Raw genomic sequence first — 266,575 nt, forward strand, 5'->3', positions numbered from 1 at the left:
AATAATGCAGAAAGTGTCAGTGGAGGAAACACTGGAGCATCTCTTGTGAGTTTGTCCTGCGTTATCGAGACGGCGCTACTCAGGTACTCAGGGCCCGACAATATGATAAGTTAGAGGAGATATCGTTAGTGAAGCCTCATAAACTTTTAAAATTCACGGCAGGCGCAGGCATCCTAAACGATGACTACTACTCAGGGAACATGTGAAGGCACTCCATTCTGGTATTGCAAAGGACCATAACTGGTCTATGCGTGGCCAGCAGGCCTATCAGGCCAACCTAACCTAATATGTGAGATATCCTTGCAAAATTTAATGAGCGTATTGTGTAGTATAGAGTAGTGTAGTGTTGGATATAGTAGTGATGTTGAAAATTTATGATATTCAATGGTCTAGAAATTTTCTCAAAACACCGACTTGATTTACCTTGTGAATATATTTTGAAAAGTTTTCATTACAGATTGTCAGATCAAGTATTCACAACAGGAAAGTCGTAATTACCACCAGACAACCTCTCACGACGGGCTGATAACCAATTTTGCGCTCTGCTAATAAATTCAGCATTATAATCAACGAACGTAATTTAATTATTATTAATAATTGCCAGCAGTCCATACCTTGTTACATTTAAAATTCTCATAATTTTATTTCTGATAATTTTCGCAATCTTCTTACAACTGACGTAAGGAAAAAATTTGAAAGGTAACAATAACAACAACTTAATGACAATTAAAATTAAGCGTTTTTAATGCAAAATGTATTTATTTCAATTGTAATTAAAACCAGCAAAATACTAATTGGTTTACCAAACGAAACGAGGAAGCGCCACAGTGGCTGACTGTGTGACAAGCTTGAAGGAGGAAGAAGCGCATCTAGCGCATTGCGGTTGACAGTCGACGGTAGGCGTACGTCGGTTGCCAGTTGCCAGTTGTCGATGATGGTGCTTGCAGATAAAGCTTAAAACTTGTTGGATTTGTCAACGTGCTAGCGATTGTCTTAGCCCGCATTGGGCACTGCACTTGTCGTTGCACGAGTCACGCGAGTGTAACTGCTGCATGCGGTCGGCGCGCTCAAGGGCAAATAATAACAACAACAACAGTCTCAAGCACACAACGCATATCAACTTATTTGTGCGTTTCAGTAACGGTGCTTTTTGCTGTTGTTTTCTTGTTAGCTGATTTTCCGCAAATGTTTTCCGCTTTTCGTCGCTTTCATCACGAACAAATAAAATCCGGATTAAGTTTGCCATGCCATGAATTCGCTGCAGTGCTGCATTGTGCCGTTACACACATACAGCTAACTGTAAATGTATATATGGAAGTTGGTTTGTTTTGCACACATTTGTTTCCCAACATGACTATAACGGTTTTCTAAGGTGCAGTTGCCCTGCCTTGCCTTGCCCTACTTATGTGTGTATGTGCTTTTCATTTGTTGGCCTTCTTTCTTCGACCCCCCCGACTCTGCAGGTAAACACTCAAATCCAATTAAATTCGCTGCGTCTTTTGCCAGTTACCCTACATGCCGTTGTAAATGAGTTTGTGTGTGTGTCTGTGTGTGCGTTGCGGTTAATTTCATTTATTTATTTATTTGTTTTCGGATTTTTCTCTTTTTGTCCCATTTAATACGATTTCACAATGGATTCATACAGGCGTACATACCCTCAAGGAAAGTTGTACTTCTTGTGTGTGAAAATATTTACAATTTTTCATTTTCTTGCTCAATGAAAGCTCAAGTGAAAGCTCTGTTGACTACCTAATGAGCTTGAAATATTGAATTTTTACATTTTTTTTCAAGGGATAGACTCTTTGAGATTTCTTTACAGTTAGTTGTAAGTTGTAAGTGATTTCGGATTTCTTCGAGGGTTCTCTTCTTATTTTTATTGGTCACATAGATCTTATTTCATAGGTGAAGGGTTTTTATGTTCTTTATTTCAAATTCAAAAACGATTTCCAAATTCAAGAAGCAAAAAGGATAATCTAAGAGATTATAATATTTTCTAGAATTTGCCGGTTTCAGTTCTTCACAAAATTGTATGTTCTCTTTATACTCCTTCAGATCACATGTATCAATTTTTGTACTAGTTTATAGACTATTAACCAAGTCATGGTTGTGGTTTTTAGATTTATTTATGTAAATTTATTGTCAGGGGTGTCTTCTCCCAATTTGGCTGATAGAAAACAACTTGCGCTTTCAATGAAATTGCTCTATAAGAGAGTAAATGTCATATCTTTATCTTTCGACTCCAAGACTTTAATTTTGGAAATTGTAAGTAGTAAGTAGTAAAAAAGCAGACTGAGGTGTTCATATCGTTTCAAAAGAGATCAAATTTCTTCACGCCATCATTATTCTTTCAACTATTTGATAGGCTCCAGTTCCGATTTAAGGGGCTACATGGGTTCAAAAAATCGATTTCTTCAACATCTCAAGAATATTATCATAAATTTTCAAGCCAATTCGAATAATAGTTTCGGAGATACAGTCTTTGGAAGGTGTGCGCTCCAAGTCAGTATTATTATTACTCAAACCTTTAAACACGTTTTTCTCGGAAGTCGGTTGTCAAAGGTTCTCGAAAACTACTCAACCGATCTTGATGAAATTTTGTACAGGTGTTTGAGATACAATTTACTCTTGTTTGGAGGTATATTTTTTTTTTCAATTAAAACCATTTAAAAAAAAATGACAAGCAAATTTGACCGAAATTTTTATATTTTTGGAAAAACGTCTGCCAAAATTCCAATTATCTTTTTATTTTGTCTTTCCTTTGTTCAAGTCCGAGTTTATGGTTTTAACTAAAACACAAATTTTTGTTCTTTATTCTCATTTTAAATGATCATCTCAGGGCTTATACTGACAACGCGTACGCACCTTTTTTCCGAGGGGTCACCGGAAATGACGCCTTAAATGAGCAGTTTTATTTTTTTTTTTTTTTGAAAATTTCAGATATTATTCTTTAAATATGTATCTATAAGACAGAAATATTTTTGAATTAAATAAACAATTTTTTACACAGAAAATGAAATATTGAAAAAAGGCCTTTTTTTTACCCGACAAAATCCATCTAACCCCTTAAGTTTTTACCAACGATCTTTCTGTGGAAGTCTGAGATTGCGTTAGCAGTTCGAAGCTCGTTTTGATTGATTTCGAATGCGATTAATCAACATTTTTATGAACAATATACCCAAGACATTATTCTAATGTCGTTCTACTATCGTGAGCATTGTATTTTGTGACCATCCGAAATATTTTTGTGGATTTTTTTGAGGAATGAAAATTTATTGCTTCAAGCTTTATTCTTAAACGACTCGATATTTTATTCATATATTTTTATAATTATTCCTGGATAAATACCACATGCTTAACTCTTTACTCGTTCTCTCCTTCCTTCCTTATTGAAAATCATCATTATGTACCATCTTTCCACATTAACAATTTATATTAAATTATGAAAATTTTCATACACTAATACCACCATTACCATTTATACCATTTATTCAAATATAATTCACAACCAAACAACTCCATCAAACAATCTGCAGCACACAGTCAACACACTTTCAAACTACATCACTCTGAAGCACTCAACTGCTCAAGCTCGCCTTGGTGTTGGTGTTGATGTGTGTGTGTGTCGGAGTGGCACTGGCTGAATGGTGTTAAATATGGTGTAAAATTGCATTAAACCGACACTTGTCAGTTTCGCTGCTGATAAGGGAATTAAATTTTGCGGTTTTCACACAACCATTGGCATTTGTGAATGGCAATGTGGGAGTGCGGGGCGTGGGACCTGCGATACTTGGTCTGTGGCAATGTCTCGCCACGATTGGGATGTGTCGTTGTCGTATATCAAGCGATTATTTTGACTTCAATATGCTCTGCATGTGATTAAATGTTCAAAAGAAGAAGAAGAAAAACAAGAAGGAGCACTAAAATATTGCAGGCATCCAAGGCAATCGCTGGGGAGCAAATTATTTTGAATTAAGTTTGTGCTGCTCAGTTCAAATTGCAATGATAGACAAATAATGTGAGCTTATACGCTACTTTTATTTATTCATATGCATGTGCGGTTGTTTGATTTGCTACATTATTTATAGTTTCTCATTTGCATTCCTTTTTGTATCGCTTTTTCAGCCATTCCTTATTTCCTTTTGCTATAAATTCCCGTTTTAAAGTCAATTGTCTGTCCGTTGATTAAAGGTAATTAAAATTTTGCACGAAAACTTTTCCATTTAACCTCAATTTAAGCACGCAGCTCTGCTTCTTCTTCTACTTCTTCCTTTGCATACTCTTTGCTCTAAAGTAACAATTTGCAGTTTTGTTGAACCCGGTGTGTGTTTTTTGCGGTTTCAGCTTTTGCAAAATTTATTTGCATACGCAGTTAAGAAAGTTGCTGTAACTCAAAAAACATACAGTTGTAAATACTAAATGTGCTGCACAGCCAGACTACATATGCACAATATGTCAACCCAGTAGACAAAAGTGGGTTGAAAGTGAGGTTGTGTTCATAAGATTTTGAAAAATATCCAGGGTTGAAAGAAGTACCCTTTTGGTCTTTCGATTATTTTAAAAGTCTCAACAAGACCGATGCCAGTTTTTGCAAGAGTCGCCTGAGCAAATTATATGTCTACGGTATGTACTGTATTTGACAAGGAAGGGGAACAAGGGGAACATTTTTGAGGTTTTGAGAAATGAATTTATGAATGAATTTGTATTTGAAATTTCTGAAGGAAAATTAAAGTTAGATCATTGGGTGAGAGGATAAGGTAGTATAGCTATAAAATTTGAAATTATTTGAGTTTGGATTGAGAGTTTTCTGTCTGTGTTTCAGTATATTTAAAAAGAATATTGTGAGAATTGTATACCCAGCTAGCTCAAGAATCACCAGGGTCATAATTTGTGTTAAATAGCCACTGGGACTGTGTTATTTTAGTTCTTCTTCGAGAGTTATTCCACCCGTAGACACCGATCCATCCACAATTATTCCAATTTCTCCAATTTAATTTTTCATTTTATTGTGACCAAGAAAAGAAGTGAGCAGGTGAACAATATCTCTCAGATTTCATTATGTTCTTATCTGTAATTCTATGTAGATCATACTAATATTTGAATTAAATCTTCATAGACCTAAAACTCCAGGTCTTAGGTCACTGAACAGATCCAATATTATATCTATAAACTAGGAATATGTCTGGAAAATTGTGAGCAGTGAACCAGGAGCAGATGGCTAGGACATATTACAAGAATGGATGATTCAAGAGCCCAAAAGAACACGAAAGCATACATCGGCAGAGGAAGGCCAAGAACAAGAGGGAAGGACGAATTAAACGAAGATCTGAAGAAGCTCCGATTAGAAAACTGAAGAGAGACCGCAAAAGACAGAGTAGCTTGGAGGCCAAAGCTCACAGAGAGCTTTTGACTCTAATGATGATGAACCAGGAGCATCTATATATTGCTCTTTGAAGAGATATTGAGAGATTTGGGCGGGTTCTGAGGGAATTTTGAGCATGACTACAAAATCCTTGTTTCACAAGTTGATTTTTTTAATTTAGTTTTTATTAAACGTGACCTTATCTAAGGAAAATATTATTTTTTTTTTTTAATATATAGCTCTATGGTTTACTAGGCACACCTGCCCACATATATCTGCGTGAGTGCATGCAGGGCGCCGCATTCGTATCAGCTGCGCCGCAATACTGTAAAAACATTTTCACTTCCGTTTCACCACAGACACATCCACAGACACAGGAAATATGCAATTGTGTTGTTGTTGTTTGTTCTGTTGTATTTTCAATCTGTTTTTTGTTGTTTTTGCTATTTGTCGGTTGCCATTGTCTGCATCGGTGGCAACAAAGCGGCTTAAAAGGCGATTGCTGGTAATTACATTTGGTTAGCGGCTCGAAGAGGGCGTGGCAGAGTAGCAATATAAACGAGAGGGAGTAGATACCAATGGTACATATAACTTACTAAGGAAGTGGTCTAGTAGAAAACACCTTCTTGTTGTTGGTATTTAAATTTTTGCACTTACTATCTAGTATTTATGCGTCAATGGCATGCAAAACAAATCGAAATGCCCACACACTCACACACCTGTTTAAATTGCTGTTTTTGTATTGTTTCGCAATTTTTTATAGCATATGTTGAGGCGTTCACTTTAAGCATTTGAAGACAGTAATAGCTTTTATGGTAGAATTATGCGAAAAGCAATAGTTATTCGATAGCCATTGGTGTTAGGCGTATTGCAACAACAAAAACAATTTTTATAAGTGTTTTTGTTGCTGTTGTAAAATGGTTAGTGTTATTTATTTGTGTCGAATTCGGAGAGAGTAGTGGATTTTAGTACTGAAGAAGCATGTTTAGAGACCTAAGTGTGATCATTAAGGTGGTTGCTTAGTATAGGGAAGTATTGAGGTTAGTTAGGGTAATCTTCACTTCGACCTTTGTGGTACAAGCTTTACTTCTCTTTAGTCTTAATCGGTACAGATATTTACAAGTACAAGTTTTGAATAATATTATCGAAGGTGTTGCTATGGTTTGGGTTTAAAAGCCACCCTAATACATACAATATGAAATTTACCATAACTACTTGAGTATACATGTAGCTAAGCTACGCTACATTTTAATTTGATTACTTAACTCCACTCAACGCCAAATACGAACACTTATGACTGCTACACCAATATCTGAGCATATATACGCTTCACTTAAGTATGCTTCCAACATTTTTGCGCTTCCCAGGAGCTCTGCCACCAATTTACTTTGCATGTGTCCGTTCGTTCGCTCACTAGTATCTTCGCTTAAATTACTCGCCCATCTTTATCGTTGAACTACTAGTTACTGGTTGCTTTGTGTGTACAGCATTGAGCGAGCTGACTTCTTGCTATTCATTGTAATATGGACACTTTTATTGCTCGCGCACATGCGAAGCTCCAGTGACCGGCCGACAAACGTTTTACTCACAAGTGCTGCCTTAACATATAGTATATAACAGTACATATATATGAATGTATGTGGGATAGTATTTCTATCATTCCGGTCAATCCCATAGGGATAAGCGCACCCGCATTGCATTAAATTTATATCATTCTTTGTTGATTTGACCAGGCCACAGGCAATAAAACTGATTTCATTTGTTCGGGAATGAGTAGAACATATACTCGTATATGCGGAAACGGAAGGAAAGATTAAGAATTGAGGTTATATTCAGGCGGTGGGGTAATGAGTGGAACTATGCCTTAGCTTCTATGAAATATATGCTCTTATAAAAAAATGTATCTCGCTCATCTTTCATGTAATTTAAGTGTATAGAATCGAAGAATTTGTTGATATGAAATTTTATAAAATAAACTAATATGAGAAGGCTTCACTGGTCGCTTTTATGTACCTTATTGACTCTTTTGATGTTTCAAATTCAGAATAATTAGTTATTGGTGAGGATTTCTGTACTCTTATCACTAGGTTAAGTTGAGATTCGACACTTTCAAAACATATCTAGGCAAGAAGTTGACTTCATTGCTATCGAGGAAGCTGAGGAAGTTTGCCAAAGACTGCCACAACTCGGGCTTAAAATTATGTCATCAGGTCAAATATTCTAATTCTAATTGAAAAATTATCAACTTCATCTATCTCGACAAGCCCTTGAAAAGCGTTATCTACTTCTTGAGGACTGTCCATAAGAACTGACAATAACTGTTTTGACCGATGACTATTTGATCGTCTAACGATATTGCTCTAGAATTTGTCAAAAAGAATATGGCCTCCAAAACTATTTAGTTTATATTCAATAAACAGGTTCCCAACTCGACCTTGAGCATTTGAAATTAGACCGAAACGATTTCGAAGGTCATCAATATTTCATTTACAATCCTTGTACAAAAAATTGAACTTATAGATCCAATAATACTCTTGAGCTGTAGAATAAATTTTCAAAAAAGAACCATAAGGAATGATGTTAACAGATCTAAAGTTTAGAAAAAAAGCAAGAAAAAAAGTTAACTTCGGCTGTACCGAAGCTAATATACCCTTTACAGGTGCATTTCTTTTATTAACTATGTGTTTAAGCAAATCGAAAGACGTAAGAAAAAGTAAGTAAAAAAAAAGAAAACATTTTACTAATTCCTTTTAGCCGGGTTGTTTGCTAAAAACATTAAGGTTATATAGTTAACCGATCTGAACAATTTCTTCGGAGATTATATTTTTACCTTAAGCAGTAATCCATGTTAAATTTCGTGAAGATACCACGTCAAATGCGAACTTTTTCCATATAAGCCATTGATTCCGATAGTTCGGTTTGTATGGCATCTATATGCTATAGTGAACCGATCTGAACAATTTTTTCGAGGATTAAATTATTTCTATGAACAAGAACACACACCAAATTTCGTGAAGATATGTAGTAAAATGCGGAAGTTTTCCATACAAGCCCTTGATTCCGATCGTTCAGTTTGTATGGCAGCTATATGATATAGTGGTCCGATATCGGCAGTTCGACAAATGAGCAGCTTCTTGAAGAGAAAATAACATCTGCAAAATTTCAAAAAGATATCTTAAAAACTGAAGGACTAGTTCGTATATATACAGACAGACGGACATGGCTAAATCGACTCAGTTCAACATACTGATCATTTATATATATACTTTATAGGGTCTCCGACGCTTCCTTCTGGGTGTTACAAACTTCGTGACAAACTTAATATACCCTGTTCAGGGTATAATAAAAAGAAATATTGGTCGGTTACGAATTCTGAAGACATCTTTTCTTCGGAGTGGCGTTTAGTATAAAGTTGTGGAGAGAAGTTGTGGATGGGATAGTGTTTCAAGTTGTTGAAAACAGTTAACTGTATGGTAGGAATATTTGCAGAATATTTTTAGGAAATATTAACCACACATGGAATGTTCTTAGTAAAATGTTTTCATTTCTTGCAGTGTATGATTTTGATTTCTGTCTATTCTAAAATTTTTAACGTAGTATTGCTTATAGAAATTACTACATAGCTAAGCTTAAGCTCAATAGGAAGTACACTATTTCGAAAAAAAAAATGTATTTTGTTTTCTTTCTTACTTATTCTTAACAACAATTTACGATTTTTCGAAGGACATAAACTGCTTACACCACTCGCTACCGTGTCTTCCACTCATTGCCTAGTATATGGGCACTTTTCGTGTCAGCATGTTTATTTTCCGCTGATTTCATGGCATTATTTGGTGTTTAATTATGTATGGCAAGTATTTAACTATTAATGCCATCACGAAGCTGACATGCTGGCCAAGAGAGGGATAGGAGGAGAGAGAAGCGGTTACAAGGGCAAGAAGGACACGCTGTTTTTCTTTCTACACACCCACGATACTTTCAGTATTTTATATGTATGTGTGTTGGTAATAACTGTAATGTTTTAACGGCCGGTCAACATAAACAGATCGTAAACGGTAAAAGTGCTGCCTCTCATTTCTTTGACTTCTGCTTGTGAGTCACGTTAAGGCAGGCGTATAAAAAGGGATGTAAATATATGTTAATATGTATATTTTTATTTGCATTGCCTTGCATAATGCCTCTAAGTGATGTACAAATAGTTACTCTCATTGCACTAATTGCTTTGCATTCTAAGAAATTTGCACAAATTTATTGCTTTTTGCTCTCTTTTCTTGTCCGACATAATTCGCAATTAACTCGAGCTTTGCCTATATTATATAACAAAATGAGGGGCGTGGTTTTTGGGTTGGTCAATTTGCGGCTATTCAAAGGTTGAGTTTAACATGCTTTCATACACAAATACATTTAACTCCCAACCGCACATCCATAGCTCTCACAATTTGAAAGTTTCCCCGGCAAACGCTCGTCAAATACTTTATTATGCACACCTTACGTCAACAGCGTTAAACTTTTATTATTATAGTTTTTGTTGTTGCTGTACTTACTGTTGTATTGTTGCGCCGTTAAGCTGTCGTCTGCACGACGTTATTTCTGCCACTGGTTGGTTGGTTGGTTGTTATTTACCAACTGTCAACGTGCAGAAATCAAAATGTCAATTTTAACATTTAAATAAGAAATTACGAAAATTACATGGCACAATGCATAGCTCGGTACAATAACAACGGCAACAACAAAATAACAAATTAACACATTTTTTGTGTTGAGCGCAATTTTCTGACTTTCTTACTACTTTCTACAAACGTAACCTCAATTGCAATGGACAAAAGCTTTTACTTTTAGGATTTGCTTTTCCTGAAAAGAATATATAAATATGTACTATATATCGGCGAAACGTTCTGAGATTAAAACAAGTCTGGCAAAGTCTCTTCCAGCGCAGAGACACACCATAGTGGGGACAACTTTCGGTTTTATTGCATTTGAGTAACTAGAGAATGAATGGATTCAAGCAGCTGCATTCATATTCTACAATTCTCCCAAGACCATCGGAACCCTAGGTTCCTGCCTAGTACTTAGTGAATTACCTAAGTCTAAATATCTCGGAGTAGATCGTAAAAGGTGAAGAGATTTCTCATTCGCTTTCAGTTCGTTTTAAAGATCTTCTTGATAAGCTCTCGATCTTTCAGTTCGACTCCCCGTATTTACGCTGTCTAGGACTTGGTGAATTACCTAAGCCTAGTTATCTCGGAGTAGACCGTAAAAGGTGAAGAGACTTCTCATCCGTTCTCAATCCGTCTCAAAGTTCTTCCTGATAAGCTCTCGATATTTCAGTTCCAGTCCTTCAAAGCTACAAAATCCACCAGACTCCTTTACTGAAACCCTACGTCGCTAGCTAACTGAGCAATCTCAGAATATGGTAGTCATCTGAGGTCCGGAAAATATATAATGTCATTAAAAAAGTTGTGCAAATATTTCGGCTCTTGGATTCCAAGGACCTTTCAATTCTGAACTGAAATATGTTTTCAAAATAGTTCATTCTTTAAAGATGGGCTAAGATTTCGAACTGAATGAGAAAATCGGTAAAGTAATGCAATGATCGTTCTAAAATAATTTTCAACGACTTATTTGAAGAAATTGTTTAACGTTTTTAGGGAGGAGTAGTCCTGAGTACCCGATATTCTGGAAACAGGCTAGGCTGTCTTAGTTAGGTATTTATTTAATTGTTAAACAAAGATTTCTGCTGTTCCATTTTTTCTTAAAAAATAACTGTTGTAATGAAAATAATTGAGAGCAAATCACTATATTTTAAATTCTCGCACATATATCCACATATCTCCTATCTATGCAAACACACAGGATTACATATAAACTTATTTGCTCCAGTCGCACATTTCTAACTGTCGCTTGAGTATTTGTGTGCTTGCTTTAATTTTTTTTTGTGCGGGGCACGGTGTATGTTTTTGATAATGGCAAATGTCACCAGCAGCCAGCGTGTGAGTGAGACAAAATTAATTACTACTCGGGGAAATGTAATTACGAAAATATTTACTCAGAAATTTGTGGATTTACGTTTTGACAAAGAAATGTAATGATTCAAACTTTGACGCTGATGTACGTTGTTGTAGTCATGTGCTGCTGTATATAAAAGTACATGGGATAGAAATAAATACTTGTATTATATAAAGAACCTGGATAAGGACTGAATTTATACTAATAAGTAAAAAATTCAAAAAAAAAATATATGTATGTATTTTTATCGAAGAAACTGTTGAAAAGATTAATAATGCAACTATTTTTAGCATTCTAACGGTGATGGAGCTAATTTATATTATTTTTATAATCATACTCATACTTATAAAAATACTTTCGAGAACTTTTTGCCTGAGTTTCACTTCCTCAAATATGAACTTTTTTGCTTCATTAACTATGTATTTTCGTGGTTGCCATCTGTTTAGTTTCTTATAATAATTATCTATATATAAATATGTTTTAGTATATTTATATATGTGTTAATGAGAATAAATAGTTTGTCACTTTAATGAGTTGTACAAACATTTGCACTGTGTTTATTAGATGATTAATTATCACCATCATTAAACTTCCATATTTGACACACAATTTTTTTGGACACTTCACATACTCGTAGACAACTTTAATATGTTAAGTGTCACAAAGTACAATTATTTATCATGTTGACAGGTTCTCCACTTACTTTGCTGGGGATAGACTGAGTTTAATGAGAATAAACTCCCACTTATAAGTACTCATACCTCGAAAAGTGTTGTTGGGGCGATTAAGTTTATGAAAAAGAAATACAATTTCGTGAAATTAATTTTGACCGGATTAGTGTGGTCAGCATTGTATGAAATTCTTTAAGGGGCTATACCCGTGTAACCCATGAAAAATTTGGCTATTTTCGTGAACTTTTTTAAAGAAAGCATTCTTTTTATTGTTTCAAAGTTTTTTGGACATAATAAGGTATATTTTTTTTTACAAAAATATTGAAAAATAACGGAGTTATGTGCTGTCTTGGGAGGCACCAAAAAAAAAAGTTTCCCAACTACTGACATGATTCCGGCCGAATGAGTACCTGAAACAAACAAATTCAAAAAAGGTATTGAAGTTGAAGATATTTACTATACAATGACCTAAATTAACAAAATGGCATTGCTCTGAAAAAAAATGTCTTTTATTGTGAAAAAAATTTGTGTTTTTTTAATGGCAAATTGACAATTTTCAACAAATCAAAAAGATCGTAGGTCATTGTATAGTAAATATATTCAAGAATACTAAGTTTAAATTTCGACTTGTCAATTTCTGGTTGAGTTATGAAGTCAGCATTTTTGAAAAATATTGTTTCGAGAAAAACGCGGTTAAAGTTTCGACATGTCGGCTTATGTCTGCGAGCGGTTGCTCTTTAGAACGCTGCCATTCAAAAACTGTTCAAGATACGACCTTATCGCTTTCACAGGATATGTTTGAAAGTATTAACTATCGTATAAGCAAACAATAAAAAAATCGAATTTTTGAAAATATCACACTGGTATAGCCCCTTAAGTATAGTTGTAGTATGATTGGAATAATTTTGTTTTCCGAGAAATGTTGTTTTATTTGGAATTTTTATTTAATTTGATTAATTTAGAATATGTTAAATTTTTCCAAATTTTTTAAAACTAATGCAACCTTGGGGTAATATAAAATTAAATTAAATTGTTTTTGTATTCTGTAGCTCAGGCCTGTATGACTACAAATATGAAGCCTTCAACCATAGAGAATATTTTATAAATAAAAAAAATTTAAATTCTCCAGAATTGCCTCACTTTAAGCCTTTAAGTAATTGCTGCAATTTCCAAGTAAATATATGCCGCTTAATCATAAACACACACATGCAAAAGTATATCTCTAAAGCCAGGCAAACACTTTTTTCATGCCACGCTCACCTTAAATCACCGCAAATGAACTCCACGTTTTGGTTGTGGTTGTTGCTGTTGTTTTTCTGTTTTAACGAGATTCCAGCGGCGTCTCTCATTTTGTTAAGCCACAAAGTGACCACAGCGCCAACAACTAACTGCAGGGATTTCAACCGGAACCACTGGAGGTGCGAGTAGGAGCCAGGCGAAAATGAAGGAACAACACAGTACAAAATTGTCGACAGCCATAGAGACGAACATAACCAAGCACATGTGTTTGTATGTGTGTGTATATCGCATATGTGTCTGTGTGTGTTGGCTTAAGTAGTTGTTTGCGACACATAATTAACCCAATTAGAAGGTGAAATGTCAGTCTTAACGTAAATTTATGCGAATTTTTAATTACGTCGACGGCGCAACAACAACAACATAAATGACAAAAACAAATACTATTACACAAAATTAAAAGTGTAAAATGCAGTAAACAACAACAACAAAATAAATCTAACAACAATTGCCGTGTTGACAATATGGCGACTGAGACGGCTTTATGGATTAGTACGTACACACTCGTATTTACGGTTATGTGCCTGCTGGTCTTACGTTAAATTCTCGTTTAAAGTATTTTTTTTATAAAAGCTATAATGTAATAGAGAGTCCATGTATACTCACATTTTAGAATAATATACTATAACACATAGAGGCTTATTTCTATATTAGAGTGAGTCAAATTATTTTTTTTGACATCACCAAGCCTAAGCACCTTCACCACGAATGTGGCATAAAATATGGATTGCTTTGCCTTAAGAGCAACTACAATACTAATTTCGATGAAAAATTATTAGAAAGTGAAAAAAGTGTCAACAGCGTCATCTATCGTTAGCTTTAGGTAATATAAATTTATAAAATTTAAGTTTAGACTCCCAAAAGTATCATAGTAGCCCGAAAAATTTAATTATATTTTTAAAAATGTTCAAATTGGGTTATCTTAATTTTATATTTATATTTAAAGACTTCAGAAATTTTATCTTTTTATTAGAGTGAGGCACAGAATTTTGAAATCTAAGCAGCATAAATATATTTAACCCATGAATAACTAGAAAAGATTCCGTTATTAAGTAGAAATGTGTCGGCTTTTTAGAAACTATAATGAAGTACATATATGTTATATATAACATAATTTATATGTAAATATGTCATGCGATAAATTTTTTATAAAAAATATTTCATGCAATTTTTTGTAAAAACATTTTTTTTGTTGGTGAATGGGTAGGTAAATATTTTTTTTGCTGCCAGCCATATGTATATCAATCTATCGATTACCCAACAAACATATGTATATTGGAGTGATATAAAAATTTTGCTTAAATAAATGAGATCATTCCATACCTTTCCGTAATCCGAATTTACAAAGTATATGTTTTTCGTCAACCTTAATTATCCTAAAAGGCTCAAAATATTAATGAAATTACCTTACAATCAACAAACAATATTATATATGATACAAGGTTCTGGAAAAACAAATTAAAAAGTGTTCACAGCGCCATCTATCGTAAGATTTTGGTTAAAATAAACTCCAAATTTTAAAGTTTCGATTTTGTGAATTTTTTCAAAATATATTTGGAAATTACCGAATTCTCCAAGAAAACTAGGAAAAAGTTAAAGTTGGGTCCCACCCTAATGCTACTTAATGCCTATATAGGAGAAACGTACACTATTTTAAGTATAATCACACCTGCTCCACTGGGCATATGTGTCCACTTTAAAGCACAACAAACAGACATACACAGCGGCACACCTATGCGGCCCGAATGCGCACCACACAGCTGGAAGCCGTCGCAGTAACTTTGGTTGTACCACCACCACCTAAACGTATGCGGCATAAATCTTTTTCATGCTTACGAGCACATGCAGTGTCTTACTCTACTCTATTGCTGATTGTTGTTTAAAGTTTATGTTGTGCTTGTTGTTGTTGCGTTTATTTAGCTTTTGCTCACCTTTTGAACTTTCTGGCTTTTATTATTGTGCTTTGCTGACTTTTGTTGCACTGCAGCGGTGACCACAAACAGCTAAAGAACAACATGCTAGCAGGTGGTGACTGCAACAACAACAACAAATGCATGGTAACTAGTTTGGTTTGGTAGAGAAATACAGTTAAAAGTAGCGAGTGAAAGCGAGCAGCAAGTGATTGTTGTACAAATGTAATGGTGGTGTGATGGCATTGTTGTTGTTGTTATTGTAGTTGTTGTTTATGATGTTGTTGTTGTTGTTGTTGCTTATGTTGTTATTGTTGTTGTAGTTGTTGCTAATGTCGTAGTTTGGGATCGCATGGCATAATGTTAAACATTTTGTTTAGTGTCAGGAACTTCCGTTTCCGTTTTACCGGAGACGTTTGTGCCTTTTGCTCCATTGCTACGCTTAAGCTCAAAGGGCTAACGGACACAAGCACATATACATACATACAGTCAGACTTTATTTTATACAGGCGTGTGTATATTTTTAGGTTGCTCTGCTGCTTTTATATACATATATATATATATATTTGTATTCATGTTTGTATGTATGTCTGTCCTCCCGTTTTTCAAATGTGCCACATGTAAATTAAACTATCTTCAAAGTGAATTGCCCAGCAGACACAGAACAACACATGCAAGCTTCCAGTTGAACCCCAGCGAACACATTCAAGTGACGGCTGCCAGAGATTTTAAATGCCAAAATGGCAACTGGGTATGGATGTCAGTTCACAATAAATGCCGTTATATATTCACACACACAAGCACACCTATAGTCTTCTAGCCATAGCCATTGCATTGCAAAGCAATCCCAGTTTGTCTGTCACTCGGCCAAACGACACCATGCAACCGACTAAAGGGGTCAACTAACGGTGCTCATTCTTCAACCACAAATGACTGCTGTTGCTTTGGGAAAACTTTGTAACTACTTGGCTACGCTACTATTTACTTCTAAGGTAACGCTAGTTGAGCAATATCTTCATACGCCGTCGCCCAAGCTGACATTGATTCGCTTGCCAAGTGCTGGAAACCCGTAAATATGTTGGTGTGAGTGTGTGCGACAGCTTGGCATTCCTTTCGCACTTTATTGCGGTTAAACTTATAATTTATTCATTATGGGTCAAGATTATTACCATTTTGTCTGTCATCCATGTGATAAATGCCAGAGCTCGACTCCATACGAGCTTAACATATGTGTGTATGTATACACTTACATATATATAAATATGTTAGTCTTGTCATTAAACTGCTGCTTTCCTTGAAATCATAAAATTTTTATTATTAATTCATTAAAGAAGTTTTAAGTCTAAGTGTTTGCGTGTGTTTATGTGTCCATAGGCGTATTGTCGACAACATAATCAGGGTTGTTTTGTCTCCTATTATTACCTACATTAATCCCATTAGAGTTGCTTAATTCGGTTTTTACGACTTTTCATGCATATTTGCATTCTTGGAGTTTTAAATAATATATTTTGCGACTTGATTTGGTGTAAATCTAGTATTGTCATAAGGTGTTTAAACTTTAGATTGCCTAAACACCGTTGTGTGAGTATAAAATTTAGCTTGAGCATTTGGCGTTAATGCTTTTTATTGCTTAAGGGGTTATGGGTAGTCAGGATTTTCAAAAATCATTTTTTTTTTGCATTTTCGTTGAGTGTAATATCTTAAAAATATACTCCGAAAATTTGAAGTTTATCCGATAATTGCTTTTAGAGTTATTCGACAAATAACAACTAGCGCTCGGGCACTCCGACACGCTAGTGTGAAACTTTAAATGCTTTTTACTCAAAACTATGTTTTTTGAACAGGTGACAACTGTAACTCGAAAACCGCTCAGTAGATTTGAATGATTTCTACATCTTCTAGAATGCATAATAAACTAAGGCCTGACCCAAAGATTTTTTTTTACAAAAATTTGGATTTTTTTCCAAAAACTAGAAAAAAATTCCCTAGGCCGCCATTTTGTTAATTAAAAAAAGTTTGGTTCAGGCCCAGGATTATCTATTTATAAAACTAATTTTTTTATCCGATTGATTTTAGATGAATCTCCAAGGTCTTATAATTGTCACTGCAAGGACCTTTTTTGGAAACTGGGTCAACACAGACAGCTGTAACTTTGGAAATTATAATTTTTTTTTCAAATTTTCGTGACTTTAAGTCAAAACACTGTATAATAATGCCATATTATTACTTTTGTAAAATAACATGATTTAATAGCAAAAAAAAAAAATTACTGAAAATTCTTATTTTTTCGTGTCTCTGACTACTCCTAACCCCTTAAAACAAGATTTTGTAGGAAGTTGATTCCGGATTTCACTCGATTATTTCAAATGATCTGCATTCCGAAGAAATTGAACTTTATATTTGAAAATGATCGGATTGGGTTATCTTCCTCAAAAAACTTTGGAGCTTTATTTATATATTAGAATGCATCGCAGTGTTACGATGCCTTAATCAGGTCGAATTTGAAATATATTTAACCCACGAAGTACCAGAAAAGATTTCGCTACTGAGTCTATGGATACATGTATTTATGTTGAAGTTGTATCAAAATTTCAAATTTAAATAAATGAGATCCAAATAATCTGATTTTCGTCGAGCTCAATTATAGTTAACTAGCCTAAAAGCCTCTAAATATGGACTAATTCACCTTAAAAACAAAAACAATGCCATTTTTTAGGAAAAGTTATCAAAAAAGCGCCATCTAGCGAAAGCTTTTGTTAATAATAATCTTCAAAAATTAAAATTCCGACTCCGAAAAACAATATTTATGTTCAGAAGAAATTTCTTCAGTTTTTACCAATTATTCATAAACATTCATACATATTTATTCTTTCAAAACATAAGTCTCTTAAACTAAAAGTGTTCCGTTTCAAATTAATCAATCTTCAAAATGACTACTAACACTTTTCCATTCAAATCTTAAATGTTTTAGATGTTGAAGCATGGAAAGTTTATTATAATTAAAAGGATAAATTTTCCATGCTTTATTTTAATTCAAAGAGGAAAATGTATTTTATTTACGATAGTTCAAAGATGTAGTGGCTCTTGAGTGGGGAACTGAGAAATATGGGTTCTAAATAACTTAGTGGCATTGTCATATATTGACATACCATGTAGTTTATTAAAAAAAAATCAAATTAAAGGGATTTATTTGATCACGAGTAAGTAGAATCTGCCACAGTTTTCGTTTAAAGTGTTTCATGTGGGAGAAACACTTTTTAATTTATTTAATGAAACACCCAAAGAATTTGCTTGATGTTTCCAAAGTTCAGTTTTGTGGCAATCTGCTTGCCACTACAGAACTACTTTTTAGTAGTTCTTTACAAAAATATATTGTATATGAGATTTATTTAGAACTTGACATCGACGATATGTCAATTAATCTATCTTCGAAACCGACTCGTCCATGTTTCAATTCCATAGTAGATTCGTAAATGCCCTCAATAAAAGCTGATATATTTTCATAAATCTTCTATAAAGTGTGTGTTAATAAGTATATCTAGATGTTTTGCCTTTATAGTTCGACTATATGTTTGACGAAGGCTATGAACATACTAGTGAAAAGGGCAAGAGCAAAATATGGGATATTAGGAGCTACTAAATTGCAGAAATGAATTGTGAAACATTGTCCTTGGCTTAAAAGCGCTACTTATTAGAAATACTATACGTTCATAAGTATATAAGGCATATAGGCTACAAAATATATGTATGACTGACTGTATATAGTATGACTCCGAAGCACAAATTTGTAAAAGACTGTTCTTAATGTTGCCATTTAATAGCCACCATAACAGTAACAATAATAATACACGAAACATAAAATGGAAAACAAAACTAAAGACGACAACAGCACAACAACAAAAATGTGAAAATGAGTAAAATACTACAAACACACTCTCATTGAAGGAGTTAAATAAAATGGCGAAGAAGAACTATAAGAAGTTACATAAGCAAATAGTACATGGTAAATAGGTAGCGGTGCTCATAAGAAGGAGCAAGGGGCAAGGATAGTTTGCATGCCATGGCATCATAAGCAAAGGATCATCATAAAGCGTTTTAGGAGACCATCAACCGTTACTATTGCTATTACAGCTACTCCACTACAACTACAAAATGGCTAATAAAAGTGCTTGTTGTTGTTACTGTACGTGTGGTAAAGTGAAAATTTGCTACATGATAAATAAGAGAGAAACAAGTGAGAAGTGAAAATTGTTGAAATGTGAAAAATTATTTTGCAAAATAATAATGTATTTCAAGGTTTTTGAGAAAATAGTTTCCTGTTTAATTTTTCCTCCACTTTTCATTGCCGAAAATGGCTATATTTAAATTTTGTTGAAGAAAATGGTGTTTAAATGCATTTATTCTGAAATTTGTGTGGTCTTCATATTTTACATATATGAACCCCCAACTATTCAACCCATTAAATGAGACTGCACATTAGCGTATAATTTTCTTGCAATTCGCAAAGTCGTTAACAAACACTTACATACATACTTTGGGCTCGTGCCGGCGACAGGCAGACAAAATTTTATTTTTCTCGAGTTTGCGAAAAATTTTCTCAATTTTTTTTTATATTTGTTTTGGGCGTACAGACGCCTCGTAGATCACAAATTGTAGTCGTTTGCCTGTTGTGGTTGTAAATAAGCCCACGCTGCCAGACGTACCGTTAAATTTATTACATGAAACTGTTAAATTGAAAGTGGTAATTTTCGGTTTTGGAATTTTACAAGCGAGAAGGTTAAATTTAATAATAGTAGTTCGGCTTTTAAAAATATTTTTGTGGGGATGGATGCGATTTAAGTGTGCACTGGCCATCCTTCATTTTCGCAGTTCCCGAAAGGGTTTTTGTGACTAGCAAATGCTCCTTAAAGTCAAAATTTTTGCTGTTGTTGTACCGGGAATAATTAGAAGGAATTAGGAATTAGAATATGTATTAACAAGTTAATTTATTTAGTTTGATAAAACTCTGGGGTCGTTTTGATTACGTAGACCCGCTCGTCATGGGAACAATTCACATGATGTCCATCAGTAGTCCTTCCGGGTGTACGTTCACTGTGTTTAAGGGTCCTGGAACATAACGGTTTTCCGATATGCATATTAAATAAATTCAATAAAATTCAGACCTGATCGTGAGAAATACATCCGAACTAATTTTAACTGAAAATGTACATTCTTGGATATCCAATAATATTAGACAATCTGAAGTATTGCACAGTGGTTCAGCTTGTATGAAGGCGCGGTCATAAATACTTCCCGTTGAGATATCGCTATGAAATTTTCACCAAAAATCTAGAAATCTAGTAAATATATATTAAAAAAATTGGCCCCATCGGACTACTAGGTCCTATAGCTCCCATAGAACAGTAATTGCTATTATATGGCAATGATGTGCAAAAATACTTCTCATGGCCATGGTTGGAGCGTCAAAACTTTCAGTAAGGCTTTGGAAAATAAGTTAAGAAAGCGTGAAAAAAGATTAACATGATTTATCCGCATCCGCAACTTTCCGCACCCAACTTTGACACTTTTATTACCTTAAGACTCTGCTAAATACTATATGAAATACAATTAAAGGGGGATCGCGGGGGAACACAATTAAAACTTTATGTAAACACATTGAAGACGCAGAAAAAAGCTCCAAAAAAATATAGGTGATATAAAACACTAATTTCACAAAAAATACAAATATCGTTAGTCTTAATTAATTTCACAAGTTAAAGTAAATACCTTTAGCTTCAAAATCCATTAAAAATAATCTTGATTCGTTAACCTGAACAATTACCAGAACAAATGGAAGTCCTTTATTTCTGCGAAATTAAAAAAAAATTCTGATGTGCTTTAAAAAAATCCGGTTGTTCATGCATTTAACTCTCTAAACCCGGTTTGCAAATAAGAAGTGTGGACAATTTAGAGGTCATCAGTATACATTTTGTCAAAAAATCATGAGATGGATTTTTTGATTTTTGGCCTAGGGCGGAACCACTGTGTATTGGTGGCAGAAAAACTAGTAACAATATACTTTATTTAAAAGCTTTTCTTTCGAAGCGAAGAATAATTTCAGTGATCTCTATTCCAAACAGTTTACTCTGATTTCTTTAATCGAGAAAATTTATAACCTTAGAAAAATTGTCGAGGTCCCTATAAATTAAGTGGCCCGTGAAGGCAAGACCAACTTTTAGAAAACTTGAAAGATAAACGTAAAAATGAAGATGAAGTTAAAGATAAAGAATGACTGAGAAGTTCTTCTAAACAAAGAATAACCGTTTTATATTAGCTTAGAAACATTTTCGAGATTTAAAGATTTCTCCTCCTTCCAATTAGACTGACGTATATAAACAAACTGAATTGTGTTTATCCTAAATCAATGTACAAATTTGAACAGTTAAGTCAATTTTCCATTTGGGAATACCCAAAAATGTATGTTCTGTTCAGGCTTTTATTTATAAACCTTAAACTAATTCAATCTCATATATATATTTAGCTTCGTATCTATATATTCAAGTTGGTTTGCATGTGTGTGCCCGTTCGCTTCTTCTTTTAATTTCCCCCTAATTTGTATAGGTGCGGTCGTAATTTCGTTTGTTTGCCACATTTAGCACTTTAACCACTTTTCATACCCCGAATAAATAACTGACCAGTCATTAAACATGCGAGTGCGGGGGCATGACTTTTGACCGTGCAACCTTCTGCCAAGCCAACGCACATATTCCTCTATACACGAAATACAAGCACTTTGGCATGTAACGGTAATTTTTCTTCTTCGCTATATTTATGCCCTTAAAAGCAACAACAAAGCACACAAAAATGATAAAAATCACATCCACTCCTTAATTTCGTTGGCACGCGATGGTGATTATCAGTTGTTCCACCCTCGCGTGCCATGGACAATATACAAGCGAAAATAGTCAAATACAAATTAGATGCGAGGAGAACAACAACAAATTAACAACAACGCATTTGAGGGTGTTGCCCAGCTGTTCAGCTGATTTAGCTTTGTAGCGTCACTTCAACTCGCCCAGTTCGGCAAGCTCTGTTTCCGTTTGCGCGTCATTCACCTTCATTACGTCCTTTCTTGGAAGCTTTTCTCATATTTTGAGGTTATACCTCTCCTAAATATTTGTTTGTCTCTTTGAACATATTCCTGAAAAAAGAAGATTTTTTTTTTTATTTTTTATTTTTTTTTGAAGTTATCTAAACACATATCTCTTTAGTTTTATTTTTATATAAACAATATTGTGTTATCTACAGGATTTGTCTTTCCATTTATCGTTGAGTGATGCACTTTGCAAGTTTATCTTTCAATTTCTTACAAACACGCGAGTTTTCGTATGTTTATTTTGGACTGGTTTTCTGTGTATTCGTTTAGTAAGAACTGAGTTGAACATGCCATTATAAGGAGAGTTAATTATCATAATTACAATTACATTTTCACTATCAGATCTCTCACACTATGAGGCGCTGTTTGCTCCAAAACAGTCTATATATATTATATTTATATATAGATGACTTTTAACTGATATGTTTACACACTAGGCAGTTTACTTAGAACTACATTAAAGTGAGGATGGAATAGATCTTGGCTTCATTTGTGTAAACTGCACAGCAGAAAATGGAAGATAAAATTTTCTTCTTCTAGAACCGGTAGGTTAAGCTTTAGATAGATAGATAAGATGTTGAGGAAAGCATCTCGACCAGTGGTCTATTGCGCCCTCTCCAAGTCTACAGCGACTCCATTAGTCCCAGTACCCTCCAGTCCCAGTAAATTCCAGGATGGTACTAGGATTAAGGGAGACGATGCGCATTTCTGTTGGAATGGTATATCCCAAAATGTTGCCCCTGCTTATGTGAAGCGCTACACATTCCAATTGTATGTGTAGGTGAGTTTCGTCCTCCATGCCATGTCGGCAGGTCCGCGACGAGACCAAGCCCAGATTATTAAGGTGTTTCTTGAGCTTGCAGTGTCCGTATATACCCACCAATACCCTTAGTTTGCTCCTTGAGAGGTTTATTAAGCACTTGTATCTTTTGGCGTTGTAACCTCCCGATAGGCCTTTTGATTGGCGTAATCCAGCTGACTCGCGCCTATTCTCCTCCCTATATCTTCTTTCTTTTGCTCGGAACATATCACGGATAGTATGGGGACCTACTGCCAGAAAAGGTTCTGGTCCAGTCGGTGCATGGTTAAGCTTTAATTTTCCAATTCAGATATGTGAGTAATATCCGAAGTTCTATGAACGTACGAGGTCTTACGTCTTTGATTGAAATTTCTAAGGTTGCTCTTTATATTGCTTGTTTATGGCTTTTAGTTTTGAAAATTATGTATCTAATAGTTTTTTATTGAGGTTAGGAACAAAGGGAAGTCATTAGATATTAAAACAAAAGTATTTTGAAGAAATGATTATTACTGTGTCTCAAAATGCTGATTATTAAAATTACTCACAAAAATTGTTGTAGTTACTTAAATATTATAGGGCAGAAATATAACTTTGTTACTAATATTACTATTCAAGACACCTAAATTTATAATAAGCATCAGTGATTTTGACACAGCAAGAAGAAAACGTTGCCTACATTTAGGATGATATCAATAAAAATTAATAAATGATGTTTTTGTAGCCTTAAAATTTTGTACAAGAGCTTTCAAAAACTGTTACATTTATTTTTCATTTTCATTCTTCTCTCTTGAGATGCCTGGGTAGATTGTATCAGTTGTAAAGCACATATTTTGCTAAATGAAAGGCTCTTTCCTTAAGCCTATGAAGTCAAAGATTTTTAACTGCAATTCTCCTTTATAATAACTGTTTCTTGCTAAACACATAAAATTTTATTTTTCAAATTAATTTCTGGTTTATATTTACTCTTACAATAATTATGGTTGCCGAGGTGTATAGGCTGGGAATGTTTAATATACCCTATGGGAAATTCATTTAGTATGAAAATATTGGATTTTCTTAGAGTCGATAATCAATTTGGTTACATATTAAAAAAAAAATAATGATAGAATTGATTAGATTTTAACTCAAAGAATCTTTAAAAATTTCAAACAATGAAGCATACCTTTAGAAGCCCAATTTTTTTAACATCGAGGAAGGTTTTTGCTCCGTATATTTAAGAGATGATTGAATGTTTATTCCCCTATCAACATTTTTTATGCAATAAAGTGTTTGTAGAACCGGGGTGGTAAAAGTTCATTTTAGAGTTTATTAACTTGTAGTTGTTTATGGATTATCTATGAATCATATACTATTATTCAAAACCCTTCTGAAAAGTACTAAGGCCGTATTCCCTCATTGAGCAATATTTCCTACATGGTTCTCTTTACATATCAACTTCAAGCAAGTAGATTTGAATAAACACGATTTGCTGAGCAAACACACACGCTTGCCTTTACTACTCGAATAGTACCTTTAAACACATCTACACAGCAAAACTCTTTGCAATTGAAAAGCTAAAAGAAGAATAACAACAAAAAGACCAACTAAGATGCCAGGCAAGTGACTGTGGCAGCTGTGCGAAACACCCGCATAAAAGACAATCCAACGGCGGCTTTAGCAGCTTTGCGGTGTGACTTTTAACGCCAAAGCAAACACAGACAACCGCACCGCAGTCGGAGATGGCGATGGAGTTGGAGGCGAAGACGGAGCGCGTACTTTTGAATATTTTTATTTGTTTGCCAGGTCTTTTAAATTCAAATTCCACGCGTACACCGCGACGGCGACGGCGGCACATATGCTAAAGCGCGGCAATAAAATGAAATTAAATAAAAATGGCATTGCATACTTTGAGGCGTGTGCGCCAGGCAGGTGAGCTTAAGCGCTGCAGAGTTTGTGTGTACGTGTGGGGGGTGTTGGTGTGCTATTAGCCTGAAGGAGACGAAATTAATTTGCTGTTGAAATGCAAACGCCGAGCAAAATGTGCGGAAAATTCTAATTCGGTAATTTTAAATTCGGAAAATGAGTGTGTGAAAAATGCGCACTTTACAAATGACACAAAGGCATGGCATCTCCGAGGAGTGTGTGTGAAGGAGGGGGAGTGTGTGTGGGGGAAAAGTCAAGCGCATAATGCGATAGTTAAGGCAAGACACACACAAAGCGCGCCATTACGAGATGAGACATGTGCCTTTCGGAGACGGGGGAGGGAATGTGAGTCATTGAAAGAGTACTTGAGGCAGTATTATAGGTACAGGTGTGTATTTGTCTGTTTATGCTGCATGCTTGCGGTGTGCAATTACATAAATCGCACGAACGCGTGCTCTGCGCGACACACACACACACATGCTTGCCAAAATGATACGCACACAAAGGTTAATTAAATTGAAAGTGAAAGTCGCAATCCATTTTGCAGAAAATAAATAAAATAAAAAGAAAAGCAAATTAAATAAATTAAAGGGAAACATGCAATGCTTGATTACGTCAGTGATGTGCGTATTTAATGCGTTATGCAATTGCTATTTAAGCTTCACTCGAGGTGTGCTGGAAGGATGTGCTTACCACATATGGAAAATGAGAAATTTTTGTTAAAATTTAATGAAAGCCGATTACTAGTAACTAGTCCGATTACAACTAGTTAAAAAACGTTTGAAATGACACTAGTTACAAAGTGATCTACCTAAGCTGTCCAAGACTCGAAAAAATATATAGAAATAAAAATGAAGCATCTGTTAAATAAGGGGCTCTCTCAAAGAAGATTGAAGGAAAGACTATTGTTTTCTATTTCAGTTAATATCACTGCTGTTGGCGTATAAGTTGGACTTGTATTCTATTTTATTTTATTTTATTTATTTTATCTACTTAAAGCGACCACTTCCTCTATTCTTGGTTTCAAAAATTCGGTTTTTGCTTTAATTTAATTCGAACCTATAACTATTCAAGAATGTTCTTTTAAACTTTTAAGTAAAAATTTTAAAAATTCTTGAAGATATAGCCTATTTATGGTGGAAGTGTCAGGAGACGTCGAGACCGCCTCAAAACTTTAAACGCGTTTTTCTCGAAACAGTATTTTTACGACTGGCGCATGAGGTTAGTCAAAACCTATTAATCCAATCGTTTCCAAATTTTAATACGTTATTCTATACATATATAGCTATGGTATGAACTAGGATAAATAAAATCGGTGAAAATTCTCCTTCCTTCCTTCTTTACTTTTCAGCTTGTGGCTGAAAAAAGGCGATTTTCAAAAAAAAAATTTCAAAGGTCCGCCATTTTGTTAATTTGTGTGCGACATTAATAATCCTAGTTCATACCAGAGTCAAACATGTACTATTTCTAATCCCGTCGAAATTTTTGGTTTCAAATGTTCCAGTGCGCGGAAATCACTTGCACCGCCGAAGAGGATGGCTTTTGTTTGATCACAAAAAACAATAACAACAACAAAAAAATAATTTTTTTCTTCTTTTTTAAGTCTTCAAATAAATGTATGCAAAGTCACATCCCTAAAAAATAATTTATGTTCATTTACCAGCCAATGAAAGTCGTCAAAATTTGAAATCGAAAAAGGGGGGAGGGTGCCCTTAAATAAGATTCTAAATACTTTTTTTTTATTTTAACCGAATTGAAATTTTTTGAATTAGTTGGTAACTAGTTCGCATACAAGTCCTTTATATAGGAAAAGAGGTCAACTGAGAACTTATGTGAAAATTATATGGAATAGTTTTCCAAAATTCAACGAATATGGTGAATCCATGTGTGAAGAGAAGTTCAATAAATCTATTTAAGTATAAGCAAAATTTTTATCAGCTACAAACACATACACAATATCTTAATAGTTAATTTTATCAAAACAAACTTTAATTAGTGATAAATAAAATCGATTTTATACTAAAAATATTCAAAGAAATTCAACTATCTCTCATGCCAAAGACCACACCAGTTCTACTCAAAGAACTCCACTCAAAGACAGCGCTCAAATTATGCAACTGCCAATAAAGGCGATTTTCAAAAATAATTTCAAAATTTGTGTGCGACATTAATAATCCTAGTTCATACCAGAGTCAAACATGTACTATTTCTAATCCCGTTGAAATTTTTGGTTTCAAATGTTCCAGTGCGCGGAAATCACTTGCACCGCCGAAGAGGATGGCTTTTGTTTGATCATAAAAAACAATAACAACAACAAAAAAATAATTTTTTTCTTCTTTTTTAAGTCTTCAAATGAATGTATGCAAAGTCACATTCCTAAAAAATAATTTATGTTCATTTACCAGCCAATGAAAGTCGTCAAAATTTGAAATCGAAAAAGGGGGGTGGGTGCCCTTAAATAAGATTCTAAATACTTTTTTTTATTTTAACCGAGTGGAAATTTTTTGAATTAGTTGGTAACTAGTTCGCATACAAGTCCTTTATATAGGAAAAGAGGTCAACTGAGAACTTAAGTGAAAATTATATGGAATAGTTTTCAAAAATTCCACTAATATGGTGAATCCATGTGTGAAGAGAAGTTCAATACATCTATTTAAGTATAAGCAAAATTTTTATCAGCTACAAACACATACACAATATCTTAATAGTTAATTTTATCAAAACAAACTTTAATTAGTGATAAATAAAATCGATTTTATACTAAAAATATTCAAAGAAATTCAACTATCTCTCATGCCAAAGACCACACCAGTTCTACTCAAAGAACTCCACTCAAAGAAAATCCACAAATTATGCAACTGCCAATAAGTTCTGAATTGTGTTTGGCACGCATTCATAGATTCAGAGGCTCGCACCCCCTCTCAAAGCTAGAATCCTGGCTGGACACTTTGATAATTAATGATGTTTATGCCACACATGCCACATGAAGAGCGTATATTTTATTTAACGCCCCGTCTTTCTTCTTTGGTACGCACTATACCAGTGCGACCGCTCTAATCGAATTAGTGAAATTAATTTTTGATGATATTGAAATTAGTTGAAGAAAGGCACACACGCACTCCCACCCCCGAGTCTCTCCATATATGTATGTTGAATTACTGTTTTTTTGTCTTCGATTGCCGAAAAGTAAAGTTCCTTGCCACACCACAATACCAGCTTTCAGCTATTTGTGTGTTTTTGTTGCTATTGCTGTTGTTGGTTGTTCTTTTCGACACTGCCAGTTCTTGTGCCTTAAATGACATTTGACATTCCTTTGGTTGCCAGCAGTTTGACTTACTCACATTTCATGTTTGTATCGCACTTGCGTTGACATTACCGTTGATATGTGTCGTCGTCTCCCGTTTGTCGACCTCTTCGATTACAACCCTGATCGAATGGTTCTTGTAGCTGTCAACGAAGGAAACTTTTCTGCATTTGTTTTTGACTCACATATGTAGTCTGTTCGTATGTACTCCTTTTCAACCTCGCATGAATTTCGGCAATATTATTAATAGTCTTACGACATGCTTTGCTGGTTGGTCAGCACTGGTTGGGGTCAAGTTTTATATTTATACCTCGAGTATTTAAGGAGGGTGAACAACATATACGGAAAATATTGAAATATATATTAGATGTATTTTTTTTTCGAATTAATACTGAAGAATACTCAATTGGGATGTTTCGAATATCTGAAATGCATTTCGAGAATAATCAAATTGGCTTAATACTAGGCTAAGTAGTCAAGCAGGAAATATGATTGAAGGATTTTATTGGATATTCTTTTTCCACTTTTGTGGTTGCAGAGCTCGTTTCTTACTAGGAATATTTACCAACGGAACTTTGGTGGTATGTGGTTCCATGTCGGTAAATAAAGAGGATAATACTAAACTCCTAATCTGAAAATTTACTAACTTTTGAAATTTGTATACTCCATTGAGGCGGTATAATCGCTTGTATTGTATCTCATTTTGATTATACCAGTTTATGCCAGTTGGTTGTTCGATTCATTACTTCCAATGTTTGATAATAGAAATATAAGAAATGTAGATACACCCAATTAGATTTAATCTCTACTACTGGATACCTAAATTATTAAAGTTGATTTTCAGATCCCTTGTTCTAACCATAATAATTTTTTAACTCGTGAATCAATAAAACATTTTAGTTTGAAATATCTTCTTAACTAGATCTTCTTAATACTATAAGGTATTGGAAAGTTGGAGATATAGGAATTGGTTGAACGCATGTAGCCTTCTGGTACCAAAACAGATACTTATCTTCATCTATTATTTACTTTCCCTTTATTCACATTTTCCATCTAACCTCAAATCGTGAGATGTTCTTTGAGGACTTTCACGAAGTTGTTGAAGAATTTGGCATTGAGTAAGGGATTCTCGAGGAGGATTTCATCTGTAGAGCTACGTTTTGGATTTTTTACCAGTACCAGATAATATCAAGCTTCTCTAGGTAGCTTAAAAGTGAGTCTGACTATGTTTAGCTATTACAAGGGTACATCCTTCATATCAGTATTTCGCTTCCATACTCACTCATTTATTTTCCATACCCAACAACAACAACCACGATATCTATAGCACTCATTTAACATTTGGCCCTGCAAAAGCTTAAATAACAACTTCAACAACTATCCGAAAAGCCACTTTCACCTTTACACCATGAGAGTGTATACACATATCCGTATGTAATCCCGCAAAGTGGAGGACAATGAACACGAGCAGCAGTGTCAAAAATGTGCAACCGAAAATATGTGAAACCGCAACAACAACAAGCAAACAACCGCGAAAACAATAACGGAACAAATGCGTACAACAACAGCCGATGGGCAATCGATATGGATGCTGTTAGCTGTAGTTGTTGTTATTTGAGTAGTATATCGATAGAGGCGATAGTGTAATGGTTGGTCATGAGTGCGACCAAAACAATTTTTGGAATTTGCGAAAATATTCAACTGCAACGAAATGCCTTTTCATGGCGGAGAGAAAGTGCCGGAGGCAAACACACACCCAAATCCGGCAAAGCCAAAATGGCCAAGTGGCAAATACGCTGAAGTGGCAAAATAAAATCAGGCAATTGAATAAACGGCCAAACGTGGCTGGTTGTGCGGCTAGTGCCACTATGTGGTCGCCAAAAATACAAACAACAAAAAATAGAGAGATGTAGCGGGGAGAGCTGTGGGCTGTCAAATACGCTAACGAAGCGATGACACGCGGCGTTGATGGGAATTATTGAAATTTCCATGGCTAATAAATTAATTGAAAATAATGAAGTGTGTCTATGAAATATTGGCACTGGCGAGAGTGAGAGATAGCCGGAGGGTGAGAGAGTAAGGGACAGATGTGCGACGCAAAATAGTTCAATATGCTATGAATTTATGGCGCGCTGGCTGTAAAGCGTTTTATGTGTTGTTTTTGCCATAAAAATATGTTTGATGTTCTTGTGGTGGCTTTGGATAAATTAAAATGCTTATAAATAAATTGATTTTTAAATCTATTCGAACGGATTTTGTATATACATATATATAAATCGCAAAATGTGCATTTGAATTGAATAATGAATGTGGTATGCAATGAGAAATAAAATTTTAAATAAATCAATGCAACAGTTGCTCGAGACGTATAATACTCTGTGTGCATTTTGTGTATTCGAAAATATTTTTTTGGTTTTTAATTTATGTTTTTACAGAGAGAAAGAGACTGTTTTTCAGTAACCGGAAACGCAATTGTCTTTTTATAGCTATTTCCTTCGGAAAATTTCCTGATCTCTTGGATGGATAAAATAAAAAATTGTTTACCTTTAACAGAAAACTAGTCAAAAAAAGCATTCCTATCTTCTCCATTGCTTGAAAAATTTCATTTCCAAAAAGTTTTTTTCTAACATCATTAATATATAATAAACTTGAGAATGAAACTGTTCTTTAAGTTAGCTGTGAATATGATTATATACCATTATACCTTATACAACACTTTGAGATTTCAGTAGCCGGAAACGAGAACTCTTCCTCAATTTTGTGAGAAGAAAATCGATTTTCTCATAATATAAAATCTTGCTATTGTTTCAAAATAGTCAAAAACCTTGCCTATACCAAAAAAAAAAAAATCCGAATACTTAACCCTTTAAATCTCTTCAAAAGAGCGAATTATAAAATATTGTCTTTAATAAAGTTGTTGCCTACATTTTGGCGCGCAGGTAAAAAAATTGTTCAGGAAAAATTGAGGGAGAAAAGTAAGAAGTAAAAAGAATTTGAATAAAAGAGTGTGAATATCGCTTATCTATGATGTATGTCTTTTTTAAACTATTGATAAAAGTATATCTTGTTAGCAGAAGATTACGAAATAAATCTAATCCAATTTTCTTGAATATACCAATTTACCGGATGAGCAAAGGCTTTCTAAATTGTGTTTAAAATACGTAAACCGCTTTGAGTTATTGATCTCCACAACCTTTTCTGATCTAAAAAATTTCAGTTCCCCACATTTTCGACATTTAGTATGTGGCTAAGCTTTGGATGGAGTTACAAATATGCAGATATTCAACATAATGACTAGCGGAAATTATAGCGTTATTCATATTTATGATAGCGTCTATCTACCCTCTATATATTATATGACCCATAGACTTGTTCCACCACTTACCCCCAGCAGTGTCTCCGCATGTTACTTGATGATTGCATGCTTCTGAACGGAAGGAAATTACTTGCAACAAAATCCCATTTGACATTTCATTTAGACTTTTTCTCATATTTTTCACAGTCAATTTATGCAATTAATGTCTACTCATTACACGCTATTACAACCCTCCTCCATACAAAATAAACATAATATAGATGTCATAAGTAGCAAAGCCTGTAATGTAATGAGCTTGACTTTGACCAGGACATTTATCCTTTTGGTTTATATTTCTCTGCGCTCATATCCTTTACGCTGCGGGTGGCATGATTCCGAAGAAATTAGTAGCAATGCAGCTTGCCGTTTTTTGCTTTTGACTTTTCGCTTTGGCGGTGACTTCTTGAAATTGACTCGAAAGTTTTCCTGTGTTTTTGGTGTTGTTTATGAGTCTTTGTATGTCATATTTGCTTTCTGGTATTCATTACCAATACATTTACATAATATCTCGCTGATTAATCAGTCCGATATGACAAACACATATGCTACGGTGTCTTCATTCTGTTTTTATTGATATTTCTTGTTCTCCTCTTGTTACTGTTTTCCCCCGTTTTTCTCATTTTAAAATTATTGGAAATTTGCTTTACTTAAGCGATGCTTCCTAGACATGCATATCCATAATGCGAATGGGTGAAAAAGAGAGAACATTTTCGAAGAGGGTTTTTAATTAGATTTGGCTCTGATGTGTAGGTGGGGAAAAGTAAAAAAAAAATTCGAATATTTCTCAGAAGGGTTTTGTTCAATATCAGAGAGACTTGTTGAGACTTGTCTCTTATGTCGAACTCAGAGTGAATTTACTTCAAATATGCAGATTTCATGACAAGCTGATAATTTCTATGCTGAGCGTTGGTTCGCTCGATAGATTCTCTGATAAAGCGATTGGATTGATATATATACTATAAAATATTAATACTTTAGTGGCTTATTGCATGTTTATGCTTCTCTGATTGTTGTAATGTTCAGGTTGGTATCATAATTTCGAACTTTCGAATTTTATCCTGATATTAAAAGAAATGCTTTAGAATGTCAATGGGTATTTTAGCGTTCAGTGATATATTTAGGCCAAATAAATATTGCTTAAAAGCTAGATTATGATGCATAAATGAAGATTCGAGATCAGAAAAAATGCTTAACAGTTTTAATTTCTTTTGCTGTTACTTCTTCGAAAACAGTTTCTCCTCTGTGAAGTGTGGAATATGAAAAAATATATATATATATTTGGCGTAGGAACCGCTTTAAGCGATTATAGCCGAATCCACCAGAGCGCGCCACTCATTCCTCCTTTTTGCTTTTTGGCGCCAACTGGAAACACCAAGTGAAGCCAGGTCACTTTGCACTTGGTCTTTCCACCGGAGTGGAGGTCGTCCTCTTCCGCGGCTTCCTCCAGCGGGTACTGCATCGAATACTTTCAGAGCTGGAGTGTTTTCTTCCATCCGTACAACATGACCTAGCCAGCGTAGCCGCTGTCTTTTTATTCGCTGAACTATGTCAATGTCGTCGTATAAATCGTACAGCTCATCGTTCCATCGCCTGCGGTATTCGCCGTTGCCAATGTTTAGAGGACCATAAATCTTGCGCAAAACCTTTCTCTCGAAAACCCCAAGAGTCGTCTCATCGGATGTTGTCATCGTCCACGCTTCAGCGCCATACATCAGGACGGGAATAATGAGCGACTTATAGAGTTTGATTTTGGTTCGTCGAGAGAGGACTTTACTTTTCAATTGCCTACTCAGTCCAAAGTAGCACCTGTTGGCAAGAGTGATTCTGCGTTGGATTTCAAGGCTGACATTGTTGGTGTTGTTAATGCTGGTTCCCAGATAAACGAAATTATCTACAACTTCAAAGTTATGACTGTCAACAGTGACGTGGGAGCCAAGACGCGAGTGCGCCGACTGTTTGTTTGATGACAGGAGATATTTCGTCTTGTCCTCATTCACCACCAGACCCATACGCTTCGCTTCTTTATCTAGTCTGGAAAACGCAGAACAAACGGCGCGGTTGTTGCTTCCGATGATATCAATATCATCGGCATACGCCAGGAGCTGTACACTCTTGTAGAAGATTGTACCCTCTCTATTTAGTTCTGCAGCTCGTATTATTTTTTCCAGCAATAGATTGAAGAAGTCGCACGATAGTGAGTCACCCTGTCTGAAGCCTCGTTTGGTATCGAACGGCTCGGAGAGGTCCTTCCCGATCCTGACGGAGCTTTTGGTGTTGCTCAACGTCAGCTTACATAGCCGTATTAGTTTTGCAGGGATACCAAATTCAGACATCGCGGCATAAAGGCGTGCTATCGAAGGCAGCTTTAAAATCGATAAAAAGATGGTGAGTATCGATTCTTCTCTCTCGGGTCTTTTCCAAGATTTGGCGCATGGTGAATATCTGGTCCATTATGGATTTTCCAGGTCTAAAGCCACACTGATAAGGTCCAATCAGTTCGTTGACGGTGGGCTTTAGTCTTTCACACAATACGCTCGACAAAACCTTATATGCGATATTGAGGAGACTTATACCACGGTAGTTGGCGCAGATTGTGGGGTCTCCCTTCTTATGGATTGGGCAGAGCACACTAAGATTCCAATCGTCAGGCATGCTTTCTTCCGACCATATTCTACAAAGAAGCTGATGCATGCACCTTATCAGTTCTTCGCCGCCGTATTTGAATAGCTCGGCCGGTAATCCATCGGCCCCCGCCGCTTTGTTGTTCTTCAAGCGGGTAATTGCTATTCGAATTTCTTCATGGTCGGGTAATGGAACATCTATTCCATCGTCATCGATTGGGGAATCGGGTTCGCCATCTCCTGGTGTTGTACTTTCACTGCCATTGAGCAGGTCGGAGAAGTGTTCCCTCCAAAATCCCAGTGTGCTCTGGACATCCGTTACCAGATTACCTTCTCGGTCCCTACATGATAATGCTCCGGTCTTGAAACCTTCTGTTAATCGCCTCATCTTTTCATAAAATTTTCGAGCATTACCCATGTCGGCCAGCTTTTCAAGCTTTTCATACTCACGCATTTCGGCCTCTTTCTTTTTACGTCTGCAAATGCGTCTCGCTTCCCTCTTTTCTTTAAAATATTCGCCGTATATGACGTCAGTGGAACAGATAATAGTATTATTATAGTTGAAAAACATATGAGGCTGCAAGAAGCTCCGAAAGCTCTCGGTGTCTGTATATACGGTATGAGGAGGTGTCACTTCTATATATATTCTGATTTTGGCCTTGTAGAACCGGGTTTTCCTATACTGTAAGACATGTTTACAAAACTTTCTGTGACTCAGACAGGATGATTCCAGTACATATTATAATTTATAGCTTCTGTATGAATATAGAATTATAAAATCTCTAAATAATCCATCATTAATTAGAAGAAAGATCGCCAATATTAACCTTAATCTCAATATTTTCAATAACAAAACAACATTGACCAACAAACAATGAACTTGCAAGCCAAGAACACACAATTCTTTTTTCAACAAATTAATGTCAAGTTGCAGACGCCACATAACATGGTCCATATTATTTGCACTTAAGCAAATATCACACCATCAAGGAGTATCACACGTCGCGGAAAATATGAAAAAATGTAAATCATAGCGGTAATTGGGCGTTGCATGAAATTTGTTGCGCCGAAGAACCGAAGAGTACTAGACTTTGGCAACAAATGCGGGTAATTAAAATCATAAATATAGCCAACGTGTGTGGCGTGGGCGGCGCTAAGGAGATGTGCATAAATCTCGAAGGACCAGCTGAGTGCGACCAAACAAGTTAACAAGTTGGCAAAATTTATGAATTAAATTTTGACAAAGAAATACCTGAGTGTTGTAATTTAGTGTGTTTGGCATGTGTTGTAGACCTTTGTGTGCTGCTGTGCGAATTGAAATTGGCTGTCAGTTGAATGCATGTTTTTATATGTATGGGTGTGTGTACTGCCAAAATTATTGTACAATTCAAATTTAGTAATATTTATTATGAGAAACAGTTTGCATAAATAACATTCATTGTTACCTGTGTATGTGTGTGTGTAGTTGATTGTAAATATTTCTAGTCTCACTCATTCATTTTTCCTATGAAGCAACCACAAATTATTTGCCGCATACAACACTTATGTATTTATATATGTGTAGGTATATATGTATATATATATGTATCATTGGAGCTTAGCCAATGAGTAGTGCAGTTGTTTATGTATTTAAGTACATATATACATATATATAAATGCGTGTTCATATATAATATATCTGCATCAATAATCTAGGTGAGAAAGTGCTCTGATCTGCTGTTCAAAAATAACAAAAACAAACACATGAATACCTACCAAATATGAAATGAAGAATTAATTGGTGTTATTTATTTATGGCAGCAGCATATAAGACTCTATTTATATCTATATATATATATGTGTATATGTATATACTCGTATATATGTATCAGACGCTCATTTCCTCATTTCTCCAATATAAATCGTTAATAATTATTTTTTCCTGTGTCCTAATACTTGTTCACCTCATTTTTTTCATTCTTGCTAAAGCCAAATTTACTGTTACACAAACAAAGTGCTGTTATTTTCGAAATGCTTTCTGATTTGCTTTCCTAACTATTTCCTTAACACGGCGGATATTGTGGTCATTTGTTAGTCAGTTTTTGTGCAGAACTATTTTTATTTACCGCTACTCAATCAGTAGTTGCGTTGTTTCGTTGCTTGCGTACAACGGAAGTGTCTGTTTTACATACATACACACATTTTCCAACTATTGAAAAATTTCCAAAACTATTTATCTGTGTATATTGACTATCCAGGTCAATCAGTTGCTCCGAAATCTGCCATTCAGGTCTGAATTATAAGCTAATGACAGCTATGAGGTTTCTAGTGGAGCAGCAAAGCCAACGAGCAGCTGGTTAAACGATGCTGAAAACTTATAAGATTACACGTTCGTGTAATGGTCCAAAATAGTGATGATCGTACTGAGTAAAATCCTGAACCATGTATTTACTGATCTAAATATTTTTACTTCCACGGACCTTCGTAACAAAAATCTGTTTCGACAGTAAATTCAAGCTTATCTTGTAACAAATTCCTTTTCCCGAAAATTTGCTTATATACCAGTTCAGGGATGGATCTTAATTAAAGGAGAGATCAGATGTCAAAATTGTGATATTTTTTAGAAGTACTTTTTGCCCTTTAAAACCTTCAACGTAACAAAGAAATCGTCGACAATCTTTAGTTCTAATTTCATAATATCAAGGGAATAACTGTAGTGTATTAAAAAAATAACAGAAATAGTAAAATTTCGCGTGTTTGGGGGCCAATTGTGAATATTTTTTTTATTATGTTGATACTCTAGTACATGCCCTTTGTCTAGAGCAGTCGCTAAGGTTAGCCGTGTTTTTATGACCTTGGCGATTTTCGTTTGATAAAATCTCACGTTGCTTATTCGTGAATTCTTGGCCAAATACAATACTGTAACGATGCCTCAGTTTCAATATTCACTAGATATTACTCCGTGAGACTCTTTCCCATTTTCAAAAATAAGGAGAACCTTAAAGGGCCAAGGGCCGTCGTTTTAAAGCTTACTCGAAATCGCTGAACCAAACTCTACAAGTCCCTTAACATTCCAGTACTACTTTATGGTGCAGAAGCGTGGACGGTGTCAACATTCGATGAGACGGCACTAGGAGTTTTCGAGAGAAAGGTCTTGCGGAAGATTTATGTTCCTCAAAACATTGGCAACGGCGAATACCGCAGGCCATGGAATGATGAGCCATGTTGTTCGAATGGACGAAAGTGCTCCAGCTCTGAAAAAGCTCCGATGGAAGGGTTGGAAGTTGGCTTAAAACGGCCAAAGGGAGGAATAAATGGCGCGCTGTTGTGGACTATAACCGCGTAAGCGGTGTCTACGCCAGTCAAGAAGAATAAATCACTGAAAGAGAAATAATAGAGTTTGAGAATTGTTTTGACGATTAGAAGAAAAGCTGTCATAAGTTCATAATATCGAATAGTGACTAATTTAAAGGCGACAGCATTAATGTAGACGAATGAATAAGGTTAGGTTAGGTTAGTCTGGTAGACCTGCAGGCCACGCATAGACCAGTTATAGTCCTTTGCGATACCAGAATGGATTGCCTTTACGTGTTCCCTGAGTAGTAGTCATCGTTCAGGATGCCTGCGTCTGTCGTGAATTTTAATAGTTTATGAGGCTTCACTGACGATATCTCCTCTAACTTATCGTACTGTGGGGCCCCTAAGTACCTAAAACGCTGTCTCGTTAACGCAGGACAAACGCACAAGAGATGCTCCACTGTTTCCTTGGTGCCCTGCTCTTGACATTTTCTGCATTCCTCCCGATCTGACAGCCCCATTTTGTAGGCATGCGCCGCTACAAGGCTGTGACCGGTAAGAATGCCAACCATGGTCCTACAGCCCTTTCTATCGAGCTCCAGTAGGAACCTTGTATATTTTTGATCTACCGCTTTGCACATGACTTTTGCAGTTTTACACCCCGGCAGATCCTTCCAGCGAGATATGATTCTTCTTGCCATGCACCTGTCTATGTCATCGTATAGAATGTGCATGGGTTTAGCGATGTTGATCATGTTTCCGGGTGACAGCTATACACCACTCTTGGCAAATTGACGAATAATAAGTTTTGTGTTAAAAAAAAACGTAAATTTCCTTTATTTTTTCAGCTTTTAACAACCTTTAGCTCCGATCTCATAAGATACCACAATGCTATATGGCACTATAACTGACTGTCACAAGTGCATAGATTTAAACTGCCTTTCCAGAAGAGAAAGAAGTGTGTGTTTTATGAGGAACAATTGACAGTGGCCAATAAGAAACCCTACGACTATGGAGAGGTAAGGTTTACTGACGGCGAATTTGCAACTGCGCATGTGCCACTGACTGTCCAGCGCCTGCCCAACTCACCCGCAATAGGACAACGGTGTTCCTACATGCTTCCGTGCTTCTAATAGTGAGTCTGACGTTCCTCACCTTGTAAGCGAGGAACCCAGACTAATCTAATTGAATAGTATAACGATGCCACCGACAGTGAGAATAGGCATTCCCTAACCAACCTTGAGCGCATAGTCAGTGAACTAAGATCCGAGTGGATCGTCACCTTCCTAAAGGTTGGTGTGCATCGAAGCAATATATCCGTCGCTGCCTTAATAGCAGCCACTACCGCTTGAAAAACGCTGCAATAATCGGGAAGCCTGAAACTATGCTTAAGGACATAGAATAGGTAATTTTGCATCAACAACGAAGAATAATTTAGAATTTGAGTAATTTCTTCTGTGGTCCTTAATTAATTTTTAATTATTGAGTTAAGTTTTTTCTTTAATACTTTTTCATTAATATACAGTACTTCTCAATGTTTATATGTTAACTTCAAATTTTCCCGCAGGGTATTTATAAAGTAAATAAATTTTAAATGGAAACATATAAATTTCCATAGAAAAGTATTATTACATGTTTGTTTTCAGTCTGAAAAGTATTTGATAAATATTGTGCTAAGTGGCTGACTCTTTCACCAAGATTTACAATTTTATAAATAACTTATTCCAAGATTTTTCTATTCTACAAATAAATTCGTACGCAGCTGGAGAAAAACGCATACCAAAATATTATTGTTTGATCGCGTCAATATTATCTTAAAACTTAACATTCTTAAAATTTATCCTCTAGAAATTTTCAAAAAAAAAATGAATTTTCAATCAACATATCCAAATGCATTCCACTAAGCGCAAATATTGCGGAACATTCTCGCTGCTAGCAACATTGCGTATAGCGACATTGTGCAGCCGAAAGTCTGCAATGTTTACATTCTATTTCCCGCCAATTACAAGCGAAGCCGACACGCACACCACCAGCAGGATACCAACACAACAATAAAGCTTTAAACACACCAACACGCCTGTGTACATACACCGACAAACACACATGCAAAGCGCTAGCCACACAATTTAAGAGCCACCACCAAAATCCAAAAGGCAAACAAATACAAAAAACCTACAACAACAATGTTGTGTGCGACAGACGCGAAAGTGGTGGCATTTGGCCAACAAAAAAAGTAAAGTGAAATGTCTAATACTGTTTGCACAAGCAACAACAAATGTTAACTTCATGCGAGTGTGTTAAATGAGAGCGCAAGTTGCTGTTAGCCGGCTGTTTTAACAATATGTTAATTTAACAGTGTATGTTAAGTAACATTTGTTTACATGCCGGTGAAGAAAGTCGGAGAAGTGAATTTTTGGCGTAACAAACGGCACACGTGCTAGAAATGGTTTATTTTGAGAGGTTGCCAGATAGCCCAAAATTTTTTGTATATTTTAAATTAATTTTTATTCAATTGAGAGTGAATCTTTACACGGACAGACAACTAAGAAAGTGATTTTAAGGCCCTTTGAAATTAATTTCATAAATCGTTGCCTACCTTTAGGGTGAGTAGTCCATCAATAATACTGATTTGAAAAAATAATAGTTTCTCAATTTTGGATAAAAAAATAATAGACTTCTAAAATACGAAATCGATTGCGATGACAAGTATTTTGAGAAGAATTGCAATGAATTTAAATAAATGTAGCATACATTTAGGATTCAATAAACCTAATTAGTCCCTTAATTACTTCCACTGCGCTCCAATCCTGCAGTTCTCTCAAATACAGTAATTCTCTTGATTCATTAATTTCGTCTCGTGTCTGAAGAATCCTTAGAAACTTCTATAAAATCATTTAATATTCTAATTCATAAACATTTAACATCCGGCAACATCTTCTCAACGCCTAAATACACCACTGTAAACAAATGAAAACTGTGCACGTGAGTGTGCTCTTAAGTTTGCTGAGATGCATGCTCTCCCATAGTACCGTTACTTGCTGCACTCCACAGCAATACTCGAGTTGAGAATGGTCGGCCGGCTGTTGGTTGGCATTTGACGGCTGTTCGCTGTTGCCTTTCGTCTTTTCCGTTTTTTCGCTGTTCACCATCATGGCTTGCTATTCAGCGCCGTCGTGCGCTGTCATTTGTGCTTGGGCGGCCCATTCGGCATTTCGTGCAATGTAACGGCAATCGTACGATTCAGTTGGTAACGACTTTTCCGTGCGTTTAGACGTGTTTTCGTGCGAGCTACTCAGAAACGGCCTTCGCGTGTTTTTCAGTTTATTGCGCCATCCGATTATTCGCGCATCAACTTAGAATTTAGCGCAGCAGGAAGGCAAATACGCGTGAAGTATACGTGTTTTGAGGAATTTCAAATCTGTAAATTGTAAATACGAATATGATTTTTACGATTCCGATGATGCGAATTTAATGTGAAAACACATAAAGTGAAACTGTTTGTAAAGTGAATTTAAGGAATTCATTGAGAATATTAAAACAAATATTTTTTGCAATCAAAGAGAGTTTATAAATGCGCAAGCGATGATCGTAAAAGATCGTTGTTATTGAACAATTTGCGGTGAATAAATATTATAGTGAAGTGTGTTGTAGTGATTTTTGTGTAAAAATTTATATAAATAAATTAGTAATACAAACAAAATTGTAATATAAATACTAAATATTTTAGAAATATATATTTTTGTGTGAGTGTGCATAGCAATTATTGGTAAGTTGATTTATAACAGAGAAATATTTTTGAAATAATATTCTTATCAAAGTTTACAACAAAACCGTTGATATAAAAAGAAAAATAATTGCTGAAAACGTTTTTCAATAACAGTTTTGGAATATAAAAGTATTTCTATAAATTTTCAAAGAACGCTGTACTCAACAGATCGGTCGTTGAGACCCAATAAATTGGAGTTTGTATATCCTACTAAAGTTCGAGTGCTAATTTGTTATAAAACTTAAGGGTTTTGTAAACTAAAAAAAATAAGCTAGATAAAATAAAACCATAATGCAGTCGCTTTATTCTTCTGATACTACTCTGACGTTAAAATAAGAAAACCTGAGATTTGTTATAATACAGATTATATAAAACTATTTCGGTTTTGAAACTTGATTTTGGGATTTCACCTTTTTCAGTTAATGACAAAATCAATTCTTCGTTCATATATCCCAAATAGATAGCTCTAGATAGCTTTTGGAAGCTAATTTAATTTCCAATATATATTTACTTAAAACACTCAATACTCATTACTAGTAAGATTCTAGCCGAAAGTAAACCCAGGCAGCTGGTTAATCTTTTGAGTTAAATGCAAAATAATATATTAAGTAGAAATTTAGTTTAATTTAACATTTTCTATAAACAAAAACATCAATTTTAAGAAAAAAAAAATAAAATTCAGGCTTAATATATTGAACACATATAGGGTTTATAGGGTTCAAAACAGTTTGCGCCAAAAGGTATACTTCGAAGAAAGAAGTTATCAAATTTTCAAAAGCCTCGAAAAATATTTTTTTATTTTATTTGTGTGACATCCATTCACATAGTGAATTGTAGAAATATGATCCAAAAAAACATACTGGACTGTGTTTAATTTCTAAAATATTTTCATTTAACTCTGCAAAAAAAAGTATTTTTTTATCTGTCACATGAGATATGAGTGTTCTTGAGTTAAAAGTGATGACAAAATTGGGACTGTCCTAAGAAGTCTTTTAATTTAATTGAAATTTTCGATAAGAGTAGGGGCCATTTGCGATATCGGTACCAACGAAATTGCATTACAAGGCGTCTGAAGATGAAAAATCTGTTCTGCAAAATATTAATGTAATTAACTTTTTTCAGTGTACTTAACTTCATGATATTGGTGCTCAAAGTGCAGTGATTTAGGCCAAAAATTATAGGACTCTAACCCCAATATTTTTAAAATTTTTAATCAGAGCTGTTAAAAACTGTTTCTCTGAATGTTTTAGAGAGAATAATTCGAATATAAGTTATAATATTAAAAAAGTGAGCGTGGACCTATATATTTTTGGGCTAAGTATGTAAATCTCTTGAAAAAAATTCGATGTATCAGCCAACCATGTTTATTGGGTATAGAGTTCTAAAAAATTTTCTCACAAAAACTATAGTCTAGTTCGAAAATGCACCCAATTCGAAAATAATTCTAAAAAACCCTAATAAACTTTTTTCTTATAACGGTATTATTCGAAATTCCAAGTTTTTCTACTTCGATGTGTAAGTCGGTCGAAATATTGTAAATTTATATAATTATTCCCAATGAGCCCCACGGAACACAGTATGAGAGATGTTCGAAAAATGTATAGTCTGTTCGCGTTTCACTTGCCACAAGCTAAATTTCTCACCAGCCCATAACCACTAAATTTCGCCTCTTGGTTAAATAAACACATCTGTTCTTTACTTTACTAATGTTTATTTTTTGAAGCGAAGAGTGCTTTCATCCGATACACTACTTCAGTATTTTAGTTTTATTTTTTATTGGCGTTGGCGATTCGATTTACACGGTCATAGACTCACTAAAGCAGATGCTCTCATATTTTTGTCTGTGTGTGCCTATATTTTGTTTATAGTTGAACGAATTATAGCGAAAACCAAGCAAGATTTAGTTAATTACTTTCGGTCTTCGAGAAGAAGAAAAAGAAGAAGAAAAGGAAGACAAGTTAGGCGCAGAAGGAATATGAATGTGTTACGCAAGTGATTAAGTAAGCCGTTTTGTAACACTACAAAGTGCACTAATTTTCGCCAAATAAATGTTTAATAAAATAAATACTTTAACTCGCGTGTTTATATAAGAAATTTTCGGCTACTTGTTAACACCATTATTGTGCCGAGACGATCTATGGCTGCTAAGTAAGCAGACAATAAAATGCGATTGCTTTTGCAATAATGTGAAAAACTCGCAATGAAATGAATGCTGACATACATATCTACATATCTACATATGTATAAGTGTATATGTACCTAATTAAAATATGTTGTTGGTTTTTCGAAACTTTTGCGCTCGCGCTCATTCGCGTAAATATTTCATTGAGTTGTTTCTTTGTCTCTGAAGTTTCAAATACACAAATTTACTATTTGTTATTGTTATTGTTGTTGTTGCCTGCTTAATGGCATTTTATTGTTGCAGCAGCATTTACAGCTACTTCAGCTGACTCATATTTCAGCATATTTGTTAAAACCGTTAATTCATCAAGAGCGCGTCGTCAACATATTGTGGTAATGAATTACAATAAATTACCAGTAATGAATATTAATGCGCGCAATAACAACTACAAATAATTGAAAGTTTTTTTATGCGCGTAAATTACTGTTATGTGCTTGAGTGTGCGTATGTGTTGAAAATATTTATGCTGAATTTTAATGCATTAAGGGCAATATCAAATGTGGAAGTGAAGAGAATTATCTAAAAAATAAACAAAATATTATTTTTATAATTTTGAGTTAAATAATTAAAAAATTATTTAAAAATTGAAATATTTCAAATTGAAGATTTATATTTTCTGGAACAAAAATTATCGCTAAAAATCAAGTTTAGCAGTTCTTTTAGTGCAACCCAGCATTTTTACCCAGAAGTGTTGACATAAGTGAAATTTATAAAGCCAATTACCATTTTTATAAAATATATGTATCTAGAAATGACATTTAAATTTTTATTATCTAGTGAGTAATCCCGGAAATGCTGTACCGATACGAATCTATCATGTTATATCACTTATTGTAGAAAACATTTCAGTTTTCTCAACAAATCTTATATCTCAACACCGCCTAATAAAATAATGTTTACTAAGTCATCAATCAGCTGGAATGTTGTAAACAGTAACAGTTTTAGAATATATACGATTTATATAAATTTTATAGCTTAATGGAATCCCTGTCAGATCACATCGTAAGAATGTTACGCATACGCCGTGTAGTACTCTACAGTAAAGAAATGTATCAAGAAACAAAATGGTATTGCAATTGAAAAATTGGTGCAATCACACTTGTAAGCAGGGTTTATGTATTACTACTGGTGCTTAGTGTACAAACTCTCACTATAGCATCTTAATTTATGCTTAATTTTTCTAATTTGAGTAAGATGATGAATTAAAAAGTAATAAAAAGTAAATTTATATGGATAAAGAGCATATTTTAAGTGTGATATTGAGCGAGTGGTCAAACGAACAAACAACTGGTTTAATCGCATAGACTGGCATAATCCAACAGAAATATAATAGCTAGCAATTATACCAAATTAATGAGTTATCAATGTACTCTCTTATATGTAGTTGATTACTTTTCAAAATAAAAAAATAGAAAACAAATAATTTTTGTTGATATTGCGGGGGTATGAAATTAAAAAAAAATATCACGCGTTAAATTTAAAAATCTCAAATTGAAAATATCGCATGCGATTTTTATAAACATGGGTTTTGGCGGGTAAAAAAGGCCTATTTTCAATATTTTTTTTCTATGTAAAAAATTATTTAATTCATTCAAACTTTTGCCTGTCTTATAGATACATATTTAAAGAATAATTTCTGAAATTTTCAAAAAAAAAAGAACACCCTCTATTGTGATGACATTTTCGGTGACCCCTCGGAAAAAAACAGCATAACTCCTGACAGGATCATCCGAAATAAAAAAAGAAATGTTTTACGTAAGACCATAAACTCGTGCTTGAACGAAGGAAACACAAAAAAAAATAAAAATTTTAATTTTGGCAGACATTTCTCCAAAAAAATAAAAATTTCGGTCAAACTTGCTTATGTCAAGCAAGTTTTAAGTTGTAATTGAATAAAAAATCTTTCGTTCATGCACGAGTAAATTGTATCTCGAAACCTGTGCAAAATTTAATCAAGATCGGTTGAGTAGTTCCCGAGAATATTTGACAACCGACTTTGAAAACACAGTTCCGAGAAAAACGCGTTTAAAGTTTTGAGTAACAATAATACCTGACTTGGAGCGTACACCTTCCAAAGGCTGTAACTCCGAAACTATTATTCGGATTGGCCTGAAATTTTAGGATATTATTCTAGAGATGTTGTAGAAATTAACAAGGGGAAAAAATAAATTTTGAATCTTCGAAACCCATGTAACCCCTTAAGGGACAAATCATGATATAGGGTATATACAAGAAAAGTCAACGAGATTGACAAAAACCATTATATTAGTACTATGAAGGTTAGACCAACATCTCGATTAATTTCATCACTGTATATTGAGGCGAATGAAAGGCATGTGCTCGAGATCATATTCTACTTTTCACGCAATTTTATAAAAATAATTCATTATTTGACCCATATATTTCGAAGAAGTCCATTGGAATAAAGAATCAATATATCTTGTATATGTGGGTTGTGGATTCGGGGAGCCATTTCAAACAATTTCTCCGCCAAACAGTGGTATATTCAAGAATATACGTTCATAAAATTTTGTTGCCATATCTTACATATTAACCATTATATACGGTACAAGGCCAACTGGAAGTTGGAAAATCCTTACCATAGTTATATAGAAGTTAAGAGAAAAATTTACCTGATTTTACGCATTTTTGGCACCAATGCCTAACATTTTTCATCGAAAAAAATTCACTTATAATTTGATCAAAATATTTTTATGATTTTTTATCGAAAATATTTATTTGCTGAATTTGTCGGTAAAAAATCAGTCAAATGTATATCTTGCTGGATCAGTTTTAGGCGCTGAAAACAACAGTTAGGTGTAGAAAATATAGCAATCCATTAATATACCATTTTAGAAAACACTTCAAGTAAATCTAAACAATGAAATCTCTAAGACACCTCTCCTTATTACAATCATAATATGCACATCAAATGAATGCAAATTCTATTGCATTTCACACTTCATTGCAATGCTTTGGCATTTCCTTATGCAAAACATTTGCATATCATTTCGCAGTTATTAAAATTATAAAATATACAGAACTAGCATGTTTTTCTAAAATCGAAAGAAATTCATTTAAATTTAGGTACGAAACGTAATGAGAAGAAAATCTCACACATTTGCCTTGTTATTGTTATTGTTGCTTCTTTTTGCTGCAATTGCAATTACAATGGTGCAGTTGCATGCAGTCGGTGATTTATGGTGAGTAAATGAATGCAGACAAAAGGCAAAAATATATATTATATTCACAATATGCCCACTGACACACAAGCAAATGAACGCATTTGAAGCTGTTGTTGCGCGTGTTTGGCATGTCCTTTATGTGTCTACTAAAAAATGTTAATATTTATAACGAGCCGAATGTTAATGCTAAAAATAATTATAAATTAATTAAAGATAATGCCGACGATGAGCGCAAAGTGATGTCTGGCAGACAGTCGGCCGCGCGCTCTGCGACTCTTGTGCTCGGCTGTCAACGCCGCGGTCCAATGCGGCGCTGACGGAGGCAATTGCAGTCTGTGGTGGCATTAATGAACTGTCCACAAATGAAAAAAGTAAAGCAAAAAACTCTTGACTTGACAGCAAGCAGGGCCGGGAGGGGTACAGGAACGCTTTTTTCATATGCCACATACATACAAACAGACACATATTAATAATAGAAATCCATTACATACGAGTTTTTATGCATTGCAGTGTCTATTGTTTGTTGCTTTTGTTCGCAAACTATTTGTTGTTATTTTTTTCCTATACACCCCTTCCTTTACACTTTTCATCCAAACACACATACACTTCTTTATTTATTTTTTTTTTGGTTTTTGGCTTTTGGTGTTTTTGTTGTTTTTGCATACTTTGCCCGCTCATTGTGCGCCACTCTCTTGTCTGTTTGTTTGTTCTGCTCTTGATGTTGCTGTTGTGGTACATGTGGAAGCAAATGAAAATTGAGTGATGGATTGGCTTTTATGACTAATTAATGCGAACGGATGTTGTCTGTGTCGATTTAACGCCAAAACGCAACTCGCACACCAAATGCAAAAGCATGAATGTGAATCTGCTCGGCTAACAGGTACACAATTATTTTGTGGAAAAATATTTTGTGATCACGGATTCACATTCTCAATGGTCATGCGTAGCGGTGAATCGGGATTTTTTCGTTTTTTTTTTTGGTAGATTTTGACCAATTTTAACAGAGTGATGTGACGACTGCTTCCTACAACCATAGCTTGGTTTATCTATATATATAGATACTGCCCCTTCTTCAGGCCTTCTTCTCAAAGTTGTACATCTACAGATTAATTAAATTAAATTTAATAATTAAGAATCCAACCCAAAACCAGAATAATGTGTGATAATTTCTGTAAATATTAGACATTCAGTTGCTTCGAGGGTGATTCCTCGTTGTAATTCCTCTTTTCGATTCTAATTAGCATTTAATAGTAGATACAGAAAATGAAGCTATAATATCTGACAATGTTAGCTATAGTGTTTTCATTTCACACGACTGAGCCTTTCTTATATGAGTAGACTCATAGTGGTCCCTATACATATGCAAACTAAAATGGATAATCTCCGAAATGTCGCTGACACAAGATTTCCAAAGTTGTTATATTTGTACAAGATCTCTAAGATCACAGTTCTGATACCTACTTTTCCAGTCTAAGTGCTTCGGTTTCAGGATAAGTTGAATAAGCAATCAGGAAGCTCTCTTACAGCTCTAGTTTGTTGATTGATTGTTTATAAAATACTATCCGCCTTTGTACTGGCTTAAACAAATATTTCCTAGTGCGAGCTTGTATATTTCTAATAGTTTGTTCTTCAAGCCGCTGCATACGCTCCGTACTCGACTCTCAAGCGCGTACTTGGGAGATTTTGAAATTTTGTTCAGCAAGCAGCTGCGAGCACTCGTTACTCGACTCTCTAAAACGCGATTGCGATGCGAAGAGAATGACTTGCAAGACGATTTTCAGTTTCAGATTAAGATTCTCCATCATGGAGTCTTTTTGATACCCTCACCTGGGAACTATTTCCAGAAAGTTGAGATTCTAGCAATAAATATAGCCAATGTTACTCGGGGTGAATGTAGCTTTCCAATGGGGAAAGAATTGTTGAAATCGGCACATTAGTTTTTGAGTTAATTCAATACAAAGAAACATACAAATCTTTCCTCTTTATAATAGTAGTATAAATTATACTTTTCATAGACGATCCTGTATATGGCTTCTTTAGATTGATTTGGACTATTTATGGAAACCTCTTACTCGCATCAATATCTCTTGGTCTCAATACAATATTGGTTAATGCAAATTTCCGTTCAACTTAATGCTCTTATTTTTTGGAAAGAGAGGTTACCTACATATAATCAGAATTTCTTTTTTAATTTTATAAAAAAAAAACATTTCAAATTTAAAGAGAATTTTGAGATCAGTAATGATATAATTATTTATCTTATCTCAATGCTTATTAAGAGTTCAGAGGTGCATTTTGACGAAAATCAGACGCAGGAAGATATTATAAGTTTTGAAGACTCCCTTCAAGATCGACCTATGTATGTATATAGGTACAACAATATTTCAAGTTTTGATCACGAACTGAACGATGAAACGGTCGAGATGTTTATATAACAATCGAAAATTTTTCAAATCAAGTCAATAATTTCGAAAACAGAAAACAATCCAAAATTTTCAAAAACAAAAATTTTAAAATTTAGTGACTGTCATCGTGTTGTCCTTTCCGATTGGAATGAACTTGTACAATGTATTTAAAAATCATTGCTTATGAAGTTTGTATTTTAAAGGAGACCATAACATGAAAAAATTCAGCCAAAGGACTGATAAAGGACCTTTTATTGCTATAGCATTCATATTCCCAAATTTATTCCCATTTCGTTTCTAGATATTAAGTTTTTATAGAGTCCTAGTATTCTTAGGCCATAAGGGGCCTAGTGTAATGGCCTAAAAAAAGGTGATTTTTGGGAACTTTTATTAAAAAAAATACTTTATCAATTATTTCAAAATTTTAAGAATATATTTATAAATACATGTTTCAAGAATATACAGTGAAATTTTTGAAGAAAAAAATGAAATATTTTTAAGTTATAGTCGATCTCAAACGACGCGAAAAAAAGCTCCATCACTGCTGCAGTACAGTGGATTAAATCTAAAGAAAAAAATTTCTTGTTAAACTAGATAATATTGTCTAAACAAAGACTAAAATTGACAATATGGCGGCGTTTTTAAAAAAATAGTCGAATTGTACCCAAAATTTTGGTTGTTTTTGGCCTGCCAAAATTCGATTTTTTGATCAGATCAAAAATCGATAGGCCATTGTAAAAAAATGTAAAAAAAATTTGATAGTGATCGGATCATTTGTTTTTGAGTAATCTCTGCAGTAAATTCGGAAAATGCTGTTTCAAGAAAAACGCGTTTAAAGATAAAATGATCGTTTTCACTGTTACCGAGCGGCTGCTCTTTAAATTGCTATAACTCAAAAACTATTTAAGATATCGATTTTAAATTTTAATATGTTATTTTTAAACTACCGAAATATGAAAAATAAATTGTTTTTTTTTTGAAATTTCACACTGGGTGTGCCCCTTAATTTTTATACTTCTTTTTCGATTTTTTTCAAAATTTTCATTACTGATCTGTAGTGCGTTTCTGTAACTTTTCGTTATGATATCGAAAGAAATATCACTTTTGCGTAACGAAAGATTTATAACGAACAATTGTTTTGAAGCGTTTCTGTAACTCAGAAAAGTCACCTTTCGTTATGGTTGTGGTGAGTCGTTATGAATGTTATCGAAAATGTGCTATAACTGAAATGAATGCATAAACATCTGTCAATGTACACGAATATAGTAAGTTTATATACTATATACATATATATTTTGAATGTATAAATTTATTATCAATGTTATAATTTCTTAGTGAATCAAATTATGATAGCTGCTGCATTATTTGCCTTATTAGAGGACCAACGGAATATGTTACGCGTTCATCGGCGACATCTGAGGGATACAACTGACCCATTTCATTTGCCGGAAGCTCGCTTTGAAGAGCTATTCCGTTTTAAAAAAGATCCCGCAATAGCCTTGTTACAAGAGCTAAGTCCTCATATGAAAAGTGGTGAAAGGCGTACGTTTGTCCCAAAATCATTAAGAATGACTGCAGCACTTCATTACTATGCAACAGGATCATATTTGAGAGACGTTGGCCAAGATTTTGTGTGCTCATTAAGCAAGACTGTTGTGTGTCGTGCAGTAAAAGAAGTCACAAACATCATTGAAGGAAAATTAATGTGTAAATACATTAAATTTCCAACATCTTTAGAGGAACAAAACAATATAAAACAAACGTAATATTATGTCATTATATACGTCATTATATAGGTACATAAAAAACATAAGTGTTTATATTTTTACAGATTTTTTTCATCTACGGGTTTTCCTGGGTGCATTGGTGCTATTGATTGCACCCATGTTAAAATTAAAAAGCCGGCCGCTGATGTTGAATGCTGCTACATAAACAGAAAGGGCTACTTTTCCAAAAATGTGCAACTTATTTGTGACTACAATTTAAACATAGTGTCTGGGAACGCGCGTTATGGTGGTAGTACCCATGATGCTTTTATTTGGGAGAACAGCCAATGTAAACAATTTTTGGAAAGGCAAAACGCCAGTGATGTAGATTCAAGTTGGCTTATTGGTGATTCAGGCTATCCACAGCAACCATGGTTGATGACACCATTTCGAAATCCACAGACGATTGGGCAAAATAATTACAATGATTGCCACATTCGGGCTCGGAATTGTGTTGAAAGGCTTAATGGTGTTTTGAAAAAGGTATTTGGGTGCTTATCACATGAACGGGGTGTATTGTTTAAACCAGCATATGCTGGATCAATAATAAATGCGTGTTTAACCTTGCACAATATCAGATTAAAAAAAAATTTACCAATTCCAGACATAAACGTATCGTCAAATTTCAGTATGGAAGTTGACAATTTGGAAGAGAATCGTGAAAATTGTAGTGTGCTAAATCAAGGCAGAAGATGTCGGGATAATATAGTACGAAATTATTTTAATTAACTAATTATTTTAATTATAAAAAATTCACAAATTAATTAACATAAAAAAAAACAATTCATTTTAAATAATTATAATAAAAAAAATAAAATATAATATAAAAAAAGCTTTGTTTATTATTTTTCGCATAATTGTTTAAGCGAAGCGGCCATGGATTGCACGGAGGCACGAATGTCTTTCGCCACGGACAGCAACTGGTCAAATTCCTCCTGTCGTTTGCGTTCCTGCTCAGCAAGAGTGGTTTTCACTTGTTCAAATGCACTGAAGAAAGTGGCAGTCTGTCGCATTCTGTCTGGTGTGGGCGATGGCACTGTATTGGGTGTGGGCGATGGCAGTGCAGCATTTGCGGTTTTTTGAGGTGTATCCAACACGTCATCAAGTGATTTCTGCAATTCTTCATCTGCATTCATCTATATATGAATCTTTGTGATTAAAACTCAATATTTTTTTTTGTTATACGATATTACCTCTTGAAACCCCGACTCCTTAGTAACGCCATCGCCATCAACAAGTGCAGTTGGGAAAAAGTCTAACACTTGCAGGTCCATACCATCTAGCGGCGCTGGACCTTCAGAGGCAGGACGATTTCCAGTAGCGTTCTGGAAACGCATAATTGCGGCCTGCTGCTTCTTTACGCCTGATTTCCAGTCTGCCCAGCACTGCGAATTGAAATAAATATCAATTAATGCACAATTGTACATACATGCATATGTTTATATATAATATACTGAACGAACCTTTTTCCACTGCTCAACGGTTTTACATGCTCTTCCGCATGCATTCAATTCCGCTGTGAGAGTTGCCCATACAGCATTAGCAGCTTTGCCGCTGTTTGGGCCACCAAATTGTCCGGTACCAACATTTCTATGATTTTTCAATAAATCTAGTAATTTTTGTTTTTGTTGTTTGGTAACTTTTCCACTTCTTACTTTTTTCTGTAAATAATATAAACAATATAAACATAAACAAAACATCAAAATTTTTCCAGCTTACCTCGCTCATCTTTATTTTTCCGCAAAATATCACTGCAATTTTTTTAATGATATAATAACGAATGTCATAACGAAAAAAATAACGAAAATGCTTTTCACCAGACTTACAGAAACACTACACTTCGTTATAATAGTGAATTCGATATATCGTTCGTTATTATGCATAACGAAAAGTTACAGAAACGCACTACTGTAATTCATTAAATTAAATAAAATAATTATATTTTCTAGTTTGTATTAATTTCCAAAATAAATACCGTATTTATTCCCCCTAGAATTATTCACTTCGTTCAATTTAATGCAGCAACGCCTACCAAATTAATATGCCAGACGATAATTTGCAAACACAGACACAGCCACATACATCTAAACTGGCTGGGCTTTGTGTGAACATGTGTGTTTTTGTGTTGTCATGCTTATGAACAATTTTGATTTGTTAAGCCAACAAACGCTTTGTTTTGATGTTATCGTTGTATGTTGTAAACGGTTTCCGTTGCATGTTCGCCACGAAACTTTAACGGAAGTAAACATTACAATATCCATGCTTTGAGCTTTTCCACCTCAAACCAACAACGTACCTTCCACCCACCCTCCTCACTCAAAAGTTAACGAAATAATTGACAAAACAAATTTTATGAGGAATAAAGTGAGTGGCTGAGGATGTGAGGGGTTTATATGTTTAAGGAAATAAAAATTGCGCACGCAACTTGGTCGCAGTCGAATTTGATTGTTGTAGTTGCAAGTCTCCATCTAGTAAAAATACTATTTTTTCGCTCTTTAAATGTGTTGACAGCCGCAATTTGTGCGCATTCGATTGATTAAAAAAATATGTAACAACTTGCCACATTTGTTTTACTGCCATCAACTCGGTCGAGTGGCATGCCACACAACACAACGCACTACTGTGCCATATGTTGCCACAAATAACTGTCAATATGTGGGCCTTTTTACACGCTGCTAAACACTTAATTTTATTAATGCGGCCCACCCAACATCGATACCCCAACGCAACAGCCAACAGTCAGTCACTCCTTTGGGGCAGCAACTATATACATATATACTAAATTATTAGGTAGTGTGGCCCTTTGCTCCCCCTTTTTTGTTTTTTGAGTGGCACCATGCAACGTTGCAAGCACTTTGTTGCCACATTTTTGTAATGTGTGGCAAATGTGGCTCGCGTGGCTCCTTCTCTCTTTTCCTCTCTCAGTGTCTGCCCGTCAGCCTATTTGTGCCGTTGAAAGGTGGCATTATGCATGCCAAATTATTAGTTATTGTGTGCGGCTCATAAATTGCATTCTCATACCGTTGCGGTGGCATTCCTCATCGCTTGGTGTGAATAAATGACAAATTTGCTGTGTGTGTGTGTGCGCGCAATGGCAATTCAATCATCATAAATGCAATTTTATCAATTTCGCTGTTTTATTGCGATTGACATGTGTGAAATCAACTGTTACCGTTAGATTCATGCAGCGTGTTTATTGGTTTTGGAATTCCCTTTAGTGACAGCCACTTGGGGCATGGTAGTTAAATAGTGATTGTGGGTTTTATGTCATTTGAGTTTTTATTTTTAGTTTTTTTATGATTTAAAAATAGTCATACTAAACTCGGGAATTCATTATTTTATTCAAAATATTCTAAGCGAGACATCCTGTGTATATATTGGTGGATTGTAACTGATAGTGTAATTATTATTTTTTTGTTTAGAATTAGAAAATCTATACGTTATGGCGTTCTGTAGATTTAAAATAAAATGAAAAGCTAAACAAATATATATATTTTAATAAAATAAAATATAAAAATAACCCAGTAATTATTTTCTCTAATTTCTATGAATTTCTGTATTGTCTAGAATAACCTATTCAAACAAATATTTGAAATTTATATTTTCACATTTTTTCTCAAAAAACAAAAAAAAAAAAATCAATTTCACCAGTTGGCCACTATAATTAAAGATTTTGTATCAGTTTTCGGACGTATCAATTAGCAACCGTATCAAAAAAATTATTTACATTATTTTCAAAATTTTTACAGTTGGTAACCATGATTACATTTGTTTGTTCAGTTAGGGGGCAACTATTATTAAATATTCTTTATGAAATTTGGATTTAAATGTTATTTAACTAAAAAATTACTTAAGTTAGGAATTGAAGTGGCAACCCTATGAAAAAATATATTTTGTTTAAATTAACGAACATGAGAAATCGTAATTTCTTTATATTTTTTAGGTAATTAGTTCATTAATAAATTAAGAAAAATATATATTTTACTCTTACCAAAATTTACTTGGCAACTCTATACCGGAAAAAAATAATACTAAAGTGCTTGCTGATGATTATGTATTATTTTCAACATTTTTAAAATTCTTGGATTTGAAACAGATTCTTTAAAATTTTAAGCTGATTAAGTGGCAACTCTATTCAGTATAATTTTTTTAACAGTTTTCTAAAATTAAAAATATTGTACCACAATGACTATTTTTTCGAAAAGTGTAGTGAAATTGTCTTAATTAATTTATTAAAAAGCCAATAAAAAATGTATGTGCTTCTTACCACTTCATCTAACCAACGGAGAAATTATTATTTATTTACTTTTTAATACAAGTACTTACCATTATTAAGTAGAAAACTTCCACGTAGAAAATGTAAAAGATTTTGAAGATTCACTCCAAAGTCGAAAGTCATTTGAAAAGTTAAAAGAAATCGAATTGTCTCTCAAATGTCTGCATTGATTACCAACTCTTTATGAAACTCATACACAAATATAATATAGCTCAATACAAGAACAGAAAGGAACACTTGGAATTACGGCTAAATTCCATCGGAGTTTATATGTGGATGTATGAGTGTGTGTGTATGTGCGTGCAAGTTCACAAGTTGATCGACTTAAAGTTTTACACAATTGAAATCCAATCAGACATCATTCATAATTCAAACGAATTACGCGCGCACTTTTCAATAACATATCATAAGCTATAAAATATTATGTATTTATAGACATACATACATACTTACATATTGAGGAACATAAAGACACAAATATATATTCACATGTGAGTTCATAAATAAACTATTCTGCTAAAGATTATATCCAATTGCTAAAAATACTTGCGAAGTTATATGAGAGGGTACCCTGTAGGAAACTTTTTTCTAGAATTCGAAAAATTGCCCTTTGTTTTTCATTTTATAATCAGTATTTTTGAGGTTTGAGTTTTAAAGTCTTGAAATAAACTCAAATGATCTCAAAATATTTTATTTTGTTGAAAAAGGAGGAATTTTATATTTCGAAAAATATTCGAAAATTTTCGAAATTTTGTCTTTATATATTTCTTCAATTCCAGCTTATTTACAGACAGTTTACTTAAGGGGGGGGGGGGGTGGGGTAAGGTTTCACAAATTTTGTTTTAAAATTGTTTTTAATTTTTTTTCTGAACCATCAATATCTCAAGAATATTGTGTTAAAATTTAGGTAATTCGGAGAAAAACTAACGAAGTTACAGGAGGTTGAATAACCCAAATATGTCATTTTTAAAGTCGGTGACCAGCCTACAGAAAAAACTACTGCATCGATCGTTTTGAAATTTTGAACAAATATTCTAGATATATATAGCTCTCGAATGACGTCGAGTTTTTCCAAAAATTGTAATTACTAACAATTTTACAATAACAAATAGGTAGATTTTTTTCATTTAAAATCGTCATTTTGGCTTGAAAATGATACCAAAAATTGAAAAATTTAAAAATTAAAAAAACTCGACGTCAATTGAAAGATAAACTAATAAGCTAAAGAAAGCATTTTGTATTTTTGGTTTCGGATGACCCAGTGATGCTGTAGGCTGGTCACCGCACAACAACTTTTTTTCGAGGTGCCTGCAGAGATCGACGATAAATCCGTTATTCCTCGCTATTTTTCGATAAAACTTTTTTTTAAGTATCCTTCAAATGTTGCACTTTCATATAATAATAAGTACAATAAACCTACAGCAATATTTTTTTCTAAAAAAATTCATGAAAAAAGGTCTTTTTTCGACGAAACAAACACCCCTCCCCCCTTAATATAAGCCAAAAATAACAAAAACACATAGACGAATTTCCATATTTAGTATTCTTTAAAAATTTTCTTGTTAACTTTTATTGCTTTCATATAAATTTTAGTCTCATAAAATTCTGAGTCAGAGGATTGAAAAGGTCAACGCTACAAATTAACATTTTTAGAAAAATGTCCCAAATAATCCAGGGGTCTTATGAAAGGGAGGGTATTTTTGAAATTATTAGGCTATAAGCTGATGAATAATTTCGAAGAAGTATTAATTAATTGTTAATCAACGTACTTCGTTTGATTCAATCTTCCTACAAGGTCTGTGAGCTTAAAGTAATATTACTGAGAGCATATGGATTTCCTATATGGTTTGCGATTTCCAAGCGACTAATATAATGTATATACCATCTTTCTTCAATTTGGTTTGCTCTCTTGCCAATAATCGTACGCAAGGAAAGCGGCTGTGGTATTTATGAGCATGGCTTTTGCTAAGTAGTCGATGCATATAGAGCTTTTTATAAATACATATTCATTTAGCTTTGGATAAAGGGTGGTTAGAAAGTAAATTAATTAATTCGAATTTCAAAACACTATTTTTAAATAACTAGAATTATAGAGTTTTTGATTAATTTGGATTAAGTTATTGAGGAAAAAAGCATATTGAGGGGGATTCTCTGTTAATATAGCGCTTATGGTACTACCGTTCCTGGATGTTAAACTAAAAGACCCGTGGTTTAAGTAAATACATTACATTTAGTAAGAGCAAAAAAACTTTGACTTAAAAATGCATTCTTTTCACCCTGTATATAACGGTATTTCCTTATAGTTAGTCTGTATATGATTTTGCGAGCGAAACAGTCGAGTAATTTTCCAAAGCTCATTGATTTCGCCTTTTGATTGTGCACTAAAGTCATGATGGAACTGGGTGAGAGTATGCAGGGGTAGATAGGATTTTTTTGAGTTTTTATTCAAGTTTATATGTATGAATGTCAGTTAGTAAAGCAGCAACTTAATATGTGCAACTCTGTGCTGGCATTTTTGAACTTTCCCAATATGGTCTGCCATTTAAGTAGACGCCAAAGCATATTTGCAGATTTTATTTAAAGACCAAATCGTTTTTTTGTTGTTGTTGTATTTTTACTACTTTTTTTTTCTCACATTTTCAACTGTATACGGTGCATGCCAAAATGTGTGTGCTAAGGATTTTCGATTTCATATGCAATAGATTTTCATATGTGTATATATGGTGTATTATAGGATATGTATGTATGTATGTTTGTGTACATGCGCCGCTTTATACGTTATACAAGTGGAGCTAAATGATTTATGATGTCGAGTGGAAGAAGTACTAAAGTTAGTTATTAAGTGCCTTGTAAATAGCAGGAGCAGAAGCAGAGGCAGTTACTGCGGTAGAGGTGAAGGCAACGGCTAAAATCAGTTGGCAGTAACGCTATATTTACACCCACACATGGTATATGCATCGTAGCTTTTGAAGTACTTTCGACTAGCTGTTTGTATATGGTTTGCAGCAAAGGAAATTGCTTTGTTATGGCTGGCGCGTTGTTGCATGCATGCAATGCAGCGAAAGTATTGATGCCGCGTTGAGTTTTCGTGTCCTGTCGAATGCATTTGCAGCTGCAATTAATCAAAGTGTGCTGGCTTCAGCGAAAAAAAGGAAAAATTTTAGCAGATATTTTAACAAGCTGAAAACAAAATTGCGCTAACTAGTTATATCGTTTATTCTAAATTACAGTTATATTGATTGGTGCTTTAGGTACCGGTGATTTAGTTGTAGTTTTTTTCAAGGATACATGCAACATTTTGCTGTATATCTCGTTAGCCTTGACTTTTCGTAACAGTTATGATATGAATTTGATTTTAAGTGAATCTTACAAATTGGTTATTTTAGGAAACACGAATGAGGTTGTGAGGCACTAAAAATTTAACAAAAAAATAAAAAAAAGCTTGAATATGTTTTTTTTCTTAATTTTTGGAATTGTAAAATTGGTATCAAAGTATTCGTAATTTTTTTTGAACTTTTCTATTTTGATGTATGGTCCTTATTGTTCATTTGAAATTATTTTTAAATTTTCTTGAAATTAAATTATTAAAATTTAACTATATGTTCAAACTATATTTTTAATTTAAAGTTTTACTAAATTTTTGCAATTTCGCAAGCTTTTTTATGTTTTTTCATTTATATAATTTAAATTTTTTTTTACAAATTTCGAGCAGGTGGCAACTCTGCTCCATAATACTACCAATACATTTTTTTTCAAACTTGTAAAGGTCAAAAGCCATATTGTGGTATTGAATTTCACTTTATTATTAATTATATTGAAGTGAAGTTTTTAAAAGGTGGCAACGCTGCTGATTTTTTTTTTTTTATTAGAGGCTTTCCTAGATCTTATTTTTAATATTTATTGAAGATATTTTATTTTCTTTTTAAGTTATCCGAAAAATTTTAACTAGATCCTACCAGATATAACTCAAAGTTGGTTGGATATAAATTTGAGCAGAGCTAGGTAGTCTCCTAGAAACCTACTCCCCACAACTATCAAACTCCCTTATAATATTTGCTTCCTCTCTCTTGGTGTACTTAAATCGCAACAGATTAAGGCAATAAAGACGCTAAGCGGCATATCCTTGAACACTCCTCCGCCACGCTAAGCACACTTGAACCTGAGAAACCCCAGCGCTGGATATCAACAATTACCAGCGCGCTGCAAAAACTTTACGACACATTTGTTAGCATTTATTTTATATATTTGTTGTATTTCTTAATATTGTTGTTGTTGTTGTTATATTATGTTGGCTGCCACTGTCACTGTCGCTACTTAAGTGACTCAACTTGCGACTAAAACATCATCGGCGAGCAAAATAAGCGAAAAACACGCTATAGCGACAGTTATATTTATACACACAGATATACAAGCATTAGTTGCAAGACACACACACTCACACACATACTCAGAGAGATACAATGCAGCAAACCACGCGGAAGAAGCTTTGACAAATGAAGACTGACATTTACAAAACAACAGTTGTATAGTAAAAACAAAATATATGTACTATATCTCTAGTATAAAATATCTTAAAATATACACCAACAATACTAATAACAACAACAACAACAATTTGTTTTTGCAACGCGATTTGTGATTTTGACTTCAAGTGGGCCGCAGTGGGCTGCTGTCTTCTTCTATGTGGCTCGCTTGGCTGTCGGCGAGATTTAGTCAGGCTACAACAAAAAGAAAAAGAAAAACAACAACAACACCAACAACAACTCTATATAACGAATAGCATTTACATTCAGCGTAGATTTGTCTGCGTCATTCATTTTCATTCTTCTGCAGACATTTCACTGATTTCGCTTTTGTTGCAAGTTCTAGCTGGTGGTTGTTGTTATTCTAGTTGTTGTTGTTGTCAATTGTACTAAAATGTAGTACGTGAAAGATTTAAAACAAAACCACTTAATTTTTGAGTCATGCGCTCAACAACAGACACACAGCTATGAATACAGACGAATGTCATCAGTGGAATTGCGGCAACTCTACGCTCTCTCTCCTCCTTTTGGTAAAGCCTACATATATCACGCGAGTGCAATACTCACTCTTATGCCGTTGAAACCCCCGACAGCCTCGCAGCACTTCGCATTGACAGTTGACAATTGCATAAATCGCAGACGCATGCTTTCGGCGACGCTTTCCCGGCTTTCTCTGTCTCCACTCGCGCTTTTCCTCACCGAAATTCGTGTTACGCGCGTGTCACTCGCGCGATTTTTCATAGTCTTCACATACTGACATACATATATTATTCGGAATCCTCATTTATCGCATCGCTGCTGACAAGCTCTCGCATATGAAGACACTTATTTGCGCCCTTTTAGTCCACTTAATATTAATTTGGACGCGTGAAATTTGTTTCGCTCATATTTTCTTGCTCTCCTTTACATATGTTTGGTGGCATATGCTTATTTTCGTCGCGGTTATCGGCTTAGCCGCACATTTGTCATTTTCATTTCCACATTCCCTCCGACACTTGCTCGCTCCTCAACGCCAAAAAGTTGACTTTTTTCTGCAAAGCAAAAAGAGATATGTAGCAATATTTAAAAGCTCAAATATGCTTAAGCAGACATTTATCATATTTTTTTTGAGTGGATTTGAATCATGTCGGCATTGATGTGAATACTTGTTGGAACACAAATTCTTAAGTAATAAGCCATCAATAATATTTTAAAGGCCTATTTCTTTTGGAGTAGCAAATATTTTTGTTGCTTTCATAAATTTTTGATGTTGTTGTAGTGTAACATATACATAGATCACGCTTTTCTCAAGACCAGTGACTTTAGATAATAATTATAGGTTAGATTAGCAGGCGTGTAAGCGCTGATTCCCGACCACTTTAAGTATTTGCAGTTTATATTTAGTGATTTAATATTTCCTATGACTACTGTAGAACTCAGAGCCAAAAGTGTGTGAAATTAATTTTAAACATTTTCTGAAAAGTCATACCGACTACTTATAACCCAATATAATATCGCCCATTTCGGGTCAACTGCTATCCTTGCGATGTCTATGACTCTTTCAAACCTTTCTAGAAATAATTTTCTGCGCCCTTAATGGCAAATTTAAAAAAAAATCAAAGCATACATTTTGGCGCAATAACTATTTATTTAGCTTGAAGTCACGTAGAAAGGTGCGTACCAGACTTCCTATGCAAATAAACACTGAAATGTCTACTCAAACACACACATATAATATGATAATTAAATCAGTCAAGGACAATGAGACAATGACAATAATTTAATTCAACTTTTGTAAGTTCTTGTGTGACACAAAATGTTACTGTTGATTTTACTAAAAATAGTTCAACGGCATTAAGAAAAGTTTTTGCACTAAACTCGAAAGCGATAAGTGAAACTAAACATAAATGTGGAAGTGTGGAAGGTCGCTAGAACTTTCGATAATATGTAAATGTCATAGCTTGAACCCGTTTTTGTATGAAATCTAATGGAAGGGTACTACTAGTAGAACATATTCTTCTCTTCGTTTCTTTTCAATTTATTTTAATGGCGTTGAATTAGTTCTGAATGAAAGATTTGTAGGATTATTCAAAGTCAGTTTAAGCAAAAAATGGTGCGAATTGAGTAGGAAATTTTCAGGATTATTCGGACTTTCGACTTTTAGTACCTTTCCGCTCGTTCTTATGCTGGGTAATTTGTTTGAAGATGAATTTAAAGATCGATTGGTTTTTCTACCAAAATCACTTATTTAATTATTTAATTAAATGTTTGATTTCTCAGTATTAATTCTGTACGTAAATGAAAGATTTATAAGATTATTCTAAGTTAGTTTAAGCCTACAATGTCAAAAACGTGAGAATTGAGTAGGAAATTTTCAGGATTATAAGGCTTTCGACTTTTAGTACCTTCCTCTCGTTCTTATGTGTGATTTTTGGCATCATTATTCGGTGTTTGACAGTAAATTCGAAAGCTTTGAACGCTTTTCATTCTCATAATTCACTCTCATAATTTCACTCAATTGGCAAAGGTGATTTCAAAGAAAAGAAAGCTAAATACCAACTCAAAATCATTGGAAGATAGGTCTTTTCGGGTTTGAATTGTTTTCTAATTACGGTTTAGATATTTTAGCAAAGCTCAATTTTATGAAATATAGAGTGTAAGTCGGAATGATTTTACTTTTTCTACCAAAATCACTTATATATTTAATTTTTTTATAAAATTTTTGATTTCTCAGTCTTTATGCTTTTCGGGTAAGAGGAAAGATAAATGTGTATTATCCTTGAGCATAAAGGCTTTATTGAGCACACATACAATCAAACATTACAATTAAATTATTCTCCAATTATATAAATACCCCTCGTATGTAACAGTGCTTTAATTGCAAATTATAGCGAAGGATAAACAATGCAACAACAACAACAATGTAAATGAGTACAAGGACACAAGACAGTAAACTATTGTCGTCATCGAAATTGTTGTTGTTGTTGCATTTGTATATTTTTGCTTTTGTTCGCGCGTTAATTAGAGCGTAAAAGTTTTGCATTCGCCGCCATTGTCGATTGCGGCAAGTGACGTTGCATGCAACACCGGTGAAGCGCTGCAATTGCACAATGACGCGTGAGTGAGTGAGTGAAGGTGTGTGGAAGTATAATTCAAGATGTTTAATGTTAGTGCAAATCAAAGCGGAAATCAAAGGCAAATCAAACATATGCAACATACACACTCACTCACTCACTTGCCATCAAATCATAAATCTGTGGCAACAATTATCTATTTTGCATAAGCAGCTGTTGGCCCAACTGCTTTTCGGAAAGAAAAATAATAAAATAGTCTATAAAAAAGCGCTTATGAAAATATAAACAAGCGAGTGGTGAGCTAATTAAAATATGAGTGGCCATCTTGCAACTTTTCAATTTGAATTTTTACACAATTTTTTTTCGCTGTCCGCACTTCAAAGTGAAAAATTTGAAAGAGAATCAGTGATTTTGCTTTTCAAAAATTAAGTATTATGTTTTCTTTTTTCACCGCTAATATTATTCAACTTTGTTTATTGAACTCTTTTTTCCCTCGATTTTCTTGATTTTCCGTTCACTTTTTGTTTTTGTGCTTATTTGGCACCACAACCGTTACATTAGCGCTAGTGCGCTGCGCAACACAGGTGCGTTCGCCATTTCACTGATTGCATCAACGTCAAATTTTATGTCTTTTCATCCGTTGAGGTGCCGACACATGGTGGATGTCCCTACTCCACCACTCTCTTTCCAATTTCTCGCCGCATACGCACACTCAACCTTCAGCTTAGCTGTGTTGCTGCAAATCAAATCAAATTTTTCTCAACACATACGCAATAAACAATGCATAACGGTGTATTGGCATGTTCCGCAACCGATTTGTGTCTGAGAGAGTATGCGTGTGTGTGAAATGCGTCATTGATTTAAAAATAAAATTCAGTTTGCAATACCTTTTTCGTAGGTCAGGTGTGTGGAGTAGTGAAAACCATTTTTGGAATTCATATTTATAACGGATTATTTAATTATTTGTATACGTATAGGTTATAGGTCAATATAAATATTTTAGAATACTGATATATGTTAAAACCAATAAATCAGATATTCAATCAGAGTTAGATTTCAAAAGTGAATTCCCGGTGAGGATACCCTCTAGACGAGAATGGAGAAGAGGCCTAATAAGGGAGGCAAATACCATATCAGTCTATGCCGACGGGTTCAAAATGGACTGCGGAGTAGGCACAGGGGTATACTCCGATAATCTTAAAAACATTTCTAGCTCCTTTCGTCTAGAGGAACTTGGCTAGCATCTTCCAAGCGGAAGTACTGGGCATAGAGTAGGCCTCCGAAGCTCTATTGGTTAACTACCAGAGGATACAAAAAGCAATATTATATACAGATAGTCAGGCGGCGCTCCTGGCCTTGTCGTCGCCAATGACTAACTCCAGCGTAGTCCATAACTGCAAGAAGGCATTGAGCACCCTAGAAGACAAAGTACAATTAGGCTTGGTCTGGGTTCCCGGGCACAGCAACATTTTCGGTAACAAAAGGGCAGACGAGTTGGCAAAGGCGGGAGCCGTTCTAGACGAATCTGAGCTAATACCATACCCGCTGGAAACGATCAGAAGAGAGCTCAACATACAATTCGAATAATTAGCTGAGAACAGATGGACAAATTCAACAAGATATAAAGTAACTAAATATATATGGCCAAAATATGATAAGACTAGATCTGGGGTCTTATTAAATAGGTCCAGGAAAAGTATTTTCAGACTTACAGCTACTATAACGGGGCATTGGCCATTTGGAGAACATGCAATGAAAATGGGCATGCTCTACAATAACATTTGCCGAAAGGAAATAATTTTCCACTTTCTCTGTGACTGTCCAACCCTATCACAGATCCGGCACAGGACACTTGGAAGCCATCAGTCATCAAACGAAAACACAAAGTAGTTTGAAGGGAAGAATGAAACGGGATAACAGTAAATTACAAGATCTGCGATTAGCGTATCAAAATGACACATTTAGTGCTAATTGAGTCCATAAAATTATATGGCTGCACTCCTACCTACCTACCTACCTTAGCTTATTCCTTTATATTGAATAAATTTAGAAACTTTCCAGAGCTCTTGCATTAATTTTCATCCTTCGTCCGTTCTCATAAATCCTTAGTTTTCATTCGAGAAAAAAGCATTAAAATCCTGAGTCATATTTCAGTGTAGAACTTTAATCCGGACTAAACCCTCAAATGTCTTGTACGAACCTCCCCCCGGTGTCTCTGTCAATATTATGCCGTGATTACAAATCTATTCCATAGAAATAGTGTCTGATTAAAAATTGCTTTTTTCTTTGATTCCGAGATATGAAAGGATTTTGTAACAAATATTATAAACCCACAGATGATCTAAAACTATTATGGTCTATGGTTATCGTAGTTCTAACAAGTAAGGAAGGGCTAAGTTCGGGTGTAACCGAACATTTTATACTCTCGCAATTTATTTATTTAACTTTTCAAGTTTCATTGAAATCGGTCGAATCGTTCCTGAGATATGGTTTTTGACCCATAAGTGGGCGATGCCGCGCCCATTTTTCATTTTGTAAAAAAATCTGAGTGCAGCTTCCATCTGCCATTTCTTATGTGAAATTTAGTGTTTCTGACATTTTTCATTAGTGAGTTAACCCACTTTTGGTAATTTTCAACCTAACCTTTGTATGGGAGGTGGGCGTGGTTATTATCCGATTTTCATTTCATTTTTGGACTGTATTAGGAATTGGCTAAGAAAAACCACTGCGGAAAGTTTGGTTTATGTAGCTCTATTGGTTTGCGAGATATGTACAAAAAACCTATTTGGGGACGGAGCCACGCCCACTTCCCCAAAAAAGTTACATCCAATTGTGCCCCTCCCTAATGCGATTCTATATTCCAAATTATTTTATAACTTTATTTATGGCTTAGTTATGACACTGTATAGGTTTTCGGTTTCCGCCATTTTGTGGGCGTGGCAGTGGACCGATTTTGCCCATTTTAAAAAGCAACCTCCTCAGGGTGCCAAGTAATCTGTGCTCCAAGTTTCATTAAGATATCTTAATTTTTACTCAAGTTATCGCTTGCACGGACAGAGGGACAGAATTACGGACAGACATCCGGATTTCAACTCCACTCGTCATCCTGATCATTAATATATATATAACCCCATATCTAACTCTTTTATTTCTTGGTGACACAAACAACCGTTATGTAAACAAAACTATAATACTCTGTGCAACATGTTGCGAGAGTATAAAAATTTAAATAGTAATCTCCCACCATCATCCTAAGGTTTTCTAATTTTTTTATTCAATGTCTTAAAAAACCGATATGCACAACTTTTTGTCAAGAAAAATTATTGCAACCTAAAGATTCTATCACTGAATTCGAATTAATCCACAAATAGTAGATATTCTTTAGGCTGGAAACATAGTGGATCAGTTGGAGAGTGAGAGAAAAAAACTTTCTTGAAACACCTCAACACATCCATGAGATTATTAGACAACTTATGTCTTAGGAGTTTTACTTCCATACCTCCTTTCACTGTTTAATTCAATATGCGTCGAGTCTAAGTAATTGTGTAAGTGTGAAAAAACTAAAAAAGTTCGAAAATATTTTTTTTGATTCAGACAACATTTTAAAGAAGTACACTCGTCTCTTGCGATTTAATTGCAGTAATTTGCGCAATGGTATTACTCTGCGGCCCGCCAACGAATAAATTGATATTTTTTCACTTTTTTACGAAATTGAATTTCAATCCTTGGACGAGTGTAGAGGATAAATATATCTACAATACACTTATTTTACACCCACTGACGCACTCTCAACATCTGGACTGTATTTGAACCCCTTAAATAATATATGTATGTATGTACAACTGTCTGTATACAGATATATATAGCTGTCTGTAAGCACATATTTCTCCACACTTCGTTGCATTTCACTAGGCATCTGCGGTTGACCGACAATATCAGCCGATTTTGCAATTACGCACCATTTCTGGACCATTGCCGGCGTGGAGAGTCCGATGCCGACGGCGACTGCGCTGCCGTGCGTGGCTGTTAAATGCACTTTTAATAAATTATTTCTTTTATTGCCGCAGCAGTTAAACACTCGCTTATGTACATATATAAGTGTAGCAGTGCAAAGTGCATGCGGCATGTGGCATGACCACTTGGCCACCCGCAAGTGTTGAAGTAAGATTTCGTGCAGCATTTTAAATGCTTAACGCCATGCTGTAGTGCTTCTGTGAATAATTTTTTTGCTTTTTTTGCTTTCTTAAAATCGATTTTAATATATTTTTTCACACTCTTAGCTCTCCAATTGCGCATTTAAAGCTTCATCAGTGATTTAATTCGATAATTTACCGCTGGTCGCTTGCTTAAAAATTACAAAAAAAAATAATATTTTTTACACCTCAAACACTTGCCACACATGTGCTAATACCGTTATTGCGTATATTTATTGTTTACGCCACGTAATTGGCACATAAAACTAGCGCAATTTTTAGAAATTAGCCAATACGATTTGTGTGAGGTCGCCGGTGGTCTGCTCTACTACGCCAGATTTACCGTAAATACCGTTACGGCAATACAACATTTACACTTCGTAAATTCTACGCAACTGTTTGTGTATAAATGTGTGTGCACTTACATTTAATTTAGCGCACTTACAGGCGATTGGTGATCGGTGTAGCAAGTCATCATGAAATTTTTACGACTCAACTAAACTATTGGCGGCCATAAATATTTGTATTAGCCACTAATAAATGTGGAAATTTTGTGGCATTTCGAAAAAATCCCATAAAAATGATTGCTTAATTCGGCAATATCTATTTGTGTTTCATTGTATGCGTTTGTATGCGTTTGTGGGTGTCTGTCTGTAAGCGGTATTTCATCAGAAATAAATATGCTATGTGTTGCATTCTATGCCATTAACACCAACATTTTCCAGATCTTATGCAGTTTTCGGTTATGGAATGTGAAGGATATTGAACGGCTATCAGAATTCGCATATAAAATACGAGTGTTTACTTTGAAATTGTTGCAAAGTATATACATTGCATAAATTTTGGGGATTATTTATACAATAACTCAAATATAAATACAAAATTACTAAAATAAAAAAAAAATATTTTTAGAATAAAATTATTATTGAAAATATACAAATTTGTTATATAATTTACAGAGTTTATTATTTTCAATTTTCATAATTTTTTTTTGTAAATGAAGCATTTGATACTTATCAAAAGTGATTTTTTAGATATTTTGTTATCAAGAATAAATAAAACGCATCCAATTTATTTTAATGGCCAAAAATTTAGCTTTATTATATAAATAAGAATTTGCCACTCTGTTTTCGAAAATATTTCGGGCAAATGACAACCGCGGCTACCTCGAATAAATCCCAGCCTAAAGTTGAGCCATTCAACCACTTTTTTCTGCAATTGGGGCCATATGTCAGCAATAAACCTTGCTCCGAAGTAAGTCTGTTCATTAGTTCATTATTAGATAGTAAACCAAACTGAGTATAAATCAAATAACAGCTGTCAAAAACCCCAACTCCGAAAAAAGTATTGCCTCATTGAATACCACACTTCTAATAAAAGCAACTTTTACTACTGATACTTGGATATACCATTTTATAGTATCTTCTTATGTGATTTGAACCATCTCAAATGTTCCAAGTAGAAGAATGAAGAAAGAAAGATATTCGAATCATTCAAATGCTTCTACGACTGTTTTTTGTCAAAAATGATAGTCTTATAGCATTATTAGACAGAAGCTAATGAATCAATTAACCGGCCACTTCTCGATTAAAACGCTTATTTAGATCGATTTACCGTACTAAATAAAATCTACATTTATTTTTGATTTAATTTTGATCGACTTGAAAATCAAATGCAACTCTGCGCCAAAGACGTACGACGTACGATATATATATATATATTTGTCTGCGATTGGCTGACATTATTGATAAAAAAAGCTACGTTAGATGTCGCTGCTAAAAATATTAATCAGCTTCTTATGAAATGCAAAAACAAAAATGTAGAACAGCTTTTCGGTTATAGAGTAGCCGGCATTATAAAAGGCAAAAAATGGTTTCTCAATAAAAATTTTCATTTATCAATAAATTTGGCTGTCTAATAACACTATTATATTCATTTAATTCCACTTACCTCATTTAATAAAAATAATAATTTCTTCTTTATTTTCAGCTTTCAAATGCTATTCTAAATGACTTATTTTGGTAAGTTAAAATAAAAATTTTATTCTCCCTTTGGTTATACCAGTTGATTGCATTTTTACCAGATGTTCTCCAAAGTCCGACGAATCGAAAAATGCTAAAGGGATTATTATATACGAATAAAGGGGTTTATATGAATTTCATAGAGTACATTCAACAAGTTAGAAACCTTTTTTACTTTCGAAAAGAAGACTATGTGGACAATATCCAGAGAATGCCAAACATGGATGGCTCTTCTGAACTCAGTAAAGAAATATGAGTTGATAGACTGGTGAAACACAAGCTGCGTCAGAAGGAATTCAGTTGTCCAATCTTTAATATTATACTAAACGAAGCTTATTCAAACTAGGATATTCAAGACGGATTTTTAATTGAGCGGTTTTCTCAGTTTAACGTTGAAGAAAGTATATACGGTACATGGTGTTACTATCATGAGCATAAGCATTAGCCTATGAAGTAAAGAGACAAGACGAATGTGTTAGCTAGTAAAGAGAAGAAAGCTAATAGATAATGTTTCCCTCTATATATATTACTAACAGACTATTTTAGGGCACTTTTTGTACAATTTTGTCTATAATGAAATCAAAACATTATCAATTTATCTTGAAATTTGGAAAATCTCTCTGTGTTTTGAGAGAGAGGAAATAAAGCTCGCTATGGGGAGACACCTTTTTTAAAGTTCGTTTCCCAAAGTAATGGCTTTGATAACAGTTGGAGAAAGCGGAGTATAAGGAATGTCTCCTTTGTCCGTATAGATCAAATGAGAGAAGGCCAAAGGTCACTGGAATCCTATATATATCCTCAAATAAGGCCCAAAGTGTAAATTGCTGCATTCCTAATCCAACAAAACGTCGACAATCTCAACTAACAGCTGATAGCTTTGATTATACCAATTTTAGCAAATACAGTTATATTTGTACACCACATTAAATTGCATTTGGCGCTGTGGGCGTGGCAGAAAAATACCTTTTAATTCGCTTGCGTGTTGGAAAATTTAACCATGTTGTTGTTTTTGTTGTTTGGCGAAATCAACACAACATCGAAACCAGCAAGTGGCTCTTTCACCTCTTTGTAGGCCTATTTGCTAAACAACAACCGTTTTGCAGAAATATTCATACACCAAAACACACACGCACACCTACATACCAACAAATATACATACATACATACAAATTACATGTATTGCGGTTTGTTGCTGCAATTGCTGTTGACTACCGCCTGTCGACTATGTGCTCACTATTTGTTGCTATATAGTATATGCCTGTTTATAGTTTATCGGTGTGTGTGTGTGGGTGTGTGTGTGTTGGTTAAAATTATTCTCATCTCATTAGTTGCGCCATTGTTCGGTTGACTGTGTGTGTTTGTGTGTGTGGCGGCAAGTTGCCTGTTAGTTTGTTTACAACTTTGCCTGATTACATTAATGGGCAGTTTGTTAGTGCTGCACAATTTGTTTCATCGATAATACGTGGCGTTGTTGTTGTTATTATTACTCTTGTTGTTGCTGCTGTTTGCTACTGACTGTTGCTTACTCGTCACATTGAGGCGGGCAGAGACACCACACGGGCATTTTACCAACTCGCGCTGCCACTCGCCGGTTGTTGTTTTTTTGTTGTTGCTGCCACTCGCCAGTTGTTGTTGTTGCTTTGCTTATTTTATCGGTTATTGTCTGGCGGTTTGTTTACTTTTGCGGGACGGTGCATCGGCTGGCTTTTCGCGCATTGTTCGCTCCACTTTGGCACTTTAAGTAAATACTTAAGCGAATTAATGGGCGAACTTAAAAATTCCAGTTCGGAAAAAAAGAGTTGAAAGTTGAAAGGCATTACAGGCAAAAGTTTACCTCACAACATAACATACATATACATAACTGTGTCTGTTTGTGCAGGTAAATGTGTTTGTGGAAAGTCAGCGAAAATGAAAGCCACACAGTGTAAGCCCTGAAACAATCTGCAAATTTGCTGGAAATTTCGTATGTGTGTGTGCGCGTGTGTGTTTGTGTTAACGGAAGCAGTGGAAATGGCGCAAAGTTTTAATGATCAAATATCGAAATTGCTTACGAGTCACAAACGGCTTGTTTGCTGTCGCTTTAGTTGGCTGTTGAGCGCCGCTTGTCGTCTGCCGCTCAGCTGATTTTCTTATTGTTGTTTCGAAAGAAATTCGTCTGTGACCGCTTATGGCTTTTGGCTGTCGTCTAAAGACCGCAGTGCCGCACATTCACAAGTACTTTTGTCACATTTTATTCCTTTGTAATTAAGTGAGTCGTTACAAACAGAAGTAGTGTGTGTGTGGCGAAATAGTTAATAGTGCGATAGAGTAGTAATTATAGTTGGGTATAAAAGTAATGTCCGCAAGTAAATGAGTCGTAAATGGAATCGGGAGTTTTACTAAAATCTACTCTGGAGCTTTAAGTGAAATTTTAAACAAAATATATCTTCAAAGAATTAGACTACTCTCACTCTCTTTTTATATTATGCTCGAAAATAAAGAACCCACATTTGAGACGTAATCTTACATCTTCGGACAAATCCAATACCTACTCCATACATATCGCCCTTTTCTCTATGGTAAGCCCTTCAAAACCTTTTCGACATGTTCCAGCAGTGTTCCCTTGTTAAAGCAATCAGTTTTGTAAATAGTTTTGAGATGAATTTTCCAGCCCTAAGGTCGAAGTTGAATCATTCGATATAAAAAAAAGACATATATCAGTAGAAGATCGACTACCGTTGGGAAGATATTTAAGAATTTGGGGATTCTTAATACTGACTTTAATGATCTTCTTTTCGTACGGAAGAATATGTTTTAATGACAATATATTCCTGGTATTAACAATCGGTTTTTCAAACACCCTATTTACGATATTAAAGATTTTTATCATTTAAAACTCATTGACACAATTTTATTACTTTTATGAACTAAGATGACTTGTGTAGGCTGTAATGATCATTGTAAAGACGAAAACTCCAATAATCTAATTAATACTATTTAAATTTTAAGTTTAAGTTTAAGTTTAAGATTAAGTTTAAGTTTAAGATTAAGTTTAAGTTTAAGTTTAAGTTTAAGTTTAAGTTTAAGTTTAAGTTTAAGTTTAAGTTTAAGTTTAAGTTTAAGTTTAAGTTTAAGTTTAAGTTTAAGTTTAAGTTTAAGTTTAAGTTTAAGTTTAAGTTTAAGTTTAAGTTTAAGTTTAAGTTTAAGTTTAAGTTTAAGTTTAAGTTTAAGTTTAAGTTTAAGTTTAAGTTTAAGTTTAAGTTTAAGTTTAAGTTTAAGTTTAAGTTTAAGTTTAAGTTTAAGTTTAAGTTTAAGTTTAAGTTTAAGTTTAAGTTTAAGTTTAAGTTTAAGTTTAAGTTTAAGTTTAAGATTAAGTTTAAGTTTAAGTTTAAATGTGATTAAGTTTAAGTTTAAGATTAAGTTTAAGTTTAAGTTTAAGATTAAGTTTAAGTTTAAGTTTAAGTTTAAGTTTAAGTTTAAGTTTAAGTTTAAGTTTAAGTTTAAGTTTAAGTTTAAGTTTAAGTTTAAGTTTAAGTTTAAGTTTAAGTTTAAGTTTAAGTTTAAGTTTAAGTTTAAGTTTAAGTTTAAGTTTAAGTTTAAGTTTAAGTTTAAGTTTAAGTTTAAGTTTAAGTTTAAGTTTAAGTTTAAGATTAAGTTTAAGTTTAAGTTTAAGTTTAAGTTTAAGATTAAGTTTAAGTTTAAGTTTAAATGTGATTTTTCAGTTTACCATTTTTTAAATTTAATTAAAGTTTTCCGTTAAATTTAAGATGAAAATTATATTTAAGTTTAAGTTTACGTTAAGGTTTAAGTTCAATGTTAAGTTAAGGTTCCTGTCCAATTTAAGTTTATGTTTTATAATTTTTTTATTAATTTATAATTTTTTTCACTCAGAAACACTTTAAGCTTGCTACCCCAGCTGCCCTCTTTCATTAGCTATTACGTTGAGCGCACTCTGACCCTCCACATTAACAACGTCTTGCGCCAGTGCATATGCTAAGCTATTCATTGCACTACAATGTTTATGTTTTAAATTAAACGATAAACATTTCTATGGTTTCACAACGCATCGATTTAACGTAAATTACAATTGCCAAGAAAATACGAGCGTTACAAAGAACTTAGGGCAAACGCCAAGGAAAGAAATGCAACGCCACCAGAAGCTCATACGAGTGTGAGTGCCTAAGTGTAGAAGTCAATGCTGATGACTAAGCTAAGAAGCCGCCAAGACACAGACAGCAGCTGGCAGGGAACATCGGGATATAGATATTTATATGGCAGCAAAGGCAGAGAAGGAACAGCTTAGCTGTGAATATATGTAACCTTAGTGTACAACAAATGCAAAATATATCTATAAGCCATATTTCACTTATTTATTCCACCCTCAGTTATTACTGTTGTGTTATTGTTGTTGTTTTATGCTGGAATATTGCATTTCTACTCACTCTTTCTACCGCCGCTGGAATGGCATTACGCCGGCAACTGGATAAGAAATAGTTTAGTGTTGCATGCCAATGTCAGACCGCCTTAGCATGCCATCGACGAAAAATTTTAGTGGCAAGCAACAGCAGCAGCAGCAGCTGAGTAGGAAGCATGCAACAAGGCATGTGGTGGCCGCAGCAAATGAACACTCTACATGCTTTAACTTTATTTATACGCTGCCACACATGTGTGTATGTGTCGCTTTGGTATTGAAAAATAACGTGTAATAATTTGATACGACGACGACGAGAACGATGACGAGTACGTTGAGGACGATGCCACTGGTGTTGATGACGATGACTTCCAACTGTTTTATGTGCGCAGTAAAAATATGAAACAAGTAGCCGCCATCAGCTGTCGAACTACAGCAATAACAACAACCAGCCAACTAACCACTGGTAGTTGCACATATGCCAGAGAGCAAGAGTTATGGCGGTTGCATGCTCATGTATGTGTGTGTGGTGTTAAATATTCTAGCTTCTCGATAAATAGCTGAATGTGGCAGCCGTAGCATAAGTGAAGGCGCTTTAACGGATACTCTATAATCGTCGGTATTAGGGTTCAGTGGGTTGCTGTTTTCTATATAGTTGCTGTATAAATTCAATATTTTAGTTAAACATCGATTTTTCATATAAAAACCTTATAAAAATATTCCGTTGGTCGAAAAAATCTTTTCGATTACGAACCGGTGATTTGGAATGCTATTAAAGATCATCAGACTTTTTAGATATATTCGGTATAATCGGCCTATTAGTGGTGTTCTTCATTTTCATTGGACGATTTTTCATAGCGAGTTTAATATTCAACGATACTTTTACTCGTTGAAATCGTCAGATTAGAACCGAATTCTCATTTGATCGTTTGAATGAAGTTTTTACTTGAAGTGATGTCATCAGGTTGGCTCTACAACCAGGAGTCGGTCTTAGTCTTGGTCTCTACATTACGCACTACGGTGCCGGTTGAAGATTTCATTTTTCAGATTTTATATGCAGATGATTCTTCCATTTGAGTTTATGCCGTTCCTTTTTTGTGTGATTGAGTGTTTTCTTCCTTTCGGACAATATGGCCAAGCCAACGCCGTTGATGTATATCCAATATTCCATCGTATTCATTCGCCCACGCGTAGGGATCCAAAAATATTACGGACAACTTTTTTCCCAAACGCTCTTAAAGAATGCTCATCGTTTTTCGCCATCATTCATAATTCCGCACACTACATCGTGACGGGTATAATGTGCGACTTATAGAGAGTTACTTTGGTTTGGCTCTACGTCTCATCTCTCTCATCCGATATTGGCTACATAATCACTACCTCGAAGTTATAGCTGTCGGCAGTTACGTGGTCTCCTATGGGTTGAGATACATTGCAGGAGGTATTTCGTCTTGTCCTAGTGCACTACCAGATCCAACTGCTTCGCTCCTTTTGCTTGGTTTGAGAATGCTGCACACACGGCCCCGTTGTTGCGGCGACTATATCGATATTGTCGGCATAGGATATTAACTGATGACTCTTGAAGAAGATAGTGTCAGTACGATTAAGGTCTGCAGCGCGAATTGTCTTCTCAAACACTAAATTAAAGACATCGCTCGATAGGGGGTCGCCTTGTCTGAAGCATGTTTGGTATTGAACGACACGGATAGGTCTTTTCAAATTATATACTGACGATGGTGGCAGGACACAACGTCATTTTACATAGCCGTATGAGTTTGTACAGATCCCAAATTCAGACATTAGAGGCGATCCATTTTTGTGCTATTGAAAGCACTTGGAATCGAATAGTCTGATACAGGGATATGAAAAGAAGAAATATGATGTAGTTATATCACCTTCGTGTATTCGTGTTTAAGGAAAAAATCAACCGTCTAAAATATACTTTCAACAAATTTCGAAATTTCGGTACATTTTGTCTCAACGCATTTAAGTAGCTATTTTAATTAGCCACCTAGGTGTTAAAAGAGCTTGCACCGTCACAATTCTCAACCGCAAACATTTTTCAAATACTCGTGCCAGTAAATCGGGTAGTAATTAAATATAAAGGGCGCTTCGCTATTTTGCCTCTATTTCATTTGCCTTGCTTTGTTATTTTTCGTACACAGTAATTAGACAAGATTTTTCAAATGACTCACTAAACATTTTCTTGGCATTATTTCAATTGCAACAACACCACTCACATACACGACCTATGTGTGTGATGCGCTCATACGGCACTCACACGGCAGCTACAATACAATAACAATTTGAAAAATGCAAAATTTATGAAATTAATTTTTGAAATTCTCTAAAATTAAATCGGCTGCGCTTCTCTTTGCTTTGTATGTAAAAATTTCCAATTAATGTGCGCTTTGTTGCGTTGTTATCATGCAACGATTCATCAAAGCGCGCTGACAGATGCGTTGCAGAAAGTGTTGAAATGCCTTTGAAAGGCACGAGTGAGTATACGGAATTATTTCGACGGATGTTGGAATGCGTGTAAAGGGATGTGTGCTTTGTTGGAGTGTAAAATGTAATTGCAAGAAATATTTTACAAGATACTTTGTTGGTTGAAAAATATGTGTATTAAATAAAAGAATTTTTTTATAAAAAAAACAAAAATATTAAAATTTTTTATTTTATTAAATAATTTTTTTTATTTAAAATTAGTTTAAAATAATATTTACTTAATAAAATTTATTATAATAATATAATATTAATTATGTTAATGAAATTTATACCGCTTTGAATACCATAATTGATATGAAAAAATATATATATATATATATACAAAAAAAACAATTATTATTTGTAAAAAATTAAATATAATTTTTTTATTGCAATATATCATATAAAATTAAATATTAAAAAAAATTATTATTATTTAATTTAATAAAATGTTTTTTTTTATCGAAAAAAAATTAAAACCAAAAAATTAAAACCAAAAAATTTTTTACATTAAAAATATTTTTATCAAAAAAATATTTGAATTAAAAATAAAATATAAAAAAGAATTATTATTTGCAAAAAATTAAATATAGTTTTTTTATTTGCAAAATATTTTTTTTTATAAAATTAATTTAAAAAAAATATTTTTTTTTTAATATTTAAAAAAAATTATTATAATTTAATTTAATTAAAAGTTTTTTATCGAAAACAAATTAAAAACCTAAAAACAATTTTTAGATAAAATTATATCTAAAATTTTAGATGAAAAAAATATTTTTATAAAAAGTATTTGAATTATTTACAATTCGAAAACATTTTTTTTTTAATTTGTGAAACCACATAAAATCATTTTCCAGTGATTTTAAGCAGATTTCACGCAGTCCCCTTTAATTGCTCATATCAGTAAGGTCAATTAAGTGCTGCCAGCGCATTGAAAATTTCAGCATGAAATGTCACATACTCAATAACGGTTTACACGAGTATTCAATATTAATATAATGCAGTGAAATATGGCACCATAACGGTTATTATTATGCATCCTGGTGTTGCACAGTTATATGCACACCGATGAGCAGTGGCAATCAACATTAAAAGCGACATAATTGACAGCTCGCATCGGCATACTTCCGTGCAACATAAAGCACTCTGATACGTTTAAATATAAATATACATACATATTTGTAGTAGCAAGTGCCATGCACCAGGTGTTAAGGGTGAAAAGAGCAAAGAAAAAATTAAAAGTGTGACTGAGATTTTAAGTGCGCACCTTTAAAAGCTCGACACATATTTATATGCAGTGATAACCCTGTGAGAAAATTGTCTTTAAAGATTTTTACCACAAATTCATATTTTTTAGGCAATTTTTTTCGGAAATAGTAATTATTAAAGACTATACCTTCGGCATGAACACGTGTCTGAGGAATAGTGAAGTGAAAATTTTTATATGTTAAGTTTCCTACCCGGTCAACTTAGCCTGACAACTTGTTCACAGGACTTTTATCCATTCATATATCTTTGCACATGTATTTATGAAATGAAATTTAATATTGCAATACAACAGGTTGTTGAGCATTAAATAGGCGGAAGTGAATAAAGTGTAGTGTCAGGAGTCAATGAGTGTATCAGTGCTCTGTCACACGGTTAACTGTAAGCAATTCAAAAGGTTATGTTTCAGGTGTCTTAAATTCATTTTAAATCTTCTTTCTACTATATAAAAGGCCCTTATATAAAGAAGTATATACATATGTACGTATACATTTCCAATATTTTTCTGAAATGTTGACAATGAAAATCTGAATAGATGAGTCAGAATTGTGCCTGATTTTTATGAACTAGATTTTTTCTCATAATATTCTTAGTTGAAACGCCGATTTATTTTTTTTTTAATTGATCGAGAAAAAATTGAGTTTTCTTAGTTTGTTAGGCTTAGAATGAGATACGATAACTAATGTTGTCTTTATTTAGGATTTCACAAGATTTATTTGGACCGAATGATTAATTCCCGTCAGGAATAAACTAAATTCTGAAAATTTCGAAATGGTCAAATGGAATCATTGAAGATTTATGAAGAAGGGTTTGGATTTTGCTCCGGATATACAATATGTTGGTGTTGTTATTGTTGTTGTGACATGAAACGTTACTTAAGGGGTTATATACAGTTAGACGGCCGAAAAAAAGTGAATTTTCCAGAATTTTTTCTGACAAAACTTTTGAATTTATTGATCCAAAAATTTATACACATATTATGGTATCTTTTAACTGTATTTTAAGACTTAGTACTAGTAGAAATATTTATTTGAAAAAGAGCTACAGCTGATCTCCAGGAGCTCCTCTCAAAAAAGACGTTTTGCGGTGACCACTATATCTCGGAACTGGATCAACCGAAATTAAAAAACCAAACAGATTTCGTTAAAATAATGTTAAATCTAGTAATTAATCGAAGGAATAAGCAAAATAAAATTTTTTGACAAAATGGCGGTTTCTCAAAACAAAAAATCGATTGTTCACCGAAATTTCGGCCTTAAATTGTTTATAAAAAAAAATATTTATCGGAGAGAAAAAATCTTCGATTAATTCCTAAAAAATATGTTTAAGAAGGTCGTGTTAAAATTTGAGACTAATCGGTCTAGCCGTTTTCGAGTAATGTTGGTCACCGACTTTGAAAACACCATTTTGAGAAAAACGCGTTTAAAGTTTGGACCTTGTACTTCCAAACACTCTGAAACGCCTTTTCAAATTTTTCATTTGCTTGTAGCTTTGAAAATATTCACCGGAACGATATGAAATTTTCTGTGTGTATTCTTAAATATATGTACATTAAGAAAATGAAATAAAAAAAAATCGATTTTTTGAAAATTCTAACTGTATATAACCCCTTAATATGTTTTCAGAAACGCTACAGAGATGTCAATCTTTGGTTAGATATAAAACTGTATTCGTTTCACTTACGTAGACTTGTCTGATAAGGGAATATGTTTCGAATATTTTGGTTTGGTCGAAAGTTCAGTTAATTGTTTTTTAAAGCTATTATCCGGTTCCAAAGCTGTTTCCGCTGCTGACTCGCGTTACTGTATACCAGATCTTTCATGTTTCAAAGAAAATAAATGGCTGAATACTTATATAGTAAACAAATCTATTGGAGAACTTCGAAAAATAAAGACAAGTTAACTACTTTTCCTTAAAGTATTTTGAATATTACACACCTCATATATTTCACAACACTTTCAACTTTGTGGTCCAAATATCACCACTATATAACTACCATTCCAATGCACTCACTCATACTTACTGTTCATTGACTTTGAGCGTCTAATTCTTTGGCTGTTTCCGGCAAACAAAACTCGTTCATTCAACATGCGGACACTGGTCGTCTGACTGCCTCAGCCGAGCTGTCCGAGTCTAGAACTTTGTCCTGCGGCAGTGTGTCACTGCGACACCCTGCCTGCCACGCCACACACGCGTCTGTGTCTCATTGCTCACACTCACTTGTTGCTGTCAAGAATTCTTCCACAGCATATTCACATATGAGCCTGAGTATGTGTGTGTTTGTGGTCCCTCGCCTTGACTTTAATATACTCATCTCGGACGATCGGTATTTTCCTTGTGCCTCCAAACTTGCCGTTTGTTGTCGTCATTGTGGTTGCCTCTCCACATTCGAAGCTGTGTATGTAAATAGTGGTAAGCGTGTTGAACGTGTTGCTTCTGTTGTTGTTGCTGTGAAGTTCATTACTCCGACATGTTTTGTGCGAGTAACTATCGCTGACATATCCTCCTGCTGCTTTTCAACGAAATTTTCCAAGATAAAGTCGGCGCACGTTTTTGCTGTCAGACCGTTCAGTTCGCCTATCAGTTATAATACGGCAAGCGCCTGGCTTGGTTGTATGTGTGTTTGTGTGTGTTCGGTTGCATGCCACACAATGAAGCGCCAAGTGATTGCTGCAGACGATTATCAATAACAAAGTGTAAGCAATGACTTGAAACACAACGGAGATTGCTTGCTAAAGTGACAACAGCAACAACAACAACAATACTGTGTGGCAGTTACAATAAATAGAGCAGAAACTAACGGTGGCAAGTGCAAAAAAACTGATACTCACTGCTTGGGGTGTACTAGTAGTAGCTGTTGTTGTTGTTATTGTTATTGCAACAACGTCATTTGGCCATTGACATTGCTGTCGCAGCCGCTGTTGCAAATTTATGTTGCCAAAGGATAACACGAGTCGCTGACAGCGACACGCATGCACGAACGCATTGCTGCGGCAGAGATTTCATCGTTTGCCCCCAAGCGCTGACTGTGATAGGAGCTGGCAACATAGGAGCTTCTGGCAGAATTTAAAATATTTATTGAAATGTTATTTGATATTTTGGTGGTGATTTAAGGAGTAAAGAGTCTCCACAGCCTTATCTATTTAGGGAGTCCATTTAGATCTTTTCCTCGTAAAGAATTGGATCCAATAAGTTCATAGCCATTCAAATACTCGGCAGTTTAGGACTAGAATCCTAGTTCCACAGCATAATGTCCAGACACCCAACATTTGCTAAGCCTTTCACATACAGGCCTTTAAATTGACTTTATCGAAGTTTTGAAGGTTATAATAAGAAAAGCGGAGTAGTAGTTTCTCCTGGAAGGCCTAAAATCTTGGATTTTTGGATTTTTGCTAAAAAAATACAGTTGGCTAAAATTGCATGAAATTTTTTCTACTAAATGTTTGTAATTGGACAATCATCATTCGTCCAAGTCCTTTTAAAACGTATCTCGAAGACCTCTCTCAAATTTCATCAAAATCGGTTGAGGAGATCTCGAGTTCTGGTGGTCTTCTTGGGGTTCTTCAAACTATATCTAAAAATAAATAAGAATAATAGTCTAGAGATGTTATAGAATTTATTGTGATAATAAAAAATCGAGTTTTTGTGGTGACTCACGGCAAGCTAGAGCTGGTTGGTCGAGCACGAGTTGATGCGATAGATGACCTATCGCCTAGATCTTGTCTTATTTTGACGATGCTTCTAACTTTATTAAGATAGAAACCAGAAAGTACATACGTAATAAGTTTGGGATGAAAACAGATCTCTACAAATATTTTGTTGGGTTAATGTTGACACAAATGTCCAAGATCGATATAGAACGATTTAATCGACCAGTGCTTGACCCTACAGACATCTATTGGAAAACGGCGGTAGCAAAGTTGCAGACCTAATATATACAGACTCATATAAATCTAACGTCATTCTAAACCCCAAACGTAAAGCACGTGAAATTGTGAATGGAAAATTTTGCAAAATTTTATTGTTTCAAACTCATTCGGAAAACTTTTTATTACTCGAAACAATAAACAATTACGTTGGTATAAAAATCAGAGAACATACTCATTTAAGCTATTATAACACTAAATGTTTCGAAAATACTTAGAATCAACATTAAGCTGTTGTAGCAAGTGTAGGCATCACATGCCACACACATTGACCTTCTCGCATTCTCGCCACAGGGCCGTTAGTTCGTGTTTACTCAGCACCAGCAAGCGGCGGCTGTCGTAGATAAATACATTAACTCAATTAATTGCAAAGTAAACCAAAAAATCAATACGAAAATCCCATAAAAATTAGCACAAATTGACGCCATTTACCGCTACGCATGCAACAACAACACACGGTGCTGGGTGCTGACACAGCCGAACGGCATGCGGGGCGTGAATACTTTGTAGATTTGGTAGCCAAGAGTCAAAATAGACCAAGACACGACCACAGGCCATAGAAGGAATCTCAGAATTATCGAAAAATATTTGAAGAATTCGTATGTGAATATGTGTGAGTGTGTCTGTGTTGTTGTGTGGTATCGTGGTGGCAATTGATGACGGGGAGGCGAGTATGTGAGTGAAATCAGGAAACTTTTGGCGTTCTGATGCTGCTGAATCAGAAATTTTTACATACATCTGCATGCAGTCACATACTCATCTGTGTATTGACAGAGGGGCGCCTGGGTCTGCATTTAATTGCTCTTTGTTGGCGATTTTATTTTATTACTCGCTCTTTTTGTATTTTGTGGTGCGGTTGTTGTTGTTTTTTTTAGCTTACGCACATTGTACTTGAGATCATGCAAAATTGGGTATATTTTGGGTTTTGGGTACGTCTACATGTTCTTATATGAAAATATGTGAAAAGTGCAATGTACTACGAGCGCGGCTTGATTAGTCACTGAAAAAAGCACAAAATGGATTTAAGATTAAAAAAAGTGACACTGATTTGTCCAAACCATTACGTTTGTTGTATAGGGTAAGTTCTCTCGGCATCTCTCAGGCACCTTTGGGCATATAAAGTCAAACGGAGACTTAATGGAGAGAGTCTCATTGTGTAAAGAAACTCTTGAAAATTATATAGATCTGTTTCTGGACTCCGGGGTATTTTCTATGATTTTATGTGGAACCAATAAGGCTTACTTATGTACAATTATATCCATTAATATTTTATTAACAGTTCTAGTGCTTACAAAATTTCCAATTTGATTTCAAGGGAGCAATTGACCTCAAATACAGATATTCTATAGCATTTATCAGATCATAGTTTCGATTCTCCTCGAAAGAGCTCGGTGAATATCCGTTTTGAAGTTTGAAATAGAAGATGTTCTTAGACGGATTTAGAGTGTTAAGCAAATTTCTCAGAGTAGTTCTATAGCAACATGATAACATCTGTTTCACAGATAGCTAGAGAGACAGGATAGGATGGTCAGAGATTACGATTGTTACTGAATCCTACTGCACCTCAAAATTGTCGGCTCCTTTCCTCGACGATTGATGAGTCCTTTCGTAACGCTTGATACATGTCATCACAGTTTTGAGTTTCTGAGAATTTTCTATTTTACTTCAAGTTTATACTTTTATCGAACTACTCTTCTTATAAAAGTGCGGTCACCTCAGCTTCTGTGTTTATTCCCGTGCCTGCTAAGCTCTTCGCAGCTTCTTTGCTTATCTGATTGGCGAGCAAATTTTCGAAAATCCACAGCATCCAAGGAAAAATGCGCCTTTCAGACACATCGCATGCTTTGAATAATTCTAAATTTCACTTGTCAAAAATTTAGGCGCAACGCCACATGCGGCAAGAGACTCTCCAACACTTTCTTCACTCTACACAAAAAACTCATTGAGTTATTTTTCGTCGCTTCTTCCTCTTCTCTTCTGATTCTTCCTCCTCTAGAGCACTCTCATGTGTTTGTTTGCTTGGGCGGCATTTTTTAAAAGTATTTTGAAAAAGATGAATCGTTTTTGGCTAGCCAAGCAGCGGTAATTGATGGTGTATGTTTAGCAACAACAACAACAACACGCAACTACAAGCATAAGTACAAGTACTCACCTGTCCGTCTGTCCGTTTGGCTGCCTGTCCGTTGTGCTTAAAATAAATTTCTTCAAGAAAATTTCAAGAAATTAGTTGTTGTTTTAGTCACAGCAAGGTGAATTCGAGTGTGTGTGGTACTCGCTCGTACTTGCTCGTTCTTGTCTTGCGTTTATTTTGAAAATAAAAATTAGCAATTATTTACATTTAAAAATAAACCCATTGCTTGCGCTGCTCAATTGCCTGTGAATGCTCGTTTTATGTATTTCAATTTAATTAACTTGTGAAATTGCTAAATAAATAAAATAAACGCGCAAAATTAACTAAAATACTATCTTGTGAAAATATTTATTTACTAAAATTCTATGTTTTTTCGCGAAATCTTCGCGTTTAGCAACAGGGAACATTAAATTAAATTCTGTGGAAATCTCTTTAGTATTCATATTGTGTAGTTGGGGAAAGTTTTGTGCAATTTCGCTATTTTTATAACGAATTTATTTACAGAATTATATATAGATTTATTAATATGCGTAATTATAAGTAAAATTATAACCAAAATCATTCGAATATTCGAGTGCATCTCCTGGGAACAAATGCAAAATTACATCATATAGAAATGCTTACCTAAAATTACAGATGAAACCATTTGAGATATATTATATTTGAAATCTAACATTCTTGATGTGTTCCAAAACACTTTGTCCAGAATCTTGTTGTTCGAAAAATCTTTACTCTAAACTTTTAGTTTGGATTTTATTTGAAAATATTAAATTTAAAGGATTACTCGTTTCGTTATTCTAAACTAAAATCAGTATGTAGCAGAGATCGAAACACTTTTCTAAAAGATGGTGCTGGGGTCGTCAAGAAGGAGAAGATTCCAGAGTTTTAAGTTATTTGTTAAGACTTAACTATTTTTTCTAATATTAAATAAATTCGTTGAATATTTCGATTCTTTAAAAAGGCCTTAAGGCAGTAGTCTGCTTTACAGGCTTCAAAAAATCGATTTTTTTGTTTTGTTTTAAATCTCTTCCAAAACTATCCAAGAATATGTCTTTAAAATTCCAGAGGGAAATTCGACATATTTTCGAAGCTAGAGCAGTTTTAGTGGCTGAGCGTCAAACAGGTGGGAATGCTCAGGCAAACCTTTAAAACGCGTTTTCTCGAGTTTTCATGTTCACAAGTGTTAAAAAACGGTGCCGGCGATAGCAAAAACAATATATGTCCGATCGAAAAAAAACAAAGTGATCTAGCTTCAGTATTAAATTATCTTCTATTTCAACTAAAAAAGTTGGACAAAAGTATTATTTAAGCTACTTGTTTTACAACTTAAAATCAATTTTTTTTCATAAAAAAGTGAATTTTTTTTTTCAAACTTCGAAAAAATTTGGAATTTTATAACTTCTTCGGTATTTTTTTAGTTCATAAAGAAAAGAAACTTATAAAAATTAAAAAAAAAATGGTTCGACTGTTTCAGATGCATCGCACGACCTCCATCACCGGCACCGATTTATAAGTGCAGACTCCAGGCGCTCCAGAAAAATACTTACAACTTTGAAAAAATTTCAATATTTTTTTAATAATAAGTATTGTTTTTTAAGCTTTAAATATAGTACACTATCGTCTTAAAATTCCGTTTAACGCAATCATTTCCCCCCTTTCAAAAAAAAAAATTGCTAAAAAAACGATTTTTTTCGGCTTCTAAAGCAGACTACTGTCTGTTCTACTGTTAACCCGAATCAACCCACGATTACCATATGGTAACGCAAAAATTTTCCCTACATTTTCTTAAATACAACAATGCTGATTTTTCCGGATTTTCCCGAAAGGTTATATATTGAATATAATGAATCGTAAAATAGACTTACTTTCGTGCTCCGGCGGTCAAAATACATAGTTGTATTTCATTTCAGAAAAATCTGAAACGTAAAATGTTCTGGGCAGTACCGGGTTAACTTGAGTAATGGCTTAGTGAAAGGATCATTGGAAAAATATGTTGGGAACACCTGGAATTCAAAAAAGTTTTAAAAAGATAGCTGATATATATAATGAAATATTAAAAATAATACATTTTTACTTAGAAAATATCGAAAATATATTTAAAAGTTTAGCTATAGTTTAATTAGTTTAAGTCCTGGTCGAAAAAAATTGGATTTATTTAAAAATACCTCGACAGAAACTCTCCAAGACAACTGCTTCCTTCCGGGGAACTATTAATATTAGCTACAGAGGCTGGACCCTTAAGAAAATCGATAAAATCGCATAAATCGTTAAAAAGATAAGAAATTCTATACAAGACCATATTTCTAGCAATATTTATTAGACAGTTTAACAATTTTGACAAGAACCGTTATGTATAATATTGGTGTTCTTGCCGGAGAGTTTCCACAACGCAGCTTGAACTCTTACTATGATGGTTTAGATGGTGCGTGAGGTATTTTTATATAATCAATGAGGGCAAAGGTCACGCTTATTTTTCAGATACGATTATTTTAAGGCATATTGGACTAATGTGGACTAGTGAACCACAAAAATACATAATATACAAACAAATACTCTCTTTGATCGATATTTTTAATAAACTAATAAAATAAATGTTTCGACTAAAGTGCTAGAAAATCAATTTCGTCAAATCATCTCTGCATACAAGTTTCGAGCTGAGCCCCTAAGCTCAACTATTTACATACAAATTTCTCGGCAGCTGACCGATGATGGCTCCAAAATCTAGGTCAATTAAGCGAATTTGCCGCGTCTGCTTTCGGCTGCTAACGGCTGGTTGCCCTATTTGACACCAACAACATTAAGCAACAACAACGTGTGCAGATAATTTTCAACACTGCTGCCAGTGGCATTGAAAGTTGCGCCCACTCTCGTTCATAAGCGCTTCAGCACAAATGCCGAGAGCATGCAGCGATGACGGCAGCAATGGCAGTGGTGTCGCTACACAAATCAAACGAAACCCCCTCTCCGCCACCCTCCAAAAAAGCTGTTGCTTGAAGTGTTTTTGTTGCCACCAACCCGCCGCTAATGTGCAGCATCCCGTGGCGCGACACACAGCAGGCAAATTCATTACACTCACTGCATGCGTTTGCTTGTATGTGTGAGTGTGTGTATGTGTGTGCTTGTTTGCATGAATTTATATCACTTGTCATAATTTTTCGCCTTTTAAAATATTTCTCGAATGTATGCATTTGATATATGATTTGAAATATATATGAGTGTGTATGTGTGTATTTCTGTTGGTTTATTTCATTTTCCCCATCATATTTCATCGAATTCGCACTCTGCTAATGAGCGTCGAGCAACAGGCAATTTATTAACAATCAATCAACATTTCTACTCGAGCTCTTCGGCAGACACACACACACATACATACATCCATGCATACCCTCATATATTTATAGTTGGAGCACTTTTTCGTGTTGAATGTCACTTGGTTTTGTGTTCAGAAATTTGTCTTTGAAAAATTTTGTATATTTTTGGCACGCAGCATAAGAAATGAGTATTCCAATTACTTACCGTTCTACTAATTGGAAGAGTGTTAGGTGCTTGCTAGTGATGACACTCCATGTTGGCTGAATCAAATGCGCATGCCTAAAAGTATGCTACAAAATTTATATTTTTTAAATTATTGAAATGTTCATGATCTATAACGATTTTTTTGGGAACTACTAAGTAAACTTAATAATATTTTCAACTTCAAGCCTTCTTTAACCTTCCAGTTTGGTAACCACATTGCTTGTTTCTTTATAAAAAAAACATTTTTTTGACTTTAAATTTCAAACAACATTCTATAACAAAATAATTCTATTTAACCTTCCTAAGCCCTCCAGTTAGCTACTCTTATATTAATGCGTTTTTATTAAAAAAAAAAATATTTATTAAAAATTGGCAACCTTTAAAAATATTTATTCAACAGTTATTTCTGTTTTTCATAAACGTCAATAAATGTTTCATAAATAAAAAAACAGATAAAATTTCAGTGATCTTAAAAATTGTTTAACTAAAATTTATGAAAAGGTGGCAACTTCCGAAAAAATTTTTATCAATATGACTTCTGTAGCGTTTTAATTTGTTACCTTTTTATTTTCTGTTTTATTACTTTCAAAATTTCAAACAGGTGGCAACTTTGTAATATTTGTTTTTATTATAATTTGTACGAATATTAGATTCCCTGAGTTGTCGCTCTGTTACTTCAGGTCCAGAATATACTCAAATTCCAATAATTTGTTGACTGCCCGCTTCAACAGAAAGTTCCATTTCTCCAACTAATCGTTCTAAAATTTTTTTAAAAATATTTGCAAAAGCACGTACTTTCGTTTAGCGTTCAATACCACCATAACGGTAATCTATTTTTTCACCGCAAATACTTGATTTAACTAATCTTATCAAATATGAATTTAGTACTTGCCGCCATAAAAGACTTGTCATCATAGATAAGACAGTTCTTTTTGCACAAACTAAAGAAAGTAACTCGAAAAACTCGCTACTCGAATTGCAGGTAGAGAAAATTACTTTCTATGTTCGAATCGTTTTGCCGTTATCAGTACGATTTCATCTACAACAAGCGACAATAACAATTTCCTAAATGTTGGGAAGAGAGAAACAATTTTTTTATAAAGTGAAACTGCTTTAGTCACGACAGTATAAATTATAAACTGCAACGAAATTGTGTTGCGCAACTAAATTTCGTCACGTTAGCAATATCAAGAAAGTCTTCGAAATTGATGATTGAACCGGTTCGAATAATTTTTTACGATTGACTTGGATTATTTATTAAAATATTAAGTTAAAATGTTGCCACCTATTTGAAAATTTAAAAAACATAAACTTTTTGTATTAAAAACGGCACAAAATAGCTATCGAACTGAATAGATTTAAGAAAAATATTTTTTGAAATATATTTTGAATTGGGCTGCCACCAGTTTATATTTTAATTCAAATAAATTACTAATATAAATGAAATATTTCAATATGAGCACAAACCTAAACTTCTAATAAGTTTAAAAATGCTGTTAATTTGAGTTGCCAACTGGTTAAATATTTTAAGTAAAACAAAATTATAAAAATAAAGACAGCAATAAGGGTATCAAAGGAAAGTGCTTTAAGAAAGCGAATTTTTTTCATATATACAATTTTTTAAACGATTCTAAATATTTTGAAGTAAAAACAAAACAAACTGTATGTATATATTTTTTCAACTTCTAGTTCTTTATTAATAAAATTATTTAGTTTCCTTTTGTTTTATATAAAAACACATAGCGCTATAAAATATTATTAAAAATATTAAATTTACAAGAAAACAATAATTAGCTGAAATAAAAAAAAAATCGTTATCGGCGCTAAAAATAAAATTATAAAATTATAATATTATTATAATTATTAATTTTTTATTTAAATAAAATAGCGTTTAATTGCACAGACATAAAGTATAATTTCTAAAAATACTCGATTTGACTGCTTATTTATTTAGTTATACTTTCAGTACGCAGGGAAGACGACCTTGATGATTTACTGCAGATTTTTTTGCATTGGAGTAGGTTTTGTGTTTAAAATTTTAAAATAATTTTCATATTAACACGATTAATGCACCATATGTTGGACAGATGTATATATGTATGTACATGTGAAGAAATTTATGCATTATATGCTGTGTTGACAGAGCTAAAAAAATATAAAAAAAAATTAAAAATATATTAATATATTAATAAAATATATTATTATATTAAATAATATTTTTGATTCATCATTTAATTAAAATATAATATTTTTTTAGCATTAAAGCAAACTTATTTTTTATTTAATTATTTTAATTTATAAAATTTATTAATAATATATATTTTTTTATTATTGTACTTTTATAAAAATATTTGAATATATAATATTATTTAAATAAATATTTTACCTATTTAAATTAATATTATTGATTTAATTATTATAATATTATTATTTAAATAAGTGAAATAAAAAATAAAAAAACATTTTATCAAAATAAATATCTTTAAGATTATATAATAATTATAAATAATAATAAATTCCGATTATATTAAAAAATTGTACAAAATAAAAATAATTTAACAAATTAAAAAACTATTTTTTAATAACAATTTTGTAATAAAATTTTTTGAAATTTCTTTTAAAATTTGAAAATTAAATTTTTTTTCAATTTGGAATAATAGATTTTCAAAAATAATTTTATTAAAAATTATATTATAAATAAAAAGCTATTAAATATGATTTTATTAATTAATTTTAAATTTTTTTAATACATTTTTTTTAAATATTTTTTAAATCAAAATTTTTTTTATAATAAATTTAATTTTAAACTTTAAATTTATTAAAAATATTTCTTTCATAATTTTTCTTACTTTTTGTCTGCCTACATACATACATACACATACACAATTATTTATATGCTTGTTTGTGTGCCTAACTAATTTGTTGCTGTTTTTATTGGTGCGCCAACAGAAACCAGACCAGATCGACACAAAATTTACGCATTTCCCGGAATACATTGTGTCAGAAGGCACAAGGAAATGTTAATCGCGAAAATTTATTTCCAATTCTTAGTTGTTGTTGTTGTTGTTACGCGAGGTAAAGGTATGCGATAATAAGCAGTTTTCATGTATCTCAATATATACACTCACATGCCATGTATGTATATGTAAAGATACTCTAAAGATAGTCTAACTCTATTTGTTTATCGCACGTGTGTGTGTGTCTGTTTGTCTGTGTACTTTCACCGTTCATCAATTAAAGAAAACCGAACGTCGATGACCTTGCCGGGTTAAATACGAAAATTACTTAAATTCTTTACTAAATGCCGCACAGATGTAGAGATATATGAATGCTCATACATATGTATGCTTGTATGTTTGTATATGTTTATATATGTATGTTTGCATGTACTTGCCTTAATACGTCAGCATTTGTTAGGCAAATCTTATCGCACAATGCACAGCGATAAATAATTTGTTTGTCTAAATATTATTTAATAGATTTATTATATTAAAATCAGTTATAAGACGCCGCAGGTGTGTCACATACATATACATGTTGGTGCTGTTATAGACTTATGAGAATATACTCAATAAGACAGTGACATTATTTATCGTCTTTACACACATTTTAATATATATCTACATATGTATTTATATATTAGAAACATATATACATATAATAGTATCTATTTTGCTTGGGTGCTATAAAGCTTAGGTGCGGTCGCCATTTGTTCTTTATGACGCATGCTTGATTCGATTTGGCTTGTTCAAAACAAAATCGAGCAACATGAATTTTGATTTGTATGCTTGATATGCACGTACTTACATATACATATAAATACAAATATATATACGTATTGTTGAATTTACATATGTATTAATGTACTTAATATATCCATTACATCTATTTGAAAGCTTCTATGAGTATTTTACGAATTAAATAATTCAAATATTTCCACATACATACATATATTTGTACTTACATATTTTCATTGCTATCAAGGCATCTCGTGTAAGCAAGGCACTTGTAGCTTTAAAAATAGCTCATTTCTGATTATAGTTTTAAAAACTTTATAAGAGCAAGCACTTGAGAAGTTGGTGGAGAGTTAGAGAACATTGTTAGGAAAATATTTGGGAATAAGAGAAAATAAATTCCAAATAATTTATTTATTCTAAATATTTTTTCTGGATAATACTCGAGTAATTGGTCTTACGAGAAGAATTAAAAAAAAAATCTGGTTACTTAATCAAAAAAAGTGGAACTTCTCTGACTCGAATCACCATAAACCCCAAAAAATAATTCGAGTTAGAGAGACTTCGAGTTATAGAATTTTCATTAAAACATACATATAAATTTTAAAAAAGCTGTAAATTATAGATTTAGACACAGTTCTATTTATTTACTTCGCATAAAGTTTTCTGTACATACGTTAAAACCTGTATTCTGTAATTTTGTTGGTTCCACTTTGCTATTGTTTGACTCTGGACGTCTGTATCTCATGCCTTTGTTACATGCAATTATGGAATCCATCAGTGCAATATATATTTTTTGTTCGCCTCCGTTCGATATAGAGAGATTATTTTAAGATTCTGCCTCGATAGTAAAATTTCAAATATTGTATTATGCCCTGGTCGAAAAGTTCGATTTATGGAAGAAAATTTGTATGAAATTTGACTTATGTATATTGCCAATTCAAGAGTTCGAGTTATGGAGAACTTCGAGTTAAGGAAGTCTGAGTTATGGAAGTTCCACTGTATGGCAAAATGTGTCTGAAGTGCCTAGGGTGAGAGAGTCACAAAAGTAGCAACTTATTGGCTTTAAGTGTCTCTCATATTTAACCTAATTTTTAATATTTTTAGGTCACCAATTTTGAGAGCAAAAATATATAAATGTGTTACGCATTCTTTAATCCACTTAAAAAATTCATTTTCTGGTTATTTTTATAGATTTTTAAGTTAAAAGTGCAGAAATTTATGAAACAAGTGGTGTCTTCTACTTTAAAGTGTAAAGTGATGAAGTGTTTGTTCCAATTGTTATGCTTGAGAGCAAAAGTAATGGTTTTCAGAAACACTTAGGCTTCCCGTCAATACAAAATTGGATGATTTCAGTGGAGATTGCATTTTAAAATAGCTTTAAGAAAGCATTCACTTCAGTAAGGATACAATATCAAGATACCAAGAATACCAAGAGTTTTATTAAGTGTACAATAAAACAAAAATACTCAAGAAATTTTTAGTTTCTTAGAACACTTAAAAAATTATTACAGAATTGATGGTTGTATTGTGTCATTCGCTAAGTAATTTCGATTTTCGATGACAACATCTGTTCTAATTGTATTTGTACGCAGCCAACATCACCCTTAAACGCATTATTTAATCAGCTGATAAAGTCAGTCTATTTTGTAAGAAAAAATTGAAATTTTTTTGAATATATATTTTGTTTTGAGTCCTATTTAAGTTGGAAAGCTCTGTCAAATATTTTTTGACAAGGCTAAAATGACGTCACAAAACAAACTATAGCAAAGTTTTGGCCCTACTTTGAAGCAAAAATTGCAATAATACTTTATAGAATGTTACTTTCAACAATCGTGCGGTTGAAAAGTTTGCTGATAAGGCAATTGTTTTGAATATTTATAACAAATATTTGTTATGGAAGCTTACCAAATCGCATGCTGCTACAGCTTTCGCTGGAATTGGAATACTTTTCTTAGAATATAATATTATATTTCGTATACTCTTAAATGATAAGCATTAATTTGCAATCTTTGAAAACAAAAAATTTGCAAAAAAATATTTAAAAAAAAATTAAAATTATTTCACTTCTTTTCTGACAACACACTCGTTTCTCCACATATTTCTCCAAGTTTGTTGACTGTCACATGTCTCTCTTTCTCTCTCTCTCTATTTCGCTTTCTCGCTCTGAGTGTGTGGGCAATGTATAAAACCAGCTGGTTCGGTTTGGCTCAGATAAACTCGGTGAAGTTGAATTGGAATTAAGTAAACTATTGCTTTGGCCTGACTTTTGGCGTGTATGTATATACACATTTGTATATAAATGTGTGTATGTATGTATAAGCAGTTGTTATATGCATTATACATTTATATTTATTGTGTTCAAAAAGCGAAAAATAATTGCAAGTAAAAAGAAAAAGTTGAAATAAAAATGCGAAAAATCTGAAATATGCGCTTTGTTGCTAACACACGCATACCATAACATTTCTCTATACATATTTGTATGTATGTATATATACATACAGCACATGCGATGCATTAATTAGTTAATAATAAAAAGATTTGAAACATTTTTGTGTTAATTTTTTCACTTTCTTAAATAGTTTCTTTATTTCCTTTATACTTGCTTAGGCTACTTGCTGTTTTAATCAAGCAAATTACATTTTGCTCAAGCATCGTACACATAACAATGAGTATAAGAAGCAATAAAATTGCCTCTACTATAATAAAGACACATTATATGCATGCAAATTTCGTCTTAAGATCCGCAAAAAAATAATAAATAAATAAACAAAAAACGGAAGCGACCTTGCCGAATTCGCTATAAAATCTTACACATGAAAAGGTGGCAACACCAGCGCACTGCATTGCGTTCGCTCACTGCGCTACAACATCAACAGCATGCCGCCTTACAACAGCGCACATTTGCGCGCACGCTTGACGCGCATCACCGGACACAGCACCGAACGTATGGCCTCATCGAAGACCGTCTTCAAGCCCTTCTGCGTCAATGCCGAACATTCCAGATACTTAACAGAACCGATTTCCTTGGCCATCGCCAAACCCTGTGGATATGTAATGGGTGTCAGTTTCTTCTCCTTCAACTTCTCAATGGTCGCCTTGTCGTCGCGCAAATCCAACTTGGTGCCGACCAATATGATCGGTACATTGGGACAGTGATGACGCACCTCCGGATACCATTTGGCGCGCACATTCTCGAATGAGGCTGGATTCACCAGTGAGAAGCAGATGAGAAAGACATCTGTTTGGGGATAGGAGAGTGGTCGCAAACGATCGTAATCCTCTTGTCCAGCCGTATCCCAGAGACCCAAATTAATGGGTTTCGCATCGACCATCACATTGGCCGAGTAGTTGTCGAAGACGGTGGGTATATATTCGCCGGGGAAGGCATTTGTTGTGTAACTGATGAGCAGACAGGTCTTACCGACGGCACCATCACCGACGACGACACACTTGATGGCTTGCATGGTGGATTTTGTGGTGTTTGGTGGGGTGGAGGGTTGTTGTTGTTGTTTTCGTTGAGGTGGTGGTGACTGGATTGCACTCGAGTTGTGTGGGGTTTGCGGTTGTTGTTTTGGTAAAATATATTTATTGTTGTTGATATACTATTTTTTGTTGTTGTAAATTATTGTTGTTGTTATTGTTTAGCGATAATTTTGTTGTTGTTTTTGTTATAGTTGCTTTGCAATACTTTTTGTTGTTATTTATTTTCAATACTTGTTATTGTTCTCTGGTGTTGTTGTAATGTAATTTTTAATTTTTTTGCTTTTTTTGTTGCTTTTTATTGCAATACTAGTCGATTTCACTTGTTGTAGCGACGTTTTTGTTGTTTTTTTCTACAATTTTTATATAATTTTATCACTTCTAGCCCTTTGCGGTTGTTGCTTGTTGTTTTCAATTTTCTGCAGCCTGTGTGTCTTCTAAGAATTATCTGCTTGATTGACCAGTTTCTTTTCGCTCAAAATTGCCTTTGTATTCGTGCGTTGGAGTTGACGCGTCGTGCGGCTTGATTGTGGTTGCGGTTTGGGGGGGGGGGGGGGGGGGGGGGCGATGTTGACTGCAATATCACGCTGTATCTCTTCGATTGTTCGCTCGCTTAGTCGATTAATAATTTTTGTGTATACACAAATGTAGATTTGAGTGAGTGTGTGTGTGTGTGTGTTTTTATTGCTTAGTTAAGCACGATTTGTGGATTTGCTCTCCACTACGTTCGTCTAGTCTGGAACTTTGTTTTCTTATTTCACTTTTTTAGCCGTTTCACTAATTAAACGACAGCCAGCTAACCCGTTTTTCGTGCGTCCGCTTAGCTGGTGTTTGTTGTGGCGATTACACAATGCTTCAAATTAAAATTCATAAATTTTTTTGATTTTATTTTTTGTTTTTTTTTTTAATTATTTTATTTTGCTCCAAACGCGTTGCGGCACAAATTCAATGTCAACAATGCGCGCGTCACACGGCCACCTTTCGAATGTGCTACGATTTTATTTGTTTTTGTTGTCGAATTTTCTTGAAATTTTGCCAATTTCTGAGTGGCCAGCGTGTTTTTTTACCTTCACAAGCGCGCACACAGGTTTTTTTCTGATTTTTTTTCTCTTTTGCTTTTCTTTCCACTCAATACACTTTTAATCTTTGCAGTGGTCGGTACGATGACAGCACGGCAACAACGCGGAGCACATACAGTAAAAACACACCCAAACGCTTTGGAATCTCTGCAGAAACTAAGCAACAAATACGAAAGATATCTAGAGCTGTGCTGTGTTGCTGTGTAGGCCGCCAGTGTAGCGGTGAGTGTTGTGTATCCGCTGAGATACAAAGATACTTGCACTTGTTCGTGCAGTGTACTCACTCGTGTTGTTGTGGCGAGTTGAGTAGACTGACTCGCTCACACTTATAAACCTTTAAATTGCTTTGAGTGGCAGTGTACCCGCTGTGATCTCACTCTAACCGATCAGCGATCGCCAGCAGACACAGTGGTGGCTAGTTGAATGAGTACACTCGCCATTTTTTGTCTTGAAAGTACATTTCCTCTCTCTTATTTCGCGCTCTCACACTCAGCGCTGCATTTAGCATGCTTCGCCCACAGAGTTTAAACAAATTCATGCTACATGGACAAATTTTTGTGAGTGAGAGCACAAAAGTCGTAATTCATTCAATTATGCACATTAAATTATACTACAAACTCAGATACATATTCATATATATTAAATACATACATACATACGTAATAATATAGATGTATGTATGTATGCATGTATCAACAATATGTATGTATGTATTTGCTTGCCTCGCGTCTTTCACTCACTAAACTCGTATGTATGTTAATTGTTATTTTTCAATTTTACTTTTTATATCAAGTGCGGCGCCGGTGAGTCATGACTTATGACATATAGTAAAGTAGCGCTGTCACAGGTACTAACATATAAATATATATGATATTGCAGTGATAAAATAATACATCAGACTCACGCTATAATTTTCATTCATTGTTCTTGTTATTTACATACATGCAACAAGCAATATTTATTTACATAAAAATTTCTTCACTTCTCCACTTGACCTTGTTAAGTGCATTTTTTCCAGCGCTGACAAAAGCATAATAAAAATATGTATGTTTGTAGGGTAATAGATATATTGCATATATAAATGATAGCAAAAAATATATATATTACGTACCCATTCAACAACAAAAATAAATAATTTTTGACAAAAAATTGCATGCGATATTTTGTATAAAGACATTTATCGCATGACATTTTTCATAAAATATTGGACCCACGCATTGCTTAAATTAATTACGCGTTTTTCATTCATTGAGTGCGGGATTTTTTTTTATTTCAAATAAAGAAGCATATACAAACACATGTGTGAACAAACAAGTTTATAAGAGTACTCTTATATAAAAATCTATATTTATATATTCGATGAATAAATTTATGTTGTCGCTGAGATTTGAAAATATTTACTACGTTACTAATAAATAATTACCCATATATGTATAATACCGTATACATATTCACGCAACTGTTTACTGCCTTATTCATGATTTATAAATATATCTCTATAGTGCTCAAAAATAATATGATTTATTTTTAGAATTTTACTCATTTATCAATAAAATATACTTATCTGTTATTAGAGAGAATTATTACAGCGCTACTTGTTGAGAACGTAATCGAATTAATCATTATTGATTGCTGATAAACATGCGCACTCACAAACTTCTATAGAATAATTGTACATATAAACTATGTCAAGCAGTCCCGAAATTTATTGGGAGTACCGAGACCTCGCGTTTTAGTTTTACTTGGAATTTTAGCACACATGTTCGAAACTATTTTTATTTTTATAGAACGGTAATCTATAGTTTTGACTTTGATATGAATTTTCGAAAATCTATTGTATAGAATACACAAAGTCAAAAAAAAATTACTTCAAATCGCACACAAAGATCTATAATTTCGGGATTTATAATTTTTTATACCCTGAACAGGCTATATTAAGTTTGTCACGAAGTTTGTACCAGCCAGAAGGAAGCGTCGGAGGCCCTATAAAGTATATATATAAATGATCAGTATGTTGAACTGAGGCGATTTAGCCATGTCCGTCTGTCTGTCTGTCTGTATATATACGAACTAGTCTTTCAGTTTTTAAGATATCGTTTTGAAATATTGCAGATGTTATTTTCTCTTCAAGAAGCTGCTCAACGGAACTGCCGATATCGGACCACTATATCATATAGCTGCCATACAAACTGAACGATCGGACTCAATGGCTTGTATGGAAAATGTTCGCATTTGACGTGGTATCTTCACGAAATTTGACATGGATTAACTATATAACCTTATTGTTTCTAGCAAACAACCCGGCTAAAAAGAATTAGTAAAATGTTTTCTTTTTTTTACTTACCTTTTCTTAAGTCTTTAGATTTGCTTAAACACATAGTTACTAAAAGAAATGCACCTGTGAAGGGTATATTAGCTTCGGTACAGCCGAAGTTAACGTTTTTTCTTATTTTAAGATATTTTTGAATGAAATCACAATAAACAAATACTATTTACCGACTTCTTCGATTTTTGGTGGATCGTTAACATTTAGTTAAATGCTTTTTTAAAAGTCTTTTTCTCATAGGCGTGGGTACCAACTACATTTATATATTTTCGGCGTCGCATCGGAGAGTTATCAGATTTGTAGTTATATAAATCATTAACATTCTTCATGCTGAGTAGCCATTCCACGAGTATGTAATTGCTTTAAAGCGTAGAGCAAACCTTCTCGGAAGAAACCGCCATTCTGACGAATTCAGTGAACTTTCGAAAAACGATATACAGTGGAACTTCCATAACTCGAATTTCTATAACTCGAAGATCTTCATAACTCGAACTTTTGTATTAGCAATAGCGTTTAGAAGTCAAATTTCATATTTTAATATTTAAGGGTCCAATAGAAATGGAAGCATTCTCTACCTTTCTGAATGTTCTTTCAGATCCGTTTTTTGAACTAGTTTTTTGAAAATCGTTCAGAAAACCACCAAAACATTTTTGAGATCAAATATTTTGAACTTTTGAACATACATTTTACTTATAGATATTAGATATGTGTGCTGATAATTATTTGACGTTTTTAAGTTTTTTTTTATTAAATATAAGCAATAAATTTTAAAATCCATATTTATATGAACCATTTTTGAACTATATTAATCTTAATTTATTCTTCTATATTTTCAGATTTATTTCCATTAAATAAGGTAAGTGATTGTATTAATTTAAGATTTATTTATAAAATGTTTAAAAAAATCGTAACCTTTTAAGAAAACTAATTTACATCACCATTATTTAATTTTCATCCTATATGTAGGCTACATTTTTAACTTTATATTTAGTTGTTGCCCACATTTAGGAGAATCTAAGAGACATAATCGTTAAAGTGAAAGTAAATTTTGAAGACTTCATTTAAACTATATCTATTCCATATTAAAATAATGAAAGGTCAGCTTTCTTAACTGAAATATTAAGCATTTAAATTCACTTATTGAATAATAATATTACATACAGGCGTGCATAACTGCTTATTAAATTTTATAGCAATCAATAGTTATTGTTGTTGCAATTCAACCAATTTTCCTTTCATATCGTAAGTAAATATATATGTATCTATATATCTACTTAAATTGCTGATTACGCTTATTGAACGCAATATAAACTCTCACCACTTAATTGCACCGCAATGTAGAATTCATACTTAATTTACTGCAATTTTGCTTAAATGTGTCAGCTATTAATATCTCTACGGGCGAGTTGAAGCGTAAGCGCATACATAAGTGCGTATGGCTTGATATTTCCAGTAGCTATTTATGTATGAATGAATGTGAATATTCACAGCATAATTCACTTACTATAGTTTCAATTGCAGATTGCTTGTTGTTGTAGCTACATTATTGTTATCTATAGATATATGGACTTAAGGCTATTTGGCTTGACGATCACATTGCGTTTTATTTGCTCCGAGGCTATGAATAACTGTTGCTAGCTGAGAACTGGGAGCTCATTGAACTAATTTACTATGGAAAAGTTCGATAAATAAAGGGTCGACTATCTTTTTATTTTAATTTCTATATACGACTGCCCGATATTTTGGCTTTGAAAGGTCAATATCTTAGGAGATATTGAAGAACGTAGCAAGAAAAATGCGAGAAATTGTTTTAGAAGGGATAATAGGTTTTCTTAATAATATTTTTGATGGCGAATAAAAAATAAAACCTTTCTGGGTCAATCCAAAGTGTTTCAATATAGTCCAGCCAATTATGTTTACTGGGCAACACTTGTAATATGCCTGCCAAACAAACACTTGTGATCCTTAAAGTTCATTATTACAAATAGCCGCAAATGCGTTTAATTAAATAAACTCACCATATTTCATTGATTTTACAATGGAGGCCATTTTGCAAGCGGACTCTGGCAAATTTACATACAAGTGCGAAAATTAATATAAAGTGGATTCAGTTTGAAGAGGGCTAATATCGCAAATTTTAGAAAAGAGTTTACACTACATAAAAAGTTAAAATATTGAAAATAATGATCGCGATAGTTGGTTAAATGACAGTGTCTGTGGATTAGTCGAATAAATAATTTACAAAACAATTTATAATTCCGACTGAAATTAAACTAGACCAAAAAAAACTAGTTTGGAAATGATGTTTTTTTTTTGGGATTGTAAAAGTCCCAAAAACGAACTGGTCCGAAATGAAATATGCTTTTCCAATTATATCCATGGATTGTATTCATGAGTATAATCAACAGTCATGCGAGTGGACTTAACTAACCCTTTGGTATGTGCATGGAACATTTTTTTCATCGAAAGGATAAAAACCATCACCAACCACTATGTACTGCTTACAAATCCACCGTATCCGTGGGATCTAACTGCAACACTTCTTTGCTCTTAGACCTCATGAGAATGACCGGTAAATAGAAAGTCTCGGCATACTGAGATTTAGTTTGAAACAAGACTCAAATCTCGCTACGAAAATTATTTCGAAAAGTTTGAAGTTTACTTTAATCGAATATCGTTCTCGATGGCAACAATGTTGAATTATAAAATCGATTTTTATACAAAAAAGTGTTTTCTATATAAAATCATACTAATCCATGCACCTCTAATCTAATTCCATTAAATTAGACTAATATACCTTCCAGTGCGAAACTCAAACCGACCAATTTATCAACTAGTTGTGAACCGCAGTCTCAAGTGCTGAACACAAAAACGCCGACACGACACGACGTAGCGACGGCTGACCACAAATGTCGCTTTGAAGCCAGCGCCTTGAACATTTTGAAGACGGCAGCGACATATCAAACAGCAATTTCATTGTAGCCATACTAACATCTTTCACTTCAATAAAATTTACATAATTAGTTTAAAGTGAAATTATTTACGCAAAAAATGTAAAAATTTGCGATTTATTTGTTTTAAATAATCGATTGTTATTATAAATGATATATCAAAGCTATTTTACGTTTCTGGCAAATAACGTCATACTTATGAGAACTTTGAATAATTTTACATTTCACATGTTAGTGGCAGCTCTACAGCGGCCATTGTCGTCGGCAAAATTAGAAACATTTCTAATTTGGCGACAGCGAAGACTTCAACCCTTTTGTCGTGAAGTCGTGCTGTTGTCAAAAAATCTGTGCCCATAAGAACGCGTGAATTTTAATATTTGACAGATGTCGCTCGTCGCTTGTCGTCTTCTATGTGTTCAGCACATCATATAGTCAGCCGACTACCATCTTACAAACGAGCAACTGACATTTTTTAGCTTACTACGAGGCAATAATCGGTTGTGTTTCCAGCTGATTGGATTAAAGTTAGGATTTTCTAGTTGTAAACTGGTATAATATCTGACTAATTTGACTTTTAATTACAGGATTGTTCCAGGGTTTATAATAATTTCTTATATTAAATACCAAAATTTCGGGATACTGAAAATAATCCAAGTCTTCTATAGAGATTTTCGATTAAAAAAGATAATTATTCTGTTATAGAAATCAAGAGTGTGACTTTTGAAGCAAAAAATATTCTTTAATAAAATACTTACACAGAAGATTTATTTTAGACAATTTTTTTTATTTATATAATTTTTTTATTATATATACTTATTTTATTTTCCGTTATATAGAAATCTGATATGCTTTTACTCATTAATTTTAAATTTTGTTGCAAATTGAATTGGTTCTAAGTTCTAAGGTATCAATATTTAATAAAAATGTTAGCTTTTTATGCCTCATGAGCATATGAGTGATTTCAAATTCCGCCCATTCATTGTTGTTGCTATTCAAGCAAGTGTGCAAAATATGTCTCGTTTATTTAAAAAGAAAATAAAATAAAATAAACAAAATTAAAATATTTGGCGTTGAAAAACAACGCGAAACAACGAAACCGCAAATTTGGTTGTGCGCTCAACACTGCGTCACAGCGTGGACATGTCTCATTACGCGAATGGGGGTGTTGCACCAGTGTGGGAAAGTGAATAATGGCAGTTAAATAAATGCGTAATTAGAGTATTTAATGCCTGTATAAATTATATTGCACGCAAACACATATATATGTGTGTATGTCTGTATTAGTTGTTGCTGGCGTTTGCCATTTAATGCCACTTCAAACTGTAAAATATTTCATGCGCCATTGAGAGAGCGCTCAACAGCAGCAGCGCCAACAACAACACACACACGCACTCGGACTTTGCAACAAAAGCTGCTCATTTGGCAATGCAAATCATTTGCAACGTTTAAATATTTACGCTTTAAGTTGCGCAGCTGTTTGTATGTGTGTGGCATAAATTGTACTTATGCTTATTTAAATATACATATATGTAGATGCATGTATGTGTTTGTGTGCATTGAAAATGTGTGTTCAACACGTTGCAATCTGTACATGATTTATTGCAACAAAATGCATAACAACAACAACAACAAAAATAAGCGTTGGTAACAAGCATAAAACAGCAACAATTGTAACAGTTAGGCGAGCGACAACAATAAAATACGCAACAACAGCAACAACAATAATAATAACATATTGTACAACAACAACGCTACTTGTAACACCAGCATGTACAACAATAAATGCCAGCCTCATATGCACCATGGATGTGCAACGAAAATGGCATAAACCAAAAACAAACATTTGTTATACTATTGTAAAATGTAAAATGTAAAATGTGGCGAAAAAAAAATAAATTGCATGGAAATTGTGTAAATAATTAAATCTTGCAATTATTATCATTATTGTTAAACACACACACACTTGCGCCTGTATGCATGTGTGTGTGTTTGTAAGTGACTGTGTGTGGCATGTTGCCGCTGCGGTTGTTAATTTAAATCGGCCGGCCGGCAGGTCAGCTTAAGTTCGCTGCAACTCGCGCTGATAAGTCAACGTTCGCGTAATTAATAATGTTGCCACAAGCTTCGTAAGTGCGAAAAGCGGAGATTCGTAGTTTTAATGAGGGAGAAAAGCTTATATCTTTAAATTCGAGAATTCATTTTCAGAAAAAAATTAAGAAATATTTTTGAAGAAAATTGAACTTAAAACGAGAGTCTTTTGGCAGAAATAAATAAACAAAAGAAGTAAGGAAGGGCTAATTTCGAGTGTATCTCGCAATTTATTTACTTAATTTTATTACCATAACACACAATTTGACCCACATATTCGGCATATATATGGTACAAAGTCCATTGATAGTTGGAAATCCTAATTTAAAGTATATGGGAGCCAGGTGAAGTTACTTATATTTTCGTTAAAAATTTATTAAAAGCACTGAGGTCCTCATGTTCGATATGTGGGGCCTTATAAAAACTTATGGTCCGATTTCGGCGATTTTTAGAAGGACGATGCCGCACTATAAATGTTTGTGCCAAGTTTTGTACCGCTACTTTCACGAGTGCTTGCTTTATATATTGCAAAGTACTTCAAAGATCTATTTTTTTTGTAAGTAAGCCTGGTTGTGAACCGATTTGGCCTATTTCCATAACACATCATTGGAATGGCAGGAAAATATTACGAATCGAATTTCATTGAAATTGGTGGAGTAGTTTCTGAGATATGGTTTTTTACCCATAAGTGGGCGGAGCCACACCCATTTAAAATTTTATATACCAATTTGAGTGCAGCTCTTCTGTACCATATTTATAATGAAATTGAGGTTCCTGCTGTTTTTCCTTACTGAATTAAGGCTATTTTCGTAATTTTCAACATAACCTTTGTATGGGAGGTAGGCGTTGTTATAATCCGATGTCTTCCTTTTTTGAACTGTATAAGGTAGTATATAAAAGAAATGACTCTAGAGAGTTTGGTTGATATAGCTTAGGTAGTTTACGAGATATGTACCAGAAACTTAGTAGGGGGCGGGGCCACACCCATTTCTCCGAAAAAATTACATCAAAATTTGCCCCTTCATAGTGCGATCCTTTGCACCGAATTTTTCTGTTTTCACCATTTTGTGGGCATCTTCGAAAGCAACCTTCCTATGATGCCAAGAAACACGTGTACCAAGTTTCATCAAGATATCGCAATTTTTATTCTAGTTACAGCTTGCACAGATGGACAGACAGACATTCGGATTTGATCTCCACTTTTCACCCTGATCACTTTGGTATAACCCTATATCTAACTCTTTCAGTTTTCGGTGTTACAAACAACCGCTACGTGAACAAAACTATTATACTCTCTTAGCAACTTTGTTGTCCGGAAAGGAAAGAAACCAATAATATGTACCACTTGACTAATACTGAGACTATTTGATATATACGAGATTTATTAAACAAATAACATGAATTTTCGTTTTGTTTTTAATATTTATTAATTTATCTACAAAATTATTGTCGCCTTTAAAATAGTCCCCATTCGATATCAAGCACGTATACCAGCGCTTCTTCCAATCACCGAAACACTTCACAATCGCGATTTTTAAGATAGGGTTTGGTCACTTCAGCGATTTCTCGTATGCTTTCAAGTTCTCTATAATTTTGGAAATAGGAAAAAATCACAAGGGAGCATTTCAGGCGAATATGGGGGCTGGGGAATCGTTACGGTATTGTTTTGGAGAATCACACAACTAATCTTAGCTAATAACACAGCCACACAAAAAAAATGCTTGTCATGACCTGGGACTCTTACTATATGTATTATATTTTTTTGAGGCCGCTGAATACGTATCCGAGGTCCATTTAACTCCATCAGACCAGGGTTTTGTGATAACCCCAAAAACCAATACGGCGGACAGCGATTTTTAAAATTCATCGAATTCGCTCTCATTATTCGGGGGATTTCGGGGACGCTAATCCGTTTTGGGTTGGCAAAATTCAAAATGGCGGTTCCAATATGGCGGACACTTTTTTGAAAAATTCATCGGAATCGCTTCAAACTCGTTACTCGGGGGTTTTCCGGATAGCTGATTACGAATTTGACGTTACTTTTTAGAAATTAAAATGACGAACCAATATGGTGGACTTATTTTAAAACTTCCCCATATTGCATTCTCTATTTTGATTTTTGAAAAACCGAATACCAGAGTCCTCTTTTTATATTCGTTAGAACTAACTGCAAGTTTTTTTTTTAATATTTAGTAAAAGAAAGACAGATCTATAATATTTTTTTCATTTGTAAACGTTACGTTATGGAATTCCAGTCCTTTTGTAGAAATTTCGATTCTGTGACCTAAAAGGGATGAACAGACCGAAGCAAATTTCTTCAATAATAATCACTTAGGACTAGTTCCCAATAATTACAGACTTAGTATTCGCTGAGTATAGCTCGGATATGCTCTCTTGAAATACTTGTCGCACATTTCTTTTGCAGTGTACAAGTATGTAGAAATAAATATATATGTTCTCAAAAGCGAATACATTTGATATTATATATCTCCTACTAATTCATATGATACATATGCAACAACATAGCCAAACGCACGGCCTCCGCATTAATACACTTTTTCATGCAATAAAGCATGTAGACCACTGTGTATGTATGTCTGTATGTTTGAATGAATTTGTGTTTGACATTTCGACTCACAACCATAATCATGCGGTTGACACGAATAAATAAATAAATAAATTGCACTTGCAACAAAATATTACAACATGCAACAGCCAAAAGGCCTCCAACATATTTGTAGAGCAATTTTGATTTCATGTGCGAACACACACACATACACTCACACACTCACATTTGGTGCCAGATACGCATTTCAACTGTTCGTGGCATGGCAATGTGAGAATGCAATAAATGGCAATGGCAATGCGTTTAATTGCCGAGTGATAAATGCGTTGCAGCTCAAAACTCAAGCTCGGCTTGTTGCAGATATGGAAATATGGTTGTGATTTTGTTGTTGTTGTTGCTGGCACTGACCGCCACATACATGTGATTACACTACAAAGCTTTGAGTGTGTGGTCGTAACGTGTCCCCAGGTTTGTTAGTTGCTGCTGCTGCTGACCAGATCGCTTGGACCTTTGTCACCGAAGCGACAAACATCACTTCCGGCTCGTCGCCATTTGTGGCGCTCAAATCGCATAATTATTTACGCTTCCGGCACACATACATAGGTATAAGCTTGTATAGCTGTTTGAGTGTGTCTATGTTTATGGTTCTGTCACTCTCATACAAATATCTCTGTGAAAGTGAATTTGTTAATAAGCCGACGCTTTCATGTAAATAACGCTATAAATGAAAGTGTTCGCTTGCGCAGCTGTGGAAATCTTTATTATTAATTTTAAATAATTAAACAGTTACTTGAATAATTCTCACTTAATTAGCGCCAACTCGGAAACTGGGTCAGCCAAAGTCAAATTGAATTACTTTAATGAGGATTATTTATTTTGAATGTGGGCTACTTAACTAGCGTACAGCTCTATAAATAGGTTTAGTAATACGAAATGATATTTGACGATGTGTCATTGGCTTACAATTAAAGTTTGAGTACAATGTTTTAATTGGGATTAAATTGCATTTGTATTGAATTACAACAATTACTTGAAGTCTTTAATATACGTCTATTTTTGCTACTCCAATTGAAATACAATATGTCTTTAAAAAACCAAATATTTTTGAAGTGAAATAATTCCTTATGTAGATAAAAAAGAATCGTTCAGATGCAACGAAATTGCGTTACGCAACAAAATTCCGTCACACTTACGGAACAGATATCACACCTAATGACAGTTTAGAAAAAATAATAATTTTAGTTTTGTATTGTTCCGTGTAATAGAAAAGTTAAAAAAGAGAAAGTTAGAAGGTTGCCATATTATATATATTGGAAAAGCTACACAAAAAACTATAGAAAATATAATCATTCAATAATATAGGTGACAAAGTAAAAAGTGTTAAGGAAAAGATTAAAAAAAAGATATTGAATGAAAAAAAACAGAGTTGCCATATGTCAAAATATTAAATTATATAAAATTTTTTAATTAATTACCTAAAAATAATAATTATAATTATAGTTCAATTAATTTGAATTTAGAGAGTAATTCAATAGCACTTATTCCTCTACTTCTTGAACTCCAAGTTTGCGATACAAAGAGAAATATCACTTCTATGGTTTAATTTTATGTTTTTAATATAAATGGCAACTCTAATCATAAATTCACAATTTTTTATATGACTTGTGGCATAAAAATTCTTTGCTATAAAAGTTATGAACACATTTTTCAATTTCGTGAGAGTCAGCTGCGTCACATAAATCGAAAAAGAACACGTTTAGAGCATGGAAAAGTAACTACTGTCTACACATTTAGCCATTGCAGACCGCAATATTGAATATTAAATGAAGAAAAAATGAATGCTCTCAAGGCTTAAAGCATAAACAAACAAGCGGGAACAAAAGTGTTGCCTACATCACGGCGCTCGCAGTAGCATTTAACAAAAAAGGTAATGATTAGATGCGGCAAAGTCAAGAATAACACTTTTTCCATATTTAGATGAGTGTAAATATGTATATCCACATATGTATATATGTGTGTGGCCAGCAATATTTCGCCTCCAGTTATTTGCCAGCTGACAACTCTAGCACTTTTAAAGCAATTCTAAAGAGCCTTTTCTCTACCGTTTTACACTTCCGCAGTATTGAAAGACCATCTCACATTTCTTCACGCTTTCAAATGTGTATATATTTATTTTTTATATATATACATTCATATACATACATATGTATGCATGTATGCACTTTATTCGCCACCGAATTTATCGCATTTAGACGTGCAGTCATCTGCGGCTTATTTTATGAATATGTCACGTGTTCCACACATCAACAGACGCAATATATTTAAGAACAACCACACATGCTCAACAACAATAACAATTTCAATGCTTACTGTAGCCTTCTACTGCTGTCAAAGCGCCGAGAGGTCATTGTGGCTGTCACAGAATTCTTCTGTGCTTGTTTGCTTTGGTTACCCAACTGTTGGACTCTGCGCTTTGTCGAGTTGTCATCAACTTTTCTTACATTTCAATATTTTATAGATAAGATACATTCAATTGGCGTACTCACATGGCTACTCTCCTCTCACACATACAACAACTACAATAACACATGCGAGACTGTTATGTTTTACCAAGCATTTCGATGGGTATGAAGATGTTTTTTTGAAAAATTGGCCAAGGGCTGCCTACTGTCTTCTGCTGCCTTTATGCGCATAAACAAAGTGCGGCTGTATTTGCAATTTGTTTGGCCTTTCAGTTCCCTGTACATTCTATGTTCGTGTGTGTGTGTGGCTGTGAGACCACTGAATTCTAGCTTTTTTGCCTTCCTTTTACTTCGTTTGTTGCAAACATATTTACTGAAACATTCTCTCCCTCTCTCCTTCCTCAATCGCATAGTTAGCTCATCTATTTAGCTCCGTGTAGTCAAGTTTTTGTTTGCACATAAAAAACCGTTATAAATAAAAAATGCTCTGTGTTTTTTTGGATAAAAGAATGTGTCCTTTGACATTTGATCGTTCACTTTTGATATGTTTCGGTTGCAATGTGGTTGTAAAATGAGTATTGCGTTGATGAAATGAAGCAAAAGTAAGTAATGTGGGGGGTTTTTGAGGGAGGAAAGTGCTAAATAATAGCCTTCATACAATGTATTTACATATATACATAGGTGTTGCTATAGACGTGTTTTTATGACAAAAAATTTGGAAATGTTTACTATTATTGCCTTAAATTAGAAAAAAATATTATTCCTAGAAGGGAAGTATAGACTATTCAATCATAAAGTCAACAAGTTCAGTTTTCATGAATGAAATTTCATCACCATTTTAATATCAATTTTTAAATATTTCTGGAAAAATGTAATAGACTTTTGGTTAGACTAGACTTATTTAGGTGATTTAAGAAAATTTAAAAATTTCGCTTTAATTATAGATCGTTTTTAAAAGCAAAACAATCTAATTCAGGACTGAGTCTAATATAATATATTTAGGTATATGTAATTCTGAAAATTTTCCCAATCTTCGTTTAATGTCAGATTACTATGATCCCTTTGCATTATCAAGACAACGGCTTCAGCATTTGGGGACTACACATTACGTAAATCTGGAAGAGAATTCGTTGGTTAAGCCACAAAGCCTTTTGAAATTCGCAACAAGCGCTGGCATCCTCAAGGATGACTACTCCTCATTAACTAAGGGACGATCTCCATCTGGTATCACAAAGGACCAAAACTAGTCTATGTGTGTCGTTGTAGCCTGCCGGAGTAACCTAACCTAACCTATGATCCCTTTAATATACCAAAAAGTTCCTGGAAATAGAAATAAACCATTTATCGCATAATCCTTTTTGAAAATTTCAGCGATTGCTCTATGAATGTGACCAGTTTTGAAAGTTTGGACTTAATCGAGTCCTTCACGAAAAATACTTCTTTTGTATATTATTTGCTAATCCAAGTCATAACATCATACCACTTTCAATTTTATAATTGAGATACCTCCATTGTCTGTTTCTAGATGACATATCTTTAGCTCCTTCCAGTAACCATTAGGCTATAACCTTAAGCATTTTATACTGACAAATCTCTATACCAACCGATTTTCGCATAAATAATTACATTTGTAGTCTTATGAGAACATAAATTGCTACTTAGAATAGAAGTTTAGAGAACTGCACTACGACCTGTGGTCTATTGTGCCCTGCCTATGTCTACAACAACTCCGCCAGTCCCAGCACTCTTACAAATTCAAGAATGGTACTGGGAGTGGCCGAGTCGATGCATTGTTCAGTTGGGTTGCTGACACCCAATAATTTACTCCTACTTCTGTGAAGTGCTACACAATCTAAGAGCATGTGTAGGGGAGTTTCTGCCTCCAAGTCACAGGAGCAACACGTTTCTGATGAGACTATGCCCAGGTTGTATAATTGATACCTAAGCTTACAGCGGCCTGTGTATGGTCTCTTTCCCTGTCTATCCTCAGTTCATTCCGGAACACCTCAATAATGGTGTGTGGTCACACTGTTAGAAAGGGTTTCTGGGCCAAGCAGCTTAGTTGAAGCTGTCGATTGCTACCTACTCGAAGCCATTATTAATAAATATATGAAGTTAAGGTCCACAGCAACCAAAAAAAAAAAAAAAAAAATTTTAATATATATAGAAAAATTTAGCGCTTGTCTGCATATATGCTTCAGTATTTGTTCATATTCATCGAGTTTTGAATGAAGTCTATTAGCAGCATATCTTTACAAATAGCGACTTTCATCAGGCCGTGAATAAACATAGACATACATATATAGGTATGTTTACTTATACTTTTTTCTAAACACCCATCATCCACGTACCAGGTTTAGGAGGCTTCATAGAGTACAGCATCACGCTATTAACGTTAGAAAAATACCACAGCAATGCAACTCGCTGAATAGCGTACATTGACTCGGGGCTGACCATTTATCCGTTTGAATGACGCTACTCGTGTGCTGACACGCTTGCATTGATGGTTGTTGAATGCTTGAATGGCTATTATGCTGATGGCTTTGTTTAGATCCATCTGATTGGCTCTGCGTGTGAGTACTTTTAACTGGCGTTTGCAATTGAATGCATGCTCTAAAGTATTTCATTTTACTTTCAAATACGAGTTTGAGCTATTCAAGCAAGATTTTTTTAAATAAAGAATTCTTGAGTATAATATACTAGATTTTATAATTACTCATACGCCACGTACGCCGTCACTAACTCGAATAGTGCTTCAATTCTATCGATCTTAAGAGATTTAAAAACTTAACTAACTTACAAAAATATCCTTTTCAAGCTTTCTCCTCCCTCTCTGTGCCTGTCTATAGCTTACTTGCCACACAGTTCTAATTAAAAACTTTTCTGCCTAGAAATGCGGCTGTAATTTCTTAATTTACTGCGCCTTAATTCACCGACAGCAAAACTGCCAACTTCACGGCAATTCTTTTGTTGTTCACTACAGTGATGGCAATGCCTGTGTGAAAGGCGAACCACTTAAACGAGTATATTGTGTGAGTCTACAACAACAACAACTGGTAAGCGACTGAGTGAACTACTGTCAGCAAGCCAGGTGTTGCTTGCCGTTGGCAGGCAGTCGAATGCTCTCATTTCGGAAATGAAAAATGCCGCCACAAACCACTTACACACATCTCTATATGTGGTTCACACTCACTCATAGTTGTAAATTAAGCTTCCATGCGGTCTCATTGCCTGCCTTGCTTTCTAAAGCCTACAAATTACTTTTCTTAGTTGCGCTTTTGCTGATTTTTTCTTTATTTTTTCTTGTTTTTTAGCACTTCTTAAGTGTGGAAACTCTTTCGAGCTGCTCCACTTCCACGCCATGTCGTTTTGCGGCGCATTTCTAGTACAGTTAATTATAATTAAGCCGAGTTGAAGTCGTTGCAACGCCGCTCTATGCCTCCATCTAAAGTATGTATAGTATGTATGTATTTGTGTGCAGAGTTGCATTTGTCGTGCTTAGTAAAGCGGTAAACACCTTCTTAAATGCTTTTTTTTAACTAAGCGGCTTTTATACGTTTGCCTTCACGGCAGGAAACTCAACACTCAGTTTGGTTTATTACCGTTGACACATGGCGGAGGTTATATGCGCTGTTGATTAAGTGCTCTTCATTGGCCATATTAAGTTCTTAGTGAAATGTGAGCAAATGTCCTTACTTATTAGAGGAATTATATAGTAGACATTCGCATTCGTCAATATTTCTTGTAAGGAAAATCTACAAATATAAATCATTTTTTTAAAGAAGGCTGATATTTTGGGCCTTTGGTCAAATGGAGTGAATATGAGGGTTAAGTCTAATCGACTAATTTTCATATTCTCGAGTTTTTTAAATGGTTTTAGTTATTTTTAATTCTTTATTGCCTCATATAATTTTGAAAAATGGCGTGGTGGTGGCAGTTCTTGGTAAGATAAAATTATGGACGCGCATTGTTTACTTAAGACCGTTTATCGTGGAAGTTACATTATTATTATTTTTTTTTTTAATTTGATCCCTTTCTTAAGAAATAAAGATATCACATTTGGAACACTGTAACCTCTTGCCTGTGGTTGTGGAGTAATTATTTCAAAACTCAAAATGTAAAGACTCATTATTGACAATGACTGTAGCCTTCAAGTAAGCACATACTGTTTTCTTCGCCAACATTCATTACTTTCGACTAGTCTACAAAAGCAACTATATTTTAATAAATATGAACTGATCGCTCTCTATCACGAAATACATTTCTATTTTTCTCTCTGAAGGCAGATGAAATCATTTAAGATTGCTGTTTTAGTCAATCAGATAGCCACTGAGCAGTCGTTAATTATACCATTTTTTTCTTAAAGATTTAGAAGCATATGTTTCGTTTTAGAAAAGGTCATAGTCTTGAAGTATCAACGGATGAACAAAATTGGGATTTATACTTGCCAAATTTGTTTCTCAGCTAAATCATATGACATTCTTTTCAACTGATTCTACCAACTTCAAACTATCACCCTCAGAACTCATAACAGATTTTATACATTTAACCCTAAATGTAGGCAAAAAAATAATTGTTGCCTACATTTATGCGTAGCATATATTATAATGAAGGCATACCCATTACAATATTATTTATTTCTTTCATTTACATTTGCCGCCAATTTTAGCAAAATCTTTCATGAAATTAAATTTCAAAATCAGCTTAATTATTGCACTTTAACACAAATCGATACAACACAAAACAAGATAATAATTACACACAAACACAAATAAATTATTTATGACACAACTTTTCATGGATGACACATAATAAGCCGGTATTTTTTGATATCAACCTCAATTCATTTAAAGCCATTTAACCTCACATTAAAGTCAAGTATGTCAATGGTTTACTATTTGTTTTTTTCGCACTTCTTTTTTGTTTTCGAATGAAATTTGCAGCAATTTCAAAGTGTGTTGCATACAGATGCAATTGAGTGGAAATGTATGGGTGTTTATGTAAGCCGTGACATACTTTTGCCAGCCACTGTAACTGCAGTAAATTGCAATGCTGACACACACTCATACAAATGCAAAAAAAAGTGATACAAATGTTTACTTTATGAGGGTACACTAATACTACTTTATGGCAGGCAGTGTGCGAATGCAATGTTTTTTATGCAGTTCAAAAAAAAATATTTATGAATGAAAAAAATAGTATAAAAAAATAAAAAAAATGTATGAGTGTGTATGTGCGCCATTTTATTGGCAATTAAGAGCAGCAACATGGCCTAATTTCCTGTTTCTTTCAAAGTTGTTGCAAACAGTGATGACATACTATACATATTTGCAGCCTGCAGTTACTTTTTACCCAACAGGGGTGGGGTTGCAGGGGATGTGACAGTAAATGAAACAAAATTTCAATTCAACGAGTGTGTGTGTGTGCTGCTTAGTGAGTCTTAGTAGCGCTTAGTGGAATTTTGAAAGGCGGAAATGGCTTTCAATGAGGCGTTAAGAGGTTAAGGGTCATACTGTGTTGCCTCTAACCTCTAAGGCGTACTAATAGCATATCAACAACAACAACACAGACACATTGATACATTGAAGAAGATAAAATGCATGTAAGCACACATCTGAATGGCTTTTAAAAAAATTATAAAATAAATGCGCTTAATTATATACATATGTATGTGTCGGTGTATGTGTGCGCCTAACAGCCATTTAACTGTTTCTCTTCATATTAAATAGAATAAGAGTTTTAAATGCCATAAAAGCCAGTCGGTGTACTCACACACACCTGTTTGTAAGTACATTTACATATATATGTGGCACACACACACATGAGCCTGCCACAAGTCACTGCATGTGTCTATGACGCCATTGACAGCACCCCAGAGGCTGGCGCAAATGGGCACACAGAGTGTAGAACATTTTATGAATATTGTTAGCAACATGTGTTGCCAAAGTAATGAACGAGCGGCGTGCAACATCGCGGCCAACACACCTACACACACACACACACTCGCAACCAAAGATAGCAGTAGAGCTCGCTGTAACGCCAGCCAGGAGTAACAACTAACGGCGCTATCTTGGCTTACAAGCGAAATAATCATAAAAATGCAATTATGAATGTCATTTCTATGAAGCTTGCCACACACTAACATACAAACACACACACATTCAGGAACATATAAGCAAGCAACGTCAATGAATGACACATGTGTGCGTTGGAGAAGCCAAAGAGCATTTGCTTTAATAACTGCGCGGTGAAGGCATGAAATTAGCATTAAAGTATTGAATGACTCAAAGCATGTGCGTGTGCGCGTGTGTGAGACTGTGTGGCATTTTAATGCTGCAACAATTTGCTAATATTAAGCGCACACAGCCACACACGCACACAGTTGTAGATGCGCGTACGTGTTACGCATCGGACATCAAATACGTTGATGCATTACCAATTTGCTGGCGCTTGAGCACGCTTTAATGCTGAAATATTTGTTTTTATTTTTAATTTTTTTCTATTTTTTGCCTTTATGCCATAAAAATAGCCCCGCTTACATATATTTGGGTGCACACATGTCGTCAATGTGTTGCGCTGGCGTAGACTGTGTGTGGTCATAAAATCGGTATCGCACCCACTAAACGTTTAAAATGTTGCATACTTAAGGGCGCGCTTCATAACGGATGCGTATGAGTGAAATATACGCGTTTGAACCCAGTAGGTAAAATATTTAAAATTAAAAAATTAATTGCTAAAAAAAAAAAAAAATTGGAAAAACATTAAATGGATATATATAATGATTAAATGAATATTTAAAAACATAATACTAAAATCAAATGAAAAAATCTTTGGGAACTGACCTTAAATAAACTATTGCAGAAAATTATTTTTATATGATATTTTTTGAGAGTTGTCAATACAGGAAAAAATGATAAAAATAATAAATAATATTTGTCATAAAAATAAATATTTTTGAGCGTAATGACGAAACACATTTTTATACTCTCGCAACAAAGTTGCTAAAGAGATTATTATAGTTTTGTTCACATAAAGGGTGTTTGTGTCACACAGAAATACAAAATATATAATATACTCGGACCATTAACACACCCACAAAAACGAAAACCGAAAACATGTAAAGTACGATAACTGAGCCACAAATAAATAAAAAAATGATAATAAAATTTGGTACAAGGAAGGAATATATTTGGATGTAATTTTTTTATAAAGTGGGTGTGGTCCCGCCCTCTACTAAGTTTTTTTATATATCTCATAAACTACAAAAGCTATATCAACCAAACAGAGTCGTTACTTTAAGCCACTTTCTTATATAGTTCAAAAATGGAAGAAATCGGATTATAACCACGCCCACCTCACATACAAAGGTTATGTTTAAAACTAATAAAAATGCTTTAATTCACAAAGGAAAAGCATCAAAAACTTTAAATTTCATAGTAAAGGTGGTACAGAAGAGTTGCACTCAAATTGGTATACAAATTTTTTAATGGGCGTGGCTCCGCCCACTTATGGGTCAAAAACCATATATCCGAAACTACTCGACCAATTTCAAAGAAATTCGATTCATAACATTCTCCTGACATCCCAATGATATCTTATGAAAATAGTCCAAATCGGTTCACAACCACGCTTAATACTGCATTTATAGTGTGGCATCGGCCTTCTAAAAATCGCCGAAATCGGCCAATAAGTTTTCAAGGCCCCATTTATCGAACATGCGGACCTCAATGCTTCGAATAAATTTTTTACCGAAAATATAGGTGAGTCGCTCAGGAATTTTGAAGAAATATTTTATAATATGTCTCCGTGTCAAAAATGAGTTAAATCGGGTCATAACTTCCCCTAGCTTCCATATACCTAATATTAGTTAATATTAAATATATATTTAATATTTTAATACTAAACCTACCAGAGCGGTCAAATGACCGCTTTTGAGTCTTTGAAAAATAATTATTAATTATTCTATGAAAATTATATTGTATTTATTGTTTATGCTCAATTCTGTATTAATTACAATCAACTGAAAAATAGTATGATTTTTATTTCAAAAGCGGTCATTTGACACACCTCTGTAGAAATAGGTATGTATATAAAATATGTCGGTAGATTTAGTGTTAATTTCCCGTTCCTTTCTCTCCAATTATAATTTCCGGTAACACACCAGAAATAAAATTTTCCTAAAGGGTCTTTGAGTTTATATTCTCTTATACTCGTATGAGATGCTTTTTTATATGTTTTCTTTTTTTTTTTGTTTTGTTTTTCAATTCTATACGACGCATTGCAGTCTGTCGCGACAACGGCACTTTTAATAATTATCGTAAAAATATTGCTAAAAGGGTATTTGGTATTTTAAGCACCATTGTCTATGAAAAATCGCACTCAAAATAGTTTAAAAGTAACTATACGAACTTAGAATAACTTAGAAGAGAGCAGGGGTTATTTTACAAAAAAATGATATTGGAAAAATTATTAGCATTAGTGCGAATTAAACTAGCATTTTAGGTAATATACATAATATGGCTAAGAATTAAAATTTAGCAAGCAAAACAAGTTTTTTCGTGAAGAGAGATTATTAAGATGTGCTTGCAATGCTTTGGGATAGAGAAAAGCTGGGTCTTCCGAACAGTGCCTTAACACTGTTATAGGTTTTTGAAGGCTTGAAAGTCTAGGACTATTTAGTTGAGGTTTCTTCACTGTTGAATCAGTTTTTTGAAATCGTTATAGCTATTTCAGATCAATTGGAATGATTGAACTTTGTTTTTAAGTCGTTTGATGTATAAGGCAGACGATTTTTGGTGTTATTGTCGAAGATTCACTATTTCGAAATTACTTCAGATCCACGCTGTATTTTATTTAAAAATCTGTGCCATATTTTTTCTTTTTATCAATCAACTCTCTTAGCTTTATACATTTATTAGTGGTTAACATTATGCCATCAATAAATCTGCAATCCTAAAGGTATGCTACAATTTCGGTATCTCCAATCAATTTAGATCCTCAACAAAAATTACTTGACAAAGTCTAGAATAAATTAACTGAAACAGTTTTTCAATTACTTCCTAAAAATATCTACAATATTCTTAAAACCCCCTTAAATGTCAATATCATTTTAAAACTGCAAAGAAAATGATTTCGTCACAACTTGAGTGACTTTGTCACGCATTGTCAACTATTTAACCAGCATATCAATATCAGTACGACTTTATGACTGACAATTAAATAAATAACTGTCAGATAAGCGACACTAACGATGCATGAAATGAATGTCGGGCATAAACCAAGAGAGTGTTAGTGAAAAATGGCATACCATTAAACAAATGCATTGACGAAAGGCATAAGAGAGTGTGTGTAAAATGTAGGAAATGCATGTTGCATGCAACACATGTGCCATTTAAATGACGTGCTGATGCCGGTTGTTAAGGTAAATGCAAAAGGAATAAAAAGGCAAAAAGAATATTTCCACAGAAAGCACACAAATGAAGTGAATTATAAAGAAATCAAGTTATGTTTACATATTGAAGTATAAATACATAGTTATATGTATATCCTTTATATTAGTGTATGTATGTCCTGTCGAAGCTAAGCGGTAAAGTTGCTTTTGTTTGCGCGTTGTTTCGGAAATGAAAATATTTATGACAATAAACTCGCCTGAATAAGCAAACAAAAGCGGCTGAAGCGAGTGACTGTCGAGCGAGTCGAAGCGCGTATAAATGGGTGAGTAAATGAATGAATGAGTGAGTGTATGGCTCAATGCTTTAGTGATTATACTCCGCTACAAGTCTATAGACTACACAACAGTGCTTTCTCAACTTGCATACAAAAACATTTTCTATTCTTCATTGACACCGCCGTCACTCTGCCTCGGCAGACGTGTGCGGGCGTTTGCTGCCCGGTTGCTTGGTTCCATGGTTGACTGAGTGGCAGTGAGTTGTTTGTCCCATTGTCCTTGTAATGAATGCTTTGTTGTGTCTTTGCCGTGTTTTTGTTGTTGTTTGTTTATTTAGATTTCCATTTTCATTACAATGACGGCTGTTGTAGGCAGCTGAAGGGTTGGAGTAGTGGATGGCAAGTAAGGAATGCTTTCAATAGAATTGCTGGAAAAGTAGTCGGTTTAAGATAAGAGTTGGCTGAGATGACGACTGTCAAATAATGGATGACATTATTAAAACATAAAACATGTAATGAAATTTATATATATAAATATTAAATACACATATTTATACAGCCAATTAGAGCCGATGGCTTTAACGATTGAGAGAAATTTTCGTTTTAAGGCAAATCGTAATTTTTTTCTTTACTAATATTTTCAAATAAAATCTAGCTGCCTACTTTTTTTTGCTTGAAAATAGCCTCATTAGTTTAGTTAGGTTAAGTTGGAATTCTTATGCTGGAGTAGAGAACCCCTCTGTAATTAAAACATTCAACTAAGAAGATCACGTCTGATAGTAAATTATTCTGACGATAGCAAGAAAAATACGTACATCTGATTTTAAGTATGAACTGAATTCTGCAACAGATTCACATAGAGATCTTAAAAATTATTCTAATCTGGTACATTCTTTTTTCACGACATGGCAACTTTCAAAGTAAAGGCAGATATATTTGGTAACGTCCACAAACTTATGATATTCCCGAAATATTCTTTTTTGGAATTCTGACAATTCTTGCACGGATAAAAATCCAGATGCAAAGACCCGGATGTCGTGGGGACGACTGCAAATCCAATGCTTTAAGTTTGAAGAAAATTTTAGTCTAGTTGAAGGGAACCAATGTGGATCTAATGAACTCAAATATTGAAGTAATTGAATCAATGAAATAGAAGCTTTCAATGGGTAGTTTTATAGAAACATGCTAAGGGTTAAATCAAAGCAGATATCATACACATGTGGAATATATTATATCTCAAAGACAATTCTCCGGCCCAAAACACTAGTCACCGACAAAATGAGAGTGAAGAAGAAAGATCAGAGAGAAAGAGAGACTGAAGAGGCGGGGTCACAGATAGAGAGTGTGTGAGAGAGAGAAAACAAAGGTGTGAATGAACTCCTTGAACAATGTCCAATGCAAAATTGTCTGGGTTCTCAAAATCTAGTTCATCCTTTGATTACTTTGTTGTTATTTATGACATGGTGGTCATTTTCAAACTAACTCTACAAAGTCATTCTCTGTTTCCATAAAGCTGCTTTGATTTTTAGAATCACAAAAAAACTTTTAACCAAAAGTTGCAGATTCCTTATTCCAAGAGGAACAATTCTTCAAGGTCTTAAAATTAATTTGGCAGTTTTTAACAAATGCATCAGTTCTAGGAGACTTTAAGGGATTGAAAGCATTAAAGCTAACTTTAAGGTTCTGGCTATGAAATCACAGTTCCCTAGTTCGAAAGCGATATGAAAAAATTAGCCGTAAGAAGACATTTAGCTGACTTGCCACCTCTTTATTGACTATTTTTCTCTAGCTCTAAGTACAAAGACACGAGCTTACTGTAAGAGAGAAAAAAATCAAACAAAGGCGAAAACTATTAACTAAAATTAGGACTTCACTAAGGACCTATCTCTCTATGCAGTCCTAAGAAGTTTTGGTATATTTTAAACGCTCTTGTCACATATTTTAAAAATAAACCGTATTCAATGCATTGTTTGATCTTTTAAATACCAATTAATATTTATTTAAAAATATATCAATCACGTCCTCAGCTGTTATTTAAAACTTCGCGGTGGCTTATATTTATCTTTTACTGTTCTTCGAAAAAAGTTAAAATCCCTTAAACTGAAATTTTGCAATTGCCTTTTAAATATTTTTTTCTTCTCACACAAATCCTTCACTGCCCTTGTGTACAGCCGCAAAAACCACTTTTAATAAAAAACAATCAATCAAAATTTAAGCTACTTAAATTAATTGAATTTCCATGCATTTCGTGTTGTGTATATTTTTAATACTGAAAATCGCATTTTAATACGAAAAATCAATTATAACCGACAAGTCGGCGCGCGAATACGAGAATATACAAATAAGCGCGCACTAAGTGGTGCGCTGGTGGCGCGCTTTTAGGCGCATAAACGCGCCAATGGAACGCGTATGTAGATGGCTGTGTGGTGAGAGTGCCTGTTACATACTTACATAACTGTACACATATACATACATACAAACAGCACAATGCCAACGTTAATCCGCCCAACAACACCCACACACACACTCTCACATCCACAGAGAGAAAACAATACAACTTGTTGTTATATGATGGACTTATTTACATCTTCTTGTCAGTTCATTTTTATCCATATTCTCAATTTACCCGATTTTTTGCTCGACTCATAAGCCGCTCTCCCTCTCGTTCACTTTTCATTATAATCTTTTTTTATTTTGCTTGCAGATTTTTTAATCCATTGTGTACGGTTTTTGTGCGCCGATTGTTATCAATAACTGCGGTTACGCCATAAGCAACAACAACAACAAATTATGCTTCGTTAAGTCGTTGATGTAACCAACAACAACAACAGCAACAACCATTCATTGCCGGACAATGCCAAGCGCGCAAACGATGAGGTAACCCTCCCAAACAGCCACAGAGCGAGAGTATATCCTGCGAACGACCGAAAAAAGCAAAAATAAAAAAGCGCAAAAATCGAGATCGAAGGCAGCAAATCATTTACGTAAACAAATAAGTACGGAAGCACGTACCCAGAAGCCTAATCCCAGGCGTTTGAGCAGAAAGCCGACAAAGAATAAACAACTTCGCCTAAAAAATACTGAGGCACACACACACACACAGACACAGAAAAGCACAATTGCACAACGCGCTCCGGCTACGGCTTAGCTTATACGGGCTAAGGCGCTTTATTGCAATAATCCTGCGAGCGGTCGTGTACTCCAGCGCACTCTCCACAAGCACATGCAAAAAATATTTAAGTTGAAATTCCAGAAATACATCCATCAGCGCATTGGAATTTCATAAGGGCGGCGACATAGCCACTCGCACACTTGTGCCTTGCATACTTGGAATTCCAACAATTTCAACGTTTTTCGCTCGCCTGGTTTACCATTAAATTTCCATCATTGCGTTTTTATATTTTACGCCCACGTGCCCCGAGCACAATCACCATCAGCACCAGCTTCAGCTACAGCAGCAGCACCAGCAGCCGCACGCGCAGCAGAAGGTTGTGCTCCTGCCATCGCCAGCGACCCATCTCTACTCACCACACCCCACGCACAGCGTGCACACCTTCAACACCAACCCCAGCGGCCACTGTGACACCGAGACGTCGGCATACGCGAGCAAAGCAGCCGCTCTGACGGCCGGTCACAGCTTCAGCAGCAGCAACAGCGCCGCCAGCAGTCCCACCCACAGCTACTACAAGCATCATACGAACGCGTCACATTTCCTCAGCGTCGCCGACACAATGAAGCTGTCAAAGTTGTCTAATCAGACGAACTCGCAGGATCCGCAGGCGGTGAATTCGCGCATCTTTGTGGGCAATTTGAATACGTTCCAGTGTTCGAAAACGGATGTGGAACGCATGTTTCAGATTTATGGTCGGTTGGCGGGTAAGTGCGGGCAAAGAGTGCAAATATCACAATGAATTACGTTTCTAGTAATGAAATTTGTATCTTTGTCCTTAACTACTTCCAGGCATATCAATGCACAAGGGTTACGCCTTCGTTCAGTTCACAAATCCCTTCGACGCACGCAATGCTTGCCACGGCGAAGATGGACGCACGGTGCTGAGTCAGACTTTGGGTGAGTAGAAGAGGCTATTAATATTCATATATAAATGCTGAAGACTAGGAAAGGGTTTTCCAGTTTAAAAAAGTCACGAAATATTGGATATTATTTTAAAGAAAGCAGTGCCTAGTATCTGGATACATTTTTTACACTTAGCAACCAATCATGAGATTCACTTATCACCATGAGTTCTTTATATTACTATAGATTCAGATCAAGAATCTTAAAAAATGTAAAATTGGTTGAAGATGAGCTTCATTGTGTCCCAGAGTCTACTCAGAGATACTCAAGATCGTTGTTGGGTTTTGCAAACACTTAGTAGTAGTTTAGTTGAACTGAGACCATGTAGATCTAAATAAACGGATTGACGTGGTTGGATCAAAACAAGATTATGGAAAGGAGATTAAATGGGTAAGCTTCTAGGAACAGGCTAACAAACAGGTGATTAAATCAAAGCAGTTAGTAGTCTACCAAAACATAATTCACAAAAAGAGATCCAAAAATAGTGAAGGAGAAATATCAGAAATGAAGAGAGAGCGAGTGAAGAAGAAGGTTTACATATAGATATTGACAGAAAGGGATTGGAAGAGAGAGAGAGAAGAAAGATGCTAATGAACTCCTAAACTATGTCCACTGCAAATTAGGTTATCTTCTTCAAGGACAACTTGTCGAGGCCGCCAAAATCTAGTCCATGTTTTGTTCTTGATTTTTTTTTTTTGTTTTTTTCAGACCTGTGTGGAATTTTTCAAACCGACCCTACAAAGTTATTATCTTCTGATTTCATAAATGCCTTTTCTAAATCAGTTACAAATATTTTTTTTTTTGTTTTTAAGGATGTTACATTGAAAATCTTCAGTTAACATAGTTAACAGTTCCAAGTACCCCCATTTTAATGCTAATGTACTTCACATAAAACATTAAAACAAGCACATAATATGTACTAAGACTAAATTCAATTTAATTTACGATTTCCCTGAAATACGTTAGACGCGCAAAACGCGAAAGTTCCAACGACCTAACTCAGTTAGTGGCGAAAACAGACGGCCAATTGGCCGTCGAAAAGTTTTACTGCTTAATCTGTTTCTTGTAACTGCCACTTTTAATGGCTTCACTGACTGTGCAACGAAGTCGACGGCGAATGCTCTTTGCCACTTTAATGCTTCGCCACCGCCTTTTACTCACTCTATTTTTTTACTAAACCCGCCTTCACTTAGCCGCCACCCCCCACTCACTAAGTGCATTTATCTAACCTTCGTTGTGTCGGCGGCGTGTCTGCGGTCTTTTTCTTTCGCCTGCCGCTCAAAATTCCTTTCAACACCCACAAATAGACATACCTAAAGAGCACACTGCTACTTTCTTGGTCGCGAAGTTCTTTGACTTCTTGACAAACCGTTAGCTTGAAAATTTATTTTATTTTAATTTTTTTTTACATTCTACTGCTTGTTCTTGCTCTCATTCAATCCTTTCAAGTTGCTGTTAAAACAGCGATAATTTTCTCTTTCATTTCCGTGGTATTGGCCGCAAAGCGGATGCCCATAAGTTTCACGAACAACTACCGCGAATTTTCTTTTCCGACTCACTCAAGCAAGCGCGGAAGTGGGCTAGTTGTCTGCTGTTGAATTTTCTAAAATTGCGTTTAAATGCGAAATGTGTTAGATATTTAGATAGAACTCAAAGTTAGTGCAAGACGCTCAACCTTTGCAATATTCTCTCTGTGTCCTGATTGTGATCTTGTTGAAAGCGAAAAACGTTTTACGTCACTGATGTTGACATTTCTTATATTACATTTATGTTGACAAGCGGATGTTGGTTTCTTTAAAGGTAATTTGGCCATGGAAGTTTATTTTTTAAAACAGAAATCGCAGAGTTTTAAAACTTAGCGCATTGGATGACAAAAATACTTTCTTCTTTTTGCGAAAAAATAAATTAAATTTCAATTGTCCTTTGATGAGTCTATGATGCGATTTTTTCCCGATTATGACCTTATATATGACCTTATAATCCGAAATATGAAGAATTTCACAGGATGTTTTATGTTGTCGAATGGGGTAATAAGTAATGAAAGTCACTTGCCTTGGGGTGTCGAAACCTATGACTATGCCTTCATTACTCCTATTAATTTTGCTGGAATTCACCATGGATATACCGAAGTGTCTTTAGAAGTTTTACAAAATCATTTTAGCATTATCATAGATTGTCGCCACAGACTTAGAGATCTAAGAGATCTAAAATGAAAATAACCACGCAGACCTTAATAACAAAAGATTCAAAAGATAAACTAGATTTTGAGGAATCCGACAATTTGTTCTTGAAGACGTTAGTTCATTAACATATTGTTTTCTATCTCTCTCTCTCTCTCTCACTCTTCCGGTGATTCTTCCTCTTCACTCTCTTTTCCTGTCTGTTCAGTCTGAATTCGACCTTAAGGAGAGAGAATAGCCGTAACATAAAATACAATGGGGGATTCATTGATGCGGGATCGGGATTAAATCAGATTCATGAATCGGGTCGGGTTCGGGATTGAGACTGAATGGTCCGTCAGGGTCGAAAAATTTGTTTGTTTCAATAGTGTTCCTGGGAGGCTGTTCTATCTGAACGACCTAAATAACTATGGCTGTGGTGTCTAATCCATTTACTACTTCACCGTTCTTTCTAAACGCTCTTTGAATATCGTCAATTTCCTGTTTAAAAATGTATGTGTAAGGCGTCATGGGTGGTAAAAGCTTACCTTCACTGCAGCTGAAAATCAGAATTTTGTGTCATAAGTTCAAGACAAATGAACCGTGCTTCACTTCTTCCGGCAATAAAAAGAAACCAATGAGCGCTGAAAAATATGATCCTTTTGCAGCCTATTTTGCTGCACTTTATTTAAACGGTGCAATAATGTGCACTTAATGAAATTTCAATACTGGCAAATTGTTAACGCTTCTTGCATGATGGCGATGGGGAATACTTTACAGCTGAACAGCTGACGATTTCATTAACGCTTAAAAGTGTTATTAAGTAGATATACAAACGTATGCATATATATAAATGCAATTACTGCACGTTTAAATATGTGTGTCTCTGGTAGAAAAAATCACGATGCTGCATATGAATACTTTCACCTGTTCCCAGCATATTACAGATATGCATATATGTATGTCTAAGAGCCACCGTGCGAGCAAAGTGTTGAAGTGAATGTGGGAAAGCAGCCGGCTGGTTCAACTGTTAAATGCGTTACTTTCAGTTTGCTGCTGCACCTATAGGCTCCTATGAAGGTAGTGCATAGCGCGACTGTGTGTGCTGAGGTGCAAATTTATTTTCAACAATGCAGAAAATATGCGATTTCTGTGCGAACATCTTAATGCACTTAACGTGCGATGCACAAACAACTTTTACGCGCACACTTATGCATAAAAAACACTGCAGAGAGCATGTGTGAGAATATATGTGTCTCAAATGAAGGAGGATGTACAGTAGATACTCAATAATTTTAACTTTTAAACAAGAGGTTTAAACTTTTTATTTCAAGGAAATATGAAGTGTTATGAAATTATAAAAGCTCGAAAATGGACTATAGTCTATCGAATTATCCATAAAAAACTCGATAGAGAACACCTTATCCAAGGTACTACTGAAAGATAATACGACAAAAAAATATTTTTTTGCACCAAAGATAAAAAACTCTCCCTCACACTTTCTACAAACAAAAATGGGAGGGAGAAACCTACAAAGAATTACTATGGCATAACTTACGAGACTAAGTCTGAAGAACTTTTCCCAATAATCAAATATTGAAATACAGTTCATGTTAGACAGAGTCAACTGTATACTCCACTCTACCATATATCATCATATGCAACAGTCCACACATCATAAGTTGCACACTTACTCGCGACACCTCGTTGCCGACGACACCTACCTACTAGCCACCTGTGGAAAAATGAAAATTGGCGCTGGCAGTGACACTTTCCACTGTAAGGCTGAGCTTTTGCTGCAACGCTTTATGGAATTCAATTAGTCGCGTGAAAATCGGAAAAATGCACCTCAGTGGAAAACAAATTAAATAAAAGGCAAAAGCTTGAGGATTTTAAGTAAATTTTCTTTAAAAAGGAAAAAAACTTTTTACTACCCTCACCACACCAACTACTTGGCCAACTGTTGCTTTTAACGCTCCTTAAAATGAGCTTCGGCTTTAATTCGCGCACTCGACAATGGAGCACTTTAAACGACTCTGGTTGACACGCTCCATTTACGCGCGCAGTCCACCGATAAAGACAATGATTCCAAGAGGAAGGAGGAGTAGGGCGCAAATGAACCACTTCTATTGCTTGAGATTTCTGTATTTTTACAGCCGTCACAGCCGAGCAATAGAACTGCTTCCACAAAGTACTCACTGCCGACACGGAACGAACGACAGCAACAACTGCAGCAAAAGTCATCATCGCCACATACCAACCAAGCCACCCACACTACGGACACCAAGGTTCGGGCACATTTAAACCGCTTTGGCGCTTAGTTCTTAAAGTCGTCCGGAAATCCTTCTTATTTCTTATCCTTAATCTTAATTATAGCAAGCAGACAGACGGCAGAGTGCACCCGCCACTGTTGCGGCGCTTCTCCAACTCCCGCTTCGTCTGCGAGCGCAGTGATTGAGTGGAAAGCAAGAAAGAGTGGGGATATTCGCCGGCAGCCAAGCTGACAGTCCTACTGGCAATTTGTAGTTGGATTTGTCAGCAAGAGTGGGGTGTTAGACCACCCGTTTAGCCGCATGTGAAGCGCCGTTAGAAGAGAATTGGAAAAAAATTTCAAAATTTACTGAGAATGCGCTACCAGCCAACCGTCGTACTTTAACGAGTGGGCGCGTCGACAAGCACAGCGCGACAAAAATACGAAAAACGAAGAAAGCGTGGAGGTGGTGTTTTGGCAACGGCCTGCAGACTCTATGAATTATGATGAGTGGCATGTCGTGGCGTGGCGTACACAGCGTGCATCGGGCGAATATTACTTAAAAATATTTTTTTGTTGCCGCTTCTGCGGTTGTGACACCCTTTTCACTGGTTATGGATGGGTGTGGAAATGTTTTTGAATATTTTTGACAGTCGCGCTCACTAACTTACCCGAGACGAGTGGTGAGTGGCGAATGGTAAATGGTCTGAAAAATCTGCTGCGACTTTTATTAAGACAAATGACTGTGTTCTGCGTGGCGGAAGTTGTTTCAATTTGGCTTGTGTTTTTTTTTCTTCTAACATTTCTAGAGATTGATTAAAAAACTGTTTCCTGGCCATATTCTTTTTTTATGACTCTTTTTCTATCAGAAATTAATGAAAATCTTGGAGTGTGGCGTGTGGATAGTCAATTTCTAAGGAAAATTATGTTTTTATAGCGGGTAGATAGGAAATACAATGAAGCGGGATAGTATGGACACTCGTGAAATCGTTTAATAAGGTGTAAAGGTCAACCAAAATTTTTATTATCACTGTAACTATGCAATATAAAAACGTATAGAACAATATAAAGTCAGAAATCGTTTAAAAATCCATATTCGACATCAATATAAAGCCACTTCCATTCAATAACGCTCATAAAAAATACATAAAATATAACATTTTTTAATATTTTCTTCCAGATGTCAATATGGTCGCTGAACCCAAGCCACACCAAATTGGTAGAAAGCGACAGAATGTCTCCAAAACAGGAAATGACTGGTAAGTTAAACTAAATTTTAATTATTAGTATTTTCTAGAACAAAATATCCATAGAACCTCAGAACCCCAAAAAAATCGTTCTACGATTTAATAAAATCTGATAGCAGATAATCTAGGATTAGTTTGAGAAAGAAATTTTGGTTGAATGATTTGAGTATCTAACTATCATAAAACCATGTTCAATAGATTATCATGAGATCATCTAACAGTTCCAAAAGATCATTGTAAAATACTGCAATAGACCAATTGCTATAAGTCCTGATCTGTATCCTTTCGATTCTAAGTACGTTGTTCTCGATCTAAAGCTACAACAAACTTAGGATCTTTTTTTACTGGGATATAGCTCTCAATAGCAAAGAAATAATAAATGTGCTATGTAAACTAAGTCATAGCTAACTCACAAGTTTATTTTTTGACCCCAAAAAGTCCCCTTACAAACTAAAACCCTCTATCATCAATTTGACTTTACAACCGGGTGTCGGTTTTGGCCGCGTCCATAAGCCTTCGCCAGTCGTCTCTGCATTGCGCACGATGGCGCCAGTTAGGGGTTTCAAGTTTCGCCAGGTCCACATCCACTTTATCCTTCCACCTGAGTTTTGGTCGTTCTTTTCTCCGTCGGCCGTCAGTGGGTAACGAGTCGTATATTTTTTGTGTTGGAGTGCTTTCTTTCATTCTACTGAAACCCTACCTCACAAAAACATCTGAATAAAACTCAAGTTTCAAAGTGCTTTAAAAAAACTGTTCAATTTGAGTCCCCCTATAAAAAATTGAGAATTATTAATATTTCCTGCAACTACCAAAGAAATAAGTATGTGCATATATAAATAAACCCGTCTGTACTTGTCATGTTCAACATTACGCCGAATGAGTAATAACCGTATTACTAAATCAAATAAAGAAAGCTCAAAAGGTGTGTGTACCCACTGGCAATTTAATAGCATTTCTACAAGAATGATTGATTACGGTGCTCAAGTATTGGCAGCAAAATTTATTAATGACCAACGAATTGTAAACATGTGTCCCCTTTTGAAGCGCCATGCGCCGCGGTTGAGTAAATTGGCGGCGCTTGAAGGCACATGTGTGTGCAATTGAATAGACTTAATGTAAATAAATAGGTGTTTACTTATATATTATTTACATATAAGTGCACATAGTGTAGCTTGAATTATATTTTTGTTTAGTTGAGACTCACTCAAAATGTCCGAATTCACGCTTCAAAGTGTTTTTTAATTAAATTTCTATTTTGGTTCGGTTCGTTGCCGAAATTTGCAATTTATATTTTGCATATTTTCATTTTGTTTTTTGGTCTAAGCCTGACAAATGCGCTACAAATTCAAGTCATTTAACAATTTCTCGCACTCAAACCCAGTGCGTCTCACGAAACTACTCAGCGCAATGAGTGGCAATAAGTACTAGTTGTTGTTGCTTGTAAGCGCCGAGTTTTCACTTTGAATATTAAGAAAAAAAAAGTTGCCCAGTGGCTCAGTACAATGAATGCTCATTGTTCTTGCTTGTAAGCGCCAAGTCTTCAGCTTGAATATTGAGGAAAATACAGCTTTCTGGCATAGCTCTTCGTCCGCCCACTTTACCAATTTCTCACTACTTAAAATATTTACATATCATTAAACCGTTTACATTGCTCACCGCTTTCTCCCATTCTTCTCTCTCTCTCACTTAATCGCCTTCTTTTATTTGTTCGTTTATGCAAAATTTACTACAAAAATTAAATTCCAACCAATGTTCTGGCTCTGTGAATGAAAGCCAAGCGGCATTCCAACAATTTATTTCATTTACTCAGTTTCATTTTTGTGTACTTTCTCTGCTCGCCTGCTTGGCTGCGTGCGGTTACTTTCTGTAAATAACAACAAACAATTCATCACTCGAATGTCCTTTTTGTTGGCGGCGGCCTTTCTTTGTTTTAATGCCGCTTGTGGGCGCTTGGTGGCTGGTGGCTGGCGAGTGATGGCTGAGGACTGAGGACTGAGAACCGACTGTTGCAGATTTGTCGCCATTTGTTGGCAACTGTTTTCCCCTCCCATCCAAAGGGTCTCACACACATACATATATACATAAATAAATGTCTTCTTTTTTCAATCAACCCACTGTCGCTACCGGAAAAAGAACTATTCTTTTGCCCTTTGCGGAGCCTTCGCGCTTTGATATGTGGCCTGAAGTGTTCCGTCAACACTACAAATGCGTCACACGCGTACTACAAGCTCACACACCACCTACATAACTGCATATTTGTATATCGCTCGGCATACAACAACAGCAGTCATGTGTCCGTTTGCCTGCGAGTACAAAAATAATACCGTTGGGCGTTACGTTGCACTCTCACTTGTCGCCAGTTTGTTTGGCGTTGACATTTGCTGTTGATGGCCGGCATAATGATGACCAACTTTACTTTATGTGTGTGTGTGTACTGTGCTGACATGTTGGTGCTGTCGCGTAGTGTTGCCACTATTCGTTGCGCTTTTTGTGTGCTGCTGACAGTTTGCGCGTTAATATTTAACAAACGGTTGACGTAAATGAGCCAGTAGGAAAATAGTTAACAAAAGTTTTTAAAAATATTTATATATAATATTATATTGAACCCTTTAATTCGCATGAACCTATTCTTTAACTCATTGCCGTAAGGGAAACAACTGTTCAAAGTATTACTTGATAATGGTTAGGAACTAAGGATGAGGAAAGCAGCACCTCGTGTTTCAAAATTTGAGAAAAAAGAACATGAATGATCAAGAGATTCAGGAGACAGGTATACCATCACGTAAAATAAAAAATATAACCCTTTCGTTCAGTAATCATTATAAATATGATCACCATGAAATTTGGCTATATCGATTATGTGATATTGAACTTATTTTATAGAAAGAGATTTCAAGGTTAAGATTTCACGACAGATTCATTGCCGGTTAAGATCCTTCAAACTATTTTTGGCGTAAAAAATTAAGTATATAAGAAGGCAAGTAAGGGAGGGTTACGGGTATTATCGAACATTTTATACTGTCACAATTTATTTAAATAATAATTTTATTAAGATACCACATAATTCGATCCATACATTCGGCATAAAGTCCATTAGAATAGCGAAAATCATATCGAAACATATAGTATATGGGGACTGGCGTAATTCTTGGATCGATTTCAACTATTTTTGTCACCAAGCTGTATTATATCCAATATTTTACGTTTACTTAATACTTAATTTTATTAAGATATCTGACATATCAACCGATATATACAGTAAAAAGTCCACTGGAAATTTGAAATTGCGAATATGAGGTATTATATGAGGGCTTCAGGAAGTATTGACCTGATTTTGCCAATTTTTGCCACAGAGGTGCACTATTATGAAGAAAGTATCTCCTCTGAATTTGATTAGAATATTGAGGCGTTCACCGATATTTTCGAAATTAGCCACAAGCACTGAAGTCCTTATGTTTGATATCTGGGGTCTTGAAAAGTTTTAGTCCGATATCGATATCAATATTATTAACGTCAAGTACAATTCAGAGGACAATCTGCATAAGTCTCATGAACAATATATTAAAATTCACTCGAAATACTAAACGTCATAAAATATTTAGCTAATGATGTCAAAAAATTGTCTATTTTATAATTTATTCTGTGTTCTCTTTCAAGAAAAATTCTATGCTACTGAATAAAACACCCTTCATATATTCTCAAATGCCAGTATACATTTCACCTGGAATAGATATCATTAAATGTAACTGTATAAACAATTTTAAACCACAAAGTAACCACAACTACCGCACACGTGTGCTCTCACATACACACACACACACAAACAATTGTCGAAACATCAATTGTTGCCGAACCACTTACCACTTGCCACAAGCCACAAATGCCACACAGATTGAATTCGATACAGTGACAATACAATGCCACCCAACCCCCAAATATTAACCGAAAATCAGCCGGAAAGGTCAAAACACAAATGGGCCTACAAACGCACATACATACAACCGCAAATTGAGTTGAGTTGAGTTGAGTGAGCCACCGCGCCGGTCAATGGGTTGAGATTTTGCAGCGAACGTGCAACATGTTGACCTATGGTTTAAGCACTTGTATTCTATTTGTTGTAGGACGGTGGAATGGGTTGAAGGGTGTGCTTAGTACGATGTTTGTATATTAGTCAAACAGTGAAGCAGCCGACGATAGATTTTGCTAAAGGGTTGTGAGTGATTTGATTTTTTTCTAAACTTTTTTGGCGGTTGTTTGTAGTTGTCGGTAGTAAAGAGTAAATTGTTTGCACTTTGTATATTTGTATGTTTGTAAATGGTATAGGTTCATAATCAAATATTGACAATATCGGTGCTGTCAAGCAGCAATTTTTAAGTGTTTGATTTTTGATTTTGCTGCAGTTTTTGGAACTTTTTTGATGGAGCTAGATTCCATGGAAAGAAAACATATGTGGTTGCTACAAATTGTCAACTAAGGGCCTGTTAGCACTCTTGTATGACAATTTCTTGATGAAACTGCAGAGTTTATTAGAAAATGCTTATGAAAAAGGTTCGCTTTAGTTGTAATCGAATATTATACATGAAATAATATAAATTTGTTTATATAACTCGTGACCAAATTTACTAAAAACAAAAAAAAAATGTTTTGGAAATCAGCAAAAATATATATGGTACAGGGTACTATAGGGCGTAGCCTGAAGTTATGACCCGAACCGATAATCTTTTGATAAAAAATTGATCGTATTATATTGTATGAAATATTTATATACCAGTTAACGGTTCTCAAATGTTATTGGAATAATGCTAATATTATATTGTTGAAAGCATTTATAAAGATTAAGCTCAAATCTTGTTGTCTTGTGATGCCGAATGTCTTTCAAGTATTATTAAAAAAAAAATATTTTTCTGAATCAAAACCTGCTTCAAAATTGATAAAAATATATAAGATAAAATCTTTTAACAAATTCTATTAAGTTCAGCTCGCATTAGGTTTGGCTGCAATCTACTCTGATCTGGAAAAAAGTTTAAATACCTGTACTATTGAATAACTGAAGATAATAACAAATCGTACACCAGTGGTAAAGTTTCCAATCTCCAATATCATGCAGCGAATTTACTCAAATTCCGAGTTTCTAGTTTCAAACTATATCTGGAAGATTATAGCATCAGTGTTGGGTGAATTATGAACCAATTTTTATATCTATACTACTATACTATACTATTATAAAGAGAAAATATTTGTATGTGTGTTTGTAATGAATAAACTCAAAAACGACTGTGTCGATCTACATTCACCTCGAGTAACATTATTGCTAGAATCTCAACTTTCTGGAGATAGTTCCCAGGCGAGGGTATCAAAAAGACTCCGTGATGGAGAATCTTAATCTGAAACTGAAAATCGTGTTGCAAGTAATTCTCATCGCATTGCAATCGCGTTCCAGAAAGTCGAGGAACGAGCTATAACTTATAACTTTTGAAATGTTTGTTTAAACCCGTACGAAGACGGAGCAGTCTACTAGTTAAATATATAATATCAGTGGAAAAATCTTACAAAAGTTGATCTAAATAAATTTGAATATTTGTGTTATCTCCACCAATTTCTTATGAAATTATGGATTTCGAGATCATAAGAGTATTTTTTTCGTGACGAAATTGTAACAAATAAAAACCATTATCCAAATTTTCCATGCATCATCGTGCTCTCTCTATATATAAATAACTCCTCTCTCTTCACTTTCAATACCACATTTTCCACCATTTAACGGTGTTTACAATTCAATTAAACTCTTCTGTGCCATTTCATTGCTTATTTTTCACTCTCTCACTCTCTCTTTTTAACTTTCTCGTTTACACAGGGACTACTTTTACGACAGCTACTGCTCGTCGGCGCTGCTACGCTCATCCGGTGTGCGTCCGAAGAAGCGCAAGCGTCTAATGACATCCACGTCGCGTTTGCTTAGCGATGCGGTGAATAGCAGCAATATAAATGCCGCCGTTGCTGCTGCGGCACTGGCCCAACAACACCAGCAACAGCTGCATCAACAGCAACAACAACAGCAGCAGCAACAGCAGTCCACGCACCTGTTGCCACATCCCCACCATCAGCATCACGTGCAGCAGCAGCAGGCGCATAATCACCATCAGCAACAACAACAACAGCAGCAACAGCATCAGCATCAACAGCAGGTGGCCGCCGTCGCCATGGCTGCGATGACAGCCAATTTGTTGCCACAGCAACAACTGTTGCTACATCAGCATCAACACAGTTTGTTGGGCAATGCCACAGCCGCTGCCGCCGCCGCCGCCGCTGCAGCGGCCACATGCAATGGTGTCGCGGGCGGTGCAAGTGGTGCCAATACACCCACCAGCGCTGCACATCACAATCTCAGCGTTTACTTGCAACAACAACAGCAACAGCAGCAACAACAACATCAACAGCAGCAGCAGATCAAACAACAGCAACAAGCGGCGGCGGCAGCTGCAGCCGCTGCGGCTGTCGGTCAATACACGCTAACCGCGACGGGTGGCTTACAATTGAAATCGTCCGCATCCGTGCAGAATGCCACATCGGCAATAATTGCCGCCGCTAATCAAACAACGCTGCTGAATGGTGGTGGCAATGGCTCGTCTGGTGGCGCTAGTGGTGGGGCCAATGAGCAGTTGTCAACAACAGCCACGAACTATGCTGCCGGCATGGCAAATGGCCAGTCGCAACAGCAGCACCAACAACAACAACAATCAGCATATATTGGTGGCGCTTTGCAACCGTTGACATTGTCGCTGCCCAATATGCCGCAATCACAACAACAGCAACAGCACAAGTCATCACTTTTGCAAAAGCAAACACAACAACAGCAGCAACAGCAACCGCAACAACAACAGCTGGCGCAGCAACAAGAGCAATTAAGTTCGAATCAACAATGGGGACCATTCAAAGTTTACAGTAAGTATTGATGATACGTTCAAGCGTCTATTGACAATTGACCAATAACGGTTACATAAACGTACCGACGGACGAACGGCATGATGTGTACATAGACAAAGCTACTGCCATGGCTTGTACTGGGTAAGCAACTTAAAAGGAATTAATGTGGGATTTCCGCTTGACTCTTTGCTAGGGAGAGACTTTCAATGAGTTCTGTGGGGAGAGAGACATGCTGTTAAGCTCTAAAAACGAAGGAATGACTGAAAAGGGTACGATATGAAGTGGCAGAAAATTGAAGTAGTTTTGGTATTTTCGGGTTATCTTTTTATTCTATGTTAAAGCTCTTTAACGCAATTTTGAAGTTATAGAGATCTATCTGTGTCAAGACGAACGAATGTATCTTTAAACATGAGAACCTACAATTTTTGAGCCCTTAGGAGAGGTTCGTTAGTGAAGTAAGAAAGAGACTTACATAAGATCCATATTTATTAGGGTAGTAATGACGCGATGTGCTCGAGCAACAATCTACCGAAGAATCTAAAGCCAAACCTTTTTATATCCAAAGTGTGATTGGTGTTGTTCTTCTCTTGACTTTAGGCCAATACAGACCACCCTTCATTGAAAACCCTTGATCAGTCCAATATCACTTCATTTGTCTCTTTTTTGCGGAATGAAAAGCCAATTGGAAAACCAAGTGGAGCCAGGTCGCTCTCCACCAGATCTTTTAAACGGAATGGAGGTCTTCCTCTGCTTCCACCAGGGGTGGTATACTTTCAAAGCTGGTGTGTTTTCATCCAATCGCACAACATCTTATTGTCTTTTTATTCACTGAACTATGTCAATATTGCCGCATAAGTCGCACAGCTCATTGTTCCATCGTCTGCGGTATTTGGCGTTGCCAATCATGAAAGAACCATAAATCTTACGCAAAATGTATCCCTCGAAAACTCCTACTGTCTCAACGGATGTCGACATTGTCCACGCGTCAGAATCATAAAGCAGGACAGGAAAAATGAGGGACTTGCAGAGTTTTACTTCTCAATGGCCTACTCGGTTAAGTTAATTTCCCTAATTGTACTTTGAAATCGATATACACAAATTTATCGCATCTTTTTTAAACATTTTCAACACATTTCTGAAAGTGATTCTTTGAAAATGTGGAAATCTTGAATGTCATTTGATTTTTGTATACGTAAATATTCGAAATGTATTTTTCAAAAAAGGTTTATTTAATTTTTACAATTTTAACTGTAAGAATACTATTGTCGAACGGGCATAATATGCAATGCAAACCGTCACATAGTTCGGCCAAATATCACGAATACGTTGAAGGTTTGCTCAAACTGAAAGGCCGAATGCTGTCCCATGCCATGAAGATGTTACTACAACAAGAGGATAACGAAGAGCGCCGTGATCATGGCAAAGGTGGCGAAGCAACCGACGAGCATTTCATTGATCTCGGCAGTCATCCGATAGCTACGCCGCGCACCCTACATGCCGAAGACTTTACAATGCCGCCGCATGAGACAACCACCTGCACCACAACAGAAGATGTGCCTGTAACAAGGCCCACCACCAAGCGTACACCATTTAATAACTTAAAATATGGGAGTAATTGCATAGATCGGGCTGAAGAAGCGACAACACGAAGGCATCATGCGGATATGGAAGAGACTGCGACCCAACGTACTAATAAAATGAAAGGAGCACATGGCGAGCACACAGAGGAAAATTGCGAGGAAGAAGTTGCGACGCGAAAACATAGCTTGGACAGCGCTGAAGCGGTTACACATCGGCACCACCATAAAAATAAACAAGACGAAGAAAATCGCGAAGACGAGCAACATACGACATGCAATCCTAATTTAGAAAATGAAGAAACCAATACAGTACGACACAAAGCGAAGAACCACCACAAAGATGAAGACCATGAGGAGGCAACAACGACGAGAGGAAACGAATTAGAATCCGAAGACGCTGATAAGTCTCAGAACAAAACAAAGGTCTTACACAAATCTAAAGATGATGAGGAGGAAATATCGTCAAAGAAATCACACACCGAAAAAGAAGAAGAGTCTATACATGACAGCCACAATAAAACAATCGAAAATAATGACGAAGAAGAGGTCACAAGAAAAGAAGGAACCAGTCATAAAATAATATCTTGTAATTGTAATCATGGGAGTAAAGCGAGTACAGGCGGTCATGAAGATAAAGATTCCGACAACGACGGAAGAAAGCACGCCGAACATGAAACAAGTATCGAAAAGCCGCACGCCAAATCAAATGAAACTACTACATCAAGAAACGATGGGGACGAGTTAGTAAGAAACATAGCTTTGTCTCTTCTTAAGTCCCACATCTTACATAAAAATGAGACAACAACAGAAAACTCACAGGAAAATCAAACAGGTGATATAACTACAGAAGCTGAGGAAACAGCGGAGGAGTGCAGTGAAGAGGAAGAATCCGCGAACGAAGAGGATGGTGAGGAAAACGAAACATGTGAACCTGAAGATGAAGAAGTAGAGACTACAACAGCGGCGACGCGGAAAAACCAGATTGAATGGAAGGCAGAACTTGAAGAAGAGGAGCAAACAGAAAGAACATCAGCGCATGAACCCAGCGACGAAGAGAACTTGGAATTACTTATATTCGAACCACTGAATAATGGAGCATGGAAACAAGTACGAGTCCAAGGACACACCACAAGTGGACCCGATAAAGAAGTCACTAATTCAGCTGAGTCACACACCACAAGTGGACCTGATAAAAAAGTCAGTAATTCAGATGAATCACACACCACATGTGGACCCGATGAAGAAGAAATCCCTGATCAAGCGGAGGAATCTGCAGCTAATGAAACCCAAAGAACGTCTGCACATGGACCCCCGGTGGAGACCGATAACAATAAACAGTATTATAAATTACTTATACTCAAACCAATTAAGAATGCCGAGTGGATACAAGGAGGAGCCGAAGGACACACCACTTGCGGACCCGATGAAGTAGAAATCCCTAATCCAGTTGAGCCACATACCACATGTGGACCTGATGAAATAGAAATCCCTAATCCAGCTGAGGCACATGAAATCACTAATTCAGGTGAGCCAGGACACACCACTTGTGGACCAGATGAAGAAGAAATCACTAATCCAGCGGAGAAATTGGCAGATCACGAAATACACACTGCGAAACCTCCAAATCCCACGCAAACGAGTGGTCCATTAGAAATATTGTCTCTTATTGTAACAACACCAATACCAGGCGTACCAAATGAGCGACCTACAGACTTTACGCCTACGAACGGTACTACGCTCGCGACGCCCACTTCGATAGAAGCTTATCCAACGATGTGCTTTCCAGTAACCGAGCCACCAGCGGTGAATGCCACGCCGGAGACAACCACACAGGTCTCGAATCAAAATGTTAGTGTAACGCCTTCAAACGAAACGCAGACAACTACCACGGCTGCAAGTCAAAACACTTCATCCGAAGTTACGCAACCACCACTGAATGTTTCAATAGAGAATTCAACTCAATCACTACAGACAACGCCAGCTCCAGTCACACAGGAGGCAACCACGCAGTCACAACCCACGGTAAATTCTCAAGAAAGCACAACAATTACGAAACCCCCGAATAATACGGAAGAAGTGACCACCCAATCTGTTAGCGGTTATGCGACTATGTGTTATCCAGTAACCGAAGCTGCCACACCCAGCGCAACAACCATGAAACCGCCACCACAAACACATACACAAAAACGGCGAAGACACTTAAATAAACGTTGGAAAGCGCAACAAGAGTTTCACGCACCTTCAATGCGTGCAAAACTACGCCGCGTCGTACGCGAGCTGCGCAACCGTGAACATAGAGCTGTGGATAAATCAAAAATGTTGACTTTAGTGCATTACGCTGGACAACCACATTACCAACGATATTACTTACGTGGTCTCAAAGACTCCGGGAGCTCAGATGCGAGATACAAGAAACGTGAGAACTACTACTACCCTGATGAACAAGAGGATCCAAAGTTTGAGAGGCGTAGCAATAATTTACAAATACTCGATTATGACGAAGTAAAAGACGAAGATCAGTCGGGTATATTCGAGGATGCAATGAGGGTGAAACTGCCATTTTGTCCGACGAAATCACCACCCCCACAACCGATGGCACAAAAGTGCGCGGGCAAGAATCACAACATACAACATTTCCGACAGCAAACAACGAAGACACCAATGTCTTTTATGCCACTTGAGCAATGCACAAGGAAGTGTGAGACTGAAACGAGCACGCCGCCATACATAATACCATTCCCTAAAATGGATACCGAGCCGAATGATGTCTGTAAGTCACGAAATGGCGCTGACTTCTATAGCTTAGACAACAATTTTGGCGATAAAGACAATTCCGATAACGCCAAGGGTTGTAATGATTTCGATATAGAGCAATTTACAAAGAAGAGTCCAGCGGAAATATCGTTAGAAAATTTTCGTAAACAAGAACAAGCAGACCCCATACAACAGAATCTCAGTTTTATGGGCCGCTTGTTGGGGAGAAGTCAGAATTGTGGAAATACAAAATCGGCTACCTACACACCGAAAGCATTACCGACTGTATTACCTGTTGAACAGACAACAACTAGTAAAGCAAAAAGCTTCTTTCCACTACAAAAGCTATTTAACAAATGGTTTAAACCACAGCCGAATTGCGATAAATGTCATCAGAAGGTAAAATTAAAGGATCTTCTACACCATAGAGATTCCATAAAGCGTTTAAATAGTGGAACCACTAAAACTAAGCGACAAAAGAGTGCACAGTTAAGAAATATAAGACAACGTAAGAGTGATAGCGGAATTCATAGACGTCATAGATCAAACTTTGGATCCGCGCTACATAGTAAACCGGAAAACAAACGAAGCAGACACACACGCTATAGCAAAGCAAATAAAGCAGCTGAAGACCGTTTCACTGAGCACAGAAAGCGGCGACGCCACGCTCTTAGGCGTCATCCACGTCGAACGAGCGTTTACGAAGAGTTGAACAGCCATTTGAACTGGCGAAGTGATGGTGTGCCGGATTTACCGCAAAGCTGGAATGGAAATTTCGAAAGTGATATTTATAATATGTTATGATTGGCGATTTCTATTTTCGGGCATTGCAAATATATTTTGTAGACGATTTTCTTAATTAATATAATATATAAAGCTGCTACATATTTTCGTATAATAGTAAATTAAATGCAAAAATTTTGTTATATGTGTAATCAGCAGACGGGTAAGACCAAGTTTACTCAAATAGACGCCGATTAATTTGCCTTCGAGACAAAGGCAACTCAGTCACCTCCATAGCAGACTTTGTAAGCGCTTCGATATTCAGCACATTATTCTGCTGTAATTCTCTTAAGCTGAATAAGTGCTGAGTTTTTGAAATCTGGTTTGGGCTTCCGGATTTTATTTAACTGAATTCGAGCCAATAAAATTGTTCAGATACTAGTCCACACGTCTGAAAGTAACATTTCCGTTTACGGTCCAACAAAATTATTGAATTCGTCTTTTAAAAATATGCTATATTCGTGGTTGAATTCGATTTGGTTTAGAAAAGAAGAAATGAGAGATCTTAACGAAAAATAAATAATCCGAAATTCGTAAGTGAGAATTGGGGATGTTCACCAATAGGAATAATTTCTGAAAATTATACCAAACGATTCAACAGCTTACAGAATACTTCCGGATCGGACAAATATCTCGAAAAGTTAAAGAGGTGAAAAGGTATTAATGTTCATCTTGATATCTCGAGAAAACACTTCTTCAAACAAGAATGAGTTCGGCTGTAAGCAGAATTGATATTATTTCGTCGATACAAATACAATGCCTAAGAAGAGCATGCGAGAAAAAAATATTGTATCAAAAAAATAGCATGAGATAAAAATAAAATTCGAAAAATATCATGATATATTTTTTGTATTTATAAGCGGCTATTAAGCTTGAATATTTATCCTATAATTAAGGATTCAACTGAAAAGAAAGAGATTCATCACGGCAATGTTCTCGGTCAGTCAAAGATATATCCCTTTCAGTTTAAGACTCATCCCTCTTCTGAAAAATTATGAAGATAAGTCGACGTTTGTAATGAAAAATATGGATACTTTTTTAAGATTTCTATTATTACGATATTGAAATATAAGTACAAAACATACAAATGACAGTAAGAAATACAGTTTCTCTTACAGCCGACTGCATATAGACTATACACAGCATATCTAGCATATCATATATGCCCTCGAAATATATTTAAAAAAAATTTGTAAATTTTCCAGGCAACCCGGACACATTAATTTGCGGCAATTGCCGAGAATGCTTCAACGAACTGGCTGAATTATTAGACCACAAGCGGAGTTATTGCAAGTTGCGTTTCACTTGCAAGTGCCAGGATGTTGCCTTTGCTGCAAGTAAGTATCGCAGACGCAGCCAAGTGCTGGTGTTTTATTGCCGCATTATTGTTGTTATTGTTGCACCCACACCCACACCAACACAACTCAGCAACAGCATCATCTACGACAAGCTCATATAATAACCAAAGAAGCATATGCTTGCATGTGTGTGTGTGTTTGTTTGTATGTGCCACATCATGCTGCTGTTGCATGCCACTTCATGCAAATTGTTATTGCAACACTTGTTTTGCATCTTACGGAAATTTCTGTTGAAGTTGCATATTATTTTGTATTTGTGTTATGCTGCTGTTGCTGTTGTTGTTGTCCATGTTGTTTTTGTTGCTGTTGCTGTTACTGCTGTTCTTTCTGCCATTTGCTGCTACTGTTGTTTGTAATTAATTTATTATTGTTTAACACTTTTGCAAACGTGTCAGTCGACACTTGTTTGCACATGTTTGGCTGGCAGCTATATTTTGTAGCACATTCTATCGCACAGCAAACAGTGTATTAGGGTGGTACTAAATTTAATAATAATAAAAATAATAATAATAAAAATAATAACAAAAAATTCTCAATGATAGTTCAAAGCGTTAAAAATGATAAGAACATTAGGGTGGTATAAAAAAACAAATAAATCTAGAATTTAATTTGTTGAATTTACAAAAGATTAAAATTAGGGTTAGTATCACCCTTTATGATTATTAGATTATTAGAGAAACAGTGACTGCAGTAAAATTTCAAGATATAGAACTTCATAGCTTAAAATCTTGTGTATCTTATGACCATGTGTTAATAACTAAAAATCACGAATTCCTTTTTTAAGTGAATAAAACAACATTACATTATATAAAGAGTGTGTAGGATAGCTTGAAATAGGTGCAGTTAATTTTTAATTTTTTTTTTTTCAAAATTAATTTAGACGAAGAGGTATACATTTAGGTTCAAAAAGTAAAACATTAATCCAAAAGCTCTAAATTTATATATTAAATATATGGAGAGTAGTTGGCCTGCTCCAAAAAAAAATTGCTTAACATATTATTAAAATACATGCAGATTTAGTTACAAATTTCCTGCCGGGTCATCTGCTCAATTACATTAGTTTGCTAACTAAATTTGTAGCAGAATTTTAGGCGTTCCATCGTGCACAAATTCAAACTATGAAAATACTTGCACTATACGCCAGCTTTTAGAAGATGAAAGTATGAGAATTCATGGCACTTTGTTTGAGCTGGCTGCTGGCAGAAGGGATTATTATCCAGTTTGTGTGAACAGCTGTTGCGCTATTATTGTCTATGGGAGATGTTTAAATGTAGGATAGTGAGTGAAAGTGAAAGAAAGTTTAAACACTTGAACATATTTTTTTTTTAATTGTAAGGGTATTAATTAGAATTCAAATAAACAGTTGGTTGATATCCAACCGCACTTTTCTTGGAATTAAAAACGAAATGCAAAAAAATCCCGCAAATGTCGAGAATTCGGCTCAAAAAGTGACATTTTCTGTTGAGAATAAGTTTGGGATGCAAACAGATCTCTAAAAATATTTTATTGGGTTAATTTTGGCACAAATGTCCAAGATCGATATAAAACGGATTTAATCGAATTAATCGACCAGTGCTTGATCCTAGAGACCTGGAAAACGGCGGAAGCAAAGTTGTAGACCTAAAATACTTTCATTCAAGTCACTCTTAAAAATCAACTATTTCAAGGGTCCGTTGATTTCTGCCTATCCTGCCGTCTATCTTCTTTATCTTTAACAAAATTAATAATTTGCTTCGAAGTTCTGATAGGCCATTCATTGGCTTTTGATGCTTTCCCAAGCAAAAAAATAAATATACTTCCATAGCTAATAAGATATCTTCTCCTCAATATTTATCAACTTTTAAGTGTTTCTCAGTTCAAAACGCGGTTAAAAAGGTAGAGAATATGACTAACAGCAGATGGGGTCTAAACTCAGCTAAATATTATTTTATCCATCGAAGATTACAATTATTCCTTTCTTAACTAACTCTCTTTTAATTTTCTATAAAAATAAACTAATTTCTCTCTTTCTCTCCAATTTTTCCCCACAGAAACCCCACCGATGAGCGCCAAACTATTATGTGCCGTCTGCAAGGATGCCTTCGCCAATCCGTGGGATCTGATGGTGCACGCACAGGCTGCGCACATGGTTAACATTTACGAATTGGGCAATGAGGCTAATAACAATTATGCCTCGGCCGATTGTGTGGAGGATATAGCTAACGCTAACAACAATAACAGCAACAGCAAGAATAATGTTAACACAGTCACAACGTTGTCCACCACTGCCAACAATATTAGCAACACATTCAACAATAACAACAACAATGTTAATGGCAACAACAACAACATCGCTACTGATTTGCAGCACGCCGCGCAATTGGCATCGCCGTCGCAGTTTAAGCTCGAGTTGAACAACAACAACAATAGCAATAATAACAAGAACATTGCCAACAATAATAACAGCATCATCAGCAGCAACAACAACACCAACATTGGCAATGAAATACAAATGTCGCCAACAACCGAAACATTGTCAACGGCCTCGTCCGTGGCTGGCAAATTAGAGAGCAACAACAACAACAACAACAACAGCAATAATGAGCACAACAATATCGATATGTTGCTAACAAGCAATATGTCGGCTGGCAACAACAACGGTTTCATTGCCAACCAAAATGGGCTGGACGGCGGCGACGCCGATCACTGCATGGACGGCAAATTTGGCATTTGCAACAGTCCGACGGGCTCGATTGCCAACAAGGAGGTAAGTGGCAGCGATATGTGTGTTCCTCAAAATGCGTGTGTCTCCCTGCTATGAGTGGGTGTGTGTGTGTGCGTTGTGTTGCATGTTGCAGTTGCAATCCTTGACTTTTGAGGGTAGAGTACAATGGTGTGTTTTGGCCGCACATTAGCAAATGCAACCGAATATGTCTCTGTCATTGTTGTTTGTATTTGCTTTACAAGTGCATCCTCACACACACACACACATTCGCATACAATCACCGATTACTTACGGTCTGTGTAGCTGCTGGCATCCAGTATTTGTTTTTGTTTGTATTTGCATTGTCTAATGTTTGTTGTTTGTTGTTTGGTTGCAGTTTGTGCGTTTCTGCAACCATTGTCAACATTATTAAGTCATATTAGCTCAGTTTTGTGTATTGCTTGCTGGTATTTACTTGGATTGGGGATCGGAATTTGGGTAGGAAAGAAAGAGTCTTCATCGTTTGCTGGCAGTGTAGATATTTGATATTACGACGTCAGTGTATTTGCACGATTCTGATAGAATAGCCTCAAATCAGATGATAAATCATATAGCGCACCTAGGCTAAGTTGTTAAAAACCGATCGATCCTTCATTGAATGTCATCATAAACTAGTAGAATCCTTCTTTGGACTGATAGTACCAAATAGAAAAGCTAACTATCTATAAAACGTATTATTAAAATATATTATAAATAAATCGAAACGATAGACACTGGAAACACTTAACATCTACTTTCTACAGATCGGTATGGCAGTTATTGTAAAAGTTCTTTACTAGGTTCAAGAAAATTGTTATAGGAAAATAATTAACTTGATTAAATACGGTTTTATACCTTTTCTCTATTCTGCGATTTTACAATTGAAGCTGTTATAGGATAAATCCAAAAATATTGTACCATAAGATATGCTATTATCTTAAACCATATCATGGTATTGAGAGATATCATAGAGATGTTAGCTTCGATGAAGAAAATTTCGGCATCCAGTTCTCCATTTTTCCCATTGAAAAGCTACGTTCACCCCGAGTAACATAGGCTATATTTATTGCTAGAATCTTAATTTTCTTGAAATAGTCCCCCGCTGAGGGTCTCAAAAAGACTCGGTGATGGAGAATCTTAATCTGAAACTGAAAATCATCTTCCAAGTCATTTTCTCCGCATCGCAATCGCGTGCCAGAGAGTCGAGTAAAGAGCGCTCGCTGCTGCTTGCTGAACAAATTTTCAAAACCTGCCAAGTACGCGCTTGAGAGTCGTATACAGAGCGCGTGCGGCTTGAAGAAAAAAATATTAGAAATATACAAGCTCGCACTAGACCGTCGAACTCTGAGAGTTCCCAATGCCTTCCTAATCAGAGAGAAAGACAACGGACACCAAAGACTAGAGTTCGTAATCAAGTTTCAGCTCATTGCAAATAAAATATAATTTCATGTTTGAATTTTCCTCATTTTACTTTTTTTAAAGAACCCACACAAGACACGGGAAAGCATTATACATACATATGTATGTATGGAAGAGTGTATATAGAAGAGTGTGCGTAAAAACTTATAACTTTTGAACTGTTTGTTTAAACCCATACGAAGCCGGAAGGTTTTTTTATACGGTGGGTCCCAAACACTACGCACAACCGCAAAATCGGGCTTCGCCTTCACACTTTAGCAAACGGATGTCTGTTGGCTACCCACAGAGGATACTTGGTCTAAAACCGGAAGTCGTGAGCTGATTGCGTCATATGCAAAAGAATCGTCCCTGGCCACTGCCAAGTGAATGGCAATCAGAAACTTTCCTCACTAACTTGAACTTCCACATATGAAACCATCCCCTTATTATATTAATTATCGGATAATAAAACCACTTTCGTTTACTTAACCTCTCTTTCTGACAATGATTTTTTTTACACTTTTTTAAGGCTATTAAGGAACAGCAGCATTCTAGTCTCAAAGTGATTTTAGATAAGATCACCGGTATGAGACTCAGCTCAGAAAACATTCATCCATACGGGGTTTTAGACAAAAAAAGTTTAGAAGAAATCTACTAGTGATGCAACAATGAAATACATCTTATGTTATATCCACATTTAGTGGCAATTACTTCTTTCGAATAACTTTTCAGTGATGATTGCTACAAATAACAAAGTTAATTGACAAACAAGCAAAACATAACACAAAGTTGGAAACAAAACAAATCTAATTCATGGCTATATGGCACTTATGGTATTATTATTTAAGTCCCATAACAGCAAAATGATAAAAATACAACTAAAAAGTATAAATATTAGATCACCCGATGTAGAAAGTGGTTTTATATACCAAGTTATTCTAATATATGCCACCATTTCGGAGATTTTTGTGTTTTGATAGTCCTTAATACCACAAAGACCACCAGCGAAGCTACAAGAACAATTAATTTGCAAAGTCTTGCAAATTTTTAATATAACAAAATTTTGCGATTAAAAGCGTGGCAAGAAGCTCTCTTCTTAAGACGAATAATGCTCGACTTCACACAATATATTCTACGCTTCCTTGTGAGCTTAACGCTCGACTGTCGATCATAAGCGCTGATAACAGTCTTCACGCTGTTATCAGTTTACAGTTATGCAGGAATTAATACCAAATTTAATTATATGCGCACTTATCTGAGTATACTTGCAACCTCTAATTCCTCTAGTTGACCAGCACTGCATTTTCAAGCGCTATAAAAGCTCACCGCGACATTCGATTTTCATTAACAATTTTGTTAGCAAAGTAAACCATTCAAAATGAAATTAGCTGTCTTCGCTCTGGTACTTGGACTCTGCCTCGCAGTTAACGCGGTGAGTTACATTCCGTTATTTACTTCCTTTTTAGTCCAAACAACCCATTTTCACTCCATCACAGGCCAGTGTGGATTACTCTATCGAAGATGAGGAGGTTATCGAGTTGTCTCCCTCGGAGTTAGCCGATCAAATTAGCAATGCATTCTTTTACGGTGTTTTTGGACGCTTGAAGCCGACTATCAAAGCCGGTCTTCGCACCCTGAAAGGAGTACATTGTACTATCGAAAGGGTCATAAGCATACGTGCGGCTGGCATTAATTTCTTGAACGCATTTAAGGATTGCAATAGCGCCGCCTTTAAGGACTTGAATGCACTTCTCAATCAAGTGCAAACTGTGGTCTACACCTGCAATGATATTGTTAACTTGAATGAGAATGTCTGCAATAACAGTGACTACAATGATGAGGCCGATGGTCAGAAGAAGACTTCGAAGACTTGCTTTGGCAAGTTGGTGAGCAAGATGGTAACCCTGAAGAAGCAGATCGGCAAAACCGTTACTTTATCCAAGAAGTTGTCCTCCACCCCTGGTGCTTATGGCGCATGCAATATGGAAGCTGTCGATGATTTGCTATCCGTTTTTACTGAATTCCCCACCTTCGTCAAGGAGTGCTCGAAATTGACCAGTTAAATATGTAATACATTATAATTTCACGAAATAAAACTTTAAATATCGATAGCATGCAAACTACAGTGGTATTGATTTTCACTCGGTTAGTCGTAAGTTCGAATTCGAGGCGGAAATGAGCTTGTTGTTCTTCACTATATTTCCTTTGTTCAGACTTCCAGTTGAAAACCTAAAATGTGGGTGTTTTCAATTATCTGTTCATGATATATGGAGAGACAAACTTTCGTGAGCATCCAAGATTTGGCTCAAAATCTGGCTTTGGTTTCGTTTGCATTTTAAAAGTATATTGTTCGTCTGCAGTTTGTGTAACATTGTCAACATTATTGAGCCATATTAGCTCAGTTCTCTCAGTATTGTATATAGTTTGCTGGTACTTGCTTGGATAGAGGTTCAGAATTCGAAGAGCCTTCATCGTTTGTTGTCTGTGAGTTGGATGTTATGATATCAATGTGTAGTCTTAAGTCTGAATCGATGACAAAATAATGTGACAATTGTATTTTGGAAGAAGGAAATTGGATATACGAAAAATAGCCATTCGAGAAAATTGAAATCCTATTCATATTGCAATGGCGTACTGAAATTATTAGCTTCTAATAAGCTTGACAGCTTTCTTGACTTAAGATATAGATTAAAGATATAAATGTTATGTATGTTTTCTAACTATTTCGATAGATTGTCGCCTTATGATTTGAAATCATGTTCTTCTGTCTGAAATATAAGAGTCAATCACGATAGTTCAATTAAATGAAGGTTTAATGAATGATTTATGGCTCCAAAACTTTCGAAAAGTAGGCGTGAGATCACCAACTAATGTATTTTTTATACATATCTCACAATTCAGTGAAGCTATATTATGACATATTCCTTGCCTTCAGAAATATAAAATTTTTTGTTAGAAATGGTTCAGAAAGCAAGCAAAACAAAAACAACAGATGTGGCACCGCACAATTATGAATATAAAACCATATTTCAGGAAATACTCGGACCCAATTTCCTTGCTCTTCTGATGTTCCTAGTTACAATACAACACCATTGTAGATGATCTGATTCATTCACTTTACAATGGCTCTGATCATTGAAACCGTACCGATAATAAAATTTACTATCGAAATGAACCCACCGAATCGAAAAAATACATTCCGCAGCTAATAGTTGTCGCTAATTACGAAATCGCAAAATCGATAAATTTGGTCGAAACCTATCCGTTGATGAGTGTGTTGCGAAAATTTGAAGGAAATAAACCATTTGAAAATTTTTATGTAAACAATTACTGATGACGGACTAAATTATATTTGAAATGGGTATTTTAGAGACAAGAGACAAAAATAGACCAAGAAAAAAAATTTAAGTTGTTTAAAAGCGATATAAAGTTGTCCCCCGAAATAGCGAAAGAAAGAAGAAATTTCGCAGTAATTAAACAATGTAGGCTCTCCAATACAGGATAAAACCGGATGAAAGAAAATGTGTAAAGGCCCTCGATGATCAGGTCAGTTTTAATTTTTTGAACGAAGCAAAAGTACAGACAATGTAATTTATCTAATTTGTCGCATTTGTCTATAAAGAGCGATAAAACAGTTTTACGTTCTCACTTTGTGGTAAAGAGGTTTAACGACGGAATCAAGGATTGCCTGAAAATTTTCGATCGAAAATCTTTATCGTATCGAAATTGAATTCGCTGCGTATACAATGATTAGGCCCAATATGTAAATCAAGCACCAGCAAGGATGTACTTTCAAAGGCACCAGATATCGAACATAAGAACTTCAGTACCTATAGCTAACTTTTTACTGAAAATATCGGTAGCTCTTTCATATCTATACTACTATTATAAAGAGGAATGATTTGTATGTATGTTTGTAATGAATAAACTCAAAAACTACTGCGCCGATTTCAAAAATTCTTTCACCATTATAAAGCTACATTCACCCCTAGTAACATAGGCTATATTTATTGCTAGAATCTCAACTTTCTGGAAATAGTTCCCAGGTGAGGGTATCAAAAAGACGCCTTGATGGAGAATCTTCATATGAAACTGAAAATCGTCTTGCAAGTCATTCCCTTCGCATCACAATCGCGTGCCAGAGAGTCGAGTACCGAGCGCTCACAGCTGCTTGCTGAACAAAATTTCAAAACCTCTCAAGTACGCGCTTGCGAGTCGAGTATGGAGCGTGTGCAGCAGCTTGACGAACATAATACATATTAGAAATATACAAGGTCGCATTAGGGCGTCGAACTCTGAGCGTTCCTAACGCCTTCATATTCAGAGAGAAAGACAACGGACACCAAAGACTATAAGTTGTAATAAAGATTTAGCGCATTGCAAATAAAATATAATTTCATGTTCGAATTTTCCTCATTTTACTTTTTAATAATAAAACTAACGCTAGAAGAAATCATCATTGGATACAATATTGAATAATATCTTATATAGAATCTATTACAACTGGCATCACGTTTTAGTTCTGATTACTTGAACATATTAAATTTAATTGAACCAAAACAAACAAAGCACACAATTAAAGTTTAAGAAGTTAATCCATGGCTTGATGAGATAAAATTTATATACAATTTAACTCAACATGGAAAAAGGGTGTTTTCATTTTTTTATCAAAGAGGCAAAACATTCCACCATTCCGGTGGTTTTTTGTTATCATCCAAATTATTATTAAAATTATTTTTTAATTTTTGGATACTCTTTAATATCGCAGAGACCACCAGCGAAGCTACGACAAAGCTTAATTTGCAAACAACAGAAAATTTGAAACGATTTAAACTCTGTTTGTTATCTGTTGGTTGAGAAGCTCGAGGCTTAAATCTATTAATACACGGTTCTACTGCAGCTTAACGCTCGACTATCGATCATAAGCGCTGATAAGGGTCTTTGCATTGTTATCAGAGTTATGCAGGTGTTGCGACCCACTTATCTTACACTCTCTAATTCCAATACCTGACAAGCGTATAGTTTCTATATAAAAGCCTGCGCCGACATTTGATTTTCATTAACAATTTTGTTAGCAAAGTAAACAATTCAAAATGAAATTAGCTGTCTTCGCTCTCGTTCTTGGACTCTGCCTCGCAGTCAATGCAGTGAGTAACTTGCCGTTATTTTTTAAATTTTTCTTCCAAAAACTTATATTGTACCCGCTATAGGCCAGTGTGGACTACTCCGTCGAGGATCAGGAGGTTAACGATTTCTCTCCCTCGGAGTTAGCCGATGAGATCGATGATGCTTTCGTTTTCAGCGTGTTCGGAATTTTGAAGCCAACTATCAAAGCCAGCCTTCGCACACTGAAAGGTGTACATTGCACCATCGAAAGAGTCATTAGCATTCGTGCAGCTGGCATTAATTTCTTGAACGCCTTTAAGGATTGCAATAGCGCCGCCTTTAAGGACTTGAATGCGCTCATAAATCAAGTCCAAACTGTGGTCTACACTTGCAATGATATTGTTAACTTGAATGAGAATGTCTGCAATAACAGTGACTACAACGATGAAGCTGATGGCCAGAAGAAGACATCAAAAAGTTGCTTCGTTAAGTTGGTGAGCAAGATGGTAACACTGAAGAAGCAGATCGGCAAAAGCATTACCCTATCCAAGAAGTTGTCCTCCACTCCTGGAGCTTATGGCACATGCAACATGAATGCTGTTGGTGATTTGATCTCCGTATTCACTGAATTCCCCACCTTCGTCAAGGAGTGCTCGAAATTGACCAGTTAAATATACAGTAAATTTTAGTTTCACGAAATAAATATCGAAAGCATGCAAACTGTTGTGTTCTTGATTTAGAAATAGTCGAAGGCTGGGGTACAAATATAGGACTTACAGTCGGTACGTCTGTATGTCATTGAACTAATCCTATGCGGCTGGACCGATTTGAATGAAATTGTTTGTGTGTATTCGAGTATAGTTTTTAGTCACCACTCGGTCCAGTTGGTTTTTTAATTGGATGTCGCTACTGTGGGTGTACCAAATCTTCAATCCAATTATATATTAATTCCGGTTTGTTCCAATAAAACAAAAAATATGTTCTGTTCAATATGCCAATAGCTTGAAATATCATGCAGGACAACGACTGCCGGATCTGCTAGTATCTTATATAAAATCAAAAACGTTAGAGCTGTTGAACTGACGTAAAAAGTAATTTATTTTGCTGTGGAAAGTGAAAAAGTGTATTTATTTTCTATGTGTAAACAGTTTCTTGATAAACTGTATTTCACTTATAGACTAATAATTACACCTACAAATATAAAAATGATAAAAATACATTCTTTTCGAGTTAAAATGGCAAACAAAAACAATTAAAGATTAAAATATATTGGATCACCAGTTATTTCTATCTGGATTCAAAAATATTTTTCATATTTTTTACGGATGAAGGCATTCTAATAAATACAATTATTTCGGAGAATTTTCAGTTATCGCCCAGTCATAAATTCGGTGGTACTATTTAACATCACACCAGTTAATCTATTATTTTAAACTTTGTAGCAATTCTTCAAGTACATACTTATAGTTGTTCCGTTTCTTTGAGTGCCTAACACCCGACTATCGACCGCAAAAGGTGATAAGAACTTCACACTGTTATCTGTTTGTTCGCACTTATCTTAGTATACTCGTCCCCTTCAATTCCACTAATTGATCATCCCATCACATTTCCAAGCGCTATATAAAAGCCTGCGACGACATTTGATACTCATTAACAATTTTGTTAGCAAAGTGAATAAATCAAAATGAAATTAGCTGTCTTCGTTCTTGTACTAGGATTGTGCCTCGCAGTCAACGCGGTGAGTTATCATCTATATTCTTTCCCAAACTTATATTGTATCCACCACAGACCAGTGTAGACCACTCCGTCGAGAATCAGGAGATTATCAAGTTCTATAACTCTAAGTCGAGCCTCAAAGAAACCCTACGCACTCTAAAAAGGTGTAAAGTGCACCGTCGAATGGGTTCTAAAGATACGTGAGACTGGTATTGATTTCATGAATGACTCTGAGAATTGCAACAAGACGAGGAAGAAAGACTTGATTAAGCTTCAGAAGCAAGTGCTGAAAGTTGTGGAGACCTGCAATGATGTTCTTAAAATTAATAAGCGCCACTGCAATGATGGTGACTACAATGATGAGCATAATGGTCAAATGGAGACAACGAAAAATTGTTACGTTTAGTTGGTGAGTGAGATGACAACCCTGAAGAAGCAGATCAGCAAAACCATTACCTTATCGAAGGAGATGTCTTTCAAACCGGGTGCTTATTACGCATGCAACTTGGCAGCTATTGATGATTTGCTATCCGTTTATTTTGAATTCCCCACCTTCGTCAAGGAGTGCTCAAAATTGTTGAGATAAATATGTAGTACATATTAATTTCACGAAATAAATCTATACATATATCGAAAGCATGCAAAATTCTTTTTTTTTTTTTGTTTATTTCGAAATATTCGTGGGTTCGGATACCAATATGGGTTTTCTACTCGATTGGTTGTTAATTTCGAATTAGTTTGGTATCGTAATAAGCTTTAGAGTCTTCACTAGAGGTTCTTCTTTCAGTCTTTCAGCCGAAAACTGAAAAACTGCTATATTAAAAGATTTATTGAGGACATAAGTATATAAATATATACTTCTTGCTCGAATTTGTGTATTTCCCTCAAAATTAATCTCAACAGCCACGATTTGTTATTTCTTCGAGAAGATGTGTAGAATTAAGTTTGAGAGACAATCCAAAACATTGGGAATTTTTATCTGACCTGATAAAAGTTATTTAAATAATATTCTCTCAAGAATAGCTGACCACTTTCGAATTTTGCAGAATACGAATTTTTGTTTTGAATATAACCGTTGTAAAATATATACCAAATATCTAATTATATTTGAAAAGAAATAAATTACTCACACATTTTTTTTCTTTCTCTCTCTCCCTGCTCACTCTCTGCAGGAAACACAGCACATTGACTCCCCATTGGATGGTCACACTACGATTTTGGCACACAATCACCAAGCAGACGATGTGAAAATGTTGAACGGTTCGGTGTCGTCACGTGGCAGTTCGCCAGTTTTGGAGCACGAAGAACAAGAGCAGCAAATGCAAAAGCCACAACCCGCTTGCATTGTGCGCACACTGAGCATTGTAAGTGCAAAGTAAATAAAAAATGAAATTAAATACATTAAATTATTTGCAAACAGTGAAATATACTCTCACAAATATGTTGAAAATACAAAAGTGGGAGCGTTTAATGGCTTATGTGAATAATTGGTGCGCATGCCCTGTAGGGAAAAGTTGATGATGATTTGAATTTATTTTTTTTAATATTTTTTATCTAGAATGATGTTGATAGACTTAAAATGTTGGTTATAGACTATGGTAACCTTTTTTACCATCAATTTCCTACAGGGTATCCATACGAGTACTCAAACAGAAGGAAATTTAAATAATTTTTAGTCTCAAACTTTTCCTGCTGGGCATGCCTACGAGCATTAAATATTATAAACGAAATCATACATAAAATATGAATAATTGAAAAAATAAGCAATTCCGTGCTGGTAACCCAGCGAAAAAAAATTGGCTTTGTCATAAATTAAGTTAACAGCGAAAAGCACTAATTGCTGGTGAAAAAGGCAAATATACAACCACACACTCTTCACATGCACATTCAATACTCACCAAATGCCAGCAGTTAGTGTAAATAAAAATGCAAACAGTTATAAATAATGCGACACATGCGCTCAGCCGCAAGTTGGGCGTGATCAATTTCGCAAACAATTGAAATTAAAAGCAAAATATTGACAATTATTCATTTACTTTATTTGTGCTTGTACTTGTATTTATGCCACCACTCACACTCTCTCTCCCTCTCCCTCTCTCTCTCTCCTTCGCTCTTTATCACACACACACACAAATAAAGGAAGCAACGGCCACACCGAGCACAACTGGCAACTTGATGACCAGCACACTGGCTTTAAGCCTTACAAATGGCGTTGGCAATGCCGCCACAGCACCAGCAGCAGCGGCGGAAATCAAATAAATAACAACAACAACATTGGCAGTAATCGTGTGACTTATATATAAAACAAACAACAGAAACACACAAACCAAAGTCAAATTAAAACGAATGCACAGGCGGTGCTCACAGCGGTTGCACATGGCGTATGAGTGACGCAGAGGACATTAAAGCTGACTCACGGTGGTCACACAGTTTATATGCAGATGTATGTATTTGTATTTGTATTGTTATGCAAATTTGGTGGTGAATGAAAAATTAACAGTAAAGTTGATTTGTAGTTTTTCAATTTGTCTTTGTTTTGGTTTTTCATAAATATAAAAATATTTTTATTCTTTTTTCTTCAAGTAAGTGAGTTGCACTACAACAACAAAATGTTAGCACAAATTGAAAGTAAAAAATAAATAATAATTATTATTATTTTTAGCTGCCTTGGTAATAATTTTCAAAAAAAATAAAAAATTGTTACAGAAAAAATCGAAAAGAAGAAAAAAAAATTTGTTTCAAACAAAGAATTATTTAGTATTTTTTTTTTTAATTTTTTCTTTAAACCTCTAAAAATTATTTTGATGTAATATTATTCTGCTACTCGACGCAGAGTGGAAGAGTTCCAAAAATATATTTTATTCTGTTTAAATACAGTTATAATAATTAAATATGTTTTTAAAATACTAAATTAACTTGAACTAAAAACAATTATTTTCTTTACAAACAATTAAATTATATACTCATTGCCGCATGTATGTGTGTGTATACAGGTTAATCAAGAAATATATATATTAGATGTTTACCTTAAGCTAGTCGATAGTTGCATATAATATGCAGGATATAAACATACATATCATTTTAAATTAGTTAAAACATTTATATACTACCTTTAAAATAGATAATTAATTTTAAAAAATATATATGTAGGCATATTATAAATATATTATACGTAGGAGTAAGAAATACATACCTATAAGTATATAAAAAAAAATTGATATATGCAAAAAACCAATTATGAAAATCAATTATACTAAGGCAATTATTAAAAAATAAAATATAATTCAAACAGAAATATATAAAATATAATTTACAAAAAAAAATATATTAAAAAAAAATATTAAATTGAAATTAATAATAAAAAATATGTAAATTAAAATTAAATGCAGCAAATATTGCATTACAATATTTTTTAATTAAATGAAGTTATATTAAACACAATGAAATATAATTTAATTATTCAATCAATCAATTATAATTTTACTATTAATAAAAAAAAAAAAAATTAAAAATATGAAAAATCAGAAAAAGTGTCTCTAATTTAGAATAACTAAACTAAACTGTATGTAATCATCATAGTAATCTAATATGCCATGCAAATCGTAATCAAAGAATCCGGTAAAATGAGCTTTGTACATAAATTAGTAATTAGTTGAGTATTTTATAAGATTTTAGTGTATCAAATACCGATATGTTAACAACAAAAACATAATTTAACAAAGGATATAAACAAATATATATTAACACATATATGTAAAAATATATATTTAAATGTACATGTAATTGTATACTTACACACAATTATGCCATTAAATGCAAACCAAAGTAAATATAAATATATATTAAAGCACATACAGTGGCGAAATACGTATTTATGAGTAGATAGTAAATATTACAAACATAAAATTAAAAAAAAAGAAAGCCACCAAAAAATTATAGTGTGCATATCTAGCTGTGTGTGGAATTATATTATTATATATATTGCTGGAAAAAGTTCACATAAAATAAAAATTAAAAACATGATTATTTGTATTGTAATGTATGATGTTTTCAAGTAACAAATATTACTTGAAAATAAAATAATTAAAAACATTTTTAGAAAAAGAATCAAAATTATTACTTATGAAAAAATGGTAATTTCAATTATTGTTATTGTTGTTTAAGTATAAATATGTTTTGAAATTATATGTGTCCAAAACACAGGATTTGTTTATTTTATTTTACTTTATTTTACTTTATTTTATTTTATTTTACTTTATTTTATTTTATTTTATTTTATTTTATTTTATTTTATTTTATTTTATTTTATTTTATTTTATTTTATTTTATTTTATTTTATTTTATTTTATTTTATTTTATTTTATTTTATTTTATTTTATTTTATTTTATTTTATTTTATTTTATTTTATTTTATTTTATTTTATTTCATTTTATTTTATTTTATTTTATTTTATTTTATTTTATTTTATTTTATTTTTATTTTTATTTTTATTTTTATTTTTATTTTTATTTTATTTTATTTTATTTTATTTTATTTTAATTTATTTTATTTTATTTTATTTTATTTTATTTTATTTTTATTTTTATTTTTATTTTTATTTTATTTTATTTTATTTTATTTTATTTTATTTTATTTTATTTTATTTTATTTTATTTTATTTTATTTTATTTTATTTTATTTTATTTTATTTTGTTTTGTTTTGTTTTATTTTATTTTATTTTATTTTATTTTATTATCCACTTATATTTAAATATATTTTTAACCATATACTTTAACTGCATCAATCAGTTCTATATTGATTATATTTGGAATAATATAACAGTAAATCTAAATAAAGTTGTTTAAATTTTAGAGCGGTAAAAAACTTTTAGAAACATATTTAAAAGTCCTCCAAAGTATTGTAACAAAATGAAAAAAAATTATATATATAATAATAAAGGAAATATAACTAATCAAATACTGCTGTTTTATTATAATTCGGGAAGTTTAAGGGGAATTGGTCAGTCCACATATAGGTATGTATGACCCTAATTAAATCCAAATAGGAATTCTGAAAGCTCACTAACAGAAAACGCAAATTAAGATCTTCATTGTTACATCAGTTCTGCGAAGTTATATTAGATCGGGAATCATGGGTTGGGTATCAGGAAGTTAGTTCAAAATATCATGTGATCTCATTTCGTCAATTCAAATCTAACGTTTTTCTAAGGCTCTCTATAAAATAGCATGTTTCGACAATAGATCATGTTTGACTTTTTAATCCACTATTTTGAAAATATCCTTAAATAATTATGAGCTGTTGTCGAATTATAACATATTTTAAGGAATTCTAAGATGGATAATGGAATCTTTTTCCAATGAATTTTCACGCTCGTATAAGATAATACCTGATAGTTCCTGCTCCAGACTGAGCTATGCTAGATATTTAAGAATGAGATATCCACGACTTTCATTATAGTTTCCTCTGGGAAACAGAGAGAGCTGGAAGTTTATAGTATCTTGCGGTAAGTATGTATCTTGACCAAATTTTCTTAGGAACTGAAGTTATTACAGAGAGCTTTAGTTTAGACAAAAACCATCTCTACTAGGACATATTTTATTTCTATAGGGTATATTGAGTGATTTAACACGATGTCTAATATGTTTTATTTTGTGTCATTTCTGACTTTAACTCACCAAAACGGTAATCATTTGAGAGAGGCAGTCCAACAAGTGAAACATACGATGAAATATTCATCGCTGGTTTTTACTTTTTCCCATCTTACAGAAAGGTTTTGTTAAACAATGAATGAGAATGAGACTTGCTTTGTACTCTTAGAATTAGTTGTAGATCAGATATATTTTATAGGTATACCATCAACATATTTCGGAAACATTAGCTTCTTAACTAGTACTGCACCATGTTCGGCACCCTGTTCTTTAAACACAAAAATCATAAAATCTATTAAAAATGTCTATATGATGCAACCCATCTAAGAAAATAATACCTTTCAAGACAATTTGCTCTAAGTTTCCCATAATTTACTTACAAAGAACACAAAGTTCCAAATGTTAATGTCCAATTATGCTTGACAACATTAATCCACCTCATTCACAGTAGAGTACAAGTAAAACGAACCGAGTTAATCCTTAACCCATTATGGCGAAAGTATTTCATGTGCAAATTGAGTCATTTCAAATGCAACAAACTTCCCTAAAATGGTGTCATAAAATGTTGCTGCAACAACACGTGTACCACCAAAGGTGAACACACCAATATCAAACCACAACTCTACCTGCATATACGAGTATGTATATGAGTGCTCTCTGCCCAGGTGCTGTCGTGTAGTGGTGACGCAATGTTAATTCAGTGGCAATTCATTGCAAGCAATTCTCTTTTTATTGCTTTTTATTGCCAACTTTTTGCATTGTTAGTGTTATTGTTGTTGCCTGCCGTACATACAGCATTGCTAATGTGCTACAGGTATGACAGTTTGCCTGCATGTCGCATCGGACCACTGCTTAGTCCTGTCGTTCCACCGGCTTTAGGCTAAGCACTTGCGGCAGCAGTTGATTTAAAATGCAGTCACAGCAATTTCTGTTATTCGAGCAATTGTGTTGAAAATTCTCACAACAACAACAAGACGGTTGGGTAGATAAAGTTTTTACTAGGGTGATCGGCAGAGTTTTTGGGAAAAAAATATTTTTTTTTGTGGATTGTAGAATTTTTCTAATGCTCGTTATAACATGCTAAGCTAGAAATACATTTTTTTTTAATTTATAACATCTGGCAACACTATTTTAGTTTTGAACTATATTACTTTATTTTATTTATATTTATTTACTTTTAAAATACTTAATATTAGGCGTTACTAATGTACTTTTTTACGACTTTGAGCTTGAATTTTTATTTTTATTTTTTAATTCAAGACATCTGGCAACACCGCTGTAAGTCTTTTTAGCTGAGATTGAGCATTAAGATCCATATGCAAATACTCAAATATTTACTAATTATTAATTGAAAATCATACCTATTTTTTAGACTGTCATATAGCGTTATACCGAAGCGCCAAAGTACCGTTATATAGAAATCTTCATATATATTACCCACAAACTTTATCCACAACATTATGATGCACCCTAATAAATTTCGCATTGCATTCTCATATACAAGGATGACAATAATAAAAACATTGTCCGAGCGGCAACACTCTGTATGGAAATTGAATTGGTGCATGTAAAGTAGAGTAAACTGAAAAATTGTTACCATTTGTTGAAATGTGTCCGAATGCTGGGGCAGCAGTTGCATTATTTTCTTTAGAGTCCAGCATTTCTGTTTTAAAGACTCGGTTGAGAAATAATTTGCTGAGCTTTAAATGTTTTAGTTGTAAGTATTAAGCTTATGGCCTAACTTGGGCAGTATATTGAACCTTATATCACAGATATTATGAAATGATATATGTATTGCTAAAATGAGGCATAATCTTTACTTAAGAAGTTTGTAAAAAAATCCTTCTGGTATCTGCGAAATTATCGATTTTTGAACCGTGTATGAGTTCAGTACATCGAACAAAATGTGAATTTCGGTGATATAATTAGATTTGGATATAACTGATCGAAATCGAGATTCATAACATTCGTCGCCGATATGATGAATGCATTTTCATTTGGCTTAACTGCCGACCCCTTCCTGATAACACTAAGTAGTCGAGTAATTTTCACAAAAAAGATAAAAACATAGTTTCTATTCGGAGGAAATTAAAAAAGCCCCCATCCCGTTCTGTTCATTTATGATTTATTTTTTCCAACATCTTTTAGAGGGTCTTTCCTGAGAGGTATAGAACTTTTATTTTAAGTAAAACTATATTGGGTTTGTTAGTTTCCAAATTTGACGTCATTTTAATGACATGATATCGGATATATGGGCACCTTCTTATGAAGAACCTCCCATCCGTCCTATTTCCCAGAACACGTCGAGTGTTGGTGTTCAACTGACAAGTCAAGTTTTATAGTCAGGACGTATTGATGTCATTATCATGTACAAGATTAAATCATCATTTTCCAAAGAAGTTTTGCACAAATAGATTTTTTTATTTTGTCAGATTATTTGACTTTTAGTAAATTGTGTATCCTAAAAATACACCCTCTACTGATATCTCGTATAAAAATTGAAGAATAATAAACGCATTAGGGTGGTGTCGTCCTTCGTGTGATTTGAAGGCTTAATTTTAAAAAATATTCCAAAGAATCGATAGATGTTTCAAGTTATTTCTGACAACTTGAGATGCCATCTTCATAGAATCTTCAGTTTCAATTCTGCTTAGAAAGTCATGACATTTTCTATATCTAAAAATATTTAATTCAAATTTCCTTAGCTCTAAAAAGAAATGTCGACCTAATATGTAGACATACGAGTATGTAGACAACTAATGCCAAACCCTTACACAACCCTTACACCACACTAGTATTCCAGCGAATGCATTTATTTCATTAATTCACATTTATCTAATAAAGGTGAGCGAATTAAATGCTCATCAACACAGTGATCCCAATTGGGATTAGCGTTGGATGTTGACATGAACATTAATTAGTTGGCCGTCAAACAAAACACTCAAGAGGAGCGAAAGGTGGAATTCGCGCTAGAAGTTTTGAAGCGCGCAAATGAAAGCGAGAGTGCAAAGCAACCACATATGGTGACGGTATCACGAAGAAAGTTGATATACACCGGTATATTTCCATATCAATTTCAACGAACGTAAATTCTCAATTGGGAGTTTTGGCAACGAAAGTGGCGGATAGTTGGGAGTCCCAAAACTCATTTACATCCCAACTCAGCCGGCGAACGCATTCCCCATTGCATAGTTGAAGGCGCCAGCGGATGAACGTTCAGTTAACACACCTAAAATGCTGCTACTGACCTGGTCTTGCCATCTAACGGTATAAAAGCCGTTGTAATTCACTAAGCGTATGCACAAATTATTGTCAGTCGGTCAGATAACGCAACGCGCTCATTATAAACGGTTAAAAACGCTGAAGACGTCCATTCCGGTGAATTGTTGTAAACGTTAAGCAAAATGGAAACTGAGGAGAAGAAGGATATGCAAAAGCAGGCTTCATTGAGCAGCATTCCAGCTGATGTGCAGTGGTAACTTCGGTTTATGTAGAAATATTGTGTTAAAATTTCGAAAAATAAATATTTTTGATTTGAAAAAAAAAATTAAATAAATTTCTGAAAGTGGTCAACAATGACGAAGCACAAAAAAGTGAAATTTGTGAGAATATTCACCAAATTTAGACATAAAATAACATAATAAATTCCAGAATAATTTTCAAGTGAAAGTATTAAAAGTGAAAGTAAAAATGAAAAAAAAAGTTTGAAGTCACTCCAAAACTCAAACCTTTGTATTTAAATTAAAATATTAAACATTAATTTTGAATAAAACATTCAAAATAAATCACAAAAATTTAATATGTTATAAAAACAAAACTTGAAATGTTTATATTTAAATATATTAAAAATTCAATTGAAAGGGTTGTGATTAACAAAAAATGCACACAAAAAGTTATAACCAATTAATTTAAGAATATCCACAAAATCCATCATATATTTACTCGAATATTTCTCCATTTCAAAATCTTACTTATGTAACACGCTTGCCTCTGTAATCCTCTAAGGAAACGTGCCGCGCTCATGGCGAAAACCGCAGCAGCTTCGAGAGAAAATATCGATAATGACAGCGACGCAGAGGATGTGGATACAAAGCAGGCGATTAAATATGGCAACAAATGTCAGGCGACTTGCGGTATTCTGAAAGAATATTGTGATTATAGTACGATCCATGGTTTTCGTTATTTGGGTGAAACGAAACGACCACGTTGGGAAAGGTGAAGTGAATATATATTACATTTAAAATATATTTATTAAAAATATATTACTATTTGATCGTGGAGTAATATTTAGTAGGAAAACCCCGACGTAGAATCTATAATTTAGTTACTCGATTTGAGAGTCAAGAGTTTTTGTTGGGCTGCTAAAATCGGTCCTATCTAAAAAATAGCTTTTACTGAATTTCAGAACAAAGTTAAACACAAATTCTTAATTTCCTGTGTGTTGAAAAGCAATTTCGAATAAAAATAATAAATTTGGGGGTTTCAGAAAAACATTTGTCTTACTGCTCTACAAGGCCTTTTCAGTTTTTTTGGGCATAGCGATAGCAGATACCTACCATTAAACATAAAACCACTGTTTAAACACCTGGAACTTATTTAGGGATCTCGAAAATCTTACGACCTTAGAAGCTTTTAGGCTTTAAAATGTTTTCAAAAATTTATAAAACAGTTATCAATATTTCGGGATCCCAAAAATCTGATCTATAATTTCGGCTGAAAATTATGGAGGAAAGTGGAGCATTGAAGTTAATTACAATAATTTCTAGTTCTGGAAAACATAACCTCAATTATTACCTAATTTTTAAGATTTGATAGAATTTTACAAATGAAAAATCAAAATTTAAAATCGGTAAAATAGTTTTATAGAACGTTGATATTAATTTTTTGAACCTAGGATGTATTAATTTTGTTTAAATATCTAACAACTGCAATTTAAGAGAATATATCAATATTTTATAAAACTTCCAGACTTTTCTGGATATTCGTGCTGATATTCTCAATTTATACTTGCGCCACGCTCATCATGAATATTTGGGATAAGTGGAACAATAACCCTGTCATTGTGTCTTTTGCCGAGAAGTCTACACCCGTCTGGCAGATACCCTTTCCAACTGTAACTGTATGCACTGAAACAAAAGGGAGACAAACGGTACTAAATTTCACCGAAATGTATTGGAAAATATCGGACAGATTTAACAATGTTTCACAGATTGATCTAACGCAAGAGGAGTAAGCTAATAATTATAAAAAATTTACAGATTCTCATAATGTGTTTGACATTTTAGGAGCACACGCATGGAGGCGCTGGCTCAAGTGTGTGACGCTCATTTACTCACCGACTTCAACTTTGGCCACAAGCAGGCATCGGGCTCTGAGATCGTAAGTTCACTGAGCGCCATAACGCCCGAGTTCGATAAGACCTATTTGAATTGCAAATGGCGTAACTCTCCGGAAGAATGCAAACAAATATTTAAGAAATTTATCACAGAAGAAGGTGTTTGCTATAGTTTTAATTCGCTGAGTCCCATGGAGATATACCGACCGGAAGGGTGAGCGTTAATCAAATACGAAATAACAGATTTGAAAATTTCTTAATAATTTTCTTAATAAATAAATATTTTATTTTTCTTAAAGCATGATTAAAGAGATGCTTTTCCAAACTGACAATCGTACGGCCACCGATTGGAATGTGGAGGATGGCTATAGCGCAAGCGCTGATCCCGAAACCTATCCGGAACGTGTGTTGGGTCCTGGTGCACGCGCTGGTCTCTATATGGTTTTGAATGGTTTCGAACAAGATTTTGATAATATGTGTCGTGGTCCGGTGCAAGGTTTTAAGGTGAGAGTGTAATTATATTATGTATAAGTAAAATTTTTCTGAGTTCGATTTTTTCAAAAACCGTCTAAAAGTGTTTAAGCACAAAAGTTAAACAAAAGTTTTATAGAAAAAGATATAATTTTTTCATAAGTAGGAGTTATCGTTACTCTCTTTATAGATCATTTTACATACACCCGGTGAGGTGGCTCAAATATCAAAGCAATACTTTCGCATACCCTTCGATCAGGAGGTTCTGATTTCGATAAAACCAAAAATTATAACCACCTCGGAAGGTTTGCGTCACTATGAGCCACATAGGTGAGTTTTGGAAAATATTTTGTGTTGAATTTTATAAAAATCTTTTCGTTTAATTGCCACAGACGCCAGTGCTATTTCCAAAAGGAACGTCATTTGCGCTACTTCCAAATTTATACGCAGAGTAATTGTGAGCTCGAGTGCTTGTCGAATTTTACGCAGAGTCAATGTGGCTGCGTCAAGTTCTCCATGCCACGTAGGTTTCTATAGATTTTAGTATAATTATTTATTAAATTTCTAACATTTTCACTTTCGAATAGACACAACGGACACACCAGTTTGTGGCGCCAACAATATCAAATGTATCAACGAAGCGGAGGATCAACTCTTACTCAAAGAATTCAATCAGGGCGCTGAAACCGCTGGTGAAAATGTACGTGGACGCACCGAATGCGATTGCTTGCCCTCGTGTACCTCCATCGCCTACGAAGCGGAGATTTCACAATCAGATTTCGATTATAAACTGGTAGCAAATACGTTCAAGCAGGAAGACATTACCAATTTCATAGCAAAGTGAGTAAAAGTAACAATAGCCTAAATGTATGCTATAGATATTGAGAAGTATGAAATGTAGGCGCTAGAAAGTATGCAAATGCGTTTAAAATGTAAAATCTAATTATGTTTTTTTTTTGTTTTTCACAGCAATAAAATGTCGCGCGTCTCCATATTCTTCAAAGAAGCACAATTCTTAACCTCAAGACGCTCGGAATTATATGGCACCACCGACTTTCTTGCCAACTGCGGCGGTTTGTTGGGTCTCTTTATGGGCGTGTCCATTTTGAGTATTGTGGAAATCGCCTATTTCTGCTCGGTGCGCCTCTGCACGAATCTACGTATGCGTCATGCGCGTCGCAAGGAGCTGGAGCGTGAAGGTGACACAGTAAAGGAAGCCTAAAGGTGTTTTTCTATTCAAACTAAAATAAAATTTATAATTGGCTCCGCGATTTGCTAAATTTAAATGTCTGGTTGCTGGTTTATGTTTTAATTTTTAAATAAAAAAAATGTTTATCATAGTTCAAGAATCTTAATAGGTGTTAACAGTAAACAATAAATTCCTAAAACAATGTTCCTTTGAAGTATGATGGGTCTTTTAAATTAGTTGATGGTTTTATTCTCTTTTTAAAGGAAATCTTAATATTCTTAGAATAAGACTACAATAAGTACCAATACATTCTTCATGCACAACTGCCTCAATCACATAAATATTCTTGAAAATAGCTTAAGTCCCCAATATTTGAATCATCCACCCTTCTTGCAACATTATCAATTCAATTTGCCTCATATGTTATGCATCGCTTTCATTTACAACAGAATCACTACATCATCATTTGCTTAAGAGCTGCCCAGGTATTCTATTTGATTACTGCAACACCTACACACCAATCCACAAGCCATACGAATCGTTGAACTTCCTTCAAGCAGCTATCATAATCCTTCACTCACATACATACAATACAAGCAGGCATCATAATTATCACTCTTATCCTTCCTCATAAACACAATTACCAGCATCTGATGTAAGCTTGATGTATATACAATATGTATGTATCTGAGTCCTTAGACGTCTATCATTTGTTGATTTTGCTTGTGCAAACAATTAGCTTAGCATTTCCGGCATGTTGTCTTGCAACATTTTCATCGGTTTCATTGATTTACCACTACCACCAATACAATAAGAATACAAATACTACAAGGATCACTACACTCACCGAAACTCAGTCACTCACTTCCCAGCAGCGCTGGCTAAGCCATTAAGTTCGTTATTGGCTTACTCACTGCAGCAACGAGTGAAAATCAAAATGAATTAAGTTAATTATGTGAGCAAATATTTAAACAATAGTATCTCAATTTAAGCAAACATCAGCAAGTTGCAACAGATTTTTAAGGGAAACGGTCAGAAGATTGTGGCAATTGTTTTGAGTGCAACGCACTGTGTGGTGTGGAGGTTTATCTTCTAGCATATAATATATATTTATGTGTTTGCATACAATAATGTAGCTAAAATCATAATATTTTGTTTGTGTAATAAAATTTTTTATTATATCTTAAGGTTTGATCAAGTAAATATGATTCATGAAAATAATATGAATTAGAGCTGAATTTGGTGAACTGGAAGTGTACTTATCAGGAAAAATACAATAATAACTTTTAATTATAATTGCTAATATACACCTATGTGGCTTAATAACATCGATATATCACATCTAGTGGCAGCAAATCAAAGTCATGTGATGCCACGTCATATGATTTCATTGGCCTCCAGATAAAACTCAACAGTATTAAACTGATTAACTCCAATGATTGATATTAATTTATACATATCACATCTCTGAGAGAGTTTTGTATTAAATAAGATTATATTTTATTTATTTGCACCAGATCACACATTATATCAATTCGGAATTTGGAAAAAAGAGAAAAATATGTATCATCACATCATAGCCCCATTGGTATGACTTTTTTGTAATCTCTTCATTCAATAGTTAATCGTATCCAATTTCTTCACTTCACATCTTATCGGTTGACTTCACAATATCCACATCACATCAAAACCAGGTCATATTATTCCATCACATCAGATCAAGTTATTTACATGCATCATTGTATCTCTAAACAACAAAAATAAATTCACATCATATCATCAAAAAGTAATATAAAGTAAATATCGCATGCGTATCTTCAGTATGAAGTAACTTCAAATCAAATTGAAATGAATTTTATCGCTACACACAACAGCATTTCGAATTTTGTCTCATTTCTTCACACACATCATATGATATCACAATACATCACATCATGTCGAATTCAATCATATGTTCAAAGCACATTTACATTATTCACTTAATAATTTACATCGCTTTTATGGATTTTTCTAACAGATCCATTTAATCGCTACTACAATCACATCATTAAATTCAATGAAATATATGTACATACATACAACTCATATCTTCAAGTGATATCAACTTTTATTATCATATCACCATATCACAGCACTTCTAATTTCAATCGTCACATCGTATTAATAATCCATTTCTTTCTAATCATATTATACGGAATATAACGACTTTAATTACAAACATACATTGCTCTCAATAACACATCATCACATCATAATGCATATCATATCGAATTGAATCATATGTGCAAAGCACATTTACATTATTCGCTTAATAATTTGCTTTGCTATAGTCGATCATATTACTTGGCTTTCATCAACTTTACGCTAAGTCACATCATCGAACAGATTTATGTATATGTCATATCACCAGGTGATATCAAGTTGTATTATTATATCACTATATCACGGCACTACTAATTTCAATCGTCAAATGGTATCGATAATTAATTTTTTTCTTCACGAATCATATTGTATATAACGACTTAATTTTTATACATAAATTTTTCTCAAGATCACATTGCAGCGCACCACATCATATCATATTGCATCACATCGTCTCACAATTATCATATGACATTATTTAGTATTTAAAAAAAATCAATTTTATTCCAAATGAGCATATAATATTTCCTGAGTTTGCTGAACCATTAGAGATCTTCAATAAAAGTAAGGATATCTTAACAATTATTGGAATATTTTTTTTCAAATGAAAAATCAATTATTAAGAATTCTTCAAAAATTTAAAATTATTTCTCAAAAAGAATAAAACTCACAACAATATTTTTTTAATAAAACATTAACGCCCTTATTAATATGCGACCATACGCCTACAGTACACCTGCGTGCAATAGTTTTCAACAAGCCATCGATGATGCCTACAACCGCTAAACCACATGTCAGCGGCCCAAATGACGCCGTGTGCATACACAAGCATACACATACTTCACTTTATCCACTTGTGAATTGTACATTAAAGCGCAATATGTGTGGCATTGTGGCATGAGCTTTTATTGCATGCGAGGCAACAAGTGCGCAATGCCACACAAATGCGCTTTCAACGTGTTGCAGGTACACTCTATAATATGTGGGTGTGCTAGTGCCAGCGGGCGTAAGTGAGAATTGTTCAACGCGCCACATTTGCATAGCTAATAAAATTTTCATAGAATTTTTGCGCCTGCACTTCACACTTGCAACCACGAACACACACACCGACCAACACATGAATGCACTGACACCCATCAGTTCAGTTATTTATAAACTTTTCATTTCATTCGCATTTCATACTATATGAAATTATTATTTTTATCCATTTTCATACATCGCCGGAGCACCCAAAGTGTCAGCCACTGAGGCATTCACACTGCTTGCCACAAACTCCACAGCGTTGCAAGGGCACTTTAGTTGTAGCGAATTGTAAAGTGCTCGTAGTTTACCAACCGCCGCTGAGGGCTTTCACGGCGCTTTTGCTGTTCAACGCTCTGCCACTCTCAACTCAACGCTCACCACTCACTCCTGAGCGCCGCTCGACACTTTAACAACGCTCCGGCATTCGTGCATATCAATTTGATATAAAAATGAATTTATGACAATTTTATTGATGGCTTGTTGCGCCGCCTGGGCCGGCACTTCACTTCACTTCGATTCACCTCCCACCTCTCGAGGGTGCCCTTTCGACTCACCGACCGCGCTCATTCGTTGTTCATCGATGTCCTTTGAGTCATGGCACTTGACGCCGCATTATTGATTTCGTATGATCGCATATGAACAAACCCACACACACGAGAGCAAAGCTGTGTTGCAAGGGCGTGTGCATTCATGTGTGAATTGCTAGTCAACATTGTAAAGCATGCGTTCGTCTTTATGTGTGTGGCATACTGATTGGTCGCACTCATAATATAAATATGTTCATATGTATCCGTGTGTGTATCGCTTAAAACATGCGCCTCTTGCCACGTGTGCAACCTGTTGTTGTAAGGGACTAAAAGCAAATTGTTGCTTCGCCATCGCCATTCACTTTTGCCATTATTGCCCGACTTTCACCCACTTTGTTGTTGCTGTTGCTGCTGCCGCTGTCATATTACGCGGCAAATAGCATGTAAAGTATCAAAAATAAAATAAATTCATAATTTTGTTTTTTTCATTTTGCTCATTTCACTTTGTTGATTTTTTATGTTAAGTGCAGCGCATTTCCCGCATGCGAAGTGCCACTTAAATAAAGCCTCAACTTACAAATTGAACTCTGTTCGCTAGCGGTAAGTAGAGATGGAAGAGAGAGGCCATTCGATTAAAGCGTCGTAGGTGTTAAGTGTGCTTTCGTCGCTTGCGTTAATTAATACTGTTATTTTCGATATTTCGCAAAGAGACTGAACTCGAGAGAATTGAGGTATGCTCAAAAGCTTGCGAAAATAGGTAAATAATTTAAAAATCTTTGAGGTAAAACAAAATTAAAATCTTCTGGAATCTGCAGATCCCAACTATAGGTCTACAACTTTGCTTCCGCCGTTTTTTTGTAAATTTAAGTTTTTTTGTATAAAAACGGTTACAAATGTCGATGAGCCTCAGCCGCACTTTTCTTGGAATTAAAAAAAAAATGCAAAAATGCCCGCAAATGTCGAGAATTCGGCTCAAAAAGTGACATTTTCAGTTGAGAATAAGTTTGGGATGCAAACAGATATCAAATATTTTGTTGGGTTAATGTTGACACAAATGTCCAAGATCGATATAAAACGATATAATCGATTTAATAGACCAGTGCTTGACACTAGAGACATCTATTGGAAAACGGCCGAAACAAAGTTGTAGACCTAATATAATATTCTATATTAATCCTTATGAAGAAGAAAAATCAGAAAATCGAAGAACCACTCGACATATCCATCAAATTTTATATATATATTGTATAAAGGTTCTAGAGCAGTATACTGTTATCACTGGTTCCTAACTCTAAAATCGATAAGAAAAGAGTAACTCCATACAGATCATACGGATCGAAGTTCAATACAATGGCGTACGAAGATCTTAAACGGACTGTTCTGTGCTGAGAAGACCAAAAGTAGGATTTCATGGACTTGTAACTCAGTATTTTCCATAAGAATGAACTTCGAGAAGAACCGATGCTTACTCCGCAAATGCACTAAAACAATATATATTCAATCTGCCGAAGTTCTTAAGAAAGAAATTTGACAAAAATTCGTTCACTGGGATTTGTGGTTTCAGTATTGACCTTACCTCTAAATTTAATTTTTTGTTGATATTTTGTTTTCATCTCTATAGTGGCAGGAGCTTGAAAGAAGTTATAATATATGAAATATTCATAATCCATATTTATATATACCTATTGCTTTATATAGTCATATTCAATAACAACAACTATCCCAATCATCTATTTGATGCCCGCAAAGTTCCATTCTATTGAGAAAATTCGTGTATAGATACATCTCTTCAATTTATTTGTAATTATAAACGGAAATTACTCGATTACTATACAGTGTACTGTAGTCTCGCAGCACCGTCAACCAAAAATACCTATACGAACTCAAGCCTATAAATATAACCATACCCACTTGTCTAATATTACCTCTTTCATATAGACACCAATACAAAAGTACACACAAAACTCATAAAGGTATGTGCAACCATTTATAAAGGGTTTTGTTCAAGCATGTGGATGCCACAGCAGCCAAAACTGAGTGAAAACAACGCGTTGACGGATACTGTGATTAGGCAAGTGAACGGGAAGTTGCCGCTTGCAGCATGGCAGCGCGCTAATAACGCAATTAGAGTGCAACGCGGCAAGTTGAATGCCATTTGTGGCATTTAGAAGGGAGTGAGTTAGCGAATTTCCAAGTGAAATGAAATGAATTGTCGCACAAGGCCAAGCGAAGTGCTCCATTTGAAAATTAACCTAGTGGGCAGTGAATATGAGTAAGCTGAGTAGGAGGAATAAAAACTTTATATTCTTCTAATATCGGTTAAACGTGAATAGAGAATATAAGCCCTCAAATAGAACTCTGTGAAAGAAAAGGATCTCACAAACGTCAAACCGTAGATCAATGACGGTCTCAGATGTCTTCAAAGCTCCGATTTGTCCATCACTAACAAAGAGTAGTAAAATTTTGATTGAACATATCCCAAATTTGCTTAAGACCACTTCAGTTTTTAAACTCTCAATTCCTGGTTGTTGTCTATCTCTCTCTAAAAACATATGGTTACCAAAGTCAATTCATTCTATCCCATTCACTCCACTGGGTTGCCATTCATAGAAAGTTTCGTCGCATTCATTTCAAGTGAAACTTTTTCCTGCAACAGTTGTGTTGTCTCGAAGAGTGTGTGTGTGGGTGGAAAAGTTTTCTTAGACTGCCTAAGCGCACCTTAAGAGACATTGGAAACTTGCAAATGCTAGTTAGAAATTGATAGAAATGCACTTGCATAGTTTAAAAGTCATTAAGAAGTTTACAAAGTAGTTTGCTGCAATTTAGGAGTAATTGAGAAATTTGATTGATTTTTATTTTGAAGGTGAAATGACAACTGTTTTGCACAGATTTCTATGTGGTTTAAAGTAAAGTTATATATTTATATTATTAAAAGGTGGTTATTTAGAATGAACTAACAAGCATTGGTTTGGTTATTCTCAAGTAGTCAAGGCTTTTGAAAATTCTATAAAATAATTCAACAAATATTGCCTACAATTCGGAGCTTTAATGAAATAAAATTCATCTTTAGCGAAGTCACAAACCTTTCAAAATAGAAAGGAATATGTAAATGTGGTATACTTCTAGAGGAACTGAGTTCGATCAAGTACCTATTTGCAGAATAATAAAGGTTTATGAAATATTTTAAGATACCCGCAAAGAGGAAACAGTTTTCAACTCAAAGTGCTGCTTTTAAATTTAGAAGATGTATTTTTAAAGCCTCAATTCAGACTTCAACTTGCTAACCCAGATGCATTAAAATTGGAACCAACATGAAACTGTCACTTGAAGTCATAACATCGCACAATTAATAATAAATTCATGCGATCAAACGAAATCAATGCATATCGTGACGATAATAATGAAGAGAAGCGTGACTACGCGTCGCCAATAATCTAACCAAGCATCACTGCACAACACATAACCTCATTTAGACACATACACATGTAGATACTTTATGATTGCATAAGGGAAGCCTTGCTTCTGTCTGCGACTCCTATGAAAAAGTGCAGCCTAAAATTTGTATGCAAACCGCGAAGTAAATTAGATGACGATTTTTTTCACATCCCACTCTCTTCATCTTGTGTGGCACAAGCGTAGAGTAGCAGCAAAGTAGAATGCGTTAGCGACCATTCCGTAATACTAATGCGACGCTGAGTCGAAGCAGACACAAGTTAGTGTTGTTGTTGTTGTTGGTGCTGATGATGAAAATGACAAGCGTTATTCGCGTATTCACGCCAATTCGATGAGATTCGATTAAAATTGATTGAGCGCAATTTAGTGCATAAAATACGCAGAATGCAGACGCGGATCCAGAGGCAATTGAAGCCACGTCGCGTCACTAACTCGGCTAATCTCGTTAAAATTGCAAATGTCATAGCCTTCGGCATTTCTAGCGGCGAATTGGCTGATGGTTGTTGTCATTGTCTATGAGATTATTTGAAATTGTTGCCGTTGTGTGTTCGTGCAACGCAGTTCGCACTTCGTTTTTGTTGGTGTGTGTATGTGTGTGCGGCATATCAAAATTAGGTAATAATGACATATGTGGCATGCCACTAATTATTTTGTGGCACGCGCAATAGCTGTTGAATTTTGATTATTTGCGGTATCCGCGGTTAATGAGCACACAGAACTCCACAAATAAGGTTATTAGGGTGAATAAGACTTTTTGTACGAATTGCATGTACTAAATCAGTCAATTTTATTTTTAAAGTTGATTCCTATAAATAATCGCTTTTAAAACATATTACTTTTGAATATAATACAAATTTTTATACTATATTTAAAAAATCTAAAAAATGACCCACCCTAATGTAGTTCTATTTTTACAGCATTCGATCACAATGAAGGGGTAACCAATCTTATTTAGAATCAATGAGAGTTTTGCGTTCTTGATTGGAAATTTTATTTTATTTTAAAGTACACAATGCCAAGTTATATATTTAGGCCATTTCCCCGAGAATCTTTAGAAATAAAGTTGAGCAGCATCTTCTAGACGGAGGAACCTAACTATTTCGAGGCTATATACTCTTCCTCAATTTTTTCTAGAAAAAGTTTTTACACAGGCATTACTTTAAGCTCACTATTCGTTGTGAAATTTTCAATAGTTCCAAGATATGAAGCACCCTTAGTGACTTAGAAGAGTTAAGGTTGGCCGATCCCTATAAATATAACTATACAACATTTGATCCAGATAAAATACTTGCTATCGTTTATGTCTTATACAACATCTGGTTCCATATGGAAGACAATACCGAAGATTCCAGGTAAATCTAGTATCATCAATAAGTCTTCATCTACGAATAACCTTAGTAAAATTTGTTCAGATTTCTGAACAGTTCTTAACGAGTTATAGATAAGATATTTTTGAGTACTATTTTGAAACTGAACCTCAACGCGCCTTACTTAGCAAAACTGACCGAACATATGGTCTGAACTCAAAGTCCATTACTTGCAAGTTTTTACAAAGACAAAATTTCGGATTAGTCAAGACGTTTTTTCTTGTCTGATGCGACAACAGTCCATAGCTTCATATGTAACCACCGAACAAAACGAGACAAAAGTGCATGTTCGCTTGATTTGGGTTAGAACAAAATACGTTTTTTTCAAAGACGTTTTTGACTGATCCGGTGTGGGATGAGCCTACGAAAAACATCCCAAGAGAAATCGGGAATAGATAATGTATGAATTCGTGCACTACAATTTTGTATCCACAGAAAGTAAAAGCTTCCGACCGATCTGGATTCGATGATATTACACCGATTTAAGGCAACATTTGCTAGAAAGGAAAGGCTATTCTATAGTTGAACGCCCTCCTATCTCATATGAATCTGCTGCGGTATCATCTAAAACGAATTATTAAACATTTGCAGAATCGAATCAGCCATGAATGTAGTCATAGTCTTACTAAGAAAGTCGATTTGCTATTATAATTTTGATTAAGTTAACTATTTGGAATAAGTACAGACTTTGGAGTTCATTTGAAAGTAATATACAATTAATAGGAACTGTTCGTTTCTATAAGTACTTCAATATTTAAGTTTACCTATTTCTAAATGAATTATCTGAAGGAGTAATTCAGTTATAATATATTTTTCCTTTAAGAAAGGATTTAAGGAGCTACTTCTGATCTTCATTCGATATCGATTATGAGCTTCAAGACCACAGCTCGCCATATAACCGTACTCAATCAGCCTCAACTAGAAGAACCTTGAGCATTGTAAAGTATAACTCAATGTTACCTAGAATATGTGTAAAAATATACGAGTGTGTGTCTCTCTGTTTGCGATTAGTTTGCACTGTGCTGTGTGAATTGTGCAAATAATGAATTACAGAATCATGAAAGCAAATTGACTTTAATGGAAAAATCAAATATTTACACAAAGAACCGTATGAAATGAAATGCAATGAAAAGGCAGATAAAGGAGAACCAACCAACAAAACGAAAAGAAAGATGATGCCAGCAAGAAGCAAAAGGACTGCATCTGGCAGGAGAGCCAACAAGGACATGCTAGTGTATGCTGGTGAGGCACGTATGCTGAGAAATATACAGGCATACAGTTATAGATGTGTGTTTAGGTAAATATGGAGAACAACAAATGGAAAGCGAGTCGAAATGCCAAAGCGTCAAAATGAATGTGAATATTTGTTATGAAGCGAAAAATTGCTGCGGGCTGCCAAACTCGTCGGCCAGCAGGCCATTGGAGGCACCATGCATATATGCATATATACTTCCAGGTTTTGTCTGTGCTGTATTTATTCATGGAAATAAATATACTAACAAACAAAGAGGCGTTTTGCAGCATAAACTCATACCTCGAATGCTGTGGCAACACTGCATGCTCAGAATTTGGCAATTTTGGCGGGGACTAGAGAATAAAATAAACTTAGTGGTGCCTGCCATTGACGGTCTCTCATATTTCCGGTGCAATATGTGAACATTAGGGTGCTATATAGTTAAATATTTATTTAAAGTCCAAATATAAAAAGTTTTGAGGCACCCTAGTAATAGAAATTTAACTCCAAATTCCAACACATATGAAATATAAACTCACATATTTACTGCTTTGTGCTCATATATATTGTTCTTGGCACACATATGTACGTATACACTCCTTTTATTACATACTTGCCTAGAGAAAGCTCCTGCCTCACAGCCACATCAGCTGGGCAAGGGCACTCGACGCCTCGGCAAGTTTTTCAAATTTTCACACATTTAACTGCGCTGCGTGCTCACTTCCGCCTGGACAGCTGCGTCGTCCTGAGGCATTGTGCGCTCCACCAACTCCGTCGACGCCTTCACATATGAGTGTTTGACGTTTAACCGCACAAAATTTTACGATTGCCCGCATTATTACGTCTGCACTGTGCACTGACTATTTTCTGTGTTTATTTGCCTCGCTTCTTTTTTCTCGACTTTCCTTCGCTTTGGTGTTGGAAATTTGCCTTTTCGCGTCATATTTGAGTTGCATATTGTTTTGGCTAATGTTTTGGAAGAATTAAAAAATTCCACACTTTTGATGGTTTATTTGGCGCGCAGCTGTATGTGAAATTAACTGTGTGGGGGAGGAGTGCTTAGAATTGTAGTAGTTTTGGTTTATTTACTTAGTTGAATGGAAGTAGGTTTCTGAACTTCTCTCGTGACCCTCCACAGAAGAAAAAGCAATATATATTGTAGTCTAAGCAACTCATCAAAAATTGCTCCGAAATCAAAGTCCCATTCGTATTTTTCAGATAAGACGTGGAATGAATTTAAGCTCTCACGATATAACCCGATTATTTATCTTACTAAGAACTGTCAAATCGGCAGTAATCCTCTAACTTATTTGTGAAATATTTTCTGGCTCTAAAGCTGCACCGATAATATAAAAAATATGACTTTATAAAATTCGACTTTTTGGGATGGGACGACATTCCCTTAGAAGTTTTGTTGAGGCAGGCTTGAGATTCTAAAATGAAGGAGAAACTCAATTAATAACTTTATTAATTTAAAGTTGTTCTACTACTATCTCTAATATACCCGAGGAGATTCTACGATTCCAAATATATTGATTTCATTAAGGGGAAATCTGGATACAAGGAAACAGTTGGAATGCTCCAAAAATATATACCACAATCAGACAGGTCATAGTTTAAAGGAATAGTTCACCATATTAAAGAGAGATTATACGAGTATACGAACTCACAATCATTTGAGTAACATCAGGGAAATCTCCTGTAACCGATATAGCCTATGTGACAACGGAGGATAAGACTAAAATTGTAAGAATTATGAGAATTAAGAGTCATACCATTATCATCAAAGGGTAGTACCATAAGGAGGTCAAAGCGAAATAGGCAGGACCAACTTCAGGCCACTCAAGAAATATATACGTGGTGTGTTAAAAAACTAAAGGAAATTCTAAGATTTCCAATTCTCCTCTAACGTTGGACGAATTTATGTGAGCTTGGTTTATTAAAAGTTCACATTTCGTTGCATAAATTCTTGGCTAAGAACAATACTTTAACGATGCCTCAGCTACCATATTACTCCGTGCTATCTCAAAGGCTATCCCACAAACTGAATTGTTTCGACGAATGGAAGAAAAACTGCCCACAATAGCTTCAGAATCATATGATTTTGACAATTTGAGGAAAGAGACTTCGTAGAGTATAAGGGTTGGATGAGGTCCTGCGGATGAGGTCCTGTTGACCCCCTAAGAACAATATTTTTTTTGATGTGAGGTCTATAAGTGAAGTGCATTTTATTATTATTTTTATGAGCAAATTAAATGTTTTTATATCATACCTAAAATTAAAAACAATCCAACTGAACAGTTAAAAGGAACTCAATAGACTTGAAAAAGAAAAGAAAAACAGTAATTATGTAATTCTTCTGACCCTTAATTACAGCTTCGAATCTTGTTTATTTTTTCTCAGTGGTATAATATTAAGTAGCTCCATTTTTGAGTACCCCCATTTAATTAATCACTTCAAAGCCTTTTTAAACACATATAACAAACCTAACTGGAATACGCTTTAAATTTAACCTTTGACATATAAGAAAAAATAGCAAAAATCGAGTGCCACCATGAGCAACGCAACGCCAAGTTCACAAGCGCGGGTCTTTGGACTTTACGTTGCAAATCCATACGTGTCAGTTGGCGGTTAAGTGTTTTCCCTTAATGTACTTACATTTTAATTAATTAAAAGTGTGATCCACAGCGCTTTTTTATTGTTGTTTTTGCTTTGCAAATTTTTTCACACACTGAGACACATTGGACAGTATCTAGCGATGAACTCGTGTTTTCACGATATGAACGCAGCAGGTGGACAAGAGAAATGGAAGAATATGCTTTTTGTTTTTGTACAAATATATTACAGTTTTTTTCGAAGCACCACACGTGGTCATGTAAATAAAGTCATGGTGACAACACGCAGACAAATGATGATAAAAGCTAAAGACTTGGAAAACGAGCATTAGATTAACTGCATTAGCGTTAATATATATGTATCTGTACGTGCGCAATGTCATTGGCAGTGAGTTGTTTGGGGGTTAAATGTTAACTTTGTAGTGCAGAGAATTAGCGCTGATGAATGGAGGACTCGTATATGAGTGAAGTGTATATCAGTCAGCTGTGGAGTCAGTCATAATGTCAGTGGCAAAATAAAAAATGTTTACTTTAATGATGATGCGTAGGTGACTGCCGGAGTGCGGTTTGGGATGTAATACTCGTACTCCTTTATGTTTATCATACGCACCGGTGGGACGCGCTTGCCATTAGACATGTTTTATGAGTAACAGACGCGACACAGTGACTGTTAATAAACAAGCATACATGTAGATATAGATAAAGTTGTACAATGAACAAAATCTAGTACTTAAAGGAACTGATATTAAAACAAGTAAGGAAGGGCTAAGTTCGGGTGTAACCGAACATTTTATACTCTCGCAATTTATTTAACTTAATTAATATTATATAATACACAATTTGACCCACATATTCGTCATATATATTGTATAAAGTCCATTAAAAGTGGGAAACCATAATATTAGGTTAGAAGCACCGAGGTCCTCGTGTTCGATATATGGGGCCTTAAAAACCTATGGTCCGATTTCGGCGATTTTTAGAATGGGGCTGCCACACTATTAACATAGTATTTGTGCAAAGTTCTGCATCGATATCTTTACTAGTGCTTACTTTATATATTGTAAAGTAAAGGATTCAGATCATCTTCAAAGTTCTGGTGTATAGGAAGTAGGCGTGGTTGTAAAGCGGTTTGGCTATTTTCGCAACATATCATTGGGATGTAAGGAAACTATTACAAACCAAGTTTCATTGAAATCGGTTAAGTAGTTCCTGAGATATGATTTTTGACCCATAAGTGGGCGACGCCACGCCCATTTTCCATTTTGTAAAAAAATCTATGTGCAGCTTTCATCTGCCATTTCTTATGTGAAATTTAGTGTTTCTGACGTTTTTCGTTAATGAGTTAACCCACTTTTAGTAATTTTCAACCTAACTTTTGTATAGGAGGTGGGCGTGGTTATGATCCGATTTCTTTCATTTTTGGACTGTATTAGGAAGTGGCTAAAAAAAACGACTGCAGAAAGTTTGATTTATATAGCTCTATTAGTTCGCGAGATATGTGCAAAAAACTTAGTAGGGGGCGGGGCTTTATTTATGGCTTGGTTATGACACTTTATGTGTTTTCGGTTTTCGCCATTTTGTGGGCGTGGCAGTGGTCCGATTTTTCTCATTTTCGAAAGCAACCTTCCTATGGTGCCAAGAAATAAGTGTGCCAAGTTTCATCAAGATATCTTAATTTTTACTCAAGTTACAGCTTGCACAGACGGACGGACGGACGGACAGACAGACATTCGGATTTGAACTCCACTCTTCACCCTGATCACTTTGGTATATATAACCCCATATCTAACTCGTTTAGTTTTGGGTGTTACAAACAACCGTTATGTGAACAAAACTATAATACTCTCTTTAGCAACATTTGTTGCGAGAGTATAAAAATTACTTTAAGGGGTTACATTGGTTTTGTCGTGTAAAAAACGCCTATTTTCAATATTTTTTTCTGTGCAAAAAAATATTTATTTGATTATAGTGTTTTTCTATCTTATAGATACATATTTAAAGAATAATTTATGAGATTTAAAAAGAAAAATTACAACTCCTTCATTGCAACGTCATTTCCGGTGACCCCTCGGAAAAAAGATGCATCCGCGTTGTCAGCATAACTCCTGACAGGATCATCCAAAATGAAAAAACAAAAATAAATGGTTTATGTAAGACCATAAACTCGTGTTTGAATGGAGGAAAGGAAAAAAAGTAAAAATTGGAATTTTGGCAAGCATTTTTCCAAAATAAATAAAAAATTCGGTCAAATTTGCTTGACATTTTTTTTTAATAGTTGTAATTGAAAAAAAAATCCTTCGTGGACAACCGACTTAGAAAATACGGTTCCGAGAAAAACGAGTTTAAAGTTTTGAGTAACAATAATACCTGACTTGGAGCGCACACCTTCCAAAGGCTGCATCTCCGAAACTATTATTCGGATCGACTTGAAAATTTGGGATAATATTATTGAGATATTGTAGAAATTAATAAGCAAACCCACGAAACACATGTAACCCCTTAAAACACCAAAAAACTTGTTTAACCGTGACAATTTTTGGAATCAAACTAATCAGATGAGAATCCTTGAGCAAAAAATAATAATTTTCCTTTATAATTTAAAACAGCAATACCAGGACCTTATTTCTAAATGACAAGAGAAACATTCCACGCTCAATTAATAAATTTTTCTCCCTTCATAAATATGTTCCATAGAATGCCTAGAGCACATGGTAAACTTTAAAACCATCAAATGTGAAACTTGGGACTAATTATGTAGTCATACTTGAGGAGAGGAACGGATAAGTTTCCGAAGATGGTATCCAAGAAACTAAATCATTTAGAAACAAACCTCCTGACATAATCTATTATAACTGTAAAGTGTGTGAAGGTTCTCAGAACTTGAACAACAGTTATATCTCAGGTGTTATTATGTCTACTACTTGATGCTTTTTATGAGAAAAAAATATAGGGCAACGATTTCGATAATTCTTTAACTAATTCTTGACCGTAAAGTTTTTTTTATAGCTTTAGAAACATTTAATAATTCAAATCAGTTCGATTAGTATTTTGATCTCCCAAGGCATCTATTCAGGATAGTTGTGATTTGGACCATGATACAACTTATAAACAAACCTCAAAGTCGGTAATCCTCCAATTTCAAAACAATTTTTTTCTAATTTAACCTCACTTCCGTGCACTTTTATAAAACCACAACAATACTGACTTTAAATTTTCTCCTTTTACAAATCATTACCTTCCCACTAAAAATTAAAAAAGGTCTACAAAATGCTTACTGGGAGTACGTTCAACTCACATATACATACATAGTAAACATATTTATTTAGGCATAGAAAATCAGACCTTTGTGGCCCCGAGCGCAATGTCAACAAATATGAATCATAATTTTGGTCCAACAAAATAATGAATATGATGAAGTTGCAACATAACGGCCACACAAGTACACGTACACATAGTCACATAGTAAAATTGTGGTACAGCGTGGCCCAAGAGCTGGAAATAGAGTCACTAGAAGCATGTGGCATGCGTACAACAAAAGCGCTGTGCCCCACTCATAATATATTGTTTGTTGGTGTGTATGTATGTGTGTGCCAGTGTGGTTAACTAAAAACACTTAGATACTTTTGGGAGCGCACATTAGTGGTACTCATGCCACAACAACAACAACAAAACGAACGACCGCAAAGCAACAAGCGAAATGAGGTGGAATGACGATGGCAGCAAGCAAACAAGCGACAAAATAAATGAAAGTACAACAACAACAAAAGCAGTGCGACTGGAAAAGTTCCAAAATTTACGTGAATCAAGTCGCACACAAACAACTACAAACACACACAATTTGGTGTTAAGGTGTTGAAAGCGCTGTGGATTGTGTGCCACACACACACACATACACATACAAACACAAAGAACGTGCCGCAAAGCGAAAGCGACAGTTTGCCAGCATTTAATGGGGCGTATGAGTGTTGTGTGACACAATTTTCATCGTGAAAAATGGCACAAGAAAAATGGGAGTCTAATAAGTTGTGTGTATGTTCACCTATTCGCTTGTTGTTGTTGCTGTGTAATTCTCTTATGCTTTTGCCACTTTTTGCACATTTTATTTCTATTTTACAATTTAACGCAATTTAATGGTAAAATATTTAGAAAAACTTTGTAATGTTTCGAGAAGTTTTTGCTTTTTGCATTTGTTGTTGTTTTACTTTCGCATAGGGGATGCTGGCAGCTGGGTGTGCGTCGCATTAAGCAAACTAATGGAAATTGTTGCATGAAGTTTAATGAGGCAAATAACCCTTTTTATGGCGAATGTGGGCAACAATTGACCAACAAGAGTTTTTTTTTTTGTTTTTTTTTAACAGACACTTTTTGAGTGTGTATGTAATATGTATGTGCATATATGTGTGAGTGAACAATTCAGGAATTTTTAGAGTACAGTAAATTTATAATTTATGGATTTAAACAAAATATGTATGTATGTATGTGATTGGCGTTGCAACCGTTTAGCCGGTTATAGCCGAATCGACGATAGTGCGCCACCTGTCTCTCTCCTTCGCAGTTCGGCGCCAGTTGGAGATCCCAAGTGTAACCAGGTCGCTCTCCACCTGGTCCCTCCAACGGAGTGGAGGCCTTCCCCTTCCTCGGCTTCCTCCGGCGGGTACTGCATCGAACACTTTCAGGGCTGGAGTGTTTTCGTCCATTCGGACAACATGACCTAGCCAGCGTAGCCGCTGTCTTTTTATTCGCTGAACTATGTCAATGTCGTCGTATAACTCGTACAGCTCATCGTTCCATCGTCTGCGGTATTCGCCGTTGCCAATGTTCTGAGGACCATAAATCTTGCGCAAAATTTTCCTCTCGAAAACTCCTAGTGTCGTCTCATCTGATGTTGACATCGTCCAAGCTTCTGCACCGTAAAGCAGGACGGGAATGATAAGCGACTTGTAGAGCTTGATTTTGGTTCGTCGAGAGAGGACTTTCCTGTTCAATTGCCTACTCAGTCCAAAGTAGCACCTGTTGGCAAGAGTTATTCTGCGCTGGATTTCGAGGCTGACATTGTTCGTGTTGTTGATGCTGGTTCCCAGGTATACGAAATTATCTACGACCTCGAAGTTATGACTGTCAACAGTGACGTGGGAGCCAAGACGCGAATGCGCCGACTGTTTGTTTGATGACAGGAGATATTTCGTCTTGTCCTCATTCACCTCCAGACCCATTCGCTTCGCCTCCTTATCCATGCGGGAAAAAGCAGAACAAACGGCGCGGTTGTTGCTTCCGATGATATCAATATCATCGGCGTACGCCAGGAGCTGTACACTCTTGTAGAAGATTGTACCTTCTCGGTTTAGCTCAGCAGCTCTTATAATTTTTTCCAGCATCAGGTTAAAGAAGTCGCACGATAGTGAGTCACCTTGTCTGAAACCTCGTTTGGTATCGAACGGCTCGGAGAGGTCCTTCCCAATCATGACGGAGCTTTTGGTGTTGCTCAACGTCAATTTACACAGCCGTATTAGTTTTGCGGGGATATCAAATTCAGACATCGCGGCGTAAAGGCAACTCCTTTTCGTGCTGTCGAAAGCAGCTTTAAAATCGACAAAAAGGTGGTGTGTGTCGATCCTCTTTTCTCGGGTCTTTTCCAAGATTTGGCGCATGGTGAATATCTGGTCAGTTGTCGATTTTCCAGGTCTAAAGCCACACTGATAAGGTCCAATCAGTTTGTTGACGGTGGGCTTTAGTCTTTCACACAATACGCTCGATAGAACCTTGTATGCGATATTTAGGAGGCTGATCCCACGGTAATTGGCGCAGATTGTGGGATCTCCCTTTTTATGGAACAAAATATATATAAAATAAATAAATATGATTAGGCATTCTAAATTATGTTCAAGGTTTTCAAAGTTTATTAATTTCATAGCATACTTTTAGGCGCTTTATTTATACTTCTCAATCGCTTTATGTAATCAACTGAGATTGAACAATTTAAGCTTTCTGAATTTAGATCACAGCCAAAATGAAAGTTACTCCAGAAATTAGGTATTATGGAATTATCCTCTGTGTCACCCGAATGGTTGCCACCTAGTTGGTTGTGATTTCCATACACTATGAAACAATAGTACTCAGCGACTGTTATTGGAAGCAGTTTTCGTTTGAAAAATCGTCCCATCCTAATTCGATATTTTTAGTGGATGTCTTCATATTATATAACGATCAAATTGCAGGATGATCCCAAGGCGCGCACAGCACGTTGAAGAAAGATGTTGGTGAAATTCTAACATATCCTCTAGCTGCAAAGGGCGCCATAATTTAGACGATAATTTTATCGAAGACGCTCTACGGCAGAAAATGACAGTATCCTGAGAATATTTGATTCACAAAGAAGCGACTCATCAGCGCGACGGACGCTTCTTCAAGCGATGTGTGTAAATGCTAAATATCTATATTAATGACTAGACTAATGACGAATTTTACGTTACTTTTCAAAAATTCAAAATGGCGAACCAATATGGCGGACATATTTAAAATGCTAAATATCTATATTAATGACTAGCAGCCTGCCCGGCTTCACACGGGCATTAAACTAACATTTCAAAAGTTAATTTTTACACACACACTCTCCCATACATACTTACTCGTTTTTGCGTGGGGTCGTTAACAAAGAGAAAAATGAAAAAAAAAAATTGTTGGCATTTGATGTTGATTTTCAGAACTTCCGACCCCGATAGACCAACATACAGTTGGCCATGAGTAAAACATTATTTTCGTAGGACAATCCCTACTAATTCGAAAGCTTGGCCATGGAATTTGTTGATAGGTACAGAGAAATATGTTTTCACCGGTAGTTGAAGACGTTTAAGCTAGTTGACCAGCTGCTGGGTTGGTTATAATGGTTCCTGCAATTACATTGTCTTACAATTCATTAATAAGCAGCCACGTCCCGGTCATGCTTGGAGGGCTTAAATACCTTAAAATCATAATTGGAATTCCTATTTTTAAAGTCAATTCATTTAGTGGCAGTCCAGAAGAATTTAATGAATTTAAAAACTCCTGGGACCTCGATATTAGCCACGGTGTCTACCGATTTGTTTTGTTTTTTATTTGTCTGGTAACTTTATAAATAATTATATTGTTTATTTCGTTGACACTATCATCCCTGGGTGACACTATTGCCCTAGAACACTACCAATGAAAGTCCTTTTCGTGCAAATTCCGAACGTATTTTTATAGTTAATATTTTAATGAGTATCCATGGCATATGTACATACATAAGCGTAGATATTTTTCATTGAAATTATCAGTAGTTCGAATAAATAACAATAATCCCACTTTTTTCATGCTCTTCAAATTTTTAAATGGGTCAAGAGCACGAACATGGGCTTCAGCATCGGCAGAAATATCAAGAAATTGTCGAGTTGGACACGTTGTGATGTCGTCTAAAAAAAATTATTTTTATTAAATATTTTGAAAAGGATTAATACTAACGTTTTATACACCTTGGATTAAGAAGTTAAATTTTAATAAGGATACCTAGCAGTAAATATAGCCTATGTTACTAGGGGTGAATGTAGCTTTCCAATGGTGAAAAAATTTTGAAATCGGCACAGTAGTTTTTGAGTTTATTCATTACAAACATATATACAAATCTTTCCTCTTTATAATAGTAGTTTAAATAAACTTGAATATATATATATCACTTGCCTTTGAAGGTCATTAAAGCAAAAATATGTCCCCAATAGCATTCCACGAATGAAGAGTTCCTTTTCCTAAGCAAAGTATATGTAATTTTGAAAAGCTGAAAACAAGTTTGCTATTCTTTAAACATTGCATTCATACTCTTCTAAAATTTATAGCTGAAATAAGCTCGTTAAAGTTGACTGGCCATGCCAAGAGTTGCGAAACTATGCAAATGTCCTTGAATATTTATTCAATTTGTAGCAGCGTACCAGCAAGCCGAATTTCAGATACATGTGTACAGTTACATGAAAAGATACACAAATCCATATATACTTTACACACGCACATACTAGGAAGTATAAAGCACACAATACGATTCATAACAACAATAAAGCGCTATAATCCTTTTTCTAATATTTCACTCGTCCTTCCTCTCGCTCACTCTCCCACCCCCAAACTGGGCGACTTTCAATTGCAATTCAAGCTGATTTATATTTATTTGCACACTTTTGCGATTTTTATTGGTTCCGACCTCATAGTTTAGCATTTTTTCACTTCCTTTCGCCACGTACATACACATACACAACCCGGCGCTCATGCCGCATATCCTTGCACGCGAATATTTTTATTTTTTTCTATTCTTCCTACAAATTTATTCTGCTTACCTCACTCAGCATGTGTGTGTATGTGTGAGTGTGTTGGTGTTTTCGAATTGTTAGCTGCAATTGAAGTGTTTATTGATGTTCAAATTCGTTTGCGATTGTTGGCTGCAACAAACAAGTTGCAAGATGCCAATAAAAATCGCAAGCATGAAGGAGCAAGAAAAAAATGAAAAAAAAACAATAAAAAAATTTGCCAAAATCAAATTGTTTTACGGTCAGTTGCACTTTGTAGTTTGGCAAACAATTGCAATTGCCGAATGTCCACGGCAAAGGAGAACGAGCGCGCGTTTTCGAAAGGAAACAGAATTTTAAAAATTCTTTTTTTTTTTTCATATTGAATAGTCTATGTGGTAATGCTTGTATGGCCATTGGCAATTTAGTTGCGGGATTATTGCTTGATTGCTGAAACATATTGTAAACAAGCAGATTTGCATATTCGCCTTCGGCTAACGGCAAAGGATGCAAAGGACTTCAAGTATGATAGGTAAAATGTTTAAAGGAAACAGGTTTACAATTGCGTTGTGTAAAATATTAATTTTAGAAAATACTTTTTTAAACTCGTCCAATTTAAAACCTTTGACATGTATTATATAAATAGAATATCCAAAGGTAAGTGATTTCGATTGGTATACTTTTTCTCAAACTTCGTTGGAACCTCATCTTTTCCGAGGAGTTATATAAAGAAATTGCTGAAAGTAATCTTGTATTAAAATCGTAGTTACAATAGACCTTCCTCTGTTGAATATAGAACTCCATTAAGCTCAGAGATGATTTCTATATCTTTTTATTTACTTCTAAGCTATTAGATTTTATCTCATCATTTTATTTTCTTCACCAAAAATGGAAAGATTATTAATATGAAACCAGCTAAGTGTTTCTACCACTGGATCACACATTTAGACAGGTCTCGCTTAAACAGCTTTATAGTTCCAACAACACCATACTGCATAAGTGCAGACGATCATGCAATAATGGAAAAGCTTTAGCTGTGCACTTTTTGGGCGCTCTAAGTACACTTTTGCACGGCAAAGAAAATTACGGATCCAATATGACGGATCCTTTTTTGAAAAATTCAACGGAATCGCTTGAAACTCGTTATTCGAGGGTTTTCGGTATTGAAGTTACTTTTTAAAAATTCAAAATGGCGAACCATTATGGCAGACATGTTTTAAAACATCACTAAACCATCCGCCATTTTGAATTTTGAAAAAACCGACACCGAATTCGTAATCAACTACCCCGAAAACCTCCGAATAACGAGTTTCAAGCGAATCTGATGAATTTTAAAAATCGCTGTCCGCCCTAATGGTTTTCTGGGGTTATCTCAAAACCCCGATCTGATGGGGTTAAATGGACCTCAGATTCGGATTCAGCGACCCCAAAAATATAAAGCACACATAGTAAGCGCAATAAAGCAAATACAAAACAAGTAAGGAAGGGCTAAGTTCGGGTGTAACCGAATATTTTATACTCTCACAATTTATTTATTTAACTTTATTTATATTATATAATACACAATATGACCCACATATTCGTCATATATAGTGCATAAAGTCCATTGAAAGTTGGAAACCATAATATTAGGTTAGAAGCACCGAGGCCCTCGTGCTCGATATAAGGGGCCTTAAAAACCTATGGTCCGATTTCGGCGATTTTTATAATGGGGCTGCCACACTATAAACATAGTATTTGTGCAAAGCTCTGCACCGATATCGTCACTAGTGCTTACTTTATATATTGTAAAGTAAACGATTGAGATAGCCTTCAAAGTTCTGGTATATAGGAAGTAGACGTGGTTGTGAAGCGATTTGGCCTATTTTCACAACATATCATTGGGATGTAAGGAAACTATTACAAACCAAGTTTCATTGAAATCGGTCGAGTAGTTCTTGAGATATGGTTTTTGACCCATAAGTGGGCGACGCCACGCCCATTTTCCATTTTGTATAAAAATCTGAGTGCAGCTTCCATCTGCCATTTCTTATGTGAAATTTAGTGTTTCTGACATTTTTGGTTAGTGAGTTAACCAACCTTTAGTAATTTTCAACCTAACTTTTGTATGGGAGGTGGGCGTGGTTATGATTCGATTTATTTCATTTTTGGACCGTATTAGGAAGTGGCTAAAAAAAAACGACTGCAGAAAGTTTGGTTCATATAGCTTTATTGGTTTGCGAGATATATACAAAAAACCGATTTGGGGGAGGGGCCACACCCACTTCCTCAAAAAAATTACATCCAAATATGCCCCTCCTTAATGCGATCCTGTGTTCCAAATTTCATTTTAATAACTTTATTTATGGCTTAGTTATGACACTGTATAGGTTTTAAGTTTCCGCCATTTTGTGGGCGTGGCAGTGGACCGATTTTGCCCATGAAAGCAACCTCCTCAGGGTGCCAAGGAATATGTGTTCTAAGTTTCATTAAGATATCTTAATTTTTACTCAAGTTATCACTTGCACGGACAGACGGTCAGACAGACAGACGGACGAACAGACATCCGGATTTCAAATCCACTCGTCATCCTGATCATTTATATATATATAACCCCATATCTAACTCTTTTATTTCTTGGTGACACAAACAACCGTTATGTGAACAAAACTATTATACTCTGTGCAACATGTTGCGAGAGTATAAAAATTATGGTCTGCTTCTGCGACATTGTATCGGAGACACTCTAACACAATTTCTATAAGGGTCAATAAATCAAATGTACAAATATTAGAAACCGATTCTGATGAAAGTATCGACTTATCGACTAGGACGAAGAACTATATCCGAAACACTACCTCTTTCGTGTCGAGCTTTTGAAAACTCCAATTTTTTAAACATGAAAATAAACTATATATTTTTTTCAATTCCTACAATTTTTTATGTACAGAGTGGACATGCCCACTTATTTATAACCAATAACAAGCAGAAACATATAAAAAGCGTGAGATTTATGAATTTCAACAATTTTTTTGCCTTAGAATTTCAAGCACTCAAGTCAACGAAAGTAATAAATTGGAGCGGCAGAAAAAATGCGTATCACATACATTACAACAACAACAACTTTACACAATACGATGACAATGCTCAGCGTGTCCATCATTTGCAAGAAATCCACAATGCCACAAATCGAGTGAATCGAGTGATTCGAGTGAAGTGAAAAGAAGTAACGCCTGAAAAAACTAACAGCATTCGATAAACAACAACAAAAACTACACACTTAACAGTTGACGAAAAAATCATTGACAAACCGCCAACAATGGCAGCAGCAGCAGCAGCAACCAGCGCAGCGGTGACAAGCGGCAATCGATGGCACCAGCGAGAACTAACGGGTTAAGTGTAGCGGGCGCTCGTATATTTATTGGTGTGAGGTCAGAGAGTGAGTAGGTCGATCGAAGCACGAATTGAAATCACATCCTCAGCAGGGCATTTGAGCCGCAAGGCAAAAAACGATGCCACAATCGGCGGCAAGTCAGCAGCGTTGAGGGGTCACTTTTCACTTGTGTTGGCATGTGTGCATGTGTATGATTGAGTGTGTTTGTGTGAAGGATGTGAAAAAACTTTCGTGCTTGAATATCATTCATCGGTTTCACTTGTGCCCTTTGTGTTCATTGTTTCACGATTCGCTGTTGTTGGCAACGCCGGCAATCACTATCGATAGCAGCAATTGCCGCTCGTCGTGTATATTAAGTGACAGCAATTGACACTTTCGAATGAATTTTTAATTTTCGTATGCGGCATTCGTCGACACAGAGTTCGTTAAAGAGCGGAAGAAATGTATGAAAAAAAGGATATACACACATACACATGCGCACATAAAAATATGGATATGGTAATATAAAGTGGACATGTGTGAGTGCTTGGCAGTGGATTTCTATGACATGCAGCTTAAAGTATGTCTCTTGCAGATTTCTACTAAATCGGGGTGTTTCATAGCCATTTTTTATACACTCAAGAAAAAATTACAAAAAAAAATTTACAAAAATAAAAAATATAAAAATTCCCTTCACAAAAAAATATTAACTTGTATCCTTGTCTATTAATATTTCTACACGGGTCGCTCCTCCTTTCGTGTCTCTTGTTGATAAATGATGTCGAAGTCAATGGAATAAAAAAGTTGATCAACGAAATTAACCTTGTTAGCCTGTTCGTCAGACATGCCAGCTCGTTTGTACAATTTCTTTGCAATATTTCAGCGGCACTGCAGCACTCTCTAGCCCTGAGCGCACTCATTCAAGCACATCCTGTGTATGAGCCGAATGATTTATATTTATTTTTTCTATTAGAAAGCTTTGAAGATTGAACACATCAATAAATCAGTTTCGCTAAATGAAATTAGATTCATCAGAAGTTCATACGAACTTGATGTAGTAGAGCGCCTGCCTGTCTTCGTTTGGTTGTTGTTTTTGTGGCGTTAAGTGAGTATCTGTGTGACTTTGAGTAGGAATATAGTTTATATTGGAGCTGGTTGAATATAAGATACTCACTTAGTAACTTGGAAGATAAAAGACTGAAGATAGAAGACTCTAAAAGAAGCATATAGTATATATAGGAAGAAAACCTAGATCTGATTAATAAAGCTCAGGTTACTGTCAGTTTGTTTGAAATACTGCACAATGCGTAAATGAGCTCTTTACCTTGTTAATACCTTTTTTCTAAATCTTACTGTTATAAGAATACGTTTTGATAGTTCTAACAACCGGATTATTTAAAGGGACTCTCGGATCGGAGAAAATTTTTATTAAGACGACTAAGAGCATCATAAGAAATGTAGAAGGTTTGACCATATAACGACAGGGGAACTGGTGGAATAATAAAAACATGGGTTTGTAGTAGAAGCTCGAACTTAGGTCTGGGAACCCTTTAACCATAATTACAAAATCTTAGCTATATAATATGGCGATGAAGTGAATATACGGTTGCTCCTACCTTAAAGCCTTTCTAAATATAATTCTATAGAATTCTTTTCAATAACATTAAAAAGAAAATATATAGTTAGACCATGCTAACATCGAAAAGAACACAACAGCTTGACTATACCAAGTAGACCACATCTGAGCAGAGCACACAACTCCTCATAGTTCTACAATACATACCATAAAAAAAGCAATCGAAAAATATTAAGTAGCCACAGAATCTCTCTGTCTCCCTTCGTGTTCCTCAAATTTATTTTCCAGTTGAACGCGAACCCATATATTATACAGTTGTATGTATGTGATTGGCGTGGAAACCATTTAGCCGTTTATAACGCTCGACTCCGGTGCAGTTCGGCACCAGTTGGAGATCCCAAGTGTAATCTGATCGCTCTCCACCTGGTACCTCCACTTCCTCGGCTTCCTCCGGCGGGTACTGCATCGACATATTTTAAAGTTACAGACTCCAAAAACTCCGCCATTTTCTATTGAACCAAAAAAATAGTGTTTGGAAAAAATTGTTTTCCAAGATAGAAAGACCTCTAACCTGAACTAGGACTCTCTCTTTGTTCCTTCTATTGAAGAACGAATTCGCATGGTGGGAATAATGGAGTCCCAGTTAGCTAGAATTTCCAAGAAAATATCCGACTCAAAAATAATTTTTTACAACAGATTCTAAGTGAGTCTTCTTCTTGAATTCGAAATATTAGATTTGAAGTTCGTATACAAAAAAAAAAAACATTTGACAACATGAGCTCAACAACAACATGAGGCTGAGGATGCGCTGAAGTTATAGAGAACTTCGGAGCTTTAGTGATTAATGCTCAAAAGGAAGCAAGAGCTTACTCCACTCTCCTTTAGTATATGGATTGTATTCAAGATTATATTGATGATAGAATGTTGAAGTAAGGTTCACTACGAGTTCTATAATATAAATTAATAATAAAATTTATTGACTGATGCTGTCTACTACTCACTTTTCGTTTTTCAATGTTTACTTAAATACTTAACGGCATGCAACAGGTCTCACAACTTCAACTTCAAACATGCACCCATTACAATTTTTTCTACGATGCTCTCTCATTTATGTATAAGCAAACGCCCTTTTTTGTAGCTTCATCGCCTCCTGCTTTTGGTGTGAAGAGCCACAAAACTTTAATTTGCCGTAAAAGCTTGCCAACTATTATAAATTATTCATTACAACGCGCTCATCTGCTTACAGAAATACACACACACACATTTATATTTAGACGAAGTAAAATCAGCAAATCAGAAGCGCACATACACACACAAGCCGTTGTTACTTGGTGTCTTCCTGGCTGGCATATTCCAGTACTTGCTGCTGACAGCCCTGAAGAAGTGATGTTTTGGGAGGAGTAGAGAGTGAAGTTGGGTGATTTTGCCGCTTTCTGCTCGTTTGCAACTAATTTGATGCACGAAGACACACATACAAAGACAAACGAATGTATTAATATGCGTGGATAGACATGGGCTGAGAGACGTGTCTTTCTTTTTTGCATGCCGCGTTGCTGCGGTTTGTACCTCGCATTTCATCGCTCACCAACAGCAACTCACACACTGCCACAAGAGCTGCTGGTTGCTTAACGGTGATTTTTCGTCTTATTTTCTGGCTGTTGATAGTGGTGTGGAGCTGGTGGCGCGGCAAGTATTTGGCTGCCACATGGTTTGCTGCTCGATTTTGCTTTCCTTTTTTCAGCAACGACCTTTGCGCATACTTTTTCCACCACTTTAACTGTTGCTGGACGGATGTTTGATTTGCCAAGAGCATCACGATGAGCTTGAGTCCGCGGCAGAGTGGATGGAAGGTATAAGCGGCTTGCAGCGGGTGCTGTGGCTGGCAACAAAAAATGTCTGTTATGTGGCTAAGAATTTCGAGTAATTAATGGCAACGGTTTGATTAAAAATTCCTGAATAAATTGTGCGAAGTGATAGCTGCGGATTTTGCCGCTAAGCAAAGATTTGCGCAAATTCACGGAGACGCACATACACAGAGACACATTCGTAAGTTGGCTTATACATATTATTTGACGCTTTAATACAACTCATCATTCTCTCGAAATTGAATGGTTCACGGTGGCGCAATTCTCGAAAAGATTTGCTACTTTCTTATGCTGGAAAGTGCATTAGTGTTGAGTTGAATTCAGTTATCCTTGCGGCAAAGGCGTTGAGCAATAATACAAAAAACAAATATAACAACAAAAACAAGGAGAAGAGTGAGAGGGTGGTTCTCAAAAGCCTGCTAAGAGCACTTAAAGCTGTAGAAACATACACGCATAAATAAATTTGTGACATTTTCCAACAACACATTCATCCTTACTCTCACACACACCCAACTTGTGGCGGTCCAAATTTAAACTGATTATCGCGGATTACACGCACAATTGGCCTGCCAGCCAAATAAATAACTCTCCCTGTGTGTGTTTATCCTCATAAGCTCCGCAGCTGGATCACAAACAAAATGTCAAAATTCATCAACATCCTTAGAGTTTCGCTGCAGGCGTTCTTATCCTTAAGACACACACACACAGCCAGATTCCCACTCACAATCGTAATCAAATTTGCATTATTTACAAATTTAGTTGAGTTGCGATTTGTTCAATGTGAGTATGGATATCCTTTTTCGTATTCTTTCCATCGTACTTAAATCAGTTATATCCTTAGCAGTATCCCTCAAGTGACTTCGGCTGCTTGGTAGCTACTTTTGTGGCGCTATAATTTAAACTCACTGATATTAGACTCTCGGCGGAAGTCAGTTAATTTGCATATTAACAAATGTCTCCATTATTTGGGTGTCAGCGTTGATGATGATGCTGACGATGATGACTGCCAATGAGTCTTACTAAATTATGTGGAAAATTGAGTTAGACGGCAGTGTCAAGAGCTCACAAAATTAATAAGCGATGGTTTTTAAATTGCATAGCGATAGTTAAATAATTATTTTCGGGATCAAACAGTTAAGTAAATTGAGTTTTTAACCACAAATCCTCAAGTTCTAGATTCGGACTCCAACGGATCCCAGTCTTTGGCGTAATAGAGTTTCCAGAATTAAATCCATCAGTCCTTCGGAATCGGTCTTATCCTTCACATCCCCAAGACAGCGGTCGACGTGTTTGAGTTATTCGCTTCTCTGGCTAAAACATAGAAATCGTTAACTCGGACCTAAACCGCTAATCAAACGATCAATCTTAGTGCAATCCCACTCAGAAGCAGCGGACTCGAATATTAATGATTAATAACATAGCCACACAAAAAATAATCCGCGACCTCGAGAACCCCCTAGTAACGGGTTTTGAAGCTATTCCGATGAATTTTCCAAAAAGCGTCCGCCATATTGGATCCGCCATTTTGAATTTTGAAAAACCGACACCGGATTCGTAATCAGCGACCCCGAAAACCTCCGATTAACGAGTTTCAACGAAACCGATGAATTTTAAAACTCTCTCAAAACCCTGATCTGATGGGGTCATGGACCTCGAATCGAATTCAGCGACCCCAAAAACCAGGTCATGACAAAGATTTTTGTGTGGCTGTATGATTTAAAGCTATGTAGTTTTCTATTGAGACTTGTTACTTTCAAATTTCATCGACTTTGGACTTAGACAAATTCTGGAAAGTATAACCTCTAAGCGTCTTGAAGAAAAATTAGTTGAATAAAAACCGGAAATATTTATATTTTACAACAAAGTTATTTGTTTTATTAACAATAATAAATGAACAGTTAACACATTCAACAAATTACGTGCAACAACAACTACTTAATATCCCCAGTGTGTGCCGAAACCATCGAAGGCGACATGAGCGACAGCAGCAGCTGGCGAGTAAGCAATGGCTGGAGCAGCGGCGACATGTCCGTAAGTAGCCACTGGAGCGGCAGCAACATGACCATAAGTGGCAACAGGAGCAGCGGCGACATGACCGTAGGTGGCAACTGGAGCAGCATGAGAGTACACAACCGGAGCGGCGACCTTAGCGACTGGCGAGAGAATAGTTTTGCTGACCAAAGGAGCAGCGGCGACGACGGGAGCTACAGCAGGAGCAGCATAGGTGGTCACAGTCTTGGCGATAGCTGGAGTGTAGACTTTGTTGTTGATGCGTGTGTCCGATTGGCGTACGCTGGAGTAAGGAGTATCCACAGCCTTGGAGTGATGGGAGCCAGTGCCGGCGAAGGAGCGCACGACATTTTGGTGGGTTGTGGCCACAGCATCCACGGAGGGATTGGCTATCTTGGCGACGGCAACAGGGGCCACAGCGACGTGGGAGAGGATGGCGCCGGCGTTGGCAACGGCGAGGAAGGCGGCGAAGGTGAGTGCGAATTTGAAAGCCATTTCGGAGTTTGTTGGTTGGAAAGCGACTGAAGCTTGTGATGCGCTGAAACTGCAAGTGTCAACTGATGCTGTTTCTCGGCGGCGGAGGCGTTTTTATACAAATGTGACATATTTAGGCGCTGCCAGTAGTTAATTAGTGGCAATTGAATTTCATAAAATTTCTATTTTTAAATTTTCTTGCTTAACATTGAGCAGGCGTGTGCAAAATATTAGGTGAGCTTGTCAATTGTATTGACCGACGTGTGACGAATTCGCTTGTAAAAATTTGTCAACTGGTTTTTTAATAAGATTTGTTAGTGCGAAAAGCGAAATAAAGAAATGTAAATAATACAGATCATGATTAAGCAGATTGTGGTAGCGCGCTGGTAGCGGTATTTCGTTACACGGTAAGTCTCGTTAACTGAAAAGTGTCAATGATTGAGCCGCTGTTGCTGAGGCATTGAAAAAAGTGCAAATAAGAGATAAGTTGGGATTTATACAGCGGCGTTCAACAAAATATGAACACTAATAATTTGATAAATTATTATATTTTCCTCACTGAAGTTCGGTTTCTTCACAGAAATGCGTCTAGTCACTCCCGTATTATTATTTAATCAATTATTTTTACAGTGCTGTCCATCGAAATAGCAGAAATGAGATAATAATTTTTCACAAAAAGAAGCTAAGGGCAGTGGACTCAACTGGTCTCGTTATTCCGGATAAAATATATTTGTATTTAAGAAAGGATAAGTAAAAGAAGAGTATGTTATAGAGGAGAGATCTCAAACCAGATCTGGAATAATGAGAATTTCTTTTTCAACCAAGTCGATTAACCAGAAATTTCGTCTCTGGAGTTAGGATACTGCAAACAAAATTGGGATGTTAGAGCTATTTTAGATTCTATTTAGACTCGACGAAGTTAAATTTGTATTACAACAAATATAATACATACGTAATGGAAAGAAGTACAATTAAATAAGAAAAATAGTTCTTTCCACTTCGGTATACTAACTTAATCGAATCTGCATTGTAGGAGAACTGTCAAATCTTAGGAAGCTCAGGCACAGCCGATTTCGATTAATTATCACACCGACAAACCCTTTTCAATCAATCTACCAACCAAAGAATTCTGCTTGCTGAAAATCTTCTGAGGATGCAGAAATACCAGTCGAGTCCCAAATCTATCACCGGATAGCAGATTTTTAACGAGTTCTTTATACGATCCAAAAAACATTTCTTTCACTACGTGTGATTATTGAGTTCAACAAAGTCATGATAAGGTCCTCAAGCTAAATATCTATACCAGTTCAAAGTTTACATTTATATTTATAGAAAAAAAATGTACAGTCTTTCTATCAAACCAGCAATATTTAAGATTTAATACCAATAAATTTGTATACCAAAATTTTATATTTTCCAAAAAAATGCATAAGTACTCATTTGCCTCAATGAACCCCTTGAGAAGGTGAATCTATTTCACTTTTCCCTTTCCTCAAAGTTTTTAGTGAATACCTGCATCTTCAACCGTCGAAAAGCTTTTCAAACACAATAACAGTTATAATACCGAAACTCCAGCACTCAGCGCGTCTTCATTATTTGCCAACAAATGCCAACTCATAAAGGAAGATTTCAAAGTCAAACCACGCGAGTGAAATTAATAACAATTTGCCAAAAATATATGCATCCAAAGAAACTTTTAAAAAGAAAACAAATAGATTTGTTGTATATGTATTGTAATGTATATGGAAAAAACTTTAAATATGCCAAGTGAAAACAACAGAGATGGCAAATGGAGTGGAAAAATGTGAATAATAGAAATTAAATGCCGGACAGACAGACACTCATCCAGTCAGATAACAACTCAATTCAATTTGTAAGCATATTTTTGGGCGCGCTGCCCACACCCCGCCAATTGAGTGGCATACCGTGTGGCGCAGCACAGTTCGTGACAGTGGAGCGAAACGACAAAGTTTTTCAATACTCATAAATATTCATCATCGCTTAGGAGTTGCTGGCGAGTATGAAGCAAAAGTGTATCGGAGAAATAAGTAAATGGAAGATGCATAAATAAAGTGACGGAAAATGTGGAAATGTTTGTAGTTTGTTCGAGGGTGCGAGTTCGTGAAAAGTTTGGCAGAAATATGCTGATAGAAATTTGTGATAGAAGGGAAAGTTTTCACTTTTATTGTATTTATTCTTTGCTCGTTATTTAGGTGAAAACAAAAACGCAGTTGACACTTGAATGGTTGCGGTGAAATATGGACAGCACTCATATTTGTTTTCATTTTTTTTTGCTACGTGTGCGTTTGTGTATAGGTAAGAATGTCGAAAAAGTCTCGAGGGAGCTGAGAATAACTATTAAAGTACATAAATAAATAGGAAAATATATTTTCATTCAAGACAATGTTATCAAATATTTGATCGCTAGCATTAGGATATTCGGTTTAGGAATGTTACCTCAGAAACACCTGTGGTCGCTGAAATAAGTTTCATAAATATTTCTTAAAATTATTTAAATCGTTGAGATATGTCGTGATTTCTCTGCATTATTTTTTTATAAAGTCATATAGGGCTCAGAATTATAAGAGCTGCAGAGCTAAACCGAGAAGGTACAATCTTCTACAAGAGTGTACAGCTCCTGACGTACGCCGATGACATTGATATCATCGGAAGCAACAACCGCGCCGTTTGTTCTGCTTTTTCCCGCATGGATAAGAAGGCGAAGTGAATGGGTCTGGTGTGAACGAGAACAAGACGAAATATCTCCTGTCATCAAACAAACAGTCAGCGCATTCGCGTCTTGGCTCCACGTCACTGTTGACAGTCATAACTTTGAAGTTGTAGATAATTTCGTCTATCAGGAAACCAGTATTAATAGCAATATCAATGTCAGATTGGAAATCCAAAGATGAATCACTGTTGGCAACAGGTGCTACTTTGGACTGAGTAGTCAATTGAAGAGTAAAGTCCTCTTTCGACGAACAAAAACCAAACTTTACAAGTCCCTCATCATCCCCGTCCTATTTTATGGTGCAGAAGCGTGGGCGATGTCAATATCCGAGAGAATATCAATTTTCGAGAGAAAGGTTTTACGGAATATTTACGGTTCCTTAAGCATTGGCAACGGCGAATACCACAGACGATGGAACGATGAGCTGTACGAGTTATACGACGACATTGACATAGTTCAGCGAATAAAAAGACAGCGGCTACGCTGGCTAGGACATGTTGTCCGAACGGACGAAAACACTCCGGCTTTGAAAGGTTCGATGCAGTACCCGCCGGAGGAAGCCGAGGAAGGGGAAGGCCTCCACTCCGTTGGAGGGACCAGGTGGAGAGCGACCTGGTTACACTTGGGATCTCCAACTGGCGCCGAACTGCGAAGGAGAGAGAGAGGTGGCGCACTATCGTCGATTCGGCTATAACCGGCTAAACGGTTGCAACGCCAATCACATACATACATAGGGCTCAAGTGTTTTATATTGGCCCCAAAATGTAGACTACATTTTCTGCCGGAGTTTTTTTTTTGTACAGAATGAAGAGGTCTTGAACTTGCTATACATTTCTATTTGCTCAGTTTATACGAAGTTTTCTCGAGAATCTCCGATGATTTTCTTTCGTTTGCTGCGGTTCTTGGCATGAGAACATTTTCCACGAAATTGAGCTCTTTAGAAATTGTAGAGATTGGATCTCAATATAGTCCACAATCATATTATTTTGAATTTTTTTTCAGAACAAGTCGTAAAGAGGAATGTTACGAATAACATGAGAAGCTAATTCGAATTCGATTTCCCTGTGTTTTCAAATGTTTCTATATTTATATTCAAAATGAAAATGGGAGAGAAGTTATTGCTTGAAGCTCCCGCTGAGGAGCACTAACTTGCTAACAGAGGTCTAGTAAGGTTTATTATCGAAACCATCATATTCAATAACTTCCTTCGTGTTAGTTTTTCGATCGCAGTAATACTAAATATAATAGCGGCGAATCGAATACGTTTAAAGTACTTATATTAGAGTATATATACCCATAAATATATATATATATATATACCAAAGTTAACGGTACTTTTGCAAATTTACCTCATTATCATTTCCAATTGTACTTAGCAACAAACACATTTGGATATAATTAGATCACTTTAATAATCACCGCAATAGACCAAGTGGCATTGCTCGCATGAAGCACTTCAATCAAGCAGAGAACCGGTTACATTTTTCTTTTACCTGACCTCAGGCAACTGCGAATTCAAAATGAAACAAGCAAATAAAGCGCAACACCTACACAAATCACATGTGTATGTATGTGGATATATATATAAGTATATAATATCAGCCTATTTTAGGCTTCATGCAAAAAGAAACACTTCAAATATATGACAACAACAAAGCGCCAAAATTAAGTTATAAATAATATAATCGAATGAAAGCAAATTCATAATTTTAAAGCTCTGCTATTGAACGAATCACTGGAATTGGAATAAAAAATGTTTGAAAAAAAATTGAGGCGATACTCTGAGTGATTGAATGGGCGGCACCACTTAACGCACAATTTGCCAAACCGATTAGCTGACACACAAATTTAGTGCATTTGTTGCAATTGCGTGGATCATATAGACTATAATCAATATTTCGGTAAATATTTTGTGGCGCTTGTGTAGCCACCCTGTACGAAAAAATTGCTGATTTCGATAACATTTTTTACTTATTTATTACTTTTATTCATTATAGGTATGTCTTCACAAAAACTTTTCAATTTATAGTAATCTTGAAATGTTTTCCAAAGAGCGGAATAGTAATTATTTTTTCAAAAGGTTGGAAAATCTTCTAACTTTGAAAATAAATAATAATTTACACACTTGGATCTTTACCTAATCTGCCCACTTTATCTGGAAGAAAATAAGATAAGGAAACTGTTTTATGGCACTGGACTGAATCTTCGAAGAAAAAATGTAATAGAATTGCAAGAAAGTCTGGTTCGGATAAGATTACATATATATTTTACTTATCTGAATATATCATACGGATTTCCGGGTATTCAGACAGAGTTGCATTTGGGTTACAGGTCTATAGACGCGATATAAGGTATGGATCTATTGATTTTTCGTTCGTATCCATAACTCAAGAAGTTTAGTTTACATATATTAAAAATTATAGAATGGAGAGAAAGAGATAGAGGGAGATATGGAGAGAAAATAATAAGTACCTTGATAGGTCTGCCTCATGCGGCCTTATTTCTTGAAATATAAAATAAATTTAAAGATCATCTGTGGTTTGTTATTCTCAAATTTAGGTTTTGTATAACCATCAATGTCTGGGTCGAACTAAGGACCCGAGACAGTCTCTTCAAAAAATACAAAATTATGCTAAAAACTCTTGAGTTCACATATGCTTCAGTTTCGTTAACAAACAACCATATTACGATACTTTTCGAACATCTCGGAAATATATTTGTAAAAAAATTCCTACAAATCACAAATTTGCCAAATTTTTTCAGCTGCGTGCGCATATGACAAGCATGCAAAAAACTAAAGCAAGTAAATCAAAACACCCACCATTTATGAAGGTCGTCACTGTCACTGTCAGGGCACATATACACTCTACTACTACTTATAAGAGCGTGAATAGGCACATATTACTTATTGAGCTATAATCTACCATATATTACCACTTGCCAACTTGCCCTCCACCTCCATCACCATCCACCTAACTACCTTAACCTTTCCATCAGCAAATCCCCGCATGACGGCACACTTTTTGTATTTGTTCACCTGCCCAAAAGCCGATTCTACGCATGCGCCGCATGACCACTTGATAAGCGTGTACTTAAAATGCCATTTGATATGATTCGTGGTTTTTAATTCGCTTTGACGCGCATTTGCTCCATATTCACTGAGTGTTTCTTTCACTCCACTATTTTTCCGTTTTTTTTTTTTGCTGTCCACCTTTTTCTCTGTAGTGAAATAACCTTTCGCATTACTTATATGTTTATTGTTTTTGTTGTTTTTATTTTTTCTGATTTTTTTTTCAATTTTTGTGCCTTCATGTTTATCATGACGTACTTGACTTATGCGCAATTATAATGGAGTGGCGTGGCTAATGTTATTTGCGTTATTATCGCAAAAAATGGAATAAACAAAAAAAAACGGCAGAAAAAAAATAACCGTTAAGCCCCAATTGTTTGTGGTGCAAATAATTCATTTTGAATTAATATATCTTATTTCAATTTGTGGTCGGCATTGTTGTCATTATTTAATATCATAATTTTAGTTATTTATTTATTTTTCATTTGAGAAATGATATTGATTGGTCAGTTGATAGCGACCCACTAGGAAAATGTTTACGAATATGAATGAAATTAATATTAAATTTGAGGGATTGAAGCCAGAAGGTACCCGGCGGTCTTTGATCAACTCGGGAACGAAGGTTAAAACCAAGAAGTGTAATATTCCAAAATTCTATGTCCAAGGTTCGCTTTGGAATATTCTACTTCTTTAGATCTCGTGCTTAGAGAAATCAGATTTTATACGATATAGATTATCGTATATTATATGTTGTATATGGATTTTATTCCTTTTGACATTTTTAAATCTCGTCCCAGCAACAGCTTCAGAAACAATTTAGGGCTAGGATGGCAGTCTGGTGATATTATAATGAGCATGTTTGGGGGATTTTTTTGCTCTTACCAGTTCTGGCAATACTTTACTCTAATCTGGTGCAAGCTGTCGGTATGTGAATAATATTTAAAGCTCTAGGTGGTTCTTTGTCGGGGATTCTCCAGGTAAATGCAATCAGACGACGGTCAAGGCAATAGCATACCTACATATATTTAATATCCCGAAGAGACATTCAATTCGGTTATACTCTTGAAGTGCCTGTTGCATTATTGGAATTCCTAGATCAGCTGACTGTGGATAAATAAAAATATAGGTCAGCTTACATATATATTGATTCCTTTCTTATTTTAATTTGAGTTTTGAATGATAAGATCTGGCAATCTTTGCTTATAATGACTGCATTTTGGTTTCTAGTTTCACTGTAAGTAAAGGAGAAAAGTTCGTTCGAAATCGTTCAAAGAAAACAGTGCTCAATTATCCTAAATAGTGAGAACCAACCACTTCTTAGCTCCAACAACAACTTCAGTAATCAATACAATCGTGAATTTTAATTTGCAAAACAAGATATTTTATTCGAAATAATAACAAAACAAACATAAAACAATAACAATCATATTAAGAAGAATATAACATTTTCGAAACACTCAAAAAGTGTTTAGAAAATATTTACCAACCCCAGTGGGTACCGAAACCATCGAAGCTCATGTGTGAGGCGGTCGCAGCTGGAGAGTAGTGGATTGCAACAGGAGCAGCTTGGTGGTAGACGGGAGCTGGAGCAGCATAGCTTACAGCCTTAGCTACGGGCACTTCATGATGATACAATGGAGCTGGAGCGGCATAGGTGACAGTCTTGGCAACAGCTGGAGCAGCAACCAGAGCGTGAGGTTGAGATGGAGCGTACACATCCTTGCTTACAACGGGAGTAGCGTGTGTGTACAAAGCAGCGGCGGGTGCAGGAGCAGCGTAGGTCACGGTCTTAGCAACTGGAGCGGCATGAGCGTAGACAGCAGCTGGAGCTGGGGCGGCATAGACAGTCTTGGCCACAGCGGGTTGGTAGACGTTGTTGCTGACGCGTGTGTCCGACTTGTGTACGCTGGAGTAGGGAGTCTGGATGGTTTTCGAGTACTGCGAGACGGTACCATCGAAAGTGCGCACGACATTCTGGTGACTGGAAGCAACGGCATCCACAGCGGGATTGGCGACATGAGCGTAGGTGACCGGTTGCAAAACACCAGCGCTGGCCACAGCCAAAAGTGCGGAGAGTACGATGAATTTGAAAGCCATTTCTGTAGATTTCCTGTTTATTTGCAGTGATTTAAATGAAATAAAATATTGAAGTGCTTGCTGTAATGCTTGTTATGCTTTGATCGTTTGTAGACTGATACTGATTTGACCAAAATCTGTTGCTTTTATATGATTGCGGTGTCGCGAATTAGCGAGAGCGCGGCTTAATTTGATGAAGTATGCAGCGTTAAGCAAAAATATTGCAAATTTAATCTCTTCCGTTTGCTGCGGCTTGGAGTGACACGCATTTTTGCTTTGAATTGGTTTTCTTTTTTTATCGAGTTATCGAAAATCAGTGCGTACGTACAGGCCTATTATCTAATGGATATGACCTTGTCGTTTTAATGTTTACACTAATGGTGTATCATTTAATGAAATTAATTGATATTTATGTAATGATTGAATTGTTGTGGTTGTACCATAAGTTCAATCCTAACACCAAACCAATGAGGGTTATGAGGTTATGATATACCATGCTAAAAAGTATTATATGGTAAAGATGTCAACAGAGCTAACAATGCCCAAAACATATATATATTTCTACGATTTTAGTACTAGACCTCTAAGATTTCGATTTGGTAAATATTTCTTCACTTTCAGTCAAAAAATTATGTAGAGAATGCCTGATTTGTCTTCCTGTTTAGTACGTATTTCGAATTTATAGATATTCCCACGTCCAGTACTAATACCAACCACATGATTTAACTTTAAGAGTCATAACTCTTCCAAAATTTGTTTATGGTACATCATATAAAGATTTAAACTATCGTATATTACCTTATATATACATTGTTGTTACTTTTGAACCGACTCGATCGACTTGGAAAGGGTAAATATAGAGACACTTGAACTGCCACTTTTCTAAGAACCACTTTAGTGGATTACAAGATATTATGACTATCAGATGCGATAAAGGCTGAAAACTTGACCAAGGCGACGTTCAATGTTACAATTTCCACATTTTTTTACCTTAACCGGGACTTATCCGGAATTGTTAAGATTATAAAGTAAGGGTTGATTCTGGACCCACTTAAAGCTTTTTCGTCAGCAAACCGAAAATCCTAATACTAAATTCGACTTAGATAAATCAAGATGTCAATAGGGACAAATTAAAAAAAAACGCATAACTTTTCCAAGTATATTGCAGAAATTTGATCCCACGAAAACACGCTTATTGCATGAAAAGTCCATTACATATTATCAGATTTCTGCTTAAGTTTAGAGATCTGTATATAGCTTTAGAAACTTCTAGGATGCCAGAACACCTCCATATAAATTGAGCATCATCTAGATAATGGTACCAGTTGAAATTAATTCATTCAAATTACTAGTAGAATCGAATCATCAACACCCGTTGTAGATAAAGCTAAACATCGGTCCCCCAGACCTCAAAAGCAATGACTTAGCATAGTATAGTAAAATTATATATTTATATCCAACCTCGACTGTGTTAAGCCCCAATAATTAAATGTATTTATGGGTTCTTGCGAAACTCTATCCAACTCCACACATGCCTCTCAAAATCTCCTGACAATCCATTTTAATACTTTCCACCTCCCTCGAAACAGGTCCTGGAATTCTGTATCTATGGTTAGTTGTCATCGATTGGTTTTACTCGTATAAGATTCAATAATTAGCAACAAAGGAATACTTGGGATGATACGAAGATATTATGTTCTCTCGCTTTTAAAAATGATTACTGGTGTGGAATCCTGATCTGAATTATGAATAGGGGGAAGACATACTCAACTTACTATTAAACATATTGACTAATTAGAGTGAAGAACCGAATTCACTACGAAGCCGGCCGCAACTACAGAGATCGTAAAATCCGGTATAGAGGACAAGAAACTAAATGGGGCTTTATCGATGGTTTCTGAAGCAAAAACATTACATATCATATGAGATATTTGATAGATATTTTAAGTTTCTTGCATTGTTGGTCAGGCCATATTGAGATATTCTAGTTTGAACATTTTATTCTAAGGTTCCATGTTCCTTATTTTCATACAAAACAACAATTATTTGCTTAAACTTCAATCCAAAACATTTTATTCAACAACAAATTTTCAACAAATTAAAAGTAAAATTTAACAATTATATGTACTTCTATATATGGTATATGTAAATCATGCATAACAGAATGAGTCAATATAATTTCAAAAGAAATTATTTACCAACCCCAGTGGGTACCGAAACCATCGAAGCTCATGTGAGAGGCAGTCTCAGCTGGTGAGTACTGAACGGTCTGGCTGGAGCCATAACCGGAAACACCGGGAGCATTGTGGGTGTAAGTGGTCGCAGCGGATCCCTGGTTGTAGTTGGTGGTGGCTACTGGAGCAGCATGATGGTATACTGGAACTGGAGCAGGAGCGGCATATGCAACAGTCTTGGACACAGCGGGGGCAGCATAGGTCACAGTCTTGGCAACGGGCACTTCATGATGGTACACTGGAGCTGGAGCGGCATAGGTCACAGTCTTGGCAACGGGCACTTCATGATGGTACACTGGAGCTGGAGCAGCATAAGTCACAGTCTTGGCCACAGCTGGAGCGGCATAAGCAACAGTCTTGGCAACTGGAACGGAGTGAGTGTACACAGCAGCTGGAGCTGGAGCGGCATAGACAGTCTTGGCCACAGCGGGTTGGTAGACATTGTTGCTGACGCGTGTGTCCGACTTGTGTGAGCTGGAGTAGGGAGTCTGGATGGTCTTCGAGTACTGCGAGACGGTGCCATCGAAAGTGCGCACGACATTCTGGTGGCTGGAGGCGACGGCATCCACAGCGGGATTGGCGACATGAGCGTAGGTCACTGGTTGCAAAACACCAGCGCTGGCCACGGCCAAAAGTGCGGAGAGTACGACGAATTTGTAAGCCATTTCTATGAATTTACTGTTAGCTTGTTTGCTTTTGATTGAAAGTGAATTGAGTTGTTGTGCTTGCGATGGATTGTTCGATCGTTGAATGATACTTTTTCGATCGCCGCTTGCTGCTTTTATATGATCGCGAAGTGGGTTTGAAGAGTGTGTGTATGTAGTAGTAAAAACCCTCAACATTGTTTGTGTCATAAGTCAAGTTTATGTTTACGCTATATTTTTTGCACTCGTTTCTTACTTTTGTATAATACTTTTGGCATACTCTTAATTAGATAACTGTGGTATAACAATAAAAACTAGTGCTTAACTGAAAAAAGTAGGTGTCAAATTTAGGTTTTTTTAGGAAATCATTTCAACTATTTAATGGCATATATTTTATTAAATATGCCGATATGGAATATTCCAGAAAAATGAGACAATTAAGTATATTTAATGTATGTCGTTGGAAAGTGTTAGGGAATGATATAGTAGAATACAGATATCTAAAATTGTTAAATATTTTGGAGTTGTGAAGGGATGCGAGTATCTGAATCATTTAAAGACCGATGGAGTAGAGATCTCTTAAGACAAGTCTATACCGCCACGCCCACTGTTATTTGCATTTGTGATGTTTTTTAAATGCAAGAAAAATTAATATGGTACAGAAACTAATATAACTACAAATGGGCATTTTTTGACAAAGTTGCCACCTGTCTTAATTCAGTTTAATGATAAAGATGAAGATGAAGATGAAGATGAAGTCACACAAAATTATGATCAAACTGAAATTTTGGAAAAAGCTTCTATTATAAAAAATGTAAATAGAGTTGCCACCTGTTAGAAAATTGTGATTTGAAAAAATTGAACTTTTTCATTAAGGGTATCAAACTAAAGTGCTTTTAGAGCGGTTACCGTTAAACGTAAATTTGAGAAGGGTTGCCAACTATTAAAATGCTTTACACAATTTAATTGATAAATTAAAAAAAATCTATCGTTAGGTGTATGAAAAAATAGCATAACGGTACTTCGAATGTGAAAGGAAGAATTACAGAAATTTATGATTTAGCCAATATAACTGCATATGTTGCACACTTCGACTTGAAAGAAAAATATATTAAAATATATATATTATATATACATATATAGGTTATGTGAAACGAACTAACCTAACCTAAAAGCACTCCTTATAACCTCAAAACATTGCACTACCGATCAAATGTCACGCCTTGCGACAACTGTCTCCAGCTCATTTAAGCTTTCAAATGCATCAAATTAGCCGGTCACCTTGTCACTGGCAGGTTTACTATTAGCAATTAGCAATAGCAATTGTTTAATACGAAGTGGGTGAGGGAAACCCAACTATGCAGCTAATGTTGCAAGCGACAATTACTCAATAATTCATTAGATCTTCATGCAACGCATTTAATTTCATGCAATTTCCAACTCACACATATCGAAATTTCTCCTACTCATACTCCACAATACAGTTACATGCATGAGTGACATTGTGGCAAGTCCACAGCGTATTGCCACACAATGTGGCAGCAAAGAACATTAACGAGCAACAACTAAAACAGATTTTAATTACAAAATGTGCAATTTCCAGCAATGTTGTTGTTGTTGTGATGTTGCATTACCGTTATATTTTTTATTGTTGTTGTTGTTGTTGCAGTTGCTTGCTTCATGCCACAACAAATGCAATTGCAACGCTTGTAATGCTTGAACAATCGCACATTTGTTGCATGCAACATTGCTGCCAGTTTCACTCATTTGCTGCTGTTGTTGTTGCTGTTGTTTTTGTTGTCGTAATTGCTAAACAAAATGTTCGCATGTTTTAAATTGCATTTGGTGCGTAAGCGACTTCAGCAGAGCGACCTTCAAATGCCGACTCGGCAATTCTACGCACACACTGCTCGTTGTTGTTGTTGTTGTAATGTTGGTGAGTGTGTTTGTGTTTAATACCGTTATGCGCCGACTGCAGTTAACACAGAATGCAAACGTTTGCGAATTGTTACTGAGCGAAAGTCAAAAAAGCTGACTTTTACAGTCCATAGAGGCCATATATACCCACATATGCGTCGCAGGAATCGTCTGCAAAAGTTGCAACATTGCATGTCAGAATGCAATTTGGTGACTATAAATAGCTATGCCACACACCGAACACAAGCAACAATAACAACAACATGCCAGCCAACATCGAGCATTTTGCCGCATTCTTCGTTTGTTGTTGTTTGTGTTGGCATTGTCGCCATTGCCAGTGCGTATAATTAAATTATGAAAGGGACATAAGACGCATAATAAGTCATAAATCAAATTTACCTACCCCGGGGGACAGTTTGGATGCAGACAACGTACACAAATATATTTAGACAGATAAACACATTCGTGCCAGATGAGATGGATGAGTGACGATAGAGAAACGGGGTATGGGCAATTATATTAGACCGGGTGATTGTTGTTTGAGGCAAACATATGCAACCGCTATGCATGCTTGTGTGTGTGTGATCACTTGCAACTGCAAGTGAGAAAATGGCATGACACTGTCTGTGCAAGTTGTAGCACAGGCAGTGCTTTGAGTTTGAGAGTTGAGCGGGGGAGCGAGGATAAAGGAGTTTGAAGGGACCGCATATGACAGCTGAGCTGGTTAACAGCAAAACCAAGGCAGTTAGGCCGGCAAATGGACAATACTTTGGCGTGGCTTCGACATGCAAGTGCGTGGCAAAGAAAATATTCTGACTTTGACATATGAAAGGACATCAGGCAGTTGTTCCTACTAATGTGAAAGAGTTGGTTTATCTGTAAGTTTTTCATATGAGAAATACAATGCGAATAATTATTTGCAAATTTGTCTATTTTGTTTTTGAAATGATCGATCTTTAAACTAGTAGGCCAGAAAAGGCTCTACTGAGGGGAAGACTACGGTATATTTAAGGCAAGGAAATAAATTGTTGCAATACATGAATGATTTTTTGATTTTTCACCATTTATAAATACAATCCATAGTCTAGCTAAGATAAAGTTCGATTAACACCAGTATGACCAATTCAATCGATTAATTTTGAGCTTATTACATAGATTACATAGAAAGGGCATTTGAAATGTAAATCTCTAGATGAATATTTCAATATATTCGCCTTTATAGGGAACCTTAGTATCTAGAAGCTGATAGTGCAAAGCATATCGGGTTAAAGGATGTGTAACCCACTTTAAAAATATAATGTATAACCCACTTCATTCCTCTAAACTATAGTTATCGCCTTCGAATTAGTTTGTATTTGATATTACGCACTTATGTCACCGCTTTTCCAATCATCGATATACTTCTCAAACTGTTATTTGGGGTAGCCTTTATCTTTCTCAGTGATTTCTTGTATGTTTGTAAAACGACGGCCCTTTTAGGTTTTCTTTATCTATTGAAATAGAAAGAAGTCACATGGAGCCATGTCTGGCAATTTGGAGGCTAGGACATCATTACAGTATTATTTTCGACCAAGAATTCACGAACATGCAACAATGTGTGAGCTTCTCATAAAAACACGTCTAATCTCAGCTTCTGTTACAGCCGAAGTAGGCAAAATAAGCTGAAAATGTTATCGTACTTCAGGGACTGAATTCAACATAATAAAAATAATTTGGAAATTGAACTTTTGGAAATTTGAAATCTCTTATATGATCAGGAACTCTTTTACTTCCTCGAAATGAAACTAAAATTACCATGAAGCTCGCCTTAATTCAATATCTAATAATCATATTAAAATTGTCTGTTGAGAAAATAAACCTTTAAAAGTTTATCAAATATGTAGTTGAAGTCAATGCCTAGCGTACTTGGCAAACAAATTACTCCATTACTTTTGCCAAATCATCATTGAAGTACTTGACTTTAATCATAAATTTTTCCATTATGAATATAAATGATATTTTCTTGATTGTCAGTAAATGTGCGGCTAATAAGGCTCTCCTGGAAAATGGAAACATGTAGATTTTATCTAGTGAAACTTCAGGTTTGAAGTTAAACTGTTATCTGGACTGTTTGTTCATTGAAGGTGGGTTTCGATCACAGAAAGAGCTAGACAGTATCTGACACAGCTCGCGGGATCATCAATATTGTGCAGTAGATAAAAATGAATACTTAACTGTTCTATTCAATTATATTATTTTTTTGAAAGAGTTGACAAACGTTTTCTATGAACTCTTCGTCAAAGTGCTTAAATTGAACTCTACTGCATTTTATCGCCAACGCTCAGGAAAGTGCCAAGCAATACTTGAAACAATATTTATTTGATTATTTTTCTACCCAATCCATCGATTTGGTGTATTTTCCATAAGCAATATAGTACTATGTGACGAAGTCTCATTTTTTCGCCACATAACCGGCTCAAAGTAAGCAAAAGACCTGGTTTTCTTTATTCCTGGCCTGGTTCATCCTGTCTCTATACGTTGCTTCCGACTAGGACTTCAGCATATTATTATACAGCATATTTATACTCTCGCAACAAATGTTGCTAAAGAGAGTATTATAGTTTTGTTCACATAACGGTTGTTTGTAACACCCAAAACTAAACGAGTTAGATATAGGGTTATATATACCAAAGTGATCAGGGTGAAGAGTGGAGTTCAAATCCCAATGTCTGTCTGTCCGTCCGTCCGTCCGTCTGTGCAAGCTGTAGCTTGAGTAAAAATTAAGATATCTTGATGAAACTTGGCACACTTATTTCTTGGCACCATAGGAAGGTTGCTTTCGAAAATGAGCAAAATCGGACCACTGCCACGCCCACAAAATGGCGAAAACCGAAAACACATAAAGTGCCATAACTACGCCATAAATAAAGCTATGGAAATAAAATTTGGTATGAAGGATCGCACTATGAAGGGGCATATTTGAATGTAATTTTTTGTGGAAGTGGGCGTGGCCCGCCCCCTACTAAGTTTTTTGTACATATCTCGCAAACCAATAGAGCTATATAAACCAAACTTTCTGCAGTCGTTTTTTTAGCCACTTCCTAATGCAGTCCAAAAATGAAAGAAATCGGATCATAACCACGCCCACCTCCCATACAAAAGTCAGATTGAAAATTACTAAAAGTGGGTTAACTCATTAACGAAAAACGTCAGAAACACTAAATTTCACAGAAATAATAGTAGATGAAAGCTGCACTCAGATTTTTTTACAAAATGGAAAATGGGCGTGGCGTCGCCCACTTATGAGTCAAAAACCATATCTCAGGAACTACTCTTTACATCCCAATGATATGTTGTGAAAATAGGCCAAATCGCTTCACAACCACGCCTACTTCCTATATACCAGAACTTTGAAGACGATCTGAATCATTTACATTACAATATATAAAGTAGGCACTAGTGAAGATATCGGTGCAGAACTTTGCACAAATACTATGTTAATAGCGTGGCAGCCCCATTCTTAAAATCGCCGAAATCGGACCATAGGTTTTAAGGCCCCATATATCGAACACGAGGACCTCGGTGCTTCTAACCTAATATTATGGTTTCCAACTTTCAGTGGACTTTATACAATATATATGACGAATATGTGGGTCAAATTGTGTATTATATAATATAAATAAAGTTAAATAAATAAATTGCGAGAGTATAAAATGTTCGGTTACACCCGAACTTAGCCCTTCCTTACTTGTTTGCAGTAAATTTATTCAAGCTCCCCTTCTTGCACACTTGTTCGATTCCTGAACGTTTTGTGAATGAAAAAATATTTCTGACGGAAATAAAAATAACTTGATTAAGTTGTCGATAAAAACACTTCAGATTTTGCAGTCCAAATCTAAAATGGAATACTTATAACTGTTCTCGTGTATTGAGAAACATTTGGCATAGTTGACACTGCGTTTTGATGATTTAACACTCTTAAAGTCGCACATTTGTATTATCTGAGTGCAAAATATGTCAATTTAAAATTCAAAAGGTGATTAGTAATTCGAAGATGATGATGATGAATATAAACATAGAAATATAAGCAGTGATTTAATTACCTTTGGATATTAAATGTGATTTAATTATTGAACACAATAAAATTAATAAGACAGCCTCCACCAATAAAACACTTAAATTTAACTCAAATCAGAAATGCAAGCAACATCCACACCCATAACTGTATATGTGTGTATGCGCAAGGCCCACCGCCTTCCACCCCGCTCCATTACCGTCTTACACTTCCTTACCAGCCTGCCACTTGTCACAGTAATTGCTAAACCGGCATTAGGGGATATGTTAATTTTGCTTGCAACATGACAGCGACAATAACAACAACAATAAAAACACTTGAAACTGCAACAATATCCAAATTGTTGCAACAAAGCAGGCGTAACGGAACACAAAGCCATCACTTGCAAGTGTTGCAAGCAAGAAAGAACCAATTCAACCGAAACATATTGCGTAAGCGTACAACAACAATAACAACAACAACAACAAGTAAATATGCAGAATTTTATTACACTTCTCAGAGGCTCCTCCGCTCGGCTGCTTCGGCTGCCACACTAATTTTTGGCTGAGCGGATAAGTTTTCGAGGCTCAGAACAATCAGGCAAACAGACAAATTTTGCAAGCGAATGGCTCGAGGGCCTATGCAATCTCTGGGCACTTGTTAGTTACAAGTGATGCCAAAAGTTTTTGTTGTTGTTGTTGTGTCTGTTTTTATTGTATTTTACATGCAACGGCACTTTTGTCTTGTGGCAGAGTGAAAGTTGCAACTTTCGGGCAAATTTGTTTGCCTGCGTGAGTGTATCGGTGTGTGCGAGTGACATTGCAGGCACTCCAAAAGCAATTGTTACGCATACGCAGGCGCACACGCACACATATATAGATGGAAATGGTTGGCAATGTTTACAAATGCCGCATCTGAAAATCCATTTAAAACACTTTTCATCAATTTTATGGCATTTGCATGCGCTTGTATGCATGCATTCATACATATGAATTTGTATATATGTATATTTGTGTCTGTATGTAACAGCTTCAATGTTTAACTACCGCCTATGTTGGTTGCATTCATTTTTGCTTTATATGCTCTTCTTTTGCATATTTATGTCAAACGCTTTTGTTGCAATCAACATTGTTGTTTTTGTTTTTGTTGTTTCTGTTGCTGTCACTGTTGAACTTTTCACTTTTGGTTTTGAGTAACTGTGCGTAACTGTTTTTAAGTACCTATCATTGGTGTTTTTGCGCTCTGTGCATGACGCTTGTTTGGTGTCGCTGACAACTTCACACATTATTTCAACACCAACACAATCACACTTTGCTTGATAGCTGGTCGCACACACATACATATTCTGGTATCCATGGCATGTCATTGCCACAAATTTGTTGAATAATTTGAAATATGTACGATTTAAGTACATTTTGTTGTTTGCTGAAGTGATAGGCAGCGATTCTGTTTTTATATATATTTATTATTATATATAAATTGGTAGGGTGTCTGAAGAAGAAATATTGAAAATTTTTCTCAGATTCATGGTAATGCTTCTCTCCAGAGTATATACTATTCATTAAATACGATAATTCACTTGAATATATACCTACTAAAATAATATATTATATTCCTTACATTTCAATCATTCTCTTAAATCTACACCCCGAAATGTAGGCAATATTTTTTCTATTCCTCTCTCATTTCTAATAATTTGGTTTATGTTGGTTATATCTTAATCAAATACAGTTCAAGTTACATGTGGACTAATATATTTTATTATCTTATATTAAAATATTGCAGCCTGTCTTTATATTCCAACTTTCTCATAACTCTTACATGCCAAAATGTAGGCAACATTTTCTGTCAACCATTTAATAATTTCGTTGGAATAATGAAATATTGTTTAATATTATGTTTTTTCTTAAGAATTTATTGAGATAAATATGGAAATAGCTATTATATACATTTACATAACCTCGGCTTCAGTGACGTCACACCCCTAATAATCATATGAATAATATATATGTAGATTAATTATGGAGAATATTTCCATATTGAGCCACAAACTTGAATGTTCTATAAAAACCTACAGTAAAACGTATAGAGCACCAATTTTCCCTGACACTTCTAAAAATCTATTATTTTTTATTTTTTGCTTATTCGTTAGTTTATTTCAAAAATATCCTGTGAAAGCGGGAAGGTCGTATCTTGAATAGTTTTTGAATGACAGCGTTTTAAAGAGCGTCCGCCCGTAGGTATGTATAACCCGCTGTAGTCGAAACTCTAAACGACATTTTTCGAAATGGCTGATATAATAACTCAACAGTGAAATTGACCTATCGACTTTAAATTGAAACTGAGTATTATTTAATATATTTATTGCACAATGACCTACGATCTTTTTGATTGTTTGAAAATTGTCAATTTTGATTTAAAAAAACGACAATTTGTTTACCTAAGAAAACGATACTTTTTTCAGAACTATGCTATTAATTTTAATTTAATTTAATTTTTTTAATTTTTGATATTTTTCAAAAATTTTAGGTCATTATATAGGAACTACCTTCAACCTTAACAACCTTTTTGAATTTTTTTGTTCCAGCTACTCATTCGGCCGGAATCAAGTCAGCAGTTTGGGGAACTTTTTTTTGGCACCTCCGAAGACGGCATCTTAGTCCGGTATTTTTCAATATTTTTGAAAAAAAAAAAATCTTGAAATATAGCTGATTTTGATCGAGTACTTTCTTAAAAAAAAACACGAAATTTGCCTAAACTCAGATTTTTTAAGCACCCGAATACAAACCATTGATGCTTATTCATAGACAACATAGGCTCGAGACTCCTGTGAGTGCTTGATAAGAATCAGTGTATTTTAATCTTATCGTAAGAAAAATTAAAGATTAATGTACAAGTCCATATATTCGGACCAAAAGAGCATTTATTCTGAATTTTTAATCATAAAAGATTATTCTAGGCAAGGTCACTCTGAAGTCTAGAATCAGAATTTTAATTAAGTAGTAATAGAAACTATCTTGATCTACATATATGGAAATATATTATTCTCCATATCTCTATTATTGACGGTTTTCAATAGATGACTGACTATATCTTAAGCTAATACGATATTCAAGAGGCGAGATCATTTCTTCACCGAATGATATGATCGAATTTTTCACTCCTCAGATGCTAATAAACTTAAAAACGATAGGAGAGACAGATATAGATTTGTTGGGAAAAGAGTTCGAGAGTGTCCAGAGGTATACAGTACATCATAAATTTCCGACAAATTCTATATTCAATCGAATATTCTAAGACGTTTTCTCTTATGCCATACTTTTTACTAAGCTCTCTAATACAACCCAAATTTCTCTCCTGCCACTCAAGCGCCTTTCTAACATATGGAAAATCGGTTAAGACGACAGTAATCAAGGACAACACTGTCAGCTTAATACAAACTGCCAACAACAGGTTAGCAGGCCTCCAATGTGTTATCAGTCGGCAAAAAGAAAGCTACCAAAATCAAAAGCAAATGTCAGCCATAGGAAAACTCAAAGGAACACATTAGGAAAACGCAGAAATAACAAAGCAAAGCACGCAAGAATACCTCTCGAGATATGAATACAAAAGATGAGCGAGCCGCAAAAAGAAACACGCATACACACACACACACATGAGAAACCCAAAATAAGATCCGCCAGCATGTTCTAAGAACCAATTGAGTAGGCGCTGAGTAGCTGTTGAGTGGTTGTTATTGTTGAGTGTTTCACGGCACCACTTGGCCTCGAGCGACAACAGGCGTTAGTAAAAATATGGGATTTGGAAGCGCAAGGGGGTTGTAAATATTTTCACATTCCTTTATTATGAAATTGTGGCGACGAAGCCTTCATTTGCGCAATGCAACAAATATTTGGCTGTAGATGAGTGCTAGTGTGTGTGTGTGTGTGCGCTAAATTTAATGCGGTTGATGAAGGCGAAAGGCTGTTCTGCTCTGCTCTTAAGGATACCCGGCTACAATCTGCTTACTCTCACTTTAATTTAGCGGCCTTGTGAGTTGTTGTTGTTGTTGTTGTTGCTTCTTCTCGCTTTTCATTGTTGTCATTATTTATGTAATGAATGCTGGTGTTGTTGTTATTGTTGTTGCTACTGTTGAATTGTAAAAGCTTTTGTTGCGCTGCAGATACGCATTTGCCTTCCGCATTGTGCCCGTAGAATAGAGATTAAAATTTAATTTTTAATTTAAAGATTTGTTTGCGTTTTATTTCCTCGTCGCAAATCGTTTGTTCTTTTTGTTCGTCTTTACACGAGTGTTTGTTGGTGTTGTGTTATCATACATACATATATACCCCACATACTATATGGCTCTTTCTGTTAACTGTCAGTTGTTGTTTCAGAGAGCTCTCTTGCTGCTTTCTTTTCACTCTTCACTCATGATCACATACTATGTTGTATATATACACACACAGGCTTGTCGGTGAGGAGGTACAATTGTCGGTTGGTCGTTGCCACATTTTGCTGTTGTGTTTATTTGTCCTTTTGGCTCGCCATGTAAGTATTTTTGCTGGTGGCCTTAGCTCATACTCAACAAACTGCATCTAGTCTTTATTACCGCTACTGATGTTGTTGTTATTTTTATTATATACGAGGCTAAATGTTACATACAAAGGTACTAAGTTTATGTGTTATCCGAAAAATTTGTAGTCGTTCCCCATTCATTCTTGTAGAGCCTCTATATCTCGATACTCGACACATGAGTACAATATCGAAAAAATTAAAAATTAGTCAAAACGGATCATCGCATTTAAAGTAAATACCGAGCAGGACCTGAGATATTTGAAGAAATTGGTTTAAATAGGAACTTTGGAAAGTAGTAAATCCTGAATAACTCCCAAATATAATTTAATTTCCACCTCTTGTACCTGTTGAACTATCGTTTATACTTCTGCTAGCTCTATAACCAAGCTTCGTCTTTATATCACACGGAAAATAGACGACGCTGGAAGTTTGAAGTCGCTTCCACACGGCTGATGGATTTTTTTGTCGAGAGCTAAATATAGAGATCTCAGAAGAACCTGACTCAAGTCAAGTAATTTAAAAGAAAAAACTAAGAATCCTGAGAACCTTTTTCAGACTACCATTATACATTAGTTTTGAGTCCATACTCCATGGAATGTGATGGGGTATCGTTGAGATATCAATTAGAAGTCAATTCTTTCACCTTAAATGTGAAGTTCTTGATAAGCAAGATTTATATCGCTACTAGTAGATAATACAGATACGATGAATAGCATCAAATAACACACAAGGCATTGAAATGTGAGACTTACATTACTTACAAGAAGAACAATTCGGAAATTTAAGAACGTTTTAACTTTATCTAGTAATTCTTTGCATAAGGTCCAGCATTTCTGGAAAATAAAATAGGTCACACTGAGGCGTCGAATGAAAAAGTCCGCGAGTTCGGTGGGCATCTTAACGAAAGGTATATGGAGAACACGGGAATATGAAATATCTAGTGATCTATTTTTTAAACCATAGAGCTAACCAAAAATGTCTTAGTTCTTACAAAAATATCATTATGTACTCTTTATGTAAGTTTCTTTTGTGAGAATCTTTCTAATAGCATCCCTACCGACACTACCTTACATGACTTTTGTTGCCTTTGTTAGCGCATATAATCGTAATTTTGTTGAATGACGTTAACGTACATCTGTGCGCCCAAGCTTTAAATTGACTGCACTTCCCAACAGTATCTACCACACACACACACATGAGCATACATATTCAGTTGAGCACAGGTGCCTACCTCCATATACGAGACTATACATCCATGTGCATAACAATCATAGCGCTGTCTATGTTTACATCTATGCATGCCAGGGCATCTTCAACCTCATCCCCACCAATGTCCGCACTCGCCTCATTTTCTTGTGACTTCCAAACAAACAAATGAAAGTAATTTCAATTCAACAACTCAAAACCCCTGACTGCCAACTGCATATGGTCTTAAGGGTGCCGGCCGGTCCTTTCGGCTTTACCTCATACTCTTCGCTCTAAAGTGTGCTCCACTCACTCGAGATTCGCCAACAATAAGATGCGCTTTTGTAGATAGATACGAGCTACGAGTGTGCCCACTGCACGAAATGATATCAGCGGCCAGACGGCAATCGTATCCGTGGGCAAATAAACCACAGTATTGTTGTTGGGTTTGGGAAATTAAAATTCGTTTTAGAGATTTGTATGAATATTTTATTTATTAAAAAGAAAGAAAGCTGGCAAAAAGCAAATAAATAGGAGAGTAAAAGTGTATGTACATAAAGTAGTGGTTTTATCATTTGCGTACAGTCCAAATTGGTTTTGTTTGTGATTAGAGTAATTTTCAAATCAAAATCGTATACAAAATTTAGGTAGGCAATTATAGTGAAATCTTGATTGCTTTATATTATTTGCGCGCTTTAAATGTGGGTTGCAGAGTATGAGATATGAAATCTAACTTTAGAATTGTAAAAGCTTTGTTGTTAGTGAAAGCTTTTTCATTCTACGTTTGGTTGGGTTCATCAACACGGATTTTGAAATTTATAATTTGACTTTAGAAAATGAGGTTTTTTTTTTTTAAATATGGATAACTTCAGGAAACTTTCTCTAAACTTTATTTTTTCGTTGCTGAGCTTTCGTAAAAGCTTTCACTTCAAGCCAACACATATAGAATAAATTGTAGTCTTGATACAGACTAAGAAATTGGAGATTCTACTACGTTTTTCGCATACTCAACTTTAAAAAGAAAGTATACGATGGGATATATTTTTTAAGAGTTGCCACTGGTTTTAAAAAATAAAATTCATAATTATGAGTTTAATGAGTACAAAGAATTAAAATAATTTTTGTACCTTTTAGGAAATATTTTTAGTAGTAATTATGACGGGGTTGCCACCAGTTTCAAAATATTATATAAAAAATATTTATGAGATATATTAATCAAACTAAATATTGCAGTATGTGTATCTACTTAAAGAAATTTAAAAAATGTATGGGAAGGGTTGCCACCTCTTCAAAAAACATTAATTCAATATTCGCACAACAATAAATAATTATATGACATAACAACTAATTAACCTTTCACTAACACCTACTACTTTACAACCACACACGCACTCACCTAGTGTACTCTACAAATTACGCCAATTTAATTTCTCTATCACATTCTGTTGACATTTAAATGCCATCATTTAATCGTCCAATCTCCATGGCTCCGGCACTTTGACAATATTTTCAGACGCACAATTGGCCGCTCAGCCATAAAACGATTAACATTCAATTAGTATCTTAACATTACCATCATGCGACTCGACTCAGCTCGACCCTCATTTATTGCGACTCTTCTTCTTGTGCTTCTTCTTCTTCAACGGTTTCATCAATGATTTTATCAATGCAATTATCCAGTACATCCATATTTACGAAGACATAAAATAGACGCCCTTATTGCCACCCAATCATGGTCGTTGTCACACACAGGTCCACCCACTTCCGCCCACACGCCCCACAACAAACAATGTAGTGTAAATTGTGGCAAATTATCAACGCAGTCGGACGGTGCACACAACATTTTGCGATGATGATGAGACAAACAATATTTCGGTTGTGCAAACCGTTACAAAAATGACAATCTGCTGAGCAGGCAGTTCAAAGGACGAAGCGATTGTAGTGAGGAGGATGTAGTATTTGTGTTTGTGTAGTTCAGAGAAGCTGGTTTAAGTGTTTTGCGGCGACATTTCGGTGACGTTGTCTTCGTTAGTAGGTTGCTTGTTTGGTTGGTTGTTTGCTTGCTTTGACTGGTTGGGCGCATCTTCAAAAGGTTTTTATGACATCAACAGCTGTTGTTGACAGCTTATTGCACAATTATTAGCTACTTTGTGGAGTTATGGTGTGGATGTTCTTAGTTATGTTTGTATATCAGTACGATGTTGCTTCTTCGGAAATTGTTGCGTACAGGTCCGCCTTGTAAACATTGTATTTGAGGGTATATACATATGTCTTTATCGCTGTGAGCCGTTTAGTCAACTGAAATACTGACAATTTTTCATAAATGGTTTGGCTTTTGATAATGTACAGTTCGAAAACTGCATTCCTCAGGGTTAGAAAGCTAAATATTACCTTTACATGGAACTGGAAGTGTTGAACATTTTTCTGCTAAAAATGGGTGCCTCTAGAAATATGCTTCAGGACAAAAGTCTTAGAAATTAATCTAGAACGCAATCCAATTACATTCCTTTATTGTAGTAACCCCCATTCATAGTAAATTCGTATATATTTTCTGGACCAAGTTGAATCATTTATCTCGGAATAATGTCTGTAAATATATACCTACCTTTCAAATTTTTACAATTTATAATAATCTAATAATGTTTTCGGATATCTCTCTCTCTCTACACTTTATAAAGCGAATTCAGAATGTATATGGGCTTAATAGTCGACCCAGCTTTATGATAACTATCGAAATAGTAATTTTTTTATTACACCCAATCGCAGTTAGAGCAATCCGAAACAATGGTCTTCTCTTATAGCCTTTTCGCACAAGATTTAATTGATCAATTAACCGGCCTTTGCTCGATTAAAGTGCTGATTTAGATCGATTTAATATACAAAATAAAAGTCTTATTTTACTACTTCAAATTTTAAACGAATACAAATCGAGTTGAAATTGGAATACAGCTCAGCGGGTATTTGTACATGCTGGAAATTTAGTTGGGATTATTGATAAAATGCAATCAGCTGATGAAACTTTCCAACTACTTACGAACAGCAAAATCAAAAAAGCATACCAGCTGACCGTTAATCGAGTAGTCGGCTAAGCTAAAGGCAAAAACTGGTTTTTAATTATAGCCTCATTGTAGTAAATCAATTTGTCCAACTGTCTCCAATCGAATGCAGCAATAAAACGACTCTGCTTTCATATCCGTTTGGCTTAGATTTATAAGTTACTGCATTTTGGGTATCATAGAAATCACAAGATTACCATTTGATCGACGTCTTTAAATTACATCTGCTTAAGTGACTATAAACAAAGAAATCTCAAGATTCACCATAGATACTACCTTAGGATATTGGGATTTAGAATTTAGACATTTCCAATCACTTCCGAAACAGGAACGATCGAGTTTCTCTATAAATGTTTCGAAGTTGGACGAATTGTTTTGATGAAACGCTCTAGATGAAAGATTTGTTATCAGTTAAGTTTATGATATCTGAAAGAAATGGTTTTTAGGTAAGATGGTAGCTATTAAGAAAATCATGAGCCGCGTTAATTATTATAGAACTTCGCTAATTGCAATGCTCAGAATACGATGTGGTTGTGGATATCCAAGTTCCAAACGAATCCCGGTTTGACAATGGTTTGTAGAGGGATTGATTGAATATTTTTAGTTAAGTTAAGGTCACTTTTGTATAACACCGCTACGGATGAATGTTATTGGAATGGTTGAACATAATATACATATATACTTGAGGAAGTTCCAATGACATTGTTGAAAGAACATTATATTAAAGACTAGTACTGTAGAATATTTTGTCGCTAATAGTTTTTTGGTATACTTATATCTCGAAAACCAATAAAGCTATATCAACCAAACTCTCTGCAGTCGTTTCTTTTAGCCAGTCCTTAATATAATCAAAAAATGAAAGAAATCGTATAATAACCACGTCCACCTCCCATACAAAGGTTATGTTGAAAATTACTAAAAGTGAGTTAACTTACTCGAAAAGAGATGAGTAGAAACACTAAATTTTACAGAACAAATGGCAGAAAGAAGCTGCACTCTGATTTTTTTTTACAAAATGGAAAATGGGCGTGGCGTCGACCACTTATGGGTCAAAAACCATATCTCAGGAACTACTCCACCCATTTCAATGAAATTCGCTGTATAATATCTTCTTGACACCCGGATAACACGTATGAAAAATGGGAGAAATTGGTTCACAAGCACGCTTACTTCCCATATAACTCAATTTTTTCCCTTCTGATTCGTTCACTTCATAATATATGTATACATTAGGAACCAATGAAGATAAGGGGGAATAAAACTTTAAATAAATACTGTATATCATCTGCGGCTTAACTTGTGGAAAAATTGTCAAAATCGGACTATAACTTTTCAAGGCTCCGGATATCGAACATGAAGAACTCAGTGAATAAGGGTAATTTTTCACCAAAAATATAGGTAAATCTCTCAGATAATTTAATGTAATTCAGAGGAAATTGTTTTCTTCTAATAGTGTGTCCAAAAATTATTAAAATCGGGTCATAACATCTCCATATACCTAATTATAGGTTTTTCAAAAATACGGTGATCCTTATTCCGCATATATTAAATGAGCGTATTGTCTTGGATATAGTGTACCTTGCTGATGAAAATGAATGAAATCTTAAACTAAATCTCTTATTCTGTGTGTTATCACTCTGCACTTGATTTAATTACATTATTTCTTGCTCGAAGCTAAAATCGAAATCTTTAAGCGAGTCAATTTCGAAGCTTATTAAAGAGACTAATTAAAGTAATTGCATTAAATACAGTTTTGCCTACACTATTGACTGAAAATGCTCATACGTAAATAAACATATATATATGTAGTATTATTAAATTATTTACATATACTCGTATACGTATAATTGGGCATCTCTTTAGCATTGCATACGCGATACGAACACTTACACTTATAAATGTTTACTATCTATAAGCCTACTTACAGGCGCACATACTTATTGGCATACGTATCTCTTTGCATGCATGAATATATGTGTGTATGTATGTGTGTAAGCAGGTGTTCAAGCACCTTTTAACCTTATCGAAAAATGCCTGTTGCAATTTGTTTTGTCGCTGATAACGTGCCATCACGTGTCTGCAGGCCATAATAATACTGTATATATGTATATGTGGAATAACGGTAAATATAGTACAACAATATATCTGTCTGTATGTATGTACAAGTAATATGCATGTAATATTGTATGCAAATAAACACATTTCGATGACTTTGCCGCGCTCTTCATGCTGACTGCATGGAATTGAGTGTACTCAATATATGTATGTGTGTGTTTATCTGTGTGTTTGTGCGTGCATATTTAATTATTATATTGTTTATGCTTATAATGTAATTAATGGCAAATGAATGGCGTATTAATTGTAGCCGGTAAACATGCATATCCTGGGGTTATCGCTTACTCTATGCCATTGCCATTGATACCTCGTGTGTGTGTGTGTGTGTGCGGCTAGTGATAATTGCTTATGTTGTTTGTGTTGTTACAATAATGCCACGTAAGCAGCGATTACGCTCATGCTACAGCACAAATAAACAAAAACATAAATAAGGCAAACACATACACGCACATACTCACACTCATACTCACATATTTAAATAGTACTCGCATAATACCGTTAGGTTAGGTTTTGTATTGAACTTTGTTAAGCGACTACCTACAGCATTTCTCGGCATTAAATCCCCCTCGAACTCACCGTTATGCGTGCATGTGACAATTTGTTTGTTTTGTTTTTGTTGCGTGTGTCAAACAAATTTGCAGATGCTGGGCTAATGGTTTTGGCTGTCGGAAAGTTAGCTCGGCAATGTGTCAAAGGAAATTGCCGCCAGCAGCTGTTTACGTAAGGACCACCCGTGTGGGTAAGAAAAACTGGTGCAAGCATTTCGGTAATTTATGTGAATTTCACCTAAGCAGAATAATAAAATAATACCGGAGATCGCTTAAATATTTTCCCGCTTTCTTGCTTCCCTTTAACACTTCCTCATCGCATTACCTGCCAACGAATCGCCATCAATCGCTTTGATGTTCCAAGTGAAAATCAACAAAAGGAGTCAGCTGTAAAAATAGCCAATCCAACTGGTGTCGTTGGTTAGTAAAGCATACTTTTTGGCGCGCGAACGTTTTTCGATTTTACTAAGAAAACAAGCTGATATTAGGGTGCGACTGTAAATGAGCAAAGTATTAAATTGAATAAAATACAATTTGCCTGTCCAAGAGAGGTGAAAGAAATTACAAAAACAACAAGGTACGAAAAATAAATAAAAAAGTTGAATGAAAACAGAAAAAGGTGAAAAGAAATTGCTTTGCAAATTAAATGGCAGATAATACTAAAAGTGAGGAAATTATTTTTACAGCCACTCACTCCCGTCAAATCCTGTATACAGACCTACAAAAATGTTACAGCGAAATGCTTCGCGCTCAAAAGTATGCAACAGCGTAATATAAATGAGCAGCACAAAAGCAATAAATGACCAAAAGAAGAAGAATGTTTGATTTGCAGTATATCTGTAGATGTTGTTGTTGCTTGATGAGCTTTAGTCGAAAAATTATATAATTACGTGGTTGCCACGGCAAATGCTAAATTAATGTCTGAAATGTAAAGACAGCATAATCGTAGAAAATTTATTGCGAATCAGAAAATTCAAATAAAAGTGGCGCAAGCGAAGAAAATGATAATTAAAGATAATTTTATAATATTAACATTCAAATATTCCACTAATTAAATTAAAAAATATATTGTAAAAGATTTAATTTCTTATAAGTTGAATGATATGAAAGCTCTCTAAATGGCGAGAAAAAGCTACTTCGAGGATCCGTCGGCCATTATGTAGCAGATTATAAACAGATCTCTATTCTGAATGAAAATACCTCACGATTACAGTGTGCCTATACAAACCAAACCATTGATAGAAGCATAACAACAAAAAAGAACTCGATTGCCAGTAGAGCCCTTAGCTAAAATACCAATATCAAGAAAAGTTTCATTCGTCTCAAGAAAATTACTTTGGTATTATGTTCTCTGACTCTCCCGTGAGTTATAATGATAATAACTGCTAATGACCTTCAAATACTTCACTTCAAATTTATTATATTTGAAAAATGTTGTTCATAACAAACAAATATTTTTATTGAAGTAATCCAATTTAAAATTATTTAGAGTAATTCACTGCCTATTTAAATATCTTATCTATTTATTATGCCAAGCGCCTTCTAATCATTATCGCCCTGCAGCATTCACTTAACTAAGTCCAGAACTTCTTTCTTACAAATTATGCTAATTACTTTTCATTGTAATTGTGGGCATTATGATCTATTTGATGTACAGTTTGGCGCTTTGCTTAATTAGAAAATTTTGTGTGAAGTGGTATTTAGCCAGCAGGCAACTGCACAGAAATATAGCAATGAAAGAATGAGTGGAAAATGGAAACTAATGAAAACACGCTTTAATGAAAAAAATTTTGGGTTTATATTTACAAAAAAAATAAATAAAATGTTTAAATATATTAAATAATAAAAAACTAAAAATAAATAAAACTGTTTTTTTTTAATTTTTTTATTTAAATTTTTTTTCTTGATAGACAACTATTTCCAAAACTAAAATTACCTTGGGATAAACAATATTAAACCAATGTCATTAAGACTTCCTGGGCATTATTTAGTATATTAATTGAATTGTGGATAGTTTTCAATTCTACAATAATTGCATGAGTATCTTATTATTTTTAGCTAAATATAATATCTAAATACGAACCCAGTCAATTGCGTAATAAAAAAAATATTTAATAAAAGCATAAAAAATATAAATATAAACTAGATACACTTGCCACAACAACAATTAAACGTGTAAATAAATAAAAATATATTTGTGTTGATCCATATCCCACTACATGCATTTCACTACTAATACCCAACTCACTTTATGAATGCCAAAACGCATAAAGTCTGTCGTTGCACGTCTCGATCGTACATCATGAAGTCAGTCAACAACAACTACATGTGTTGGTTGTTAAAAAAAAAATATATATAATTTCTTTTACTATTTGGAAAAGATACAGTTACTCTCAAAATTAATCACTAGATTTTAAACCGCTTTATTGTAATCTCTTATAAATCTTGTAATATTCCATTTTTCTATATAATAAAAATCTATAGTAAATAGGTGGCAACCCTAAAATTATATTTTATATTCTAAAACATCTTATGTCAAAAATTGTGAGTGAAAATAGTGGCAACTCTCCTATATTAATATTATCAACGGCGAATTATGGCTTTTGTATCTCTAAAACATATCTGAAATTTCCGATTACTAGTTTCTTTAGAAGCTTTAGCTTGCAAGTTGTTTATTACTAGGTCTTCCCTAGACATTTTTTCTAGCTTAACTTGGGAACATACAAAGATGCTATTCTCAAATATATCTTACATTGGGAGCTTAAATTAGTTTACAATTGTTACTCTAAAGAGATTAGAAAGCACTGGTGTGGGGATTAGGAGATACTTCTACTGAAATGACTTTCGAAAAGCAAGTACCCCAAAGTCTTAGTGAATCTGAGTACTTCAGGAACAAACATATTTTATATCCAGAATATTCCGGAACCAATATTAATTTATTTTCCCTTCCCGTAAAAATCACTAGTTTGGGAGCTCCATATTAATACCCCTGAGACAAAAGTATACTAGAACAACTGCGGATATTCGAACTGTTTTTTTTTTGTTTTTTAAATCAGTTCGGTTCAATATTTGAGGAAAGTTCTCGAATATCATGTCGACACGTCGACCACACTGTACGCACATTCGCATGTGTTTTAAGTAAATTTCTGAATAATATTATTGCGTTGGCTTTCGCACTGTTAACTGCAACGGCGTTGAGTGTAGTGTCAGTCGTTGTTGTTAATCACATGCATGTTGTTGTTGTTATTGATGGTGTTGCTCTGATGCTGATGGCTGATGCGCGACTGATACTGATAGTGTGCACGTCACTGTTTTTCTCTTGTTGTTGCTTTTTATGTAGCTATTTTTATTGTTGTTGTTGTTGTTGCTGATGCTGGCTGTTGATGTGGTCCATGAGATATGCGCTGACATTTTTATTGCCACACTTGACACTTCCGACGACTCCAACGACGACGACTGTCTACGTCACAAGCTCAAAAAATTATTATCACCCACCCGAAAACACCGCGTGGAGCAAAAGAAAAAAAACACTTCCAAACTAAAAACGACTAACAAAAACAATAACAACGCTGACAAATTTAAAAGTTGCGAAATAAAATTCATAGCCATTACACGTGTACGAACGTCGGGGGCAGTTGAGGGTGTACGCATATATTGCCATTACCCACCCCCAACCAAGCAGATAAAAAATTACAAATTGAAAACATCTCCGACTCTCCAACCTCACACACCCCAACGAGCGACGCACATTTCGGCTGACAGTTGAAGGCGGGTTCCAAATGCTGGCAACTCTATGAATGTCTGTTCATTTTCGACTATTTTTCGTGAACACTGTTATTGTTGTTGTTAGTAAAGTTTTCTATAAGGCATTCTCACTCAGTCCTACGGTCACTCGTTGACAAGCAAGTGTCTCGTTTCATTTTAACAGCTGTCTTTGTTTCTTGTCATAAGTATCTTTGTGGTTAACGGTAGCTGTTTGCATGGTCGACTGATTGTTTGTCCTCTCTCCACCGCCGACTCCGACGCCGTTACGAGTGTGCGGGTCATTTTATTGACCTCATTATGTGTTGCGATAAAAAGCTGTTTTCCATTTTTCCGCTAATAAATTTGTTGTGTAAGTAAATGATAAGAGTGTGTTTTTTATTGTCACGTCGGTTGTTAAACTTTTATCTTTAACTTTTTTACAATCACTCAGACAAATGATTGACCACAGGGACGGGACTGTTGAGTGGAGTGAATTAGTTGGTGGGGAAAAAGGTCAAATATTTGTGGTTCATACAAATAAGATATTTAAGAATAACTTTTGTGTGGGGTTCTGATTGAACCCTAGACTTTGGCACTAAATCAATCAGCTGAGTTAGTCCAAGACATCGCTTGGTCCGATGACTTTATTTTTGAATGCATTCCTTGATGTTGAAGTTACCTATATCTCATTGCAGAAATAAACTGATAACAATCGATGATCTTTCAACAGAACTTCGAACCACTAAATAGCTTTTACATTCCGAAATCTTTAATTTCCGGTTCCTTAGATTCCAAATAAAAACAGTTGTCTATAATTAGATAATTTATTGCTGAATTGTTAGGATCTTTGACTTTAATAATCAAAGTTCACCTGTTCTCTTCATCTTATTGTATAAAATATAAGACAGAGTCCAACTTGTGTTGGTACCCGGTCCAAAGCAGATAAGCTTGCAAGAGGGGGTATCCAAGCAACGAAGGAATGGGAGCGAGTAAGTAGTCCATAGTCCACTTGGGCACAAGCTCGCGCTTACAGACATCGCATGTGCTCGCCAAGCGTTTGAACAACAACCATCGCAGTGGAAAGTAAAATATCCTTTAAACTGCTTTCTCTTAGGTGTGTTCACTGAGACTGGGGATCCTGGCAGATGCAAGCTGCCAATGCTGTTTGGAGGAAGGCAAGGTGGCATCATCTAAACATTTACCCCATTTGATCTAAGAAAGAAGAAAATTTTTCATCTCCTCCAAATCCAGAGTTCGCGGAAAACAATTATAAGGGAAGTGCAGAACTATCAGAATGTTTATATAGTAGAGATTTTACTAGCCTCGACATCTTTAGACCACCATCTCCAACTTTTAGAGGAAACCACACACAGATAGACTGAGTAATCTTTCATCTTTCACAAGGAAGATATAAATTCTGAAGACCCTAACAAGTATTTATATGAAAAACATCTGCGACAGTCTAAAACCGTTCAATACCGAGCTCGTTTCGTAAAAACAATTAAAGCTTACAAAGTTTTAAATTCTCACAATCTCCACATAACCGCCACTTTAAGTCCATCGTCCAACTTTAAAGTAAACCATATAACAACCTCGTTAAATTCCATGTATTTGGCATACTAAGAACAAGCAGAATGTGTGTTTGGAAAGTTTTCGAGCACCGAAACCAAATGATGTGGAAAATGCGAAAACGTGTCAAAGTGCTGAAATGACAGCAAACAACAATTCTTTTTTATCTTTTTTTTTTGCATTTTGTGTTGAAAATATTAGAATAAACTCGTATTTATTTTAGTAGAATAACCATAAACGTGCCACAAGGAGCTGCTTAAGACCATGTAAGCATGCCACACTATGGATATGTAATGATTATATATAGCAGCATATGGAGACACGCTGAGCAACCACTGAGCCACTTACGTTGCATGCCACCAGCGTAACGACGAAGCCACGACGACATCACAAAGTCGAAGTTGAAGCCGTGTGGCAAAGAGCTCATTAGGCGACAAACCCCTGAAGAGATGAGTAAATTGCTCGAAAAACGGTTGGCAAATTATGGAGGTCGCTAATAAGCAGCGCCACCAAACGACACCAAACCGAATGTAAACAAAAACAAATGCAAAAACAACAACCAACAGCGAGCAACCACAAGGCAGTACTTGAACCCACAAACCACTAGTGACCCGGCTGGAGCGTGTTGCGTGCAAGCTTCGGCCGCGGCAGTGGATTCAGTAGCGACCAACTCTTGCAGTGCAATGCAACAACAGCGATGCAACAAGCCTTTGGCGTCATGTGGCGCGAATACGCAGGGTTGCAAGAACAGTGTTACATTGCTCGCGGGCGCAACTCTGGTGGCATGACACGCTTGCTTGCTGAACAGAGGGGGTGTGTGTGTGTTTTGCAAGTAAAAATAAAGAATGAAATGAAGGAAAAATACTAATTCTTTTTCGCAGAAGACACAAATCCGCCTGACAACTTACTGAGAACGCCTTCAAGTGCCGTGGGTCCGCGCGCAACACCAAGTGTCGCTGGAAGTATAGCTAAGACGCTGGCGCTGTGTCGTGTATGGAAATTCAAGTGCGCTGCATAAGCGGTATAATTAAAGTCGCATTTGTGACAGGCGTATGTCGCCTGTGGCGTTTTTAATTCCACCATCACATACATTACAAGAAATGGTAGCATTCGTGACACAACTAATAGACATCCACACACAGAAGAACGCGAATGCATAAAACTTTAGCCGAAAATTTGCGTTAGTTCACAGCATGTTCCGACTGGCAGCTGTAATAGCCCGCGGCTGATTAAAATCTATTAGAGAAGTTCGCATTTCAAGTGGATACGAGCAGGACAATGAGATTTCGAATTCGGATTCGCAGCTTGTCATTTAATTTGCCGCGCTTCTATTCAATTTCGTGCATTTCATGGAAATAAGTAATTTTATTTGTTGTCGAATGTCAGAAATGTCACCAGAGGCTTAGTTATTACTTTAAATTTAATAGAAAATAGATTTTATAGTTCTAATTTACAAAAAAAATATTTAATAATATTTAATTTATTTACCGGCTTGATGGAAAATAATTTTGTTCTTTGCGCCGAAATGTAGGCAATCGTTTTTTCGCTTCCACTATTAAGTCTTGTATGAAACGGAAAGATAATGAGTTTTTATAAGTCCTATTTGTACAACATTATAAATGCTCTTATATAGCCTTGCATCGTGTAGATGTCGAATTAGACCGGTATAAGGCATCTCGTGACATTGCCCGGGAGATGGGAGTTAGGAGTTAGTCACCAAACCATTTTAAACCATCTGCAGAAGACTGGGTACACAAAAAAGTTTGATGCTTGGGTGCCGCATGATTTGACGTAAACAAACCTTCTGGACCGAACCAACGCCTGCGATATGCTGCTGAAATGGAACGAACTCGACCCATTTTTGTAGCGGATGGTAACTGGTGACGAAAAATGGATCACATACGACAATGTCAAGCGAAAACGGTCGTGGTCGAAGGCCTGTGAATCGTCCCAAACAGTGACCAAGCCGGGATTGACGGCCAGGAAGCTTTTACTGTGTGTTTGGTGGGATTGGAAAGGAATCATCCACTATGAGCTGCTCCCATATGGCCAGACGCTTAATTCTACGATCTACTGCGAACAACAGAACCGCTTGAAGCAGGCGATCGACCAGAAGCGTCCAAAATTGGCCGACAGGAAGGGTGTAGTGTTCCACCAGGACAACGCCCGACCGCACACTTCGTTGATAACTTGTCAGAGGCTACGGGAGCTCGGAAGGGAGGTTTTATCGCTTCCTCCATATAGCCCGCACAAAGCGCCAAGTGATTACCACCTGTTCCTGTCCATGGCGAACGCCCTTGGTGGTGTTAAATTGAACTCAAAAGAGGCTGTGCGAGTTCTTCACAAATAAGAAGGAGGGCTTCTATGAGAGGAGTATTATGAAGTTGCCGTCTAGATGGAAACAGATTATCGAACGAAACGACGCATATTTGAACTAAATCCGATCACTGTAACACTTTTTATAAAGCATTGAATAAAGAACAAAAAAGCGGAAGGGAAATAGTTCTCTACACTCCAGCAATTACATATTTATTTCTCGAAATGCTTCCTGATTTTTCCCCAGCACCCGGATTTTTTGGATTTGAAACTAAACCAAAACTGAATAGGTAGAGGTATTATTCAATAAAAAAAATTAAAAAAATAGGTAACCCTTAATCAATACCTTTAAAGTACGTACAACATTTTCGATTAGTATAATGATGAATTTCTTTTCTAAGACTGTATTAAAATAGATACGAGGTATGCTAAAGACAAAGAAAGTGTTGAATAAATTTGATAAAAAAATATATACAACGAATCCAGTATTTTAAAATTTGTTTGCAATATTAAGTATAAAACCAATTTCATCAAGACGAAAGGAATATATGAAACTGATAGACCCTTTGCTCGTACTGACGAAGACAATTTAGACTATAGATTTTCTTATTAACAAATTTAATTTTTTCACAGATCTCGAATATTTTTCTGTCCAGATATTGTGAATATTCTAAAAGACCATTTTGGTTTTAGCACTCTCTACAGAGCCAAGCATATCATTGTTGCTTCCAGAGTAATTCATATATTCATCTATAATAGAAATACACAAATATATCGGTTTGAGCTTGAATTTTCCAATATTCTATAAGTATAGCCACACATGGTTGTTGCAACAGGCCAATTGCTCAATTGACACGTTCCGAACATAATCATGTGAGTGTCATCATCATTTCCGTTGACATTTTCCCTTTCACATTTCGCCAGCACTTACACACACAAATAAATATGTAAGTGCATGTGCGATATAAAAAAGTAATTTTCGTGGAAAAGGAAACCTCACTCCATGAAAAAGGCATAACTTTGCAGGAGGCAACGTGTCAGTCATACAAACACACACAGAGTCCCACATACGTGAATATGTATGTATTTTGTTGTTTAAAATGCGTGGAATTTTTCGCATAAATTAGCGCCAACCAAATGTGGTTTGCACTAAGCGCCAAGGCCTTCGACGAATACTTGCACACAACCACATATACATTCATACAAACACATATAATAATATCTTCTATATAATGTCACATATATATTTCATATAATGCCTGCCATTTACCGCCAAAGCCATACGCATGCATAATAAAGCCATTTTAGCACACAAATACTTCGATTACTCGCGTATTATCGCAACGCCTACCTCGCTAAGAGGTTTCCTCCAACTCTCCACCACTTCTCATTTGAGGCGTTTGCTCATTTCGACCGAAGCACTCAACTTTATTGGCATTACTTTCTATCATTTTTTAATAATGTTTGCTTTTCTTGTTATTGGTTATCACCGTTATACATATACCCGTACACATTGTTGTTGTTGTTGCTATGGAAATTGATACTTTACTTGCGTGACATAAAGCGTCGCTGTCACATGTGCAAGATTGTAATATCTCCTTCTATTTTTTTTTTTTTGAGATTACGACAGGATAATGCAAATTCATTTTAAGTTTACCATAATTACGGGGCGCTTGAGGAGGGCACTTCTGGAACAATGAGAAGGTGAATTGCTGCTATGAATATGTGATCTGTAGAAATTTGATAGAGGACTTGGTTAAAATAACACTTTTTTTTAGTCGTATATGATATAGAGAGCTTCTAATGCTTGGGATGTCTTGTTCATCAAGATGTTCAGGCAGAGTCACAGTAGAAATTAAGTAACTGAAGAATAGTTCTTCGAAGAGTTCCTTTAGCATTTAATTTCATGGGAATAATAATATAGGCAATTTTTTAATAATTTATAGCAGGGAAGAGTCAGAAGAACTAAGGCCTTGGAAAAATCTATTATTAAAGTATGATTCTTAAAGTGCTTTCTTTTATAGACTTCTAAAAATAATCCAAATTTTTGTGGTCATCCTCATTTGGTTCTACCTCCCAATAAAAAGTTCAGTAGAATCGTAGCTCATTTTGGAACAGCCGTTCCATGAGATGTGGGACCTCGATGGTCAATATCAAATAATTATGTCCATTTCAGAGGTTAAACATATTCTTCTGAGATTACTAACGACCTAAAAATACGGGTTGGAAAAAGGAAGTTTAAATACAGATGATCTTTAAAAATACCGGGGAGAAATTATTTATAGGCTCTTTCTATTCCTTAAGTATACTTAAATTTTAGATTCTAACTCTATTCTGTCCAACAAGTCTAGAAAAACTTTCATTACCTCTGTAAAGTTGGAAAAGACAGTTGTTACTAAGTGGTAAAGATAATAGCGGTTTGTTTTTTAGGCATATAACGATAGAACTGGAAAGAAATTAACTCGAAGCCATGATAAAGAAAAAAAGAACTGCTGGAAAATTCAGTAATTTCGAAAATCGATGGAAATTGGAAATTCGGACTGCTGAAAGTAGTGAAACTGTTTACTTAACAAACTTTTTTGGCAATATGAATTTAAATAAGACTTTGACCAACTTGAGATAAAAGCTAGTCTGAATTTTACTTAAAAATAGCCAAGCTGTGTTTAGAATGACAACCCTTACGAAATTTCTTAAGTCCTATAAGAGTTCCCTTTAAATTAAGAAATATGTTGAACTAGTTGACTCAATCTCCGGGATATATACAACAGTATATGCATTTTCTGAATATTATCGTCATGACCAGTAAGAGAATTCCCATTGACCCCTTTCTTTCCCTTTTCTTTTCTCACAGTTAATGCCATTTACAAACTATTATTACCAAGATTACTTACACTTAAACGTCATATTTATCCAACAAATTATACTCACTGAAAGCACTAAAGCATTTAAATCCCCATAGCCTAATTCTCGCAGCCGGCGATAGCTCGTAAATTATACCTCCACAAAGTGAAAAAATAGTAACGAAATGGAATTCGTTCGAGGCGCACCGAAGCTGCATACAAATAAGATCAAAACGAGAGAGAAGCGCATCGAAAATCTCATAATTTCGGCATATTTTACTAATATTTTACTATGCCATATTTGCACACACCCGATTGAGCGTGCGAGCGTGACGTCTGGCATTCCACAGCCAAGGCCAACACGGTCACCGGTCAGTTGTTAGTACGAGTAGTTGACGTCTGACTTGAGGTGGGGTAACAAGCCGAAAAGTGTCGCACACAAATGGACAGCGAATGCGTGAGATCATACCGAGGCAAGGCTTTGGGGGCTGAAGTGGGGGAGTGTGTGTGTTCGTGTTTGTGTTATTTACAAATCATGTTGCGTGGAAAGTCACGTGGCATTCATAATTCTTAAAATATCGGGCATTTGGGTCCAAAAAAAATTATTACTATGTGTTGGAGAGAAAGGAGCTGAAAAAAAGCTTTAAAGCCAAGTGCAAATGAACAATGTCACCCACAAAAGGGGAGTGGAAATGTGAGTTGCAAACGAAGTGCCGACTGGACGTGACGTGCATAATCTCAACGGAGTCAGTGTTCATGATTTCAAGTGGGTGGGTGTGTGGGTATTTGTATAACTGTATAAGTATTAGTTTGTATGTCTAAATCAAAGAAATATGTGGAGTTGGAATGCATAAATTTAAGGTTATTTGTTCTATGGTGTTGAGCTCTGGCATCTGCTACAACGCGGCTTTGAGATTTAATCAAAGGCGTCGCAATTTTTTTCTTTAAATGTGACAAGGCAAGAAGATATTATATTCTAATACTCAGTATACCTACCTGATTTAATTAGAGGTTAGGTTTCTCACTAAGAAGCTCTCTCTCGGCGCACATAAATTTAATTAAATCAATGACTTTTGTCAATTTTAGCTTCATTCCTTCATTCTAATGCGTAAGCAAAAAAGCAGTATAATTCATATACGTGGAAATTGCGGTAAATTTTCCTTTCAAGTGATGTCACCTTATTTCGCCTTGCAGTCATCTATGCACACACCTTTACACGCAGATACATGTGTAACAATAGCTCAAGTAATTTATTTGTGTGCGTGTCAAGCGGAGACAAAAGTTCAAGCGTTAAATATCAGCAGTCACTGTGTGTGATGCACATACGTACAACATGTGTGTATGAAAAACTACCGACACATATAACGGTATTTATGTGCACCCTCGAAAAATAGCGTGATATCAGTTAAAAGGGCCAGCAACCAGCTGGAATAGTAAAAACAAAACAAAAAAAACAGCAGAGGAAAAATTATAATGAAATTGACAAAAGGAAAAATTAAAGGTGAAAACGCAATTCTCTACTTTCATACACAAAAACATACAAGGTGTGTTCTTTTACCTTGAAAGAAATGCGAAATTAGAATGAAAGAAGGATACAATAATATTAGCAGGCAGATATATGGCAAACGAGCTTGACACTATATGACAATAGCCCTGTTCTCTCGTGAACAGCAAACAAATGCTCGGTAAAATAACGATAATTTCATAACGGAATTTTGGAACAACCACAGTCATTATCTCTTCAAAGTCCACAACAATTAAGCATGTTTTAGCAGCTGAGATATTACCATTAACTATCAAGGGATTTTTATTACAATTACAATCTCTTAAAATCAAAAACTGTTGCCTCATTAAAATTTAAAAAATTGCAAATTAGTTCCGAAGAATACTATTCAAGAAAAAGTCGAGGTAATAAGAGAATTAATGTTTAGTCTTACTACATCCAAAACTGTGGAACCTAAAAGGATCTTACTTTATTACTCATTGGAAACTAGTCTAAAAAGTACTTGACGAGCTTAATGTCTTATATTACACTTATTTCAACTAATGTAGGGATATCCAAAGATCTGACCCCCATTAAAAGATATGGATGATTCTTCAGACCAATGCTACGAATTCGTGCAGTGTTTTCCGTAAATAGATGCTTTATCCTCCTCAAATCACTTGCGAACCTGATTCCTAATGATTAATTCAAAACAACTTTCTCATACCGAATAAGTATAGTGAAATACAAATACAAATATCAGTATTTGATAATGTCCTTCTGTGACGTTTTCGATTCGCCACTCTTTAAGAGACTAAAAGAAAATTATTTCAAGGAAGTAAACAAGAAACTAGGAGTGGTCACCCCAAAGGAGTTTAAATTTCATTCAAGATCAAAAAAGTGGATTTTAAAGTAAGCTCCGTCCACGAAATGAACTTCATAAATGGAGAACACAGCTTAAATTTTTTTAAGTTTTCAATTAATCTCTTTTTCGGCATGTTCTGTCGGAGAAGTATTGCTCAGCTGAAGAGATTTCAATAAACCGCAAGTTAAATTTTGCCTTTAAAAAATTAACAGAGTTAATGTATAGTTGATGATGTCATTTTTAGTTGAATGCGAAAGTTTCATATACCATTCGAACTTATTGAGGTTAACTTTTTACTAAATGGTTTTTCAAGAGGGACGCTACAAAAGTAGACCGATTTCGACATTTTTCTTCAGTACGGTTTGTTCTTTCATCAGGGAAAGATAAACGATCCAACAACTAGTGGAAATAATTAAAAATCCTGCCGAACTTCGGAATCAGTGGACTCAACTTTAAGAGCGCTACGTCCAATTTATGGTCGTCATAATCGTCCTGTCAGATCTACAATTGAGCGTCTAGTAGAAAAATTTGAATCCACAGGCACAGAACAAAATGTTCCCGTGTCAGTGAGAACAAAGAAGTGCCCGTAGTGTCGAAAATATTGATGCCGCTGGAGCAACGATTGAACTCACACGTAGTTCTCAAGCGTTGGGCATCTAAATGACGTTGTTATGGCGAATTTTGCGAAAAGATCTTGGCCTACATCCTACAGATCAAATTGGCGCAAGAACTGAAGCCGCGTAAGCACCAGAATCGTCGTATGTTCTTGAATTGGGCTGAGCAACAACTTGAAAATGATTCGGATTTTCATCGGAAAATCAATTTCACCGTTGAGGCTCATTTCTGGCTGAATGGCTTCGTCAATAACCAAAATATGCGTAATTGTCCAGGCAGCAATCCACACGTAATCCATGAGCCACCATTGCATCCCGAAAAAGTACGGTTTATGGGACTGCGGTGTCATTGGGCCTCCCGTGATGATCAAGACCGGACTAAATCAGTTCTTTTAAATTGAAACCGAAAATTTTTGCTCTCTGATGTACTTGGTTATATTCAAATAAAAGTGTTCGCTGTGTTGAGTATTGCATTACCATACAAAAATATATACAACGAGTGCGAAAACACTTTCCATTTCATTTTTTTACCACAGCGCCATCGGCTATTGTATGTGCATGTCCTTCAATTCAACCACAAGTATAAATTCACATTGTCTTTTTATTTCACAAAACTATCCCACTTTTTATTTGTTATTTTCACTTTGTTAATTTCATGCTCTGCTTTGCTGGCTAACGACGAATGCGTGTTGTATGCAGTAATTTGAGCGTGACACATGTGAAAACTACTGGAAACCAATTTGTAATAAAAGTAGCGGTACACCACACACACGCGACCGAGCACAAACGGGCATAGAGTAAATGTGATAGTGGCAAGAAAAGAAAAATCCTGACACATCACGAAAGGACATCACATGCGGTTTTACACCTGCAGGTGACCGTTATATGGACTCAGTGCTTTTTCTTCAATTCACGATGTCTCCTGCTTCTATTGTCCGTGCGCTGACAGCAATGATTTTCATTTCCACCTTGCACCTTTAACTTACTATTTTGTGTGCGGGTGTGCCGGTGTAGGTGGAAAATGAAATAGACAATTGCGTTGAGGTGGTGAAGCGGATTAACGTTTTCTTACTCCTTCCAATCAAGGGTGCGCGGCAAAACTAATTCCAGGAAAGTGTGTGTGCGTCCGTCCACAGTCTCCTGCTGCTGCAATTTGCTTTTTTGCCTTTCAATTTAATGCCAACAGCAGCGCGCAGTGGGGGCAACAACAAAGATTACTTCTATGTAACACTTTGTATTGTAGTAGTTGTTGTTGCTGTTACTGCCCCTGGCTATTGCAGTACAAGCAAAAGTTCTTGATTGGCATAAACTAGGCGGCCTTCGCTGTTGCGAACGTCAGTGCTACTTGCAACCAAGTGATAGATATTTTATGTATATATATTAAAGTAGCTGCGTAAAATTGTTTCGAGGTTTAGCCAAATCCACATGAATATATATGTATTTGAACCTAACCTTCAAAAAGTACTAGGTTTCTAGGTTTGAATTTATTATTTATTATTTTATTGGCCCACTGAGTGTTCTCATTAAATTTACAAATTCCAGAGTCTGGGTTGGGTATTCTAAAACATCCAAAGCAGATTTTCCTACTCAACATAACTTAAACTTCAGATTAACTATATGCTTTACGACTTCAGACGTTCTTAGAAAGCTTTGGAAATGGTACTGCCATTAGGAATATAAATTTGGGGAGCTCTTGGTCTTGAAATTAAACATATATTCATATCACTAAAACTTTACTTGTAACTAAAACGAAAAAGATACCAGACTTTTTAAGGAATCGTTACATATATTTTCTGATTCTGTAGCGCTGAAATAGTTGAGCTAACTAACCTTGGTTACTCTTAGAACCCGATGTGGGCTTTTGCTCTTGGATGTCAATATCTTTTGTTCTCTAGACACGTCTAGCCAGCCCTAATGAAGCCACTTAGTTCGGAACCAGAGATTCTTCGTGAATTTGGGAAATCTTGGCAAAAGTTTTTCTCAAGTAAAAATGATTTATGGAACTCGTTACCCTGTTTGTCATCAAGTAAAACAGAGTTCCAAATAGGAAGAACTACACCACAACTTGGCGCATGATCAGTTGATAACAGCGAACAATTTTCTTGTATTCGCGAGCTTCTAAAGAAATATTGTATTCGAACTAACCTCTCGACTACTCTAAGTCGCCCAAGGGTTATCATAACTAGAAATTAAAATTTCGCCTTCTAATAGTCGGTCAGTTCTACTCAAGTATAGATCTGAGACCAATATACTTATAGCTAATACGGCAACCCCTAATATATTGGGAACAGTCTTCAACTGATAATACTGCTGTCGAAATAATTTCATCTGACTTCCAACTAAAATAATATTACCTTTGAACTGTTAGCTTGAAACTCCACTTCTTTCTCCTAATTAGTATAAACGAGGAACGGGCACCTTAACAGATTAAGACGAGAGAATGCAACCCTGCAACGGTCGGTTATTAAATCTCGAATCGCAATCGAAATCAACAACAATTGATAAGCAATACCAACTTAAGAAATTTAAAGCACAAGCCAACACTTTATTGCCACCAACAACAAATTAGACAGCGTAGAATACTTTAATACAACAAAAATAAATGCAAGAAGCAACAACAAATAAACTATGTAACATTAGTGTAAATTGCCGTGCAACAACAACAATGCAATTGCTTAACACAAGCCAGCGCGGAAAATTGCTTTATCATCAACAACAACAAACTACAACAATGCCTTAGCATTTACGCCGTCAAAGGACACAATGCATTGCCACATTTATGTTTTTTATTGTTATTTTTTTGTTTTTAACATTTTCCCTGCCACAACGCCTCTCCCTCCACGCGCGGCCACAAAATGAGGTAGTTAACGCGTTGTTCCAGAAACGCCAGCGGGCGCTTCGCACTTCCTGCCACACGGAGTGCCACAGTGTGACAGTGATACGCGTAATATAACGGAGATAGCGAGAATGCAACACGAAAGCATAAACACACACAAATATAAATTATATAGTTGAATATGTATTTGTTACTAGTCACTCATAATTACAGACGAACTGTCGGAAGTGCTGGAAGACAGTCGATGCGGTGGCTGGTGAGTGGAGGGCGGTGGGCGCGTCTGTGACTATGGTTTGTGCAAAGCCGTTAAACACTGCGCTTACATTAACTAATACTTTTATATGCCTTCCCTTCGTATATATACTCCGACAGATTAACTAGAACTGTTGCAGTTCCGCATTTGCTTTAGTGACGTTGCTCATTGTCGCGCCACAAGACTGATGAGCAGTTTGTGACTTGACGGTTTTTCGCTGTCAACTATCAACTATATAAAAATACATATGTACATACACCCATACATTTATATAAGTATGTACTCGTATATAAATAAATATTACACTTGCCTATAGACTAAAATAATTTACTAGCGTTCTCTCCCTTTGGGTCTCAGCAACTAGTTGGCATAATAATATAATTTTTTTCTTCCTCCTCTTCTTCTTCTTCTTCTTTTGACATTTGCATTTACTGTATAAATAACAGTTAATAAATGCCGTTACTATTACAAAGCTATTATGACATTTCCTTTTATGGCTATTTTCTTACAATTTTTTCATTTATTCTTTTTGTTGCAAGTTTATTTAGCGCGTATTTGAGTTATTGTTGTTCTTGTTGCACGACTTTCGTTTTCTGGATTATAGATATTTTGCCGGATTTTCTTAATGAGAAAAGGCACGTTATATCTCATATTTATTACACTTCTATGACAGTTGTTCTCTTTCGAAACTAATTATTGGAAGCTGCGTTCTCCTTCTGTGCTATTTTCCATAGAGATTTTCTAATAATTTTTCTCGGAATCTTTGACTAAAGATCTCGTTAGACTCTAATACCTTTAAGTTTCATTCATCTTAAACACCGTACATATAGGTTATCTGACCCTTACCCTTACTAATACAAGATCAACCATTTTTTGTTAACCCTTTCATGCCCAATGTTGCCTATAGGCTACTTATTCTGATATGAGCTGTGCACGTGTTCATTCAGCAAGAGTTCTCCGCAGAGAGAAATTGGCAAAAATCGTTTCGCGAAAAAAGTTATACAAAAGTGGTTATACAAAAAGTGTTCAAAAAGATGATAATAATTGTTTTATTTTAAAACAATGTGAACTATTATATTAAAAAAAAAAATCATGAGAAAAGCATTTAGTTTATTTAGAATAATTTTATTTGTGCCTATAAGCAACATCCTATAACTAATAAACTAGGATACATACTAGGACATAGGACTTTGAAAATTTTATCACTTCATAATTGAGTTAAGACTAATATATACATGTCCTAAAAAAATCTTATCTCTGCCCATTTTAATTCTGGCATGAGAGGGTTAAAACATTTAAAATAACCAGTAGCCATTATTTATCCTAGTTAAGAGTATATAGAAGTCGGGATTAATGATTAGAAACATAGTGCAAAAGATAGGCTCATTGTATATGCTCATGCCGGCTGCCATGACAAAAAGCAAATTTTACAACTCAACGGTGGAACCTTACTATAGGTCCTATAAAACCTTTTTACCTAGAATTATAAACAATTTGTGATATGTAGGAAATCAGGTCTATGTGTTTGACTTTATGAAGTTAGTCTTAGATTTTAATTGTTTACAGAAAAACTCTCTTGGTTTACATACTCTCTCAAGACCTCATGGCATAATTTTCGAATTTTCACTAGATCCACTGTCCCAGCATTAACAAACAATGCATAAAGATTTCATATGCAAAAGCTACAATAAAGCATTAAAAGCAAGAAGATTCTTTGACGCATTTTTCTACAATTCTAAGAAAGAAAACACCGATTAAAACATGTGAAGAAAAATAATAAAATATCATTCGACACTGCAACACACATTCCACCAATATGTGCACCGTACTATACAAAAGTATTAGCCTTCTGGAAATTTCACACCAAAACAACACACTACAAAGGAAGTACGGGAACAAGAAAAACATCTTGAAACGTAAGAAAAGCTTACGAAAACACTGAGTATACATATAACAAAAAATAACAACAAAAATCCTAAAAATAATTTTGAGAAAAATAGAGTAGAGTACAAAAAATTACAATACAAATAAAATAAAAACATCTTTTATGAAACAACAAAGGATGGCTTGAAGGGTTCGAAAAAATGGATTCTGCAAAGGATTTGGTTGACAAGAGAAAACTTCTTTGTGTGATTGCTTATACGATAGCACGAAACGCAACTGGCGTTAAAAAATTAAAAGAGTTTGTTCTTTCAAAAAAATATCAGAGAAATATATAACAGAAAAAATAAGTAATAAATTAAGTTATCTATTAAGACCATTTCAGCGACATTTTTTACATAAAATCTCTTTCTTGCTTCACTCACTTGCTTTCGCTCTTCCTATATTTTTTTTTCAATTAAAGATATTAGCTCAATACTTCATTTCAATATTTACATAGAATATTTTATGTTTGTATATATTTCTCCTTATATATATGTATACCCACTCTCATCACAAGCATTCACATTTGTCTCAGGTGTTCAAGCATCACAGCGATTTTGATTGATAGTCTCGCTGGGCTTTAAACAGTTACACACTGATTGACGTTTTTTCTGATTTTGACGCAAGGGGAGTGTCGCAGCGCTTGTATGCTAATGCAATTGTCTATAAGCGTGCACATTTAATATTAATCAGAATAATCATATAAATCATTTATATGCAACAAGTGATTGCTTTTGTTGTTTCTTTTTTTTTCATTCATTCGCTGAAAAGCCTTTTGGGACGTCTTGTTTGATTTTTTTATTGATTACAAATTTGGTTGAAAACTTGTTTAGGCAATTTACACTTTGGACACAAAAAATAAATTACGTGAAGTGGCTTAAGAAGGTGGAAAAATTCGTTTGTTTAAAACATATAAAATAATTCTACTAGAGAGTACTCATATTTTGGTGATATAGGTTTCGCAGGAATTGATATTTTAAGGAAAGCCTATTTGTTATATTTTTAATTGAAAAACAAGTAAGGAAAGGCTAAGTTCGGGTGCAACCGAACATTTCATACTCTCGCAATTTATTGATATATTCTTATTAAGATAACACACAATTTGATCCAATTTGAAAATCCTACAATTAGGTATATGAGAGCTAGGGGAAGTTATGACCCGATTTTAACCATTCCTGATACAGAGACACACTATTAGAAGAACAAGATTTCCTCTGAATTAAATTGAGATACCTGAGAAATTTACCGAAATTTTCGGTGAAAAATTACGATGGGGCACTGAATTCTTCATATTCGATATTCGGGGCTTTGAAAAGTTGTAGTCCGATTTCGACAATTTGTTCACAAGTGATGCCACAGATCATATACAGTATTTGTGTAAAGTTTTATTTCGCTATCTTCATTGGATCCTTATGTATATATTATAAAGTGAAGGAATTAGATGGAGTTCAAAATTGAGTTACATAGGAAGTTGTCGTGGTTATGAACCGATTTCATCCATTTTCTACACGTGTCATCAGGGTGTCAAGAAAATATTATAAACCGAATTTCATTCGAATCGGTCGAGTAGTTCCTTAGATATGGTTATTGACCCATAAGTGGGAGATGCCATTTTCCATTTTATAAAAAAATCTAAAATAAAATTTAGATGTTCCGACGTTTTTCGTTAGTGAGATAACCTTTTAGTAATTTTCAACCTAACCTTTGTATGGGAGGTGGGCGTGGTTATAATCCGATTTCAACTATTTTCATGGTGTGTGGTCGGGTACGTAAGAGAAACGACTGCAGAAAGTTTGGTTTATATAGCTTCATTGATTTGCGAGATATATACAAATAATCGATTTGGGGGTGGGGCTAAGCCCACTTCTTTAAAAAAATTACATCCAAATATGCCGCTTCCTAGTGCGATCCTTTGTTCCAAGTTTTACTTTTATAACTTTATTTATGGCTTAGTTATGACACTTTATGTGTTTTCGGTCTTCATCATTTTGTGGGCGCAGCAGTAGTCCGAGTTTGCCCATTTTCGAAAGCAATCCTCTCACGGTCCCAAGGAACATGTGTTCCAAGTTTCATTAAGATATCTCAATTTTTACTCAAGGTATCGCTTGCACAGACGGTCAGACGGACGGACGGACAGACAGACATTCGTATTATGACTTACAAACCGTTATGTGAAAAAAACTACAACTTTTGTTGCGAGAGTATAAAAACTTGTTAACATTTTAGTCGAAATATGTATCCAGAGTTAAAAAAGCTTTTTTCTAAGCTTTAAGAGAGCTTTGAAAAAAACAGAAAAATTATAATTTAAATGAAACCAATTCTTATTAGTCGTAATAGTGTCTACAACAGCAATAAAAATTGTTGGCAATATATCAACGAGAATGTGTTAATGAAAACAAACGTGCGCATTAAATCATTGCATAGTTACAGGCGTGCAAGCCAGCCAACCAACTAGTTGACCGTTAGTGAAGCATTCTGTTAATTTCATGCTTGCTGGCTTTGTTGTTGCGCCACATACAGTGCATTTAAAATGCAATAACTGGATTAGATGCGCTCATTCCTAACCAAAATGCGCTCAGCCAAACACAAACACGCGCACATGAATGCAAACTGTCAGGTGTGCTTGCGGAGCTTTCATCCTTTACTAACACAAAGTCTATTATTGCGCTCATATCTTGTGCTTACTATTGTTGTTGTTGTTATTGTTGTTCACTCTGTTATTTATAGAGTTTTTAACACAATCACATTGGCGTTGACATTGGTCCGGCAGCTAGTGGACGACGACGACAGCCAACGGCAGGCAACAGTTGTTATTGGTGTGAATGCACTTGTTGTGCTTGTGTATATGTATATATAGCTCACCTGGTGTACATATCTATTTGTCTCTATTTGGTGGTTAGTTTGTCGCATGGCATTGCACTTATCTCAGTTTATTAAAAATTCATCCATTCTGTGTGTTTGCAGCGCAATCTGATACATATATATATACATATATATAGATATACTCCGTGAAATAAATGCAATCGTTTGTATTTATATTTATAGCAGTGCATTGAAATTGTTTTATTGTAGTGTGAATTTATTTAAATCTAATTGTATTAACTAGCTTAGTTTTGATTTGATAATAGAAATTTATATTTATTTATTTACATAACAAATTGAGGTTAGGAGTGAACATTTATTTCTTCTTTAAACCTGACGCTCAAATTTAGCCAAATCTGAAGCCACGCTAAGCTTCATAGCAAAAATAAGTCTAATCTCACGAGACCTTTCCAAATATAACACACCTTACGTGAATAAGTATGCCTGGTCAATGACCTTTGGCCACGAACTCTTGAACTTATTCCGGTTGGAGCTCAAGGCAGTCCAAAAATTATTTTTTAAGCAATAAAACTGTACATTAGAGAGCTTAAATTCCACTTTTCTATTTTTTATTGATTTAATTATTCCTTAAGATATTAATTTTTTACTTTCAAGATTATTATATAGGTCTACAACTTTGCTTCCGCCGTTTTTTTTTTTTTTTTGTATAAAAACGGTTACAAATGTCGATGAGCCTATGCCGCACTTTTCTTGGAATTAAAAAAGAAAAGCAAAATTTCCCGTAAATGTCGAGAATTCGGCTCAAAAAGTGACATTTTCAGTTGAGAACAAGTTTGGGATGCAAACAGATCTCTTCCAAAATTTCTTTCTGTCAATGTTGACACAAATGTCCAAGATCGATATTAAACGATTTAATCGATTTAATCGACTAGTGCTTGACCATAGAGACATCTATTGGAAAACGGCGGAAGCAAAGTTGTAGTAATTTTTGTAATAATTTTTTTAAGCATACTCACCCCATAAACCCAATTGGAGCCATGGTATATTGTTAGGAAGCATTCTTCTCTAATTAATAGCATTTCACGCCATATTGAACAATCAACAGTGAAACACTCAAACTCAAACCAACAAGTAAGACACCTTATTATATCGCCTGCACACGACTGGTTGCTCATATGGAACCACCATTTCCATAAGACACCACAGCTATCTGCAGTGACTTCTGCAAGGCTTCTTTGCTGCTCTTGTTTGCAGGCATTTGACTGTAGAATTTATTTTTACCACCAACTGCAGACAGAAGCACAATTCATTTATGTTTGTGTGTGGCATCCGTAAATGCGCTTAGGAACCCTATTCTGCGGCTTGGCAACCTCATCTGTTGCACAATCTTGATAAGACGGCATGTGTGTTGGGTACTTAATTTGATTATGTTGACAGTGTCTGCTAAGAAAAGGGATTATTTCGCAAGAGATGGAAGAATGAGTGGCTTTTCGATTCTTTGATATGAAAAGACTCTATGTGCTTTAATGTTTACAATGAAATAGCGGATGTAATATTTAAATATCATTGGTAGCTTGAAGTCAACTGTCCAAATTAGAAGTACGGTCTTTATGGGCTTATAGAACTTATATAATAGAAGAAAGAATCTAGTGTTTGTGGAAACAAGAAGAGTCAACTTCTACAGAAAAAAGCTTAAACTTTTTTAACCCATTCTTATACAGAAAAAAAATGAAACAGAAAACCTATTCGATACCATTGTACTCATTGTTAAAACACCAAAATTAAGGGGACCCACCCCCATTCTCGGTTTCAAAAATTCGATTTTTTTTATTTAATGTGAACCTATTCAAGAATGTTCCTTTAAAATTTCAAGTGAAAATTTCAAAAACTCTTGAAGATTTAGCCGCTTTATGGTGGAAGCGTCAGGCGACGACGAGAGCGCCTCAAAATTTTAAACGCGTTTTTCTCGAAATAGTGTTTTTACGACTGGCGCATGAGGTTACTCAAAATCGGTTCCAAATTTTAATACGTTATTCTATACATATATAGCTATGGTATGAACTAAGATAAAATCGATCAAATCGGTGAAGATCTTTATTTTTTATGGCGAAATTAATAATCCTAGTTCATACCAGAGCCAACCATGTACTCTTTCTAATCACGGAATTGGAATTTTTGGTTTCAGATGTTCCAGTGAGCGGTAATCACATGCGCCGCCGAAAAGAATGTCTTTTGTTTGAATACAAAAACAACAATAAACAAAAATTATGCAAAATTGTTTTCTCCTTTTTTAAGTCTTCAAATAAATCTATGCAAAGTTACAACCCTAAAAAATAATTTGTATTCATTTACCAGCCCATTGAAAATCGTCAAAATTTGGAATCGCGAATGGGATGGTCCCCTTAAGATTATTTTCTGTACTCAAGCGAGTACGATGGCATCGAATGGGTTAAGCATTTTATTAATATTACATTCCGGATTGGAAAAAAGACTGTCTTTAAAATGTTCACAAAATAAAAGCGTCTACCGTGGGTTCTAAAGAGATATTTGCTATTAAAAGACTATCAAAAAATCATCGCTCAACTATCGTATTTATTGAACTTGGCTTTCCTAAAGTCTTAACAAGAGTTCAACAAGCTTCCGAAAGTCCTTCAAACACACCTATTTAACAATTGAAATACTTTTCTGCACAATCACCTTCCAATAAATTTGCCGAACAAGTCTGTGCCACTTGACACAAATCAAATTAGCGACAAAAGACCTCCACAGCATTGCGCAGCTAACTACTCCGTACAAAAAAAGAACAAAAATAAAAATAAGAAAATTTCAACAAAAGAAAAATTTCGCAGCGAAACTTTTCACAACTGTAACTTAAGTACTTATCAATGCACATTTGACCTTCCTGCCAATACGGAAACTTTTTTTTACATCAAGGATCAGTGCCGATTGCGGATTTTCACTTGGAGCGACATCGACGACAACAAATCGAATCAAAAAGTTAAACGTAAATCAAGAAACGCTGAGTAGCTACAAACGCTGGCGCGAGACGGCAAAGCAAGAAATTAAAATGCAAAGTTTCAGCTTCGCGCGCGCTGAAGAGCCAGAGCTTCAGAGAATGGCATTGGCTGAAGATGACCCCTGCCTTTGTAATGTATACATATACATATGTTTTTTAAACAAACTTATCCAATAAAACTTTTGCCAACATTGATTTAAAAAGGTGAGTAATAGCTGACGCTGGAGACATATGAATAACGGTATATGTAAATAACGGTAGGTGGCAGGGTTGTATTTTCAGCGAAACAGCAAGGTAACTTGTGTACTGTGGAGTAGCGGCTTCACAAGTTTCAACATTTCCACAATTCTCTATAGAAATACTTTTGGAAAATATTTATTTTAATACATCACACATCTCAAGCAGCACTTAAGCCCATAAATCTCTTATCTGCTGTGTCATATGTGTTATGCGTCAAAGTTTTATGTTTTCTGAAAAGTTGTCAAAAAGGATTTAACACCAGAAATTACATTTCAAAAGCCAACAACCAACCCTTTCGCACACCCAACTCACAGCCTTTTTGCTTGATAATTCCTGTTTATTATACGCGAATATCATTTCAAATGCATTTATGCTTTATCTCCGTCCGCAAAGTCCACAAAGAAAAGCAGGTGTTAAACCGTTGCAGCAACTCTTGGCATAGCCTTCACACTTACTTAGGCAGCTCATAAAAGCAGTCGCTGTTATCCTTTCGCATGCTGTTTACCCGCCCGGTGCAATTGTTTGTTGATGTTATTGTTTCAACGTTTACCGTTTATTGTTGTACTTTAGTTTTTCGCTTTTTCTTTTTCTTTGCATTATTTTAAGTTTTGTTGACTTCACACAGCGCATAAGCGCACTTGTTGTTGCAGTGGAGTAGGAGCTGCGTGAAACCTAGAGTCTGCTGCCTGCAGCACTCGACGCGCTACTTGCTACTTGGAACTTGCAACTCGCACTTAATACTTTAATAGCCGCAAAAGTTTTAGCTACTTATCCTGTTGTACATACAATACAACAACACACAGTGGCTGAAGTAGTTCGCCAAGTTTCTATTTTATTTTAATTTTTATTTTTGCACTTTCACATTTCTTTTGATTTACTAACTTGTGAGCAAACACTTTCAATTCGATTTGCCGTCTATGGTTTTTCTTTTCCATAATATATTTTATTTCTAAGTAAAAGAAATTCAAATAGTAAAATAATGCTGACTTCAAAAAAAGAGTAGTTTAGGTTAGGTTATTCTGGCTAGCGCAGGACAAACACACAAGAGATTCTCAACTGTTTCTTTGGTGCCCTGCTCTTGACACTTTCTGCATTCCTACCGATCTGACAGCCCCATCTTGTAGGCGTGCTCCGCTACTAGACTGTGACTAGTGAGCATGTCAATCAGTGTCCTACAGTGTTTTCTATCGAGTGCTAGTAGTTTCCGATCTACCTCTTTGCACATAACCGTTGCAGTTTTACACTCCAATAGATCCTTCCAACGCGTTTTGATTCTCCTTGCCATGCGGCTGTCCATATCGTCGTTCCGACAATATATGGGTTTGCCAATGTCGACCAAAAACAAGAGTAAATTAATACAATTTTATAAAATTTGATTCATAGTTTATCAAAGATTATATAGGATATTAAAATTGGCAGAAAAAGACATCGAAACTAAAAAATATTGGTCAAAAACTACTAAAATATTTAAATTTACAAAAAAAAAACAAATATTTTTGAGAAGTATATCATTATTTTCCTTTTAGTTTTTATACTCTCAAAACAAGTTGTAAAAAGAAAAAAATAACGGTTGCCTGTATCTCATAAAACTGAACGATTTAGATATAGGATTATATATTTCAAAATTATCAGGATGACTAGACGAGTTGAAATTCGGATGTCTGTCTAGGAAGGAGTATATTTGGATATATTTTTTATTTTTGAAGAATGGGCGTGGTCCCGCCTCCTAATATTTTTTTTGTAGAAAGCTCATAAACTATTAAAACTATATCAACCAATATTTCTGGTGGCAATTACTTTAGCCACCACATTATGCAACATGAAAATGTATGCAATCGGATTAGAACCACGTCTTCTCACTAACGAAAAACATCAGTAACACTAAATTTTTACAGAAGAAAAAAGTTACATTCAGATTTTTTTTTAAATGGAAAATGTGCGTGGCGTCGCCCACTTATGGATCAAACACCTTATCTCAGAAACTACTCGACAGATTTAAATAAGATTTGGTGCATAATATTTTTTGACATCCTGAATAAATGAAATAAAAAATGAACTGTTCACACCACGACTTCCTCCCATTTTATACAATATTTAATTCCATCTAATTCGTTCAATTTTTAATATACACGTCGGGAACCAATGAAAATAGCGGAAAAGCCTTAAAAATTTATCGAAATTGGACTATAACTTTTCAAGGGATGTGGAACATGAAGAACTCAGTGCCTAAAGGTAATTTTGCACCGAAAAAATTGATAAATCTCGCAGATATTCTAAAGAAATTCAAAAGAGATGTGTCGTATATATAAAGATTTTCGAATTTTTTGTTTTATCTTAATAACTCAAAAAGTGCGGTTACACCCAAATTTAGCCCTTACTTCCTTGTTTTAAAATAATTCTAATTAAAACATTTTTTTTTTTTAATTGAAGAACTAAGTACTGTTGTGATATACTCTTTTATAGTATCTTATTCACAGTGGACTATTTGTAAAGGGTTTTGCAATAAGAGTGCTACAAAAATAGATTCGATGCCATTATGCCCACCACGGCCACGCTTGCACAAGTCCAGACGCTGAACACAATTTTCGACAGTTTTCAAGCATAAATTGTCCGATTCTGCTGCAATTCCACGTTCGATATTGGTACAAGGTTCATTGGCATAGACCATAGGCTTGACGTAACCCCACAGGAAATAGTCTAACGGCGTGAGATCGCATGACCGAGGCGGCCAATTGACTGGTCACTGGACTGTTGGAACCACTATTGCTCAAGTCCATATCATCAAATTCGTACCAAAAATATTCGGTTATCATTGAGCGTTAGCGATTCCCACTCACAGTAACGTGTCGGTCTTGATCATCACGCAAGAAGTGCCGCCCAAAGATGCCGCCGGCCCATAAACCGCACCAAACCAATATTTTTATACTCTCGCAACAAATGTTGCTAAAGAGAGTATTATAGTTTTGTTCACATAACGGTTGTTTATAACACCCAAAACTAAACGAGTTAGATATAGGGTTATATATACCAAAGTGATCAGGGTGAAGAGTGGAGTTCCAATCCGAATGTCTGTCTGTCCGCCCGTCCGCCCGTCCGTCTGTGCAAGCTGTAACTTGAGTAAAAATTAAGATATCTTGATGAAACTTGGCACACTTATTTCTTGGCACCATAGGAAGGTTGCTTTCGAAAATGAGCAAAATCGGACCACTGCCACGCCCACAAAATGGCGAAAACCGAAAACACATAAAGTGCCATAACTAAGCTATGGAAATAAAATTTGGTATGAAGGATCGCACTATGAAGGGGCATATTTGGATGTAATTTTTTTGGGGAAGTGGGCGTGGCCCGCCCCCTACTAAGTTTTCTGTACATATCTCGCAAACTACTAAAGCTATAACTAGAGTCGTTTATTTTAGGTACTACCTTATACGGTCCAAAAATGAAAGAAATCGGATAGTAGCCACGCCCACCTCCCATACAAAGGTTAGGTTGAAGATTACTAAAAGTGGCTTAACTCACTAAAGAAAAACGTTAGAAACACAAAATTTCACATAAGAAATGGCAGATGGAAGTTGCACTCAGATTTTTTTACAAAATGGAAAAGGGGCGAGGCATCGCCCCCTTATGGGTCAAAAACCATATCTCAGGAACTACTCGACCGATTTCAATGAAACTTGGTTTGTAATAGTTTCCTTACCTCCCAAAACTATGTTGTGAAAATTGGCCAAATCGCTTCACAACCACGCCTACTTCCTGTATACCAGAACTTAGAAGATGATCTGAATCGTTTACTTTACAATATATATAGTAAGCACTAGTGAAGATATCGGTGCAAAATTTTGCACAAATACTGTATTTATAGTGTGGCAGCCCATTTCTAAAAATCGCCGAAATCGGACCATAGGTTTTCAAGACCCCATATATCGCACATGAGGACCTCGGTGCTTCTAACCTAATATTAGGGTTTCCAACTTCCAATGGACTTTATACAATATATATGACAAATATGTGGGTCAAATTGTGTATTTATAATATTAATAAAGTTAAATAAATAAATTGCGAGAGTATAAAATGTTCGGTTACACCCGAACTTAGCCCTTCCTTACTTGTTTCAGTATGCAATGGTAACTCATGGAGTAGGTGTGGATTGCTGTCTGACCAATTAAGCCATTTAGCCAGAAATGAGCCTCATCATTGGACCGTAGCGCTCTTAAAGTTAAGGCCACTGATTCCGAATTTCGGTAACAAATTTTAATAATGGTATATCCTTCCATGATGAAATGGCAAACCTTGCTGAAGAGAGATGCCAAAATAGCGGAGAAAAAATATAACGTTGCTTGCTGTCCCTATCGGTCTACCTTTGCAGCTACCCTTATTTATTGTGTTCCGTCTGATGATGGTTTTGAAGATAGATCATATCCTTTGGAAACGTTTTATTTTTTAGAAATTATATGAATCTCTTTAAAAGCGTGTATAAAAGTACTGAAACTAAGTAGTAAGTAACGCTTTAAAGCTTTCAAGCAATCACACTGAAAATTATTAATAAATTTCGATTTTAATGAAAGTAATTGAATTTAAGAATTATTGCACTTTGCCATTAACGCACATACAGACACACGCACATTTTTGTATGAAATATAAATAGTTGTTTTTACAATTTCGCTTAATAAATCCACTAAATAAATAAATAATTTACAACCATTTGACAATTGATAATTACTGCATTTGTCCTTCAACACTTCAACGCAAGCTCATTATGAGCTACATTCATACACGATATGCATAGTGTATTTATATCTACGGTTGTTAAATATTTTTAAATCATATAAGTAAGCGATAAAAATATGTAATATTATTGCATTTGGCGTGTGTTAACAATAATGGTTGAATATGTAAATAGCAGAAATTAAATGTGCAACAAATACTTTAATGCCAACAGCATTAATCCCTTAAGCCTATATGAACACATTGCCGTTATAAATACTTGGGTCTATATGTATGTGCGTGGGTGTGGCAAAAACAACCGTTATCAAATGCATTGTGCACTCAGCGCGCTCGGCTCATTAACAGCTGAATTGTCAGCAGTTGTATGCGCTTTATTGTTGTTGTTGCAATTTATTATTTGTTTGTTGTCAACTTGTGGTTGGCGTTTATGCTGTTGCGGTTAGTCTTTGCTGTTATTGCGGTTTTTTAAACATTTTTTTTTCATAAATTTTTTTCAATTTCATAAATAGTTTTTTTTTCACATATTTTCCGTGACATATAGAATTTTTGCATTAGCGAAATTGTAATTCATAATTTTTGCAAAATGGTTGCATTTAAATTAAAGAGTCTTAAAGCGAATTGAAGAGGGTTGCAGTTTACTGTATATGGCTTCCAGCTGAGAGTCATATTTGAAGATTCTGACTGTCTCTGATGTTTCATGACTTCCTTCGTCAGTTATTTAGAAGTAACACTCCGAAAGGGTCCAGAGATTATGGTTAGTAAATCTGTCATAGATCTCAAAGACTAACTCCAAGAAGGATTCCACTTTATTTTTAAGTGTTCTTAAATTTGATTGCTCGAAATTAAAAATACAAATTTACGTGCTTTCCTTTCCCCTCTCTCATTTGAGAAGTCTTCTCATGTTCGCCATCACTTATATTTGTCCTTCAAACTGTCTGCTTTGAACTGTCGCTTCGCTAAATATTAAAAGCTTATCTATAAACTTCAACAAGAGAAATCAATTTGCGTATTCCAGTTTATTTCTCTCCACACTCCACAGCACCGCACAAATCTTCTCATGTACACTTACATTAGTCAACAGCTTTGGCTTCCTTCCGTACTTATGTTACAAACGAACTTAAATGTCAACGCATATCCGTCTGTCGTTTTGTCTGTCTGCAGCAGATGCTATTCAACTAACGGTATTTTATTTTCGTTTTTTTTCTTGTTTTCTTAATTCTCTACTATTTCTTTAGCTCTGCTAAGTACGATGCTTACAAAAATTAAGTACTTCAAATCGATGAAGGAATCAAGAGTGGCGGATTTTCATGAAGGAAGAATGTGTTGTTGTTTCCTCGGATGCTAATTTCTTTACTATTTTGACTTTCTATTTCGAAATGAATTTTTGATAATTACCCATAAAAAGACATCTGCTTCTTATTTTTATATTTTTATTAAATACAGCTGACCCTTGAGATGCTAAATGATATTAAGTTCCTCACAGTTTGTTATACCCATCTACCGACGAGTTTACAACATACCATCCCAATAAAGAATGAATAGCTGAGCCAATTTTAATATTCGGGAACATACTGGGTTGATTCAAAAAAAAATAAAGCTTGAAGGTTGCCACCTGTTTAAAATTAGAAAATAAAGAAATTCTATCAATGAAAGATAGTTTGAAAAAATCTAGAGCAGAGAACATTTTTAACAGTTGCCACCTATTAAATTTCGTAGACGACTCTTTACAAGAGACACTAGAATTACACCATAATCGAGAGGTTATACTAAAAAGTATCAGGCTGCCCCCATTTTTTATCGAGTAAGAACTCACCTTGGAGGATGGGATCATGTGTAGAAGTTCACGCAAGTGAGGAAAGTTTTTGATTGTCACTCACTTGGGAGTGGCCAGAAACGATTCTTCTCCACATGGTTCAAGCAGCTCACGACTTCCGGTTTTAGACCAAGTATCCTCTGGGTAGCCAACAGACATCCGTTTGAAGGCGAGCTAAAGTGAGAAGGCGAAGCCCGCTTATGCGGTTGTGCGTAGGGTTTGGGACCCACCACATAAAAACACCCCCCAATGAAAAATCTACGAAAGCCTCGGATGAGACACCCCCCTTTTGATGACGACCCCTGCAAACGTTTTAAGGATAATGATATAAGGGCATGCACCTGGAATGTCCGGACCCTTAATTGGGAGGGTGCCTCTGCCCAGCTGGTTGATGTCCTCATACGACTTAAGGCTGACATCACCGCCATCCAAGAAGTGCGATGGACGGGACAAGGACGGAAGAAGGTGGGTCCTTGTGACATCTACTACAGCGGCCATATAAAGGAGCGCAAATTTGGTGTTGGATTTGTGGTGGGAGAGAGACTCCGTCGCAGAGTCCTGGCATTCACCCCGGTGGATGAACGTCTAGCCACAATCCGCATCAAAGCGAGGTTCTTCAACATATCGCTGATTTGCGCCCACGCCCCAACGGAAGAGAAGGACGATATGACCAAAGATGCTTTCTATGAGCGCCTAGAACGCACCTATAAGCGCTGCCCCCGCCACGATGTAAAAGTCGTGCTTGGTGATTTTAACGCCAGGGTGGGTAAAGAAGGTGTCTTTGGCACAACAGTCGGAAAATTCAGCCTCCATGACGAAACATCGCCAAACGGCCTGAGGCTGATCGACTTCGCTGGGACCCGAAATATGGTCGTCTGTAGTACCAGATTCCAGCATAAGAAAATACATCAAGCTACTTGGCTGTCTCCTGATCGAAACACGCGGAACCAAATCGATCACGTTGTGATAGACGGAAGACATGTCTCCTGTGTTTTAGACGTGCGTACGCTCCGAGGACCAAATATAGACTCGGACCATTATCTGGTCGCAGCGAAGATACGCACCCGCCTCTGTGCAGCAAAGAATGCCCGTCAACAAACACAAGGAAGGTTCGACGTCGAAAAGCTGCAATCGCAACAGACAGACACGAAATACTCTACTCGACTTGCACTCCTGCTCTCTGAGAGCACTCATCAGCATCTCGGTATAAGGGAACTGTGAAACGGCATCTCAAACTCACTGCGTACCGCTGCAGCCGAAACAATTGGTTTTCGGCAACGACAAAAAACAAGCTGGTACGATGAGGAGTGCCGTCTCGCAGCGGAGAGAAAACAGACTGCCTACCTCGCAACATTGCAAACGACCACAACACGTGCGGGATGGGATAGATACCGAGAGCTGAAGAGGGAAGCGAGACGCATTTGCAGACAAAAAAAGAAAGAGGCCGAAATGCGTGAGTACGAAGAGCTTGAGAAGCTGGCAGACAGAGGGAATGCTCGAAAATTGTATGAAAAAATGAAGCGACTTAACAAAGGTTTCAAGACCGGAGCATCCTCATGTAGAGACCAAGGTGGTAATCTGGTAACCGATGTCCAGGGCATACTGGGATTATGGAGGGAACACTTCTCCGACCTGCTGAATGGCAGTGAGAGTACAACAACAGGAGATGGCGAACCCGATCCCCCAATCGATGACGATGGAACAGATGTTCCATTACCCGACCATGAAGAAATTCGAATTGCAATTACCCGCTTGAAGAACAACAAAGCACCGGGGGCCGATAGATTACCGGCAGAACTATTCAAATACGGCGGCGAAGAACTGATAAGGTGCATGCATCAGCTTCTTTGCAGAATATGGTCGGAAGAAAGCATGCCTGACGATTGGAATCTCAGTGTGCTCTGCCCAATCCATAAAAAGGGAGATCCCACAATCTGCGCCAATTACCGTGGGATCAGCCTCCTAAATATCGCATACAAGGTTCTATCGAGCGTATTGTGTGAAAGACTAAAGCCCACCGTCAACAAACTGATTGGACCTTATCAGTGTGGCTTTAGACCTGGAAAATCGACAACTGACCAGATATTCACCATGCGCCAAATCTTGGAAAAGACCCGAGAAAAGAGGATCGACACACACCACCTTTTTGTCGATTTTAAAGCTGCTTTCGACAGCACGAAAAGGAGTTGCCTTTACGCCGCGATGTCTGAATTTGGTATCCCCGCAAAACTAATACGGCTGTGTAAATTGACGTTGAGCAACACCAAAAGCTCCGTCATGATTGGTAAGGACCTCTCCGAGCCGTTCGATACCAAACGAGGTTTCAGACAAGGTGACTCACTATCGTGCGACTTCTTTAACCTGATGCTGGAAAAAATTATAAGAGCTGCAGAGCTAAACCGAGAAGGTACAATCTTCTACAAGAGTGTACAGCTCCTGGCGTACGCCGATGATATTGATATCATCGGAAGCAACAACCGCGCCGTTTGTTCTGCTTTTTCCCGCATGGATAAGGAGGCGAAGCGAATGGGTCTGGAGGTGAATGAGGACAAGACGAAATATCTCCTGTCATCAAACAAACAGTCGGCGCATTCGCGTCTTGGCTCCCACGTCACTGTTGACAGTCATAACTTCGAGGTCGTAGATAATTTCGTATACCTGGGAACCAGCATCAACAACACGAACAATGTCAGCCTCGAAATCCAGCGCAGAATAACTCTTGCCAACAGGTGCTACTTTGGACTGAGTAGGCAATTGAACAGTAAAGTCCTCTCTCGACGAACCAAAATCAAGCTCTACAAGTCACTTATCATTCCCGTCCTGCTTTACGGTGCAGAAGCTTGGACGATGTCAACATCAGATGAGACGACACTAGGAGTTTTCGAGAGGAAAATTTTGCGCAAGATTTATGGTCCTCAGAACATTGGCAACGGCGAATACCGCAGACGATGGAACGATGAGCTGTACGAGTTATACGACGACATTGACATAGTTCAGCGAATAAAAAGACAGCGGCTACGCTGGCTAGGTCATGTTGTCCGAATGGACGAAAACACTCCAGCCCTGAAAGTGTTCGATGCAGTACCCGCCGGAGGAAGCCGAGGAAGGGGAAGGCCTCCACTCCGTTGGAGGGACCAGGTGGAGAGCGACCTGGTTACACTTGGGATCTCCAACTGGCGCCGAACTGCGAAGGAGAGAGACAGGTGGCGCACTATCGTCGATTCGGCTATAACCGGCTAAACGGTTGCAACGCCAATCACATACATACATACAAGAACTCACCTTGTTCCAAACATAAAATAGCCAATCCCAACAATTTATATTGATCCTAATTGGGAACTTCAGACTAAATTGAATATAAGCGAGAATTAGGTATCAAAAACTGGAATCCATCGGATTATCCAAAAAGACAAAGAATATTTGTTGCATTTCCTTAATAAACCTCTCTAAGTTAAGGAGCAAAAAGGAGGAATAAAGCCAAAAGAATCAAGAAAACTCTTTCCGATGCAATTCTATTAAATATCTGCAACTAAACCAATAAATAGTCGTCTTCAAACCCAAAATAATTGCTTCTTTCTGCAACTTATTACCCTAAATAGGCGTTGTAATAAATGCAAATTAACGGTAAATTACCTCTTACATTATTAAACCACAACACCAAAAGAAAGAAAGAAAAACTGACCAGCCAACAACAATTTCTTATAAAAAGTTATTAATGTTGCCACATTTTTGTTGTGCACCTCAAACTCAACGGTCGGTGGGGCGCATAATTAATGGAATCCATCAAGTTAATTAGTTGCAACAAGTAAGTAGAAAAGTTTGCGCCAGTTTTGCATCGCCGCCGCATACATATATGTCTGTATGTTTGGATGTAAGAAGTGGCGAAACCCCAAAAAAGGCAAGAGAATGTATGGCAGAAGATGCAAAGCAAAATGTTTGCTTTGGTAATTAGTGAAATGGAAGTGAGGCCAACAGGCTCATTTCGGCTTTAACGCGCACACAAGGAGAATGAAGGCACTAGCGGCTTATTTACTTTAAATATTTTGGTCATAAAAAGAAGGCCATGCGGTTATAATAACAGCGGTTTGGAAGAGATGAAAATGTTATTGAGGAGATATTAATAAGCGTAATTGAAATATTTTGACTACAAAGAGGGGTTAATGTTGGAAGAACAAAATGTTTGTAAGAATTCAAAAATTTTGAATATACAGTTATGGGCATATTTTTATGACTGAAATGCAAAAAGAAGCGAGGTGCTACTTTTCATCCAAATAAATACAACTAATGACCATCAGACCTTTTTACATCTTATTTTGTGTCAGGAGAGTATTTGCATCAAAATAATCTCGGACCATTACTATGGTAGATAAAATTTCCCACATAACTTTGTAGAACAGTCAAGTTACTTTTCGATTAGATTCAGAAGCTGACCCTCGCGACAAGTATCGAGAAAGATTCCACAAAGAAGATCTATAGCCGCCGGTTCATTGTCATGCCAAAAGACTTCTCATGGATCATAAAGGAGACGCTTTTAAATCGCCGAAGAGTTTTGAGCCTTTTACAAATTTAAGAGGGATCTAATGGCCATTTCGGGCAGTTCGCTTGGTTCTAGCTACCGAGATGTTTCAACCTCAGTCTTGTGAACGATTGATAGGAAATGATGAAATAACTCGATGTTTCCAAATCACCTTCCTCCACACAGCTATTGCAGTTGAAGAGTCAATAACCAGATATAATTCTCTGAACGTTCTGGTTACGAAGACCCAACAGTCGTAAAAGTAGACGTAGGAGTATACCGCAGAAGTTACCTTCTAACCACAAAGCCTGGACACACTTTTCAGACTTTTCTATTTCTGCCTCTAATCGGACCACAGACTTTTTATAACATCCTGTAGGTATTCACCAAGTAAAAGACACCAATTGTTTGTATAGAAAAATGATTGGAATATTTTATAGTTCATAGATACCCACTATAAGAAGCTAGTATGCAACAAGTCGTTTTCACTGGTACTAAGTCCAACTCACTATGTAAAGCTTAAATTATACCTTTACTCAGAAACATATGTATATATTATTCAAGCCAAGGTGGTATGCTTGGACATTGAATATTCTTCAACAGAGATACCACATCTTCCAGACTATCTACATGATTTACTGAAGTATGATTTTTATGAACTTTTGAAAGGCAATATACTACTCTCTAAACTAGCTTCAAAGCACAGGAACATATAGAAGATAAACAAAAATGATTGGGGTTGAAGCATCAATTTCATGTTTATGGGTTACTTTCGGAGATCTATCTCGAAAATTGCGTTACCGGAAGAAAATAATTATATCAGAATTATGCAAGTAGATTTCATTTCTGAATCACTTCGAAAATTAAAACATCAATTTTGAAGAAATGACTATCTATACGACTTCGTAAATACCCTTCTGGTAGAAAAGCTTTGTTTATGACAACGTCGCAAATTATTATGCAACTCGGTGACTATCATGTTGACAATTACAACACCAACAACAACAATTTTTTTTCGCAATTTCAAAATCCATTCACGATGCTAGGCGACCTAACTGACAAACTGTTTGACACCAACGCTCAACAAGCGAAGCCCAACAAGCGAACTGGTGAAAGGTAATGAAGGTGAAATAATAATGACACTGTGTAGGCATGAAGCTAAGACAATGAGCGCGAGCGAGTACGAGAGCGCGAAAAAAGCTCATTAATGATTTGCATAATTTAAATTGTTTTTGCCACAAGGCTTGCGGCTGCTACAACAAATAAGTGTACGAATATGACGAGCAAAAATTATAGTTAACAGCGTTGCCACCTATTTTGATGCACCTATGTATATTTTATGATGGAAAAATATATACCAACGTGCAACAAATAACGGCAAGTAGCTGACTGATGCTACTGTCTAATAACTTTTTTTCTCTGTTGTTTTTATTTTGGTTGCTCCTGCCGTTTATGTCATCATAGTGTCAGTGGCAACCTGACTGTTTGCATTTTAATAGCGTAGCATGACACCCTTGGTTGCTGCAACGGAAGAAAAAAAAGCGCAAGTGAATTATGATGCGCTGTCAGTGTCGCCAACTTTGTTCTGTTGTTGTTGTTATTGCTATCAGTTGACACTGTGTAGCTGCAGTGTGTTTAGCTGATGATTAACGGTGTAATAATAGCGATAATGATTGTCACATAATTTCTGTTGCAACAACAACCGCTGCGACAATGCTGCAAATTTAATTACAGCGTTGTTGTTGTTGTTGTGCAAAAATACTAACCAACAATGACTTTATTAGTTTGTTGACAATATTAGCTTAGTAGCAGTTAGGTTGTTAACGCATTCGCCATTGCGATTAATTTCATTTTTTAATTACACGAATTATGCGATAATTGATTGGATACAATGTCACAGTTATTTGCTTACAAAAGTAATTAATTAGTCACATGTGACGTCCTTTATACACGCGTTTTTTACGACAGGTGTACTCTTTCTGCCAGCCCCTGCAGTGTGTTTTGCATCATTTAGCGCGATTTCTGGTGCTACTCTTTGTGCTCTAATTCCATTTAGCGAATTGACAATACAGAGTAGAGACAAACCTATCGTTTTGCTTTGAAAAGAATTTCACGCTTTTGCATTCATTCGAGCTTTACGCGTGCTTTGTATGCAGTTTTTACGCGTAAGGGTAGACAGCAGAGCGGTAATACTGGCCTTGGATTCGATGACAGTACGCTCCGAGCTACTTAGGGAGGATCTAACACCGTTATCAGTAGCTTCGAACTATGTACTTTGGAATACGCTTCAGAGAGCTCGCCAAACGCTGGACAACAATCAGCACAACAGTGGTGTGGTCTTTCTGAGCCGCGATGGATCGAAAACGGTCCTTTCAGATGCTGTTGCTAATCTCTCCGTTATTCAATAGGCACACATGCTAGATTCTAATTGCCAAAGGTGCTTAGAAGAAGGCGAAGAGGTATCATCCCAGCACTTCCTCTTTCAATGTCCAGCATTCGCCAGACTAAGGTTAAAACACCTCGGTAAGCGCAGCTTTGGCGAACCCTATGAAGTAAATGTAATCAACATTAGCCGGCTTAAGAACTTTCTAACTGGTTCCAAGCGCGTTGTCGAATCATAAGCGCCTTGGCGCTCCGTAAGGAGTATTTGAAGAAATACAATAAGATCTACAGCGTTCTAGTTATGATCTAAGTTCAAACTTTTTTATTTCGACTTACTCTATATAGCATATCATATATCTCTTTACACATCCACTCAAATATAGTCATCTAACGTCTCTTGTCCTTGTAGTCTAACCCCGTTGAAATAGTTTGTTTTCAAGACCTATAATTATTTGATTTATATGACCACACCTCGAATTAACTCTGAGTTTTGATAACCATTACAACAACAACATAGTGGAAATCATTTGTCTATATTTATAAATTTCTAAAAAAAAAATAAACGATTTAACCTTAGCAAAATCATAAGAAAATCTCTTTTGAAGTAGAAAAAATGCCTTTCGCTGAAATTCTCTCTGCGGGGTATGTGCGAATGCTTTCACTACATATTTTGCTTTCTTTGCCAATTTTCAATCTCCTCTCTCTCTCTCACTCTACCCCACGCGCTATTCAGCACCAACCGAATTTTTTCTTCAAATGCCTTTGTTGACTTTCTCATCTGAATGAGTGTTTACGTGCAACGTTGTACATCTGCCCATATACACATGTGTATGTATGTCAGTATGTATGTGTTTTGTGTTCGAGCATTTGATTTTGATTTTTCCCTTTTGACAGGCTTTTAGCTTTATATAGGGGATTTGTATGCAGGAAAACACGAATTTGCACTTTTATGTGATTTTTCTAAAGCGGATTTCATTCATTTGACGTTAACGCGCTTTTCAGACATTTACACATATGCCCCTTTGCATTCACTGCAGCCCAAACACTCACACACACACACACATAAATACGACTGTGCATCATTATATCCGGCAATTTGCACCCATTTGTGTCAAAGGCAGGTGTTGAAGAGCAAAATAAAGACAATCTCAAAGCTTACTCAATGGCGAGGTTTAGTTTTGTTTTGGTTCTAATGGTGAAGAGCTTGCCCCTGACGAGAGATATTGAGTAAAACAAATTCAATATTTTTAATTTTTTAGTAGCGAGAAAAATTTGGGAGACGAAGTCACTCGATAATCAAGCTTTAATTTCTTTATTAGCGTTTTCAGAGTAGAAAGAAGTTTAGGTGAGTATCCGAAGGCATATCATTCCATTCGTTCTCGAGCACTTGGCTTACCGCAGCCACCAGAGAAGAATATGAATCCATCTAAAGTCCAGTAAGAAATCTATCATCTTGCTAGTACTAAATGCTTTTACATTCTACTTGCTCATCTTCGTCACTGTAGAGATCCCGAGGACCACATTTGGATATTATAAAAACTTCCAAATTGAAAACACAACTCTCTTGTATGGACAAAGCCCATCTCAAATCATGGAAGATGACTGATTTCGATTTCAGACCATTAATCCAGATGACTGATATTCTAAGATGTTTTAACCTTAGTCTTTGGAAATTTAAAATATGGAATCTGAAGATACTACTGAGATGATTTTTCCAAAAAACTTCGACAAGTGGGGAGAACTCAACTTAAAGTAATATATGTATGTAGTTCAATCAAATTACAACTTTTCTCGGGAATGGAGTACCAGGAGGTTTCCTCATGTTGTCGAAAGTATTAACTTTCTCTTGCAATCTCACTAGATTTGTAGAGCTCGTTAGCGATGTTAGTACTCTCTGGATCTCTCTGAAATTTTCCTGCAAGTTTCTATTTTTTTTTCAATTAGCTTAAACGTTTGAAGGGTTTCTTACTCGTCCTCTTATATGTAGTCAATTAAGCAGGACTTTCGCTGCATAGCCTAACTTCAGAATTATTAGCTTACAAAAAATATTAATTACCACGTATTTACTCACCAGCTGAGAGTGAGAATAACAAGGTTTACTACAGTTAATATATATGTATATTCAGTAAATAAATAGCAAAATAGAACCATTTAGAGATAATATTATGAAAACGAAATGAAACATGTCATTTGCAATACTGATTGATGTCAATGTACGTGCTAAGAGGGCTTGTCTAACTAAGGTGCCACAATTTCATAAACATAACTGTAAATACAGTACTATAGATATGACATTATGACGCATATTAATACAGATGATTACACAGCCCGACAAGTCAAATGACCTGTGAAGTGAAGTGGAAAATATTTATTTACGAAACAGCAGGACATAAGTGGAGACAAAGAAAAGTTCAGAGGATATACCATACAGATATAAATATATACATACAAGTGTGGAATGAAGCAATTATTATTAGTTGTCTGCTTACCCTACAACGTTGGGACTTACTGAACTGGCTGATTAGTGACCATGACAGTGACAGTGTGTTGAAAGGAGGTGTGTGAGGAGTAAAAGTGATGAGTGCATTATTTCATACTTCACTAGAACCACGCGAGGCAAAGTAATAATTCTTAAATCCTTACAAAAACACATGTCGACTATACATACCTACGGATGCCTCGGTTTTTGTAGTTATACTCGTTCGAGTGTATAAGACCGGCTACTTGACTGACCGCCTTATTGTTGGTAATTCATTGCAGACGATTTAACGGATTAAGTACAAAAAAGTCGCTGTCATTCGTTTAAGTAATACGAATGCCAAAGGACAGCGCACAGAGAGCTCATAACGGTAGCGGCGAAAGTGAAGTGGCAACGTAGGGGAACTGGCTAGGTGGTGGATTGGCTGGCCTTAAGCACTAAAGTGAAAGAGCTCTGCTGTGGTAATACAATATGGTATATTGAATATACAGAAAACACACGTACATATGTATGGTATATACATACTGTATATCCTACATTTAACTACTATCTTGCTTGAAATCGGTATGAGTGTTAAAAAGTGAGAAATTTCGTCCGGTTTTTACGGTATTTAACAACAATTTTAAGCTTTAATGATAATGATATGCGGTAAATTGCTAAACCTAATTGTTTACTCAGCTCCACTCCGGAACCTAGAAGCATCTGTTATCACGTTTATGTACTCGGCTCGACTATAAGAGATTATTAGATGTTCAAGATCGTTTTTAGCTTGATGGACCCATTTGATACTTTATTGACGGACCTTTCTTCTCTTGTATTTAAGAGTAACATAGAGCAGGATATTATATTTAGAATACTTAGAATCATATATAATAATGTTAGTAAGAAGACACCAGAAAATCCACATTCTAGAGTATAGACTTCAAGAAAAATATGCGATGAAAGTAGGGACCATATTCTCACGCTGATTCTTCCTTTCAAATTACTAAAATTACTCTTTTTACTTCCCCTATTAGGAAAATATGTAAAGAATAATATCCGATTTTAGGATATACGCCAGGAATTGAACTTCTTTATTAAAGGCCTAATTGAACCCAAAAAAATGCATCTGAAATAAAGTAATAGAATGAATCTCACGTCACTGTTGACAGTCATAACTTTGAAGTTTTAGATAATTTCGTGTATCTGGGAAACAGCATTAACAGCAATAACAATGTCAGCCTGTCAAATTGGACTGAGTAGGCAATTGAAAAGTAAAGTCCTCTCTCGACGAACAAAAACTAAACTCTACAAGTCCCTCATCATTCCCTCCTACTTTATGGTACAGAAGCGTGGACGATGTCAGCATCCGATGAGGCGACACTAGGAGTTTTCCAAAGAAAAATTTTGCGGAAGATTTATGGTCCCTTAAACATTGGCAACGGCGAATACCGCAGACGATGGAACGATGAGCTGTACGATTTATACGACGACATAGACATAGTTCAGCAAATAAAAAGACAGCGGCTACGCTGGCTAGGTCATGTTGTCCGAATGGACGAAAGTGCGTCAGCTCTGAAAGTGTTCGATGCAGTACCCGCTGGAACTGAGGAAGAGGGAGACCTCCTCTCCGTTAGAAGGACTAAGTGGAGAAGGACCAAACTGCCAAAAGGAGAGATGCGTGGCGCGCTGTTGTGGACTCGGCTTTAACCACGTTAGAGGTGTTTACGTCAGACAAGAAGAAGAAAAAGAGGATAATGAATGAGATAGACAACGACAGTCTCGCCAAAAAGACATCTCGCTTTCTAGATGAAGCATGGTGATTTTTATGAATGATGAACCTTATCATCTAACGTCTACGGGTTTTTTGATTTTCTATACAGCAGACAGATTGCCTTAAATAAAAATATAGAAATTTAAATTTCAGTTTTCATAAAAAAAATATAAAAAACACTCCATTCAATTGCAATTAATCACTTCATTTTCACTTTCCCGCAAAATAATCGAATTTCAAATGAAAATTGAATAACATTTATCACGAAAAAAATTAAACCAATTTCAATCAAAACATGAGTACGCCTATTTTTCAATAATATTTAAATTTGTTTATGCATAAATATATAATTGTATAACAAAGTGTAATTCAATTGTTGCGACAATGCAAAACCAAAGCGAAAATGCAAGCAGTGAAATGCGTAAACAAACACATACACACATATAGACATACATACATACATACATATGTACTCTATATAACCAATTTCACTCGCACCAATTTCGAAATTTATTAATTCATACGGCAATTCTGCTGACATCAACAGTCTGCAAAAAGCCATATATACTCGCATATACCACATACATACAAATCTATATAGCATATGGATGTGAATGCTAATACTCATAGAAGAGCTGTGTTTACGTAAGCACTCATTGCAACACTGCGTATTCATAAATTTCCAATTTTTTTTCTAAACCGTTAGAAAGTCCATCTCTGCTTATTTGTTTTTTATTGTGAAAATTAACAGGACATAGTAGCGGGAAAATACCGTTAAAATCTAACCGTATTTCATATATTAGTCCCAGTTGTAGCAAGTGACGGTATTAATTACTATTATAGAATGTGAGATTGTTTCATAACGGACTAGTTTCCCCCTTTCTGTCTTCAAATTAAGGTCTAAGGTAACTTTAACTTTTCAAATTAGGTCTACCAAACTCTTATGTTAAACAGCTGATAGATAATTCTCTATTTACTAACCATTCCTAGCACTAATAACTGTAGAATCGGCCTTGGTATAGTTCTAGCTTTCAGAAACCGTTCAAGCACTACATGAAATTCCGACGTCATTGACGAATCATTCCTTCGTAAGGTTCTTATAGAACCTTCCATTATATTCGAGGGCTGCTCTGAGATAAACTCAAACTTGTAGGACGGGTACCACCAAGATGCAATAACAAAGCAAAAGTCTAGGTTAGATTAGGTTAGGTCAAGGGGTAGATCTCCGCAACTGCATAGAGTCTCACTTAGACAACTTCGACTGTCCTTTGTGCACCCAAATATCCCTAATGGATCGCCAAGCCCTTATAATTCGACAAAGCGCTTAGACTCTATTATATATTTGGCTATATCCAGTCACATCGCTGGGTTCGCCGAAGACGTGCTTACCGAAGTGTTTTAACCTTAGTCTGGCGAATGCTGGACATTGAAGGAGGAAGTGCTTAGATGGTTCCTCTTCGCCTTCCTGCAAGCAGCTTTAGGTACTAGCATCTGGCTTGCTGCCTAATCTCACCGCATGTATGCCTATTGGACAGTGATCAGTAAGCGGCGAGATGAGCACGCCTTCCATTGATGCGACAGGAGCTGGAAAGACGGTGTCCATCCCCCGCGGACCATAAAGACCTCGCTACGGCAGCGCAAAAGTCTGAGTTCGCTATAATTGTGAATAAAGATCTCTTATTTAAACTTTAATTTGAGTTTTCTTGAGGTTAAAACTACATTATTATCGGAATAATCCATTTTATCAAGTATATTATACCACTCGTTGAGTTGAGTTGTTTCGCTATCAACACCCTCCATGAGGGTTCCTCAAGTTGTCATTGTCCTTCGCCCTTAATGCTCATACTCTGCATTAGAGTAATCACCAGAATATGTTTTCGAGATGTATATGAAATTCTCTAAGGTATTGATAGTATTATTCTAGAGATCTTTAGAAAATTAAGGAACCTTTTGATCCAACATGGAACTATTTGACACAGCACAAAGATAACAATCAAAATAGACTAGTACCATGACCAATTCCCATCAACCCAGACGTACATGCTCTCCCACTACGTCAAGCAACAAACATTTGTGGCGGAAGGACATCCATAGCGTGTAAGCAAATTTGCAACGAATGACGTTCCGCCAGCCGTTCGATTGTGCGACTACACGTTACTCATACGCCTATGTAACGGTACAAACAACTGTTATATAATATGTGTGTGAGTGCGGACATATCAGACAACCGCGTGTAAGGCCGATATCCTTTTTATGGCCATTTTATGCAAACAGTTTCCTGTATATACAACGGCAACGGCGTCAACGGAGACAGCGGCGACTGCATTTGCAAATTTCTGTTGTAACGGTTTTTTGTGCAGCACAAAAGTGTTAGCGCGCTTCTTTTGTTCCACTATTGTACTTTTTATTTACATAACTGTTGGCTGGACATTTCACAGAGTGATGCAATGCGAGAAATGCGCTTCAAGTTTACAGTAATCACTACAAAATATCGATTAAATTAAAG

General features: G+C 35.4%; 9 protein-coding genes across 11 annotated transcripts; 4 read left to right on the plus strand and 5 right to left on the minus strand.

Annotated features, from left to right (window-relative positions):
- Positions 1 to 40,766: 40,766 nt before the first annotated feature.
- LOC105211165 (putative mediator of RNA polymerase II transcription subunit 26) lies at positions 40,767 to 154,417 on the plus strand. Of its 2 annotated transcripts, XM_029039518.2 has the most exons (11): positions 40,767 to 41,400; positions 68,973 to 69,004; positions 98,179 to 98,198; positions 119,780 to 120,951; positions 121,037 to 121,144; positions 126,741 to 126,819; positions 132,662 to 133,749; positions 140,054 to 140,185; positions 142,237 to 142,952; positions 152,321 to 152,512; positions 153,288 to 154,417. In XM_029039518.2, the coding sequence occupies exons 4-11, from the start codon at positions 120,807 to 120,809 to the stop codon at positions 153,405 to 153,407; spliced, it is 2,580 nt and encodes an 859-aa protein (XP_028895351.2). In that variant the 5' UTR covers positions 40,767 to 41,400; positions 68,973 to 69,004; positions 98,179 to 98,198; positions 119,780 to 120,806; the 3' UTR covers positions 153,408 to 154,417. The 2 variants fall into 2 exon arrangements, with proteins under 2 accessions (XP_028895351.2, XP_054084604.1); XM_054228629.1 differs by lacking the exons at positions 40,767 to 41,400; positions 68,973 to 69,004; positions 98,179 to 98,198 and adding an exon at positions 116,472 to 117,123.
- LOC105219640 (uncharacterized) lies at positions 50,936 to 52,843 on the minus strand. 2 transcript variants are annotated; one of them, XM_029045207.2, is made up of 4 exons: positions 52,658 to 52,843; positions 52,402 to 52,599; positions 52,132 to 52,323; positions 50,936 to 52,074 (listed from the first exon to the last, which is right to left on the minus strand). In XM_029045207.2, exons 1-4 carry the CDS (start codon positions 52,664 to 52,666, stop codon positions 51,781 to 51,783), a joined length of 693 nt encoding a protein of 230 aa, XP_028901040.2. In that variant the 5' UTR covers positions 52,667 to 52,843; the 3' UTR covers positions 50,936 to 51,780. The 2 variants fall into 2 exon arrangements, with proteins under 2 accessions (XP_028901040.2, XP_028901038.2); XM_029045205.2 differs by having other exon boundaries at positions 52,402 to 52,843.
- Positions 88,817 to 94,140, minus strand: LOC105211120 (ras-related protein Rac1). The gene is made up of 2 exons (XM_011182416.3): positions 93,269 to 94,140; positions 88,817 to 88,865 (listed from the first exon to the last, which is right to left on the minus strand). Exon 1 carries the CDS (start codon positions 93,919 to 93,921, stop codon positions 93,343 to 93,345), a length of 579 nt encoding a protein of 192 aa, XP_011180718.1. The 5' UTR covers positions 93,922 to 94,140; the 3' UTR covers positions 88,817 to 88,865; positions 93,269 to 93,342.
- Positions 145,607 to 146,446, plus strand: LOC105211124 (uncharacterized). The gene is made up of 2 exons (XM_011182423.3): positions 145,607 to 145,758; positions 145,823 to 146,446. The coding sequence occupies exons 1-2, from the start codon at positions 145,705 to 145,707 to the stop codon at positions 146,387 to 146,389; spliced, it is 621 nt and encodes a 206-aa protein (XP_011180725.1). The 5' UTR covers positions 145,607 to 145,704; the 3' UTR covers positions 146,390 to 146,446.
- On the plus strand, positions 149,315 to 150,152 carry LOC105211123 (uncharacterized). Its single transcript, XM_011182420.3, has 2 exons — positions 149,315 to 149,473; positions 149,537 to 150,152. The coding sequence occupies exons 1-2, from the start codon at positions 149,420 to 149,422 to the stop codon at positions 150,101 to 150,103; spliced, it is 621 nt and encodes a 206-aa protein (XP_011180722.1). The 5' UTR covers positions 149,315 to 149,419; the 3' UTR covers positions 150,104 to 150,152.
- Positions 154,418 to 160,083: 5,666 nt separating the features above from the next.
- On the plus strand, positions 160,084 to 163,983 carry LOC105211121 (pickpocket protein 28). The gene is made up of 9 exons (XM_011182417.3): positions 160,084 to 160,273; positions 160,804 to 161,013; positions 161,767 to 162,027; positions 162,084 to 162,347; positions 162,433 to 162,637; positions 162,795 to 162,934; positions 162,997 to 163,127; positions 163,192 to 163,444; positions 163,574 to 163,983. Exons 1-9 carry the CDS (start codon positions 160,203 to 160,205, stop codon positions 163,824 to 163,826), a joined length of 1,788 nt encoding a protein of 595 aa, XP_011180719.1. The 5' UTR covers positions 160,084 to 160,202; the 3' UTR covers positions 163,827 to 163,983.
- Positions 163,984 to 193,075: 29,092 nt separating this feature from the next.
- On the minus strand, positions 193,076 to 193,893 carry LOC114803846 (larval/pupal cuticle protein H1C). The gene has a single exon (XM_029039563.2). It carries the CDS (start codon positions 193,732 to 193,734, stop codon positions 193,165 to 193,167), a length of 570 nt encoding a protein of 189 aa, XP_028895396.2. The 5' UTR covers positions 193,735 to 193,893; the 3' UTR covers positions 193,076 to 193,164.
- A 6,979-nt stretch (positions 193,894 to 200,872) lies between these two features.
- Positions 200,873 to 201,725, minus strand: LOC105211166 (cuticle protein LPCP-23). Its single transcript, XM_029039562.2, has one exon. The coding sequence runs from the start codon at positions 201,609 to 201,611 to the stop codon at positions 200,994 to 200,996; it is 618 nt and encodes a 205-aa protein (XP_028895395.1). The 5' UTR covers positions 201,612 to 201,725; the 3' UTR covers positions 200,873 to 200,993.
- Positions 201,726 to 203,632: 1,907 nt separating this feature from the next.
- On the minus strand, positions 203,633 to 204,588 carry LOC105211125 (pupal cuticle protein C1B). The gene has a single exon (XM_011182424.3). The coding sequence runs from the start codon at positions 204,487 to 204,489 to the stop codon at positions 203,785 to 203,787; it is 705 nt and encodes a 234-aa protein (XP_011180726.1). The 5' UTR covers positions 204,490 to 204,588; the 3' UTR covers positions 203,633 to 203,784.
- Positions 204,589 to 266,575: the final 61,987 nt, after the last annotated feature.

Source organism: Zeugodacus cucurbitae, chromosome 4, assembly GCF_028554725.1.
Source record: "Zeugodacus cucurbitae isolate PBARC_wt_2022May chromosome 4, idZeuCucr1.2, whole genome shotgun sequence".
In the NCBI taxonomy this organism is placed as follows: domain Eukaryota; kingdom Metazoa; phylum Arthropoda; class Insecta; order Diptera; family Tephritidae; genus Zeugodacus; species Zeugodacus cucurbitae.

Coding starts and splice junctions, on each gene's coding strand:
- LOC105219640 (XM_029045205.2), bottom strand. CDS start 52,638: ATGTTTTGTTTATGTTTATATTGTTTATATTATTTACAGAAAAAAGTA. Junction 52,324..52,401: donor CCGTTGAGCAGTGGAAAAAG/GTTCGTTCAGTA, acceptor TTCAATTCGCAG/TGCTGGGCAGACTGGAAATC. Junction 52,075..52,131: donor AGGAGTCGGGGTTTCAAGAG/GTAATATCGTAT, acceptor ATTCATATATAG/ATGAATGCAGATGAAGAATT.
- LOC105211120 (XM_011182416.3), bottom strand. CDS start 93,921: ATGCAAGCCATCAAGTGTGTCGTCGTCGGTGATGGTGCCGTCGGTAAG.
- LOC105211165 (XM_029039518.2), top strand. CDS start 120,807: ATGAAGCTGTCAAAGTTGTCTAATCAGACGAACTCGCAGGATCCGCAG. Junction 140,186..142,236: donor GGATGTTGCCTTTGCTGCAA/GTAAGTATCGCA, acceptor TTTTCCCCACAG/AAACCCCACCGATGAGCGCC. Junction 152,513..153,287: donor TTGTGCGCACACTGAGCATT/GTAAGTGCAAAG, acceptor ACACAAATAAAG/GAAGCAACGGCCACACCGAG.
- LOC105211124 (XM_011182423.3), top strand. CDS start 145,705: ATGAAATTAGCTGTCTTCGCTCTGGTACTTGGACTCTGCCTCGCAGTT. Junction 145,759..145,822: donor TCTGCCTCGCAGTTAACGCG/GTGAGTTACATT, acceptor ACTCCATCACAG/GCCAGTGTGGATTACTCTAT.
- LOC105211123 (XM_011182420.3), top strand. CDS start 149,420: ATGAAATTAGCTGTCTTCGCTCTCGTTCTTGGACTCTGCCTCGCAGTC. Junction 149,474..149,536: donor TCTGCCTCGCAGTCAATGCA/GTGAGTAACTTG, acceptor TACCCGCTATAG/GCCAGTGTGGACTACTCCGT.
- LOC105211121 (XM_011182417.3), top strand. CDS start 160,203: ATGGAAACTGAGGAGAAGAAGGATATGCAAAAGCAGGCTTCATTGAGC. Junction 162,348..162,432: donor GAGATATACCGACCGGAAGG/GTGAGCGTTAAT, acceptor TTTTTCTTAAAG/CATGATTAAAGAGATGCTTT. Junction 162,638..162,794: donor GTCCGGTGCAAGGTTTTAAG/GTGAGAGTGTAA, acceptor CTCTCTTTATAG/ATCATTTTACATACACCCGG.
- LOC114803846 (XM_029039563.2), bottom strand. CDS start 193,734: ATGGCTTTCAAATTCGCACTCACCTTCGCCGCCTTCCTCGCCGTTGCC.
- LOC105211166 (XM_029039562.2), bottom strand. CDS start 201,611: ATGGCTTTCAAATTCATCGTACTCTCCGCACTTTTGGCTGTGGCCAGC.
- LOC105211125 (XM_011182424.3), bottom strand. CDS start 204,489: ATGGCTTACAAATTCGTCGTACTCTCCGCACTTTTGGCCGTGGCCAGC.